Source organism: Vidua chalybeata, chromosome W, assembly GCF_026979565.1.
Source record: "Vidua chalybeata isolate OUT-0048 chromosome W, bVidCha1 merged haplotype, whole genome shotgun sequence".
Lineage (NCBI taxonomy): Eukaryota > Metazoa > Chordata > Aves > Passeriformes > Viduidae > Vidua > Vidua chalybeata.
Window position 1 is genome coordinate 1,654,611 of NC_071569.1, and position 243,793 is coordinate 1,898,403.

The 243,793-nt window shown below is 45.6% G+C and overlaps 1 protein-coding gene, 1 long non-coding RNA gene and 1 pseudogene across 2 annotated transcripts; 1 reads left to right on the forward strand and 2 right to left on the reverse strand.

The window, feature by feature from the left end:
• Window positions 1-106,737: 106,737 nt before the first annotated feature.
• Window positions 106,738-241,779, reverse strand: LOC128802362 (E3 ubiquitin-protein ligase KCMF1-like). Its single transcript, XM_053968685.1, has 3 exons — window positions 241,582-241,779; window positions 108,714-108,993; window positions 106,738-107,360 (listed from the first exon to the last, which is right to left on the reverse strand). The coding sequence occupies exons 1-3, from the start codon at window positions 241,595-241,597 to the stop codon at window positions 107,108-107,110; spliced, it is 549 nt and encodes a 182-aa protein (XP_053824660.1). The 5' UTR covers window positions 241,598-241,779; the 3' UTR covers window positions 106,738-107,107.
• LOC128802361 (ras-related protein Rab-7a-like) lies at window positions 112,918-113,532 on the reverse strand (annotated as a pseudogene).
• On the forward strand, window positions 159,128-176,054 carry LOC128802363 (uncharacterized). The gene is made up of 3 exons (XR_008435383.1): window positions 159,128-159,239; window positions 169,846-169,985; window positions 175,959-176,054. It is a non-coding gene; the product is annotated as an uncharacterized LOC128802363 (long non-coding RNA).
• Window positions 241,780-243,793: the final 2,014 nt, after the last annotated feature.

The following is a 243,793-nucleotide window of genomic DNA, read 5'->3' on the forward strand; positions in this document are numbered from 1 at the left end:
CTGCTGCCCTACAGTATCTAGCAGCATGTGATAAGCATAGGCCAGGGCCCAGCTTATTGCAATGATCTTTTTCTCCTTAGAGTCATCATGGCAGTTCTCTTCCAGATATTTCCCTACCTTGTCTGGGTTCTGAACTTGTTCATGTGAAAATTCCCAGGCTGGGGGATTGTCACGATCCACTAGTACAAGCGGGAGTGGTGATGGTTCGTTTTACTGATCTCAGAGTGCAAAAACAACACAGAGGGGCTTTTTAGTATCAATCAAAACAAATGCACCTTTTATTGCGTGCTCACAGCAAATGCAATAGAAGGATTAGAAAGGAGATAAAGGATAGAGAGATAGAGAAAAAGAAGGGGGGGAATAGCTACCAACAAAAAGACGAAATCCTCGTGGTCCGGCCAATAGATCCATCTTGACACGTCGGGGAGAATCTCAAAGTCTTTGGTTAACTCAGGGGTCTTTTATAGTGTGTCGAGGGAGCAGGTACACGACAGTGGAGAATAAGTCCGTTGAGAACAAGTACAGACAGTCCAGTTCCGAACAGGACAAACCAGTCCTAGCAGTGAGCTGGACCCATTGTTTCGGGACTGGTTCCCATGGGAAACCAGTCTTGGTCCAGTGAACACATCTGCAGGTAACACTTGGCAGACCCCTCTTCAGTCAGGCCAGCACCCCTATGTTAGAATTTTAAGGGTCTCAGTCTCAGTCCTTGAGGGGGGCTTCAATCTCTGTCCTTGATGGCAATTGTGAGGCAGATGAGGGATCTTCTGTGGGGGATCACCAAAGTTCTCTCCAAGAGGTGGGTAAATTCATGGGCTATTGTGATGAGTGGGGATTGTGAAGCAGGTGCACGTGTACAGAGCAAACCGCTACTTGCCAGTCCCTGCTTGAAGCAGTGTACCGTGGTGGCACAGCAAACACACCTACAATCACTTGGCAAGCATCCACCTCAACCAGGCCAGAACTCCAGTCAGGGTCTTCAGGGTCTTAGTCTCTGTCCTTGCAATAATCGTGAGGCAGATGAGGGAAACTTCGGACGGTCTCTTACAGGGATCAGAAAATTCCTTCAGGGTTCAACCCCTTCTCTCCTATTCTCCACACCACTCAGAATTTTTCCTCCCCTGTGCCTACTCTTGGGTCAGGGGTCTCATCAGCTCCTCTGGACATCTCAGCCCTGATTCTAGAGAAGTTGCAGACCATGTAGAAAGCTTACTAGATTAAACACCAGGAAAGTGGTCTCTAACATTCAGGGGAAACTGAACATTCTCAAAAAGTGACCTAACAGATTCAAAGGAGAAGAAGGGAAGGAAAGGCTGGAAAGCCTCATCCCCTGCTCCTCCTCTAACAATCTGGGTGCAATTACTAATAACCCCCCAAAACATGCTACTAAAACTGGGACGCAGGGTTGGACAAAGAAACCATTAACCATACATATCTTGAACAGGCTCCAGTACCTTTGTACACTCCCTATAAAATATTATCACTGAGCCCAGTACAATAGCTATTCTAATCTGTGCCACTCTACTGTAAAAACTACATGTTAGGGACAATACTGGGGCTGTTTTCAGATAAGACAATAGACCAAGGGACCAGAAAGGTATTAAAACTTCAAAAAAGGCTAGGGACCAGAAACACATGAAGGCCTCCACCCAGAGAGACATCATGAATTCAAGCAACATGGCTACCGACTGCTTTATCCCAATACAGGGTAAGTACAACTATTGGCAATGAAGACAGACAGAGACAACTGACTGGTGGTCAGAATCCGAATTTATTGTGGACTACATAGGCTTATAATTCTAGGAAGGCTAGTAATATTTTACTTCAGTGATTGGGTTAATCATCACATAAACATATACATTTTGGAACACCTCTTGCTTGCAGAAGTTGATTCAATTTTTTTTTCCTGTCAGCCAGTCTTGATTCAGTCGTCAAAGATCTGCTTGTTCTTGCCAAGGCATCCTGATTACCAAATCCCTTATGCTAATCAGGTCCAAAGTACATCATCTCCCCCTTCTCTTTTCAACCAAAAACACTCCTTTAATGGCTTTATTAATTAATCTCTGCACACATTGAAGCAAGCAAGGTATCATGATTAATACAATTATTATCAAAATTATCACATACATACCCATCCTAAAAAAATCTTTTAGCTACTAAAGCCTCAGGCCTGATCTCTACAAACAAAAAATCATTCCCGATTGCAGCCGCAGGGGACACATTATTGGATTTAGAAAGACTGCTAGAAGTGCAATTGTACCAAAAGATTTGATTATTATATACAGGGTGATAGGGAGAAACATCTTAAGTTTTAGACTGATTCTTTCCCGTGTATTTAAAATTAACACAAATATCCATTTTCACAGACCCCAGGAGCTCTAATTCTTGGGGCTCTTACCTTCAGGAAGGTAAGGGATCAAATTTGATTTGATTTGATTTGATTTGATTTCAAAATTTTTAGTGTAAATATTAATGTAAAGTTCTTGTGGAGTGTCCTAGGGTGACAGTATGGTGCTTGTATCCCAAATCGTGTGTTCTGTTTATGCCTGATATTATGTTCTGTGCCTTCAGGACTGACTCTGAAAAGTGAAGGTTTGTTCTGTCTTGTTGTCAACCAGCTCACCTCCCCCCATGGTCTGTGTCTAGGAGAGGCTAGGCTTGCTTGCTTGCTGGCTTGCTTGCTTGCTGGCTTGCTTGCTTTTGCTTTGCCCTTGCTTTTGCTTTTGCTTATTGGTTAGCTATACTCCCCTTTTTTTTTGTTTTTTAATAGCATGTGTGTTTCTCGTTATGAACATGAAGGCAACATAAAAGCAAAACAATAAGTGACAAAGCAATAAACTTATACTAAGTAAAAATAAATCAGATAATATGTATAATTAGTAGTACATGAAAAATAGAATGGTGATTTAAAGTAATGCATTATCAATTTCTTAAATATTGTACTATTACTTAGAGTCTGTAGTAATTGGCAAGCTTCATTTTAAAGTGAGGGCTTGGAGAACTATTCCCGGGTAAGTTTTCCAAGTTCACTTTAAAAGGAAGTTTGGCAATTTAAGCCTAAATTTGGCAAGTCAGAATGACTTGAGTATAGTTTTGGTGTAGAAAATACTTGGCTTTATTGGTATATTTCTCAACTAGTTAAGGCTAGGACTTGGCCAAGGTCCTAGCCTTAACTGTAAGAGTCTCTTTAATATATTCAAAAAACCTCTTAATAATAGTAGTTATGAAAGTTCTTTAAAATAATATATGTCTTATGAATAGCTATACAACAATATGTGAAGGTTTGTAAAGCAGCTGCCTGTCATTTATCTTAAGCTAAAAAGTAGTTAAAAAGGCATTAAACAGCTTACAAATGATAGCAGTCATAATATGAAATTGTTAGTCATTCTTTAGTACTACTTATAAAAAATAAAATAGCAAAATTGTTATTTCTATAACAAAATAGTTGTATCTCGTAATTCAAATGAGCAAATTTTCACAAAAATTAATTTAGGCTTTATGCCATCCATTTGTATAGTAAAAGAATTATATCTTATAATTTAAACAGGTATATTTCAACAAAAATTAAAATCACTAAAACTTAACTTCAGTAAAACATAACAAAAAATATACCTAAAAGAACTTAAAGTTAACATTACTGAGACTAAAGAAAAAATTATCTTAACAAGAATTAACTTATTTAAACTCTATTATTACAAAAAAGTTACTGAAAATTTGTCATATAACAGTTAAACATCAAGGTAATTAGGCAAGTAAGCAACTGTATTGAGAGAGCAACGTGAATTCACTGTAGGAATTAAACTGTTGTAGCTTTTAAAGATTGCTTGTAAGATGGATCTACGTTTGGCTTAATAAAAATAATGGGATATAATGCTGAAGGCTAAACCAATAAAAATTTAGTTATATAATACTGTTAAAAATGACTGGATAATATTAGCTTTCACATTTATGTATTAGCTTTTACGTGTTGTTGATTATAAGTATTTAAATATAGTACAAATTATAATTATTTTTATTTAATATAACATCAACAGCTTAAGTATGCCCTGTATTGCTCATAGAAATAATAGTGTAATGAATATATCTATGTATCGCTTATAGAAATAGTATTGTGATGAATGTATTGTACTATAGACCTTAGCAAAGCATAAGATGTGAAAAGGGCTTTTTGTAACTAAGAAGAGTGTAAAGCCATCCACTGACTGACTCGTCCAAGTGATAAGATAACCAAGACACAAATCAGAGCACCGGAACACAATTAGAGAATACCATGTTAAATTTAAGGTGAAACATAAACTTTAAGAGATTTAGAGATTTTAGAGGAGCTAAGATTTTAGTTAGCGATAAGCCTTACTAGAGTTAATTAAAATAAAAGGACTCTGTAAGTAGGCCTTGATGAAGTTAAGAGTTAGTAGTTAACTAATAATTGATTGCTTGTCAACACAATGTTTAGTTAGCTGGGTTTATAATGAAGAATATAGAAACTGACAAATAGCTTTTAGGAACATAAGACAATTGTGGGCCTCCTCTGTTCTGAAACCGATTGAAGAAAAGGAATGGAAGTTCTACCAAGGTTCATTTGTCATATTTGCATTGAAAAGGTAGAAAGGTCAAAATGAGGAAGACTTCATTTACTTCCTCATTTTGGGACCCCTCCTCATGAAAGGGACCACTGACCCATTTCAAGGAACAAGCGATGCATGCTTAATAGCTTTTGAAATTATTAGCATACGAAGCGAGGAATGGGATGTACCAAAATTATGAATATGTATTTGTATTTTGGGTATTCAATTCTTGTGTGGATAAAAGGACTCTGTAATCATTTGAAAGGGGCGGTGTGTATTTGGGAGCTATCCCACACGCTGCCAAGCGTCACAATAAACATACACTTTCTAACTTTAAACTGTTAGGGAGTTTTTGTCCGTCACAGTTGGATATTGGTGCTAGATCAATATCCATATTTCTTTAATAAATCAAAGGAGGACATACTAAATCCTTATCAGAGGATGTGAAACAGCAGGATGGAGGCACAAGAATGTGAAAAATGATGCTCACTTTCAAAAATTTAAAAAGGTTTATTAAAACCTTATCAAAAATGCAACAGAAGACTGAATAGAGAAAATATTATGACGCCGGGAACAAAGGATGTTTCTCACCATGTGCTCACCCACACAATGGAGGTTTCGCCTTTTAACCCTTTTGCCACTCTCCAAGTTCTGTCCGTCAACTCCTTTTTCACTGTCCAGTGGTGGAGTTTACTTCCTTAAATCTTGATTGCAGATCAGATGTTGCCATAGTAGCAACCCGACCCTCCCAAATGTCCCAAACTCAGGCCATCCCCTGATAACAATGTAAGGGGGGTAAAACATAACTATAAATCTATAAAACATCTCTTAACATATTGTGGTAGATAGGGACAGGCGAACGGAAAATCTCGGGATGTGACGGAAAGCAAGACCCTTCCCCCTCATCCTGCTATAGGTAATCAATCACCCCTGAAGCATGCAGCTCCTCCTAACTCCAGTAGTTTTCCACTCCTTACTAACCCTAGCCAGACCCACCATCCCCCTTTGACATAGTAAGACCCCCTTGACTATTTAACCTCACGAGATGAGATAATAAGCGCCATTTGACCATCCACCACATTGGTGTCTGTGCATGTCAGTGGCCCAAGTGACCTGGGCGAGGCCAGGTCGCCGTGCTGTGTCTTGAAACCAGGTCACCCGCCTTCTCATCAGAAGGCGACAGCATGTGCCTCAGCTAATGTTGTTAAGATAACACTGTTTGTATGTACTGATGTGTTCTTTGGCTGTTGGCCAGGAGTGAGACATTAATTTTGAAGAATTAAGAATTTTAGGAAAGTTAAGATGATAGTTAAATTAGATGTTGCTGAGTTAGGGGAAGTAGATAGATAGGCTTTGTTCATAGTTAACAGTCGCCGGATCTTAGATAAGATATCCAGGATCTAGTAACACATTACTTGTCAACTTTATGTTTGGGTAGCTGTGCTTATCATGAAAAACAGAATGTAATAAACAGATTTCAGGGACACGAAAAGAGTTGCAGACTTCCCATACTTGAGGAATCCATTGAACACAGGAAAACTACAAGGATTCATTTGCCACGTATTGTGAAAAATGCATATAATATGGCTCTACACAGATACTTGCTATATGTATTTTGCTATATTGATTAGTTGTACTGTATTAACATTTTAATAGGATGGTAAATGTAGTTTTGTAATTAAAATGAAGCTTTAGCAGTTAAAATAGAAACTATGTATGTGGGGTTTTTTTTAAAGGAATGAGATACTCGCTTCGAGATAACAGTCACAGAACACCTAAATCTTCCAGATAATATGAATTTATGGTTTTCTTATCAGAAGAAGCTAATTTCTTCAGGCCTTGCTCAGACTCGAAGATGCCATGGGCATTAAAAGAAGTAGTTGACATATACCAGACAGAGTTTCTTGTTTTAAATAGAATGTATGCATAACTATGAAGTATATTGAAGTATATATGAATATGCAACAGTGTATTGTTTTAAGGGTTATTCCTTTGTTCACAAAGCATGCTTGTCGTGGCTTAAGTGCCCGAGAGCATCCGGCTTTGGGGAACCAAAGCCTCCTCTCCTCTGTCCAGCTATCAGGGGTGCAGATAGGGGTGCTGCTGGGAAAAGTATGAGTTGGGCTATATGACATCTGGCCGGGACCGCACAGGGCGGCTGGGGAGTCCAAGCCATGATCTTTATTTCCACAACTGAGTCAGAATCAATGACTTCTGGCAGCACAAACAACCCTGTTATCAAGGTAGATGATCTACCTATAAGCAAAGCGTGGTAACCGGGTTTTAAGGGTCCATAGATTCCTGTAGGGACACAAAAAACTGAGCAATCAGACGTTATTGTGTTATTGGTTGATATGTCCAGTCCTGCACTGCCTGGGGTGGCTGCATGTAGGTCAGTGACGATCTGGCGAAGGCTGCTTGTGGTCCAGCAAAGGCTGCTTGGGGCAGCAGCTGGAGTGAGGCTTGCGGTGGTCTGCTCTGAGGCAATGTCTGGGGCATTTGTGTCTTCACGTGCTGCTGCTCCGCGCTTTGGCCCTGGTTTCCTGATATCAGACGCCTTTCAAAATCATACTTGGACTGACATTGATTAGAATAATGCCTTCCCTTACGACACTGAGGGCAAATGCTTTGGATCTGGCCTCCCTGTTTTCGAAGCAGTCCTTTTTCAAATGTCCAGATTTCCCGCACCCGAAGCATGTTTGGGGATGCCCCTCCTTAAGATCATTTTTCTTTAATTACATCCAGTCACCATGAGGGTGAAAAATGCTATTCACTTGTGAAAAATGCAGATTAAATGATTGGCTCTTCGCAAATATTAAATTGAATACTTGTCGTGGTTTGACATGGAAGTGAATTTTTTCAGGAAGTTGGGTCAAACCAATCAGTGGTCAGGTTTGGATATTGGCACCTGGAGTGACCACTGAAAGTATGGACACACCTCTGAGAACACAGGGGGTTAAAAGCAAGAACTCCCAGGGGAACTGTCTCTTTGGTTCCGGTCGTCAGAGAGTGCAGACTCTCCCCTGCCCAGCCATGGGCTGGGTGGGGGAGGGGAAGTCATGCGGCCTTGTCCAGGTAGGCTGAGGGGGCTGAAGGTCTGGAACTGAGCCAGCTCCTGTGGACGGAAGGGTGGAGAGAAGTGGAGATGCCTTTGTTCCCCCCCCCCAGAGGGAAAGTGACAGAGAGCCTGGTGGCACCTGGACATTTGCCAGCAGAGGAGAAGGAGAAAGGGGGGGGGATGATGCCCAGCGTGGGAGACGGGATGCTGGACCAAGATATCAGCCGTCCAGGGAGTCTGAACTTTTAACCCTTTCCAGGAAATGAGGGCTTTGTAAAATATTATTCCTCCTTGATTTGTAGTGGAAGAGAGACAGTCCGGGACCTGAGATGTTAGAAGAAGAAATATTTAGGTGGGAGGAGATGATGAAGTAGCTTTTGGCTGGACTTTTCTTGTTAGCCATGGACTGAACCAAAATCTCCTGCAATAGAGACTGCATTTTAGGGGATGCAGTGGTGACCCAAGGAGACCTGCTTCAGCTTCTAACAGCACAGGAATGGCAAGAACAGTGAAAAGCTGAGGAGGGAATGGTGATGCCCTCTGTCTTCAGGAAGAAGATGATCCTCTGTTCTTGGACCCTTGGCCCCAGGGGAAAATGGGGGGCACTGTAGTCCCAAGATGAGAAGGTAAACTGTTGTATCTTTGGGTCCGTGGCAAAGCATCCTTAAAGGAGCCCTATAAGCAGTCTGTCCATGCATGGTGGTGAGAGAACTGTGACATGGTTGCCATGTGTGACATGGAAACACAGGAGGTGGCAACTGTGTTTCCTGGGGGGTCTGTGGTGCAAGAGAGACTCCTCTCTCCCTTGATGGACTGAGTATTGATTATCTGAAGGGTGGCAACTTGATCAGGAATCCCGGGTGATGTCTCACTGTGGTTGTTTTGGAAATTGGGTGGGAGGAGGAGTGTTTTGGAGGGTCTTCATCCTGGATTTAGTGTGTGTGTCTTGTACAGTAGTAGTATTTTAATAAAGTTTTTTTTCATTTGTTATCAAGCTTGGGCCTGCTCTGCTCTGTTCCTGATAACATCTCACAGCATTTCTATTGGGAAGGTGCATTTTCATGGGGGTGCTGGCATTGCGCCGGTGTCAAACCATGACAATACTGTATGTATTAGGGTGGGTTATTTTGTAATACTGTATAAATCCTTTTAGAGTAGTGTGTTAAATATAGTTTTAAGTTACAACATAATGTTAAAATAGAAACTCTGCGATATAAGATATTTTTTACTAGCTCAAGAAAAGGGATAAGATAATCAAGAAACTCTTCGCACAGAGATAACAGCCACAGGAAATCAAAAGAGCAACGGCCTCCTTATCAGAAAAGACAAACATTCTTCCACCTTCTCTCCATCTTTATAGGACCACCAGGATTAAGGGGAAGAAGTTGACAAAAACCAGACAAATTCTTAATTTACAAGGAATTTATGCATCATGTATGAGATATATGAATATGCAACAGGCTACTGCTTTTAAGGGTTATTCCTTTGTTCGCAAGGCATGTTTTTGGCAGCTTAGTGCCCAAAAACATCTGGACGTCCGTAATTCTTTGCTTTTTATTGTCTTGTAGTGTCCTAATCCTCATTGTCCAAATTTTATTGCTCTAATTTTATTACTATTTTTATAACTATTTTATTACTAATAAACTTTTAAAATTTTAAAAAACAAGTGATTGGCATTTTTCACACACTTGTGTTAAAATTTTAGAAGTTTAATAGCAATGAAAATAGTAATAAAAATTGAGATAACAAGAGACAATAAAAAGTGAAAAATTTCAGACATCCGGGTGCTTTGCACTCTGCCACAATGCATGTTTTGGTAACAAACGATCAACCCTTAAAAGCAATAGCCTACTGCATATTTATGTCTTTCATACATGATTCAAATATTCCTTTTCAAACTAAGGGTGTTTCTGCTTAATTTCAACACCCCCCCCCCCCCCCCATTTTGCAAATCAATTGTTTTGGTCTCTCGAAGTCTGGGTCTTCACAATAAGGACGTAATAATTCTTTTCTTGGGATCTTAGTGTCTTGTTGCGGTTATCTCTATATTAAGAATTTCTCGATTATTTTATTTATTCCTTGAGCTAGTTACAAAAAGTATCTTACATCACATAGCTTTGGTTTTTTTTTTAATATTATGCTATAGCCTAAAAACTATATTTACGACACTACTTAGAAGAGATCAATACAGCACTATTTAAAAGAGATTAATGCAGCATAACTTTCCAACATAACACATATAGTATTCATTTTAGCATTTGCGAAGAGCCAATCATATAATACGCATTTTTCACAATGAGGGTCAGGAGGGAATGGATCAGTCTTATAATCCAAATCTATCAGTCCTGGATCAAAGGGCTCCCCCTCCTTCTCACTGCTAGAGCTGCGGTCAGTGAACAACCATGAGAAAGGATGCCTTCCCCTCCTTTGTCTGGGCAGGGGTGAGGTTGATGGCTGCTCTTCACTGTCAGAGGTGCCAGTTTCAAGTGGGCAGGGAAAGTAACAGTGAAGAGAAACAGAGCGGGGTAGGGGGCCGGAGGTATCTGCAGAGGATATAGCCTGAGACTGCTGTTGCTTTTTCAATGTCTCAAAAATTATTCTACAGGAGGGGATCATCCACATTACTGGCTCATGTCCCGTAGTAGCTAAATCATAGAGCATTGTTGCATCCCGGGTTTGGGTTCAGATTAGGGGTTCTGATCTATGTTAGTTAGCCGAGTCCTGTGTACCCCTGTGCACCCCCTGTGTTTCCCCCCCCACGGTGGTTAGCTCCAGGCTGCCTGCCATTGGAGCGTCCCCCCGCCACTCCTGTGACCACCCCCCTGTCCACTCCTGAGAATTCTGTGTCGGTCACCCTGTTCCCGCAACCCCATTCGCCCCGGAGCCCTGTGTCCACCCCTGCCGCGTTCCTGTTGGTCGCCATGGTCCACGTCATCGCCACGGCGCCTGCCCCCCATTGGGCAGGAGGGCCCTCACCCTCCTTGTCCCACCCCCTATATCATCCTGTGGCTCCCTAGTCCTGGGGCCATTTTCATCCAGACGGAGTTGGGAGCAGTCGGCTGCTTCTCTATCGTGGCTCCCGCGGCCATTAAAGCCTCCAGCCGCCATGCAGAAGGATTTGGACAATTTCCTCGCCTCTTTATTTCGCACCCTCGCACCGATGGCAAAGCGCGGCCAGCCTGCCCCGGTGCGCGCCAGCAGAAGCACCCAGGGGCGCCCAAGCCGGGCACTCGGGAGCTGACCGGGGCCGAGAAACATAGCACATTGTCACAGAGCATAACACACACATTATCCCAAGCAGCATTTGTAAAAATAGAGGAGTCCAGCTTTGGCAAAAATTTGCCATGTTTCGCAAGCAAAGCAAGCATTAGTTAAAAAAAGCCTTGCCCTTATTTAGATGTATGGCTAACCTCCTTTCTCCATGGAGGGATTGTTTTGGGCCTGCTCCTGGTTCTCACAGCAGCACGTCCAGTTCTGGGGGGCTTGTCAAATGCAGTCAGATTGGCTGTTTCTTGTTCCTCACATGGGGCTACCAATTATTGGCAATGAAGAGAGACAGGGACAACTGACGCCTGATCAGAATCTGAATTTATTGTGGACTATATATGCTTATATACTATTCTAGGAAGGCTAGTAATTTTTTACTACAATGATTGGGTTAATCATCACATAAACAAGCGTATACATTTTGCAACACCTCTTGCTTGCAGAAGTTGATTCAATCTTCTTTCCTGTCAGCCAGTCTTGATTCAGTCTTCAAAGATCTGCTTGTTCTTGCCAAGGCATCCTGATTATCAAATCTCTTATGCTAATTAGGTCCAAAGTATATCATACAACCAAAATGCAATCAGTACAGGTTTTTTCCACTTTCCCAAGCTGCGCGTTGGGTGCCAAAAATTGTATTCATCCTGGTTTAGGGCAAATTTTGGAGAAAACCTCCAAAGGGATTCCTCTAGAAAGCAAATTCAAGTGGCCCCTACCCCAAGTGGTTAAGGAAAAGATTTCCTTGGAGAAAAGTGGGAAAAACCTGTTTATTTAACAAGCAAAGCATTCACCAGCACAAAAAAAAAGAACAATATTAAACAATAAAACCTCTTGCCAATCTGAAGAGATGACAAACTTAGAAAGTCCTTTTTGTGGGTTGCAGCTCAGCTCACCCGGTCTGTTATCAGTCCCTCTGGTGCTGGAAATGCTGTGGCCCAGGCCTGGCACGGTGGGCCTCAGGTGTGAGCTCCTGCTGCTCTTCTGAGTTTTCAGGCCAGAGCAGGTTTAAACAGTTCCAAGAAAAAGAAAAAAAACCACAGTCCAGGGAACGTCTCTGCCTTAGCTATCTAAAAACTATCTAAAAGCAAAGGAAAGCTCTCTCCCACCATCTGTCCATGCTGCAGACAACACAGTCCAGGAGAAGGATGCAGGAGAGCAAGTGCAGTTTTCTGATAACAAACTCCGCGTTTCTTCTCTACCCCCTTTCACTCTCGGAACCAGTTTTAAAGGTGCAAAACTTAATATCCAGCACAAACAGAACAGATGATTGAGGATACAAGCATCATAAAGTCACCCCAGGACAACTCTGCAGTATCAGCTTATGTAAACATAACATCAGAGGCAACAAAGATCATTTGGGATGTGTATTCATTATTATTTGCTTGTCCTGGTCTTGGTTGCTACTTCTAGGGCTTTATTAATAATTGCACCCATCCTGTTGAGGGAACAGGAGGGGATGATTTTTTCCAGCCTTTCACCTTCTTCTCCCCCAGTAGCTCTTATACATGACTTTTTGAGTATGTTCATTTCCCTCTGGATGTCAAAGACACCATATTTTTGTTGCTAATTCTGCTATGTCTCCTCTGTATGGTCTACAAGATCTTCGGAGTCAGGGCAGAGATTTCCAGGGAGGTTGTCCAGACACCTGCCCCAGGGGTAGAAAATCCTGAGTAGCATGGAATGGGAGAGGAAATAGGCCAGATTTTGAAGAAGTATTCTGTGGAGTGCCTCCTGGCTCCAGGAGGCGGGGATTCCACCCAGGCAACCAACATTGGGTGAGGGGCGTGATTTGAAGAAGATTCCACCCCTCCACCCTGTGAGGCATGCCCCTGCAAGCCTGGGAAAAGACACTCCACCCCATCTGGTCAAATAAGGAATGGCTCCAGAATGTTCTTCTTTTCTGTACCCTCATTGGTTTAAATTCTACTGCAATGTCTCCGCCTTATTTTTTTTAATTGGTTGTCCTTCTCGATCCACTCCTTTGCAGTCCCCTGCTCCTCCTGCTGTTGAGCCCTAACCCTAAACTCCACCCCTACCCTGTCATATAAAACCCATAACCCTATCCCCTCCTTTCTTGCCTTGGTCCCTGGCACAATAAAGGATCCCGGATTTTGCAAAACCAAGACCCGTCCTGTTGCCTTCATTGCTGTTGGTCATCGGTAGCTGCCTGAGGTCTGAGACTTTGAGGCCCAGGGGAGTTGTTGCGCCCCTTGTTGCGGCAGAACGCAACAGTATTATTCTCCAGTGGTTTGGAATTTTGCCCATTAACAAATACGGAACCCTGCTAAGGTAGCCAAATATTTGAAGGAAAATAGTAGTGGCAGCATTTGTAGTAGAAAACTGTAGTACAGAAGCAACTACAGCCAGAGGGGCAGGAGAACAAATCAGCAGACACCATTGATGCCTTTTTCTCTGGTCCTAGAATTATGAGCCAGACACGGTTAAGGGGATAAAAGGGGTTTTACCTCATTTAATAAGGATCCTTAGATGCACAACCAGTCAAGGTAGAAAATGCCGGAAAATGCACACCATGTGGAATGTGTATACAATTTTTATAGACATTGTAAATTAGCATAGCTGACAAAGATTCCCCAAGGAGAAACTTAATAAATAAAGTTTAGGGCAAATTTGGGAGAAAACCTCCAGAAGGAGCCCCCAGAAAGCAAACCCGCATGGCCCCTCCCCCCACCTAGTTCAGGAAGAATTTCCTCAGTGAATAGTGGAAAAAAACCTGTTTATTTAACAGGCAAAGCACTCCCCAGCACAAAAAATGAACAACACCAGATGACAAAACTCCTTCACCGTTCTGAAGAGATGACAAATTCAGAAAGTCTCTCCTGGGAGTGGTTGCCCAGTTATCGGTCTCCGGCGCTGGGGATGGCTGCTGCAGGTCACAAAATGCAGGCTCTTGGTGTTTCTTGGTGTTTCCCGGGTCCCAGTCCAGAGCAGGTTCGAATGGTATTCAGGAAATGGAAAGAAAACAGTACAGGGAAAAAAATTGGACTGCCTAGCTAAACTAACTAATAAGCAAAAGCAAAAGCAAGGGCAAAAGCAAAAAGCAGGAGCGAGAGCAAAGCGAAGCAAGCAAGCCAGCAAGCAAGCAAGTCAGCAAGCTTAGCCTCTCTCCTAGACACCAACCGTGGGGGGAGGTGAGCCGGCTGATAACAAGACAAAACAAACCTTCACTTTTCGGAGCCAGTCCTGAAGGCACAGAACATAATATCAAGCATAAACAGAACATACGATTGGGGATACAAGCATCATAACATTGTCACAATCCGCTTGTTGCGGGGTGTCGTGATGGTTCTTTTCACCAATCCCAAAAGTGCAAAAAGGCAAACAACAAGGGACTATCAGTTAATCACAACAAATGCACCTTTATTAGGGGCCAAAACAGTAAATACGATAGTGGGGATCAGAAAGGAGATAAAAGGATAGAGAGAGGGAGAGAGAGAGAGAGCAGGGGGATGGGAATAGCCACCAACACAGGCGAGATCCTCAGTGGTCCGGATGATGGGGATTTGTCCGTCGTGTCGGGGAAGTCTTTGAAGTTCTGGTCAACTCAGGGGTCCAGTTATAGTACACAGAGGAAAGAGGAGGGAACAAGTGTAACAATGAAAGTCCATTGTAATCGCCACGAGGGAACAGGTGAGTCCACAGAAACCACCAAAGCAAGACAAATACAATGAGGAATAAGTCCATTGAAATTACTGAAGGGAAAAAGGTCATGTCATTAGTGGTCAGACCACCAATTTCCCCTCCTCCCTATAGTAGGGGTCTCAGTCTCAGTCCTTGGGAGGAGGGTTCTCAGTCTTTGTTTGTCACAGTGGTAACGAGGCAGATGAGGGGTCTTCAATGAAGGACCACGGGAATCACCCCAAACGTTCATTCGGCTTAAGAACGGAGATTAGAAGCAGGCTGCACGTCAGGCTGTCCTGTGCTGGGTCCATGTCAGGTCTTTGCAAGTCCTTGCCAACTCCTTGCCAAGTTCTTGTCAGGCCTTGTTCGGAACAGCTAGCATGACGGTTCAGTGGTTGCACCTGCACTGTGTCCTGTTCTAAGCCGGAACTGCAGTGGGGGAAGGGATTCTTTCTCGTTGCAATCGGAAGGCAGAATGGAGAACGAGGGGGCTTCAGACGGCCTCTTACAAACGTCACCCTAGGACATCTGGCAACTTCTAGAGTCTGCCCCTCCTCAGATGAGGCTTGTATCCTGTTTACAAAAATATGCCCTAGAGAGCTGGTTTCAACCTTGGTTCCTATGGGGAACCAAGATAGCATAGGGCTTCAGGCCTTCAACTGGGAGAATTTTAGAATATCTTGTCCTCCTGCCTAGGGAAATACCAGAACTAAGTTGCAGTATCAGACTACAAATATATAAACTAAGAATACAAAGCGTATATAAAAAGTATATAAGAGAAAAGGCAAAAAATCACCACAGCATTTCCATAGTCACGCAGGCTACAGTTAAACCAGAAGGGTAGCCTAAGCCAATAGCAGTCCCTCCTGTCCAAAGGAGGAAATGCAAGACCAAATCTGTTCACCTGGTGCATGGCAATGGGGATGCGGGACCCTCACAGCCAGTGGAGGAATCAGAACCAGAAATAATCAATGAATCCCTATCCTTGGAAAACTGACACAATCTGTGGAAGGACGTCACCAGACGAACCTGTGAGTCCATGTTGAGCTGATTGATCAGAGTCTGGGATACCACAGACAATGGTACGTTTTTAGACAGTATTGAAGAGAGGCACTTGGGATCTTTGTTGCAGGATGTGGGTATGTAAGAGACGGTCCGAAGTTTCCCTCATTGGCCTCACAACCGTTGCAAGGACAGAGACTAAGACCCTGAAGACCCCAACAGTTCTGGCTTGGTTGAGGTGGATGCTTGCCAAGTGGTTGTTTGCAGGCATGCTTGCTGTGCTGCCATGGTACACTGCTTCGAGCAGGGACTGGCAAGTAGCAGCTTGCTCTGTACGCTTACACCTGCTTCACGGAGCAACGGGTCTCATCACAATAGTCTATGAATTTCCCCACCTCTTGGCCAGATGCCACTCGCTTTAGAGAAAGACTATAAATAAAGTAACTTTCTGAGATAACTTCGGTGATGCCTCACGGAATGAAGACAAATCTATTGGTTGGACCAAGAGGATTTCATCTCTCCATTGGTAGCTATACCCCCTCTTCTCTCTCTCTCTCCTTTACTTTGTTTTCTTTATATATCTCTCTCTTCTCTGTCGCATAATTGTTGTTGGCACTCAAAAAAAGTGCACTGCTGGGATTAAACTGAAAGCCCCCTTGCTGTGTGTCTTTTGCACTTTGAGATCCATAAAACGAACCATCACGACCCCCGCTTGTACTAGTGGATTGTGACAGGGTATTGAACAGGGGGATCACGAGGAAGCCAGAACCTCTCAGCCTCTGGATGCGACTCCTAACAAGCGTGAAGGAGAGATACCTTTGCTAGGAAGACCTCCAACTGCAGCAAGGCCCTTGGAAAACCATGGAGGAAGGAATCCAATGCCTGAGAGAATTAGCTGTGCTAGAGATCATTTTTGCAAATAACTAGCAACCCACTAAAAGCGTGGACCTTGTTAAATGTATTTCAGATGTGGTAGAAACTTGCACGACTAGGGACACAAATGTATTCCCACTTTTTAGCGATGCTTCAATGAAATGAGGAACACAAGACAGTGGGTGCTATGAGAAGAAGACTCTGGACATATGAAGACACTGTCCACGCCTTGATACAAGCCCAAATCTTGGCTGTAGAAATACACATGACCAAGCATGTCTAGAAATTAGAAGAGAATTGATGAGGGCCATCAGAAGCTCAGAAAGGAGCTTAGGGAGTGAATGTTCCATGTTTTGTCAGTTCATACTAAAGCCCCTGTTATCAGATGCAGGCACCCCCAGTCAGGGAGAGAGGGTACAACCCATGAGGTGATCTGTGATTTTTCCTATGCAAGCATGGGGAAGACAAGAGACTGTCATGGTTTGACAGTGGCACAATGCCAGCGCCCCCATGAAAATGCACCTTCCCCAAATAAATGCTGTGATATGTTATCAGGAACAGAGCAGAGCAGGCCCAAGCTTAATAACAAAGGGAAAAAAAAACTTTATTAAACTACTACTACTACAGAAAACACACAAACTAAATCCAGGATGAAGACCTTTTAAAACACCCCTCCTCCTCCCAATTCCTAAAACACCCACCATGAAACATCACCCGGGATTTCTGATCAAATTACCACCCTTCAGATAATCAATACTCAAGCTATCAAGGGAGAGAGAAGTCTCTCTTGCACCACAGACCCCCCAGGAAACACAGTTGCCACCTCCTGTGTTTCCCTGTCACACATGGCAACCGCCCAGAGAAAATCTGCCAGTGTGACACTCTCCTTTCCATGTCACAGTGCTCTCACCACCGTGCATGGACAGACTGCTCATAGGGCTCCTTTAAGGATGCTTTGCCACGGACCCAAAGAGACAACAGTTCAGATTCTCATCCTGGGACTACAGTCCCCCCCATTTTCCCCTGGGGCCAAGGGTCCAAGAACAGAGATCATCTTCTTTCCCGAAGACAGAGGGCATCACCATTCCCTCCTCAGCTTTCTTCGTTTCTTGCCATTCCTGTGCTGTTAGAAGCTGAAGCAGGTCTCCTTGGGTCACCACTGCATCCCCCTAAAATGCAGTCTCTATTGCAGGAGATTTTGGTTCAGTCCATGGCTAACAAGAAAAGTCCAGCCAAAAGCTACTTCATCATCTCCTCCCACCTAAATATTTCTTCTTCTAACATGTCAGCTCCCGGACTGTCTCTCTTCCACTACAAATCAAGGAGGAGTAATATTTTACAAAGCCCTCATTTCCTGGAAAGGGTTAAAAGTTCAGACTCCCTGGACGGCTGATATCTCGGTCCAGCATCCCGTCTCCCATGCTGGGCATCATCCCCCCCCTTTCTCCTTCTCCTCTGCTGGCAAATGTCCAGGTGCCACCAGGCTCTCTGTCACTTTCCCTCTGGGGGGGGGGAACAAAGGCATCTCCACTTCTCTCCACCCTTCCGTCCACAGGAGCTGGCTCAGTTCCAGACCTTCAGCCCCCTCAGCCTACCTGGACAAGGCCGCATGACTTCCCCTCCCCCACCCAGCCCATGGCTGGGCAGGGGAGAGTCTGCACTCTCTGACGACCGGAACCAAAGAGACAGTTCCCCTGGGAGTTCTTGCTTTTAACCCCCTGTGTTCTCAGAGGTGTGTCCATACTTTCAGTGGTCACTCCAGGTGCCAATATCCAAACCTGACCACTGATTGGTTTGACCCGACTTCCTGGAAAAAAATTCACTTCCATGTCAAACCACGAGCTTGGGAGGGAATGTTCCATGTTTTGTCAGTTGATACTAAAGCCCCTGTTATCAGATGCAGGCACCCCCAGTCAGGGAGAGAGGGTACAACCCATGAGGTGATCTGTGATTTTTCCTATGCAAGCATGGGGAAGACAAGAGACCTACATTGGTAGGTCTACCGCAGAGTCTGAATCTGTGGCATGACCAAGCAGAAGGTGGAGGGAAGTAAAATAATGTTTTCACTGATTCTCTGTAAGCACTACAACTTCAGGTGTTGTAAGGAATTGGCTACATTCAGAGATGCAAGAAACTTCTAGTCACAAGTGGATTTACTAGTGATTTGTAGCAATCATAAGCATGCTATAAAAAGGGGCCATACAGAATTCAAGAACTTCTCTATGACATCCTGGCTGCAGCTATGCTGCGTATTAAAATGACTGAAAGCACCTGAATTGGTTACTTTAATTCAGCAGTTCCTTTCACTGAAAAACTGGAGAGAAACAAAGGTACAGGTTTACCTCTGTGTAGAATTCAAGTGAAATGCAAATGCTTCTACTGAAGACCTATTTTGTGGAAGCAATGCTGCTGTTCAAAATATCAATACATTGTTTCAAGTTTTAAAAATCTTTAAAATGCATTAAGCCATATCGACTTAGCCACCTCATGAAAAATAAGGTTCCCTGTAGACTTTTACTAACTTATATATTTTTTATATATTTGTAGCTTTGTAGATTTTTAATATACATAGCTGTATAATTGCTAGCACTTACACTTTAGAATAGTAGATTACCCTTTCTAACACACTGTCATATTCTTGAAATTCTATTTCATCTTATTTTCAAGAAAAGAATTTCTGACAAGGACATCTTGTTTTGCACCAGCTCTTGAGAGATGTAACAAAATATAGGGCGAAGAACTCCTTAGAGTCTCTCCAACAAGGCAAGTCCAAGGGTGGGTTACCAGGGCAACCGGTCTCCTATTGGATGTACTTGCTAGATATACTAATTAATTAAACTTATAAAAATTGTAATAATCTGATACCACATTTGTGCATAGTATATTTTGTGCACCTGAAAGCTTTTATTCAAGAACTGCTCTTTTGTCTTGGTTTGAAAGACAAATGTCTGCCAAGGAAGGTGGGATCCTCCCTTGGAATGGAAAATGTGAACCCCTTCCCTCCAAATTATTATAACTGAAATTACAGGCCTTTCAGGCAAAGATATGGGAAAAGGAATAGCAGTTCTTTACTAGAGCATATATATTTATCTCTATATATATGTATATGTATATGTATATGTATATGTATATGTATAACAAGACAAACAAACAACCACAATGACAGCAACAATAAACAAGAAGAGAAACCCAACAACAGCCCTCTCTCAGCTTTCAGGCACTTTCCCCTTTGGTATAGTAATGACCACAGCTGGCAGGGGTGCTGTTGGCTCCCGGCCAGGCAAGGTAGGCACCATGTTTCCCCTGCAGCTGCAGGGGTGTCATGGTTTTGCTTGGGAGACATTTAGGGAAGTGATGCAAATCTTCCAGCCACTGAAAAGCTGGACATGCCTCTGTGAAAAGCACATGTTAAAGATGAAAGAAATCCAGGAACTTCCTCTTTCCCTTCCAGCTGGCTGAGAGGTAATATGGCTAAGCAGCCCTTGCCATGGGGCCAGGCCCCCTTTCCCGGAGCGTCCTCTGGCCTTCCCCCCCACCCCCCATCAGTGGCCACGCAGGGGAGGGGAGGCCGCGGAGCCAGGCTGGGCCATGGCTGTGCAATTGCTAACGTCTAGCTACTTCCTACAGCCCTGCCTCCCCAGCTCAGAGCAGCCCCGGGCTGGGGCCGACTTCCAAATCCCACCAACCATGGAGATTCACCTGCAAACACTGGGCAGGGGGAAGAAGAAGCCACCCCCACCCCAACCCCCCCACTGTGATAAGTTAGAAAAGACTCTTTGTTCAACAAGACAGAAAGGAGAAGCCTTGTGTAGATAACAGAAAACCGCCAGACAGAAACTAGCTAGTATGTTGATTACTTAAGCTGATTGTGTAACTAGAACTTAGGCGCATATAACATATAACCTTATATGGAAAAGACCATTACAGGGCCGTGGACTTTCACCAAAGAAGAAGAGAAGAGCCTTCCTCAAACGACCACCAGAAAGTAGAAGAAGACCCCCTAGCAACAGAGGGCGCAAGTGCAGAGTACACCCAGAGATACCGCGAACATGGAAGAAAAAGAGTATAAAAAGACTGTGGGAAGGGGGAAACAGTGTGAGCCGTTGGCGGAGTGCTGACTCTCCAGCCGCACCCAGCGCTGTTTGCTTGCCATTGCTTGCTGTAATCAATAAATTTCTGATTGAATTTCGAAAGGCTGAACAAATTACTCACCTCAATTTATAACACCCACCTCCCCCCCCCCCAACATCCTACTGCTGAGTTCTGGCCTGGCTGATTCAATCCTAGCCACTCCCCCGCCACAGTTCCCACCACCTGTAGCACCCAGCCCGACTGGGGTCAGGTTGACCATTTGCAGGCCCCAGACGAGATATTAACCCTTTCAGTTCTTCAATCCTCCCTAGAGTGAGATAAAGGAACAAGATGCAAGCATGTAAAGGAGCAACATGAAGACATCGAGGTCAGTGAAGAAGTCAAGTCCCAGATGGGAGGGATGAGGAGATGCCTTGATTTTGGACCTGAAAGCCTCTTGTAAACTATGGAGAAAAATGCTCTTTTTCCCTATAATGCATGAAACTATGGGGAGATGAAAGGTTCAAAGTGATATTGAGTACAGGCCTCCATGTTAAAGTAAGCTGATGTTAAAGTAGCTGTGATCCCATGAGAAGTTTGAACAGAGAGAGAAGAGTGATGAGACCCTATGCCCTCAGGGAGAGAAGATCTCTGTTCCCAAGGATGAAGACGATTTCAGAAATAAATAATGGGAATTTTTGCCTTTGAACAACTCATCTTTAAAACAGTACCCCATAAGTTGACATGGCCCATAAACACAGATGTGGGAAAAGCTTGAAGAAAATGGGGGGGACTTCACAATTGCAAATTTCCCCGGGCGGCTGCTATTAGTGAGAAAGCCACAAAAGAACTGGTTTTTCTTGCGGAGAAGGCTCCATAACATTAATAAGAGGGACTTCTTTCCCTAAGTGAACTGAAGAAAGACTATTCTAGAGGTGGTAAACTGACTGAATTTTTAGGGTTTGTTTCTTTACATTGTCAATGGGAAGAAAAGGTTGTGGGGGGAGAAGTGTTCTGAAGGTTTTGTTCTTATTTTTATTACTCTTTCTTTTAATTACTGTAAATAAATTTTTCTTTATACCCTTTTAAAGTTTTAAGCCTGCTTTGCCTTTTTCCTAATCCTACCTCACAGCAGGAAGTGAGTGCACTGGTGATTGGCCAGCACTGAAACCCACCACACTAGTGGATGCATTGGCTGAGAAATCTAAAAATTGGTGAAATATATAATTGGCGAACCAAAACCACAAAAAGGGGGCACTGTGGTGTGAGCTCAGCCACCTCTTTCTATGTGTGTAATGGTAACTCAGCTGGCAGGAGAGAGGGAGAAGGGGCTTTCCTTTGCAAACTGACGGGCTGTTGCAGGCAGCTGCCGCAAGCAGCTGGGAGATTGTCCTAGGGTGAAAAAATGATGATTGTATCCCCAATCGTAGAGCTAATGATGAGCACCAAAACAATAAGCAGGTAGACCAGGCTGCAAAGATAAGATTGTCAAAGATAGACCTAGATTGGCAACACAAGGCGGAGTTATTCTGAGCTCGATGGGCCCATAATGCCTCAGGCCGTCAGGGTAGAGATGCCACCTATAAGTGGGCACGAGACCGAGGGGTGGATTTAACCATGGACAGTATTTCTCAGGTTATCCATGACTGTGAGACGTGTGCTGCCATCAAACAGGCCAAGTGAGCGAAGCCCCTATGGTATGGTGGGCAGTGGTCCAAGTACAGGTATAGGGAGGTCTGGCAGATTGACTACATCACACTGCCCCAGACATGCCAAGGCAAGCTCTATATGCTCACAATGGTGGAAGACACCACAGGATGGTTGGAAACCTACCCCGTGCCTCATGCCACAGCCCGCAACACCATCCTGGGCCTTGAAAAGCACGTCCTTTGGAGGCATGGTACCCCTGAGAGGATTGAGTCAGACAATGGGATTAATTTTAAGAACAGCCTTATCAACACCTGGGCTAGGGAACATGGCACTGAGTGGGTGTACCATATCCCCTACCATGCACCAGCTGCAGGCAAAGTGGAGAGGTACAATGGACTGTTAAAAACCACCTTGAAAGCATTGGGTGGGGGATCTTTCAAAAATTGGGAGCAGCATTTAGCAAAGGCCACCGGGTTAGTTAACACCTGAGGTTCCACCAACTGAGCAGGTCCTGCCCAGAGCAGGTCTGAGTCCCTGAATATAGTAGACAGAGATAAAGTCCCAGTGGCGCATGTCGGAGGTTTGTTAGGGAAGACAGTGTGGATCAATTTTGCCTTGAGTACAGACAAACCCATTCGTGGGGTTGTCTTTGCTCAGGGACCAGGTTGCACATGGTGGATAATGCAGAGAGATGGAACAACATGATGTGTACCTCCGGGAGATCTGATCTGCAAATATCACTGTTTGCTGGATGTTACTGCCATTGTCTGTACATTAAACCACACAGACATGAAATAGAAGGAAATGTGTAGAGTGTCAAAGGTCTGAGCAAGTGAAAGATGGAGTTTTGAGTGACTAAAATGAAAGTGGGGAATCCTGCAGCTCTGTAGTCGGGGGCCTGGATTCAGTGGTTTGGTGTGGAGACGCGATGGGGACATGATGGGTTTTCCTTGAAATTTTTTGGGTGGAACGGATATAAGTTTTTATATGAATAAAATGCATGGTTGTCCGAGATTAGGGTAAATTTGGGAGAAGACCTCCGGAAGGAGCCCCCAGAAAACAAACCCCCCATGGCCCCTCCTCCACCTGGTTCGGGAAGAATTTCCTCAGAGAGAATTGGAAAAAAAAAATGTTTATTTAACAAGCAAAACACTCCCCAATACAAGAAAACAACACCAGATGACAAAACCCTTTCACAGTTCTGAACAGATGACAAATTCAGAAAGCCTCTCCTGGGAGTGGTCGCCCAGCTATCAGTCTCCGGCGCTGGGGATGGCTGCTGCAGGTCACAAAAATGCAGACTCTCAGTGTTTCTTGATGTTTCTCAGGTCCAGGTCCAGAGCAGGTTCAGATGATATTCAGGAAAGGGAAAGGGAAGGAAAAAAGAAACAGTCCAGGGTAAAAATTGGACTTCCTAGCTAAACTAACTAATAAGCAAAAGCAAAAGCAAAAGCAAGCAAGCAAGCAAGCAAGCAAAGACAAGCCTCTCCTAGACACAGACCATGGTGGGAGGTGATCCGGCTGATAACAAGACAAAACAATCCTTCACTTTCAGAGTCAGTCCTGAAGGCACAGAACATAATATCAGGCATAAACAGAACACAAGATTTGGGATACAAGCACCATACTGTCACCCTAGGACATTCCACCCCTTATCTCCAAATCATCAACATAACTACCAAACATCATGTAAATCTTCATCAAGTAAAACTTCCATCTTCCGCTTACTCAGACCTTCGACACTTACACATTTCCTTCTGTCTCATGTTTGTGTCGTTTAATGTACAAACAATGGCAGTAACATCCAGCAAAGAGTGATATTTGTGTATGAGTCTCACCCCACAATCAGGTCTCCCTGAGGTACACATCATGTTCTTCCATCTTTCTGCATTATCTCCCATGTACAACCTGGTCTCTGAGCAAAGACAATCCCACGAATGGGTTTGTCTGTACTCAAGGCAAAATTGATCCACACTGTCTTCCCTAACAAACCTCTGATATGTGCCACTGGGACTTTATCTCCGTCTGCTATATTCAGGGACTCAGACTGGGCAGGACCTGCTCGATTGGTGGAACCTCGGGTGTTAACTAACCAGGTGGCCTTTGCTAAATGCTGCTCCCAGTTTTTGAAAGATCCCCCACCCAATGCTTTCAAGGCGGTTTTTAACAGTCCATTGTACCTCTCCACCTTGCCTGCAGCTGGTGCATGGTAGGGGATATGGTACACCCACTCAGTGCCATGTTCCCTAGCCCAGGTGTTGATAAGGCTGTTCTTAAAATTAATCCCATTGTCTGACTCAATCCTCTCAGGGGTACCGTGCCTCCAAAGGACGTGCTTTTCAAGGCCCAGGATGGTGTTGCGGGCTGTGGCATGAGGCACGGGGTAGGTTTCCAACCATCCCGTGGTGGCTTCCACCATTGTGAGCACATAGCGCTCGCCTTGGCATGTCTGGGGCAGTGTGATGTAGTCAATCTGCCAGGCCTCCCCATACCTGTACTTGGACCACCATCCACCATACCATAGGGGCTTCACTCGCTTGGCCTGTTTGATGGCAGCACACGTCTCACAGTCATGGAAAACCTGAGAAATTCTATCCATGGTTAAATCCACCCCTTGGTCTCGTGCCCACTTATAGGTGGCATCTCTACCCTGATGGCCTGAGGCATCATGGGCCCATCGTACTAGGAACAACTCCCCCTTGTGTTGCCAATGTAAATCTATCTTTGATACCCTTATCTTTGCAGCCTGATCTACCTGCTGATTGTTTTACTTTTCTTCATTAGCTCTGCTCTTGGGGACATGAGCATCTACATGGTGAACCTTCACAGGTAGTTTCTCTACCCGGGTAGCAATGTCTTTCCATTCTTCAGCAGCCCAAATTGGTTTTCCTCTACACTGCCAGTTAGCCCCTTTCCATCTCTCCAGCCATCCCCACAGACCATTGGCTACCATCCATGAATCAGTGCTGAGGTAGAGCTTTGGCCACTTCTCTCTTTCTGCAATGTCTAGGGCCAGTTGAACGGCTTTGAGTTCAGCAAATTGTCTTGATCCACCTTCTCCTTCAGTGGTCTCTGCGACCCGTCGTGTGGGGCTCCATACAGCTGCTTTCCACTTCCGATTCATCCCTACAATGCGACAGGAACCATCAATGAAAAGAGCATAGCGTGTTTCCTCTGCTGGCAATTGGTTGTAGGGTGGAGCCTCTTCAGCCCGTGTCACTGATTCTTGTTCTTCATCTGTGACACCAAAGTTTTCACCTTCAGGCCAATTTGTAATTACTTCCAAAATCCCAGGGCGATTCAGTTTACCAATACGGGCACGCTGCGTGATGAGAGCAATCCACTTGCTCCATGTAGCACTGGTGGCATGGTGGGTGAAGGGAACCTTTCCTCTGAACATCCACCCCAGCACCGGTAGTCGGGGTGCCAGGAGGAGTTGTGCTTCTGTACCAATCATCTCTGAGGCAGCTTGGACTCCTTCGTAGGCAGCCAAGATTTCCTTCTCTGTTGGGGTGTAGTTGGCTTCAGACCCTCTGTAGCTCTGACTCCAAAATCCTTGTGGTCGGCCTCGAGTCTCATCAGGCACTTTCTGCCAAAGGCTCCAGGACAGACCATGGTTCCCGGCTGCAGAGTACAGCACATTCTTCACATCTGGTCCCATCCTGACTGGGCCAATGGCTACTGCATGAGCAATTTCCTGCTTAATCTGGGCGAAAGCTTGTTGCTGCTCAGGGCCCCAGTGGAAATCGTTCTTCTTGCGGGTGACCAGGTAAAGAGGGCTCACGATCTGACTGTACTCAGGAATGTGCATTCTCCAAAAGCCTATGGTGCCTAAGAAAGCTTGTGTTTCCTTCTTATTGGTTGGTGGGAACACAGCTGTGATCTTGTGGATAACATCCGTAGGAATCTGACACCATCCATCTTGCCACTTCACTCCCAAGAACTGGATCTCTCGAGCAGGTCCCTTAACTTTACTCTTCTTGATGGCGAAACCAGCTTCCAGGAGGATTCAGATGATTTTCTCTCCTTTCTCAAACACCTTTGCTGCTGTCTTCCCCCACACAATGATATCATCAATATACTGTAAATGTTCTGGAGCCTCAATCATTTCTAGTGCAGTCTGGATCAGTCCATGGCAGGATGGTAGGACTGTGTTTCCACCCCTGGGGCAGTCGGTTCCACGTGTACTGCATTCCCCTCCATGTAAAGGCAAACTGAGGCCTGCATTCTGCTGCCAGAGGAATGGAGAAAAATGCGTTAGTAATGTCAATAGTGGCATACCACTTTGCTGCCTTGGACTCCAGCTCGTACTGGAGTTCCAGCATGTCTGGCGCAGCAGCGCTCAGTGGTAGAGTAACTTCATTCAATGCACAGTAGTCCACTGTCAATCTCCATTCTCCTTCAGATTTATGCAAAGGCCAAATAGGACTGTTGAAGGGTGAGTGGGTTTTGCTGACCACCCCTTGGCTCTCCAGCTCTCGAATCATCTTATGGATGGGAACCACAGCATCTCCAGTTGTGCTGTACTGTCAGCGATGCACTGTTGAAGTGGCAATTGGTACCTTTTGCTCTTCTCCCTTCAGAAGTCCTACTGTAGTTGGATTCTCGGACAGTCCAGGCAAGGCGTTCAATTGATGGATGCCCTCTGTCACTGCAGCTGCTATCCCAAATGCCCACCTGAGTCCTTTTGGGTCTTTAAAATACCCCCTTTGGAAGTAATCTATGCCCAGAATACATGGGGCCTCTGGGCCAGGCACAATAGGGTGTTTTTTCCACTCATCGAGCCACGAGTTGGGCGCCAAAATATTTGTCCTAGATTCGGGCAAATTTGGGAGAAGACCTCCGGAAGGAGCCCCCAGAAAACAAACCCCCCATGGCCCCTCCTCCACCTGGTTCGGGAAGAATTTCCTCAGAGAGAAGTGGAAAAAAAACTGTTTATTTAACAAGCAAAACACTCTCCAATACAAAAAACCAACACCAGGTGACAAAACTCTTTCACCATTCAGAAGAGATGACAAATTCAGAAAGTCTTTCCTGGGAGTGGTCACCCAGCTATCAGTCTCCGGCGCTGGGGATGGCTGCTGCAGGTCACAAAAATGCAGACTCTCAGTGTTTCTTGATGTTTCCCAGGTCCAGGTCCAGAGCAGGTTCAGATGATATTCGGGAAAGGGAAAGGGAAGGGAAAAAGAAACTGTCCAGGGTAAAAAATTGGACTGCCTAGCTGTAAGAGGCTGTCTGAAGCCCCTTGTTCTCCATTCTGCCTTCCGAATGCCACGAGAAAGAATGCCTTCCCCCACGGCAGTTCCGGCTTAGAACAGGACACATTGCAGGTGCAACCACTGAACCGTCATGCTAGCTGTTCCGAACAAGGCCTGACAAGAACTTGGCAAGGAGTTGGCAAGGACTTGCAAAGACCTGACATGGACCCAGCACAGGACAACCTGACATGCAGCCTGATTCTAATCTCGGTTCTTAAGCCGAATGAACGTTTGGGGTGACTCCCGTGGTCCTTCATTGAAGACCCCTCATCTGCCTCGTTACCACTGTGACAAACAAAGACTGAGAACCCTCCTCCCAAGGACTGAGACTGAGACCCCTACTATAGGGAGGAGGGGAAATTGGTGGTCTGACCACTAATGACATGACCTTTTTCCCTTCAGTAATTTCAATGGACTTATTCCTCATTGTATTTGTCTTGCTTTGGTGGTTTCTGTGGACTCACCTGTTCCCTCATGGCGATTACAATGGACTCTCATTGTTACACTTGTTCCCTCCTCTTTCCTCTGTGGACTATAACTGGACCCCTGAGTTGACCAGAACTTCAAAGACTTCCCCGACACAACAAATCCCCATCGTCCGAACCACTGAGGATCTCGCCTGTGTTGGTAGCTATTCCCATCCCCCTGCTCTCTCTCTCTCTATCCTTTTATCTCTTTTCTGTTCTCCACTATCGCATTTGCTGTTTTGGCCCCTAATAAAGGTGCATTTGTTTTGATTAACTGATAGTCCCTTGTTGTTTGCCTTTTTGCACTTTTGGGATCGGTGAAAAGAACCATCACGACACCCCGCAATAAGCGGATCGTGACACTAGCTAAACTAACTAATAAGCAAAAGCAAAAGCAAAAGCAAGCAAGCAAGCAAAGCCAAGCCAGCCAAGCCTCTCCTAGACACAGACCATGGGGGGGAGGTGAGCTGGCTGATAACAAGACAAAATAATCCTTCACTTTCAGAGTCAGTCCTGAAGGCACAGAACATAATATCAGGCATGAACAGAGCACACGATTTGGGATACAAGCACCATACTGTCAAGCTAGGACAATGGTGTTTGGTAGTAAGTTGATGATATGCGGGTAAGGAGTGGAATGTCCTAGGGTAACATTATGATGCTTGTATCCCTAATGATGTGTTCTGTTTATGCTGGATATTATATTCTGTGCCTTCAAGACTGGCTCTGAGAGCGAAGGTGGGGAGAAGAAAAGCACGGAGTTTGTTATCAGAGGCTGCACTCACTCCTCCACATTCAGCTGGACTGTGTTGTCTGGGCACGGACTGGGCAGAACAGGGCCCTCCTTTGCATTTTAGTTAGTTTAGCGAGTTGAGGCAGAGAAGTGTGAGACACAACTGCTCACTTAAAAATTTTAAAAAGTTTATTAAACCTTAAGAAAATACAACAAAAGGACTAAATAAGGAAAAATTGCAGCGCTGGGAACTGCCTTCGTGGCTGCCTACCACGTGGTCGGTTCGTCTTCAAGATGGATGCTCAGTCTTTTATACTCCTGGGGGATGCATCAGCCAACCCTGTCCCCTCCCAAAGTCTGTCAATCAGCTTTTCTTTGCTGTTTATTGGTGGAGACTGCTTTCTTGCAACTTGATTGGAGGGTCAGGTGTTGTCATTCCACATCCCCTTAGCAACAAGCTTTTCTGTTCCCAACTGCCCCATGTAAGGGGCACACGTGCATGCCTTCTTTCTACATGTCCTAGATAACACAGGCTGTCTGATGGCAACAAGATGGGGGGGGGGGGGGAGGGAACTGTGGGGAGAACAGAGGACATCTAAACTACAGTAACAAAACTATACATCAATAAAGCTTCTCTTAATATTCACACAATATTCATCCCTTAATTGCGAGAGCAAATAATCTCATTATCCATCTATAACAGAAGTTTTCCCTGGACTGATATTTTTCTTTCCCTTTTCTTGGAACTCTTCAAACCTGCTCTGGAGTGGGACCCAGGGAGCACCGAGAGCTTGTATTTTGTGGTCTACCAGGGCCTACTCTGGGCAGCAGCCTTTCCCAGTGCTGGAGGCACTGATAACAGAGTGACCACCCACAGGAGAGACTTTCTGAATTTGTCATCTCTTCAGAGCAACAAGTGAGTTTTGTCATCTGGTATTGTTCATTTTTTGTGCTGGGGAGTGCTTTGCCTGTTTAAATAAACAGGTTTTTTCCACTTCTCTCCTAGGAAATTCTTCCCAAACCGGTTGGGGGGAGGGGCTGTGTGGGTTTTCTTTCTGGGAGGGGCCCTGTGGGTTTTCTTTCCGGGAGGGGCCCCTTTTGGAGGTTTTCTCCCAAATTTGCCCTAAACCAGGACAGAGATGCTCCCTCCAGAAAAGGGGGTCGGGGTGCCAGGTTTTTCCCCTGAGGCACCTGAGTGGATGGCAAGGGTCCTTTCCAGGGAGATCGAGTGTTCAACAGCTGCTCTTGAAGCGATACGCGGAATAAATAAATAGACTCCACCACCTGGGGTAGTTATGAAGTGGGTATGTATGTCAACGCCCAGCACAAGCAAGATAGCTCTCCAAAAACTTGTGCCCCGAGCCTTGGTCTGACCCACATCTTTATTCACAAAGGTGTTCCATATGCAATATATTACAGAACCTTTCCATGCATATTCAACCCCTGGCCCCGCCTGTCCTCGCCTCTCATGCTAAATAGGTCCACGCCCTTCTGGGCATGCGTCGTTTGCTGTGGTGGTCGTACGGGGGTCTCTCGGTGGTCCTGAGGCTGAAGATTGTGGTCTTCCTCATGACTGAACTTTTGAACTTTTCTCCTTTGCGCGTGCGCTTTTGGTCCTTTGGTGCTTATCTGAGTACGTCTGTCAGTCTTGATAGGCTTGGAGACAGAGGACCCCCTTTATCTGGGTTCTTTGCATCTTTTAGTCTCCTCGGTATTGTTCTTTATGCAAGAAGCTTCAGAAATTTGCATTTTACTATGCCCTTTGTACCATGGCAGAGGTTTCTTAAGTAAAACGTTAAAATTCAACACATAATTCTACAAGCTAAAATTTAAATGCTTAATTCATTTTGTTAACTCAAGTGAACTCCAAAAGTCTCTATTTCACTCTTATGAGCAAAGGCTCACCCATGTGTGAAGAACAAGATTCACTCTCCTGGTAAAATTTAAAAGTTTAATAAAGGACAATAGGAGACAAAGACAATAAAGCAAAGTTTTTAAAAGCCCGGGTGCTTGGGATTCAGCCAAGAGCACACCTGCTATTTTGGAAACACCCTTTATATACCATTTCTATTGCATCAGCCTGTTGCATATTCATAAACATTTATGCATATTTAAACTTTTCCCCAAACTAGTTTACATGCTCCAAGAACTGTTTAGCATGGCTCCTCCTCGGTCCACCATTTTAGAGTATGTGTAATACTTCGCTGTGGTTTTAGTCCATTCTTATCATCACCTCCAGTTTTGGGCTTTGGTCCATACTTTCTACTGATGGTAGGTGTTGATAGTTGGCATATCAGTAGCAGGGGTCCTCATCATACATTCATTGGATGTTATTCCAACCTGTCGCCTTCTGCTGAGAAGGCGGGCGACCTGGTTTCAAGACACAGCACGGCGACCCGGCCTCGCCCGGGTCACTCGGGCCACAGACATGCACAGACACCAATGTGGTGGATGGTCAAATGGCCTTTATTATCTCATCTCGTGAGGTTAAATAGTCAAGGGGGTTTTACTACGTCAAAGGGGGACGGTGGGTCTGGCCAGGGTTAGTAAGGAGTGGAAAACTACTGGAGTTAGGAGGGGCTGCATGCTTCAGGGGTGATTGATTACCTATAGCAGGATGAGGGGGGGAAGGGTCTTGCTTTCCGTCACATCCCGAGATTTTCCGTTCACCTGTCCCTATCTACCACATCTCCCCCCCACTTTTTTTACTAATGAATGAGGTAGTTATAAAAATAGGCACTAAGGTGAGGTATAAAGTTATAATTTGATAAGGGAAAAGGGGTTTTGGTAAACCTGAGTAATCTTTGCAAGGCAAGTTTAGAGAACCTCTGCGACTGGCAGTGTCCTCGGTTTTTGGTTCACAGCATTTGTTGCCGGCCTATAAAAACGATGTTGGCCCGTTCTAGGCGAGCTTGAACAAATGAGACCAGCTTGTTTAGCAAGCATGGTCCAAATGTGAAGGTTAAAAGCAGTATCGCTAGCGGACCTATTATGGTCGAAATTAGAGTGGTGAGCCATGGAGATTGATTGAACCAGGACTCGAACAAGCTCTGTTGGGTTTCCCTGTCTTTCTTTCTTTGAGCTAGTCTATCTCGGAGTTCTGCCATGGAGTCTTTAACGACTCCTGTGTCGTCCGCATAGAAGCAGCATTCCTCCTTCAAGGCAGCACACAAACCTCCTTGTTGCATGAACAAGAGGTCCAGTCCTCGCCTGTTCTGTAAGACCACTTCCGAAAGCGAGGAGACTGATTTCTCTAGAAAGGAGATGGATTTCTCGATCCTCTGCAGGTCCTTATCGATGGTCATCTGCAGCTGAGTAAGCCCTTGGTGTCGGGTCGTGAGGGCTGAGACACCCGTGGCTGTGCCAGCTGCTCCCAGGCCGAGCAGCATTGCGATAGTCACTCCCGTTATTATTTCTCTTTTGTGGAGTCGGCCGGGCTCCTCAAAGAGGTGGTATACCTCTTCGTCTGAGTGTTACAGGACCCTAGGAACAATCAGAACTTGGACACAGAAGTCGATAGCGTCATTGAACTTGGCAAGGAACACGCAAGGACTCACCCCAGATCTCTGACAAACCCACATCCCAGATGCGGATGGGACCGCCCACTTGTTGATCTTTCTGTTGGGCTTGACGACTTCGGTGCAGAAGTTGCCTTCCTGCTTCGCCAAGGCTGCATTGCCAAAGCATTTGCCCTGGCCTATGACTTGACTCAGGGTGATTCCTCTACGGGGAGTGTCCCATCTGCACTGGTGGGGGGCTTCAGCTGTGGAGTAACTGAAGGGGGTGTTTAGAGCAACTCCTTCGTAGAAAGGAGGTTTAACATCGTAGCAAAGCCAGCAGGAATTGGTTAGGTTCGGGTTGGATTCGTTCAAGGATAGAAAGGTAGCCTCTAACATGCGGAAGATTGGGTCTGAGTCCGACTCGGCTAAGCGGCCTATTTGGAAGGCATCTGCATGGCCGGTCGGGATATCAGTGGCCTTTGTGGGTAAGGTTTTGGGATGGGTTATGTTTCTCCCTTTCAGCACATCCTTAATAACCTTATTGGGTCCTACCGGTCGGGGTGCCGGTGGTTGGAGCCTGATAATTCGCACATTCACCCACTCTTTTGGCCCTTTGAGGACTACAGTCCACGTTCTGCCTGTGGCCCAACTAGGGTGTTCTGGCTGCAGAACCGTCATGTTATAGTCTGTGCATTTCCGATATTTGGGCTGTGTATAATGGTTGCTATAGACCCCTTTCACGATGGCGGGCTTTTTACAGCCGGCAGGTGCCCAGGTGAACTGTAAAAATCTATCGGGCTCCTGCAGTTCCCACCCTTCTCCCGATGGTCTGGCATCTGTGACAATGGTTTCACAGCCCCAGTGTGCGCAATATCCCCACCCCGGGTAGTTACAGTACTTCTTCCCAGGGTTGGAGGCTGGACAGCAGTAGGATAGGTACATGTACATGACGTGTGGGTGATGGGGTCGTATTTTTGGTCGTCCTGGAAACAGGTCGGCGATGTGGAACACGAAGGATGGGGTGCCTGCCGTGGTGATTTCTTTGAATACCTTGTCACTTTAAAGATGTTGCATGACCCACCTGAATGGCTGATGGGGGTAATAGTCTGGGTTGGCTCGCCCTCCGGCGATGAGCCCTAATAGCAAGATCGCACAAAGCCACCGTTACTGTCTGGGTCTCACCGGTGCAGGACTCTTGGGTGCTGTCCGGCGTTTTGGTGGTTCGTCGTTTTCCTCTGGAACCGGGGTGTACGCGTTACGGGGACGACCCACGAGCATGTCCTGTAAACAGAAACTCGCAATTCTCGTTAGTCTCATTCTGAAGGTCTGGCTTGATTGACTTAAGTGGACACCACCTGATCTTGCCCTCTTTTTTAACCGCCGCATACCCTCGTCCCGTGAGCACCAGTCTCCTGCCCCGTTCCCATTCGCCCAGCTCCTTTTTGATTACGACCTGCGGGCCCTCTTCTAGTGCTCGGGTGACCCAGTGTTTTCGAACAGGACTGTCTGCCTCATCTCTCCTAGGGAATTGATTCAGTGCTAGCAAAGCTGTTGCCAGCATACGCGCTTGGTCTCCTGGGGGAATGGAATTGGCAAAGCCCTCTGCCTTTGCCAATACTTCTAGCTTAGCTTTCAGGGTCTGGTTTGCTCGCTCAACTATGGCCTGCCCAGTGCTGTTATACGGGATACCTTGTACTAAGGTGATGCCCCATTTCGAGGCGAATTCTTGCACTGGTTTGGAGATGAAATTGGAACCGTTGTCAGTTTTAATTTGCTTGGGGATACCAAGCCATGCATAGCTGTCAGCCAGTGCTGAATTGTGGCCTTAGAGTTAGCTTTGGGGTGCTGTGTGGCTACGATCGCTCCGCTGTAAGTGTCCACTGTCACTGCAAGCCATGCTCGGGGCTTTAGCAGTTGACATAAGGTGAAGTCCAACTGCCAGATTTCCGAGACCTTGAGACCTCTTAGGTTGACCCCACTGGTCCATAGGGGTGACTTCTGGCAGTGAGGGCAAGTGGCCACTACATGTTTTGCGTCCACTGTCGAGATCCCGCATCTCTTCGCCAGTGCTTTGGCTCCGATGTGGAGCGACTCGTGCAGTTGCCGAGCTTCCTGCAGTGTCCACACTCCCTTTGCTGCGGCGTCCGCTTTGTCATTGCCGGTCTGGAAGAAGCCTTTGACTGGGTTGTGGCTGTTGACGTGAATGACAGACACGGTGCCCCGTTGCGAGGAGAGCGCCTCCTCCAGCATTGAGGCCGCTGCTGACGTTGACATGCCTGGTCCTGACATGGCCAGGCAAAGCCTTGCCATGAATATAGAGTCCGTTATGATGTAGAGGTGTTCATCTTGGAAGAGTCCGCACGCCAAAACCACTGCTGCTGCTTCCAGTTGTTGCACTGACAGTGTGGGGTCACATGTTTTGACGCAATGCCATTGCTCTCCTGTCTGCCACACTGCTGCTGCAGTAGAAGTCGTGGAGGAAGCGTCTGTGAAGACCGTCGGTCCCGGCTGCGGTCGGTCCATGACCTTTGGCGGTATGTCTATATCGACAATGGTCAGCAGCTGAGTCCAAGGTGGTCTGGTGGCGTAGGAGATTTCTCCTCCGAAGCCGGTGAGAGCAAGGGCCAGGTGCTCCGATATCGCGGTTGACTCCGTGGTCGGCCGCTTGCGGAAGTGGAGGTGGATTCTTGTCGGCTCGGTTCCCAGGTGTCTCAGGGCGAGTCTCCTGCCCTTCATGATGAGGTTGGCAACGCATTCAACTCCTGGGGAAAACGCACGAGTTGGTCTTCCGAGGACCACCCATTGGATCGGCCGGGACTTTTCAGAAGGTCCTTGGGCCAGTGCTCCCACTCCTCCCTTCTGTGTGAAGTGGACGTATAGATCGAGCGGCGCATCTGGGTTCCACCTGGCAAGCGTGCCAGTAGACATCTGATGCTCGATGAAGTCGAAGGAGCTCGCTGCTTGCGGCATCAGCTCCTTGGGGTCCCAGGGGTGCTTTCCTTTCAGGAGGTCATATAAGGGGTCCATGTCCTCGGGGGGAATCAGGATGATGTTGCGGAGCCACTGCAGAGATCCCACAAGGCGCTGCATGGGTGTCACGTAGGAGTTTGTGATCCCCACTCCCAGGAAGGTCACGCAGGGTCCTCTCTTGATCTTCGTGTTCACAATCTCAAAGCCATTGGCCTGGAGAGTTTCCGTGATCGTGGTCACCAAGTGATCCACTCGGCTCGCTGATGGTGCGGCGATGAGGATGTCGACCATGTATTGAATGATGGTCGCAGCGGGGCAGGATTGTCGGACTGGCATCAGTGCTCTGTCCACGGTGATCTGGCATATGGTCGGGCTGTCCACGAGACCTTGCGGCAACACCTTCCATTGGAAGCGGAGGTTAGGTCGCTCGCCGTTTGGAAACACGACGGAAAAGGCGAACCGTTCCTTGTCCTCAGCGTGCAGGGGTATTGAAAAGAAGCAGTCCTTGATGTCCAGCACTGCACATGGCTGCCCTTTGGGGATGGCTGAGTTCGTGGGCAGCAGTGTCTGAACTGGACCCATGGGTTGGATTGCCCTGTTCACCTCCCTCAGGTCGTGGATGAGGCGATAACCCTCTCCGGACCTTTTGGGGATTACAAATACAGGGGTGTTCCACGGGCTGGTGGAGGGTTCTATGTGACCCTTCTGCAGCTCGCGGCTGACCAGTTCCAGCAAGGCTGCCATTCGAGGCTTTGACAGGGGCCACTGCTCGACCCATATGGGGTCTGACGATTTCCAAGTCAGTCTGATTGGCAGCGGTGGGTGTACGGCAGTGGCCCTCACGATAAATTTGTGATCCTGACTCCTAATATAGCAAGGATATCCCTTCCTATCAAGGGTGGAGAGCTTTGTAGAATGTAGGGGTGGATTGCCACCGTCTGTTCCGGTCCCTTTTTCGAGTGGAGTGTTATGGCCACCAACTGGGTGCTTTTCCACGCCCGGGATGGCCCTCCCACTCCGTTCACTGGGGGGACCTCTTTGCATTGCCAATGCTGAGGCCAAAGCGCTTGGGGAAAAACCGAGCAGTCTGACCCCGTGTCCGCCCAGAACTGAAGCCCTATGACGTGGGGATCCTGACTGCCATAAAGGCAGCATGTCCCCCACACCATCAGGGGCTCCTTCCCTATTTTCATGGCCAGGGCCACCCAGGAGTCCCGCTCTGGGGCGTCCCCTGCTGGCCCTGTGGCACAGGCGCGGCTTGTGGCGGTGGTGGATACGAAGGTGCCACCGGCGGTGCTGCAAAACTCTGCAATTGTGTCGCTGGTGGGGGTGCGAAGCTGACTGCCTCCTGTGGGAGCATGGGGTATGAGGGCCCCCCGCCCCACTGGGGGTTGACATAAATGGGCCGCTTCGCATTCATAGCGGGAGGAGGCTGAGTGCGGCCTGCGTGCCCCCTCCCTTTCCCGTTTCCCTGGGGCCGGGACCTGCAGTCCTTATCGAAATATCCCTTCTTCCCACAGCTCCAGCAGGGCCCTCTTGGGCGTGCTTGCGGTGGGGGCACCGCCGCGGACTGCTGTGCCGGCTGGGGACAGCTCACTGCGATGTGGCCTGCCTGACCACATTTGAAGCATGCCATTGCACTGGTTAGGGTGCGAACAGCTGCTTGAATGGGTGTCAGGTGCTCCTCTCTTACGACGTGTCTGATCATGTCGGCTAGGCTGGCTCCGGCTGGCAGGGAGCGCAGGATGTCCTTGGTGACGGAGTTGCATTGCTGGCGCAAGCAGTCCGCCACCACAGGGCCCTTTGTCCCCGCAGGCAGGGTAGAGGAGTCTACTGCTGCCAGCAGGCGGTCTACGAACTGCGTGAAGCTTTCGCTCTCTGCCTGTCTTATGGCGGACCACGGCAATGGCTTGGCCACAACCAGAGAGGCAGCCCGAATAGCCTCCCTAGCGGCTCGAGTGGTGACCCACATTTCCTCGGCCTGCATCTGTGCGGCTTGTTGCTGAGGTGTAACCATCTCATCATGTTTTCCCAGCAGCCTGGATAGGCTCGACCCGTGCAGTGGCTGCCCCACCCCAGAAGCCTGGGCTAGCGCTTTTGTACAATTATCTTCCCATTCCTGCTTAAACACGATCATTCCCGCACCGCCGAGTATCATGCGACCTATTTGTTTGATATCAAAGGGGAGCAAGTCGTCATTGCCAAAAAGGCCGTCCACGAGGGTGGAGACCATTGCTGAGTTGATCCCTTTCTCTGAGATTGCTTTGACAATTGCCTGTATGTCTTTGGGGTTGTACCGGACTATATATCCTTTGTTGGTTCCCCTCTGGTCCGGTGGTTCTCACCGGGAAGGCTTGAACTGCAGCTGAAGGGGCCCATTCAGCACAGGCTATTTTTATTTTCCCCCAGCCGTTAAACTGGGCTGGTACGCATTGCGATTGCCTTTCGATGTGGCTTAAGGCTTTATTCGTTTTTGTTTTAAACCGCGTTAGCTCCGCTCTTTCCGTTTCTGAGTCCCAGTCGGATTCCGTCAGCTCTCCCGAGCTGGTGGAGCTGCTGTCGCCGGACTCAGAGACAGAAGTCGAATGCCAGCGCACTTCCGGGCTTTGGTGCCTTTTTGTGTGGCTCCGGCCCCGCCCCTCCCTTCGGGGGTGGTGCTGCTCCCGCCCCCTGGGCTTGCCCTGTCGCCCGCAGGGGGAGGTCTCTCCCTTAAATGGTAGCAGCGTTGAGCGCGGCTCCCGATTGGGCATGCGCTCTCTGCCGCTCTCCTCCTCCTCTTTTTCCCGCGGATGCGCATTAGGAAGAACCCGCGACTCCAGGCTCTTCCTGCCAAGAGCCTCCGCGCCCCGCCCGTCCCCTCCGTTGCTGGCGCCATGTTCGGCTTGGTATGGCGGCGGCGCCGCCAGCGCTTCTTCTTGAGCCGCGTTCTCCGCGTCCCTGGCTTCCCTCGCCAGTTCCTCCCAAAAGGACTGCGCGCGCTGCCGCGCCCCCGGCGCCAAATCGCTGATCGGCGGTGAAGGGACGGATGGGGAACCTGCGGGGTTTTCGGGAGGTTCTGCGGGGGGGTTCGGGCTCTGGCTCGGGGAGGGGGGGAACGCGCCCGGCCCCCCCGGATCCCCGCTCCCGGGCAATCTGCTTTCAGGGGCGGTTTGTGTTGCCGCTCCTACCCCCAGCTTGGATGTAGCTAATAAACATGTGCGCGCGGCGCTCCATGTTTCCTGTTCCTCTAGCGCCCTGCGTAGGGCTTGTTCGACTTTTCCCCACACCTTGAGGCTGTTGCCGCTGCCTGAGGATTTAGTATCCTCGGCCAGCGCGGCCGTGCATTTCTCCCACACCTCCGGGTGTAATATTTCCACGGGACGTTCAATCGCCCCAAGCTCTAAGAATCTCGCAACAGCGAGATAAAAATCCTTGAGCCTGCACTTAATTCCCCACTGCTTATAAACTGAACTCACGACCTTCACGATGGCTTCCATGGCAACCGCTGGTCCGGGGACGTCTCCCCCGCCGAGAGTCGGTCCCGCCGCTCCGGCCGCTGCTCTTGTCCAGGCGATACCCGCTACCCGAGAGAGTTTCTCTTTTCCGGGTTTCGGCATCACTTTGTCGCCTTCTGCTGAGAAGGCAGGCAACCTGGTTTCAAGACACAGCACGGCGACCCGGCCTCGCCCAGGTCACTCGGGCCACAGACATGCACAGACACCAATGTGGTGGATGGTCAAATGGCGTTTATTATCTCATCTCGTGAGGTTAAATAGTCAAGGGGGTCGTACTACGTCAAAGGGGGACGGTGGGTCTGGCTAGGGTTAGTAAGGAGTGGAAAACTACTGAGTTAGGAGGGGCTGCATGCTTCAGGGGTGATTGATTACCTATAGCAGGATGAGGGGGGAAGGGTCTTGCTTTCCGTCACATCCCGAGATTTTCCGTTCACCTGTCCCTATCTACCACACCAGAGTGGGGTTGGTTTACTAAAATATGAATATCGGTCTAATATCGATATCCAATTGAGATGGCCAAAAACTCTCTAACAGTTTAAAATTAGAAAGTGTATGTTTATTGCAATGGTCAGGCAGCACATGGGATAACTCCCTAATGCGCACTGCAAAAATCACAGGTATTACAAAGCCCTTTTATTTACAGAAGTCTTGAATACACAAAATATGAATGCATATTCATATCCCTGTCACTTCCTCTGCTCTGCTTCGTATGCTAACTGGCAAAAAGGCTTCTTCATTTTGAAGACTGCTCCCCAAAATGGACCCCCGACTCATTTCAGGGAACAAAACTGTGCATGCTTAATGGCCTTTTTGCCAATTAGCATACGAAGCAGAGGCCACAGCTGCTTCACCATGGTCTTCACCATGGGTTGCAGAGGAATCTCAGCTCTGGTGCTTGGAGCACCTCCTTCACCTCCTTCTGCACTGACCTTGGTGTCTGCAGAGTTGTTTCCCTCACATATTTTCACCCTTCTTTTCTGTGGCCACAATTACATCTGCCCAAGAACTTTTTTTACCTTCTTAAATATGTTGTCACAGAGGCATTACCTCCATTTCTTATTGTCTTGGCCTTGGCCAGCAGTACGTCTGTCCTGGATTTGATTGGCATTGGTTCTGACAGATATGGGGGAAGCTTCTAGCAGCTTCGCACAGAAACCACCTCTGTAGCCCTCTCACTACCAAAATCTGCCCATGAAAACCCAATTCAATCACAATAATAATACTGTTTGGAAAGTTCTCATAAATAGAAGGCATGTTTAAAAAGCTAAAATGGAATTGAGGAGCTTGTATTAATTTAAACATAGTGTTTTGGACCTGGTCTGAGAGCAAAATCACTCTTTTGGAAAGGGGCATAATTGACTTAATATTGTTCCATGAAAATAAGAAAAAGATGTTTTGTAGTGTAAACTAGTGTGATTGTCTGAACTTCGCTCAGATAAACTGGTTGAGACCTGCGATCGATTGTTTCTCTGACAACCCAGGACTGATGTCTTAAACAAAATGTTTTCGAGACAGATAAGGGAAAAGGCCGATAAGAGGTGGGGTAATGCCTTTTATCATACCAATCTCTTCCCTTCCAATAAACCACAACTGCATCAGACAGTGCAACACTCCCCTCAGGGGAGGTATTTGAGTGTTCTCACGTAAACCTGAACATTCTATATATAAGCCGTTGACCTCTTTCTTTTGCAGGCCTCCACCCCCCACGGATCAATACTGTGACTATCACTAACCAAGGACCCAAGGACATTGAAATTGCAACAACCAAGTCTTATCACTATATCCACAAGTGGTGATGAATCGTTAAAACTGAAAATCACTGACAAAGACTCTCTAACAAGTCAAAGTTAGAAAGTGGTATGTTTACTACACCGGCAGGCGGCACTGTGGGAATCGTCCCCAAAATGTGTGACCGCACCACACAAGGATTTTTGCCTTCTATTTATTTCCCAAAATAATACATATACAGAACCCTAGCACCTCCCATCCCCACTTTATATTAAAATGAGGTTATTAGTCTTTCAGGTATGAGCAATTCTTCTCTTGAATTGAGTCAGTGGTCTCGAATTGGGTCAGTGGTCCCAGGGATGAAGTCAGGAAAGTCTTCATCAGGTCTCTGTGACCCTCTGGCATGATCCAAGGCCCTCTGCTTCATGATGGATTGACATAGAGTCCAGGTGCTGGGCATTGTTCCACTGGTTTCAATATGTTCCTATAATGGTTCACTTGCTCTACTTCCTTCTACAAATGAGCTCATAATATAACAATTAGCTTTAGCTTAATCATCTAATAATCATTAACCTATCATTGATATATCTAACTTCAAATATTAATTGGTTCTAACCCTCAGCTAAAATCTTAACCCTTTAAAATCATGATTCAGTGATATCTTTCCTCTCCACTATCTACCCTTGTCCATCCTTCCTCTCTCTCTCTCTCTCTTTCTTTCTTTCTTTCTTTCTTTCTTTCTTTTTCATTCTTTCTCTTTCTTTCATTCTTTTTCTCTTTCTTTCTTTCATTTTCTTTCTTTCTCTTTCATTCTTTTTCTTTCTTTTCTTTCTTCACTTTTCTTTTCCTTCCTTCCTTCCTTCCTTCCTTCCTTCCTTCCTTCCTTCCTTCCTTCCTTCCTTCCTTCCTTCCTTCCTTCCTTCCTTCCTTCCTTCCTTCCTTCCTTCCTTCCTTCCTTCCTTCCTTCCTTCCTTCCTTCCTTCCTTCCTTCCTTCCTTCCTTCCTTCCTTCCTTCCTTCCTTCCTTCCTTCCTTCCTTCCTTCCTTCCTTCCTTCCTTCCTTCCTTCCTTCCTTCCTTCCTTCCTCCCTCCCTCCCTCCCTCCCTCCCTCCCTCCCTCCCTCCCTCCCTTCCTTTCCTTCCTTTCCTTCCTTTCCTTCCTTTCCTTCCTTTCCTTCCTTTCCTTCCTTTCCTTCCTTTCCTTCCTTCTCCCTTTCCTTCCTTCTCCCTTCCCTTCCCTTCCCTTCCCTTCCTTCCCTTCCCTTCCCTTCCCTTCCCTTCCCTTCCCTTCCCTTCCCTTCCCTTCCCTTCCCTTCCCTCCTCAGGTTTAATCTTGGATGCTCTTGGGCATTTTTATCTCACAATTAAGGGGGTTATTGTGGCCAAAATGCAGGACTTGTCACTTGAACTTATTAAACATCATCCCATTGGACTCTGCCCACCCATCCAACCATTCCAGGTCTCTCTGCAGAGCCCTCTTACCTTCCAGCAGATCAACACATGCTCCCAGTTTAGCGTCGTCTGCAAATTTACTAATGTTAGACTCAATACCTTCATCCATGTTGTCAACAAATATATTGAACAGAACGGGCCCCAGCACAGACCAGCATAGACAATAGCAACAGCCTTTCCCGCATCCACCAGGAGGGTCACCTGGTCATAAAAGGAGATTAGGTTGGTCAAACACGACCTATGCCTCCTAAACCCATGCTGGCTGGGTCTGATACCCTTGCCATCCTGTAAGTGCTGCGTGATGACACTCAATATAAACTGTTCCATTACCTTACTGGGTATTGAGGTCAGGCTAACTGGCCTATAATTACCAGGATCCTCTTTCCCATCTGTTACGGTTTGATGCTGGCGCAATGTCAGTGTCTCTATGAAAATACACTTTCTCTAAATGAGTGCTGTGAGATGCGATTAGGAACAGAGTAAAACAGGCTTGAGCTTAAAGGGAAAAAAAAACTTTATTAACTTACTACTATAGTAAAAGACACACACAGAATTCAGGATGAAAACTTTCTAAAACATTCCTCCTCCCCCCACTCAATCTTTAACAAAGTACATTGAGACAAAACTTGGAGCTTTAATTAAGTTACTACCTTTCAGATAATCAATACTCAGTCCATCAAGTGAGAGAGGAGTCTCTCTTGTACCATAGACCCTCAGGAAACACAATTGTAATTTCCTGTGTTTCCATGTCACACATGGCACCGCCTGGAGAAAATCTGCTATTGTGACACCCTCCTTTCCATGTCACAGTGCTCTCACCACTGTGCATGGACTGAAACTGCTCATAGGGTTCTTTTAAGGATGCTTTGTTAAGGACTAAAAGAACAACAGTTCGGTTTCTCATTTTCGGGACAACAGTCCCCCCCATTTTCTCCTCCCCTGGGGCCGAGGATCTCAAGAACAGAGATCTTCTTCTTCCTGAAGATAGAGGGCACTACCACACTCTCCTCATCACTGCAGCAGGTCACTCTCTTGGCTCTAACCATTGTATCCCCCTAAAAATGCCGTTTCTGTTGCAGGAGAGATTGGTTCAGTCTATGGCTATATAAGAAAAGTCTAGCTAAAAGCCACTCCATCATCTCCTCCTACTTAAGATTCTTTCCCTATCTTCTTCTGACATCTCAGGCTCCAGGCTCTCTTTTCTTTCAGACTAAGGAAGATTAATATTTCACAAAGCTTTCATTATCTAAGAAAGGGTTAAAAGTCTCAGACTCTCAAGACAGATAAAATCTTAGCCCAGAACTCCAACTCCCATGGCTGGGCACCTTCCCCCCCCCCTTTCTCCTTCTCTTCTGCCAGCGTACTGCCGGCACATGATATCAATTTCCAGGTAGCTCTACCTCTCTCTCTCTCTCTCTCTCTCCCCCCCTCTAGAAGCGGGGAGCAAAATCATTTCAGTTTCTCTCCACCCTTCCATCTGCAAGGCTGATCCGGTTCTAGTCCCTTCACCCCCTAGCCTACCTCTCCCAGGCTACATGGCTTCCCCTCCCCCACCCAGCCTGTGGTTGGCAGGGGAGAATCTGCATCTTTCACTGACTGAAAATAAAAAAAGAGTTCCCCTAAGAGTTCTCTGCTTTTAACGCCTTGTACTCTCAGAAGCGTGTCTAATGTCTTCAGTAGTCACTCTAAGTGTCAGTATCTAAACTTAACCACTAATTAGTTTGACCCTAACTTCCTAAGCAAATTCACTTCCCTGTCAAACCATGACACCATCGTTTTCGTGAATAGGCTTCACATTGGCCAGCTTCCAGTCATCTGGAACCTCACCAGTGAGGGAGGACTGCTGGTAAATGATGGAGAGCAGCTTCGCAAGCTCATCTTCCAGCTCCCTCATCACCCTGGGATGGATCCTATCTGGTCCCAGAGATTTATGAAAACCCAAGCAGCTCAGCAGTTCTCTGACTGCCCCCTCATGGATAACAGGGGGACCATTCTGCTCCCTGACACCATCTACCATCCCAGGAGGACAGTTGTCCTGAGGACAAGCCATCTTGCCACTAAAGACTGAGGCAAAGAAGGTGTTAAGCACTTGACGCTGTTGAGCTGGACAGGAACAGAGAACTCCAGATCAGAAGGCTAAGGAAATGAATTCTCTCTTTATTTCAAATGTACCACTCTATATACAGAGAACATCGAGAAGGCTAATTTCATTGGTCTTAGAGTAAAAACATGTCACACCATTGGTGTGCAGTGAATGGCGCACAGTAGCAGAACATATCTATAAACAATGTGAATAACAAGATAGATTAGAGAATTATTTACATTCTTTCCCAACTGTTTCCCAGGCTCTTGCCTGGTTAGAAAACCTTTCTCTTTCTCTCTGACTGAGCTGAGAATACCCACAAGCACTTCCGCCTTTTCCTCATCTGCAGTTACTAAGTTTCTTCCCACATCCAGTAGAGAAGAAAGGTTGGTCATACCCTTCCTTTTGCCATTAATATAGTTGTAAAAACATTTTTTATTATCCTTCACAAAGGTTGCCAAATTAAGTTCGAACTGAGCTTTGGCCTCCCTAATTTTTTTCCTACATGCCCTAGAAACCCCCTTAAATACTTCCTGAGAGACCTGACCCTCCTTCCAAAGATGATACATCCTCTTTTTATTCCAAGTTCCTTCAAAACCTTTTTGCCCATCCAGGCTGGATGTTTGCCTCATCGACTCATCTTTTGGTACACAGGGACAGTCTGTTCCTGTGCCCTCAAGATCTCTGTTTTGAAGCACACCCACCTTTGCTGGACTCCTTTGTTTTTCAGGGCTGCTTCCCAAGGAACTCTCTGAATAAGTCTCCTAAATAGGCCGAAGTCTGCCCTCCAGAAGTCCAGTGTAAAAGTTTTATTGATGTTCCTCTTGATTTCACCAAATATCGAGAACTGTATAATTTTATGATCACTATGCCCCAATTGGCCTCAAACCACCATATCTCCCACCAGCCCATCTCTATTTGCAAACCACAGGTCTAACATAGTCCCTCCCCTGGTGGGCTCACTCATCAGCTGCAAAAATGTTGTCCTCCACAGACGCTAAAAACTTCCTGGTCTGCCTCTTTTCTGCTGTATTAAGTTCCCAGCAGATGTCTCGTAGGTTGAAGTCACCTACAAGAACAAGGGCTGGTGATCCTGAAACATTCTCCAGCTGCTTATAGAATAAGTTGTCCACCTCTTCATCCTGGTTGGGTGGACGATAGTAGACTCCCAGTAGGATGTCAGCCTTGTTGGCCTTCCCCTTAATTCTTACCTATCGGTTTCTCAAGGTTGGGATTGAAGGCACTTGAAATGGCATTCCATGTTCGTACTCAGGTGTTTACTATTTCTTATTAGTGAAACAGTCTCACAACCAGCAGCTTTTCATTAGCAAGGTGCAAAATGGCTAACTAACTCTTGTTACAAGGTCTTTTAAAACTAAACTATCCAGTTAAGAAAGGACACCTAGATTATTTTCCCTTTTAACCCAATAACTGATCCCCTGAAGCCCGCAATGCAGATTTTTCTGTCCAATCACAAAACATTACCCAAACCCATGAAGAAGAAGGAAGAAGAAAGTAAAGAAGAACAACCTGTCTCCACCCTAAAATCTCCATCTTGCTTCATATTTATTTCTATATTCTAAAACCCCAAACTCTAAGTTTTCTACCCTGTGATATTACACACTTCTAACCAACTACATACCAAGTAATCCCAGTATTATCAATCAATTTTTAAAGTCTTCTTTACAGCCTCAGGTCAAATGCAGTGCTCTCTTGTGGGTCTGTGCCTTTCAGCACAGCAAGTCTAAATTTCTCAGCATCCAGGATTCCAACTTACCCATAGGTATTCAAATTCATCGTCATTAGTTTAAATACCCATGGCATCAAAAGCCTCCCTAATATAAAGGGCCACCCCTCCACCTCTTCCCCCTTTCCTGTCTCTTCTGAAGAGCTTATAGCCATACAGTGCAGCGCTCCAGCTATGTGAATCATCCCACCACGTTTCTGTGATGGCGACTACATCATAGCTTTGCTGTTGCACCATGGCTTCCAGCTCTTCTTGTTTGTTACCCATGCTCCCTGTGTTAGTATACATGCACTTCAGCTGGGCTACTAATTTCCCACCTAACTCTCGCTTAACACCCTTGGGCCTGGTTCCAGACAGCCCAGCTGCATCCCCTTCCCCCTTCAAACCTAGTTTAAAGCCCTCTCAATGAGTTCTGCCAGTTCATGAGCTAAAATCCTTCTGCCCTTAACAGAGAGATGGAGCCCATCCAGTTCCAGCAGGCCAGGTGCCGTAAAAGTTGCCCCATGATCAAAGAACCCAAAATTCTGCTGATGACACCAATCCTTGAGCCACTTGTTAATAATGTGGGCTCTCCTATTCCTTTCATAGTTTTTCTCTGCCACCAAAGGGACTGAGCAGAACACTACCTGTGCTCCTGCCTTATCAACCACTTGACCCAGTGCCCTAAAGTCCCTTTTAATTGCCCTGACACTCCTCTTTTCAATCTCATCACTGCCAACCTGGAGTATCAGCAGTGGGTAATAATCAGAGGGCTGAATCAGCCCAGGGAGTCTCTTGGTAAGCCCAGGGAATCTCTCGGTAATTAAATCCTACAGAATGAGTTTGGCACTAGTTTATCACTGTCACTTTTTGCTGATTGAAGACAACTCCTTCTGAATCTCACTGAATTTTGGCCAGTTTTCAGGTTTGTAGGTCCAGCAGCTCTGCATTATTTTATATATTTCTTCTGGACATTTTTGCAGTGCTGACATTCAGTTTCCTGGTACAGAAAAAAGGCAAAAATATGCAGCATTGAAAAATTAGACATACTGACAAATTTAAAAATAAATTAGCAAAGTTCAATTTCATTGCATTAAAAAAAATATTGAGGGTAAATTTTATATAACTTGTAATATCTTTCTCAGTGGGTTTGATGCCTTAAGTTTTAGCTTTCATATTTTCCAGATTCTGTACTGCATTAGTATATAACTCTGAACTTCATATAAAATGTTAGCAAGTTCTCTTCACAGTTTAGTTAGACAAAACAATTCTTTTCCAGCCTGAGAACCAATGACACCATTGCAGCTTCAGGCCCAAAAGTATAAACAACAGCGAATTGAGGAGAGCAATCTGGGAAGATGGGACTTCATAACCTGAAGCTGCAATTGGACAATTAAGCCCGATATGTAAATGGACCAAAACTTATAAAAGTGTGAAAACTCGTGACCGGTTGTCCATCTTAGGTGGAGCCATGGCCATGCTCTTGTACTGCCCAAGGTGTATCCTTTGAAGGCCTTTTAATAAATACCTACTTTATTCCTTGAACACTGTCTAGCCTCTCTTCTAGGTAGCCTCTTTAGGCATCAGGTTCATACAGTATTGCAATACTTGGATAGTAAGAAAGAGTCTTGAAATGCCACTAAAGATGATGGAATCAAAGCCCTGAAACCCTGCTCACAGTTATTTGTTTCTTTTAAATAAAAGGCTTTTGATTCTTTTGTAAAAGAGAAAAAAAAAAGTGGCATTCACTGTTCAACCAGCTTGGGATATTTCCACTTGCATTACTTTAACTAATTCATCCTGGTCAAGCCTCTATTTGCACAGCAATCAATCCCTCCTCTCCATTTCATCTTTTCATTGTGTAGCCATGAAAGCTAACATGCTATAACTCTGTCCTCCTTTAAGTCACTAGCTTTTGTTTTTGCAAGAAGCCTACAAATCACACTTAAAAATGCGGGAGTTGGATGGTGGTTGCTGCTGCCTATTATCTGTTCCCAACAAACCTCTCCTGTAGAAAAGCAAGTTGGGTTAACATTCAGGCAACGCAGTCAGACTCACACACAACACTTACCACAGCTGGCTCAGCGAGAGAGGCAAGAAGGCTCTTTTTGTAAGAGTCAAATCCAGTGAGGTTTATTCTGTGCAGATGCCAGAGGAAAGCTCAGGTGAAAAGAGAAAGAGCACGTGCTCTGGACAGCTTAAGAAGGGGAAGGGATGGGGGGGGGGGGGTGGAGCTAAGGGCAGGGCAAAGGGGTTTGGTCTCCAGGGGAGAGGGGGCAGGCACCAGGGGTACCCAACCAATGAGGAAACAGGGAAAGGAGAAACCAGGGTAGGTTGTGAAATATAAGGATCAGTGAGACAGAGGTCTATGGGGGAGTCTTGTCTTTTCCCATAGGGGGAATGAACTCTATGGTAAGTCTTTCCAAGGCAACGCGCTTGGGAATTGGCTGAGGCGAGAGAGTTCATGGGATGCTGCACACTACTTCTCCCAGAAAGCTAAACAGCAATTAAATAATCTCATATTTTGGCTAAATTTGCTAGATAATCCACATGTTATTTCTTTGCTATTTTTTATACTGTACATGCTTACATCCCTATGGATCTACACAGCATCTCTACTCCCTACAAGTAACTATCTTTCTCCACTTGTTCCTGTGATTGTTGGTTTGCATGGGCATGCACCTAAACTGAAGGTCTCCCACAAAAGGATTCCAAAGCTTCATACATTACCCTCAGATGTGTATCTCCCTTAGGGAAGGAAAGAAAACCAGTGGTGTAACTTACGGAATAATTCATGTTTCACATAATTATGGACACATATTTTCTGGAGAGGTGAGTTTTATTTTGGCAAGCTTTAAGCATAATAAAACTGTAGCTCCTAATGAACATTTTTCAGATTATATATATTCTCCTATATTTCAGACTTTAGAAATAAATCATCTTGACGTTAATACCTAGGGATAATATCAACTAACCTAAAGTTCTATAATTTTATAGAAACTTCTTACATGAAGCTCATGGATGAGTATGACCATGTTGGTCATACTCCATGTAAGTTAAGAACTTCTTTCCATTTATTGCCCCAAAATATTTATTTTATTTTATTTTGATATAAAAATACAGACAAATATCAGGTTTTGGGTTTTTTTTTCCCTGTTTACAATCGCTTTCAACTGTGGAGATAGTTTTTAAAATGTACCTTTTCCAGTTGCTTAATATAGCATGGCAACGAGTCCTTCAAGAGGAACTCAAATCACTGTAGTTCTTAATTGTAAAGAGGACCTGGGTTTCTTACTCTGAGAAACTGCTATCTGGAAATGAATCTACAGTTGCTTCAACTATTGTTTAATTTGGACCTTGAAGAACTGATGCACCCAATCAGGTTTGAAAAAAAAATCTGGTCTACTACTGTCTTCAGTGATGCTTCAGACAGATGACAAAATTAAGATAATTTAAATTCAAAGCTCTTTGTGGAAAGCTTTATATTATATGAGAAGGATCACTCTTGGGTGAGATATTTCTATTGTCCCTGATGGATTCACACTGAGATGCACGCTATATCTGAAAGCATAGACTTCTAGCCCTTTGTAGCAGGGCCTGTGAAAATGTTACCTTAAAAATCCATTTATCCTATTTCTGTCATCATTTTTTATGGCTGTGTTTCTTTGTCGCATTCTATGAATGCCTTTCTTCTTAAAAACATACACTGGCTTGTGAATGTATGTTTGTTCATCTCTGAGCATTAAACAAACCATAGTAACTCACTTCTTTTATTTCCTTTTCCCTCTGCTGCATTTCCAGAAAGGCCCTATAATCCCATTGCTTGTGTAAAATTTTCAGCTAAGTGTTTTAAATTCACTTACATGAGACAAAAAAGAAAATACATGTAAATTACAGTGATAGTTGGTGATATAACTGTTCTAATGTCCAAAAGTTCAGTTTAGTCTTAAACTAAATATCACTTCCAGCTGACAACTCTATCTACATTAGCTTGTGGGCTTAATAGACAGTAATTATGGACATTCAGTTTGCTCTTCACAGTAAGATTAGTTTTCTTATCTATATATCAACTCTTCAGGGTTTGGCATCCAGTAATATAACACTTTTCATTGAAGTCATTTGGTAGATACAAGTAAATATTTTTTTAAAAGCAAGTGCAACTTCTACACAGTTAATTGTCCGAAATAAGTTTCCTCCCCTTAGTTTTAACCTCTCCCTTTTCCACTAATGAGGAGAGACAAATGTGAAGAGATATAAATGAAAAAATAACAGTTTACTAACAGAAGAACGGCAATAACCAAGAGATACACAGGCAAACAGTTCAATCCTTACCCACAAATGCAGAGGACATCCCCCTTATTGTCCCAGGGAACACAGACAAAATGGCAGAGAGTCCTGTCTCTGGGCCACACAGCCGAGAGAGAGAACAAAGGAAACAACACGGTGTCACATGAAAAGGGGAGGCTTCCTTGACCCTTAGTGTTTAATGTAACTGTCAGCATCCCAAGAAAGGTGAGACCATTGTGCCCAACCAGTCTGACAGTGTCCTATTAGGGGGACCCTTCACTGAGCAGTCCTGCTGCATTGGAGGGTGGTTCAACTGACTTAGGGAAATGCACCAACAGCATAAGGGAGACCCCTCAGCAGGTCTTTCCCTTCATTAGAGTATGTTACCTCCTGCCAGCAACTGCCAGGGCCTGGGAAGGACTCACACTAACAGTTTATGGTTAAGGTTCGAAGATTGTTGGTGATAGTATCTGATGGCAAAAATGTATTCAAAGGAATATACAGACAAGATGTAATCCCCAATAAATATTCAACATTATCATTCTTACCCAATAGGTGTTCCTATGGGGGAGAAAACAAGTTCAACCCATCAACTGATCCCAGCAGTTATGATAGAGTCTTCCCTAACTTTCCCCCCGTTCTCGACTTAGTTTTCTACTGTTTCTTTCTGTTTAGGTGAAGCTTGAGTGACTAGTCATACATACTTGCATTACTGATTGGTGTAAAATTGTCTTACTTCACTTTCTATACTGTTATAACTTCTGTTAGGATGCTAATATTAACTTCTGCTTAGTGACTAGCCATTCCATGTCTAAAATGTAATAATACTATGGTGGGTAAACCTTGGCTGGATGTCAAGTACCCACCAAGCTGCACTATGACTCCCCCTCCATCAACAGGATGGGGGGAAAATGCAATGAAAATTTCATGGGTTGAGATAAGGATAGGGAGATTACTTACCAATTGCCATGATGGACAAAATAGACTCAACTTGGGGAAATTATTTTAACTTATTGCCAATAAAACAAAGCAGTATAATGAGAAATAAGAATAAAGGTAAAAACGTCTACCCTCACCCCTCCTTTCTTTGCAGGCTGAACTTCACTTCTAATACTTTTACCTCCTTCCCTGAAGAGGTGCAGGGAGATGGAGAATGGGACTGTGATCAGGTCATAATGTTTCATTTCTTCCACTCCCTTCTCATGCTCTTTCCCTGCTCCAGCATGGGGTTCCTCCCACAGGATACAGTCCTGTGAGTTTGCGGGCCCCACGTCGAGCAACTCCCTGAGGGCTCCCCTGGCAGAGGGAAACCCCCTTGAAGCAGTTCTTTGTCAGGAAAAGCAGACACACAGGATTTTTTCGGTCTTCAGGTTCTTGTTTTATTGTTATCTTATCAAGACTTCAGCACACTGTCTGCACTCAGACCTTACATGCGTGAAAACAGCACAAAATGGCCAACAAACTCGTGCCGCAAGGTCTTTTTAAGTCTAATCTAAAACTAAACTACCCAATTAAGGAGTGACACCTAGATTATTTCCCTTTCTAACCCAATAACTGACCCCTAAAGGTCCGTAATGCGGAATTTTCTGCCCAATTAGAAGATACCACCCAAACCCAAGAAGAAGAAGGAAGGAGAAGAAAAAAGAAAGGAACTCGAGACAACACCCTGCATCCTCCATATTGCATCTATCTACAATATGCTAAAAATCCTAAAATCTAAATTTCTCAACCATGTGACATACTAAACTACTCTCTACAATCTCTAAAATCTATTTCACACTTTTGTGGTCTCTGGTTTACTTTCAGGCTTAGGAGGCCTTCTCCATGAATGAGAGTCAAAGTCAGTATTTTCCTGGGAGTCAGAGCACCCCAGGGCAGACAGGGGGATATCCCCCTTGCCCTGGGTTTCCACACAGTCCTCCATGAACTTCTCCAATATAGGTCCTTCCCACAGGCTATAGTTCTTCAAGAACTGCTCCAGCGTGGGCTTTTTCCACAGGGTACAGTTCTTCAGGGACAGACTGCTTCAGCATGGGTCCCCCATGGGGCCACAGGTCCTGCCAGGAACCTGTTCCAGCATGGGCTCTCCATGGGCTGCAGCCTCCTTTGGGCACATCCACTTGTTTCACTGTGGTGTCCTTGATGGGTTTCAGGGTGCATCTCTGCTCCACTGTTAACCTCCACAGGCTGCAGGAACAGAGCTGCTTCACCATCATCTTCACCACGGACTGCAGGGAAATCTCTGCTCTGGTGCCTGAGGCACCTTTTCCCGCTCCTTCTCCACTGACCTTGATGTTTGCATGGTTACTTCTTTCACATTTTCTCACTTCTCTTTCCCAGCTGCTGTGCAGTGGTTTTTATCCTTTCTTAAATATGTTATCACAACTACCAACAATACTGATTGACTGGCTCATCTTTGGACAGGGGTGGGTTTATCTTGGAGCTGGCTGGAGCTGGCTCGGTTGGAAATGGGGGCAACTTCTGGTGTCTTCTCACTGAATCCACCCTTGCAGCCCACCTTGCTAATGAAACCTTGCCATGTCAACCCAATACAGATTTACTCAGAAATATATGTGCATATTTTATATTTATATACACTTAATATTGAGTCTATCTATTAATCACCACTTGGGGAAAAAGGGGGGTCCTGGCTATCAGTCAGCTAAACATATACCAGTGTGACCAGGTGGCCAAGAAGGCCAAAGGCATCCTGGTCTGTATCAAGAAGTGTGGCCAACACTACCAGGGACGTGATTGTCCCTCTGTACTCAGCACTGGTGAGGCTGCACCTTGAGTTCTGTGTCCAGTTCTGGGCCCCTCACTACAGGAAAGACAGTGAGGCCCTGGAGAGAGTCCAAAAAAGGGCAATAAAGTTGGTGAAGGGTCTAGAGGGTAAGTCTTATGAGGAGTGGCTGAGGGAGCTGGGACTGTTTAGCCTGGAAGTGGCTCAGGGGACACCCTATCACTACGTGAAAGGAAGTTGTAGCCAAGTGTCGCTTTTTGTTCTTTTCTTCTCTCTCCGACTTCCTTGTTTTCACCCGGTCCGCTTTCCTGGAGCGCTGGCCAGGCGCTTCCGGGAGCTGCCGGAGAGAGAGAGAAGCGACAAACACCTTTGCAGGTTCGTTTGATACGGACACAGCTGTTTAGAGAGCGCGAGCAAGACCGGGATAAAGACTTAAGAGAGTGGACACTTGTTGTGCAGTCCAAAGTAGGTTGTATTTGCCCGATTGCCGCACGTACAAGTGACCCCGATCTCGGGTCCAGACAAAGGTTTTATAGGGAAAAATAAGAGATAAGGTGAGACCAATAGAACAATGCCCAGTGTGAATACATTATAGGTAAAATCCAATGGGAATAACTCCAGGGGGAAGGATGAATACACGTAAAAATACAGAATGGAAACTCCAGCTTTAGGTTTAGGAAATAGAAACTCCCATCTCAAATTCACAAAGCCCTTTTGCTCCGTTTGCATAGCTGCACACTGCAACATCTCCCTCTTTTTTATTTAATAAAATGAACGGAGCTTTGGGGGAAGGAGGAACTGCGGCTATCAAACTGCAGTGTTGTTCTGTTTTCCATCTTCCCACCATTCTCCTCCCGTGGTGGCAGCAGCAACCACAACAGGTGCGGAGGCTGCAAACTTGGAGGAAGCAATGCTAAAAATTATTTGCTTGAAAATCCCAAATGATAGCAAAACTAAAAAGATTGCAACTACAAAATAACAAATGTCCTTTAGAAGGGACAACACCCACCCAGAAAGATCCCAGCCCTTAAACATGCCCTTGAACCAGCCCTCATTCTCCTGCTTCACGCTGCCAATGAGGTTTCTCATCTCCTGGATGGACGATTGAACACTTTGGCCTTTTGATGACAAGTTGAAGCAGCACAATCCCTCAAATTCTTTGCATCCATGCCCATGTGCCAACAGCAGGAAATCGATAGCTGCCCTGTTTTGCAGGGTGGCTTTCCTGGTAATTTCCTCGTCTGCAAGCAGGTCACTCAAGGCTGCTGATGTTAAACTTGCCTGCTTCGTCACCCAGCATTCCAAATTGCCTAATTCACTCAATGCTTTGGCTGCTGCTACCCATGGTAGGAACACAGAGACGGCAACCCTTTTCGATTTTGCCCAATGGTTAATTTTGGCATCACAATGTTCATCAAATTGACTTGCACTCTGTTTAGTAATTTTTGTTTCACCTTTTGTTTGCCCAATTGGAATTTGAGTCATGTTGGGGGAAGCAAGGGAAAGATGCCCCAGAGTGCATGGGCCTCCAACCAGACGAGAAGGGATTCCTGGATATGCTCTATCCCCACAGATGAAAAACATTCCCTTTTCCAGCTTGCGGGGATAGAAATCCGTGGTGCTAGGGACCTCTAAAACAGCAACAGCTGTGCACCATTGGCTTGCTCTGAATTCCATCTTGTATTGTCTGACCTGTGCATATAGTTTTATTTCTTTATCTGGCGAAAAATTAAATTGAACGCAAAATTCAGCTTTTGTGGAGCCCAGAAGTTCTAATTCCTTGGGCTCTCCATCAGCAGCGGGCAAGTCTAGAACAAACTTTTGCCACAGAAGCAGGGGATTCTGAACAGGTATTTTAACATGTTCTACAACATCCTTGTGCTTGTAGAACTCTGCCCAGATATTTGGGGGATTGTTTTCATTCAACTCAGTTTGCAAATGGATCAAAGACTTTGGAAATTCTTGCCCCTTGCTTGGAATCCCTACCAGGCATGTGGACACTGGATTTTCTGCTGAGGCAGTGGCTAAACACAGGTGTTCTTGTTTCAAGGCTCGGGCAAGAGTGACCCACACATTTTTTCGTGGTTGAGGGACGATCCATGCGTCCCCTGTGGACAGGTAGAAGGTCATTTTCTGGAGCCAAACGAGGAGCAGGAACGTAGAAATTGACATCCTGCTAGTCTGAAAGAAAAATGAAACCATACAACAAGGTAAACTAACTATAAAAATTCTGCCAGTATAAAGGAAAAACAGGAATTAGGGTTCTCTTCCTCCCTTGCGGCGTTTCCTGTTTGACGCTACTGCGTCATTTGTGAGGTCTCCAACACCCCCCTGACCCACCCCATTTGTGTCATCACGCAGGGTAGGTCTGCGCTCCCCAATTAGTTTTTTTGCTGGTTGGAGAATTCTCCCCCCCCTCCCTTCCCCCCTGAGGAGGCGCTGTCCCCCAAAAGGGGCACTGGCTGATGAAATGGCCTTCCTCATTGCAGTAAAAACACCTGCGTTTGGGAGGAGGAGAACTCGATGTTGGAGTTTCTGAGGTTGCTGATGTTGGAGCAACCAGTTTTCCCTGAGGGCTTTCCACCAAGTCATCTGCCATCAGGGTGGCTTTTCTTGTGCACTCTTCGATGAGCCGATCCAGCGTAGGTGGAAGAGACGCTGGAAGACCCATGATGACTCGCTGACAGGCATCATTTGCATTTGTGGTGACAATTTCAAACGTGAGTTCGTCTCGTGCTTCTTGCCCTTCCACCTTTTTCTCGACTGTGTCTCTCACTCGATCAACAAAATCCATGAATGGCTCTGAAACAGACTGCTTGAGAGCAATATAAGGTATTATAGGTTCTTTTGAGGGCATACTAAGAAATGCCCGTTCTGCTGTGTCTTTTGTGAGATCTAACACTGGTTTTGGAATCCCTGCTGCCTGTTTTTGGGCTTGATTCCAGTCTTTTTCACCCACAAGATGTTCGAGGGTGATCTCATCATCCTCTATATCTGTTGCATAATCGGGACTCTGCAAAATTTCTGGAACAAGGTCTCCTGCAAACCTTTTCCAAGTTCTTTCCCACATTCTGTATTCTGATGGAGGGAGCAGGCAGCTGAACAAGCGCTTTAAATCAGTGGGAACTAAGGTGTTAGAATTGAAAGTTGCTTTTAACATGCTCTTAAAAAACTCGCTTTTTTTCCCAAATTCACGTTTCGTTTTGCAGAGTTCCTTTATGCTTTCGTATGAAAGTGGTTCCCATCTGGGGTTTTGCCCTCTCGCGTTGTACAACACTGGCGCGAGAAACAAGGAGTTTGAATCCCTGCCTGCTTTCTGTTTCCCAGCTTCGGCTTCCCCACCTTTCCCGTCGCCATGGGAACCAGAGGCCAGGGCTTGGGAAACAGGAGGAGCGGGGGCAGGGTCCGGAGGCTCGGGGGTGGAGGTTTGTGTAGGAGTGGCTGAGGTTGGTGATGCCGTGTGGAGCGGGGTGGGATCAGCTGTGCCTGAAAAAAGGTGGAGTTCTAGTCTTCAAATGACTTCTTTATTCTGCAGGGCCACATCTTTTATCTGTATTCATCTATGATTTTTAACACAATGTTTGAAAACTGCTTAAATCTGAACTACTAGTCTTCTAAGCTTTCTTCTTAAAACCCTATCCAAGAAGCTAAAAAACTTTACAAAGATGTCGCCTTTGCACCCCTGAGTAGTGGACCCCTACTTGATGCATCCTGTGCTGCCAGCCCAGTAGCTGGATGCAGACTAATCAGGGACGAGGCTGCTTTACTAGGAGTAGATGGAGGTTTTGATGCCAGCAGGGCCACTTCTAGCAGCATCAAACCCAGTTTCACTGTTTCTCTCTTGCCATTTATTTCTCCAGATTTGCAAAATTTTACTGCTCCATTTCTACATCTTAAAATAAGCCCTCCCTTCCTGCCTAGTCTCTTTTGTAATTTCCTGGTTACTGTTTAATCCAGCTGATGGTCATCATCCTCTTGTCATCAGTTTGGGGCAAATGCCCTCTCAGAGAGATGTGGGTGTCCCATTCACACCCACTGTTATACTCAAATCCCTATCTATCCTATCAGTGTTTGTTATCCTGGCCTTGTTGCCAGAAGGATGCCTTACAGACAGGCCCACAGTGGTATTATTCTTTGGATTATTTTGTTAACTAGATTTCCTCAAGAGCCTAATAGAAGACAAACGGGGGGGGGGGGGGTTAGAATGTTTATACAGTTATATTATTTGACTTATATTGTTTTTGTTGTCCCAAACATGGGCTCATTACTCAGTGCACAGTGCCTATTCATACACTGAGGTGAGGTATTTCTATTTTTTTATTCTAGTTTGTGCAAAGTAGGGAGCCAGGTGGTAACCCCCGAAAGGCTGGCTCACCGATCATCAGAATTTTACACAATTTATTCATTTTAACAAAAGCATCAGCATTCATTGGTTACAGATTGCATAGCTTTTGCATTAATTAGTACTTAAACCCCTATTTGCTAGTTACAGATCTGGCTTCTCATGCTAAATAGTGTACCAGCACAGTTATTCTCTTCAGTTGAGTCAAGGGTCTGTTTTGAGTTGGTGGTCAATGGGTTGGTGGTTGTGATCTCTAACTTCTGCAATTACTTTTCCCCCAGTTACTGCTCAGTCCTGCTGACTTCATTCCTGGTGGTTCTTGCCCAGACAGCCCATTCATCTTGGGATTCTGTTCCCTTTTCCTTAAAACCAAATATTAGCCAAGACTACAAGGTTCACAATGCAATTGCTTAATCATAACTGCCTGGATATAGCTACTGATTAATAACAAAAAAAAAATGCAACATTTGGTTCAAATCTTGAGTGGCTAGATATCATTTTGACACTGGGCAAGTAGAGATGTAGGTTTTTAGAATTTGATGCTCTGGAGGTATTGGAAGTTAGGGATTTTTCCTGTTGTTTTTCTTTCCCTTAGGAATTTTTCCCCATTTTGTTGCTAGGGGACAATAACAACCGGGTATTAAGAGAGACAAAAGACATGGCCACAGTTTAGGGGAGGGGTCCACCATCTGGATACTCTCTCTTTTTACCTGGGATTTCTCTGGGAAAGGCAGAGATACTGTGAGAATTGGGCTGGGGTAAAGGGGTTGGGTGCAGCTCCTACCCTCTTGTTCTTGTGGCATTCGGAGGAGAAGGAGGCTGTAGTTGCTGTGGGAAGAATTCACCACCAATGCGGGGTTCTGTCTTCTGCTGCCTTCTACCATGAGTGGAGCTCTGCTCATAAGAGAGGCCATTGCACTGGGACCTTATTAACACCCTACCTCACTAAAAAAGGTACTTTTCACCATCTGCTCATGTGACAGCTGCAGCTGGTCTGTAAACTGCACAGATAAAATTTGCCATAACAGACCCCCAACTCGACTAGCCTAGTTCATTAAAGAGTAGAAGTAAACAAATCCCTGGATAAGACAATGATAGCTTGGATTAGAACTCAAACAAGGGACCTCAGTCAATCCCATTCAATCCTGAATGCAGACATCTGGTTGGCCAGTGAGCTGGGCGGTGTTGATACCTCAACCAGTCAGGTGTTCAAGCACGGGAATTTTGATGCTCCTATAAAAGGTGGCGTCCCTCAATAAACGTGGGCTGTTGTCACATGAACTCGGTGTGTTCAGTCTTGTGCCAGTCTCCAAAACTGTAACAAGTGCAACAAGTGGTGACCTGCTGACATGATTGACAGCAGCTGCCATGGGTAGAGCAGTGAGACAGAGGGCACCATGAAGTGCTGCATGCAGCGTATAGGGCTGCCTAAAGAACAGTGGTGTGAAGAGCTGCCTAAGTCCAGACCCTTATAAATACCCCTGTAAATAGAAGAACACTGCCGGAAAACATGGGAGGATGGATATCGGTGGAAGAACACCCAGTTATGAAGGTATGGACCCTCCTTTTACAGGAATGGGGGGTAGAATATGAAGAGCAGGCTTTGTTAGCCTTGCTGACATGGTCCAAGAACCACGGGTTGGACACAACTAAAGAAGCCACCCTGGATTTAAAAACTTGGGAGCAGACTGGGAGATTCATAATCGAGGCAGACTCCATAGGTGATGAAGCTGCCATAAAAGTTATAAAGCCCTGGAGGCTCATTTTGGACTTGTTGAGGCAGTTAAAAACCAAGGTATGCAGTGAGGATGTGGTGCCGGATGAGGCAGTGGGATGCATGGACACCACACCAGGCACATGGGAGGAAAGGATGAAGGAGGCAGCCCTGCCTAGCCATAGAGCCATGCCAAGCTGCTGTGCTGTGCCAAGCAGAGGAGCCGTGCCAGGTGAGCACTCTGCAGCTGCACCGGACTGCGCTACGCACTTTGCCACCATGGACGTGCTCAGACCGCCTCTACCCGAGGCTCACTGGCTTGGCTCAGAGATCATGCCTGCAGTCCAGCCTCGGCTTGGCATGCCTGAGACAGAGTAAAAATTTAACAGGGTAGAAATGTAGAAATCTATTTAGATTTAGGTGAAATGTGCCACTTTGAGCTTACTAACATAAGTAAAATATGCTGTTTAGTCTAGTAACTGCAGCACTAGCAAAACTGCCCCAGCTAAGGAGAAAAAATGCAAATTTCCAAGCTAAAGAGATAAAAGATAGGAAAGACTCCTCAGACCTTGAAACAGACAGCGCACAGTAACCCAAGAGTTCTCTCTGTACTTTCTGACAAAAAACTAAGTACAAGTGTATGGATATTCTCAGTTCAGTCAGAGAAAAAGAGAGAGGTTTTTCTAACCAGGCAAGAGCCTGGGAACCAGTTGGAAAAGAATGTAAATAATTCTCTAATCTCTCTTGTTGTTTACATTGTTTATAGATATGTTTTGCCACCGTGGGTCATTCACTGCACACCAATGGTGTGAGATTTTTACTCTAAGACCAATGAAATTAATCCGCACAATGTTCTCTATATATAGAGCGGTGCATTTGAAATAAATCAGTTTTATTCCTTGCCTTCTAACTTGGAGTCCTTCTGTTCCCGTCCGGCTCAACATCGACATCTGGTGGACCCCGACTGTTAGTGCAGCCTAGGCTGAAGACCCGAGCCCTGGCGTCTTGCAGGGGTCACTCTGCGGCCGCGGCTCTGCGCCAGTAGCCTGGAGGCTCTGGCCGGACACCTTTGCCCTCTTGGAGAGGTAATGCTGAAACCGTGTGCCTTCTGGAGAAGGCTTGGTCCTGTTTGGACCGCGTGTTGGCTCTTCGAAGCCAATAACTGAGCGGGACAGTTTTTCCCTGAAGCAGTGGATTGTCTGTGTGATAAATTGAGGCGAATAATTTGATTCAGCCTTTTTAAGGTCAATTAGAATTTTATTAATTACAGCAAGCAGTAGCAAGCAAAACAGCGCTGGGTGGGTAGGGGTCTCCTAACCGCCCCTCCTGCAGTGTCCCACACTGCAGTGCCCCACGCCCCACTCCCTTATTCAGTCTCTTTTTATAGTTTTCTTGGAGGTTCCTTCATTCGCGTCTCTTGCGATAGCGGTGGGCGTAGCTTGAGCATCTCTCTGCATTGTGTCGAGGCAGGTGATCGTTGGTTTCACAATCGGTTCCGGACAGTGATGGGCATACCCGGAGCACTCCTGCATTGTCTAGTCCGGTGGCCGTTGCCTGGTGGTCGCTGATTTCATAATCAGCTCCGGCCATCCCCCAACATCCTTAGCCTGTGTCTGCAAGAAAAGCTAAGAAAAGCTCCCTAAATGATTATTAATCATACTTGTGGTCTTGCGTTTTGCAATATGTCTATAGCCTTGTAATATGCCTATAGCCTTGCGGTTTGTAGCAGTTGCTTCCTGTTTCCCAACTTCACAGATGCTTCCCCTATCTCCTAACAGGCAAGCTAGTCCCTCATACTTTAATTTTATATTTCCTCCTTTAATATTCCAATTTCTTTGATGAACAAACAAGTTACCACAGTTTATCACAATCCCCCATTTTCTCTTTTACCATTTTGTTCATCAAATCGCTTTGCTGCTTCGTAGGCTAGAAGTAAAATGTTCAGCATTGTCCTGACTAGAAACACCACTAGGACAGAGCAATAGAAAACTAATAATTTGCCAATAAGGGTGGAGTCCTAGCCTTGTTTTTGTTTTGTAATATCCTGTTTTCCCCTTTTTGGCTTGCTGCTCCCTTGGTCTTTCGGAGGCACTTAGACTGGTCCTTTGAGGGATCCTAGTACTCGGCTGGCAATAGTTGGAGCATTTCAGCATTGTTCCACTTAGAGGGGGCTTGGCCTTTCCTCTCTGCCTCGCTCGCCGACTCGGGTGCTTCGAGCCGCGAGGTAAACCATCTTCTCGGCAGCAGCAGTACTCGCCTGAGCGTCCCCTTTTCCGCTCCTGCCTAGCCTTGTACTGTTCCCAGTTCTTATCTTTGACCAGAGGTGGGTTGGAAGGAATCCCCTTCAGTTCCTTTCGACAACACCCTTTTATTATCTGAGCAGCAAATGGAGTGGGCTCGTTAGTATGAAAACAAGAATATTTCCCACCACTCTGATCCAAAACTGACCCACTGATTTTCCAATTCTCCTATCCTTAGCACAGTTTCAGTTAGTTTTCGCTGGGTTTTATAGCACTCAGTACAAACCCCAATTGGTGGTCTTCCCCTCTGGCAATGGACCCACCACCGTTCTTGGCAAATTTTACATATAAAGCACACAAAAGGATAACAATCTCCACAACCTTCCTTATTACAAATCACTATATAGTCTTCAGCTAGTTTGTAATTGTATCCCTTTGCTTCCCCTTATGGTTGATTTGGATAATGTCCACAGAGTTCATTAGTTTTTCTTAAGAGTCACTTTCAAGTTCCCAAGCTGGCTAGTCACTCTCCACTGGTTATTTGTGGCAACCGGGCCTTTCACTCGGCTGGCGTGAGTCCACCCCTTTTCGGCCGTCCTGACTGCCGTTTCTGTGGTAAGCAAAACAAGAAAAGGACCTTCCCCACATGGAGTTAAGGAATCTTCCTTCCAAGACTTAATAAGTACTTGATCCCTGGTTTTATCTTATGGATTGTGATATCCAGAGGTGGTCTCTGTGCCAACACTCCTTTCTTCCTCAATTCCTGCCTTCTGCTCATAATTTGGGTGATGTAGAATTTAATATGAGAATCTTTTAGGCAGGGGTGATCTGTGGGGGCTTCCATATAATAAGGCATTCCAAATAGCATTTCAAATGGGGAGATTCCCACATCAGTTCGGGGTTGAGTTCGAATGTTCAATAAGGCAAGAGGTAGGCACTTAACCCATGACATTTTTGTTTCCAGCATTAACTTTGTGAGTTGTTGATTTTTTTTATTTCTCCATTCATTCTTTCCACCCTCCCCGAGCTCTGTGGATGCCATGGGGTGTGATATTTCCATTGAGTCCCCAAAGCTGTCAGGACAACTTTTGCAATTTTAGAGGTGAAATGGGGTCCCCGGTCCGAGTCTAAACACTCAATTAATCCATACCGGGGGATAATTTGCTCTAATAATACTTTTACCACAGTATTCGAAGTAGCTCGGGCCATAGGATAAGCTTCCACGTAATGGGTTAAGTGGTCTACCAGTACCAATAAATATTTATACCTCCCCACTTTTGGTAATTCTGTAAAATCTATTTGTATATGTGAAAAGGGTCATTGTGCCAGTTCCCTTCTGCCCATTGGTCTTTTCTCTTAATTGTTGTTTATTTATTCTTTGACAGGTTAAACATTGTTGGGTTACCTGTTTTGCAAGATTATAGACCCCTATACACATATATTTAATTGCAAATTGGTCAACCAGGGCTTGAATTCCCCAGTGGGTTTTCCTATGGATTGCTTGCAGGACCCTCATTGCTATTCCTTTTGGGAGTACCTCCCGCCCATCCGGTAGTATCCACTTGCCTCCCTCTTTTTCCTTCACCCCCATTTGGTTTAATTTTTGTTTTTCCTGTACCATGAAGGCTAACACATGGTTAATGGGTTCATGGAACCGGCAATGTTTGTCTTGGGGGTTATCACAGGCACACTGTATCGAATCAATCCCGTATGCATCCCAACAAGCCCAACATGGTTCTTCCTCTAAGTCAGCTCCACAAGTGGAGCAATCTTCCCTTTGTGTGACCTCCCCCCTTATATGGTTTTAAACTCATTAGAGCTGCCTTTCTCGCCTCCTGGTTGGCTAGGTTATTTCCCCGTACTGAGTTTCCCATCCCCACTTGATGTCCTTTTACATGAGCAATAGCTATTCTTTCCGGACCTCTCAAGGCCTGGAGCACTTTCTGAATTAATTCCCCATGTATCAACCCCTTTCCCTGTGGATTGATAAGTCCCCTTTCTTCCCAGATTTTACCAAATGTATGAACCACCCCATAAGCATATTTTGAATCACTATAAATGGTCCCAACCTTTCCTCTTAGCAGTTCTAAAGCTCTGAGCACTGCATACAATTCACATGCTTGTGCTGACCAGCTGGGGTTAAGAGGACCAGATTCTATTTTCTTAAAAATTTTCCCATCCACAATAGCATACCCAGATTTCCTTTTCCCTTCAAGGACCCGAGAGGATCCATCTACATAATATCGATATCCTTCCTCTAATTCCTCCTCTTCGAGATCTGGTCTTATTTTTGTTTGTTCCTCTATTTGCAAAAGACAATCATGAGTTAGTCCCACAACTGGTTCCCCATATAGAAACTGGGCTGGATTTTGTAAGCTTGTGGTTTCAATACTTAACCTAGGAGAGGAAATTAGGATGCCTTCATACTTTAGGAGTCTGGCATCTGTTATCCATTTATCCGCTTTTTTGTTGTAGTACTCCACGGATGTTATGAAGAGATAAAACCTTCAGTTCACTCCCAAAAGTTATCTTTCCTGCTTCTTCTACCAAAAGGGCAGCAGCCACTATCGATTGCAGACAGGCAGGCCACCCTCGACTAACAGGGTCGAGAAGCTTTGAAAGATATGCCACTGGTTTCTTTCCTCCAGCCCATTCCTGGGCTAACACCCCGTATGCCACCCCTTCCTTGACATTAATGAATAAAAAGAATGGTCTTTTTAGATCCGGGAGGCTGAGAACCGGGGCATTGACCAGTTCAGTTTTTAATGATTTTAACCGGGTCTCATCCTCGGAGCTCCATTTTAATAGCCCGTCTGTTGTTAATTTTTCATACAGAAATTTAACTTTCCCACTAAAATTTTCAATCCATTGTCTGCAATACCCAAAAAGTCCCAGTAACTGTCGAACCTGCCTTTTAGTTTTTGGAGCTTCCAGGGAAAGTATTCCCTGGACTCTATCAGTATCCAATTTCTTAGTCCCCTGAGTCAGCCAGTGTCCGAGGTACTTAACTTCCTCTTCCACGAATTGTAATTTTGACTTTGAAACTTTGAGTCCCTTAAGGCTTAAATAATTTAGGAGTTTTATAGTTTCTTCCCTTACTTTTTCTTCTTCTTTCCCTGCAATTAATAAATCATCTACGTATTGTAGAAGCACAATCCCCTCCCCCTGTGAATATTCTGCCAATATTTGTTCCAGAGCTTGCCCAAACAAATTTGGGGATTCGGTAAACCCCTGGGGAAGGACTGTCCACCTCAATTGTTGTTTTCTATGTGTATCCGGGTCTTCACATTCAAAAGCAAAATAATCTCTAGAAGTTTCCTTAAGGGGACAGGCCCAAAAAAGCATCTTTAAGATCTATTACACTATACCACTGGTTTTCTGGGCCAAGTTGGCTTAAGATAGTATGTGGATTGGCTACGACCGGGAATCTTTCAACTGTTCTTTTATTGATTTCCTGCAAGTCATGCACCAATCTGTAGCTGCCATTCGGTTTCTTTACCGGCAGGATGGGGGTATTGAAAGGGGACATGCAGGGTTCTAAAAGTCCCTTTTCCAAAAGTCTCTTTATTTCTGTTTTTAGTCCTTCCCTCCCCTCTTTGGGTATGGGATATTGCCGAATCCTGACAGGGATTTCTGGGTTCCTGATAGTTACCTCAAAGGGTTCAATATTTAATTTCCCCACACTGTCGGGGGTATACCAAACTTCTGGGTTAATCTTTTTCTCGTCTTCAACCCAGAGAGGATATAGTTTTACTGTTAGTTCTCCCTTTTTTGCCTCTATCCCTATCCCCAACTTGACCATCAAATCTCTCCCTAATAGATTATAATCTGCTTCTGGAACTAGTAAAAATGACCCAATTCCTAATTTAGAATCACTTTCTAAGAGTAAATCCTTAATTACAGGTACTCCAAAGGGTTCCCCTTTGGCCCCAGTCACCTGTATTATTTCAGGTGAAACCTTATACCCTTGGGGAAGGGTCTGGACAGTTGATCTCTCCGCCCCTGAGTCCACAAGGAACTCATATTCTTGTTGCTGGGGACCTATCTTTAATTTTACCAGGGGCTCTGTTCTTTCCCTTGTCCCCAGCAGATAGAGCCCCTGAACCCCCTAATCTTCTTTGAACTGTTCCTCATCAGCAATCTTCTGCCGACACTCTCTCCTCATGTGTCCCTTCTTCCCACAATAGAAACAGACAATGCTCTCTCCACCTCTCGACTTCCCTTCAAACCAACTCTCGACTTCCCTTCAAACCAACTTCGCTGGACGTCAGTCCGACCTCTGGACTGACCTCCAGTTCCCCCCACCAGGGACTCCGCTGTCCCCCCCCACTGCTGCTAACAGGATTCCAGACTGCTTTTTAAAACTCTCATCCTCTCTCCCAACACACACCTTTTGAGCCTCTCACAACAACTCATCCAATCCTCTCGCCTGCCATCCCTCCAACCTCTCCAACTTCTTCCGAATGTCCACCCAAGAATCGACCACAAAATGCACCTTCAAAAGTGTCTCACCGTCTGGAGTATTGGGGTCCACCCCTGAATACAACTGGAAAGCTTTCTTCAATCTCTCCCACTATCCAAAGAGCTGCATATTCGCTCTCCTCTTGGTTAAAGGGCTCTTTGGAGTTAACATATATATTTAGAGCTTGACAGATCCAATCCTCAGACGACCCAAATACAGGCCAATATAGTTGGTCTCCCCTTATTTGTTTACCTCCCCAAATTTCCATACAATAATGGATCATTTTAACCTTATCTTTTCCTTTTCTAGAAGGAAAGGCATCCCAATACTCTACCATTAAGCCTAGTGGAAGTTTTACTGAGATTCTCCCACCCATGGGTTCAGCAGATTTACTTTTTCTCTGACCCATCTTCTAGAGTGCCTTCTCACACTCAACACAAACAATACGACAGTCGCTTCCCCCAATTCGTGGCCCACTCCGTCGGCAGATATGGGAAACGCACTACTATGGGGTCCACACTCACTTGGGGAATCTGAGCTGCCAGTTCCCCTCTCACACACACGTTCGCATTCGCTGCACTGCAGGACTCCCACCCCTGACCGAGCGACCGAGTGGACCAGACTACTCACGTCTTTCCAGCGCCTCCGTTTCTCGACCGGGGCTTCGCCCTGTGTGTCTTCTTATTCACCTCAATCACCCCGGGACTACACACCCCTAAACGACTCTTAAAGACCCCGTTTCCGGGGTCGAGGCTTTGTCCCTTTCACATGCACTCCGGAGCCCGCTTGTACGGGGCCCACCGTCTTTTTCACATGCACACGCATTCTGGAGCCCGCCTGTACGGGGCCCACCGTCTTTTTCACATGCACACGCATTCCGGAGCCCGCTTGTACGGGGCCCACCGTCTTTTTCACATGCACACGCATTCCGGAGCCCGCTTGTACGGGGCCCACCGAGCACATACACTTATACTAAATTAGTAAGCCGAAACTTGGGGAAGTTTCTCCGGGGATCCCCCGCCCCAGGAACTTTGACGCAGTCCACCTCCGCGTCTGGATTAGGCCCGCTTGCTCTCCTCCTAACCCAGGAGCCTCCCCACCGAGGGTAACTCGACGCCGAGGGGGTGCAGCTCTCCCCCTCCTACGTCCCCCAACCCTGGATGCTCTTGGAACATTAGTCCCTCAATCCAGCAGGTTTGAATCAACCCTGGATGCTCTTGGAATATTAATCCCTCAATCCAGCAGGTTTTAATCAACCCTGGAAAAGGGAGGCCCACCACCCACCGGGAAAAGAGGCCCACCACCCACCGGGGGCTACTTACGCTTCCTGCGTGTTCACTCTTCCGCGGTTCTTCGTGCACAAAGATTAACGGGGGTACCTTTGCTTGCTACTGAGTTTTAGGTTCGTCGGTAAAGGCCCAAGGAGGAAGCCCGCCCTTAGGTCCACCGCAAAAAGGCGGTGGGGCGCCTCACCCTAGTGGGGCCTCCCTCCCGGGTTTCCTTTATCCGAGTCACAGCACCAAATTCTGATAAATTGAGGCGAATAATTTGATTCAGCCTTTTAAGGTCAATTAGAATTTTATTAATTACAGCAAGCAGTAGCAAGCAAAACAGCGCTGGGTGGGTAGGGGTCTCCTAACCGCCCCTCCTGCAGTGTCCCACACTGCAGTGCCCCACGCCCCACTCCCTTATTCAGTCTCTTTTTATAGTTTTCTTGGAGGTTCCTTCATTCGCGTCTCTTGCGATAGCGGTGGGCGTAGCTTGAGCATCTCTCTGCATTGTGTCGAGGCAGGTGATCGTTGGTTTCACAATCGGTTCCAGACAGTGATGGGCGTACCCGGAGCACTCCTGCGTTGTCTAGTCCGGTGGCCGTTGCCTGGTGGTCGCTGATTTCATAATCAGCTCCGGCCATCCCCCAACATCCTTAGCCTGTGTCTGCAAGAAAAGCTAAGAAAAGCTCCCTAAATGATTATTAATCATACTTGTGGTCTTGCGTTTTGCAATATGTCTATAGCCTTGTAATATGCCTATAGCCTTGCGGTTTGTAGCAGTTGCTTCCTGTTTCCCAACTTCACAGATGCTTCCCCTATCTCCTAACAGGCAAGCTAGTCCCTCATACTTTAATTTTATATTTCCTCCTTTAATATTCCAATTTCTTTGATGAACAAACAAGTTACCACAGTTTATCACATCTGTCTCTTGAAGTGGACGTCTGCTAAGGGAGGGTTTCCTAACAATGGGGAACCAGCCATCTATGGGTGAATGGTTGGTCTTGACCGTTTGGCAAAGCTGGGCCCCTCAACTGGGGGCCCAGGTTTCCGATGATGAGCTCATCAGGCTGCTAGGTTGGGCTCGGGACCGTGGATTTTCTGCGGACCCTGGACACACCCCTGATCGTAGAGTGTGGCGCGATTTGGGTCGCTGCCTCGTGAAGCAGGCGGACAAGGGGGACGCTACAGCGTCCGCTCTGTTCACGGTCTGGGGGTGCATATGCACAGCCCTGCGTGCCAAGACCCCGAGGAGCAGTGACTCCGAATGGGAGCTCTCGGGAAACGAGGACACCGTTTCTGCATGCATCAGTGGGCGACAGGCGGGCGGGGTGGAGCCCAGCCCTGCCCCAGCGCAGAGTGTGGCTGCGAGAGACGCTGGGACACCCCGCGGACTTTACATGTCGCCGGGAACTCATGCTAAGCCCAAGTATTCCCATCCCTGTGACTATGTTCAGCCAAGATATTCTCTGCCGATGGATCGGCCGCTGGTTACGCAGCAGTCCGCGCTGCGACCGGCTGTGCAGGCGCACTCTATCTTGAGCGCGGTGCCAGTGACGTCGTCCGCCTTTCAGGCGGCGGCGGGGGTGCCTTTGTCGCAACTGTCGGTTTCGGCACACCCGACACTGCATGGCCTGCTGGGGGCTGTCCCGTCTTTGCCGCGACAGCCCGGAGCCTGTCCGTTGATGGAGCAGATGGCTCCACTGATTCAGCCATTGCTGGCCCCCCTTTCCGGACTGCAGGTGGGGGGAGGGGCGGCGCAGCCCGCGGCACGTGACGCAGTGGGGGCTACAGCCCCCCTGACTCCTTCGCTATCAACTATGGAGCCTGCGCAGATGTACGGGTCCCGCCCCCAAGTACTACCGGGATCAGTGATGGAGCCTTTGATCCACCCCCTGGCACGCTCCCCGCCGCCCGCGGGGGCTCCAGCTCTGCCGACGGGGCAGGCACAAATGCCTCCCGGTCCGCCCCGTGGCACGCCATGTGCACCAGCTGACTTGATTTCTTTTGTGGTGCCGGCGTCAGTTGTGCAGCAGCACATTCTGGGCGGGACCACCATGTCGTTCTCCGCCCTGCCCTCTGCGGGACTGGCTTCCGCGCCAGGGGCGGGGGCTGCCTTCCCTGCCCCATCTGCCATGGCGCCACACCTGCCGACAACGGGGTTCCTTGCTCCGCCCGCCGCCTCGCCCGCTGTGGCAGCGACAGCAGCAGCTCTGCCTCTTGCTTCGCCTGCTGTGGCTTCGGTGCCCGTACTGCCTGCTGTGTTCCAGCAGCCAGCGCTGTTTGTGTCTCCGATGACTGCAGCTTCGGCGCACGCCCTGCCCGCTGTGTCGCAGGCTCCGGCTCATCCCTTCATGCCGCCGCCTGCGATGGGATGATCTGCCGAGCCGCCGGTCACGGCTCCGGTCCCTGCCCAGTTACCGGCGGCTGCCCCCTCCTTCTTGGGGGCTGTGGGCTCAGAGGCTGTGCCCGGTTCTTCTGTTTTTCACAGTTAACAGCCGCTTCTCCGGCCTCGGTGCCTCCCATCAGCCCACCCTCCCCCACGGATCGTAGACTGTCCCGCTTGCCCCCGTCCCAGGGGGCAGGCAGCGACAGCGATGATCTGCCCTGCTCGACTCCACCACGGGGGCGTGACCGAATGTCGGAACGCCGGCACCGACGGGGGCGACAGGTGTCTCAGAGAGATCTGTGGATGCTGCCTCCTGTCGGGTGTCTGTGCAGCCGATAAATCCCTGCCGCTTTTGGGAAGCAGTCAGAGAATGGGCTTTGGAGGCTTGTGATTGGGATTTGATAGAGCATGTGGGAAAACCTGGTGGTGCGGTCTTGAACCCACCGATCCAGGAAATGGAGACCATAGTTACCGGTCAGTTGGCTCCTTTGGCCTCTCCGGAAGTGGCACAAGAGGATGGAGGTGACGATGGTGCATCGCAATGTAAGCTTCAGGTCTTTCCCGTGCACAAGGCTGCCCGAAATCGGGACAGCAAGACAGACACGAAGTTATGGCCTGGCGGGTTGTGCAGGATTTGCAAGATAAAGTGGCAAAATATGGGCTGGGCTCTGCTCCACTGATGCAGGTCCTCAGAGTGATAAACACTGACCTGCTTGCTCCCTATGATATCAAGCATCTGGCCTCTGTGTTGTTCCAACCTGTGCAGCTTGATGTTTTTATGAACAATTGGAGGAGGCTGGCCGAAAGGGTTGTGGCTGAAAACGTACATTACCCTCAGACGGATCCTAGATCCTTTGTGGGGGTGGATGCACTCATGGGACAGAATGCCTTTGCCAATCCTGATGTTCAGGCTACCTGGCACCCCATCATGCTTGAGCAGGCCCAGAAGGTGGGCTTTGCGGCACTGATGAAAACCATGGAGACAGCCGCTCCCAAGCAACGATATGTGAAGATAATACAGGGAACCAAAAAATTGTTCTTGCCGTTTGTTGAAAGGCTTGCAGCCACTTTAGAAAAGCAGATCGAGGATGAAAATTTGAGGCAGGTTTTATGCAAGACTTTGGCAAGGGAAAATGCAAATGAAGACTGCAGGAAAATCATAAATGCGTTGCCAGGTCACCCATCATTGACAGACATGGTTGAAGCTTGTTCCAGGGTTGGTATGGTGGACCATAAAATGTCTGTTCTGGCAGCAACCTTGCAGGCAGGCCTGCCATCCTCAGGGACTGGTTGACGCAAGAAGGGGAAAAAGAAAGGCAAGCAGGCACAGGGGACAAAAGTAAGGAAAGGGCCAGACTCTAATTTTTTGTGTCCCAGGTGTGGGAAGCCAGGTCATTTTGCAAACAAATGCAAGTCTATTTACCATGCCAATGGTAAGCGTTTGATGGGCTTGGGAAACGGGGGGGAAAGAGCGTACAGGGGAACTGCGCGCCGACACAAGTGGTCCCCCAGGGCACGGCACCAGCACAGGGTGTCTCAGCCAGCTCAGTGCAAGCACCTGCGGCTCTGCTGGGGTGGATGTACACACTGCAGCAGCAGTCATCTTAAATTCTAGTAAGGTGCATAAGGTTCCTCTGAACGCATTCGGGCCTTTAGGCCATGGATTGAGTGCATTCTTGGTGGGACGATCTAGTGCTACCCTTTTGGGAATCTTTGTGCACCCGGGTGTCATCGATTCTGACTTTACGGGCCAAATTTGTGCCATGGTTTCCACGGCCTCCCCCCTGTCGTTATTCCAGCAGGGACCCGCATTGCTCAACTTGTGCCTTTCCAGTCATGTGTTCCCAGGGCAGATCAACGGACGCGTGGGGATGGTGGTTTTGGATCCACTGGACCACTGCAGATCTTCTGGTCTGCGGTCATTTCTGCCGACTGTCCGCAAATGATGTGCTCCTTGATTCTACCAGGTGCCAGTCCGCCTCGGATTCAGCTGCAAGGATTGATCGACACCAGAGCTAACGTGACAGTCATCTCTTCTTCTGTGTGGCCTCCTAAGTGGCCTTTGGACTCTGTGGGAGAAGCCCTTGAAGGGTTGGGGGGTGCGGCGCAGACATTTCTGAGCCGGCAGGCCGTGTTGATCAAAAATCCAGAAGGGCAGACCGCTAAGGTTCGGCCCTATGTTACTGCACCTCCAATCACTCTTTGGGGGTGGGATGTGCTGGCCGCCTGGGGGGTATGGATCGGAACGGGTTTTTGCTAGGGGCCACTGTGCAGAAGGGCGCAGAATATCCTATGCTGCCTTTACGGTGGCTGGTGACCAGACCTGTCTGGGAGAACCAGTGGCCCCTACCACATGAAAAGTTAGTCGCTTTTCATGATTTAGTTCAAGATCAGCTTTGCCAGGGACACATTGATCCTTTTACCAGTCCCTGGAACACTCCTGTTTTTGTTATTAAGAAAAAGTCAGGGAAGTGGAGGCTGTTACAGGACCTCCGGAAGGTTAATGCAGTCATGGAGAGTATGGGGGCATTGCAGCCTAGTATGCCCTCACCTACCATGCTCCCTGCGGGATGGAAAATCTTAATTGTTGATCTGAAGGATTGTTTCTTTACCATCCCGTTGCATCCTGATGACAGGCCAAAGTTTGCCTTTACCGTGCCTCCATCAACAATGCTGAGTCTGTACGGAGATATCAATGGAAAGTTTTGCCACAGGGCTGCAAGAACAGTCCGACTATTTGTCAATGGTATGTGGCTCAGGCCTTGTCCGGAGTCCGCGAGCAGTTCCCTGACATGTATTGTTATCATTATATGGATGACATCCTGGTGGCAGCGCCCACTCAGGAGGAACTGCTGAAGGTACAGCCTCAGTTGTTCGCCACCTTGCATTCATATGGACTGCAAGTGGCTCCGGAAAAGGTTCAAAGCCATCCTCCTTGGAAATACCTAGGAGTCAAAATTCTTGAACGAACTATTCAGCATCAAGAGGTGCAATTCCCAAAGTCTATTGCAACCCTGAATGATGCTCAAAAATTGCTTGGGGTCATCAATTGGTTGCGTCCCTTTTTGGGACTGACCACAGAGTGGATGTCCCCTCTGTTCAACCTTTTAAAGGGGGACCCAGATTTGAATTCACCTCGGAAATTGACTCCTGAAGCGCGACAAGCATTGGAGGAGGTCCAACAGGCTTTGTCTGCTCGTCAAGTTTATAGAGTAGACCCTTCCATTGATATCACTGTTTTCATTACCTGTCCAGACAGTCATCCCACAGGTGTCATTGGCCAATGGAATGACACATGGCCTGATCCTTTGCACATCTTGGAATGGGTCTTTTTACCCCATCAATTGAAAAAGACGGCGTCTTTGCTGCTTGATTTATTTGCCCAGTTGATAATCAAATGCCGTTATCGGTGTTTGCAACTGATGGCAGCTGATCCCGCGAGGATCGTTCTTCCAGTGGAGCAGAACACTTTTGAATGGTGTTTCATTAACAGTGCTCCCTTGCAAAGTGCGCTGCAAAATTTTCCAGGGCAAATTGTTTACCATCTGCCCAGTCATAAATTACTGCAACTGGCGAAAACAACCAATCTGTCCTTAAGACCGAAAAACAGTCGAGTGCCAGTGCGGGGACCCACCGTCTTTACCGACGGTTCGGGGAAAACGGGAAAGGCCATTGTGACCTGGAAAGATGAGTCTGGATGGCAAGTGTTGGAAGGCCACATGTCTGGTTCAGCTCAATTGGTTGAACTGAAAGCTGTTACAATGGCGTTTCAGAGATTTTCTCAGATGCCTTTGAACTTGGTCACTGACTCTGCTTATGTTGCAGACATAACCCAGCGGTTGGACTGCTCACTGCTGAAAGAGGTCAACAATGCAGTTTTGTTTCAATTGTTGAGAGCCTTGTGGTGCGTAATTCAGGCCCGGGTTCATCCGTACTACATCCTGCACATTCGGAGTCACACCAATTTACCAGGTTTTATAACAGAAGGTAACGCCAGGGCTGACAGGTTAGCCAACCCGGCATGGGTGGCGCTTCAGCCTGACAGAACTGCGCAAGCCAAGGCATCACATGATTTCTTTCATCAAAGTGCACATACTTTGCAGAAGCAATTCGATCTGACGTCAACCGAAGCTCGTGACATTGTCAGGTCTTGTGCTGACTGTCATGGGTTTGCTGCGCCTTTACCGGCGGGGGTGAACCCCAGAGGCCTAAAGGCCTTGCAGCTTTGGCAAACGGATGTCACTCACATTGCCGAGTTTGGTCGACTCAAGTATGTGCACGTGTCTATTGACACCTTCTCCTCCGCCATGTGGGCATCTGCTTACACCGGGGAGAAGGGTCGTGATGTGATTGCCCATTGGAGAATGGCTTTTGCAGTTTTGGGAATACCTTCAAGTGTGAAGACTGACAATGGCCCTGCCTATGTCTCACAGAAGATGCGCCAGTTTTTACGCTTGTGGGGAATCTCTCACAAATTTGGCATTCCACATTCGCCAACTGGTCAAGCCATCGCTGAACGTGCTCATGGTACTCTAAAGCGCGTTCTGGAAAAACAAAAAGGGGGAATGCCCGGGGAGACCCCACACAGTAGGTTGGAGAAAGCTTTATATACAATCAACCATTTGACAGTGCCGAAAAATTCAGAGATTCCTATTATCCTGAATCATTTTCTTTCATTGCATCCAGCAGGTGAGGCGCATTTGCCCCGAGCAAAGGTCTGGGTGCGGGACCTTGCCACAAACAAGTGGGAAGGCCCGTGCGACCTCATCACTTGGGGCCGCGGGTATGCATGTGTCTCCACAGGTACCAGGGAACGATGGATACCCGCGAAGTGTGTTCGCCCTGACCTGTGACAGCAGAAACAGAAGGTGGTCAGCAGATGGCCTTCAGACAGTGACCATGGTGCTGACCATCCATCACGGTCTTCAGACGAGGACCAAGACATCGACCATCAGCCAGCTCCTCCCTCCACAAGTGGAGAGTGAACATTTGTTTAGTTTCCGGAAACAGACTGTTGATGAGTTAGGCTGCCTGTGTAACACGCAGACTAACAATGTTTTGGAGTTGGTGATGGGTTTCTTGAAATTAGTAGTTAAGTTGATAGCAAGTTATAATGTAAGAATAAGTGGAAATCTCTTTGACTGAACTGAGCTAATGTCCGATGGGGGTTTCGATTGTCAACTGATAAACTTCGGAGCTGTGTTTGTCCTCTTTCCTGCAAGGGGCCCCGCAGGAGGATGACAGGCACCGCCTCCTTCTTTAAACAAAAAGGGGGAAATGTGGATATTCTCAGCTCAGTCAGAGAGAAAGAGAAAGGTTTTCTAACCAGGCAAGAGCCTGGGAAACAGTTGGGAAAGAATGTAAATAATTCTCTAATCTATCTTGTTATTCACATTGTTTATAGATATGCTCTGCCACTGTGCGTCATTCACTGCACACCGATGGTGTGACATGTTTTCACTCTAAGACCAATGAAATTAATCTTCTCGATGTTCTCTATATATAGAGTGGTATATTTGAAATAAATCAGAGCTCATTTTCTTTGCCTTCTGATCTGGAGTTCTCTGTTCCCATCCTGCTCGACAGCGACAACAGTCCTTCTGCCATTCTGGGTGATTTCTTAAAGAGAAAAACATATCAGTGTACGAAACCTCATCTCATTTACCTTTCCATCTTAAGAACAGCATTAACTGCAGTAAGGTATTATAATCTAAAATTCCAGCAGGTGGCCACTTCGCTCCATCCTCCAACCTGTATAATGACCACCAAAGTGTGCAATATTGAATTAAATATTTTTTATTTTCCGAGCTGCTCCTACTGGTGACTTCCTTCCAGTGGGCCAAGCTACACCCCAAGGGGCTAGCCCGGGGAACTTCTTTGCTCTGGTTAGTTCCCATTACCTCCTTCTCCTTGTCCTATCTCATTTCCACCCAAACCTCTCTTCACAGAGTCTCACAGTTGTTTCCCAGTTTTCCTCCCACACACACCCCCAGGTGGCAGGTATCAGATGTGATCTTCCACACACGAGTTTTAGGATCTCAGGTTCTTAATCTGCTTGATCAGGAAACCTCAATTTACACTTGGGGCATATGCCCTAACTCCTACTGGATCAGCAATACCAGCGCCTCTCACAAACTCTGCACTGCAATAGTACCCACGCAAGGTGCCAGCCTCTCAATACACCAAAGGCTCTCGGAAATTGCCCACAGAGGCAGGCTATTCCATTTGTCACTTCGGGGATTTCTAAATCCTCTACGGCAGGTTGTTCCCAGTCCAGACGTACTATGTTACCAGCTGAAGTCCAATAAAGCCCCTCTATTTGAACTCATTGGTCTCCCCTATTGATCCAATAATTCACAGGATTCACAAACTCACAGGGATCAAGTCTAAACCACTGGGGCAGAGGAACCCCCTGAGGACCCTTTTTTATTCTTCCTTCTAGTACATACACATAGAATTTCACAATAGGTTCATGGATATTCATTTCACTGGTTTCGCATTACAGCTTGCAATTAGTCCTTGTACAGAGAACTCTCTGGTCACTTCGTTTATCTCCTGCAGACTCAGCTTTGGTTTTTTTTTCTCTTCGTTTCAAAGTTCAAGGGGCCTCTCTTATCTCTTCAGCTTGGAAATTTGCATTCCTTCTCCTCGACTGAGGCAGATTTTATAAGCACAGCAGAGCTATCAGAGTAAATAGCATATTTTACCTATGGTGGCAAGCTACTAATAATTCAAAGTAGCACATTTCACCTAAATCCAAATGGATTTTTACCCTGTTAAATTTACCCTGTAAAATACCCTGTTTCATCTGCACATGGCTATTTTTGTGCTACACTTTCCAGGACCCATGCCCAGAGGCTGTGAGAGTTCATCATTCCTCAGTCGATGACAGGACCATGTGACAGGGATCCCAAATGCCTCACTTTAGTGCCGTCCAGAATTGTAGCCTTGCCTGCAGCACCTCAAAGATGGACTAACCAACTAATTATAGACTCATCATGTCGTCAAGTGTAATCCTTTCTCAGGCCACGAAGGTCCTTCAGGGAAAAGGACTCAGTATTGGCTTATGATCTTGTGTCAGTTGCTTTGACTCCTGATTTTACATCAGGAAGCGTTGAGGGTCCTTCTCCTGCATCATCACATCATCATCATCCACTGGTCAATAGGTCTTGTCGCTACACTTTCCGCTTCTCGTGCTAGTAGCAACAGCCATTGGTTGAGGCTTACTGTCTGGTTTAGCTACTGGTTTTGAGCCTGGGGTGTTGACTGCAGCCTGAGTGACTGGGATAACTGTTGATTTATCTCCCTGCCCCCCTTCCTCTGTCTGCTGCCCTACAGTATCAAGCAGAGTGCGATAACCATATGCCAGGGCCCAGCTCACTGCAATGATCTTTTTCGCCTTAGGGTTATCATGGCACTTCTCTTTCAGGTACTTTGCCACCTCTGCTGGGTTCTGAATTTGTTCACATGGAAAGTCCCAAACTATAGGGTCAGAAAATTCCTTCAGGATTTGGCCCATATCCTCCCATTTCCCACACCACTCCGGATTTTCCATGCCTGGATCTACTCCTGGGTCAGGGGTCTCATCATCCCCTCTAGAAATCTCAGCCCTCATTCTAGAGAAACTGCAGACTGTATAGAGGAAGCTTACCAGGTTAAATACCAGAAAGATGGTCTCTTTAACATTCAGGGGAAACTGAACATTCTCCAATAGGGATGTAACAGATTCAAAGGAGAAAAAGGAAAGCAAAGGCTGAAAAGCCTCATCTCCTGCTCCTCCTCTAACAAACTGGATACATAACCATAACCATACATACCTGGAACTGACCTCAGCACCTTTATAAACTTCATACAAGTCATTACAACCAAGCCCAGCCCAATAGCTATTCTAGTCCATGCCCCTCTGCTGCAAAAACTGCGTATTAGGGACAATACCGGATCTATTTCTGTATAAGAAAACAAACCTAGGGACCACAGAGGTATTAAGACCTCAAAAAACCCTAGGGACCAGAAACACATGCAAGCCTCCATCCCAAGAGACGTTATGAATTGAAACAACATGGCTACTAACTGCTTTATCCTAATACAGAGCAATTGCAACCAAAATACAATCAGAACAGGGTTTTTCCACTCTCTCAAGCCACGTATTGGGGATACAAGCATCATAACGTCACCCTAGGATACATTGCCATTGTATACCATAAATACCATGGGCAATATGTATGGACTTCTCCAGATAAACCAGTCATAGACTAAATGAACTCAACAAACATCTTGGGGGAATGACCAGTGACTACTGAAATAATACCTGTGCTTGAGTATAGGTATGTGTGTATGTATATGTATGTGTATATGTATATAGTTGAAAGGTATAAAATCTGGGCATGGGTAGATGGTATAGAATAAGGGGTGGTAATGTCATGGTTATAGAGAAAAGGGGTGGAGTTTCTAGCACTGCTTAATTCCATACACCCACATCATGGTAGGGGTGTGGTTTCAGCAGGAGGAAGCTGGGGTGGAAACGGAAGGGTTGCCATCTTTTGCCGAGGCCTGGGGAAGGGGGTATTCAAGCATCAGGTCACCCAGGCAGAGATAGCGCCTTTCTGCCACCGGCGGTTCTTTTTCTTGTTCCCCTGAGCCACAGCTTTTCTGGTTTGATGCTGAAAGACAGTGCCACTGAGTCCGAGATGCCACTCCAAGAAAAAGAAAAGAGAGAGAGCCGCGGTGACACAGGGTAGAACACAGCTGAGCTAAATGGACCCCAAGCCACAGTTGCAGTGACTGCAGAAACCACTGTAGCCGAAGCCGGAACCACCGGGCATTTCAGTCCCACTCCTGCAAAGTCAGGCCCAGGAAAAGGGTCCACTGACCTGTTCCAAAACCTTCTCAAGTCCTACTAGGTTTTGTGTTGTCCCTGTTGTATGTAAAATCACGCTATGAAAAGCCATGTTGCATCCTGGGGTTCGGGTTTAGATTAGGGGTTTTTAATTTATGTTAGATAGCCAAGTTCTGTAAATCCCACGCACCTCCTGTGTTTTCCCCTCCCCGTGGTGGTTCGCTCTCGCTGCGTGCTATTGGAGCTTACCCCACTCACTCCTGCAGACACTCCCCATCCTGACCAGAGATTTCCTCGCCAGTCACCCCGATCCCACATCCCCACTAGCCCAGGGACCCGGGAACTGCCCCAGCACAGTCTCAGTTGGTCGCTGTGGTCGACATCACCGCCACGTCAGCCGCCTCTATTGGACGGGAGGCTGTGGTTCCCCTTGTCCCGCCCCCCATAAAATCCTACACCACCGGAACCCCACCACCATTTTCTCCCATGTGAGAGCCGGGAGCGGTCGCGCCTTTCTACCGAGCAGCGCCACGTGACCAATAAACCATTCCTGCCAAGCACGGAGTAAATGGACAAATTCCTTACTTCTTTGCCGGATCCCTAGCGCACAGTTACAGTGGCTGGCCAGCCCACGCACCCGGGACACGGAAGCCGTGTCCAGGAACCCGCGGCAGAAAACCCCGGCAGCATGTGGAAGCTACACCACAGCCGGGCTTCCAAGAGCTGCATGCAGCCGGGGAGAACAAAGCAAACGCTGCAAAGAAGCCAGTGTCCATGAAGGAGACAGAGGAGTCCTGCAACTTTATTCAAATAAAGGGAGAGAGTCCACTGGGGCACACATCTGTGGGGTTTTCTTTCTCAAGGTTTTGGAGGGCGCAGCCTCCTTTTATCCTAAACTCCTGGCTGCATGTTGCCTTCTTCCTTTCCCCATTGGCTGAGGTACTAGTGAAACCTAACTGGTATGTAACAAAAGGTTAACCACAAGTAACATTGTAACAAGATGTGCAGGTAAAGCAAGCAAGATAGCAAAGAAAGCAAGACAGCAGGGCAAGGGAGATAACAAATGTCATCAAGAGCAAGATAGCAAGTTTTAACAAAACTTACAAACTGCAAAATTAGCTAAAAACAAGTTAGACTGAAAAACAAGAAGCACCAGACATATGCTGGAGATAGAGGTAAAAAGTTCAAACGTGAGGAAGACTACAGAAGTCTTCATCAAAAGACCACCAGAAGACTGACAACCACCACAGAAGGAACTGACGCATGTGCAAAAGCAACAAACTGTTGTAAAACCATGACACAGCTTTATGAAAATATGAGTATGCTAATGATATGCTGTAATTGTGGCATTGTGTCGAGGGAGGACTTTTTAAAAGCAACTGAAGGCTAAAGAGGATTGAAGGAGTTTTTGGCAGAGAGATTCCCCTCACTCCCAGCTCTGAATAAACAAATACCTGCTCTGTAGCTGTCTGACTATAGAGTTTTATTTTCTTGCCCAGTTTTGGGCTTCACTAGGAAGGTACAGCCTTCCCAAACCACCTACCACATATCCTCCCTGAAACCTGTGATTTTACAAAGTTTGAAAAAACTTTGGGGTGAAAAACAAAAACCCCAAACTTTTTCAGTAGTTGCCAATCCTGTTTGTCACCTTTCTCACAAAGTTACCCTCTTCCATCCTATGTGCAGCCCACAGTGTAAATGTGGCAGTGTCCTCCATTGGTAACAGCAATAACCAGATCAGTGACAGCTGCTGCTTGTGCCTTTCACTTGCCAGCACAAAACCACGGCATTTTCTCTTGTCCTGAGAGAAGCCCATGCCACTGGCATATCTCCACAGCCTAGATGGGCAGACACCCAAGTCTTGCCAGCACAGACAAGCCTGGAGCATCCTGGAGACACTGAGAACCAAAAATTGGTGGGGCGTGTTTGTGTAAGCTGGTGAACATTGCTGCTGCAAGAAATTGGAGCCTGGATAATTCCACCTGTTTATTGAAGAAAAACTACTTGTGCTTTTGGAGTTTTTTATGCTGATGGCTTTCTTTTTCCATGTAAGCTCAACCAGGATAACTGCAGTGTCTCTGCCAGATGTGATGGCCAGGGGACACCTGCCTGCAATGGTCCATAAGCCAGAATTGCAATTCTGGCCAGGCCGGCAAGAAGACTGCCGGACCTCTGCTACTTCTCCTCTTCAGAATACTCTCTAAGACAGAATTAAGAGGCCCAGTGAAAAAAAAAACAAAGAATAAACCATAAAATCCAAATCAGGTGAGAAGTAACCAGAAAAGCCCCCAAGATGTCCAAAAAGTAGAGTCAAGACAGAATAACCAACTAATTATAGACTCATCAGGTCATCGAGTGTAATCCTTTCTTAGGCCACAGAGGTCCTCCAGGGAAAAGGACTCAATATTGGCCTCTGATCTTGTACCAGTTGCTTTGACTCCTGATTTTATGTCAGGAAGCGTTGAGGGTCCTTCTCCTGCATCATAATCATCATTGTCATCCACTGGTCTTCTCTGCATTTTCCACTTCTCGTGCTAGTAGCAACAGCCATTGGTTGAGGCTTACTGCCTGGTTTAGGTGCTGGCTTCGAGCCTGGGTTGTTGGCTGCAGCCTGGGTTACTGGGATAGCTGCTAATTTATCTCCCTGTCCCCCCTTCCTCTGTCTGCTGCCCTACAGTAACAAGCAGGGTGCGATAACCATATGCCAGGGCCCAGCTCACTGCAATGATCTTTTTCGCCTTAGGGTTATCATGGCACTTCTCTTTCAGGTACTTTGCCACCTCTGCTGGGTTCTGAATTTGTTCACATGGAAAGTCCCAAACTATAGGGTCAGAAAATTCCTTCAGGATTTGGCCCATATCCTCCCATTTCCCACACCACTCCGGATTTTCCATGCCTGGATCTACTCCTGGGTCAGGGGTCTCATCATCCCCTCTAGAAATCTCAGCCCTCATTCTAGAGAAACTGCAGACTGTATAGAGGAAGCTTACCAGGTTAAATACCAGAAAGATGGTCTCTTTAACATTCAGGGGAAACTGAACATTCTCCAATAGGGATGTAACAGATTCAAAGGAGAAAAAGGAAAGCAAAGGCTGAAAAGCCTCATCTCCTGCTCCTCCTCTAACAAACAGGGTGCACAACCATAACCATGAACCATACATTCCTGGAACAGGCTCCAGAACCTTTATAAACCTCCTACAAGCCATTACAACCAAGCCCAGCCCGATGGATATTCTGGTCAGTGCCCCTCTGCTGCAAAAACTATGTATTAGGGACAATACCGGAGCTATTTCTGGATAAGAAAATAAACCTAGGGACCATAGAGGTATTAAGACCTCAAAAAACCCTAGGGACCAGAAACACATGCAAGCCACCACCCCAAGAGACGTTATGAATTCAAACAACATAGCTACTGACTTCTCTATACCAGCCCAGAGTAATTGCAACCAAAATACAATTGAAGCAGGTTTTTTTCCACTCTCTCAAGCCTCACGATTTGGGCGCCAAAATATTTGCCCTGGTTTAGGGCAAATTTGGGAGAAAACCTCCAGGAGGACCCCCCCTCCAGACAGCAAACCCCCACGGCCCCTCCCTGCCCCCCACCTGGTTCGGGAAGAATTTCCTTGGAGAGAAGTGGAAAAAAACCTGTTTATTTAACAGACAGAAACACTCTAAGGCACAAAAACAACAACACCAGATGACAGAAACTTTTTCACCACTTTGAAGAGATGACAAATTCATAAAGTCTCTCCTAGGAGTGGTTGCCCAGTTATCGGTCTCCGGCGCTGGGGATGGCTGCTGCAGGTCACAAATGCAGGCTCTTTGTGTTTCTCGGTGTTTCCCAGGTCCCAGTCCGGACCAGATTCGAATGGTATTCAGGAAAGGGAAAGAAAAGCAGTCCAGGGAAAAAAATTGGACTGCCTAGCTAAACTAACTAATAAGCAAAAGCAAGGGCAAAAGCAAAAAGCAGGAGCGAAAGCAAAGCAAAAGCAAGCAAGCCAGCAAGCAAGCAAGTAAGCCCTATCCTGTCTCCTAGACACAGACCATGGGGGGAGATGAGCTGACTGATAACAAGACAAAACAAACCTTCACTTTTCAGAGCCAGTCTTGAAGGCACAGAACATAACATCAAGCATAAAGAGAACACACGATTGGGGATACAAGCACCATAACATCACCTTAGGACAACTCGCAATCAAATTCTGCCTCTGATAGGCACCACATAAAAATGTACTTAGTTGCTCCCTTCATCTTACTTAGTGGCAGAAAATTGATTACACATGCACTGCCATGGATTCTTCTTGGTTGTAGCAAGACTTTCTAAAATTTGCTTTACTAGTACTCCAGATCCCTGAATCACAGCCTCTTTCCAGATAGAAGTAATCTTTAAGTTCAGTGAAGAGTGAGTTGAAGTGTAACAGATAGGTAATCCTTAGCTATAAAGAGAAAAAGGCTTCAAGGGAAGGTTTCACATGATCTCGCCCTATGGCAGTACATAATGGGGGTAGGAACTACTTCCTTCTGTCCAAAATATTGAACTTCTGAGGTCTTGCTTCCTCCTATTAACACTTTTGTTTGACAGTCCCATTAGAGAACATTTCAGATGAAGTGTGACACTTCATGACTGTTGTTTAAAGATAGTCTCCATCATTCTGGTTGATAATTTAGAACCTCTGTCTTACTACGTGTGAAAAATGCGTATTTGATTATTGGCTCTTTGCAAATATTAAATTGAATACTATATGTATTATGGAGGGTTATTTTGTAATACTGTATAAATCCTTTTTAAGTAATGTATTAAATATGGTTTTAGGTTATAACATAATGTTAAAATAGAAACTGCGATGTAAGGTATTTTTTTACTACCTCAAGAAAAGGGATAAGATAAACAAGAAACTCTTCGCACAGAGATAACAGCGACACAAAACCTGAAGAATTACAGCCTCCTTATCAGAAAAGACAAACATTCTTCCACCTTCTCTCCGTCTTTAGGGAACCACCAGGATTAAGGGGAAGGAGTTGACAAAAACCAGAAAAAAATCTTAATTTGCAAGGAATTTATGCATCATGTATGAGATACATGAATATGCAACAGGCTATTGCTTTTAAGGGTTATTCCTTTGTTCGCAAGGCATGTTTTTGGCAGCTTAGTGCCCAAAAACATCCAGAAGTGTGTAATTCTTTGCTTTTTATTGTCTCATAGTGTCCTAATCCTCATTGTCCAAATTTTTATTACTCTAATTTTATTACTATTTTTATAACTATTTTATTACTAATAAACTTTTAAGATTTTAAAAAACAAGTGTTTGGTGTTTTTCACACTACGGGAGAAATGTGGTTGTATTATATGGCAACCTTTTAAAATTAAGCATTCTTTTGCTTGACACTTTGAAATACCATTTTACTTTATTATGACATGTTACAAGTCGCTTTTATGCCTCTTATGTGCTTATAAAACAAACTGTGGTTTTCTTCTCACAGGTTATCCACACCTTCGATCCTAAACAAAACCAGGGTGCAGCTCCTGAGATTCAGGCACTAAAAAATCAGTTGCAGGAATGTGAAAGAATGTTCCATTCATTGGAGGTAATAATTTCCATGTTTCCCAGTAGATCCTTTGTGTTTTCTCATTTTTGGGTATAGGCTGTGCTTCTCTAATATTTACTGTTATCTGCAGCTAAATAATTTTAAATATATGGAGGTTATTTTGTTTCAGAAAGAATATGAAAAAACAAAGAGTCAAAGATAAACGGAAGAGAAGTTTCTTTTTAGTGCCTGGTATAATATCCTAAGAATCTCCAAACTTAAAAAATATAAAAACATTGATCTTAGTTGTTTATGTGGTGTTTATCAAGGTTTTAATTAATTTATAGTTTTGTGCAGACCTGATACTCCGCTTGTGGCATTTACCAAGCTATACATATTTAGTTCTTTCATTCTGTTTACTACATATGAAAATGTTGTGAGTACAGTCAAGCATCACTTACACTATTCAAAGCATAAAGGAACTGTATATCAACCTGTCCCAGACTGAAAGGCAAGATGTATTCCATTTGCCATCTGTATGGCCATTGTCGTCTGTTAAGTGGGCAGTTTTCCTTATCTCTTCCACAACCAATCCTCTCTCAGGGGAGACATCTGTTGATAATGGGCTATTGAATGTCACTGCATGACTGATAAGAACTATAACATCCCATTGTGAGATGCTCCACCCAGAGGGAGGAGCCAAGCATTTCTATATGGATATAATCTTGAGTTTCTGGAATGCCAGCACAGCTTTTTCTGCACTGGATTTCCCAGAGGAACAGCTGCCTCTTCCACTGCCTCTTCAGAGGAAGACTACACTCTTTTCTACAGGATCACTGCTCCAACAGAACCACACCTGACACTCCAGGAGGACTGCAGCCATAATTCCCAATTGGACTGCTGCCAACACCCTGACCAACAGGGTGTCAGGTTGTATTCTGACTCTGTCAGTTGTTGCAGTGTGCAGCTACGCAAATGGAGAAAAAAGGCTTTGTGAATTTGAGATGGGAGTTTCTGTTTCCTAAACCTAAAGCTGGAGTTTCTATTCTGTATTTTTACGTGTATTCATCCTTCCCCCTGGAGTTATTCCCATTGGATTTTACCTATAATGTATTCACACTGGGCACTGTTCTATTGGTTTCACCTTATCTCTTATTTTCCCCTATAAAACCTGTGTCTGGACCCCTGATCAATGTCACTTGTACGTGCGGCGTTCGAGCAAATGCAACCTACTTTGGACTGCACAACAAGTGTCCAATCTCTTGAGTCTCTTTATCCCGGTCTTGATCGTGCTCTGTAAACAGCTCTGTCCGTATCAAACGAACCCACAAAGGTGTTTGTTTCTTCTCTCCGGCAGCTCCCGGAAGTGCCTGGCCAGCGCCCCGGGAAAGTGTAACCGGGCGAAAACAAGGAAGTTGGAGAGAGAAAAGAACAAAGCAACAGTCAGTGTTGTTTTGGTTTACTGCATTGTTTATTTTATCTTTTTATTTTCTTCCCTAATAAAGAACTGTTATTCCTGCTCCTATGTTTTTGCCTGAGAGTCCCCCTTAATTTCAAATTTATAACAATTCAGAGCGAGGGGGGTCTAAATTTTTTTCCATTTCAGGGGAGGCTCCTGCCTTCCTTTGCAGACACCTGTCTTTCCAAACCTAGACACAACCACACACCTTTTTGTAGGGAACTTTTCACCTTTAGCAAACGTGTTCAAGACTTAGCTTTGATAGGGTGTGGCTGCTTTGAAACTGTTCTCCTTATAGGAGTCCCTGAACCCCTGTAATATGCATCTGTTTCATCATAGAGGTTAAATCATTTCACTGTCTTCCCTTGGAAGAGTTTCCTTCTTGATGTTTTATGTTCCTGCTGTGTTTGTGTGTAGGAGAGTAAAATGGTGTTTAAAAAGAGCATTTGGATCTTTTTTGTATTAAAGGCACTTTCAGGTCACTTGGTGCCCTTGTCCAACTACATAATGTTGGTCCCACTGGTAAGCAGAAGACATGGCTGAATTGTGTGATATATATTGTTCAGTAGCTTGACTCTCATTTGGAAGAAAATTATTAGTGATAGCTTCAGCTGCTTCTTCCTTTTAATTAGTCTCTGATTTTATCCACAGTCCACCATGGTTTCTATCATCTCATACTGGTCAGGTTCTTCCAGTCAGTATGTGATTATTTTCTTTTCCCTGATATTCAATAGTGGGAATATTTCATAGCTGCTGGCTTCTGCTAAAGACACAGATTCTTTCAAAAAGAGAGAATCATGGAATAGCTAAGGTTGGAAAGGCCTTTGGTGATCATCTAAACCAATTCCCCTGCTTAAGCAGACCCACATAGACACAGTTGTCCAAGGCCATGTCCAGACAGTTTTTAAATCTCTCAGAGAATGGAGGCTCCACAACCTCTCCAAGCAACCTGTTCCAGTCTTCAAACACTTTCATAGTCAAGAAGAGTTTGCTTATGTTCAGAGGGAACCTCCTGTGTTTCCATTTGCTCCCATTTCCTCTTGTCCTCTCACTGGGCACCACTGAAAAGAGCCTGGCTCCCTCTCCTCAGGTATTTGTAGATATTGATGAGATCCTCCTGAGCCTTCTCTTTTCAAGACTAAACAGTCCCAGGTCTCTCAGCCTCTCCTTGTATGAAAGATGTTTCAGTCCTTGAATCATGTCTGTGGCGCCTTTCTGGACTCTTTCCATCATATTCATGTCTGTCTTGTACTGGGGAGCCCAGAACTGGGCACAGGACTCTAGATGTGGACTCACCAGTGCTGAGTAGAGGGGAAGGATCTCATCCCTCAACCTGCTGGCAACGTTCTTCCTTATACAACCCAGAATGCTGTTGGCATTCTTTAGCACAAGGATGTTCAACTTGGTACCCATCAACACCAAAATAAGGTCTCACCACTTCTATTAAGTTAGTATTTTCACAGAGTGTGAATATAATTGAGAAGTACTCTTCTAGCTCAACTTCTGGGAGGAGTGGGGGTGTCTCTATTGAGTAAGAAAGCAGCACAGACTCCAAGAAGGCTGGTTTGCACAGCAGCAGCTTTAATACGAAAAACTCTCTCTTTTATAGACTGTTCCGATACATTTCACCTGATTGGCTAATTAACAAAAACATCTTTCTTATAAACAATCCTCGAGAAGAACAGGAAAACATAAAGTAGGAAAACACCCATCTGCAGGTTGTTTATAATAACAAGCTATCATCACTTCTCTACAACTCCCTAAAAGTCTCACAAGTCCACTGTGAGAAAACGTATCTGGTTTTCTCGCTCTCTGACCAGGCTGTCACATCCACATGGGGGAGAGGCAGGGGGTTTGCTTTCCAAAATGTTTGTCCTAGCACCATGTGTTCATGTGTTGAAATACACATTCAAGACCGGGCACATTGGTAGTCCAGTTTCTCAAGAATTACTGCAAACTTTCATGATGATAAGATGAGAACTAATTGAAAAGGAAGACTGTTATAACCCCATTCTTGAAAATATAATGCTTGAAATTCAAACCAGGTTAGTTCTCATTTGTGAAGAAGAAATAATAATAATGAACTGTAAATTAGTTGTTCATCATTATTTATTGCTATTCACTAATAAGTTTCTCTTTACGGGGAATGACTGCATAAAAAAGCAGCAGAAGACAGACTTGCTGGTACAGGCTCAGTAAAGTCCTTCCTAGCTAGACAAAGGTGAGCTGTAAGCACAAGGAGATCTTACCCTGGTGTGCTAGTTTGAAAGCAAACCACTGGGAGGAATTCACTCCACGCAAATATCTTGCGAGAGATTCCAAGTCAGAACTACAATTTAATAGGAAAAATTACAATAAAGGCAATGGTATAGAAACACTGGCTTAAACTGACAAAGTCAGAATATAACTTGATACCCTGTTAGTCTGGGTGGTGGCAGCTGTCTGACTGGAGTGATGGATATGGTCTTATCAAAACGGTTATCCTGTAGAAAGGTCTGGTCCTTCTCTAGAGGTCCAGTGGTGGTTATTGAGAGCTCCCTGCCCTCTGGGAATCCAGTGGTGGTATCATGGTGTCCCAACCCCAGACTATATACAGGTAGGAATGTTTGGTACATCCCCCACGGCAGGGCATTTCACAATGGGATGATGTCATTCTATGTCCATCTTGCCACTTCACTCTCAGGAACCAGATCTCTTGAGCAGGTCCATTGACTTTGCTCTTCTTGATGATGAAACCAGCTTCCAGGAGAATCTGCATGATTTTCTCTCTGTGAGAAATGACTGCTCACTTTAAAAAAAATTTAAAGGTTTATTAAACCTTAACAATATTGCAACAAAAGGACTAAATAAGGAAAAACAGGCCTGGGAATCTCCCTCATGGCTGCCTACCACATGGCTGGTTCATCTTCAAGATGGGTGCTTTGCCTTTTATATCTCTAGCCCCTCCTACAGCCTTGTTGTGATAAGTTAGAAAAGACTTTTTGTTCATCAAGACAAAAAGGGGAAGCCTTGTGTAGATAACAGAAAACCAAAGGGGAAGCCTTGTGTAAACAACAGGAATTCAAAGGGGAAACCTTGTGTAGATAACAGGACTTGAGCTTAGGTGCATATAACATATAACCTTATATGGAAAAGACCATTACAGGGCCATGGACTTTCACAGAGGAAGAAGAGAGGAGCCTTCCTCAAACGACCACCAGAGAGTAAAAGAAGACCCCCTAGCAACAGAAGGCGCAAGCGCAGAGTACACCCAGAGATACAGCGGACACGGAGGAAAGAGAGTATAAAAAGACTGCGGGAAGGGGGAAACGGTGTGAGCCGTTTGCGGAGTGGGGACTCCCCGGCTGCACCCAGTGCTGTTTGTTTGCCATCGCTTGCTGTAATCAATAAATTTCTGATTGACTCTCGAAAGGCTGAACAAATTATTCGCCTCAATTTATAACATTGTCAGTCAACTCCTTCCTTGCTGTCTAGTGGTAGAAGTCACTTTCTTACATTCTGATTGGAGGTCAGGTGCTGCCATAGTAACAAGCCAACCTTCCCAAATCTCTGGATTATCAAGACCATCCCATGATAACACATACTGGGGGGAGCACATTGCAGTAACATAACTATACATTTATAAAACTTCTTTTAACATGCATATAATGTTTACCCCTTAATTGTGAGAGCTAACCTTTTAGTCATCTATAACATCTCCTTTCTCCAATACTTCTGCTGCCGTCTTCCCCCACACAATGATGCTGTTGATGTACTGCAGGTGTTATGGAGCCTCACCCTTTTCCAGTGCAATCTGGATCAGTCCATGGCAGATGGCAGGACTGTGCTTCCACCCCTAGGGTAGTCAGTTCCAGGTGTATTGCATTCCCATGCCCCTCCAGGTGAAGGCAAACTGAGTATTGGCGCTCGGGTTTTGGTTTTTTTTTTCTGTTCTTTCCTTATCACCTGTGGAATTTCTTCCCATTGAGTTGCTAATGGAAACCGATGGCTTGAGATTTGGTTTTCGGGAGTTTCTCGGTGGGGGGGGGGGGTGGAGATACTGGAAGATTTGGGATGGGGGAAGGGGCTGGGGGCAGTTCCTCACTGGCTCTTGCTCTCTCGGCACCGGAGGGGAGACAGGCTGTGGGCACTATGGAGAGGATTCGCCACCACTGTGAGGCTCCATCCCTGCTGCCTTCTCCTACCACCACCATGACCCAGCAGGGAACTTTTCTTCTGCTCCTGGGCCCCTGCATTCTCCTGCCCTGCCAGGACATCCCGCTTGTTCCAGCATTTTGCCATGGAGTTTTGGGACATTGTCGTTCACTGCCCTGGGATTTCTGCTCATTCCTGCCGTTTCCAGCCTACTGCTTCCAAGAGTCCTACTAGGGGCACTGGTATCTGTAATGAACAGTTTCCACGTGTTCCCCAGAGATGCGGGCAGGGCCTTCTTAGTTCCCATGGCAGCACTAAAAAAACTACTAACTCTAGCTAAGTACCAATATTGAAATGGTAATTAGCTAATTGCTCTGTTTGTTTTCTCTAAACTACCTGGAGATAACTGGCCTCCCACCCCTCCACGCTGCCATTCTGGGACTAATATGCAAATAAAAACCCCTTACGATCATGGGAGTATTTTTAGGAGATAAAAAGGACTATAAATCAAAAACTGAACACAGTAGAGGAGTCTAGACAAATGCCCTAGCTGAGGAAGAGGGAAACACATCCCCTGATTGACTTTTACCCGTCGCCATCACCTAAGAAAGAATAGACTAGGTTAGGCTATGAGAAGCAGGGAGACAGAAAGGCATAGAGAGAGCCCTGGTGCTGCCACCACGGAAGGAGTGGGGACAGCTGTTGTTCTGGACTTCAGCAACAGACTATGCATGCCACGCCTCCTCACCCTCTGTCCAGCAGTGTGCCACAAGGAAAGAAGAAGGGTGTGGTAGATAGGGACAGGCGAACGGAAGATTTCAGGATGTAGCGGAAAGCAAGACCCCCTCATCCTGCGATATGTAATCAATCATCCCTGAGGCATGTAGCCCCTCCTAACTCCAGTAGTTTTCCACTCCTTACTAACCCTAGCCAGACCCACTGTCCCCCTTTGACGTAGTAAAGCCCCTTGACTATTTAACCTCACGAGGTAAGGTAATAAACGCCATTTGACCATCCACCACATTGGTGTCTGTGCATGTCAGTGGCCCGAGTGACCCGGGGGAGGCTGGGTCGCCGTGCTGTCTCTTGAAACCAGGTTGCCTGCCTTCTCAGCAGAAGGCAACAGAAGGGACAGCTGCTGCTCTGGACTTCAGTGACAGACTCTGCACGCCTCCTTCCTTTCGGCCACCTGGGTAAGCTACAACCGTGGGGACGAGCTCCATGTCAAGCCCCCTGCCCAGCTGATCTTTTTAATAAAGAGCTGAACATTAATAAAGGCATTATCCCTGTTCATTTCAGTAAAGTGAGGCCTCTCCTCCATCCCTTCTCGTCTCGGCCGAGCTGCCATTGCCACGAGCTCTTCAAGCCCGCGCCAGAGTGCCCCCTGCAGCCGCATAGAGATCATCGCACCTGTTCTGTCCACCGGGAGCCTGCCAGCGTGTTGCCTTCCGCAGAGAAGGCAGGCGACCTGGTTTCAAGACACAGCACGGCAACCCGGCCTCGCCCGGGTCACTCGGGCCACAGACATGCACAGACACCAATGTGGTGGATGGTCAAATGGCCTTTATTATCTCATCTCGTGAGGTTAAATAGTCAAGGGGGTCTTACTACGTCAAAGGGGGAAGGTGGGTCCGGCTAGGGTTAGTAAGGAGTGGAAAAGTACTGGAGTTAGGAGGGGCTGCATGCTTCAGGGGTGATTGATTACCTATAGCAGGATGAGGGGAGAAGGGTCTTGCTTTCCGTCACATCCTGAGATTTTCCGTTTGCCTGTCCCTATCTACCACATCTCCCCTCCCCTTTTTTACTAATGAATGAGGTAGTTATAAACATAGGCACTAAGGTGAGGTACAAAGTTTTAATTTGATAAGGGAAAAGGGGTTTTTGGCAAACCTGAGTAATCTTCGCAAGGCAAGTTTAGAAAACCTTTGCAACTGGCAGTGTTCTCGGTTTTTGGTTCACAGCATTTGTCGCTGGCCTATAAACAGGATGTTGGCCCGTTCTAGGCGAGCTTGAACAAATGAGACCAGCTTGTTTAGCAGGCATAGTCCGAATGTAAGGGCTAAAAGCAGTATCGCTAGTGGACCTATCAGGGTGGAAATTAGAGCGGTGAGCCATGGTGATTGATTGAACCAGGATTCGAACCAGCTCTGTTGGGTTTCCCTGTCTTTCTTTCTTTGAGCCAGTCTATCTCGGAGTTCTGCCATGGAGTCTTTAACGACTCCTGTGTGGTCCGCATAGAAGCAGCATTCCTCCTTCAAGGCGGCACACAGTCCTCCTTGTTTCATGAACAAGAGGTCCAGTCCTCGCCTGTTCTGTAAGACCACTTCCGAAAGCGAGGAGACTGATTTCTCTAGAAAGGAGATGGATTTCTTGATCCTCTGCAGGTCCTCATCGATGGTCATTTGCAGCTGAGCAAGCCCTTGGTGTCGGGTCGCAAGGGCTGAGACACCCGTGGCTGTGCCAGCTGCTCCCAGGCCGAGCAGCATTGCGATAGTCACTCCCGCTATTATTTCTCTTTTGTGGAGTCGGCCTGGTTCCTCAAAAAGGTGGTATACCTCTTCGTCTGAGTGGTACAGGACCCTAGGAACAATCAGAACTTGGACACAGAAGTCGATAGCATCACTGAACTTGGCAAGGAACACGCAAGGACTCACCCCAGATCGCTGACAAACCCACATCCCAGATGCGGATGGGACCGCCAACTTGTTGATCTTTCTGTTGGGCTTGACGACTTCGGTGCGGAAGTTGCCTTTCTGCTTTGCCAAGGCTGCATTGCCAAAGCATTTGCCCTGGCCTATGACTTGACTCAGGGTGATTCCTCTACGGGGAGTGTCCCATCTGCACTGGTGGGGGGCATCAGCTGTGGAATAACTGAAGGGGGTGTTTAGAGCAACTCCTTCGTAGAAAGGAGGTTTAACATCGTAGCAAAGCCAGCAGGAATTGGTTAGGTTTGGGTTGGATTCGTTCAAGGATAGAAAGGTAGCCTCTAGCATGCGGAAGATTGGGTCTGAGTCTGACTTGGCTAAGCGGCCTATTTGGAAGGCATCCGCATGGCCGGTCAGGATGTCAGTGGCCTTTGTGGGTAAGGTTTTGGGATGGGTTATGTTTCTCCCTTTCCGCACGTCCTTAATAACCTTATTGGGTCCTACCGGTTGGGGTGCCGGTGGTTGGAGCCTGATAATTCGCACATTCACCCACTCTTTTGGCCCTTCGAGGACTACAGTTCACGTTCTGCCTGTGGCCCAACTAGGGTGTTCTGGCTGCAAAACCGTCATGTTATAGTCTGTGCGCTTCCAATATTTGGGCTGTGTATAATGGTTGCTATAGACCCCTTTCGCGATGGCGGGCTTTTTACAGCCGGTAGGTGTCCAGGTGAACTGTAAAAATCTCTCAGGCTCCTGCGGTTCCCACCCTTCTCCCGATGGTCTGGCATCTGTGACAATGGTTTCACAGCCCCAGTGTCCGCAATATCCCCACCCCAGGTAGTTACAGTACTTCTTCCCTGGGTTGGAGGCTGGACACCAGTAGGATAGGTACATGTACATGATGTGTGGGTGATGGGGTCGTATTTTTGGTTGTCCTGGAAACAGGTCGGCGATGTGGAACACGAAGGATGGGGTGCCTGCTGTGGTGATTTCTTTGAATACCTTGTCACTTGAAAGACGTTGCATGACCCACCTGAATGGCTGATGGGGGTAATAGTCTGGGTTGGCTCGCCCTCCGGCGATGAGCCTTAATAGCTAGATCGCACAAAGCCACCGTTGCTGTCTGGGTCTCACCGGTGCAGGACTCTTGGGTGCTGTCCGGCGTTTTGGTGGTTCGTCGTTTTCCTCTGGAACCGGGGTGTACACGCTACGGGAACACCCCACAAGCATGTCCTGTAAACAGAAACTCGCAATTCCTGTTAGTCTCATTCTGAAGGTCTGGCTTGATTGACTTAAGTGGGCACCACCTGATCTTGCCCTCTTTTTTAACCGCTGCATACCCTCGTCCCGTGAGCACCAGTCTCCAGCCCCGTTGATCGGGCTGTCCACGAGACCTTGCGGCAACACCTTCCATTGGAAGCAGAGGTTAGGTCGCTCGCCGTTTGGAAACACGACAGAAAAGGCGAACCGTTCCTTGTCCTCAGCGTGCAGGGGTATTGAAAAGAAGCAGTCCTTGATGTCCAGCACTGCGCATGGCTGCCCTTCGGGGATGGCTGAGTTCGTGGGCAGCAGTGTCTGAACTGGACCCATGGGTTGGATTGTCCTGTTCACTTCCCTCAGGTCGTGGATGAGGCGATAACCCTCTCCCGACCTTTTGGGGATTACAAATACAGGGGTGTTCCACGGGCTGGTGGAGGGTTCTATGTGACCCTTCTGCAGCTCGCGGCTGACCAGTTCCAGCAAAGCTGCCATTCGAGGCTTTGACAGGGGCCACTGCTCGACCCATATGGGGTCTGATGATTTCCAAGTCAGTCTGATTGGCAGCGGTGGGTGTACGGCAGTGGCCCTCAGGATAAATTTGTGATCCTGACTCCTAATATAGCAAGGTCATCCCTTCCTATCAAGGGTGGAGAGCTTTGTAGAATGTAGGGGTGGATTGCCACCATCTGTTCGGGTCGTTTTTTCTGAGATCGCTTTGACAATTGCCTGTATGTCTTTGGGGTTTACCGGATTATATATCCTTTGCTGGTTCCCCTCTGGTCCGGTGATTCTCACCGGGAAGGCTTGAACTGCAGCCGAGGGGGCCCATTCAGCACAAGCTATTTTTATTTTTCCCCAGTCGGTGAACTGGGCTGTTTCGCATTGTGATTGCCTTTCGACATGGCTTAAGGCTTTATTCATTTTTGTTTTAAACCGCGTTAGCTCCGCTCTTTCCGTTTCTGAGTCCCAGTCGGCTTCTGTCAGCTCTCCCGAGCTGGTGGAGCTGCTGTCGCCGGACTCAGAGCCGGACTTCCGGGCTTCGGTGCCTTTTTGCGCGGCTCCGGCCCCGTCCCTCCCTTCGGGGTTGGTGCCGCTCCCGCCCCCTGGGCTTGCCCTGTTGCCTGCAGGGGGAGGTCTCTCCCTTAAATGGTAGCAGCATTGAGCACGGCTCCCGATTGGGCGAGTGCTCTCTGCCGCTCTCCTCCTTCTCCTTTTCTTGCGGATGAGCATTAGCAAGAACCCGCGACTCCGGACTCTTCCTGCCGAGAGCCTCCGAGCCCCGCCCATCCCCTTGGTCGCCGGTGCCCTGTTCGGCTGGGTAGGGCGGCGGCGCTGCCCGCGCCTCCTCCCGAGCCGCGTTTTCCGCGTCCCTGGCTTCCCTCGCCAGCTCCTCCCAAAAGGACTGCGCGTGCTGCTGCGCTCCCGGTGCCGGATGGGGAACCCGCGTTTTTTTCGGGAGGTTCCGCGGGGGGGTTTGGGCTCTGGCTCGGGGAGGGGGGGAACACACCCGGCCCCCCCGGATCCCCGCTCCCGGGCACACCGATTTCAGGGGCAGTTTGCGTTGCCGCTCCTACCCCCAGCTTGGGTGTAGCTAATAAACATGTGCGCGCGGCGCTCCATGTTTCCTGTTCCTCTAGCGCCCTGCGCAGGGCTTGTTCGACTTTTCCCCACGCCTTGAGGCTTTTGCCGCTGCCTGAGGATTTAGTATCCTCGGCCAGCGCGGCCGTGCATTTCTCCCACAACTCCGGGTGTAATATTTCCACGGGACGTTCAATCACCCCAAGCTCTAAGAGCCTCGCAATAGCGAGATAAAAATCCTTGAGCCTGCACTTAATTCCCCACTGCTTATAAACTGAACTCACGACCTTCACGATGGCTTCCATGGCAACCGCTGGTCCGGGGACGTCTCCCCTGCCGAGAGTCGGTCCCGCCGCTCCGGCCGCTGCTCTTGTTCAGGCGATACCCGCTACCCGAGAGAATTTTTCATTCCCCGGCTTCGGCACCACTTTGTTGCCTTCCGCGGAGAAGGCAGGCGACCTGGTTTCAGAACACAGCACGGCAACCCGGCCTCCCCCGGGTCACTCGGGCCACAGACATGCACAGACACCAATGTGGTGGATGGTCAAATGGCCGTTATTATCTCATCTCGTGAGGTTAAATAGTCAAGGGGGTCTTACTACGTCAAAGGGGGACGGTGGGTCCGGCTAGGGTTAGTAAGGAGTGGAAAAGTACTGGAGTTAGGAGGGGCTGCATGCTTCAGGGGTGATTGATTACCTATAGCAGGATGAGGGGGGAAGGGTCTTGCTTTCCGTCACATCCCGAGATTTTCCGTTCGCCTGTCCCTATCTACCACACCAGCGCCCCTACCAGCTGTGACCATAACTACATGTCGTGGTTTGACATGGAAGTGAATTTTTTCCAGGAAGTTGGGTCAAACCAATCAGTGGTCAGGTTTGGATATTGGCACCTGGAGTGACCACTGAAAGTATGGACACGCCTCTGAGAACACAGGGGGTTAAAAGCAAGGACTCCCAGGAGAACTCTCTCTTTTGGTTCCGGTCGTCAGAGAGTGCAGACTCCCCCCCTGCCCAGCCTTAGGCTGGGTGGGGGAGGGGAAGCCACGCGGCCTTGTCTAGGTAGGCCGAGGGGGCTGAGGGTCTGGAACCCAGCCAGCTCCTGTGGACGGAAGGGTGGAGAGAAGCGGAGATGCCTTTGCCTCCCCCCATGTGGGAAAGAGACGGAGAGCCTGGCGGCACCTGGAAATCTGCCGGCAGAGGAGAAGGAGAAGGCGGGGGGAAATGCCCAGCGTGGGAGGCGGAACGCCGGACTGAGATATCGGCCGTCCAGGGAGTCTGAACTTTTAACCCTTTCGAGGGAATGAGGGCTTTTTAAAAGTATTACTCCTCCTTGATTTGTAGTGGAAGAGAGATAGTCCGGGACCTGAGATGTTAGAAGAAGAAATATTTAGGTGGGAGGAGATGATGGAGTAGCTTTTAGCTGGACTTTTCTTGTTAGCCATGGACTGAACCAAAATCTCCTGCAATAGAGACTGCATTTTAGGGGGATGCAGTGGTGACCCAGGGAGACCTGTTTCAGCTTCGAACAGCACAAGAATGGCGAGAAACGAAGAGAGCTGAAGAGGGAATGGTGATACCCTCTGTCTTCGGGAAGAAGATGAGTCCTGCTTTTGGACCCCTCGGCCCCAGGGGAAAATGGGGGGGACTGTAGTCCCAGGATGAGAAACTGAACTGTTATATCTTTGGGTCCGTGGCAAAGCATCCTTAAAGGAGCCCTATGAGCAGTCTGTCCATGCACGGTGGTGAGAGCACTGTGACATGGAAAGGAGAGTGTCACACTGGCAGATTTTTTTCTTCCGGGCGGTTGCCATGTGTGACAGGGAAACACAGGGGGGCAGCTGTGTTTCCTGGGGGGCCTGTGGTGCAAGAGAGACTTCTCTCTCCCTTGATAGTTTAAGCATAGATTACCTGAAGGGTGGTAATTTGATCAAGAATCCCGGGTGATGTTTCATGGCTGGGTGTGTTTGGAATTGGGAGGAGGAGGGGTGGTTTTAAAAGGTCTTCATCCTGGATTTAGTTTATGTGTTTTCTGTATTAGTAGTAGTTTAATAAAGTTTTTTCCTTTGTTATTAAGCTTGGGCCTGCTCTGCTCTGTCCCTGATAACATCTCACAGCATTTATTTAGGGAAGGTGCATTTTCATGGGGGTGCTGGCATTGCGCCAGTGTCAAACCATGACACTACACCAAAGGGGAGAGTGTCACAGTAGAAAGGCTGTTACTGGGTTCTGGGTTCTGTTTGTTGTTAATGCCTTAGTTGTTGTTGGTTTTTTTTTGCTTTATTATACATACTACTAAAGACCTGTTTATCCTATTCCCATATCTTTGCCTGAGAGCCCCATATTTTCAAAATTCTGCTAATTCAGAGGGAGGAGGTTTACACTCTCCGTTCCAAGGGAGGCTTTTTCTGCCTTCCCTAGCAGACACCTCTCTTGTAAATCAAGACACTGAGGCATGAACTCTGCTGACAGAGGAATGGAGAAAAATGCATTGGCAATGTCAATAGTGGCATACCACTTCGCTGACTTGGACTCCAGGTCGTAGTGCAGCTCCAACATGTCCAGCATGGCAGCGCTCAGCAGTGGAGTCACTTCATTCAAGGCACAATAGTCCACAGTCAATTTCCATTCTCCTTCAGATTTACTCACAGGCCAAATGGAGCTGTTGAAGGGTGAGTGGGTTTTGCTAACCACCCCTTGGCTCTCCAGCTCACGTATCATCTTGTGGATGGGAATCACAGCATCTTGATTTGTCTGATACTTCCAGTGGTGTGCTGTCGAGGTAGCAATTGGTACTTGTTGCTCTTCCCCCTTCAGAAGTCTGACTGCAGATGGGTTTCCTGATGGTCTAGGCAAGGTGTTCAACTGCTTGATGCCCTCTGTGTCCAAAGCAGCTATCCCAAATGCCCACCTGAGTCCCTTTGGGTCTTTGAAATACCCACTTCAGAGGAAGTCTATGCTTAAAATGCATGGGGCCTTTGGGCCAGTCACAATGGGATGTTTCTTCCACTCTTTCCCAGTCAGGCTTACATCAGCTTCCACCAGGGTCAAATCCTGCGATCCCCCTGTCACACCAGCAACAGAAACAGGTTCTGCACCCATGTGTTGCGATGGAATTAGCATGCACTGCACACCAGTGTCAACCAAGGCCTCATATTTTTGTAGTTTCGATGTGCCAGGTCATCATATCCACACAGTTCAAAAGACGTGGTTTTCCCTGGATTCTACCTGGCTAGGGGCAGGGCCCCGCTAGTCCTTCTCTCCCTAGGAATACGTTCTAGAGATTCCTTCAAGGGGATTGGACATGTCATCTTTTCTTCCATCACATCTGGCAGCTCAGCTACAGGCAACTGGAGATACTTCCTTTCTGGTGGAACTTCCTCTCTGAGTCTTGCTTTCCTTCAATTCATGCACCCTTTGTGCCAGAGCAGTGGTGGGCTTTCCATCCCATCTCCTCATGTTTTCCCCACAGACACACAGGAAGAACCACATCTCAGCTCATGGGGGGTACCCTCTCTCCCTAGCTGAGGGACTTCTGCGTCTAGTAACAGAACCTCTGGTCTCTACCAGTGAGATTTGGAGAAGGTCCTCTTTAAGCTCCTTCTTGACTTTCTGGTGATTCTTGTTGCTATTGGACACGAAATGAGTACACAGAAGCTTGGTGTCTTTAAGAGAGAAAAAGAGGTAATTTTATTTCTGACCTTGCAATGTATAGAATTCTAAAAGTGACAGTGGATTGGAGGATGAAATTGCTACCCCTCCAACCACACTGGTCAAACTAACAGTCCATCAATTCTCTCCTCCCACAAAGAAGAATGCAAAACAATCATTGTTTACATGAACAGTGCGTGAGAACTCCAGTAGAAATATGTAAACATTATCAGAAGGCTAAAGAAGTTTTATGAGAACTTTAAAACTTTCAAAAGAACTATAAAAGAAAACTTAACACTTTTAAAAATCAGAGCAACAGCTTCTCCTCCATCTTATCTTCCATTTTTTGTATGTGCTCTGACAGACGTTTCCACAGTTGAGATTCTTGCATGTGTTGGGCCATGCACGGCATCTACATATGCTTGGAGCTTCTTTGCCATAGCAAGCATGGTCTCATCTCCCTCATTCCATTTCATCATTGCTAAAGCAGAAGCGTATTCATGTAGCCCAAATCGTACAAGTTTTAGTCACTTCACTGGTGTATATTTTACTATGTCTGGACTCTTAATTGTTTGGTCAGCTGAGAAAGCAATCTCTGCCACTGCCAGTTTTCTCAAGCATTGAATCCCTTGTTCTATGGTCTTCCATGGGGTTTTCTGTAGCTGGAGATCTTCTTGGCACAGGTATCTGTTGGGATATTGGGACACAAGACAGATGATGGACTTTGGACCTGGTTACCATAAGAGATTTGATAACAGGATGCCTTGGCAAGACAAAACAGAACTTTGAGAATTAAACCAAGATTGTAAGAAGATTAAATCAGACAGGTTTACTGGAAAAAGAAAATGTCACTAAACTCTGCAAGCAAGAGATGTTGTAATATGCATAAGTTTGTGTATGTGATTTTAACCTAATCATTGTAGTAAACATTACTAGTCTTCCTAAAACTGTATATAAGCATTGGTAATCCACAATAAATTCAGATTCTGATCACCGATTGAGTCTTCCCCGTCTCTCCTCATCACTGGCAGGTATCTTTCCTTTACACTTCTCAAGAGCTGTGTCCAGAGACTGAGGGAGTCAGGCCCCCTTGCCATGCCTTGGTCAATACCTGAATCATGTGACAGGAATCCCAAATGCCTCGCTTCAGTACTGTCCAAAATTGTATTATCACCTGCAGCATCCCAAATACGGACTAACCAATTTAATATAGATTCGTCAGACCGTCAGGTATAATCCTTTCTTAGGCCCAAAGGTCCTTCATGGACAAGGACTCAATAAAATTTCTGGTTCTGAGTCCTCTGCTGGCTTTGAGGGTCCTTCCCCTGCATCATCATCATCATCCACTGGGCGATTGGTTTTGGTTTTTTGTTTTCTTCCCTGGATAGGAGGATCTGCCATTGGCTTAGGCTCCCTATCTGGTTTAGCTGCAGCCTGAGTGACTGGGGTGTCGGCTGATTTACCTTCCTGCCCCTCTGCCTTTATCTACTGCCCTATAGTATCTAGCAGCATATGATAAGCATATGCCAGGGCCCAGCATATTGCAATGAGTTTCTTCTCATTAGAGTTGTCATTGCACTTCTCTTTCAGATTTTTCCCCACTTCATCTGGCTTCTGAATTTGTTCGGGGGGAATTTCCAAGCTATCAGGGCAGAGAATTCCTTCAGGGTTTGGACCACGTCCTCCCATTCCCTACACCACTCAGAATTTTCCACACCTGGGTCAGGTGTCTGGTTGGTCCCTCTGGGCATCTCAGCCCTCATTCTAGACAAGCTGCAGACCATATAGAGGAAGCCTGTAGTATCCCATGAACTCCCTCTCCCCCAGCCAATTCCCAAGGGCATTGCACCATAGAGTTCATTCCTCCTGTGGGAAAAGACAAGACTCCCCCATGGACCTCTGTCTCACTGATCCCTATATTTCGCAATCTACCCTGGTTTCTCCTTTCCCTGTTCCCTCATTGGTTGGATACCCCTGGTGGCTGCCCCCTCTCTCCTGGAGACCAATCCCCTTTGCCCCGCCCTTAGCTCTGCCCCCCCATCCCTTCCCCTTCTTAGAGCTGTCCAGAGCATGTGCTACTGCTCTTTTGCCTGGGTTTCCTTCAGCCACCACATGTAATATACCTCACTGGAATAAAATCCTGCAAAGAACCTTCTGCCTCTCTCGCTGAGCCAGCTGTGGTGAGTCTTGTGTGTGGATCTGACTGTGTTGCCTGAATGTTAACCCAACCTGCTTTTCTACAGGAGAGGTTTGTTGGGAACAGATAATAGGCAGCAGCAACCACCATCCAACTCCCGCATTTTTAGAAGCCTACCAGATAAAATACCAGGAAGGTGATGTCTTTAACATCCAGGGGAAATTTAACATTCTCAAAGGTGATGTACCAGATTTAAAGGGGAAGAAGGAGATGAAAGGTTGGGAAACTTCATCCCCTGCTTCTCCTCTAACAAACTGGGTGCAATTACTAATAAACCCCCAGAGCAGGCCACCGAAACTAGGATGGAGAAACAACAGACCATATACAATTTTAACAACTCCCAGTAGCTCTGTTAACCTTCTATAAATCATTATCACCAAGCACATCGGTATAGCAAGCCTGATTTGTACACCTGCTCTGTAAACATTACATGCCAGGGACAAAATTGGCACTATCTGTGGATAGGCAAACAGGCCTAGGGACCAGAGAGACATTATTTCCTCAAACCACATGGTGACTACTAACTGCTTTACCCCAATACAAAATGATTAAAACCAAAATGTAATTATTAAAGTTTTTTTTCCACTTTCCCCAGCCATGCATTGGGTGCCAAATTCTTTGTCTTGATTCGAGGCAAATTAGGAGGAAATGTCCTGAAAAGGGTGTCTCCTCTAAAAAACAGTAGGTTTTAGCAGCTCCTCCCCCACACATTTGAAAATAATTTCTTGGAGGACAGTGAAAAAAACCTGTTTATTTAACAAGCAAGATGCACGCAGGCACAAGAAAAAGAATTAATCATGTTAGATAATAAACCTTCTCATTGTGAAGAAAACTGGTGGATTTTTTTTTGAGTCCTGCTCTTGCTCTCCTGAGATCCAGAGCTGGGGTGCAGCATCCCAGGGCCTCCCCTCTGGGCCGCGATGTGGGGCTCCCGGTGATGTTCCGGTGTTTTGGACCGGAGCAGAGCTGAACAGTTCCAGAAGAAGAAGTCACAGTCCCAGGAAAAAAACTTCTTGCCTCAGCTTAAAAAAAAAATAAACTAGCTAAAAGCACATATGTCCTCTCTCTCCATGCTAGACAACATAGCCGAGAGAGAACCCAGGGTAGGATGAGCGAAAATCATGCCTAAAGAATTCCACTGGCCTCCCCCCTCTCCCGGACCTAGTTTATAGGACTCATGTCTGAGCATAAAGCAGACAATAGGGGATACAGTATCATACAGACACCCCAAGACAGGGAATTTTTAGAGGTCTACCAGCAGAAGAGTGGGGAAGACATACTGGCATGGATTTTGCGAGCTTTGGATAGTGGCACTGTGTCTTTTCCACTTATTAATGTGTGAAAAAGATCTATTAAGCCCTACAGCCAGTGAGGATCAGATACAATGGGGATATGCTCAATTACAAAATATCAGGGGTACTGATGGCCAGGATGCTGCTGCACCTACGCTATACAAAAGGTTGGGTGCAGCAGTTTTAACAGCATATGCAGATGCTGCCAACTTAGTGCTGTTCCTCGGAAATTGGTGTACAATGGAAGAAGATATTAGTTTCTTGTGGCAGATGGGGATGGATCATGTTTTAATTACAGGATCTAGTCTGGATGGGGCAGCATTAACAAAAAGTATAAAAATGCAGCTTTTGAGTGGGACGCCTGTTTCACTCAAACCCTTGATTCTAAGCAGCAGTCATGAGTGATACTGGTAATATAGATACCCTAGCAAATACCTTGAGGGAAATTTGGTCTCTAATTTTGGAACCAGCTGTGTGGGTGGTGAATGAAAATAGGTTGACAGAATCAAAGAGTTACTTCACTGGTGACAAGTAAACAAATATGGAATGATCTTGTGCAAGCCAGTGTCCCATCATCAGAAATAAATGGGATCACAGCATCAGAAGTGTTTCATCATTGGCAAAAGTTAGTGCCTATGCAAAAAAAAATCTTCCCATTCCACCCCACCTGCCACATCACAGCGAGGCACTGCCTGGCAAATGCCAAACTACCAGAAATGGACTAGGAAGAAAGTTGTTTGGCAATGGACCAAGCAACAAGAGACCTCCAATGCCTGCCAAAATGCTTTTATTGAGCTTGCTCAATTACACACTCCTAGGCAAGGATATTCTTTTGAATTAGAAGTAACAATTCTGGATGATAGAGCCTTGTGGGGATTGTGGCAGATGACTGGGATGAAAAGTTGAAAAAAATCTGTGGTATTTTGGTCCAAGGGATTACAAGGCTGTGCTATACATTATACCCTGATGGAAAAATGAATTTAAGCTGTAGTTTGGGCACTGCAAGAAAATGGAAGAATCACGGGCCAAAATAGCATGACTATACACCACCAGTACAAAACACAGTGAGGACTGAAGTTCCTTCAGATGGTGTCTCTCCCAAAATATTAGCCACAGGGGAAATGGACTTGTTTATACCAATGGATTCTGTGGTGGGACCACAACCTATTAATCTAGATGTGAACATTTGTGTAATAACCACTGACAATGCAGTGTGGTTCTGTACTCTGTCTTTTCCCCTTATTCTATATACTATGTCAATATCATATTGTTGAGCTATCGAATTTCAGGTATCTTTGACATAAATCCAACATCAAATTGAAGTTTGATCTGAAAAAACATAAGCCAAAACTCTTCAATCTGTGTGGGCTATCACCCCATCTCAAGCTACCAGGCCTGGAATAATTTTAGCAGAAGGAGCTGGAGCAACAGCATATGTATTACTGGAAGGAGATGACATTCCTATTTTCCTCCCTTATCACAGGTTGACTCATGGGCTTGTACTATGAGCACATACCTTGGATACCTTTCTGCAAGATCATTTTGTAAATACCTGTGTGTAGCTGTGTGTGGTTGTTTTTTACTGTAACTAACTGTCCTGTTTCAGGGCAAATTTGGGAGAGAACCCCCAAAGGGGTTCCTCTAGAAGGCAGATTCAATTGGCCCCTCCCCCCAACTGGTTCAGGAAAAAATACTTACTTGGAAAAAAGTGGAAAAAACTGTTTATTAAACAAGAAAACCTAAACAATATTAAACAATGAAACTTTTTGCCGCTCTAAAAGAGGGACAAACTCAGAAAAATCCCCCCCCCCCGGGCTGCAGCTCAGCTCACTTAGTCTCTTATCAGTCCCTCCGGCGCTGGAAATGCCGCGGCCCAGGCCCGGCCCGCTGGGCCACAGGTGTGAGCTGCCGGTGCTCTTCTTGGTGTTCAGTCCAGAGCAGGTTTGAGCAGGTGCAAAGAAAAGGAAAATCCACAGTCCAGGGAACTTCTTTGCCTCAGCTAGCTAAAGCTAACTAAAAAGCAAAGGAGAGCTCTGTCTTGCTGTCTGTCCATCCACAGACAACACAGTCCAGGAGAAGGAATGTGGAGGAGTGAGTGCAGTTTCTGAAAACAAACTCCGTGCTTCTTCTCCCCCGCTTCACTCCTGGAACAAGTCTTAAAGGTACAGAACTTATTATTCAGCATAAACAGAACAGACAACTGGGGATAAAAGCATCATACAGTCAACCTAGGACACTAACTTATCATTCTTTCTGAGTAGTGACTATAGAGCACCTGATGTGCCTTTGTGCAAGGTTTAATTTGGACATCTGTTGTATTGTGTTTTTATATCTCTGTAACAGTTCTGTAATGGTTTGCCCCTTTACCCCACATTTTCTCCTGGTGGTTCCACCCTGAGCTTTCCCACCTTTCCCTCAATGCCAATCTCCCTGAAAATGCTCAGTCATTCCCCTGTCCCCTCCCTGGTACCCTGTCCATCACTCGGCTCCTCATCCCACTCTCCCAGAATCTTCCACCTTGGGCATCGAGTGAGTGGACGAGGGTCAGGGGTCCCTCCCTTGAACTTCTCCCATTGGTTTGTGTGTCTGTCTGTCCCTCCGCCTTCCACGCCCCCGAATCCCCCCATTGGGTGGTGGGCGTCCCTTCCCCCTAGTTACCGCCCCGGTATTTAAGATGATTGCGAAAGCCTCGAGGGACTTTCGGCTGTCGGATACAATGGCATTCGGAGCTCCTCGGAGCTCGGATTAAACCTGAGACTTTTCCCCCGGCCTTGAGTTGACTCCCTTATTACCTTCTCGGACGCTGTCTCTCCTCCATACAAGGCAGACAGCGAAGTGCTCTGTCTTAGCTGCTCCCCGAATCTTCTTGAGAAACAGGGGAGTGTCCGCCGAGCAGGTGAAGCTAGGGAGTTTCAGAGTAGGCATGGTGGCAGACATCCAAGGCAATTGTTGCCTTAACTTTGTGAATAACTGCTGTACACCAAGGAACACAGATTATGGATAAACTACTGCCCTCTTCAACAACATAAATGCTGTTGAGTTTGAAGGCTGCTTCTACCTGACTGCTGAATCAGCTGTCATGGAGGATGATACTCAGCATCTTCAGGACTTAATACATCAAATCACACAACCTACTGGTGGTGCCTGGCTAGCTGAGTGGTTTAAGTCCCTGCCAAGAAGGGTGGGACACTTAGAGCATTAGATGCTTATTCCTTTTTCTGTATGCTTTTTTAGGTGCCTCTGTAAATTCCCTATCCCACCTTTCCAGCCCCAGCAGCAGTGGTCTCTTGAGTGAGGGTGTGTAATGTTGGGAGGAATAGGTTAAAAAGTGGAAGACTGGCAAGGAGGACTGTAAATTGCTCAAGTGACCTTGCAGCTGGGAATAACCCTTGATAAACCACTATGAACAGCAGCCAGTGATCCTCTGTCATGGACCGAGTTTAATGGTGCCTGTCTCTCCACTTGTGTGCTTCTTCCTGGGTGTTGCTTCAGGAATCCCCTGGATCAGCAGGGTAATGGGAAAAATTTTACTCTTTGTGTTTTAGTCATATGTTTGTGGTTGTCCCAGCTGCTTTCCTGTGCTGACTTACACATAGGTGCTTCATTACAAGAGACACGTGGACATGCTGGAGACAGTTCAACCAAGGGCCATAAAGATGATCAAGGGACTAGAGCTCCTCTCCTATGAGGAAAGGCTGAGAGAGCTGGGACTGTTCATTCTAGAGAAAGTCTCAGGGGGCATCTCACCCATGTATATAAATACCTGAAGGGAGGATGAAAACAAGATGGAGCCAGGCTCTTTTCAGTGGTGCTCAGTGACTGGACAAGAGACAATGGGCACAAGTGTAACATAGGAGGTACTGTCTGAGAATCAGGAAACTTTTTCACTGTGAAGGTGACTGGGTTCTGAAACAGGCTGTCCAGTGGGGTTGTGGAATCTCCCTCCTTAGAGATGTTCTAAAGCCTCCTGGACATGATCCTGGGTAACCAGCTCTAGGAGATACTGCTTGATCAGAGATGTTGGACCAGGGGACCATCAGATGTTCCTTCCAACCTCAACCATTCCACAATTCTGTGAACAGACAGGTGCCCCAAAACAGAAATGCATACACATGTAGACACTTGGCTTTTGAGGCAAGCTACGGTGTCCATAAGTAATCTGTAACAGTCTGTACCCTTAAATAATATGCCCAAGATAGGTTAAAAAAAAGCTCTAACTTCTTTAAAAGACAGAGAGAGATAGACAAGTTAGAGGTACTGTCAAAGCTCATAGGTCTTTCAGTCTCATTGCATGTCAAATGAGCAGTCATGCTGGTATTTTGTGTAGAATCACTATAAAAATATTGCCTTTGTGTGCTAAGGCCAGACTGTTGAGCACATCCCATGCTTAGTTTGCAACCTATCATGTTTCTATTCAAGACCCAAATCTCATCCAGACCAGGTGTCATGTTTCTTTCACCAAGATTGACAGCAAGTTAGCATTAAGAATCCAAATTGTAACATATGGAGATATCTGGGAAGTCAAATACTCAGTCTCTCCTAAGGAATCTCTGTAAACTATGAAGAAAATACATAAATAACTCAAAATTATAAGGACTATGAAGTCTTAAAACTAAAACAACACAATCCAGGTTAACACACACTCCTCACCAGTGAATATATGAATAATTTATACTTAAATAAGGTATATTTAACACAAAAAGGAAAACTTTAAGGGAAGTTGAACAGAATTTGATGTTAGGGCACACAGAAGCCCTTTGTAGTAGATGCCGGTAGTGGCCCTTGTTTTTTGTCTCCTACAGATGACTACAAGGTTCAATTCCACTTGGATATGATGTCTAACAGGGCAACACAGTGGTCACAATCCAGCAAAACATCACACTATGTAAGAAAAAATATAGCCCATTGCAGAGTTTTCATTAATACACACGGACAGCACATAAAAAGGTCATTGGTCATGTGTTACTCAAAGTCTACTTCATGGCTGCAAACTGCTAGTGAGCCTTAATTTTTTTTTTTTTTTTTTTTGGTCACATTACCTTTGAATAATGGGAAAGCTTTGGTGTTTTGGGAATGGGAAACCACTACAGTGTTTTATAGTTTTACTCCTTGTACTCAGATTTTTTTTAAATTACAAGGTCACTAAAACTCATGCACACTGAAATAAAAATCATGCAGTAGTTAAGGTAAACCATCCAAGCAAGTTTTATTCATTAATATTCATAAATACACACAGCAGCTTCATTAGAGATTTTTTTTCATTTTTTCCTCTTCAGTTTGAATGTGGAGTATTAGGAGAGCTTTTTTGCACGTCAAGCTACAGGACACAGAGCTTTTTTTTCTCTGCACTGCAACCTATATTTATCTGCTATAAGTAAAAATTGGTTAAGTGGAAATGATTATCATATATATATTTTCTCTTTTCCTTTGAATGTACACAATGTAACAAGAATGACAGACCTGAAATTACAATCACCAAAACAAACCCAAGATAGTTGTTGTCCACTTTCATTGGCAAATACAGCACAGAGGACATTGTCTGCAAAGTGGGATGCCATCAAAGAGGAGGCTCATTTCCTTTATTATTCTCTTTTAAATTTAGGTTTTCTAAAGCAACATCTAGAGGCATAATATCTACGCAGCCCATAGCACCAAAATCAGCAATCTCTCCCCGTTCATCCTCATCTGAGGAGGAACTTTCTTCCTGCATCAAAGTGGACAGTAGAAGCTCTTGAACAAACAAGCTGTGATCTGCCAGTTCGCTTTCTTTTGATTGACGCTCTGCTTCTGACATCTTAGGATCATTCAACCTGCAGAGCAACACAGAAAGATAAGACAGGCTTAGTAGTACCATCAACAAAATTGGCTTTCACTAATTGCTTAAACAGTTGAACTGATGCATGCTGAATAACATCTGAAAGCCATTCCTTTGAGAAACAACCTAGGTACTGCTGCACTTCTCGACATGTATAGATCTGACATTATCTGGCACTCCTGATGCAAGAATACAAACATTTAATAAACTTGTTCCAAGATGCTTCAAAAAATCCTTCATAGAAGTAGATTCTGAGGCTGAAGGGAAAATAAAATCGATTTCTGAAGTTTGTTTCCCCTCAGAGGGATTTTGTTTTAAGGGGCATTAAAATTCTCTAGTCATCTCTTAAGTGTTCATTTTGTCCCCAGGACAACTTCTAAATGCAAGCATGACACAAAATACATTACTACACACATAATGCCCAGAGATTCCCAAAGCACAGTACATCATTCCCTTTACTTATCAGTCCATGCACCATCACCTAATAGAAGCAAGAAAATTTCTTGCTTCAGTTCTATCCTAGCTCACAAGATCAGTGATTGACATTTGCAGATACTTTCATTAAACTTATGATTTTCAAAAAGCTTTGGATTGAGATATTATCACAAGTTTTGATAGAAATCAGCATGACACCACTAACTTATCACAACCCCAGTTTCTAAACACAAAAACTGTTTAAATGCTTTTGTTCTTTCTCAACATGCAACAAAAAAACATCTTCCCCCTTGAATCCAGAAAATCAATATTCTAAACCTCCAAAAAGAGCTGGAATGAGAGTGGGCAACTCTTCTATAGTAGAATGGACTAGATGATGGTTGTAGGTCTCTTCCAAGTGAACTATTCTATTCTATAGAACTGTAGGATCTAACTATACTTTCTGAAACAGATATGCATGCTGGTTATTAATAGCACAATCCTTCTTTGTTTTTTTAATACAAAATATTTTATATATAAACCTCTATTCAACCTTCAGCCTTCATTAAAGATTCATTTCCTGTTAAATAAAACTAACTTTAAAGTTATCTCCCCTCACATTATCAGCATAAAAGTTTGAAACATATTATTGTAAAGGCTCTTGTCTTATCAGAAGTAGTAGGGTAAACAAACACAGGTTAACAAGGCAATATCCCATATTTTTCTCTTCAAATTGAAAAACAAGTAATATTTATTCATTGCCTAGGAACAAACAGCAGGGTTGAAAAGGTGATGTTACAAATGCAAACAAAAGCATAGTATCTCAACTACAAACTTCATTAGTGATCTGGCAGTAGTTTCACTGAACTCGATGTCCACAACAAGACAAGGAAAACAGAAATGGAAGAAAAGTTAAAACCACAAACCAAATTACCTCATAAGAAGAAACTGGGAATTCTGTATAGTCTGATGATTGTTTTCTGTGTTAGATGTATTGGTTGCTGCTATAGATTGTGTATGAGTGGTGGGTATGCTGCTTGTGTTAGTGCGTCTAGTGGCATTGCGTGCAGTTTCCAGTTGTTGTCTTGCTGCCTGTGCATGCTGTCTTTCCAACTGCAGTTGCATCTGCAGCTGCTGTAACTGAGAAGCAGAAGGGCCAGAAGAATTGAGCTGCCCTGCAGAACGTCTCACGCCTGATAACTGAGATAAAAGCTCTGCCAGAAAAGAGAGAAGTTTCTACAGTGAAATCTGCTTAAACACATATCACACAACAGCATAATTATGTCCTGAATACCAGTATATCAATTCCTTTGCTTTCTAAAAACTTTCATCTATGAAATTCATGAACAAATTGTATTGATTTGAAAAGCTTCATGGGCTATCCATTACAAGCACTCCATGTCTCAAAACCCATGGGAAGATTAAGAATTATTTAAAGAACTATGTATAAAAAAGAACCAAAGCTTAAAGCTTTTTAAACTGATACGGGTCAACCTATGGAGAATACCATATAAGCAGTATCTTGTGCAAGAATTCTCTAAAATTTTATTTTCAAGTTAGTCAAAATAGTTATTAACCCCTTAGATTCTGACTTCAGTTGGTGGCTTCATGCACCTTCAATGCATATTCCAGAGGGAAGCTGTGCTGCAGAAAAGACAAATAATTATAGCATAATTTCAGACATTTTTAGAAAATATTCAGTTTAGAAAGGCTATTTAAATGCTGCATTATATGAAAAATATTTGACCACAAGAGGGGATTTTTGGTGCAGTTTTTGACCTCTGCTCAAAAGAGAAATTCTAATGATAAAAAAGTTAAATCTAGCCTGGATTCCTTTCCTCCAGAGTTCAAGACTGTGACAAATTATGTCCATGCTAAGCATTTCCCGAAATAAACATTAATAATAAGCAATTGCCCAGCAATTTGCTACATATTATATTCCACACAAAGTTGTGAGTACTACTTTGTTGTGTATGATACAAGGAGGGCAGAAGTAGTAGATTACCTTTTTTCCCTATCCATCCAATCCTCATTAAAGCCGTAAGTCATTATTACAGGTAATGAAAATTTTCCTTCCATCTCACTTTCATGATATAATCCTTTGAAACTAGGCTTTACTTAGGGGAACAAAGCACAGTGCAGTAATTCTTTGCATCTGGAGCACTTGATATCACTATCAGCTACCAATATTTTATTTCACTAATTACTGATAACAACCACAAGGAGAAAAATAAATAAATAATGCACACATGTCTGTTACAAGCACAAGTTCTAACTTCTGGTAGTATGTACTAATTATTACCCCAATACAAAGGAAGACTTATAACACTGCCAGGTAAGACATATTTTTCCTTGCTGTTTGTAAGATCACTTTGAGTACAGCTTAACAGAACCCTAGTAACAGATGTGAATTTGAGACACAGGCTTGGCATGACACAGACACCAAACCAGGCTGCACTACATTGTCTGAATGCAAAAAAACATTGACACCAAAAAAAAAAAAAAAAAAAAAAAAAAAGACAAGACTCAAAGGAATACCATTTTATTACACATGCTCCTAAATGGGAAGGTCTTGTGAGGCTGAAATAAGCCAAGGCAGCCACTTCATGTTTAACTCAGCTAAACTAACACACACTGCATCAGTAAGAGGAAGTGTTCCACTCCAGGACTCCAGGAGACACAAACATGCTCCCTTCTTGCACCAACTCTAGTGCTTTAAAGGACCCATGACCTAATTTAAGTCATTAAGATGACATAAAATTTTCATCCTCTTTTGCTGGGATATTTTTAGTAGCAGGAATGCAGCCTGCAGGTCTCAGGAAGTGATTTTTCCCCTCCATTTGGCACTGGGGCAAAGCCACATCCAGAGTTCTGTGTTCAGTTTTTGGCTCCCCAGGACAAGAGACATGGACATAACAGAGCAAATCCAGTGGAGGGCCACCCAGATGATCAGAAGGCTGGAACATATTACAGGATGAAAGAGTGGGAGAACTGTTTCTGTTCAGACTGGAAAAGAATGCTTTGTAAGATATTTTACCGCTGGCTGAATCTACCCAAGTGGAAGATACAGAGAGAACTAAGATAGACATCATTTTTTACTATATGAGTGTAAGATTGATATCTCTAAGATTTTACATTAGATCATCAAGTCCAACCCCCCTGCCATGGGCAGGGACATCTTTCACTAGATCAGGTTGTTCAAAGCCACATCCAACCTGACCTTGAACACTTCCAATGATGGGGCATCCACAACTTCCCTAGGCAACCTGTCCCAATTACAATGACTTACCCTCCTTGTAAAAAAAAGTCTTCATTATGTCCAATTTAAACTTATACTCTTTCAGTTCAAAACTGTTTCCCCTTGTCCTGTCACTACAGGACTTCATAAAAAAACCCCAACAACTCTGTCTTTCTTATAAGTCCCCTTTATATCTTGAAAGGTTGCAATAAGGTCTCCCTGGAGCCTTTTCTTCTCCAGGATAAACAACTCAACTCTCTCAGCCTTTCTCCATAGGAGAGGTGTTCCAGCCCTCTGATCATTTTTGTGACCCTCATCTGGACCCACTCTAACAGGTCCATAAGGTCCATGTCTTTTTTGTACTGCTGACCCCAGAGCTGGATGCACACTGGATGCAGGACCTTGCACTTGGCCTTGTTGAACTTCATGATGTTCCCATGGCCCCACTACTCAAGCCTCTCAAGGTCCCTCTGGATAGCATTCCTTCCCTCTAGGAAATCAACTGTTCTACTCAGCTTGGTGTCGTCTGCAAACTTGCTGAGGATGTACTCAATCCCTCTGCATCATGGATATTAAATAGTACTAGTTCGAATAAAGACCCTTGAGGGACACCACTTGTTACTGATTTCCACTTGGATGTTGAGCCATTGACTGAAATTCTTTGGATGCAGTCATCCAGCCAGTTCCTTATCTGTCTAACAATCCACCCGTCAAATCTATCTCTCTCCAATTTAGTGGCAAGAATGTTGTGAGGGACGGTGTCAAAGGCCTTACAGAAGTCCAGATTGATGACATCCATAGCTCTTTCCCTGTCCACTAATGCAGTCCCTCCATGATAGAAGATCAGTAGATTAGTTAGGCATGATTTGCCCTTGCCTAGGGCATGTTGGCTGTGTCTAATACCTGCTTTCCATATGCCTTGACATAGCTTCCAGTAGGATCTGTTCCATGACCTTACCAGGCACAGAGATGAGGCTGAATGGTCAGGAGTACCCAGGGTTCTCTCTTTTTAAAAAAAATTTAATTGGTTGTATATATTAACATGTGTTATAAGATTTTTCCTAAGGAAGCATTATGTAATACATGGATACTGTAAAAAGATTGGATTAGTTAAAAGTAACAAGCATTAACAGAGATACAAAACTCAACCTCGTCAGACTGAGTGCTGAGCTTGCAATGAACTATGGGTAATCAGCCTTTCCAGTTGCAGCCTTCACAGTGGAAAACATGAGACAGTTAAAAACGTATGTAACTTGTTACACAGATTACCTGTAAACAGTTTCTCTCCATTGGACACCTGGAATTAGATTCAGTTCCAAATATATATGAGAGTTTCCATTCTAAACTAAGAGAAAGGTCTGTTACCATGAAGTGCTGTTACCCTGTTCTTTTGAAAGTTTTAAAGTTCTTCTAAAAGTTTTCTATGCCTTCTGATGTTTACATATTTCTACTGATTTTTCTCACACTGTTCTTGTAAATAATGATTGTTTTACATGCTTATTTGTGGGTAGAGAGAATTGATAGACTGTTAGTTTAACCAGTGTAGTTAAAGAGGTGGCAATTTCATCCTCCAATCCACTGTCACTTTTGATATTCTATATATAGTAAAGTCAGAAAACAAAGCTTACTCTTTGAGTTCTTTTCTTTCCCCTTTTACATCTAACATCTGTGTGTGAGTTATTTCGTGTCGTAGTGTAACAAAGTGTGATGTGGATAATGTGGGGACATGAGCTCTGAAGTGTGGGATTCAGATGCTTATGGGAGATGGGTAGATTTTGGCAGCTGGAGATGGAAAGTTTTTTTTAAATTTCATTTTAAACACAGAAGAGGGACTGTGTGTTTGAGGGCCTAAGTGTGATATTCATTTGTGAAGGACTGTGCTCAACTCCTCCCTTTCCCCTCAGCAGATACAACTCTCCACAGAAGCCTTCATTCAGTCATTCTTGTCTAGTTTGATGGGTTCGGAGAATTCATCGTAAAGCTCCACTTTGATTTCCTGTTTAAGTGCATTTCATGCAATCATATGGAAAGTTTGTTCCACATTAATGGCCTCCTTGGCACTGATTTCAAAGTAGGGGATGTTGTTTTTACTGTAGCACTAGGCTTGCACCTGTTTTGTGGTGACTTATCTGTTTTCTAGGTCAATCTTTTTTCCCAGCACAGAAAAAGGAGTCCTCAGGATCTCTTGGACTGGCCTGAGTGGGGAATTAATCCCTTGGGCTGTCTAGGGTTTTAAATGTGTTGGGAGCCATGACATCAAACACCAGGATGCAGCAGTCTGTTCCCTTGTAGAAGGCAGCTCCCAGAGACTGAAATTGTTCTTGGAGTGCTATATCCTACATCTGCATTGTCACTAGCCTGTCATCCACCATGACCTCTTTTGTCAGGAAGCCTGCACCTATCATAGCTTTGTACTGAATTTCTTGTTTACATACTGGTTCATGTGTGATGTCTTTCCCATCCCAGAGTCTCCAATGATGATGACTTTTAGGAACACTTTCTTCCTATAAGTCATCTTTTACACCGGTGCATGTGCTGTGGTACCTGGCCTGAGACTTGCAGCCCTTTTACTCTTCTAAAAAATGGGTGTGATGTCTCCCTTTTTCCAATGACTGGGGACTTCACCTGACTGCCATGACTTTTCAAATATCATGGAGAGTGGCGTGGCAACTACATCAGCCAATTCGCTCAGGACTCTAGGATGCATCTCATAAGGTTCCATACACTTATGTACATTCAGGTTCCTCAGGTGGTCATGAACCTGATGTTTACTTACAGTGGGAGGGACTTTGCTCCCCTAGTCCCCATCCTGCTGTCCATCCACTCAAAAATTCAAAAATACATGCATACATGTCATATGAGGAGAGGCTAAGAGACCTAGGACTCTTCAGCCTGGAAAAGAAAAGGCTGAAGGGGGAGGAATCTTAACAGTGTATATAAATACCTGATGGGAGGAAATGAAGAAAAGGAAGCCAGACACTCTATTACCCATTGACAGTACAAGAGGCAAAGCACAAGCTAAAGGGGCAGTGTTTTTCATTTCAGAAGTTCCAGGTTCAATCCCTGTAGACAATCCAATTAAGGGTACTTTTCATCAGTAAAGACCCATCAGTTGTGACATTGGGAAGCATTTAAAAAAAAACCAAACAAACCACCAGAAAAATAAGACAACCATTTTCATCATGGACTTTGTTTCAAACTCTGTTTAAGGACTCTGATCTAAAATCAGTGGTTACAGCTCTTACCAGCTATAGGATCCATGGTTTCTCTATTGCTTGGAGAATATGAACTCTGAGAAGATGAAAGCCCACCACTGGAACTGCTAGTAAAGTGCATGTTTGATCTACGTGCACGGGGGCCTCCCAAACCTCGGCCTGGATGAAACATTCTACGTACGTGCCGAACACCACTCGATTCATCATAACCAAGCAGTTAAGAAAAGTCTATTGCTATCAACTATTAAACAGCAAAAACATTTACTAGATTGAATAATCAGGCAACACATTCCTCATTCATAAAACATTGATTCAACTTTATAAGTGCAATGTAACCATAGCTATGGTGCTAGTCAGATCTATAGATGTGAACTCAAGGCACCCAGGGCTCCTTGCACCAAATTCATCTTTCCCAGGCTTCTTATCATGTTTAAAAAATGTCAGGATGGATTTTCTGCCTTATGGATTAAAGCTTTTACTAGGTAATGCTGCAACTGATGATGCATATTCAGCAGAACATATTACTCAATAGTCAAGGATTTTAACATCAAAATTGGGAAAGAAAGGTATTTAAATACTGAAAATTATCTACAAAATTTTATTGCTATTCTTACCACATAAATGTGTTCTCCCAAGACAGTCTAGGTGAAGCTTCCTTTTACCTTAAGAAGCAGTAGTGCAATTAACTACTAAGCTAGGAAATAATGTACTTATACATATAATATTTTTCCAATTTCTAAACTAGTAGCTTTAGTGCACCTTATCTCCAATTTTCTTATTTTCAAAAATAGCATGTTTATCACTTGTATAAAATCTAATATCTGCAGCAGACTGGTGCCCAATGTCTTATCCCACAATGCACAATTATGGTGCAGAATTCATTTCCTCACAATATCACTGAATTGAAAAATTTAAGACTGAAAAATTAAGATTTCTTTTGGCAAGTAAGAATATCCAATTACTATAATAAATACTTTCAGGAAGAATTGACTCTTTTAAATCTATTATACTACAGAGCATACAACATTTCACTTGCAGGATTTAGGAGGGGGAGAAAATCTCCCTTGGGACAAAATATAGTTGTCTAGCACAGATTGGTTTGTTCCTCCTTTGAATCTGTTGATACTGGATACTAGTAGTGACAGAACATTGTCACTAATATTTTACTGATTGACTGCTTCTCTCAGGTAGTTTGGAAAGCTTTCCATAGCTACATCTGACAGAAAAATGCTCCAATTCTGGTCTTTTTTAAAAATAAACTTGGAAAATAAGATAACTAGAACATCCTTAATATAAATACTTTGAAAAATACCAGCCTTGGTCTCATTTTGAAAAGCATCGTAGTAGCTTGCTAACTGTACCTTTCAAAGTGTTTTCAAGAAAAAGAACATTATTTAAATATACTAGTCAAGAGTATATTGATGTCTCACCCAACTATGCTGGGGTTAAAAAAAAGCATTTGGAACTCTTAACTCATTGCAAACATATACTGAAAACAAGCAAGCTAGAACCATTTACAAGGTCAAGACTAAAGCCATGTTTTAAATAGTAAAACAGTTGAAAATTGTTTAAGAAAGAAACTGGAATTTAAAGAGCTGTCCAGAGTCTCCAGGGATAAAGGTGGTATCTTGCAGCATCTGCACAGGAACCTTCACAAGAAATATGTGCAGCCATTTAAAACAGCTTTAAATACCCTCCTAACTGCTACACAGAAGACTATATCCTTTCCTAAGCTGATAGCAACTGGGCAGGGGGAAATCTCTCCCCCATTTCTTCTTTTTAGTCTTAGCTGTCAGAAGATGTGAAATAGCACCCAATATGGAACAACTAGTCCAGAAACTCTCAATTTTTGTGAATTTGGCAACACTGATTGCTAAAGTAATGTTGTACGGAAACTTTTACATGCATTTCCTATAATTATTTATATAGACTCTCCCCATCAGTTTTGTGATGACTGACACCGTGGCCTTACTCAGTAACTGAAAAGATTATTCTGATTTCTTAAGCTCTTATGTAGCTAGTAATAAACATACATTTCCCAATTAAAAGTTATCGGACATCACTGATGTGGGAGGGGAAGTAAAAGCTCCAGAAGCATGAATTCTAATCCAACACCTCATCCACTTCAATAGAAAGTCAACTTCACTGTGTAATTGGGACTGACAAATTATAAAAAATTTAAATACAGACAACAACCAAAGTGAAACGATTTCCTCTAATGTTGCAAGCAGTAGATATAATGAACTTGAGTTCTTAGGTCTTCTTTTTTTTTATAAGAAGCTCAGATAAAAAAGGGCACTATCAAATTACACTAGGACTGCATTTTTAAAAATGAGATACAGAAAGATCACTTAATGAACCTTTAATGATGGCCTGTACTTCCATGAAGTAAGAGTATCTTCTGAAATTATGTTATAAGTATTTGTATAGCAAAAAAAACCAAGCCACATTACTATTCCTAAAACCAAGTAACAGAAAGAAAATTGTACTAAGAAGTGCAAAGAAACTGACAGTTTGAGCCCTTCAGTCATTGACAGTAGCTATAGCACTGCAATTTGCAGTTAACAAAGATAGACCTAATCCCTAGGAAGACTCCGGACAGGTCTTCTAGTTATAGCTTTTAAAAAGTCAATAAATAAGAGGCTGCAACTACCCTATTGAAATATAGTAATAAAACTAATCAAACATTTAGGATCCCTCAATTTCAAAGTTCAATGCATTCTCTAACACATATGCTTTTGGTGAAATTATATATAAAGCACTACTGCATCTGTATTGCTGCTTTCCAAGATACAAAATAGCATCAGAACTAATGGCCGAGAAGGGTAAAAATAGCAGAAAGAAGCAGCTGGGCGCCAGAAAGATCTTTAAAAGCTTTCACTATCAGAAATAAAACAAAAACACACACCCACATTGTCAAGCAACACCTAAAGCCAATTCACAATCTGATGGAGATATATATATATATATATATATACACACATATAAAAAATTCAGACGTACAGTTCCCCTATAACTAAACACCAATTTTAAAAAATAAGCTACACTGATGGAGCCACTTGCCTACGGAAGTCAGAACAAGTAGTTACAGCTATCCTAAAGAACAGTCTATCCCTTTTCCCTCAACTTAAGAAAGGATATTAAATCTCTAGAAGCTCTGTGTTCCAGTGTAAGATGAGCTGCAAAGTCATCTGTGACATGATTAGGATCCCCTCCAGGTAATGCTGCACATATTGGACAGATCTGAAACAACAAAGTGAGAAAAAAAACACCAAACACAACCAAATTTACACAAATCACAAAACACAATTCAGAGTTGCTCACTTGACATGGATTCTTATACTTTAAATATCACATTCTAATCCTACACCTAAACAGCCACAATTTAAAACAGTAAATGTGTTCAAACACAGATGTTAATTGTAGCATCTTTTTAAGTCTCACTTTTCCTTGTAATTATGCACTTAATAATACCATGGAAAACAAAAAGTAAAATTTTCAAATCCCATCTGCAATGTTTCAGCTTTTAGTGTTGTCTTTAAATGTCAATTCCAGAACAGATAGTAGGTCTAATTACACAGGATTACTGCTTGAATGTACCTACATATGACATTATCAAGTTCATTTACTGCTCTTTGAATCCTCAAGCGACTTCTCATTCATCTCACCAGTGAAGTGCAGGAAGGAGAATGAAACCAGATGTGAATATTCATTAAAGTATCCCAACTGAGACCACCCACCGCAATAACACAAGTAGAAATTTGGCAGAGAAACTCCTTATTCCTACCAAGTATTTTGAGAGATAGCATTATGGTTTTGTTTTTCTCTTAAGCCTAAACCCACATTTAAGAAACGTCTAGGGACACTTACTGCCATAGCAACCTTCATTTATTATTTTGACTTTTCTCCCCAGTGACTGCAATCACCTGAGAGAAGTGTGCCTTAAAAGTCCTTTGTAACAGTTTTGCAGGCCAGCCTTCAAGCTTGACAGATCACATGTTAATAAGCCAGAAAGGAGAAACTTTGACACAGTATATGCTAGGTCTTAACTACTCTTGCAAGGATATCAGCCTGGACTTTGCAACTGATAAGGCTGTAAATTAGGGGGGAGACTCCAGACTGAGAGGGGTGAGGGAATCAATAGAACCATACAAACCTATGAAAAGAAATGCAGGGGGAAGGGAGACCCAGGAGGAACAAAGGGGAGGGTAGACAGAAACGTGTATAAAGTGGACTGGTCACATGTAAAACAGAGGTGGTCAGTATGTTTATCTGACTGAGCCTGATCACCACAGTCTGCCCTGTCTTCCTATATCTTCTTATTAAATTTTAACAATCTCTGCATAATGTCACTGTCTATCCCATGTGTATGTATGCTGCAAGGACTAAGTGCCAGCTACTGGTGAGACCTGTGTATGTATGAACAAAAATTGGTGCCAGATACTGGAGTCAGACTAGGGCTGTAGGTGTCTCTGTGGCCTGTGGTGTCAGCTACTGGAACAAGTATCAGTAGCTGGAGGGGCCATAGCTCTTTAGACCTAGGGTGGGTACTACAAACTTTGTGCCTGGAGTGCCTGCTACTGGGGGAGCTGTCATAAGTGTATTTGGTGCCAACTATTCCAGTCAGACCAGAGGTGCAGGTACCCCTGGCCTGTGGTGTTGGCTACTAGACTGAGTGGGGTCTTAAGATCAGCTACCAGAGTGAGTCATGGTCTCTGCCTCCAGCCACTGGGGCAGGAACAGTATGTGCCCCAAAACACAGCTAACAGGGGAGAAATCAGCATGAGTGAGGAGTCCAGCACTGGTAGTTGAAGCAGGGCAACCAGTCACAGCCCATGTGGTGCCTGGTGCCAGATGCTGGGGAAAAGGGAGTGGTTGCCTGCATCTTCCCCAAACCTGGTGTGCATGTGTATTGGCTAGCAAACTTCAATCTGGACCTAGCAAATGAGTAGAGAAGAGCCTCAAGTCTAGGCAGGAGTATTAAGCAGGCAAGAGTCTGTGCTAGTATGTCCAGGGGGACTTGTGGAGTGTTTGTGAGATGAGTGCATGAGTGTTTGCTAGTGAGCATCAAGCTGGGCTTGCTGGCAAATAGGAGACCTGTGAAGCAGGTAAGAGCGCCTGGGATCCAGGCAGGGGTACTGGACAAAGAGGGCCATGCCAGTACTCAAGGGATCACAGTGAACATATGTGTGCTTGTGAATCTAGAGAGCATCATGTACCTTCACTAGCAGCAACTTGGCTGCCTATACTTATACTTTATGCAAGTCCTACGTGTAGGTGCTGTTGAAGGCAGCATTCTCTGTGGTCATCTGTGTGATGGGCCATGTGTCAGTGTCCTCCGTGAGTGTACAGGTCTCCAAAATATGTACTCGGCTTCAGTAGTGGCTGAACCTGCAAACAGGAAAGTGGCAGCTGCATCCCTCAGTCTGGACATGGGCCCTACATCCCCAGGCTGGGCTTCGGCAGTTGAGCAGAAGGGAGTCCTGAGCTGGATAAGGCAGCCATGCTCTTAACATTCCTTAAAATTAACAGATCACCATATTACTTGGAATGAAATCCAAGATATTATTAAAAAGCCTTTAGCTAGTTAGCCTCCAAACATCACACTTGACAGTTTCTGGATCTGTTCCCTTATTACCATCACCTCCCCATTGTATACAGGTATACTGGTTTTGGCTGGGATAGAGTTACATTTCTTCATAGTAGCCCGTATATTGCTATGCTTTGGCTTTGTGATCAAAGGAGTGTTGATAATACACCAATGTTTCAGCTATTGCTGAATAGTTCTCAAACATCATCAAGACCCTTTGTGTCTCTCACACTGCTCCAACAGCAGGTAGACTGGGGATGTACAAGTAGTTGGGAGGGGACACAGCTGACACAGCTGATCCAAACTTACCAAAGGGATATTCCATACCATATGCCATCATGCTCAGCAATAAAAAACACAGGGAAGAAAGGAGGATGGTTCAGAGTTAGTGTTTGTCTTCCCAAGAAATCATTACATGTGATGGAACCCTGCATTCTTGGAGATGGCTAAACATCTGCCTGCCAATGGGAAGGAATTAATTAATTCCTTATTTTGCTTTGCTTGCATAGGCAGATTTTGCTTTCCCTATTATTTCAACCTACAGGTTTTTGCACTTTTACCCTCCTTATTCTCTCCCTCCCTGCCATCCCATCCCATCCCCCTAGGGGCAGAGGAGAAGTGAGAAAGCAGCTGTGTATGCCAGTTGCCAGCTGGGATTAAACCATGACCGGTATTTTTGGCATGCAACCTAGGACTCAAAGGGTTTGAGATGATGACAGATTTGACCAGAGCATATTAGAGGGAACAGAGAATTATTATAGCTGTTTAACCACTGCTGACCATAATATTAACTTATCTGTTCTTAGTATTAGTTTATCTGATCTGTGCCATGCTCCCTTTTTTACTGTACACATTAAAGACTTTTTGGCTTGAGAAGACAACAGGAGCTGTCCCCATGGGAAACAGAGCCAGTTCCAATCAGCTTGAAGACAGACTTGCCCCTGGCTAAAGCTGAGTCAATCAGTGATGGTGGTAGCATCTCTGTAATAATATATTTAAGAAAGTAAAAGAACTGCACAGCAGCAGCTATGAGAGAGGAGTGAGGAAATATGAGAAAAATAACCCTGCAGACAAAAAGGTCAGTGGAGAAAGAGGAGGAAGAGGTGCTATAGGCAGTAGAGAAGAGATTCCCCTGCAGCCAGTGGAGAAGACCATGGTGACACAGGTTGTCCCCCTTCAGCCCTTGAAGGACCCCACATCAGATCAGGTGGATGTGCTCTGAAGAAAGCTGCAGGCAATGTTGAGGAGCTGAGTAATGCCCCTCTTTATCCTGACCACTGATCATTTTGCCATATTTTCTACCCATCCTGTTGCTGGGGAGGGAGGTGACAGAGAGGAGCTTGATGGGCATCTGGCAGCCAGCCAAGGTTGACCCACCCCACCCTGGACCTTTCACTTCAGTCTAGTTGCTGCCTTACTAAATACAAAATGAATCCGCTAAGTGTGACTGAGTAGCAGAAAAGTGATGTCTTCATTCTGAAACTTGATTCAAAGATGATATCTGATTGCATTTCTTACAATTTTCAGAGCTGCAACCCCAAAAAAGACCCCTCTACCTGAATGCTGCTTTTGAAACCCAGTATCAACAGTAACAATCATCATAATTCCAGCCACATCCATCTGAATGTGTCCCGCATTTCTGACCATTATCCTTAATCACTTGATGGAGAAATAATTACTCCAGTTTTAAATCTAAAAATGAAAAAAAATATGCACCAATAATTCATATGTTTTTAGGGAAGACCAAGACACTTGAGTCTCAGAACAGGCTGACCAGTTGTGAGAGACTGGAGGACATTGCTGGCTCAAAACATTTTGGGTGTGTGTGTGAGGGGAAGGAGCAGGTCGGGCCTTGCCTTTGGTGAGGTGAGGTGATGCACTGCCCCGTACACCCCACTCTCTCTGGGCCTATATCCCAGCCCCACAATGGCTGCCAATCACTGGCACACTGGAGGCAATGCTCCACATCTCATCCCTGGAGCCTAAATCTAGCCCCAGAGTGGCCAGATGACCAGAAGTCCCACCTGAGGGAAGGGCCCAGGAAAGCCAAAGGGTACTTAAACCAAAGCATGAGGCGAGCACACATATTGACCCTACCTCCTCTTGGAATTTCTATCAGCTGAACACTGCTGGAAACAGGATTGGCAGCTATGTTTGTTCTTTTCTATATTTATTATCTTTCTCTTTCTTCTAATTCCCTCTTCTTGGAGTTTTGACTAACTTAAAATCAAATGGGCTTGGAGTTTGCTAAGTTGAATGGGCTGAAGTTAATGCTTTGTGAAATGCTTTATGTTGATTGAATGTTGCGCTAAACTTTTACCAAAGTTCTCTGATTTTGTGAAGTTGCCAGTAACGGGTTTTTTTTTTTGTTCTTTAGACCTCTTGAGAATATCTTGATGGCATTTCTCCTGTGCATCTAACTCAGAGTACATGAAAAACCATAAGCCCTTTTAAGAGGTTCGTCAAGAGAGTTTTTGGGGGTCTTACACCAGTTTTAATTCTTCTTCTACTCCTTGATATAAGGCCCTTAGCAGGCGCTAAGGGGAGAGATTGTCCTTCTCCCACATAAGTGCCCAAAAAAATTTTCTTCAAGCATGCACATTTCTATAGGGATCTACAACAAAAATAACTAGACAACAGTTCCCTGAATGTCCTTCTGTAATCATACATTCCTCAGGCATAAACAGTATTCACACACAAATATGAATATACTCCCTACTGCTGGAAAGATACCCAAATTTCTTGGTCAAGAATTTAACTTAGGATTGATAACACACATAACTGTTGAATTAGTGAAGTGGGTGTTAGAAATAAATACAAAACATACACCTGCACCATAAAGGGAAATCTAAAAACAGGGCTACGAACTTTCCTAAAAAGAAAATTGTCTGAACACAAAGTAGTGCAAGCATGTAGTTTCTCAACACTGTAATGAGGGTTGAGAACAAACTATTTCTAAGAGTATCAAAATCCAAGCTATTTATTATTTTATTGTTTCCATAGCAAAGAAGTCGCCTTGCATTTCAGAAAAATTTCAGACCTTCTGGCACAAGCAATAATAACATCTAGATGTAAAGACTTGAGAAGACTTGAGGAGAACGCTTACTGACAAAAACAGAAGCAAAACAACTGTTGCAGTAGGCTATTATATGGTATGTAATTGCTCTGCATCAATGGCCACTGTTGAAATCATCAGAAAAAAATCAAGTGGAAGGGTTGAGGCAAACAGCAGGGGCCACTTTATTAAAAAAACCCCAATATACTGAAAATCAATAGATCAATATTTTAAAAAGTTTTTATTTTTACAAAGGTTTAACCTTTTCTGTAACACCAGGATTTAGTGGCCTGCACACCAAGGACCCAGGGACTTGGCTGCATAACTGACTCAGACTGATGAGAGAGTGCTGTCAGAAATTCTAGAGAGAGGTAAAGGTGATGATGTAGGCACTGTTAATAGTTCAAGGAGTCAATAGGGAAAACACCAGCATAGTGTGTATGTATGCATGCTACATACCTTCCTGGTCAGCATTTAAATTACCACATACTTCAAGAAAAAAAACAAAAAACACCTCATTTCCAGGATATTTTCATATACTTAATTTAAAAACAACGCTGGAGCAGCTTACCACCTCTGTTGATGTTTCGGCATGTTCAGAAGCAACATGTTCCTGAAGAGATATTTCTGTATAACCCATCTTTCCACAATAAGGACAAGTAAAGGACTGTGGCTGCTCTACAGAGAAAGCTTCTCCACCATAATACAAATCTGGAAAAAGATGATATTTTAGGAATGGTTCTTTTCAAGCAGGATAGCTCATTACTTATATAACTTCTGTATATATACACTTATGTACATGTAATCACTGTCAATTTCATTAACTAATTAATCAAAACAAACATTTTCCTTCTGCACAAAGTGTAAATGTCAATACTATAAAGCTGTTCAATGACTCAACTTCCAAAAAAATAAACAGTCTACATGATTTTTACACTAGCAAACAACATGGCTCTTCCTGAATGTTAGAAAACTAAGTCTGATGGTGCTGGTGAACCATCATTTTTCTCCCCATCCTTGTTTTTACCATAGGTGAGCTTGTATTACAGGTAAAATCACTGTAGATGCATTGTGCTCTCACAGCAAATCTATGTTAAATACTGTAATTCAAAATGACTCGGTGACACCAGCACTTCATATGTTGATATTGGTGCCATAGCTGAACCAGTGTTTAACAATATGGGGAGCTAATCCCAGGCTAAATGAATCATCTTCTAATAGTAAAGACTCAAGCTAAAATGTAGTCAATCTATCCAGACCTCAGACTTGGCATTTTAAAGCTTAACTTCATGTAAGCAGCTCACATTTTTGCAAAAGGTAGCTGGAGGGCTTTGATCTTGTACCCTTATAAGCACCCAAGATGAACTTACACCATGGGAACTTAAACAGAAGTAACATAAGTTCTTAATATGATTTTCCTGGGAAATTGTATTACCTTATTTGTCTAGTTAACTTCTTGAAAATGGCAGGAACAGTGAGAAAACCATATGCTTCCACATAATACAAATCATAAAGCATCCTCAGCTTAGTATGTAGAGTCTGTGGCTCCCTGCCAGCAATTCTTTTTCAGAAACACCAAAACTGGGAAATCTGCTCTGAATTTCTTTGTTGTTCTGTCAAAAAGTATAATTTCTATAGAGTACTAGATATGCATATCCCTGTTCTTTAATAGACTTATTGCAATGCTTTCTGCCCTTTGCTGGGACAGCATACCAATGTTTGTGCCCATTCAGCATTTTAAAGTTTATGTCTAGCAAACATCTTTTCCCAGAATCACTCTAGGAACTGAAAAACAATACAACTGTCACCATTCAGAATTTCACCTTCCTCATTCAGAAATACTAGACTGTGCATTGACTTACAGAAGAAGTGAGACAACTAGGCTCATAAACACAAACACAGACGAAGCTGAAAGTCACTAGTGCTTCTTATTAATTTCCAGCAGTCTCACATGAGTCCCTATACTGGTCCAAGTCTCAAAATTCAAGGCCATGACTAAAGCTCCTCCAGTAACCTCTCATTAGTATGTATTTCACAGCATTTCAAGGCTGCTAAGCACTAAAATAATTGATCAGATGTGGCAGGTTGACCTTGGCTGGCCACCAAGTGCCCACCCAAGTGCTCTCACTCTCCCCCTCCTCAACAGGACATGGGGAGGAAATAAGATGGAAAAGCTTATGGGTCAAGATAAAGATACGGAGATTGCTTACTGGTTATTGTCAGGGGCAAAATAGACTCCTACATGGGCAAAATTAATTTATTGCAAATAAAAATAGTGTAAGATAGCAAAGAACAAAGACAAAACTAAAAACACATTCCCCCTCCACCCTTCCCAGGCTCAATTTCACTCATGATTCTTGCACCTCCTTCCTCCACAAGAAGTGCAGGCAGATGGGGAATAAGGGACTGCAGTCAGTTCAAAACACTTAATCTCTGCCACTAATTCTTCCTCACACTCTTCCCCTGCTCCAGAGTGGGGGGGGTCCCTCACACAGGATTCAGCCCTTCACAAAACTGCTCCAACATGGGTCCTTTTCCACAGAGTACAGTCCTTCAGGAACAGACAGCTCTAGCATGGGTCACCCATTGGCCAGAAAAACCCATCCTGCCAGAAAAACCTGCTCCTGCACAGGCTATTTCTCCACAGGCTTCAATTCCTGCCAGGAGCCTGTTCCGGTGCCTGGCCCTCCACAGGTTGCAGGGCTACTCTGATGTGGTCCACTACAGGCTGCAGGGGAACATCTGCTCCAGAGCCCGGAGTAACTCATCCCCCTGCTTCTTCACTGACCTTGGTGTTTGCAGGGTTGTTCCTCTTGCATTTTTCTCACTCTTCCCTCACAGCTGCTGCACAGTGCTTTTTACCCTTTCTTAAATATTTTATCACAGAGGCACCGCCAGCACTGCTGATTGGCTCAGCTTTGGCCAGTGGCAGGTCTGTCTTGGAGCCAGCTGGAATTGGCTCTGTCTGACATGGGGGCAGCTTCTGGTGTCTTGTCACAGAAGCCACCTCTGGCAGCCCCCCTGCCCACCCCCCCGAAGATCCTGGCAAGTATTCTAACAGAATTATACAATTGCACACTAATTTCACTAGATCTCCAAGCTATCCCTGATATCAATCTATTTGGTTCATTGCCCCATCACAACCCAGAATCTGAACAAGGTTTCAAGCACAGATTACCACAGAATCACAGAATGGTTTGGGTAGCAGCGTGGGGTTTAGATGGTGGATACTGCTACCTATACTTATTCCCCATAAGCATCTCCTGTGGAAAAGCCGCTTGGGTAGGCATTCAGGCAAAGCAGTCAAATCCACACACCACACTCACCACGGTGTGGCAGTTTCAGTTTGAAACTGGGCAGAAACACTAATTTCGTGTAGTGGTTTTGGTTTGTTAATTTGAGATTTCACTAATTTTGAGATTTCTTAACCAGTTGCCTGATGAGTGTGGTGGGTTTCAGTGTTGGTCAATCACCTATCTACTCACTTCTTGTTGTGAGATTGGAAGATAGGATTAGGAGAAAGGTAAAGCAGACTCAAAACTTTAAAAGGGTATAAAGAAAATTTTATTAACAGTAACTAAAAGAAAAAAAAGTAGTAAGAATTAAAACAAATCCTTCAGAACACTTCTCCTCTCCCCACAACCTTTTCTTTCTCACTGACAATGTAAAGAAACAAATCCTAAAATTTCTAGTCAGTTTACTACCTCTAAAATAGTCTTTCTTCAGTTCACTTAGGGATAGAAGTCCTTTTTATTAATGTTATGGAGACTTCTCCACAAGAGGAAAAAACCAGTTCTCTCATGGTTCTCAAATTCCTCACCGATACCAGCTGCCCTGGGAACCCTGTTATCGTGAAGTCCCTCCCATTTTCTACAAGCCTTCCCACAGCTTGTTGATGGGGCATGTCGACTTACGGGGTATTGTTTTAAAGATGAGATGTTCAAAGGCAAAAGTTTTTATTATCTATCTCTAAAAGCCTCTTCATCCTTGGGAACAGAGATCTTCTTTTCCTGGGGGCACAGGACTACTCTTTTCTCTTTCTCTGTTCAAACTTCTCATGGGATCACAGCTTCTTTAATATCTGCTTACTTTAGCATGGAGGCCTTTGCTCGATATCAATTTGAACCTTTCATCTCCCCATAGTTTCATGCATTATAGGGAAAAGGAGTCTTTTCTCCATAGCTTACAAGAGGATTTCAGCTCTAAAATCAAGGTATCTCCTCATCCCTCCCATCTGGGACTTAATTTCTTTCTCACGGACTATGATGTCCTTATGTTGTTCTTTCACATGTTTGCATATTGTTCCTTTCTCTCACTCGAGGGAGGACTGAAGCACCGAAAGAGTTAACATGTTGCTTGGGCCCTTCAAATGGTCACCTGACCCGCTGGTAACTTGTGGCGGGAGCTGCGGCTGGGGCTGTGTCAGGATCGGCTTCATGGTTGGTTTTTGGTCTTCTCTGCATTCACTTCTAGCCGCAGGGCCACTCTGCGTGGCTGCAGGGCTGCCTCTGGTCTCAGCCGCACTGGGGGGAGGGGACCTGACGACCAGATCTTAACAGCCGCGGCCAGCCCTGCTCCGGCCAGGGCTCCGCAGCCTCCCCCACCTTCCTGCCTGGTAGCTACTGGGGCCCCGGCCCGGCCAGGACGGGGCTCGGAGTCCCCCAGACCCCCCGGAGAGGGGCCCGGCCCCCCGCGGCAGAACCTGCCTGGCCCGGGATGGGGCCCGGCGGGCCCGGGGCATGTTACCTTCTTGCCAGCTGGGAAAGAAAAAGGAAGTTCCTGGGTTTCTTTCATCTTTAACATGTGTTTTTCACAGAGGAATGTTCCGCTTCTCAGTGGTTCAACAGACTGTCAGTTACACACAAAGCTTTTGCATCACTTCCCTAAATTCCTCCCATATCAAACTATGACACACGGCTAGCTCAGCGAAGGAGAGGCAGAAGGGCCTTTTGTATGGTCAGTTCCAGCAGAGGTTTAGTGCAGCACGCTGAGCCAAAGGGAAACCAGAGACAAAAGACGAGACCATGTGGTCTCCACAAGGTTAAGTATGGGAGGGCACAGGGGGGTGGTACAAAGGGCAGGGCAAAGGCCATTGGCCTACAGGGAAGAGGGGGCCGGCCACCAGGGATACCACAACCAATGAGGGAACAGGGAAAGGAGAAACGGCTAGAATTTGGAACATATGGGAAAAGGAACGGGAGTGATTCATGGTGTTGTGCAAAACTCCATGGGGAAGTCTTTTCTGTCTGCCTAGGTGGGGAAAATTCTATAGAAAATTCGTCCAAGGCAAGGCTCTGGGGATTTCCCTGAGGGGGAAGGATTCAGAGGATTCCACAGGAAGGGACTTAAAGATCATCTAGTTCCAACCCCCCTGCCATGGACAGGGATGTCAGTCACTAGATCAGATTATTTAAGGCCCCTTCCAACCTGGCCGTGAACACTTCCAGGGATGGGGCATCCACAGCCACTCTGGGCAACCTATTCCAGTGCCTCACCACCCTCTGAGTAAAGAATTTCTTCCTAACATCTAATTTAAACCTGCCTTCTGTCAGTTTAAAACTGTTCCCCCTTGTCCTATCACTATCTATCCATGTAAAAAGTTGCACTCTCTCTCTTTTTTAGAAGCACCCTTCAAGTACTAGAAGGCCTCAGTGAGGTCTCCCCTGAGCCTTCTCTTCTCCATACTGAACAATCCCAGCACTTTCAGCCTGTCTTCATAGGAGAAGTGCTCCAGCCTTCAGATCATCTTCATGACCTCCTCTGGACCCACTCTAACAGGTCCACGTCTTTCTTGTGCTGAGGACCCCAGAACTGGGCACAGTACTCCAGGTGGGGTCTCATGAGGGCAGAGTAGAGAGGGAGAATCCCCTCCCTCGACCTGCTGGCCACACCTCTCTTGATGCAGCGCAGGATGTTGTTGGTCTTCTGGGCTATGAGTGCACACTGTTGGCTCATGTCCAGGTCTCCCTGGATGGCATCCTATCCTTCTGTTGTGTCAACTGCACTGCTCAGCTTCGTGTCATCTGCAAACTTGCTGAGGGTATGCTCGATCTCACTCTGTGTCATTGATGAAGATATCGAAGAGCCCTGGTCTCGAGACAGAGCCCTGGTCTCGAGACAGAGCCCTGAGGGATACTACTTGTCACCAGCCTCCACCTGGTCATAGAGCCATTGACCACAACTCTCTGGCTGCATCCAGCCAGCCAATTCCTTATCCACCAAGTAGTTCACCCTTCAAATTCCTGTCTCTACAATTGGGAGATAAGGATGTTGTGTAGGACCGTGTCAAAGGCCTTACAAAATTCTAGGTAGATGACATTGCTTGGTCTTTCCTTGTCAACCATTGCAGTCACTCCATCATAGAAGGTCACCAGATTGGTCAGGTACGATTTGCCCTTAGTGAAGCCATGCCGGCTGTCTTGGATCCCCTCCTTGCCTTGCACGTGTCTTAACATTGCTTCCATGAGGACCTGCTCCATGATCTTCCCAGGCACACCCAGAGGTGAGACTCACAGGTCTGCAGTTCCCCGGATCTTCCTTTCTCCCCTCTTTAAAAATAGGAGTGATGGTTCCCTTTTTCCAGTCACCGGGGACTTTGCCTGACTGCCATGACTTTTCAAAAATGATGGAGAGTGGCTTGGCAAGAACATCAGCCGGTTCCCTCATGACCCTGCAATGCATCTCATCAGGCCCCATGAACTTGTGGCTATTCAGCTTCATCAAGTGGTCTCAAACCTGCTCTTTGCTTACAGTGGGAGGGCCTTTGCTACTCCAACCCCCACCTAGACATTCGGGGACTTGAGAGACAGGAGAAACCTGACTGCCAGTGAAGACTGAGGTGAAGAACTATCAATTGCAAACAGTTCTCCCTTCTCATTTATTGGGGGTGGGGGGTAGGGGAGTGGTGTGTACACTCTCCTTGGCCTTTGTTTTCTGACCTATGTACTTTTAGAATCCCTTCTTGTTATTATTCACCGCTGTCCTGGTTTGAAGCACAAGTGTCTGCCAAGGAAGGCGAGAACCTCCCTTGGAATGGAAAATGTGACCCCCTTCTCTCCAAATTTATTATAACTTTGAAGTTATGGGGCTTTCAGGCAAAGATATGGGAAAAGGAATAACAGTTCTTTACCAGAATATACATATATATTACAAGGCAAACAAACAACAACAGCAGAAACAGCAAAAAAAAAAGCCAGAAACCCAACAACAGCCTTCTCTCTGCTGTCAAGCACTTTCCCTTTCAATGTAGTTATGGTCATAGCTGGCAGGGGCACTGTTGGCTCCCAGCCAGGCAGGACAGGTGTGATTATTCTCCTGCGGCTGCTGGGGGCACTGTGGCATGAGTTCAGCTGCCTCTCTGCATGTGGATAATGGCAGGCAAGGCAGTGGAAGAGATAGAAAAGAGGCTTTCTTTACAAACCCGCAGGGGCAGCCATTCCCGGTGCCCCCCCGAATGGCAGAATGGACTGTTGTAGGAACTCCGGAGTGGCGACTGGAATGGCAGAGGTGAGCAGACCCCAGGGTGGCAAACAAAATGTAGTAGAGATTCTGCAGCTGTAGCAGGAACTGGGGGGGGGGGTTGGGCAGACATGGGGTATTGGGTTAAAGTAGCGAAAATCCCGAAGCAGCAGCAGAAGGCAGTAGGGCTGGCAGCAGCAGCCGGGCTCCTGCAAGCAGCCGGGTGAGGCTCCCTCAGACAGGGGAGGGTCTTGGGGTCCCAGGTTTTCCCCGGGACACCCGAGTAGATGGTGAGTGTCCTTTTCTAGTGAGATCGGGTGTTCAATGAGGTCCCAGTTCAACAGCTGCTCTTACGAGGAAAGCCTCACTCACGGTAGAAACAATAAAAGGCAGAACTCCATGGTGGCAGCGAATTCTTCTCGCAGCAACCACAGACTGGCCGTCTCCCCCTCCTATCCGAGAGCAAGAGAGAGAGAAGCCGAGTCTAGCCCCTCACCCCCCAGCCAGAATCTCATGATATCTCTGCCCTTCTCAAGAGAAAGCCCCTCAGCTATGAGAGTGCAGCCAGCTGCACCCCTCCCCCTCCTCCTTGGCTACATTTTTTGTCTCTTTTAAGTACTGAGGCAGCTTGGACTCCTTCATAGGCTGCCAGGATTCACTTCTCTGTTGGGGTGTAGTTGGCTTCGGACACTAACTCGGGCTCCAGAATCTGAGTGATCGACCCCGAGTCTCACCAGGCACCTTCTGCCAAAGGCTCCAGGACAGACCATGGCTCCTGGCTGCAGAGTAGAGCACATTCTGCACCTCTGGTCCTGTCCTGACTGGGCCAAGGGCTATCACATGTGCAATCTCCTGCTTGATCTTGGCAAAGGCTTGCTGCTGTTTAGGACCCCAGTGGAAATCGTTCTTGTGGGTAACCAGGTAGAGAGGGCTCACAATCTGGCTGTAATCGGGAATGTGCATTCTCCAAAAACCTATGGCGCCTAGGAAAGCTTGCGTTTCCTTCTTGCCTGGTCAGTGGAAATATTGCTGTGATCTTATTGATGACCTCTGTGGGTATCTGACGCCATCTGTCTTGCCACTTCATTCCCAGGAACTGGATCTCTTGGGCAGATCCCTTGACTTTGCTCTTCTTGATGGAAAAACCGGCTTCCAGGAGAATCTAGATGATTTCCTCTCCTTACTCAAATACTTCTGTTGCCGTGTATCCCCACGCAATGATGTAATTGATGTACCGCAGATGTTCTGGAGCCTTACCCTTTTCCAATGCAGCCTGGATCAGGCCATAGCAGATGGTGGAACTGCTTCCACCCCTGGGGTAGTCGGTTCCAGGTGTACTGCACGCCCCTCCAGGTGAAGGCAAACTGAGGCCTGCATTCTGCTGCCAGAGGAATGGAGAAAAAAGCATTTGCAATGTCAGTAGTGGCTTAATACTTCACTGCCTTGGACTCCAGGTCATTGTGGAGCTCCAGCATGTCGGGCACAGCAGTGCTCAGTGGTGGAGTCACTTCATTCAAGGCACGGTAGTCCACAGTCAATCTCCATTCCCCTTCAGATTTGCGCACAGGCCAAATGGGGCTGTTGAAGGGTGAGTGGGCCATACTGACCACCCCTGGGCTCTCCAGCTCACGGATCATCTTGTGGATGGGAACCACAGCATCTCGATTTTTCTGATACTGCTGGCGGTGCACTTTTGAGGTGGCAATTGGCACTCATTCCTCCACCCTCAGGAGTCCTACTGCAAAAGGATATTCTGACAGTCCAGGCGAGGTGTTCAATTGCCTAATGCCCTCTGTCTCCACAGCAGCTATTCCAAAAGCCCACCTGAGTCCCTTTGGGTCTTTGAAATACCCACTCCGAAGGAAATCTATGCCCAGAATGCATGGGACCTCTGGACCAGTCACAATAGGGTGTTTCTTCCACTTTTTTCCAGTCAGGCTCACCTCAGCTTCCAGCAGGGTCAACTGCTGCAATTCCCCCTGCCACGCCAGCAATAGAAACAGGTTCTGCTGCCACATCCTTATGGGATTAATGTACACTATGCACCAGTGTCGTCCAAGGCCTTGTATTTTTGTGGTTCTGACGTCCCAGGCCATCGGATCCACACTGTTCAAAAGACATGATTCTCCTGTGCCTCTGCCTTGCTAGAGGCTGGGCCCCTCTAGCCCTGGTTATCATTCCCTCCCTGGGCATACATTCTAGAGGTTTAAGGGGATTGGACATGTCATCCTCCGTTCCCTTATGTTTGGCAGCTTGGCTATGGGAAAGTGGAGCTACTTTCCTTCTGGTGGAACTCCCTCACTTAGTATTGTCCTCCTTCAGTTCACACACCCGTGTTGCCAGGGCAGAAGTGGGTTTTCCATCCTACCTTTTCATATTTTCCCCAGAGTCACACAGGAAGAACCACAGCTCAGCTCATGGGGTGTACCCTCTCTCCCTAGCTGGGGGACATCTGCTTCTGATAACAGGGCCTCTGGTCTGTACTGACGAGATTTGGAGAAGGTAGTCTTTAATCTCCTTCCTGAGTTTCTGATGAGTCTCCTCAATCCTGTCTTCCAGTTTTTGTATGCGGTCTGACAGACATGTTTCCACAGTTGAAATTCTTGCTTGAGTTGGGTTGTGCACAGTGTCTGCATATGCCCGGAGCCTCCTCACCATTGTATTCACTGTCTCATCCCCCTCATTCTGCTTCATCATTGCTAAAGCAGGGGCATATTCTTGTTGCCCAAGTTGTGCAAGTTTTAGCTACATCACTGGCGTACATTTTACCATGTCTGGGCTCCTAATTGTTTGATCGTCTAAGAAAATTATCTCTATCACCACCAGTTCTCTCAAGCATTGAATCCTTTGTTCCATGGTCTTCCAAAAGCTTTGCTGTAGCTGGAGATCTTCTTGGCACAGGTATCTTTCCTCCATGCTTCTCAAGAGCCATGTTCAAAGACTGAGAGCTTTGGGCCGCCTTGTCATCCCTTGGTCAATACCCACATTATGTGACAGAGATCCCAAATGCCTCGCTTCAGTGCCGTCCTGAATTATACCATCACCTGCGGTGTCCCAGATTCAGACCAACCAACTTAATATAGATTCATCAGACCGTTGAGTGTAATCTTTTCTTAGGCTGCGAAGGCTTTCTATGGACAGAGACTCAGTAATGATTTCTGGTTCAGATTCCTCTGCTGGCTGTGAGGATCCTGGCTCCCCATCATCATCCACTGGGTGAATGGATTTGATTTTTTTGTTTCCTTCTCTGGACAGGGGCAATTGCTATTGGCTTAGGTTCCCCGCCTGGTTTAGCTGCAGCCTGAGTGCCTGGGATGTCTGCTGATTCATTTTCCTGCCCCTCTTGCTGTATCTGCTGCCCTACAGTATCTAACAGTGTGTGGTAAGCATTAGTCAGGGCCCAGCACATTGCAATGAGCTTCTTCTCATTAGAGTTGTCATTGCAATTTTCTTTCAGATATTTCCCCACCCCAGCTGGATTCTGAATTTGTTCAGGGGGGAAGTTCCAAGCTATCAGGGCAGAGAATTCCTTCAGGGTTTGGCCTATTTCCTCCCACACCCCACACCTCTCAGAATTTTCCATGACTGGGGCAGATGTCTGGACAGCCTCTCTGAAAATCTCAGCCCTGATTCTAGACAAGCTGCAGAACATATTGTCACTATCCGCTAGGACAAGCGGGGTCGTGATGGTTCGTTTACTGATCCCAAAAGTGCAAAAGACAAACAGCAGGGGACTATCAGTTTAATCACAACAAATGCACCTTTTATTGAGTGCCCACAGCAAATGCGATAGAAGGATTGGAAAGGAGATGAAGGATAGAGAGAGAGAGAGAAAGAGGGGAAGGGGGATATAGCTACCAATGGAGAGACGAAATCCTCGTGGTCTGGCCAATAGCTTCGTCGTGTCCGTTGGGGAGAGTCTCAAAGTCTTGGTTAACTTGGGGGTCTTTTATAGTCCTCCGCCGAGGGGGGGAACAGGTAAAAGACAATGGAGAAATGAGTCTATTGAAAAACAGGTACAGACAGTCCATGTTCCAAAGCAGGGCAAGTAAATTTCAGCAGTGAGCAGGGCCCATTGTTTTGGGACTGGTTACCATGGGAAACCAGTATTGGTCCAGGGAGCACATCTGCAGGTAACACTTGGTAGACATCCCGCTTCAGTCAGGCCAGCGCCCCTGTGTTACGATTATAGGGGTCTCAGTCTCAGTCCTTGGGAGGGAGCTTCAATCTCCGTCCGTCTGTAAGAGGCTGTCTGAAGCCCCCTCGTTCTCCATTCTGCCTTCTGATTGCCGCGAGAAAGAATCCCTTCCCCCACTGCAGTTCCGGCTTAGAACAGGACACAGTGCAGGTGGATCCACTGAACCGTCATGCTAGCTGTTCCGAACAAGGCCTGACAAGAACTTGGCAAGGACTTGGCAAAGACCTGACATGGACCCAGCACGGGACAGCCTGACGCGCGGCCTGCTTCGAATTCCCGTTCTTAAGACGAATGAACTTTTGGGATGACTCCCATGGTCCTTCGTTGAAGACCCCTCATCTGCCTCATTACCACTGTGACAAACAAAGAATGAGAACCCTCCTCCCAAGGACTGAGACTGAGACCCCTACTATAGGGAGGAGGGGAAATTGGTGGTCTGACCACTAATGACATGACCTGTTTTCCTTCAGTAATTTCAATGGACTTATTCTTCATTGTATTCGTCTTGCTTTGGTGGTTTCTGTGGACTCACCTGTTCCCTCGTGGCGATTACAATGGACTTTCATTGTTACACTTGTTCACCCCTCTTTCCTCTGTGGACTATAACTGGGCCCCTGAGTTGACCAGAACTTCAAAGACTTCCCCGACACGACAGACGGATCCCCATCGTCCGGACCACTGAGGATCTCGCCTGTGTTGGTAGCTATTCCCACCCCCCTGTTCTCTCTCTCTCTATCCTTTTATCTCCTTTCTGATCCCCCACTATCGCATTTACTGTTTTGGCCCCTAATAAAGGTGCATTTGCTGTGATTAACTGATAGTCCCTTGTTGTTTGCCTTTTTGCACTTTTGGGACCGGTGAAAAGAACCATCACGACACCCCGCAATAAGCGGATGGTGGTCGTGGGGCAGATGAGGGATCTTCCGTGGGAGATCACCAAAGTTACCCCAGAAAGTTCATTTGGCCAAGAGGTGGGAAAATTCATGAGTTAGTATGATGAGCGGGTATTGTGAAGCAGGTGTAAGCATATAGAGCAAGCCGCTCCTTGTCAGGCCCTGCTCGAAGCAGTGTAGCATGGCGACACAGCAAACACACCTGCAAACAATCACTTGGAGAGCATCCACCTCAACCAGGCCAGAACTCCAATTGGGGTCTTAAGGATCTTAGTCTCTGCCATTGCGACGATTGTGAGGCAAAAATGAGGGGAACTTCGTACTGTCTCCTACACATATAGTGAAAACCTACCAGATAAAACACCAGAAAGGTGGTATCTTTACCATCCAGGGGAAACTGAACATTCTCAAAGGTGATGTGCCAGATCTGAAGGGGAAGAAGGAGATGAAGGTCTGGGAAACATCATCCCCTACTTTTCCCCTAACAGACTGGGTGTAATTACTAATAAATCCCCAAAGAAGGCTACCGAGACCAGGACGGAAAAACAACAGAGTATACACATCCTCAATAGTTCCCAGTACCTCTGCTAAACTTCCATAAATTATTAGCACTGAGTGCATCAATATGGCAATCATGATTCGTGTCCCTGATTCGTAAAAGACATAGGCCAGGGACAAAATTGCCTCTATATATGGATAGGTAAAGATGCCTAGGTGCCAGAGTGTGGATATTCTCAGTTCAGTCAGAGAGAAAAAGAGAAAGATTTCTGCCAGGCTAAGCCTGGGAAAAAGTCCAGGAGGAATGTAAACTATCTGTTATCTTGTTTTCTGTTCATATTGTTTATAGATATGTTCTGCCACGCTGACCTAAGTCCAGTGTACCAATCAGGTGAAATGTTTTTACTTTAAGACCAATGAAATTAGTCTTCACGATGTTCTCTATAAAAGAGAGATGTACTTTTGAATAAACATTCATTCTTTGCCTTCTGAAGATGGAGTCTTTTCATTCCTGTCCCTGCCTCAACAGCGACACCAGAGAGCCATTATTAAAGCAAGCAGCATGGTGACCACTGATTGCTTTACCCCAATACAATGTGTTTCAAACCAGAATGTAGGGGTTTTTTTCACTTTCTCTTGCCCTTCAAGTTGGACACCAAATTTTGTCTCTATTTAGAGACAAGTTTAAAAGAAAACGCTCTGGAATGAGTGTTTCCTCTAAAGAAAAGGGTTTCAGCAATCCCTTTCTGACAATGAGAAAATGAATACTAGTGGATGAAAGTGGAAAAAGCCACAACTGTTTATTGACAAAATGCCTGCACAGCACTGGAAAAAAATGTATAAATGCTAGATATTGAATTGTCGGAACCTTACACCCCCCCCCCCCCACTCACAGCAGAACAAAAAAAACAAAATGCCGGGAGGAGAAACAAAACAGCTGGTCACATGGCAGGGAGGAAAAAAATGGCGCTCGACTTCTGTCCCAGGGAAGAAAAAAACAAAGGTCCATGCAACAGCTCGAAACAAACAGATGGGAGCTTGGTGAATCTCTGATGTTGGTCTCCTCTTCACAGCAGATGAAGCTGGTGGATTTAGGGTCTTTCATTTTGTTGGCTTTTTCAAGGTCTGGCTGAGATGGGGTGTCCCTGTGGCTCCCCCACCAGTCCGGCCGATCGGCTCCCATCAATTGTCTGATCTAGGACCAAAACCAAGCTGAACAGTTCAAGGAAAAAAAACCTAAAAGCCGCCAAAGGATTGCTGTCACAACCTTCAAGGCCAGGGAAAAGGGAAAAAAAACTTCTTGCCTGAGGCAACAAAAAACCAAGCTAGCTAAGCAACAAAATAACTCTGGTCCTCATGGCACCAAGCATGTCCAGGAGTGAGGTTTTGAGAAAGCCCGCACCAGAGCCCCAAGGTTCCCCCGCCTCCCCTGGACCCACCTTAAAGCTACAGCAACCATTTCTAGGTATAGAGCAGACAATTAGGGAATAGAGTATCATCATAAAATCACCCCAAGGCACTCATCTTTCCCTGAAACTGGAAAAATAGAGAACATGACTTGTGTCGCCCTGATTATCAAGAGTTTTCTAAAGCCTTCTGAGTTTACATTCTTATAGAGAACTTTCCCACACAACTTTCTGTAAACAACCTATTGTTTTGCATTCTTTAATAGAGGTGGAGAAATTTGATGTACAGGTAGTTTGTCCAGTGTCGTTGGAGAGGTGGCACGTTCACCCTCCAATCCACTGGCACCTTTTGAGTACTATAAAATATTGGAGTCAGAGAAAATAAATTAGTCTCTTCATCGTGACCAAAACTGTGGTGCGTCGTTTTTCCTTGTGTCATCTGGTGACATCTGGTGGCCGCCGGCATGTACTACAGCGTAGGTCGGGTGAGAGTGTCCTTAACCCCCCCCTCCTCTTTGGCGTTTTGCCTGCTGTGTTAGTGATGGAAACCTCTATTGGTTTCGGGATGGAATCTCTGATGTTGGATCTCTGGAGGGATGTCTTGGAGAGGAACAATGTTTCCATCTCCTGGAGTGATTTTGAAAGGCTGTTTTTGTGGGCAAGGCAGCAGGGGTTCTTTTCTGACCTTAGGGAGGTGATGTCCCGAGAGGTGTGGTCTCAAGTGGGGGGGCAGTCTCATGGAAGCCCTATTTGATGACTGCTCTTTGGACGTTGGGCCATTGCTGATGCAATGGAAATTGTTAGACGCGGCTTGGCCGGGATCTGAGTTTGGTAGCTCTTGGGGCTCTTTAGGGGAACTGTCCGTCTCGGACGTGGACGACGGGGAATCTGAGTTTCTGCAGGATGCAGGCGCTTCCCCTTCTCCCCGAGACGGTGAGCCGGAAGACGGTTCCCCCTCTGAGGTGGATTGGGCTCCCAGCCTGCTGGCCTTGAGCGAGCGGTCGGTGGAGTCGGCTCGGACGCCTCGTCCTGCCCCGCACCGCAGACGCAGTAAGCTGGTGGAGCCGGCTCGGCCACCTCGCCCTGCTCCGCGCCGTAGGCGCAGTGAACCGGGGGCAGAACGGCCCTCTCTTTGCGCTTTCCCAGCGCTCGGGGGCGAGGTAGGGTCCGGGGATCAGCCCCTGCCTCTGATTGCGTCTGATTCGGTGACGACGCTTTGTCCGAACTGCGACGTTTCTACGACATACCCCCTGGGGCGGCGAGAGAAGGCTCACCCGCTTCAGTCTCGAGTTCGTCTTCTGGGGGGAGGTCGTCTCCCATTTCTGAGCCCGCGCAGCCTGATGGGCATGCGCCGGCAGTCAAAGCCGCCGAAGGTCAGTGTTCCATCAGGCCCCGCCCCAGCAGGCGGGCAGCCCGCCCCGCTCCGCCCGGCGGGGGTGGTGTCCGCTGCGCGGCTGCGCGGCACGGGCCCGACGCTCCTTGGGGGCGTGCCGGACTCCCTTGTGTCGTCCTGCGGTGATGTGACTCCGCACGCCGCGTCTCTCTCTGCGCACCATCCCTCCCCCGCGCCGGGGTAGGGGGGTGCCGAGCCGGGTTTGTGGTCTGGGCCGGCACCTGTGTTCGTCACGGTGCCCTCTGCCAGTTCTGCAGTGGACGGCACTGCTGAGCTGCCGGCTGGTTCGGCTCCGCCTTCCCCACCTGCCGCGGGGGCTGACGCTGCGGAGCAGCGGGGCGCTGAGGTGTTTACCTTTAGCGCGACTGCTGACGCGGCCGGCGGGAGACCGGTGGGTTCCCGTGGCTGCGGATCCTCCCCATCAGCTTTGTGGACCCTCCCCGCCTGCCAAGTGACTGTGCGTCCGAGGGACCAGGGGCGGTTTTGGCAGGAGGTCCTAGATAAGGCTGAGGAGATGTGCGACTCTGCTTCCTCGCAGCGTTTGCGGGATCGCAGAGGAGGTTCCTCTGGCTCTGCTGATGCTGCGGGGGGCGGGGTGTCAAGTAAGGTTGCACTGTCCCGCAGTCAGGCGGCTGCTGCTGTCTCTGTGGAACATACGGGACGGGACACGGCAGATGATGCAACCTTACTAAGGGGTCCCCAGGCTTTCCCTGTGCTTAGGGGTGTTACTCATAACACCCATCAGCCTTTATCATTTAAGGTACTGAAAGAAATCCGTGATACCGTTGCCCAGCATGGTGTTGGGTTTGCTGAGGTCATGCAGATGCTCCGAATGCTTGTGGCTGATATGCTGACACCGTATGACATCCATTCTCTGGCACATGCTGTTTTTGACCCTGTGCAGTTTGACGTTTTTGAGGACAAGTGGGCTCGTTTGGTGGCCAGCGCAGTGGAAAAGAATGCTACGCGGGGGCCACAGGATCCCAGGAGTGCAGTTGGCGCTGACATGTTGCTGGGCACAGGCAATTACGCTGATCCTCAGGGGCGAGCCGGATATGGTCTCCTTGTGCTTGACCAGTGCCAGACGTTGGGTTTGGCAGCACTGATTCAGACTCTGGAAATGGCTGCTCTGTTGCAGCCGTTTGCGACCATTGTTCAGGGGGTCGATGAGCCCTTCATGAAATTTGTAGGGAGGCTGACTGCCTCTGTGGAGAGGCAGTTGGCAGATCCTGAGACAAGGAGAGTTGTGCTTGCGAACCTGGCCAGGAGCAACTGTAACGCAGAATGTAAGAGGGTCATACGGGCTCTTCCTGGTACGGCTACTGTCTCACAGATGGCAGAGGCCTGTGCAGACCTCAGCCCCTCGGTTCAAAAGATGGCTGCTTGGGCTACTGCTGCGCAGCCGGTCTGGGCAGTGCCGCAGGGCTGGCAGCAGCAGCGGGGGAATGCTCAGACCAGCACCAAGCAGGAGAAGAAAGCACAGAAGGGAAGGTTTCCCCTGTTCTTGTGTGGCCGGTGTGGAAGGCCTGACCATATGTCATACGCCTGCAAGGCAACTGTTCATGCTAATGGCCAAGCACTGCCAGGCCCGGGAAACGGGAAGCGGAGCGCGAAGGGGAAGCGCGCCCAGACACAAGTTCATCTGCAGACCCCGGAGCCCATGGAGGTTTGCTCAGCCAGCTTGCAGCCAGCAACCCGGGGATCAGCAGGCATGGATGTCTGCACAGCAGCAACAGTTGTTTTAGAATCGTCTAAGATACACAAGGTTCCCCTGGATGCCTTTGGTCCCTTGGGTGAAGGCATGAGTGCTTTCCTTATGGGGAGGTCTAGTGCCACCCTTCAGGGCATCATTGTGCACCTGGGTCTCATTGATGCAGACTTCACAGGGCAGATCTGTGCAATGGTTTCCACACCCACCCCCCTGTCACGATCCTGAAGGGGACACGGCTTGCTCAACTTGTACCTTTTAAGTCTTCTGTTTGCAGGATGGCTGATCGGCTGCGTGGGGCCGGCGGTTTTGGGTCCACTGGACCACCTCAAGTTCACTGGACCGCTGTCCTGACCAAAGACCGTCCCGAGATGTCATGTACTCTGTCCATCCCTGGTGCGACGCTGTCAGAGATTCGCCTCCGCGGGCTTCTTGACAGCGGCGCTGATGTCACGGTTCTCTCCCTTGCCACCTGGCCTCCGGACTGGCCCCTGAATCCAGTGGAGACATCTGTCGCAGGACTGGGGAGAACGGCGCGATGTTACGTGAGCCAGCGGTCCGTGCTGGTCACGAACCCAGAGGGACAGACGGCCTGGGTTAGGCCGCATGTTACTTCTACTCCTGCTAACCTCTGGGGGAGGGATGTTCTGTCTGCATGGGGGGTGCGCGTCGGGACGGGTTTTTGATGGGGCCCACTGCGACGAAGGGCGCATAGTGTCCTACGCCTCCTATACGGTGGCTGGTGGACACACCTGTTTGGGAGAACCAGTGGCCCCTACCTCAAGATAAATGGAGCACCCTTCGAGATTTAGTGCAGGAGCAGTTGGACCAGGGTCATCTGGAGCCTTCTACCAGTCCCTGGAACACTCCTGTCTTCTGCATTAAGAAGAAGTCTGGGAAATGGAGGTTGTTACAAGACCTCCGAAAGGTCAGTGCCGTGATGGAAAGCACGGGAACTTTGCAGGCGGGCATGCCATCGCCTACCATGCTTCCTGCAGATTGGCCAATCTTCATCGTGGATTTGAAGGATTCTTTCTTTACAATTCCTTTGCATCCCGATGACAGACCAAAATTTGCCTTCTCGGTGCCAGCAATTGACAATGCTGAACCTGCACAGCGATATCAATGGAGAGTTTTGCCCCAGGGGATGCGCAATTCCCCGGCCATATGCCAATGGTATGTGGCTCGTGCCTGGTCTGGAGCTCGCAAGCAGTTTCCTGGTGCATGTCTGTATCATTATATGGACGACATTTTGGTGGCTGCTTCCACCCAGGATGAGCTGCTGAGGATTCAGCCTCGGTTGCTCAATGCTTTGCATGCGCATGGACTGCAGGTGGCTCCAGAAAAGGTCTAACAACAGCCTCCTTGGAAGTATTTGGGGGTCAAAATCCTGGAACGGACAATCCGACACCAGGAGGTGCAATTTGTGCATTCGGTGAAGACACTGAATGATGCCCAGAAATTGATGGGTGTCATCACTTGGTTACATCCATACCTGGGACTAACCGACACACAGCTGTCTCCTCTGTATGATTTGTTGAAAGGAGACTCTGATCTAAAGTCACCTCACGCATTGACCCCTGAGGCGCGTCAGGTGCTGAAGGAGGTTCAGCGGGCTGTTTCTGCCCGCCAAGTTTATCTCATTGATCTCTCCGTTGATGTCACTGTGTTCGTTACCACTCCAGATTCGCATCCCACAGGTATCATTGGCCAATAGAGTGACAAATGGTCCGATCCCTTGCACATCTTGGAATGGGTTTTCCTGCCCCATCAGCCGCAAAAGGCGGCGACTGAATTGGCTGATTTGCTTGCTCGTTTGATAATCAAATGCCGGCAACGGTGTTTGCAATTGATGGGTGTGGATCCCGTAAAGATCATACTCCCGGTATGCCGTGAGGATTTTGACTGGAGCTTTGCACACAGCGTGTCCCTGCAATGTGCTCTGGAAAATTTTACAGGGCAGATCACTTATCATCTGCCCAGCCACAAGCTACTGCAGGTAGCGAAATCCACACAAATTTCTTTGCGGCCCAAAAATAGTCAGGAACCCATGCAAGGGCCCACCGTCTTTACTGATGGTTCGGGGAAGATAGGAAAGGCCATTGCTACTTGGAAGGATGGATCTGAGTGGCAGGTTCTGGAAGGTCATCAGGATGGGTCAGCCCAATTGGTTGAATTGAGGGCTGCTGGCATGGCATTTGAGAGATTTTCCCAGGAACCTTTCAATTTGGTCACGGATTCCGCCTATGTGGCTGACATTGCACAGCGATTGGGTCATTCGGTCTTGAAGGAGGTCAGTAATCCTGCCTTGTTTCATTTACTGAAGACCTTGTGGTGTGCCATTCAGGCCCAGGTTCATTCATTTTATGTTTTGCATGTGAGGAGCCATACCAATTTGCCAGGGTTTTTGGCAGAAGGTAACACGAGGGCTGACAGGTTGGCTAACCCGGCGTGGGTAGCACCTCAGCCTGATACACTCGCACAGGCCAAGGCATCGCATGGGTTTTTCCATCAGAACGCACATACTTTGCAGAAGCAGTTTCAGCTGACGCCAGCTGAGGCTCGTGACATTGTCGAGTCTTGTGACGACTGCCATGCGCTTGCTCCACCTTTACCAGCAGGGGTAAACCCCAGAGGCCTTAGGGCCTTGGAGCTTTGGCAGACCGATGTCACTCAGATTGCCTAGTTTGGCCGGCTCAAGTATGTGCATGCCACGGTGGACACATTCTCCTCTGCGATGTGGGCTTCTGCTCACACTAGAGAGAAGGCCCGCGATGTCATTGCCCGCTGGAGGCAGGCCTTTGGCGTTCTGGGTGTACCTTCTGCTGTGAAAACCGACAATGGTCCTTCTTACGCATCACAAAAGGTGCGGCAGTTCCTGCAGCTGTGGGGTGTGTCAAACAAGTTTGGTATCCCTCATTCCCCGACAGGTCAAGCTATTGTAGAACGTGCTCATGGTACTCTGAAGAGGGTTCTTCAAAAACAAAAACGGGGAATGCAGGGTGAAACCCCACACAGTCAGTTCGAAAAGGCTTTGTACGCCATCAATCATCTTACAGTGCAGCAGAACTCAAATAACCCTGTCATTTTGAATCATCATTTCTCGTTGCAGGCTGCGGACGAGGCACATCAGCCTCGAGCGAAGGTTCGAGTGCGGAATTTAGTCACCAAACAGTGGGAAGGTCCCTATGACCTTATCGCTTCGGGGCGTGGGTATGCTTGTGTGTCCACAGATACTGGGACACGCTGGGTACCTTCGAAGTTTGTTCGCCCTGACCTGCAACCGCAGAGACAGAATCCGGACGAAGGGCAACATGGAGGCCGTGACCAACCTGAAAGGCATCAAGTGGGTGAATCGTTGAGTGATGACTCGGATGCAGACAACGCGAGTGATCACTCTGATGAGTCCTCCATGAATGGACACTGAACATTGTTCATTTTTCTTTTCCTTTTTCCTTTTTTAAACTGAAAAGGGTGAGATGTCGCCCTGATTATCAAGAGTTTTCTAAAGCCTTCTGAGTTTACATTCTTATAGAGAACTTTCCCACACAACTTTCTGTAGACAACCTATTGTTTTGCATTCTTTCATAGAGGTGAAGAAATTTGATGTACAGGTAGTTTGTCCAGTGTCGTTGGAGAGGTGGCACGTTCACCCTCCAATCCACTGGCACCTTTTGAGAACTATAAAAGATTGAAGTCAGAGAAAATAAATTAGTCTCTTCATTGTGACCAAAGCTGTGGTGCGTCGTTTTTCCTTGTGTCATCTGGTGACAACTTGTGCTCCTGATCCTTCAACCAGTCCCATCCCGGACAGGTGGATCCCATCAGGCCCCAGCATACATTGCCTTCAATGGTTTAAAACCCCAAAGTTTTGGTACAGACACCAGTCCTAAAGCCAGGTATTGATATCCTGGGCTTGCCTGATTCTTCCAAAGTCTCCTTCCATTACTGGAAGGATTGAGGAAAACACTACCTGTGCTCCTGAACTTTTTAGAATTCTTCCCTGGGCTCTAAACTCTCTCTTGATTGACCTTACTTTTTTTTTTTTTTTGTGTGTGTGACAATTTGTATATTGTTGAAAGAGCAGGAATGGATAATAGTCTAAAGGTTGAATTAGGCTCTTCAATCTTGTGGCAACATTCATAATTCAGGCCTGGGGAGGCAGCAAGCTTCCCTGGAAAGAGGGTCTGGTCTGAGAACAGGTGCTTCTGCTCCACACAGGAGGGAATCAATGACCCTAACTCGATGTTGTTTCTTCTTGGTGCTGGTCTTAATGCAGGTTTTGTTGCCAGGGCTTGGCCTCTTTGACCTTGACAAAACTGCTTGCACAGGTTCCTCCTCTTTCTCATTATGAGCTTCATTTACTGTACCCATGGGTTTGTACCTGTTCTATAAGGGTATGTGAGAGAGTAACTTAGAGGGTAAGGAGGTTACTTTCTCTTACTGCTCCATGCTGCAACTTTCTTCTACGTTTTCTTATCCCTTGTGATACTGCCTTCCCGCTGGCAGAAAGCAGATCCTGGACCTGCCTCCATAGTGGTCATGTTGAGTTGGCTTCTATACATCATAGATGACAGAGTACAGCTCCATTGATGGAGCATCAATCTCCCTCTTAGACTCTCAAATACTCCTCAGTCTGCTGCTCACCTCCTCCTGAAGCTCAGCCACCAAGCAGAGCAGTTCATAAATCTGGTCACAGCTCCCACAGTCTTACTTGCAATCACTTTCCATCTCTAGGAATATCCCTTCAGATATCCCACAGCCAGAAATCTGGGTAGTTGCATCCTTGAATAGGAGCTCTGTCTGTATGGCTCCATTGGTTTTCCTAGATGCTAGAAGCTCAGGAAAAGCAGAGGACACTGCTTTTTGCCAGGTGGACATCATGCTGCTGCTGTGTGCCTGCCTACTAGAAATATATATGCTTGTTTGTTGCAGTCAGCTGGACTAATTATTTTTGCCTGTTTAAATCTCCTGTGCTGCCTGGTGCAGGCTCTGCCCCTTGCTCTTTCAGTGGGTCTGGGGTCAGTTGCTTGGGGAACACCCTCTGTTCAAGACGAGCCTATACTTGTCCACATGTATCTCTCATGGATTTTTAAAAATTATATGAGTAACACACTCATCCAAAGGTGTGTTTACTTAGAGACTTTCAAAGAAAAATATTGAGGTTTCCTAGCTGTTTTCTAGATGCACAGAACATTCACAAGATGGTTGGAAGAACTTTTTAAAAGTCAACATTGAATGTTAATTTATAGCTCCATAAGCAAGCATATATCAGTCCTCTTTTCCCTATGAATCATGCACCCTTAATGCTTATGATGATGCTGTAATTTAACCCTATATGTAATATGCAAGAATAACTGTCATCAGGGAACAAATAAGTTTAAACCATATATCTAAAATAGTGACCAGAACATTGAATTAATATATACTGTTACACAAATATTTTTACCTCATGAAAAAGCAGAAAAGTAAAGTTTAAGAAGGAATATCTAGAAACTTCAATGATTAGTTTTGATTTGTATATTTAAATTTGTCTTTCCAAACTCTGGATTCTCAGAGCACAGATTTCAAAGTCATTACAAGGCAGGCTTAGGGCAAGCAGCTACTGGAGAATTAAACATGAATGAGATACTTCTCTGCTCAGAGAGCTCTGAGAAAGAAGCTATATATTGGTATATTCAGCTGTTTTGAGCTTTAAATGCATATAGGAAATAGCATAATGTGTATATTCAATACTTTTTTAAAATAAAAAAGCTTAAAAAATTACTAAAAAAATAAAAACTTCAACAACAATATCTACACTACAATCACAGATTTGTTAGGTTTGGAAGGGACCTCTGGAGGTCATCTAGTCCAAACCTGCCACGGCAGGGTCACGTAGAGCAGGTTACACAGGAACACATCTGGGTGGGTTTTGAATGTCTCCAGAAAGGGAGACTCCATGCCCTCCCTGGGCAGCCTGTTCCAGTGCTCTGCCACCCTCAATGGAAAGAGGTTCTTCCTCATGTTGAAGTGGAATTCCTTGTGCTTTAGTTTATGGCCATCGCTTCTTGTCCTGTAGCTGGGCACCACTGAACAATCTGGCACCATCCTCTTGGCATCTGCCTTTGAGATATTTATATGCATTAATGAGATCCCCTCTCAGTTTTCTCCAGACTAATCAGGCCCACCTCCTGCAGTATTTCCTCATAAGAGAGTTGCTCCAGACCTCTAATCATCTTTGTAGTCTCTGCTGGACCCTCTTCAGTAGCTCCTCCTTGTGTTTTTTGTACTGAGGAACCCAGAACTGGACACAGCACTCCAGATGTGGCCTCACTAGGGCTGAGTAGAGGAGCAGGATCACCTCCTTTGACCTGCTGGCCACACTCTTCCTAATGAACCCCAGAATCCCATTGTCTCTCCTGGCTTCAGGGCATACTGCTGGCTCATGGCCAACTTGTCATCCACCATGACTCCCAGGTCGTTTCTCTGCAGAGCTGCTCTCTATTAGGTTAGCCCCCAAATTGTACTGGTACTTGGGGTTATTCCTCCCCAGGTGCAGGACCCTATACTTGCCCTTCCTGAACCTAATTAGGTTTCTCTCCACCCAACTTTCCAGCCTATCAAGAATCAAGAATCACTACGAACAGTTTTATTTAAAACATTAGCCTTGTAGGCTTAAAACAGGTATATGAAGAAATAAGCATCCAATGTTTTAAATGCAAAGATTTGCTATGAAAGTATCTCCTGAATTATAACACTCATGTTATAAATATGATGTGATAGAAACGACTTGGAAGAAAACCAGTAATTTAGAGGACTACTTCCTAGCCCTTGCCACTAGTCTTCCACATTCAGTACAGCCTACCACGCTTGCTGCATTAACAACCCCTGATGTAATTACAAAACAACATTTTCCCTAAACTCTCACTATTATTTTTCTTCTTCACCATGGTACTTTCTGGTAGAACATATTGAGGGAAGGAGGAGTGGGTGCATGTAGTTTTGTTGCACCTTTTGAATTGAAAGTTAATTTAGAAGCAATCCTTTTTATCAGATACCTATCTAACAGTCTGATAATTTGCTGTGTGCCAAAACACTTAACCCAAAAGAATAAAACATATTTCATATGCTAGAACCAAAGACAGAACAAGCATTTTATCAGGAGACAACAATTTGCTATGATTTTCATCATGCTATTTGAAGGGGAAAAGTTCCCAAGTAGTGAAATAAAATGCAAGTTTTTAACTACTGTAAACAGCTTTAATATAAATTAAATTGTTACTTACCAAAATCTACTCTTGTTAGTATGCACTGCATTGGATGGTCAGTTGTATGCCTCGTTGTTGTTGCACCACTCTCATAACAAGTTGCACACAAATCGTAATCGTAGCAAATTAAACACTTGTATCTGCGACCTCGAAAATTTCCTTTTAAACATGCATCACAGCTGACACCTGTGAACAAAGAAAATTGCTTGAAAACAACAATAATTTCACATTGGTTTAATCATACAGATTTGTTGCTATAGCCCCCAACAACGAAAGGAATTCAACCAAGAAGCTTTTATGGGGCTGATGTACAATAAGATTCCATTTTAAGCACATTTATATCTTTAAAAAGGCAGTAATCATCCAAAGTGAAAGTTAAAGTAAAATAAAATCCAGTCAAGCACTCAAAATGATAATTTGTTAGGATATAAATTCTTTTTAATCACTTTTTTCCACTGTTCAAAAGCTTGATTCAAAACATTCTCAAGGTTAAATAGTATAGTTTGTGAAAACAACAAAGCAAAGTCCACAGCAGACCATCCCACAAGTCACACAAAACCACACACCACCACCAAAACATCACACCACCCCTCCCTGGCTTTTGTGTTTATTTTTATAGTTTCTAATAATTAAATTCTGAAGAATACCAGAACCATTTTTCACAACATAAACATATCCAAGAGCAGAAATTTAGGTCTTCTATTTTGAAGTACAGAATAACTTTGAATACATCTTAATTTTATGTTGCATCATCTCTTCAGCTTCTTTCTTTTGAAAGTTCAAACTCTGCACTGTAAATCAATCAGTCACACTGCCTGGATCAGGAAAAACCTTCATTATCTTCTAAAGGTTTTTGCAATTTTCTCTGTGTCATTTTGCTTCTCTGCTGTTAATTTAGATAAGGGCATCATCATCTTTTCATCTGTCAAGGCCCACAAAAACTTCCATCACTGCAGTAGTAAATGAAAGGTCTTCATGATAATATCTAGTGTGTACAACACATGCAATATTTTGATTGAAGTCCTCCTTTAGGATCAATTTAAACAAGCTTTTCATAATTCAGTGCAAATGCAGAAAATTTTATAGAAACAATGTTATTGAAAGAAAGCACTGACATTGACTCCAAGAGGTTTAGTAGAGGAAGATCGTCATGATCTCAAAACTACAAATATCCCAATGGTCATTTCCTAATTATAAACTCTATTATCAGATAAATATCTAGTATTAACAAAACTCACCACTACAGCTTGTGATGTCAGGTCCAGGGAGCAAAGTTAAATTACATAGAGAGAAGTCTCACAACATCTCTCCAAGCTAGTATTTCTTAATATCATTCTAAAATACCATGTTTTCATTTTGATAACCTGACAGCAAGTGGCATAATGGCATAACATACTACTTTCATATCCTTGTATGTAACAGGAGAGAAAAGCATCAAGAAAAAAAAAAGCCTCAGCTCTGTTTTTTTTTTTTTAAATCCATATACTGTATTCATTAAAATTATATAAAATTAATTAAAATTTTAGAACTTTGCCCCTCTACACCTTAAAAACAAACAAACAAAAAAAAACCCAGAACACTGAAAGATAACAAAATGCCAAAGTGAATTGAATGCATCCTAATTAATCTCAGATTTTTGAGGAAAAACACACACTCAGGAGGGGTTCAATTATAAGCAGGGAACAAAAAGAACAAACCAATAAACAAGTTGGGAAAAGAATTCAGCTTCTTCATGTAGTTCTTATTTACATTGTGAAAAATGCATATTTTATGATTGGCTTTTCACAAATATTAAATTGAATACTATATGTATTATGTTATATTGATTAGAAGTGCTGTATTAACATTTTAATAGTATGATAAATGTAGTTTTGTAGTTAAAATGAAGCTTTAGTAGTTAAAATAGAAACTATGTATGTGGGGTTTTTTTTAAAAGAATGAGATACTCACTTTGAGATAACAGTCGCAGAACACCTAAATCTTCCAGAGAAGATGAATTTATGGGTTTTTTTATCAGAAGAAGCTAATTTCTTCAGGCCTTGCTCAGACTTGAAGATGCCATGAGGATTAAAAGAAGCAGTTGACATATACCAGACTGAGTTTCTTGTCTTAAATAAAATGTATGCATAACCATGAAGTATATATGAATATGCAAGTGTATGGTTTTTAAGGGTTATTGATTTGTTCACAAAGCATGTTTTTGGCAGCTTAGTGCCCAAAACCATCCGGACGTCTGTAATTCTTTGCTTTTTATTGTCTTGTAATTGTCCTAACTCTAAACTTTTATAACTATTTTATTATTATTAAACTTTAAAAAATTCTAAAAACAAATTATTGGCATTTTTCACAACATGATGTGACAATGACTTTTTAAAAGCTTTTAGAATTATTTCCTATTCAGCGGAAACAGTTTTCCTGCACCTTCTTCAGAATGGCCTCATGGAAATTATCAGAAAAGAAAAACAACCTGGCTTATTTTTAAATAAAGTTTTTCATGCATTTTACATTAGAAAATAGCAAGGAGACTTTTTCAGTTTTTCTACTGTTAATTGCCGATACACAAGTACATATGTGGACTGATAAACAGACCCAAATAATGACATTTATACCAATGTACCCTCTCTTCACTATCAGAATAAATATGGCTAACAGTTTTCGTTATAAAACTTGCTGCTTCTTGTCCTGGGTAACCCAAAATGTTATTATATTCCATATCTATCTGTGTCCAAAAATTGTTACTGTCTCTTTAAGACCCTGTGGCCAGAAAGAGAATCGCAGGGCAGGCAGGGGGTCCCTTTTTTAAAGCCGGGTTGCCCAAGCAGAGCTTCATTTTTTTACCCTGTGGCATTTGCTCAACGCGGAGGCATTCCTTTGGGTTTGGTGTTTTTATGGGTTTTTTTTTTTTTTTTTTTGTTTGAGGATCTGTTTCTTGGTCTTGGACTGCCTAGGGGAAAATTCTGGGACTGCCTGTCTGCACTCGAGGCTCTGGGCCGAGTGGAACGGAGCGGCTCTGCTCCAGTCTGAGTCACCCCAGCCTACCAGCCAACTGCCCTACTGAGAGCAGGGCAAAGTCCCTCCACGAGTTCTAGCCCTTAACTGAGTGCCAGCCATCTGAGTGTGCCAACGGCATTCGCTGACAGAGTTGCCTCCACCAGAGAGATGGCAAGGGGTGAAGGGGAGCTGGCGGGCTGGTGCCATTTTCCCCTTTGTCTCTTGAGCCATGCGCTCGGCTGCAAAACACCATATCTTGGGGGGGCGGAGGTGGTCACTCCTGCAATTTAAGTTTCTCTTTTGGTGCCTATATAACTTAGGTCAAAGTTACAAGGTGCTTATATAGCTTGAGTTATATGATATCAATATAACCTGATATATAGATATATAACCTGATATTAATATAACCTGAATCATAATTTTCTATACTTATATAATCAGAATCACAACTTTTTATACCTATTGTTATAAATAACAAATAAAGTTATTGGCTTTCACATTTATGTATTAACTTTTGTTTTGCAAGTTATTATTGATCACAAAAATCCTGATATAGTACAATTTGTAATTACTGCTTTTGGTATAGTATAATCTGTCAGTTTATGTATGCACCATATGTAATGACTAAAGTTCCTGATACTCCCGGGCAAGGCCTTCCTAGTTCCCATGGCAACACTGAAACAACTACTAACTCTAGCTGAGTACCGATATTGAAATGTTAATTAGCTAATTGCTCTGTTTGTTTTCTCTAAGCTACCTGGAGATAACCAGCCTCCCACCCCCGACACTGCCATTCTGGGACTAAAATGCAAATAAAAAGAACCCTTGGGATCATGGGAGTATTTTTAGGGGATAAAGACACCCATAAATAAAGAACTAAACACAGTAGAGGGGTCTAGACAAATGCCCTAGCTGAGGAAGAGGGAAACACATCCCCTGATTGACTTTTACCCGTCACCATCGCCTAAAAAAGAATAGACTAGATTAGGCTGTGGGAAGAGGAGACAGAAAGACAGAGAGCTCCTGGTGCTGCCACCACGGAAGGAGCGGGGACAGCTGTTATTCTGGACTTCAGCAACAGACTCTGCACGCCATGCCTCTTCACCCTTTGGCCACCAGCGTGCCACAAGGAAAGAAGAAGGGACAGCTGCTGCTCTGGACTTCAGTGACAGACTCTGCACGCCTCCTTCCTTTTGGCCACCTGGGGAAAACTACAACGGGGGGGCGAGCTCTGTTCGGGCCCCCTGCCCAGCTGATCTTTTTAATAAAGAGCTGAACATTAATAAAGGCATTAATCCTGTTCATTTCACCATTTTATAAATAGTAGTGTAATATATACTATTTTAAACCGTAGCATAATAGAGACTGTAAAATGTTGAAATGCTTTTTTGTGTAACTAACTCAGAAAATAGTGTAAAATAATTAGGTGACATCCCACATTCGAGGACTATCTTATCTGAAAGACAAGATAACAGAAACAGAAACCAGAGCACCGAAAAAAAAAAGAATTTATAAGCCTTCATTATCAGGGACTGAAAATACAACAGGATGGAACCACAGGAAGAAATAAAATATACTAGTTTTATCTACAAGATAGCATGAAAACAAGTCAAAAGTTAAAACCAAGCAAAAGAAAATCTAAACTCAAAAGAATGTTTGAATATGTATAAACTCTTATGAATATACATGTACCCCTGTATTAACAATATATTGAAAACATGATTTAAGTTAACAGTGTGCTTTTGGCAAATAGCCAAGCACCCCAGCACTAGATTTTATCCCTTTAATTGTTTAATAAACTTTTATAAAAATTTTAAATAGTAAACTGTGTTTCTCACACCTATATAACCTGATATAAATAACTTTCTATACAATGTAATGGCTAATATATGGTTAACTAGTTGCTTAATGCTGAATAGACAAAAAAAAAAGAAGAAAAAAAACCTCACCAGGTGGATAGCTTTAGAGATAGATAAGCATAGTACTAATGAGAAATTGGCAAATGTCAAGCCAATTAGTCACAAAAGAAAGAATTTATGCCGGTTAGGACCAGACACACCAAGGAACACTGTAACTGCACATGCTCCGAAGACAAAGTTTAAAAGTTCAGATGCGAAGACGACTTTGGAAACCTTCATCAAAGACCGCCAAATTGGGAAGGTGCAAGCGCAGTGCAAAAGAACTATCTAATAACCATGAGATCATACTATGTAAATTAGTTCTGGCATGTATATGATGATGTTATAGTGACATAGTAACACTGAGCAATGCTTACTGTATAACTATACCACAGCACTTGACAAAGGTGGGTGAGTTAGGAGGAGAAATCCCCCTCACCTCCAGCGCTGCAATAAACAAATACCTGCTCTATAGACACCAGTCTATGGGGTTCTATTTCCAGCCTATCTTTTGGGCATCGCTTTGTTCCTGGGGAGTCTGTGAGATTTAACAATTTTGTATCTAGTGATTAATTGCTGTTATTTTTTTTTTTTTTTGCCTGTTGCTGTTTCGCTTGTTAGCAAATTGTTGTTTTTTCACTTATATCTACTCATATGCGTTTCTCCTTATTGATGGAAAGGGATTGGTTAAAACTAAGGGGAGATAACTCATTTTAGAGTGTCCCCATTAAATTGTCTTTTAACCAAGACAGTTGTGGATAGAACATGCTTGCTTTTTAATGCAACAGTATTCTGCTAAAGGGTAGCATTAAGCTAAAAGCCTAAAGATTTTTGACTCATCACAATTTTAAATGATCAAACCTCCCTCCTAAAGGCATTTTCAACAGTATTCTCTTCTCAGTAATGTTACTCAATTTCTACAGGTAAGCCTTTTCAATTTATGGATCAATCAAGAGATGCTTAGAAGTCTCATGACTTAAAGAGAAAAGGTTGTTTTGCTTCAACACACTGAACTCACTATTCTCATATATCACACACTTTTCACCTCTGCCATGGCTGAAAATTTCAGAGAAGTTATCATACAAGCATTTTATATGCAACATGCCTAATATTAACATATTAAATATATATATATAGTCCAATATTTATTCTCATCTTCCCAGTCGAATAGAATTTATTCTTATGCTATAACATTTGGTTGATCTCTAATAAAAATAAACAGAAATGAGGAGCTAAGTATTTATCAGACTAAGATAAATATGTGATCTGATGTCCAAAAAAGGAAACTAATGCTAAATAATATTAGGGTTCAAATATCACCTCACACTGGGATTAATTTTTAAAATTACAAACAAAACTAAGGTGTGAAATCCAATAAGATAACCTGAATACCCAAAATTAAAAAATGAGCAGCCTTACATAAGTAGAAATAACAACTTGCTTTCTCTTTTAACAGTGAAAACTTTTCCATTTGACTCCCCAATAATATTAGGAGCAGGTAAAAATAACATTGAAAATTTCACATTAGGCTTACACAGGATACACAAGACTTCAGGGTTATGAAAAGACCTCAGGAACTGCATTTCAAGGACATCAGTCTGAGATAAAATTTTCAGTAACTTGTGTCACACTTTGACACAAAATAATTCACACATGGATGCTAGATGCAAAAGGTGAAAAGAAAAGAACCTAAAGAGAGATTTTATTTTCTGACTCCGTAATATATACAATAGGAAAAGTGACAGTGGATTGGAAGGTGAAACTACCACCTCTCCAACCACACTGGTCAAACTAACAGTCCATCAGTTCTCTCCACCCACAAAGAAGAATGCAAAACAATCATTGTTTATATGAACAGTGTGAGAAAATTCAGTAGAAATATGTAAACATTAGAAGGCATAAGAAACTTTTAGAAGAACTTTAAAACTCTCAAAAGAACAAGGCGACAAGCTTGCTTCCTTTGTCAGTCTTATCCAAGACTGGCTCTATCCTGTTTCAGTATTTCACAAGCATGGAAATATTGACTTCTATTTAATTACTACACAAAGCAGGAACAACATTTTAATGTAAATATAAAACAGTTAAAGAGAACATATCCATTGTAAATAAAGAAGCACTCTTGAAGACATTAAGCCACAATTACTTTCTACTCAACATATACACAAGAAAGATAATAGATTTTAATTAGAATAAGTAACAGCTGCAAAGTAGAGAGTAATAACTAATCTCTTCACAATCAAATTAAAATACATGGTCTATGGTCACCAAGATGAGCAGCTGCAGTGACAGCACAATCTGCAGATGAGTGCTCTTGCCCGTGGCGGGGGGGAGGGGGGGTCCAGAAACGGGGAAGGGAAACCTCAAGGGAGAGGAAAAAAGAAGCGCTAGGAGCTCACACCTTGTCCGAGAGCAGCTGACAAGACCCAAGCAGGACTAGGGGAAACAGCAGCCAAGCCCACACACTTATAAAAAGCTTTTAGGGAGCCCTAGTAATTAGGGCAGGCAAACAGGACATGGCATGGCAGTTTGCATGGAATGGCACTGTAACACCACAGGCCTGACTAGGGAGCAATGGTATCTTACCTGTCCAAAGGCCACAGCTTCTCTAAACACTGCACCTGCCTTGAGTGACACAGCTCTGATGGGAACACACTGTTACCCAAGTGTCAGGCTGCAGGATGTGCCCTATTCTCATGCCAGACAACAGTGGTGAGAACACCTGTGGGAGATGCATCAAGATAAAGGAACTCCTCAGTTTAGTAGCAGAGCTCCAACAGGAGGTGAGTAGGTTGAAGAGTAGGAGTCTGAGAGATAGACTATAGGAATTGCACCCTACCTTCCCTGGGACAGGCCTATCAGAAAGACAGGACATATGATACAGAGGATTCCCTATCCTTTCTCCACCTTGCAGAATGCAGTGTTTTAAGGGATATGGGGAATTGCAACAAGTTCCTGCCTGGCACAGCAGGCATGTCTCCTCCATAACTACCTCACCAAACAATCGAAGGACTGAAAGGTGGAACCAAACAATGTTGAGGACAGTAGTTTATCTAGCTTAGAGATGTCACCAAGGTTGTCACCCTATGAACTGTGTCAAAACAATTTCCATAAAGAAAAAAAAAAAGATGAGTTCTTGTCAGAAGATACTCTCTTCTGAGGGGAACAGAAATTCCAATTTCTCAAGGAAATCATGCTGCTTTCCCAGGGTCCAGCATAAAGACATGGTAAGGAAACTTCCTACCCTGGTACAGCCCTCAGATTATTATCCATTATTGCTTTTTCATGTAGGCAGAAATTAAGTCACAATAAGAAGTCCAAGGACATTCAAAAGAGACTTCAAGGCCTTGGAACAACTGGTTGAAGGATCAGGAGCACAAGTCATGTTCTCTATTTTTCCAGTTTCAGGGAAAGATGAGTGCCTTGGGGTGATTTTATGATGATACTCTATTCCCTAATTGTCTGCTCTATACCTAGAAATGGTTGCTGTAGCTTTAAGGTGGGTCCAGGGGAGGCGGGGGAACCTTGGGGCTCTGGTGCGGGCTTTCTCAAAACCTCACTCCTGGACATGCTTGGTGCCATGAGGACCAGCGTTATTTTGTTGCTTAGCTAGCTTGGTTTTTTGTTGCCTCAGGCAAGAAGTTTTTTTTCCCTTTTCCCTGGCCTTGAAGGTTGTGACAGCAATCCTTTGGCGGCTTTTAGGTTTTTTTTCCTTGAACTGTTCAGCTTGGTTTTGGTCCTAGATCAGACAATTGATGGGAGCCGATCGGCCGGGACTGGTGGGGGAGCCACAGGGACACCCCATCTCAGCCAGACCTTGAAAAAAGCCAACAAAATGAAAGACCCTAAATCCACCAGCTTCATCTGCTGTGAAGAGGAGACCAACATCAGAGATTCACCAAGCTCCCATCTGTTTGTTTCGAGCTGTTGCATGGACCTTTGTTTTTTTCTTCCCTGGGACAGAAGTCGAGCGCCATTTTTTTCCTCCCTGCCATGTGACCAGCTGTTTTGTTTCTCCTCCCGGCATTTTGTTTTTTTGTTCTGCTGTGAGTGGGGGGGGGGGGGGGTGTAAGGTTCCGACAATTCAATATCTAGCATTTATACATTTTTTTCCAGTGCTGTGCAGGCATTTTGTCAATAAACAGTTGTGGCTTTTTCCACTTTCATCCACTAGTATTCATTTTCTCATTGTCAGAAAGGGATTGCTGAAACCCTTTTCTTTAGAGGAAACACTCATTCCAGAGCGTTTTCTTTTAAACTTGTCTCTAAATAGAGACAAAATTTGGTGTCCAACTTGAAGGGCAAGAGAAAGTGAAAAAAACCCCTACATTCTGGTTTGAAACACATTGTATTGGGGTAAAGCAATCAGTGGTCACCATGCTGCTTGCTTTAATAATGGCTCTCTGGTGTCGCTGTTGAGGCAGGGACAGGAATGAAAAGACTCCATCTTCAGAAGGCAAAGAATGAATGTTTATTCAAAAGTACATCTCTCTTTTATAGAGAACATCGTGAAGACTAATTTCATTGGTCTTAAAGTAAAAACATTTCACCTGATTGGTACACTGGACTTAGGTCAGCGTGGCAGAACATATCTATAAACAATATGAACAGAAAACAAGATAACAGATAGTTTACATTCCTCCTGGACTTTTTCCCAGGCTTAGCCTGGCAGAAATCTTTCTCTTTTTCTCTCTGACTGAACTGAGAATATCCACACTCTGGCACCTAGGCATCTTTACCTATCCATATATAGAGGCAATTTTGTCCCTGGCCTATGTCTTTTACGAATCAGGGACACGAATCATGATTGCCATATTGATGCACTCAGTGCTAATAATTTATGGAAGTTTAGCAGAGGTACTGGGAACTATTGAGGATGTGTATACTCTGTTGTTTTTCCGTCCTGGTCTCGGTAGCCTTCTTTGGGGATTTATTAGTAATTACACCCAGTCTGTTAGGGGAAAAGTAGGGGATGATGTTTCCCAGACCTTCATCTCCTTCTTCCCCTTCAGATCTGGCACATCACCTTTGAGAATGTTCAGTTTCCCCTGGATGGTAAAGATACCACCTTTCTGGTGTTTTATCTGGTAGGTTTTCACTATATGTGTAGGAGACAGTATGAAGTTCCCCTCATTTTTGCCTCACAATCGTCGCAATGGCAGAGACTAAGATCCTTAAGACCCCAATTGGAGTTCTGGCCTGGTTGAGGTGGATGCTCTCCAAGTGATTGTTTGCAGGTGTGTTTGCTGTGTCGCCATGCTACACTGCTTCGAGCAGGGCCTGACAAGGAGCGGCTTGCTCTATATGCTTACACCTGCTTCACAATACCCGCTCATCATACTAACTCATGAATTTTCCCACCTCTTGGCCAAATGAACTTTCTGGGGTAACTTTGGTGATCTCCCACGGAAGATCCCTCATCTGCCCCACGACCACCATCCGCTTATTGCGGGGTGTCGTGATGGTTCTTTTCACCGGTCCCAAAAGTGCAAAAAGGCAAACAACAAGGGACTATCAGTTAATCACAGCAAATGCACCTTTATTAGGGGCCAAAACAGTAAATGCGATAGTGGGGGATCAGAAAGGAGATAAAAGGATAGAGAGAGAGAGAACAGGGGGGTGGGAATAGCTACCAACACAGGCGAGATCCTCAGTGGTCCGGACGATGGGGATCCGTCTGTCGTGTCGGGGAAGTCTTTGAAGTTCTGGTCAACTCAGGGGCCCAGTTATAGTCCACAGAGGAAAGAGGGGTGAACAAGTGTAACAATGAAAGTCCATTGTAATCGCCACGAGGGAACAGGTGAGTCCACAGAAACCACCAAAGCAAGACGAATACAATGAAGAATAAGTCCATTGAAATTACTGAAGGAAAACAGGTCATGTCATTAGTGGTCAGACCACCAATTTCCCCTCCTCCCTATAGTAGGGGTCTCAGTCTCAGTCCTTGGGAGGAGGGTTCTCATTCTTTGTTTGTCACAGTGGTAATGAGGCAGATGAGGGGTCTTCAACGAAGGACCATGGGAGTCATCCCAAAAGTTCATTCGTCTTAAGAACGGGAATTCGAAGCAGGCCGCGCGTCAGGCTGTCCCGTGCTGGGTCCATGTCAGGTCTTTGCCAAGTCCTTGCCAAGTTCTTGTCAGGCCTTGTTCGGAACAGCTAGCATGACGGTTCAGTGGATCCACCTGCACTGTGTCCTGTTCTAAGCCGGAACTGCAGTGGGGGAAGGGATTCTTTCTCGCGGCAATCAGAAGGCAGAATGGAGAACGAGGGGGCTTCAGACAGCCTCTTACAGACGGACGGAGATTGAAGCTCCCTCCCAAGGACTGAGACTGAGACCCCTATAATCGTAACACAGGGGCGCTGGCCTGACTGAAGCGGGATGTCTACCAAGTGTTACCTGCAGATGTGCTCCCTGGACCAATACTGGTTTCCCATGGTAACCAGTCCCAAAACAATGGGCCCTGCTCACTGCTGAAATTTACTTGCCCTGCTTTGGAACATGGACTGTCTGTACCTGTTTTTCAATAGACTCATTTCTCCATTGTCTTTTACCTGTTCCCCCCCTCGGCGGAGGACTATAAAAGACCCCCAAGTTAACCAAGACTTTGAGACTCTCCCCAACGGACACGACGAAGCTATTGGCCAGACCACGAGGATTTCGTCTCTCCATTGGTAGCTATATCCCCCTTCCCCTCTTTCTCTCTCTCTCTCTATCCTTCATCTCCTTTCCAATCCTTCTATCGCATTTGCTGTGGGCACTCAATAAAAGGTGCATTTGTTGTGATTAAACTGATAGTCCCCTGCTGTTTGTCTTTTGCACTTTTGGGATCAGTAAACGAACCATCACGACCCCGCTTGTCCTAGCGGATAGTGACAATATGTTCTGCAGCTTGTCTAGAATCAGGGCTGAGATTTTCAGAGAGGCTGTCCAGACATCTGCCCCAGTCATGGAAAATTCTGAGAGGTGTGGGGTGTGGGAGGAAATAGGCCAAACCCTGAAGGAATTCTCTGCCCTGATAGCTTGGAACTTCCCCCCTGAACAAATTCAGAATCCAGCTGGGGTGGGGAAATATCTGAAAGAAAATTGCAATGACAACTCTAATGAGAAGAAGCTCATTGCAATGTGCTGGGCCCTGACTAATGCTTACCACACACTGTTAGATACTGTAGGGCAGCAGATACAGCAAGAGGGGCAGGAAAATGAATCAGCAGACATCCCAGGCACTCAGGCTGCAGCTAAACCAGGCGGGGAACCTAAGCCAATAGCAATTGCCCCTGTCCAGAGAAGGAAACAAAAAAATCAAATCCATTCACCCAGTGGATGATGATGGGGAGCCAGGATCCTCACAGCCAGCAGAGGAATCTGAACCAGAAATCATTACTGAGTCTCTGTCCATAGAAAGCCTTCGCAGCCTAAGAAAAGATTACACTCAACGGTCTGATGAATCTATATTAAGTTGGTTGGTCTGAATCTGGGACACCGCAGGTGATGGTATAATTCAGGACGGCACTGAAGCGAGGCATTTGGGATCTCTGTCACATAATGTGGGTATTGACCAAGGGATGACAAGGCGGCCCAAAGCTCTCAGTCTTTGAACATGGCTCTTGAGAAGCATGGAGGAAAGATACCTGTGCCAAGAAGATCTCCAGCTACAGCAAAGCTTTTGGAAGACCATGGAACAAAGGATTCAATGCTTGAGAGAACTGGTGGTGATAGAGATAATTTTCTTAGACGATCAAACAATTAGGAGCCCAGACATGGTAAAATGTACGCCAGTGATGTAGCTAAAACTTGCACAACTTGGGCAACAAGAATATGCCCCTGCTTTAGCAATGATGAAGCAGAATGAGGGGGATGAGACAGTGAATACAATGGTGAGGAGGCTCCGGGCATATGCAGACACTGTGCACAACCCAACTCAAGCAAGAATTTCAACTGTGGAAACATGTCTGTCAGACCGCATACAAAAACTGGAAGACAGGATTGAGGAGACTCATCAGAAACTCAGGAAGGAGATTAAAGACTACCTTCTCCAAATCTCGTCAGTACAGACCAGAGGCCCTGTTATCAGAAGCAGATGTCCCCCAGCTAGGGAGAGAGGGTACACCCCATGAGCTGAGCTGTGGTTCTTCCTGTGTGACTCTGGGGAAAATATGAAAAGGTAGGATGGAAAACCCACTTCTGCCCTGGCAACACGGGTGTGTGAACTGAAGGAGGACAATACTAAGTGAGGGAGTTCCACCAGAAGGAAAGTAGCTCCACTTTCCCATAGCCGAGCTGCCAAACATAAGGGAACGGAGGATGACATGTCCAATCCCCTTAAACCTCTAGAATGTATGCCCAGGGAGGGAATGATAACCAGGGCTAGAGGGGCCCAGCCTCTAGCAAGGCAGAGGCACAGGAGAATCATGTCTTTTGAACAGTGTGGATCCGATGGCCTGGGACGTCAGAACCACAAAAATACAAGGCCTTGGACGACACTGGTGCATAGTGTACATTAATCCCATAAGGATGTGGCAGCAGAACCTGTTTCTATTGCTGGCGTGGCAGGGGGAATTGCAGCAGTTGACCCTGCTGGAAGCTGAGGTGAGCCTGACTGGAAAAAAGTGGAAGAAACACCCTATTGTGACTGGTCCAGAGGTCCCATGCATTCTGGGCATAGATTTCCTTCGGAGTGGGTATTTCAAAGACCCAAAGGGACTCAGGTGGGCTTTTGGAATAGCTGCTGTGGAGACAGAGGGCATTAGGCAATTGAACACCTCGCCTGGACTGTCAGAATATCCTTTTGCAGTAGGACTCCTGAGGGTGGAGGAATGAGTGCCAATTGCCACCTCAAAAGTGCACCGCCAGCAGTATCAGAAAAATCGAGATGCTGTGGTTCCCATCCACAAGATGATCCGTGAGCTGGAGAGCCCAGGGGTGGTCAGTATGGCCCACTCACCCTTCAACAGCCCCATTTGGCCTGTGCGCAAATCTGAAGGGGAATGGAGATTGACTGTGGACTACCGTGCCTTGAATGAAGTGACTCCACCACTGAGCACTGCTGTGCCCGACATGCTGGAGCTCCACAATGACCTGGAGTCCAAGGCAGTGAAGTATTAAGCCACTACTGACATTGCAAATGCTTTTTTCTCCATTCCTCTGGCAGCAGAATGCAGGCCTCAGTTTGCCTTCACCTGGAGGGGCGTGCAGTACACCTGGAACCGACTACCCCAGGGGTGGAAGCAGTTCCACCATCTGCTATGGCCTGATCCAGGCTGCATTGGAAAAGGGTAAGGCTCCAGAACATCTGCGGTACATCAATTACATCATTGCGTGGGGATACACGGCAACAGAAGTATTTGAGTAAGGAGAGGAAATCATCTAGATTCTCCTGGAAGCCGGTTTTTCCATCAAGAAGAGCAAAGTCAAGGGATCTGCCCAAGAGATCCAGTTCCTGGGAATGAAGTGGCAAGACAGATGGCGTCAGATACCCACAGAGGTCATCAATAAGATCACAGCAATATTTCCACTGACCAGGCAAGAAGGAAACGCAAGCTTTCCTAGGCGCCATAGGTTTTTGGAGAATGCACATTCCCGATTACAGCCAGATTGTGAGCCCTCTCTACCTGGTTACCCACAAGAACGATTTCCACTGGGGTCCTAAACAGCAGCAAGCCTTTGCCAAGATCAAGCAGGAGATTGCACATGTGATAGCCCTTGGCCCAGTCAGGACAGGACCAGAGGTGCAGAATGTGCTCTACTCTGCAGCCAGGAGCCATGGTCTGTCCTGGAGCCTTTGGCAGAAGGTGCCTGGTGAGACTCGGGGTCGATCACTCAGATTCTGGAGCCCGAGTTAGTGTCCGAAGCCAACTACACCCCAACAGAGAAGTGAATCCTGGCAGCCTATGAAGGAGTCCAAGCTGCCTCAGTACTTAAAAGAGACAAAAAATGTAGCCAAGGAGGAGGGGGAGGGGTGCAGCTGGCTGCACTCTCATAGCTGAGGGGCTTTCTCTTGAGAAGGGCAGAGATATCATGAGATTCTGGCTGGGGGGTGAGGGGCTAGACTCGGCTTCTCTCTCTCTTGCTCTCGGATAGGAGGGGGAGACGGCCAGTCTGTGGTTGCTGCGAGAAGAATTCGCTGCCACCATGGAGTTCTGCCTTTTATTGTTTCTACCGTGAGTGAGGCTTTCCTCGTAAGAGCAGCTGTTGAACTGGGACCTCATTGAACACCCGATCTCACTAGAAAAGGACACTCACCATCTACTCGGGTGTCCCGGGGAAAACCTGGGACCCCAAGACCCTCCCCTGTCTGAGGGAGCCTCACCCGGCTGCTTGCAGGAGCCCGGCTGCTGCTGCCAGCCCTACTGCCTTCTGCTGCTGCTTCGGGATTTTCGCTACTTTAACCCAATACCCCATGTCTGCCCAACCCCCCCCCCCAGTTCCTGCTACAGCTGCAGAATCTCTACTACATTTTGTTTGCCACCCTGGGGTCTGCTCACCTCTGCCATTCCAGTCGCCACTCCGGAGTTCCTACAACAGTCCATTCTGCCATTCGGGGGGGCACCGGGAATGGCTGCCCCTGCGGGTTTGTAAAGAAAGCCTCTTTTCTATCTCTTCCACTGCCTTGCCTGCCATTATCCACATGCAGAGAGGCAGCTGAACTCATGCCACAGTGCCCCCAGCAGCCGCAGGAGAATAATCACACCTGTCCTGCCTGGCTGGGAGCCAACAGTGCCCCTGCCAGCTATGACCATAACTACATTGAAAGGGAAAGTGCTTGACAGCAGAGAGAAGGCTGTTGTTGGGTTTCTGGCTTTTTTTTTTGCTGTTTCTGCTGTTGTTGTTTGTTTGCCTTGTAATATATATGTATATTCTGGTAAAGAACTGTTATTCCTTTTCCCATATCTTTGCCTGAAAGCCCCATAACTTCAAAGTTATAATAAATTTGGAGAGAAGGGGGTCACATTTTCCATTCCAAGGGAGGTTCTCGCCTTCCTTGGCAGACACTTGTGCTTCAAACCAGGACAGCGGTGAATAATAACAAGAAGGGATTCTAAAAGTACATAGGTCAGAAAACAAAGGCCAAGGAGAGTGTACACACCACCCCCCTACCCCCCACCCCCAATAAATGAGAAGGGAGAACTGTTTGCAATTGATAGTTCTTCACCTCAGTCTTCACTGGCAGTCAGGTTTCTCCTGTCTCTCAAGTCCCCGAATGTCTAGGTGGGGGTTGGAGTAGCAAAGGCCCTCCCACTGTAAGCAAAGAGCAGGTTTGAGACCACTTGATGAAGCTGAATAGCCACAAGTTCATGGGGCCTGATGAGATGCATTGCAGGGTCATGAGGGAACCGGCTGATGTTCTTGCCAAGCCACTCTCCATCATTTTTGAAAAGTCATGGCAGTCAGGCAAAGTCCCCGGTGACTGGAAAAAGGGAACCATCACTCCTATTTTTAAAGAGGGGAGAAAGGAAGATCCGGGGAACTGCAGACCTGTGAGTCTCACCTCTGGGTGTGCCTGGGAAGATCATGGAGCAGGTCCTCATGGAAGCAATGTTAAGACACGTGCAAGGCAAGGAGGGGATCCAAGACAGCCGGCATGGCTTCACTAAGGGCAAATCGTACCTGACCAATCTGGTGACCTTCTATGATGGAGTGACTGCAATGGTTGACAAGGAAAGACCAAGCAATGTCATCTACCTAGAATTTTGTAAGGCCTTTGACACGGTCCTACACAACATCCTTATCTCCCAATTGTAGAGACAGGAATTTGAAGGGTGAACTACTTGGTGGATAAGGAATTGGCTGGCTGGATGCAGCCAGAGAGTTGTGGTCAATGGCTCTATGACCAGGTGGAGGCTGGTGACAAGTAGTATCCCTCAGGGCTCTGTCTCGAGACCAGGGCTCTGTCTCGAGACCAGGGCTCTTCGATATCTTCATCAATGACACAGAGTGAGATCGAGCATACCCTCAGCAAGTTTGCAGATGACACGAAGCTGAGCAGTGCAGTTGACACAACAGAAGGATAGGATGCCATCCAGGGAGACCTGGACATGAGCCAACAGTGTGCACTCATAGCCCAGAAGACCAACAACATCCTGCGCTGCATCAAGAGAGGTGTGGCCAGCAGGTCGAGGGAGGGGATTCTCCCTCTCTACTCTGCCCTCATGAGACCCCACCTGGAGTACTGTGCCCAGTTCTGGGGTCCTCAGCACAAGAAAGACGTGGACCTGTTAGAGTGGGTCCAGAGGAGGTCATGAAGATGATCTGAAGGCTGGAGCACTTCTCCTATGAAGACAGGCTGAAAGTGCTGGGATTGTTCAGTATGGAGAAGAGAAGGCTCAGGGGAGACCTCACTGAGGCCTTCTAGTACTTGAAGGGTGCTTCTAAAAAAGAGAGAGAGTGCAACTTTTTACATGGATAGATAGTGATAGGACAAGGGGGAACAGTTTTAAACTGACAGAAGGCAGGTTTAAATTAGATGTTAGGAAGAAATTCTTTACTCAGAGGGTGGTGAGGCACTGGAATAGGTTGCCCAGAGTGGCTGTGGATGCCCCATCCCTGGAAGTGTTCACGGCCAGGTTGGAAGGGGCCTTAAATAATCTGATCTAGTGACTGACATCCCTGTCCATGGCAGGGGGGTTGGAACTAGATGATCTTTAAGTCCCTTCCTGTGGAATCCTCTGAATCCTTCCCCCTCAGGGAAATCCCCAGAGCCTTGCCTTGGACGAATTTTCTATAGAATTTTCCCCACCTAGGCAGACAGAAAAGACTTCCCCATGGAGTTTTGCACAACACCATGAATCACTCCCGTTCCTTTTCCCATATGTTCCAAATTCTAGCCGTTTCTCCTTTCCCTGTTCCCTCATTGGTTGTGGTATCCCTGGTGGCCGGCCCCCTCTTCCCTGTAGGCCAATGGCCTTTGCCCTGCCCTTTGTACCACCCCCCTGTGCCCTCCCATACTTAACCTTGTGGAGACCACATGGTCTCGTCTTTTGTCTCTGGTTTCCCTTTGGCTCAGCGTGCTGCACTAAACCTCTGCTGGAACTGACCATACAAAAGGCCCTTCTGCCTCTCCTTCGCTGAGCTAGCCGTGTGTCATAGTTTGATATGGGAGGAATTTAGGGAAGTGATGCAAAAGCTTTGTGTGTAACTGACAGTCTGTTGAACCACTGAGAAGCGGAACATTCCTCTGTGAAAAACACATGTTAAAGATGAAAGAAACCCAGGAACTTCCTTTTTCTTTCCCAGCTGGCAAGAAGGTAACATGCCCCGGGCCCGCCGGGCCCCATCCCGGGCCAGGCAGGTTCTGCCGCGGGGGGCCGGGCCCCTCTCCGGGGGGTCTGGGGGACTCCGAGCCCCGTCCTGGCCGGGCCGGGGCCCAGTAGCTACCAGGCAGGAAGGTGGGGGAGGCTGCGGAGCCCTGGCCGGAGCAGGGCTGGCCGCGGCTGTTAAGATCTGGTCGTCAGGTCCCCTCCCCCCAGTGCGGCTGAGACCAGAGGCAGCCCTGCAGCCACGCAGAGTGGCCCTGCGGCTAGAAGTGAATGCAGAGAAGACCAAAAACCAACCATGAAGCCGATCCTGACACAGCCCCAGCCGCAGCTCCCGCCACAAGTTACCAGCGGGTCAGGTGACCATTTGAAGGGCCCAAGCAACATGTTAACTCTTTCGGTGCTTCAGTCCTCCCTCGAGTGAGAGAAAGGAACAATATGCAAACATGTGAAAGAACAACATAAGGACATCATAGTCCGTGAGAAAGAAATTAAGTCCCAGATGGGAGGGATGAGGAGATACCTTGATTTTAGAGCTGAAATCCTCTTGTAAGCTATGGAGAAAAGACTCCTTTTCCCTATAATGCATGAAACTATGGGGAGATGAAAGGTTCAAATTGATATCGAGCAAAGGCCTCCATGCTAAAGTAAGCAGATATTAAAGAAGCTGTGATCCCATGAGAAGTTTGAACAGAGAAAGAGAAAAGAGTAGTCCTGTGCCCCCAGGAAAAGAAGATCTCTGTTCCCAAGGATGAAGAGGCTTTTAGAGATAGATAATAAAAACTTTTGCCTTTGAACATCTCATCTTTAAAACAATACCCCGTAAGTCGACATGCCCCATCAACAAGCTGTGGGAAGGCTTGTAGAAAATGGGAGGGACTTCACGATAACAGGGTTCCCAGGGCAGCTGGTATCGGTGAGGAATTTGAGAACCATGAGAGAACTGGTTTTTTCCTCTTGTGGAGAAGTCTCCATAACATTAATAAAAAGGACTTCTATCCCTAAGTGAACTGAAGAAAGACTATTTTAGAGGTAGTAAACTGACTAGAAATTTTAGGATTTGTTTCTTTACATTGTCAGTGAGAAAGAAAAGGTTGTGGGGAGAGGAGAAGTGTTCTGAAGGATTTGTTTTAATTCTTACTACTTTTTTTTTCTTTTAGTTACTGTTAATAAAATTTTCTTTATACCCTTTTAAAGTTTTGAGTCTGCTTTACCTTTCTCCTAATCCTATCTTCCAATCTCACAACAAGAAGTGAGTAGATAGGTGATTGACCAACACTGAAACCCACCACACTCATCAGGCAACTGGTTAAGAAATCTCAAAATTAGTGAAATCTCAAATTAACAAACCAAAACCACTACACGAAATTAGTGTTTCTGCCCAGTTTCAAACTGAAACTGCCACACCGTGGTGAGTGTGGTGTGTGGATTTGACTGCTTTGCCTGAATGCCTACCCAAGCGGCTTTTCCACAGGAGATGCTTATGGGGAATAAGTATAGGTAGCAGTATCCACCATCTAAACCCCACGCTGCTACCCAAACCATTCTGTGATTCTGTGGTAATCTGTGCTTGAAACCTTGTTCAGATTCTGGGTTGTGATGGGGCAATGAACCAAATAGATTGATATCAGGGATAGCTTGGAGATCTAGTGAAATTAGTGTGCAATTGTATAATTCTGTTAGAATACTTGCCAGGATCTTCGGGGGGGTGGGCAGGGGGGCTGCCAGAGGTGGCTTCTGTGACAAGACACCAGAAGCTGCCCCCATGTCAGACAGAGCCAATTCCAGCTGGCTCCAAGACAGACCTGCCACTGGCCAAAGCTGAGCCAATCAGCAGTGCTGGCGGTGCCTCTGTGATAAAATATTTAAGAAAGGGTAAAAAGCACTGTGCAGCAGCTGTGAGGGAAGAGTGAGAAAAATGCAAGAGGAACAACCCTGCAAACACCAAGGTCAGTGAAGAAGCAGGGGGATGAGTTACTCCGGGCTCTGGAGCAGATGTTCCCCTGCAGCCTGTAGTGGACCACATCAGAGTAGCCCTGCAACCTGTGGAGGGCCAGGCACCGGAACAGGCTCCTGGCAGGAATTGAAGCCTGTGGAGAAATAGCCTGTGCAGGAGCAGGTTTTTCTGGCAGGATGGGTTTTTCTGGCCAATGGGTGACCCATGCTAGAGCTGTCTGTTCCTGAAGGACTGTACTCTGTGGAAAAGGACCCATGTTGGAGCAGTTTTGTGAAGGACTGAATCCTGTGTGAGGGACCCCCCCCCACTCTGGAGCAGGGGAAGAGTGTGAGGAAGAATTAGTGGCAGAGATTAAGTGTTTTGAACTGACTGCAGTCCCTTATTCCCCATCTGCCTGCACTTCTTGTGGAGGAAGGAGGTGCAAGAATCATGAGTGAAATTGAGCCTGGGAAGGGTGGAGGGGGAATGTGTTTTTAGTTTTGTCTTTGTTCTTTGCTATCTTACACTATTTTTATTTGCAATAAATTAATTTTGCCCATGTAGGAGTCTATTTTGCCCCTGACAATAACCAGTAAGCAATCTCCGTATCTTTATCTTGACCCATAAGCTTTTCCATCTTATTTCCTCCCCATGTCCTGTTGAGGAGGGGGAGAGTGAGAGCACTTGGGTGGGCACTTGGTGGCCAGCCAAGGTCAACCTGCCACATCTGATCAATTATTTTAGTGCTTAGCAGCCTTGAAATGCTGTGAAATACATACTAATGAGAGGTTACTGGAGGAGCTTTAGTCATGGCCTTGAATTTTGAGACTTGGACCAGTATAGGGACTCATGTGAGACTGCTGGAAATTAATAAGAAGCACTAGTGACTTTCAGCTTCGTCTGTGTTTGTGTTTATGAGCCTAGTTGTCTCACTTCTTCTGTAAGTCAATGCACAGTCTAGTATTTCTGAATGAGGAAGGTGAAATTCTGAATGGTGACAGTTGTATTGTTTTTCAGTTCCTAGAGTGATTCTGGGAAAAGATGTTTGCTAGACATAAACTTTAAAATGCTGAATGGGCACAAACATTGGTATGCTGTCCCAGCAAAGGGCAGAAAGCATTGCAATAAGTCTATTAAAGAACAGGGATATGCATATCTAGTACTCTATAGAAATTATACTTTTTGACAGAACAACAAAGAAATTCAGAGCAGATTTCCCAGTTTTGGTGTTTCTGAAAAAGAATTGCTGGCAGGGAGCCACAGACTCTACATACTAAGCTGAGGATGCTTTATGATTTGTATTATGTGGAAGCATATGGTTTTCTCACTGTTCCTGCCATTTTCAAGAAGTTAACTAGACAAATAAGGTAATACCATTTCCCAGGAAAATCATATTAAGAACTTATGTTACTTCTGTTTAAGTTCCCATGGTGTAAGTTCATCTTGGGTGCTTATAAGGGTACAAGATCAAAGCCCTCCAGCTACCTTTTGCAAAAATGTGAGCTGCTTACATGAAGTTAAGCTTTAAAATGCCAAGTCTGAGGTCTGGATAGATTGACTACATTTTAGCTTGAGTCTTTACTATTAGAAGATGATTCATTTAGCCTGGGATTAGCTCCCCATATTGTTAAACACTGGTTCAGCTATGGCACCAATATCAACATATGAAGTGCTGGTGTCACCGAGTCATTTTGAATTACAGTATTTAACATAGATTTGCTGTGAGAGCACAATGCATCTACAGTGATTTTACCTGTAATACAAGCTCACCTATGGTAAAAACAAGGATGGGGAGAAAAATGATGGTTCACCAGCACCATCAGACTTAGTTTTCTAACATTCAGGAAGAGCCATGTTGTTTGCTAGTGTAAAAATCATGTAGACTGTTTATTTTTTTGGAAGTTGAGTCATTGAACAGCTTTATAGTATTGACATTTACACTTTGTGCAGAAGGAAAATGTTTGTTTTGATTAATTAGTTAATGAAATTGACAGTGATTACATGTACATAAGTGTATATATACAGAAGTTATATAAGTAATGAGCTATCCTGCTTGAAAAGAACCATTCCTAAAATATCATCTTTTTCCAGATTTGTATTATGGTGGAGAAGCTTTCTCTGTAGAGCAGCCACAGTCCTTTACTTGTCCTTATTGTGGAAAGATGGGTTATACAGAAATATCTCTTCAGGAACATGTTGCTTCTGAACATGCCGAAACATCAACAGAGGTGGTAAGCTGCTCCAGCGTTGTTTTTAAATTAAGTATATGAAAATATCCTGGAAATGAGGTGTTTTTTGTTTTTTTTCTTGAAGTATGTGGTAATTTAAATGCTGACCAGGAAGGTATGTAGCATGCATACATACACACTATGCTGGTGTTTTCCCTATTGACTCCTTGAACTATTAACAGTGCCTACATCATCACCTTTACCTCTCTCTAGAATTTCTGACAGCACTCTCTCATCAGTCTGAGTCAGTTATGCAGCCAAGTCCCTGGGTCCTTGGTGTGCAGGCCACTAAATCCTGGTGTTACAGAAAAGGTTAAACCTTTGTAAAAATAAAAACTTTTTAAAATATTGATCTATTGATTTTCAGTATATTGGGGTTTTTTTAATAAAGTGGCCCCTGCTGTTTGCCTCAACCCTTCCACTTGATTTTTTTCTGATGATTTCAACAGTGGCCATTGATGCAGAGCAATTACATACCATATAATAGCCTACTGCAACAGTTGTTTTGCTTCTGTTTTTGTCAGTAAGCGTTCTCCTCAAGTCTTCTCAAGTCTTTACATCTAGATGTTATTATTGCTTGTGCCAGAAGGTCTGAAATTTTTCTGAAATGCAAGGCGACTTCTTTGCTATGGAAACAATAAAATAATAAATAGCTTGGATTTTGATACTCTTAGAAATAGTTTGTTCTCAACCCTCATTACAGTGTTGAGAAACTACATGCTTGCACTACTTTGTGTTCAGACAATTTTCTTTTTAGGAAAGTTCGTAGCCCTGTTTTTAGATTTCCCTTTATGGTGCAGGTGTATGTTTTGTATTTATTTCTAACACCCACTTCACTAATTCAACAGTTATGTGTGTTATCAATCCTAAGTTAAATTCTTGACCAAGAAATTTGGGTATCTTTCCAGCAGTAGGGAGTATATTCATATTTGTGTGTGAATACTGTTTATGCCTGAGGAATGTATGATTACAGAAGGACATTCAGGGAACTGTTGTCTAGTTATTTTTGTTGTAGATCCCTATAGAAATGTGCATGCTTGAAGAAAATTTTTTTGGGCACTTATGTGGGAGAAGGACAATCTCTCCCCTTAGCGCCTGCTAAGGGCCTTATATCAAGGAGTAGAAGAAGAATTAAAACTGGTGTAAGACCCCCAAAAACTCTCTTGACGAACCTCTTAAAAGGGCTTATGGTTTTTCATGTACTCTGAGTTAGATGCACAGGAGAAATGCCATCAAGATATTCTCAAGAGGTCTAAAGAACAAAAAAAAAACCCCGTTACTGGCAACTTCACAAAATCAGAGAACTTTGGTAAAAGTTTAGCGCAACATTCAATCAACATAAAGCATTTCACAAAGCATTAACTTCAGCCCATTCAACTTAGCAAACTCCAAGCCCATTTGATTTTAAGTTAGTCAAAACTCCAAGAAGAGGGAATTAGAAGAAAGAGAAAGATAATAAATATAGAAAAGAACAAACATAGCTGCCAATCCTGTTTCCAGCAGTGTTCAGCTGATAGAAATTCCAAGAGGAGGTAGGGTCAATATGTGTGCTCGCCTCATGCTTTGGTTTAAGTACCCTTTGGCTTTCCTGGGCCCTTCCCTCAGGTGGGACTTCTGGTCATCTGGCCACTCTGGGGCTAGATTTAGGCTCCAGGGATGAGATGTGGAGCATTGCCTCCAGTGTGCCAGTGATTGGCAGCCATTGTGGGGCTGGGATATAGGCCCAGAGAGAGTGGGGTGTACGGGGCAGTGCATCACCTCACCTCACCAAAGGCAAGGCCCGACCTGCTCCTTCCCCTCACACACACACCCAAAATGTTTTGAGCCAGCAATGTCCTCCAGTCTCTCACAACTGGTCAGCCTGTTCTGAGACTCAAGTGTCTTGGTCTTCCCTAAAAACATATGAATTATTGGTGCATATTTTTTTTCATTTTTAGATTTAAAACTGGAGTAATTATTTCTCCATCAAGTGATTAAGGATAATGGTCAGAAATGCGGGACACATTCAGATGGATGTGGCTGGAATTATGATGATTGTTACTGTTGATACTGGGTTTCAAAAGCAGCATTCAGGTAGAGGGGTCTTTTTTGGGGTTGCAGCTCTGAAAATTGTAAGAAATGCAATCAGATATCATCTTTGAATCAAGTTTCAGAATGAAGACATCACTTTTCTGCTACTCAGTCACACTTAGCGGATTCATTTTGTATTTAGTAAGGCAGCAACTAGACTGAAGTGAAAGGTCCAGGGTGGGGTGGGTCAACCTTGGCTGGCTGCCAGATGCCCATCAAGCTCCTCTCTGTCACCTCCCTCCCCAGCAACAGGATGGGTAGAAAATATGGCAAAATGATCAGTGGTCAGGATAAAGAGGGGCATTACTCAGCTCCTCAACATTGCCTGCAGCTTTCTTCAGAGCACATCCACCTGATCTGATGTGGGGTCCTTCAAGGGCTGAAGGGGGACAACCTGTGTCACCATGGTCTTCTCCACTGGCTGCAGGGGAATCTCTTCTCTACTGCCTATAGCACCTCTTCCTCCTCTTTCTCCACTGACCTTTTTGTCTGCAGGGTTATTTTTCTCATATTTCCTCACTCCTCTCTCATAGCTGCTGCTGTGCAGTTCTTTTACTTTCTTAAATATATTATTACAGAGATGCTACCACCATCACTGATTGACTCAGCTTTAGCCAGGGGCAAGTCTGTCTTCAAGCTGATTGGAACTGGCTCTGTTTCCCATGGGGACAGCTCCTGTTGTCTTCTCAAGCCAAAAAGTCTTTAATGTGTACAGTAAAAAAGGGAGCATGGCACAGATCAGATAAACTAATACTAAGAACAGATAAGTTAATATTATGGTCAGCAGTGGTTAAACAGCTATAATAATTCTCTGTTCCCTCTAATATGCTCTGGTCAAATCTGTCATCATCTCAAACCCTTTGAGTCCTAGGTTGCATGCCAAAAATACCGGTCATGGTTTAATCCCAGCTGGCAACTGGCATACACAGCTGCTTTCTCACTTCTCCTCTGCCCCTAGGGGGATGGGATGGGATGGCAGGGAGGGAGAGAATAAGGAGGGTAAAAGTGCAAAAACCTGTAGGTTGAGATAATAGGGAAAGCAAAATCTGCCTATGCAAGCAAAGCAAAATAAGGAATTAATTAATTCCTTCCCATTGGCAGGCAGATGTTTAGCCATCTCCAAGAATGCAGGGTTCCATCACATGTAATGATTTCTTGGGAAGACAAACACTAACTCTGAACCATCCTCCTTTCTTCCCTGTGTTTTTTATTGCTGAGCATGATGGCATATGGTATGGAATATCCCTTTGGTAAGTTTGGATCAGCTGTGTCAGCTGTGTCCCCTCCCAACTACTTGTACATCCCCAGTCTACCTGCTGTTGGAGCAGTGTGAGAGACACAAAGGGTCTTGATGATGTTTGAGAACTATTCAGCAATAGCTGAAACATTGGTGTATTATCAACACTCCTTTGATCACAAAGCCAAAGCATAGCAATATACGGGCTACTATGAAGAAATGTAACTCTATCCCAGCCAAAACCAGTATACCTGTATACAATGGGGAGGTGATGGTAATAAGGGAACAGATCCAGAAACTGTCAAGTGTGATGTTTGGAGGCTAACTAGCTAAAGGCTTTTTAATAATATCCTGGATTTCATTCCAAGTAATATGGTGATCTGTTAATTTTAAGGAATGTTAAGAGCATGGCTGCCTTATCCAGCTCAGGACTCCCTTCTGCTCAACTGCCGAAGCCCAGCCTGGGGATGTAGGGCCCATGTCCAGACTGAGGGATGCAGCTGCCACTTTCCTGTTTGCAGGTTCAGCCACTACTGAAGCCGAGTACATATTTTGGAGACCTGTACACTCACGGAGGACACTGACACATGGCCCATCACACAGATGACCACAGAGAATGCTGCCTTCAACAGCACCTACACGTAGGACTTGCATAAAGTATAAGTATAGGCAGCCAAGTTGCTGCTAGTGAAGGTACATGATGCTCTCTAGATTCACAAGCACACATATGTTCACTGTGATCCCTTGAGTACTGGCATGGCCCTCTTTGTCCAGTACCCCTGCCTGGATCCCAGGCGCTCTTACCTGCTTCACAGGTCTCCTATTTGCCAGCAAGCCCAGCTTGATGCTCACTAGCAAACACTCATGCACTCATCTCACAAACACTCCACAAGTCCCCCTGGACATACTAGCACAGACTCTTGCCTGCTTAATACTCCTGCCTAGACTTGAGGCTCTTCTCTACTCATTTGCTAGGTCCAGATTGAAGTTTGCTAGCCAATACACATGCACACCAGGTTTGGGGAAGATGCAGGCAACCACTCCCTTTTCCCCAGCATCTGGCACCAGGCACCACATGGGCTGTGACTGGTTGCCCTGCTTCAACTACCAGTGCTGGACTCCTCACTCATGCTGATTTCTCCCCTGTTAGCTGTGTTTTGGGGCACATACTGTTCCTGCCCCAGTGGCTGGAGGCAGAGACCATGACTCACTCTGGTAGCTGATCTTAAGACCCCACTCAGTCTAGTAGCCAACACCACAGGCCAGGGGTACCTGCACCTCTGGTCTGACTGGAATAGTTGGCACCAAATACACTTATGACAGCTCCCCCAGTAGCAGGCACTCCAGGCACAAAGTTTGTAGTACCCACCCTAGGTCTAAAGAGCTATGGCCCCTCCAGCTACTGATACTTGTTCCAGTAGCTGACACCACAGGCCACAGAGACACCTACAGCCCTAGTCTGACTCCAGTATCTGGCACCAATTTTTGTTCATACATACACAGGTCTCACCAGTAGCTGGCACTTAGTCCTTGCAGCATACATACACATGGGATAGACAGTGACATTATGCAGAGATTGTTAAAATTTAATAAGAAGATATAGGAAGACAGGGCAGACTGTGGTGATCAGGCTCAGTCAGATAAACATACTGACCACCTCTGTTTTACATGTGACCAGTCCACTTTATACACGTTTCTGTCTACCCTCCCCTTTGTTCCTCCTGGGTCTCCCTTCCCCCTGCATTTCTTTTCATAGGTTTGTATGGTTCTATTGATTCCCTCACCCCTCTCAGTCTGGAGTCTCCCCCCTAATTTACAGCCTTATCAGTTGCAAAGTCCAGGCTGATATCCTTGCAAGAGTAGTTAAGACCTAGCATATACTGTGTCAAAGTTTCTCCTTTCTGGCTTATTAACATGTGATCTGTCAAGCTTGAAGGCTGGCCTGCAAAACTGTTACAAAGGACTTTTAAGGCACACTTCTCTCAGGTGATTGCAGTCACTGGGGAGAAAAGTCAAAATAATAAATGAAGGTTGCTATGGCAGTAAGTGTCCCTAGACGTTTCTTAAATGTGGGTTTAGGCTTAAGAGAAAAACAAAACCATAATGCTATCTCTCAAAATACTTGGTAGGAATAAGGAGTTTCTCTGCCAAATTTCTACTTGTGTTATTGCGGTGGGTGGTCTCAGTTGGGATACTTTAATGAATATTCACATCTGGTTTCATTCTCCTTCCTGCACTTCACTGGTGAGATGAATGAGAAGTCGCTTGAGGATTCAAAGAGCAGTAAATGAACTTGATAATGTCATATGTAGGTACATTCAAGCAGTAATCCTGTGTAATTAGACCTACTATCTGTTCTGGAATTGACATTTAAAGACAACACTAAAAGCTGAAACATTGCAGATGGGATTTGAAAATTTTACTTTTTGTTTTCCATGGTATTATTAAGTGCATAATTACAAGGAAAAGTGAGACTTAAAAAGATGCTACAATTAACATCTGTGTTTGAACACATTTACTGTTTTAAATTGTGGCTGTTTAGGTGTAGGATTAGAATGTGATATTTAAAGTATAAGAATCCATGTCAAGTGAGCAACTCTGAATTGTGTTTTGTGATTTGTGTAAATTTGGTTGTGTTTGGTGTTTTTTTTCTCACTTTGTTGTTTCAGATCTGTCCAATATGTGCAGCATTACCTGGAGGGGATCCTAATCATGTCACAGATGACTTTGCAGCTCATCTTACACTGGAACACAGAGCTTCTAGAGATTTAATATCCTTTCTTAAGTTGAGGGAAAAGGGATAGACTGTTCTTTAGGATAGCTGTAACTACTTGTTCTGACTTCCGTAGGCAAGTGGCTCCATCAGTGTAGCTTATTTTTTAAAATTGGTGTTTAGTTATAGGGGAACTGTACGTCTGAATTTTTTATATGTGTGTATATATATATATATATATATATATCTCCATCAGATTGTGAATTGGCTTTAGGTGTTGCTTGACAATGTGGGTGTGTGTTTTTGTTTTATTTCTGATAGTGAAAGCTTTTAAAGATCTTTCTGGCACCCAGGGGGAGGAGCCAAGCATTCCTTCCTGGATATAATCTGAGATTTTGGGACACCAGGGCAGTCTTCTCCACTGGATGCCCAGAGGAAGACCAGGCCCATCTACACCACCACTGGATCTTCAGAGAAAGACTACACCCTTCTATAGGATCACTGCTTCAACAGAACCACATCTGTCACTCCAGGAGGACTGCAGCCACCATTTCAATTGCACTGCTACCAACACCCTGACCAACAGGGTGTCAGGTCGTATTCTGACTCTGTCAGTGTTGTTTTGTATTACTGCATTGTTTTGGTTTTGGTTTTTTTTTTAATTTTATTTTCTTCCCTGATAAAGAACTGTTATTCCTGCTCCCATATCTTTTCCCGAGAGCCCCTTAATTTCAAAATTATAACAATTTGGAGGGAGGGGGTTTACCTTTTCCATTTCAGAGTAGGCTCCTGCCTTCCTTAGCAGACACCTGTCTTTTCAAACCAAGACAGATATTGAAGCCCAATGTGGGGCTCGAGGGCATCAAGAGAAAAAGGGAATAACTGTTACTGAGTAATCTAATTTTTGTGTGCTGATATAGAAACCTTGTTAAGTGACACCATGTGGTCTAGCTTACGCTGGTTCGGGTGGCACGTGATCGTAGCTATATTTCTCCCATTTGCAGGCCCTTATCTAAACATGGATCCCATGTAACTAAGACTACTGTGGCTGTTTTACAGCTTTTTTTATTGGTTAATAAGTCAAGGAATTAAAGGATCTTTAACTTCCTTTGGAAAGCAGGCATATGGATTCAGAGCTATCACATACTAACTGTATGTTTTTGGGGTTACTTTAATAATGGTACCTACTGTGAGGAAATGACACCGGGGGAAATTTTCTCCAAACCCTTTAACCATCTCTTTGGGTCTGCCCCACCAGTTTTTGAAGGGTTGAAATCCACTCTAAATGCTAATTATATCATACAATGGTTGGTGTTGCTGATAGGCCTGTTCTATTTAGCATTCAGACATAAGGGAAGATTAACCTGGATAACCTCCCTGACACCTACCCCAGAGACAACGAATGCTGCCCCAGAGCCCATCCCTGCCCCACAGCCCGCCTCAGAAATGAACCATCCAGATTGGGTGGGGGTTCTGGTGAAGGAGATAGGCCAGATGCTGAAGGAGTATATTTCCCCAGCTGGTAAAAAGCCCTCCCCCTGCCTCAAAGAGAGAGAGTCTAATAGTGCAGCAGTGGAACCCACAGATGTTACTACCGTCCAAGTTCCAGCTGAACCGCAAAGGCAGTCACAGCCAGCAGCAGTCGCCCCTGTAGAAACAAGGAGGTCTAAGATGAAATCAGAGCACCCAGACAAGAATAAGAATGGAGGGCCCTCACAACCCACAGGGGAGCCAGAAGTTGCAGTCATCACCGAGTTCCTGATGTACGAAAGTCTCCATAATCTGCAGAAAGACATTGTACGATGAGGACGTGAGGCTATACAACCGGGTTACTTTGGGTCTGGGACCTTGTCGCCTTCTGCTGAGAAGGCAGGCGACCTGGTTTCAAGACACAGCACGGCGACCCGGCCTCGCCCAGGTCACTTGGTCCACTGACATGCACAGACACCAATGTGGTGGATGGTCAAATGGCCTTTATTATCTCATCTCATGAGGTTAAATAGTCAAGGGGGCTTTACTACGTCAAAAGGGGACGGTGGGTCTGGCTAGGGTTAGTAAGGAGTGGAAAACTACTGGAGTTAGGAGGGGCTGCATGCTTCAGGGGTGATTGATCACTTATAGCAGGATGAGGGGGGAAGGGTCTTGCTTTCTGTCACATCCCGAGATTTTCCATTCGCCTGTCCCTATCTACCACAGGACCTTATGGGTACAGACGTCCAACTGGATGGTGGTGAGGCAAAGAATCTGAGACCTTTGACCCAGGACTCAGGTATGAATCAGATTTTTGTAAGGGAGAGAGGGTCCCTTTCCCTCTGGGACCAGCTTTTAATGAGTGTCAGAGAGAGGTTTGTCCCCAGGGAAAGAATGCAGGAGCACCACCATAGAATGCGCTGGAAGACCCTTGAAGAAGGGATCCAACAGCTGAGAGAAGTGGCAGTATTGGAGGTACTCTTTGGGAGGGATGGACAGCATGATAATGAACCCAACAAGGTCAGGTGCACAGGGCAAATGTTGTGGAGTCTGGCAAATCTAGGGCCATCTCAATACACTACCTTCATTACAACGATTGATGCTGATACCAACCGAAGGACAGTGGGCTCTGTTGCCAACAAGCTTAGAAATTACGAGAGTATGATCAATGGCTGGATGCATGCTCATGCCTCTGCTGTGATTAAGGACCTCAAACAGGAGATGAGGGAGGTGAGGGAGGAGGTGAGGAGGAGCAGTTCCCATATGGCATCAGTGCAAGTCACGGGCCCCAGAGTCAGAGCCCAACATTCCCCAGCTAGAGAGAGAGGGTACACCCCAAGGGCTGACCTATGGTTCTTTCTGCATGACCATGGGGAAGACATGGGAAGGCGGGATGGGAAACCTACTTCTGTCTTGGCAGCGTGGGTGCATCAACTCAAGGCGGAAAACACTAACCGAGGGAGTTCCGCTAAAACTGAAGGTAGCTTCAACCTCCCATGACCGAGCTGCTGGGTATGATCTGTCAGATCCCCTTGAAGGAACCTCAAGTATGTATGCCCAAGAAAGAAATAATAACCAGGGTGAGAGGGGCCCTGTCTCGAGCCAGGAAGAGGCATGGGAAAACCGAATCTTCTGGACGGTGTGGATCCGATGGCCTGGGACATCAGAGCCACAAAAATACGACGCCGTAGTTGATACTGGTGCACAGTGTACCCTAATGCCATCAGGACATGTGGGGGCAGAACCTGTTTCCATTGCTGGGGTGTCCTGGGTTGACTGTATGATGCTTTTAACCCTAATCGTCTGTTCTGTTTGTGCTGAATAATAAGTTTTACACCTTTAAGACTTGTTCCAAGAGTGAAGGAGGGAGAGAAGCGCAGAGTTTGTTTTCAGAAACTGCACTCACTCCTCCACATTCCTGCTCCTGGACTGTGTTGTCTGCAGATGGACAGACAGAGGGACAGAGCTCTCCTTTGCTTTTAGTTAGTTTTAGCTAGCCAAGGCAAAGAAGTTCCCTGGACTGTGGTTTTTTTTTCCTTTTCTTTGGGCCTGTTTTAAACTGCTCTGGACTGAACACCCAGAAGAGCACTGGCAGCTCGCACCTGTGGCCCAGCAGGCCGAGCCTAGACCGCGGCACATCCAGTGCCAGAGGGACTGATAAGAGACTGAGTGAGCCGAGCTGCAATCCATGGAGGGGACTTTCTGAGTTTGTCTCTCTTTTGGAACAGCAAGAGGTTTTATTGTTTAGTATTGTTTAGGTTTTCTTGTTTTATAAACAGTTTTTTCCACTTTTCTCCAAGGAGGTATTTTTTCCTGAACCAGTTGGGGGAGGGGCTGATTGAATCTGCTTCCTAAAGAACCCCTTTGGGGGTTTTCTCCCAAATTTGCCCTGAACCAGGACAAATACATTTATTGGCGCCCAACATGGGGCCCGAGAAAGTGGAAAAAACCTTTATTGATTGCATGTTGTTTGTGCTTGCTCTGTAGTGAGTTAAAGCAGTCAGTAGCCACGTTACTTGAATTCATAATGTCTCTCGGGGTAGAGGCCTTCATGTGGTTCTGCTCTCTAGGCTTTTTTGAGGTTTTAATACCTTTCTGGTCACTAGGATTATTTTCTTATCCAGATATAGCTCCAGTATTGTCCCTAATATGTAGTTTTTACAGTAGAAGGGCACAGATTAGAATAGCTATTGTGCTGGGCTCAGTGATAATAATTCATAGGGCATTTACAAAGGTACTGGAGTCTGTTCTAAATAAGTATGGTTTATGGTTTCTTCGTCCTACCCTGTGTCCCAGTTCCAGTAGTATGTTTTGGGGGTTTATTAGTAATTGCACCCATTTTGTTAGAGGAGGAGCAGGGGATGAGGCTTTCCAGCCTTTCCTTTCCTTCTTCTCCTTTGAATCTGTTATGTCGCTTTTTGAGAATGTTCAGTTTCCCCTGAATGTCAAAGAGACCACCTTCCTGGTATTTAATCTGGTACGCTTTGTCTATACAGTCTGCAGCTTCTCTAGAATGAGGGCTGAGATGTCCAGAGGAGCTGATGAGACCCCTGACCCAGGAGTAGACCCATGCGTGGAAAATCCTGAGTGGTGTGGAGGATGGGAAAATATGGGCCAAACCCTGAAGGAATTTTCTGACCCTGTAGACTGGGATTTTCCATGTTAACAAATTCAGAACCCAGCGGAGGTGGGGAAATACCTTAAAGAGAAGTACCATGATGACTCTAAGGAGAAAAAGCTCATTGCAATAAGCTGGGCTGTGGCCTATGCTTATCACACACTGCTAAATACTGTAGGGCAGAAGATAGAGGCAGGGGGGCAGGGAGATAAATCAGCAGCTACCCCAGGCACTCAGGCTGCAGCAAACACCCCAGCTACTCAGGTTGTAGCTAAACCAGACAGTAACCCTAAGCCACTGTCAGTCGCCGCAGGAAAGAAGCACACAAGCAAAACCAATTGGCCAGTGACCAACAATGATGATCCGGGGGAAGGACCCTCAGTGCCAATTACTGATGCAAAATCCAAATTTAAAGCAACTGACACAAGATCAGAAGCGACTATTGAGTCCTATTCCCTGAAGAACCTTCATGGCCTAAGAAAGGATTACACTCGAAGACCTGATGAATCTATAGTTAGTTGGTTAGTCTGTCTTTGGGATGCTGCAGGCGAGGCTACAATTTTGGACGGTAGTGAAGCGAGGCATTTAGGATCCCTGTCACATGATCCTGTCATTGACCAAGGAATGATGAGGGGGGCTGACTCTCAGAGTCTCTGGGCATGGGTCCTGGGAAGTGTGGCACAAAGATACCTGTGTGCAGATGATCTCTATGTGCAGCAAACTCAGTGGAAGACCATAGAACGAGGAATTCAACGCTTGAGGGAAATGGCAGTGGCAGAGATTGTCTTCGCAGATGATGTAACCACTGTAAATCCAGACTTGGTACTATGTACATCCGTGATGTGGTGAAAACTTGTACGACTTGGGCTACATGAATACGCTTCTGCTTTAGCAATAATGAAGGGGGATGATGGTGAGGAGACGGTGCTTGATATGGCAAAGAAGCTCCAAGCATATGCAGATGCTGTACATGGCCCAACACATGCCAGAATCGCAGCGGTGGAAACACATCTGCAGAAATTAGAAGATAAGACGGAGGAGAATCACATGAAATCCAGGTAGGAGATTAAAGAGGGCTTTCTCCAAATCTTGGCAGTACAGATCAGAAGTTCTGGTATCCAACGCAGACATTCCCCAGATGGGGAGAGAAGGTACACCTCACATGCTGAGCTGCAGTTTTTCCTGCGTGATTGCAGAGAAAATGAGAGGAGATGGGATGGAAAATCTACTGCTGCTCTGGCACAACGGGTGCGTGAATTGAAGGAAGGCAAGACTCAGAGAAGAAGTTCCACCAAAAGGGAAGCAGCTCCAGTGGCCTGTAACCGAACTGCCATATATGGTGATCATGATGATGATGGTATTTTCGATCCACTTGAAGGAATCTCCAAGACACATGCCCAGGGAAAGAAGGATAACCAGGCTTAGAGGGGCCTGCCTCTGGCCGGGCAGAGGCGAGGGAAAACCGTGTTTTTTGAACTGTGTGGATTTGTTGGTGTGGCACATTTGAACCACAAGAATATAAAGCTTTGGTTGACACTGGTGTGCAGTGCACATTAGTCCCATCAAGACATGTGGAGGCAGAATCTGTTTCTATTGCTGGTGTGACAGGGGGATCACAGACTTTTACTTAGGTGGAAGCTGAGGTGAGCCTGACTGGAAATGAGTGGAGGAAACACCCTATTGTGACTGGCCCAGAGGCCCCATGTATTTTACTCACAGACTTCCTCTGAAGTGGGTATTTCAAAGACCCAAAGGGACTCAGGTGGGCATTTGGAATATCTGCTGTAGAGACAGAGGGCATCAAGCAATTGAAGACCTTGCCTGGACTATCAGAAAACCCATCTGTAGTAGGACTCCTGAAGGTGGAAGAGCAACGAGTGCCAATTGCCACCTCAACAGTGCACCACTGACAGTACTGAATGAATCGAGATGCTGTGATCCCCATCCACAAAATGATCTGTGAGCTGGAGAGACAAGGGGTGGTCAGCAAAACCTACTCACCCTTCAACAGCCCCATCTGGCCTGTGCATAAATCTGAAGGAGAATGGAGGTTGACTGTGGACTATCATGCATTGAATGAAGTAACTCCACCACTGAGCGCTGCTGTGCCGGACATGCTGGAACTCCAGTACAACCCGGAGTTCAAGGCAGCAAAGTGGTATGCCACTATTGACATTGCAAATGCTTTTTTCTCCATTCCTCTGGCAGCAGCATGCAGGCCTCAGTTTGTCTTCACCTGGAGGGGCGTGCAGTACACCTGGAACCGACTACCCCAGGGGTGGAAGCACAGTCCTACCATGTACCGATCCAGACTGCACTGGAAAAGGGTGAGGCTCCAGAACATCTGCAGTACATCAATTACATCATTGCGTGGGGATACACGGCAACAGAAGTATTTGAGTAAGGAGAGGATATCATCCAGATTCTCCTGGAAGCTGGTTTTTCCATCAAGAAGAGCAAAGTCAAGGGATCTGCCCAAGAGATCCAGTTCCTAGGAATGAAGTGGCAAGATGGACGGCGCCAGATTCGCATCGATGTCATCAACAAGATCACAGCAACATCTCCACCATCCAGCAAGAAGGAAACACAAGATTTCCTAGGCGCCATAGGTTTTTGGAGAATGCACATTCTTGAGTACAGACAGATTGTGAGCCCTCTCTACCTGGTCACCTGCAAGAAGAACAGTGTCTACTGGGGCCCTGAACAGCAACAAACCTTTGCCCAGATCAAGCAGGAGATTGCTCATGCAGGAGTCCTTGGCCCAATCAGGACAGGACCAGATGTAAAGAACATGCTCTACTCTGCAACCGAGAACAATGGTTTGTCCTGGAGCCTTTGGCAGAAGGTGCCTGGTGAGACTAGAGGCTGACCACTGGGATTCTGGAGCCAGAGCTACAGAGGGTCTGAAGCCAACTATACTCCAACAGAGAAGGAAATTCTAGCAGTCTATGAAGGTGTCCAAGCTGTCTCAGAGGTAATAGGCACTGAAGTACAACTCCTCCTAGCACCACGACTACCAGTGCTGGGGTGGAGGTTCAAAGCAAAGGTTCCCTCTACCCACCATGCCACCAGTGCTACATGGAACAGCAAGTGGATTGCTCTTATCACACAGTGCGCCCATATTGGAAAACTGAATCGCCCTGGGATTTTGGAGATAATTACAAACTGTCTTGAAGGTGAAAATTTTGGTCTCACTGATGAAGAGGAACAAGAAGTGACACGTGCTGAAGAAGCGCCACCATATAACCAACTGCCAGCGGAAGAAACACATTATGCTCTTTTTACTGATGGTTCTTGCCACATTGTGGGGAATGAAACGAAAGTGGAAAGCAGCCGTATGGAGCCCCACACGGCAGGTTGCAGAAGCTACTGAAGGACAAGGTGGATCAAGCCAACTCGCTGAACTCAAAGCTGTTCAACTGGCCCTGGACATTGCAGAAAGAGAGAAGTGGCCAAAGCTCTACCTCTATACTGATTCGTGGATGGTAGCCAATGCTCTGTGGGGATGGCTGGAGAGGTGAAAAGAAGCTAATTGGCAGCGTAGAGGAAAGCCAATTTGGGCTGCTGATGAATGGAAAGACATTGCCACTTGGGTGGAGAAGGTACCTGTGAAAGTCCGTCATGTAGATGCCCATGTCCCCAAGAGTCAGGCTAATGAGGAACACCGAAACAACGAGCAGGTAGATCAGGCAGCAAAAATAGAGGTGTCAAAGGTAGACTTAGATTGGCAACATAAGGGGGAGTTGTTCCTAGCTCGATGGGCCCATGATGCCTCAGGTCATCAGGGCAGAGATGCCACCTATAAGTGAGTACGAGACCGAGCGGTGGATTTAACCATGACTGTGAGACATGTACTGCGATCAAGCAGGCCAAATGTGTGAAGGCCCTATGGTATGGTGGGCGGTGGTCCAAATATAAATATGGGGAGGCCTGGTAGATTGACTATATCACACTGGCCCAGACACACCAAGGCAAGCGCTATGTGCTGACCATGGTGGAAGCCACCACTGGATGGCTGGAGACCGACCCTGTGCCTCACGCTACTGCCCGGAACACCATCTTGGGCCTGGAAAAGCAGGTCCTGTGGAGGCATGGCACCCCTGAGAGGATTGAGTCCGACAATGGGACCCATTTCAAGGACGGCCATATAAACACGTGGGCCAGAGAACATGGTATTGAACAGATATATCATATCCCTTATCATGCTCCAGCTGCCAGGAAAGTTGAACTCTGCAACGGACTACTTAAGACTCCCCTGAAGGCACGTGGCAGAGTAACTTCTAGAAATTGGGAAATTAACATAGCAAAAGCCACATGGATGTTCAACACCCCAGGGTCCAGCAATCCAGCTGGTCCTGCCCAGTCTGAACCCTTGCACACATTGGATGGAGATAAAGTCCCTGTGGTACATATGAAAGGTATTTTATGAAAGACTGTTTGGATTAATCCCACCTCAGGCAAAGACAAACCCATCAGTGGGATTGTTTTTGCTCAAGGACCTGGTTATACTTGGTGGGTAATGCAGAAAGATGGAGAAAACTGTTGTGGACCACAGGGAAACCTAGTCCTAAGTGAGAACTGTGTGTAAGGTCTCATTGTGATGCAGATGGAAATAGAATAAGGGGGGGGATAATGTCCTGGATTGCAAGATAAGTGTGTATTCTATTTGCCATCTGTTAGAGATGTGACGGTTATCTTCTGTTAATTGGGCAGTTTTCTTTATCTCTTCCACAAACCAATCCTCCCTCCAGCAAATATCTTCTGTTAATGGGCCATTGAGTCTCACTGCATGACTGATAGAAATTACATCATCCCATTGGGAAATGCTCCGCCCAGGGGGAAGGGCCAAGCATTCCTTCCTGGATACAATCTGAGATTTTGGGACACCAGGGCAGCCTTTTCCACTGGATTCCCAGAGGAGCATCTTTCTTCTCCACTGGATTCCCAGAGGAAGACCAGGCCCATCTACACCACCACTGGATCTTCAGAGAAAGACTACACCCTTCTATAGGATCACTGCTTCAACAGAACCACATCTGTCACTCCAGAAGGACTGCAGCCACCATTTCAATTGCACTGCTACCAACACCCTGACCAACAGGGTGTCAGGTCGTATTCTGACTCTGTCAGTGTTGTTTTGTATTACTGCATTGTTTTGGTTTTGGGTTTTTTTTTAATTTTATTTTCTTCCCTGATAAAGAACTGTTATTCCTGCTCCCATATCTTTTCCTGAGAGCCCCTTAATTTCAAAATTATAACAATTTGGAGGGAGGGGGTTTACATTTTCCATTTCAGGGGAGGCTCCTGCCTTCCTTAGCAGACACCTGTCTTTTCAAACCAATATATATAGAGAGGCTCATATGCTTTATTCTCAGTTTTTGTGATCTACACGTAAAAAGAACCTAGCTGAAATCTAATACAGTAAAAGAATAAATGCTAAAAAATACTGACTATGTCCACATTTGTATATGATGGAAGGGAAAAAAGGGAAAAGGTGAAAGAATGGAAGGTGAAAAGAAAGAAGGAACAGAAAGTGAGTTTATTGGCAACAGTGTCGGCAAAAATGTTTCAGGATAGGAGCAGAGATTTGGAAGTAAGAGCACACAGGGAAGATTTCTAATAGCTGAGGACTCAGCCGTGTGTCTCCTGGGAAGGGATCTGTTTCAGGCTTTGGATGTAGAAATAAGGTTGGCATCAGATGGATAGATTTAGACGTTATGGGAATTAATATGATAAAAGAAAAACTGAAAGAAGGTATAACCAGAAATGCTTTTGGAATACCCTCAGAACTGAGGAAAGACCCAAAGTTATTGTAGAGCCAGACAAGCACAGATATGGGACTACTGCAGTCAGCATAACTAGTGCAGATAAAAACCAAGGGGGGTGTTCCACCTGCAGTAAAGCAGTATCCTATCCCCAGGGAAGCACGTCCAAGTATTCAAAACCTAATTGATGTGGTTTTAAGAAACAGTATTCTAAGGGAATATGAATCCCCTTATAATATCCCATTATCAGTTACTACATCCAGAATCGATAAAGAGGGTAGTCCGGGATATAGATTTATACAGGACCTAAGAAAAATTCATGAGCATGTGGTAGTGCCACATCCAGTGGTACCAGATCAATCAACCATTTTATTACAAATTCCACACTGGGAAAGGGTATTTGTGGTCATAGATTTAACTGCTGCATTTTTTAGTATTCCAATGGAAGAAGAAAGCTAGCTACTGGTTGCTTTCACTTGGGAAGGGAAACAGGTAACTTGGACAAGGTTGCCTCAAGGCTTTGCAGGAGCACCAACTATGTTTTCACAAATATCAAAAACAGATTTGGAAGATGTACAACTACCCAGAGATTCAGTGTTAGTACAGTATGTGGATGATTTATTGATAGTAATTCAAAACATAAGTGTACAGTATATGCCAGTTATGTACAGAATTGTCTGAGAAAGGACACTGCATTTCTATCTAAATTACAGCTGTGTCAAACAGAAGTATTTGGGATTCATCCTAAGAGAAGGGCAGAAGTTAATAGATCCAGAAAGAATTAAAGTGATCATAAATTTACCCCAGCCAGTGACAAAAAAGCAGTTAAGGGTTTTACTTAGGACAAGTAGGATTCTGTAGACCATGGATTCTGGGGTGGGGAGAGTTAATTAAACCCTTAACTGAAGCCACAAAGTAGGAAGAATTGGAACCTTTGACATGGGGCCCAGAAAGAAAGCAAGCATTTGAAGCTGTCAAGAAAGCTTTAAACTGCACTGGCATAAAATTTGCCAGACTATATGAAGCTTTTTTATTTGCATAGACATGAGAGAAAGGGAGTAGCTAGTGGAGTAAATACACAGCAACTCGGACCAGATCAGAGGACTGTAGCATATTATTCAGCTAAGTTAGATCCTGTTGTATCTGGTATTCCTCAATGTACTAGGGCTATAGTCACAGCAGCTGAGATGGTAGAAAAGAGCCGTTCTTGGATTTTAGGACATCAGTTGTACATACTCGTGCCACATGAGGTGGAAATATTGTTGAATTAATATGCAACTCAGGCCCTATCACCACAAAGAACTCACATGTGTAAGCTTATTTTGCTGATGGCAGACAATATAATTTTAAGGTGTTGTAATCCCTTGAATCCTGCTACGCTCTTGCCATTGCCAGAAGATGGTACTCCACACTAGGATTGTAGAAGAGTCATTATGGCACCTAGCAAACCATGGAAGGATTTAAAAGATGAACCTATGTTAAACCTTGATTTAACCCTGTATGTGGATGGATCCTCATATTACCAGGATGGAAAGCATGTGATGGGATACGTAGTTGTGGATGGCGAAGGTGTAAGAGTCTCCGAAGCCATGCTAGCAGAAATAAGTGCACAAGGTGCAGAACTGATAGCACTTATACAAGCAGCGAAACAAGGTAAAAACAGGTGAGTGAATATTTATACTGACACACTATATGCTTTTGGAGTGTGTTATACCGTAGGGATGCTATGGAAGGAGAGAGAATTTCTAACTACAGCAGGAAAAGAAGTGGCAAATGGAAAAGAGATAAGGAAACTGCTAGCAGCTATACATTTGCCAGAGCAAATATTAGTGATACACTGTGCAGCCCATACCCAAACAAAATGTCCTGGCCAATGCCACAGCAAAAGCAGCAGCCAGACAGCAGGTACTGCTTTTTATGCTTGTGACTCCAAATCTGGAAGGACTGAACTTACCAGGTATAACTGAATTATCTAAAGAGGTATGACTGGAGGAGAAAAGAAACTGGGAAAAGTGAAAAGCTGTCCAAGACAGATGGATTGTGGACAATAGGAGGAAAGTCTGTTTTACTGAAAAAAGTATTTATTGGTCATTGTTAGATGGTTCCACAATGAATCTCACAGCAGCGCTGAAAACATCACAAACCAAGTGCCATTAATGTGGGCAGCATTGGGAATTTATGCTGCTGCAAAAAGGATTGTGGGGGGATGCAAATCTTGTCCGCATTCAATTGTTACCAAGACCCCTGAGCATACATAAGGGTGTACAAGCCCCAGCATACTTTCCTTTTCAGTACATGATTATGCAGACATGCCATCATCATTAGCATATAAGCATTTGTTGGTGATAGTGGAACAATTACTGAGGTGGGTGGAAGCTTTTCCTACCCAAAAGTAAGATTCAGGAACCATGGTAAAAATTTTACTGAAGGAAATCATTCCTAGGTATGGAGTACCAGAAATAACAGATTCAGATAGAGTCTAACATTTTGGAGCAACTATACACATTGTCACGGTTTGACGCTGGCGCAATGCCAGCACCCCCAGGAAAATACACCTTCCTAAATAAGTGCTGTGAGATGCGATCAGGAACAGAGCAGAGCAGGCCCAAGCTTGATAACAAAGGAAAAAAAAAATTATTAAACTACTACTACTATAAAAGACACACACACTAAATCGAGGATGAAGACCCTCCAAAACACTCTTCCTCCCCCCACCCAGTTTCCTGAAAACCACAGTGAGACACCACCCAGGATTCCTGATCAAATTACCACCCTTCAGATAATCAATACTCAGTCCCTCAAAGGAGAGAGGAGTCTCTCTTGTACCATAGACCCCCCCAGGAAACACAACTGCCACCCTTCTGTGTTTCCATGTCACACATGGCACTGCCCGGAGAAAACCTGCCAGTGTGACATTCTCCTTTCTATGTCACAGTGCTCTCACGACCGTGCATGGACAGACTGCTCATAGGGCTCCTTTAAGGATGCTTTGCCACGGACCCAAAGAGACAACAGTTCAGCTTCTCATCTTGGGACTACAGTCCCCCCCCATTTTCTTCCTCCCCTGGGGCCGAGGGTCTGAAGAACAGAGATCATCTTCTTCCTGAAGACAGAGGGCATCACCACACCCTCCTCAGCTTTTCTCTGTTCTCTCCATTCCTGTTTTGGTAGTTGCTGAAGCAGGTCTCTTGGTTCACCATCACAACCCCCTAAAAATGCAGTCTCTATTGCAGGAGAATTTGGTTCATTCTATGGCTAACAAGAAAAGTCCAGCCAAACGCTACTCCATCATCTCCTCCCCACCTAAAAATTCCTTCTTCTAACATCTCAGGTCCTGGACTGTCTCTCTTCTACTTCAAATCGAGGAGGAGTGTGGTAAGTTAGAGAAGACTCTTTGTTCATCAAGAAAGAAAGGAGAAGCCTTGTGTAGATAACAGAAAATCAAAGGAGAAGCCTTGTGTAAGATAACAGAGAGCCAAAGGAGAAGCCTTGTGTAGATAACAGAAAACTGCCAGACAGAAACTAGCTAGTATGTTAATTACTTAAGCTAGTTGTGTAATTAGAACTTAGGTGCATATAACATATAACCTTATATGGAAAAGACCATTACAGGGCCGTGGACTTTCACCAAGGAAGAAGAAAGGAGCCTTCCTCAAACGACCACCAGAGAGTAGAAGACGACCCCCTAGCAACAGAGGGCGCAAGTGCAGAGTACACCCAGAGATACTGCGGCCCCGGAGAAAAAGAGTATAAAAAGACTGCGGGAAGGGGGAAACGGGGTGAGCCGTAGGCGGAGCGGGGACTCCCCGGCTGCACCCAGCACTGTTTGCTTGCCATCGCTTGCTGTAATCAATAAATTTCTGATTGACTCTTGAAAGGCTGAACAAATTATTCGCCTCTATTTATAACAAGGAGTAATATTTTACAAAGCCTTCATTTCCCAGGACAGGGTTAAAAAGTCTCAGACTCCCCGGAGGGCTGAAATCTCTGCCCAGAACTCCAACTCCCCCATTATCTCCTCCTCCTCTGCCGGCAAATTTCCAGGTGCCGTCCGCTCTCTGTCTCTTTCCCTCTGGGGCGGGGTGGTGGGGCAGAGGCATCTCCGTTTCTCTCCACCCTTCCGTCCGAAGGAGCTGTCCCGGTCCCAGTCCTTCAGCCCCCTGGGCTTACCTCCCTCAGGCCACATGGTTTCCCCTCCCCCACCCAGCCTGTGGCTGGGCAGGGGAGATTCTGCACTCTCCGATGACCAGAACCAAAAAGACAGTTCCCCTGGGAGTTCTTGCTTTTGAACTGAAATGGGAAGGTCCTTACACTGTATTCCTGTGTACTTATTATACAACAAAGTTGCATTAAAAGATTCCTGGATTAAAAGATTCCTCAGTACAGGAAAATCTGCCACAGAGCCAGGTCAAAAAAGTAGCAAGACTAAGTGAGAGTGTATTTCAAATAAGCACACTTGTACACAATGCGTGCATACAAAGCCAGCCACACAGAGCAATACAGAAAAATACAGCAGCACTCTCACAAACAGCACTAATGGACTGTTCCTCTCTCTGGCTGATCAGGATGAAAGCTCATTAATGGAAAATACATAGATATGCACAATAAGAATCCCTCCAGTAGGTAGCCCATGTCCTGGGGTGACTTTATGATGCTGAATCATACCCTCATTCGTCTGTTTAGCCCAGAAATAAGTTTTGTGCCTTTAAAATTAGATCCGAGAGCAAAGGGGGGAGAGGGTAAAGTGGTGGAATTACTTCCCGGCTGTATTCAAAAACAAAGAGATAAGAGCTTCAGCTCTCCCTCTCTCTCTCTCTGTGCATGTTGTCTGCAGCACGGACAGCAGGAGAGAGCTATCCATTGCTTTTAGCTAGTTATTTTAGCTAGTTGAGGCAGAGAAGTTCCCCCAGACTGTAGCTCCACAAAATTTGCAGCACATCGATAACATCACTGTGTGAGGGAACACGGCAGCAAAAAATATTGGGAAAAAAAGAGAAAAATCAACCAAATTCTCCTAAAAAGCTGGTTTTGCCATCAAAAAGATTAAAGGACCTGCTCAAAAGATTCAGTTCCTAAGAGTGAAGTGGCAAGATAGACGACGTCAAATTCCCACTAATGTCATCAACAAAATCACAACAATGTCTCCACCAACCAACAAAAAAGAAACACAAGCTTTCCTAAGTGCCATAGGCTTTTAGAAAATGCATATTCCTGAATACAGCCAAATTGTGAGCCCTCTTTACCTAGTTACCCGCAAAAAACTGCTTTCCATTGGGGCCCTGAACAACAGCAAGCCTTTGCCCAAATTAAGCAAAAGATTGCTCTTGGCCCAATCAGGACAGGACCAAATGTAAAGAATGTGCTCTACTCTGCAACTGAAAGCCATACCCTGTCCTAGAACCTTTGGCAGAAGGTGCCTAAGTGAGACTCAAAGCTGACCATTAGGATTCTGGAGTCGAAGCTACAGAGAGTCTGAAGCCAACTATACCCGAACAGAAAAGAAAATTTTAGCAGCCTATGAAGGTGTCCAAGCTGCCTCAGAGGTAATAAACACTAAAATACAACTCCTTCTAGCATCCAAATTACCAGTGCTGGAGTGAATGTTCAAAGCAAAAGTTCCCTCTACCCACCACACCACCAATGCCACATGGAGCAAGTGGATTGCTCTCATCACACAGCGCGCTCATATTGAAAAATTTAATTGCCCTAGAATTTTGGAAATAATTATAAACTGGCCCGAAAGTAAAAACTTTAGTCTCACTGACGAAAAGAAACAAGAGCAAGTGACACGGGCTGAAGAAGCTCTACCATACAACCAACTGCCAACAAAAGAAACACGTTGCGCTTTTTCTACTGATGGTTCTTGTCACATCGTAAAATGAACTGGAAGTGGAAAGCAGCCGTATGGAGCCCCACACGACAAGTTGCAGAAGCTACTGAAAGAAAAGGTGGATCAAGCCAACTTACTGAACTCAAAGATGTTCAACTAATCCTAGACATTGCTGAAAGAAAAAAGTGGCCAAAACTCTACCTCTACACTGATTCATAGATGGTAGCCAATGCTCTGTGAAAATGGCTAGAGAAGTGGAAAAAACTAATTGACAGTGTTAGAGAAAACCAATCTGGGCTGCTAAAGAGTGGAATGACATCGCTGCCCGAATAGAAAAACTCTCTATGAAAGTCCACCATGTAAATGCTCATGTCCCCAAGAGTAGGGCTAAAGAAGAGCACCGAAATAACGAGCAGGTAAATCAAGATAAAAAGAAGTGTCAAAGATAGACTTAAATTGGCAACACAAAAATTATTCCTAGCTCAATAAATTCATGATGCCTCAGGTCATCAAAGTAAAAATGCCACCTATAAGTGGGCACAAGACCAAGGAGTGAATTTAACCATAGACAATATTTCTCAAGTTATCCATGACTGTGAGACATGTGCTGCAATCAAGCAGGCCAAGCAAGTAAAACCCCTGTGTTATGGTGGGCTGTAGTTCAAATATAAATATAGAGAGGCCTGACAAATTGACTGCATCTCATTGCCCCAAACATGCCAAGGTAAGCACTATGTGCTCACAATGGTAGAAGCCACCACAAAATGGTTAGAGACCTACCCCGTGCCTCACGCTACAGCCCATAACACCATCCTAAGTCTTAAAAAGCAAGTCCTTTGGAGACATAGTACCCCTGAGAAGACTGAATCAAACAACGAGACTCATTTCAAGAACAGCCTTATCAACACCTGGACTAGGGAATATGGCATTAAATGGGTATACCATATCCCCTACCATGCACCAGCTGCAAGAAAAGTAGAGAAATACAATGAACTGTTAAAAAACACCTAAAAAGCATTGGGTGTGGGATCTTCCAAATATTAGGAGCAGTGTCTAGCAAAAGCCACCTGGTTAATTAACACCTGAAGTTCCACCAACCGAGCGGGCCCTGCCCAATCTAAGCCCCTGCATACAGTAGAAAAAAGTCCCAATGATAGATGTCAGAGGACTGTTAGGGAAGATTGTTTAGATCAATTCTGCCTTGAATACAAACAAACCCATTCATGGAGTTGTCTTTGCTCAAAGACCAAGCTGCACATGGTGAATAATGCAGAAAAATGGAACAACATGATGTGTACCTCAAGGAGATCTGATTGTTGGACGAAAACCATGAGTAAATATGATTGTTTGCTAAATGTCATTGCCATTGTCTGTATATAACTGTATATATGTGTGTATATATATGTATAAATGTATGTGTGTGTAGAGTTAGAACATATATTAGTTTTGTTAATAAGCTGATGATATGGGGATAAGGGGTGGAATGTCCTAGGGTGACTTTATGATGCTGAATTGTATCCCCATTTGTCTGTTTAGCCCAGAAATAAGTTTTGTGCCTTTAAAATTAGATCCGAGAGCAAAGGGGGGGAGAAAGAAAAGCAGTGAAATTTTTTCGCGGCTGTATTCAAAACCATAGAGATAAGAGCTTCAGCTCTCTCAGTGCATGTTGTCTGCAGCACGGACAGCAGGAGAGAGCTCTCCTTTGCTTTTAGTTATTTTTTTAGCTAGCTGAAGCAAAGTAGTTCCGTGGACTGTGGCTTTTCTTTTTCTTGGAACTGATCAGCCTTGCTCTAGACCAAGATCCCAGAAAAACACTGAGAGCTCACACCTGTGACTCACCAGGGCTCAGGACGTGGCATTTTCCAGTATAAGAACTGATAAGAGACTGAGCGAGCTGAGCTACACCCCACAAAAAGGACTCTCTCTAAATCTATCATCTCTTCAGAACAACAAAAAGTTCCATTGCTTAATATTATTCATTTTCTCATATTTGTGAATACTTTGCTTGTTAAATACAGTTTTTTCCACTTTACTAAAAAAAAATTTATGTTTCCCAAACAGGTGAGGGAAAGGGCCACTTGAATTTACTTTCTAGAAGGGCCCCTTCAAAGGTTTCCTCCCAAATTTTGTCTTAAACCAAGACAGCCTCATTCCTGGCAACTGGGCATGAGAACTCTCAAAGCCTGCAGCCCCACTCCAGCTGTTAGTACTCAGACCTCATGCATGCACACATGCAAACACACACACACACTGGGTTCCTCCACTAACTGGCCTTAGACACTCAGTCTATCCAGTAGCTGGCACCTGAATCCCCTGGTCTTCCAGTTGCCTCACACAGACACATGCACACACAAATAGGTCACTCTAGTGGCTCATCTGGACTTATGACTTTTCCAATAGCTCTCTCTGAGATCCTCTGGTCTCTCCAGTAACTGCCCCACTTACCACCTCTCCAATATCTGGCTCCCAAGCCTCTCATCCTACTTTCTAGCTAGTCCAGCTTGAATTTTACTAGCTATTACACACACTCACACAACTGGAAGACACTCCAGTTGCTGAGACTTCAGGCTCAGGATTCCCTATAATTCCATGATCCCTTCTGCTGGCATTTAGACCACCATGCACACATGCAAAATAAAAAACCTCCTTGTCTAAGAAAACTAGTTGAGGAATTTGATAAGAGAAGACACTGCATTGATCAGGCACAGGGCATGGCCAGACAAGTGTACTGACCAGCAAATGACTGGGCATTTTATCCCCTTATCCCTCTATTTTTCCATGCTTATTCCTCTCCAATCCATCTTGATACCAGCCTTCCATTGCCTTAGGACCTTCCCTTAAGTACCATATACTAAGTCTTGTACAATCCCAAAATGCTCTTCCCTTGCAACCTATGAGTCCTATATCCCTGAAGGCAGAACATACACACACCCCCCCATTCCCTAGTCTGCACAGTAATATAAGGGGAGCCTCTTCTGTTGATTCCTCTCAGCAGGTCTCATGCCCAGACAACGGTCTGACTTGCAAAATTAAGGGTTTGTCTGAACCCAAAATAATACAAGTATATTGAAAAAAAGTAAAAAATCATAGTAGAACATGTAAACCCTTATGCCAGATCATTAAAATATTACCCATGTTCTACCTTGAGGAATTCTCAAACATTTTCTTATAATGGAAACATAACAAAGAGAATGGCTTCACAACCACTCCCACTCATCATCACAGAGAATCTCTTTTCAGTCAGTTATCAAACCCACAGAAACTACAATTGTTTACAAGGAAAAGCAATACTAAGAACATACTATCTTTAATATGGGAATTGTACAGTCTTTATAATAAAAAGCTTCAAAAACATTAATGCCTACTTCAGTCAAACTTTAAACTTGTTCTGCTCCTCTCCCCAATTTCTTTCTTTAACTCACTAGGGCACGTGCTTCCTAGCTATCGGCTTGTACTTTCTCCAAATACACCACACAAACATCTGCCTGTCATACCAGACATCCATCTTGCTTTCTCTCGGTCTCATAGGCAAGGGTCATCTCAATGGTTTCATGATTTAAAGTTTCTAATTTCTTTCCTGTTGGCATACACAGAAAGTATCCAAAATATATGATCCTGATCCTGTTCCAGTCTTGCATAATTTTTACATGCCACAGTTGGTGAGGTGACAACAGCAGTAGCAGCAACTGAGGTAAGTCCAAGGGTGAGGGTTAGATCAGGCTGTACAGGAGGGTCACCAGCTCAGGAACAAATGAGCAGTAGCCTTGAGCCTCATGCAGACCTGGAAGCCCCGGCAGCTAGTCAGATGAAGAGGGGGCATTGCCAGAAGCACCTGTCTTGGTTTGCAACTGGCCAAATGCCAGGCACCCACAAAAGCTGCTCACTCACCCTCCCCTGCCACAGCTGGGCAGAGAAGAGAAAAATTCAATGAAGGCTTCATGAGCTGAGATAAGGACCAGGAGAATGTGGATGTAATAGCCTGGTCAGAAGGAAAGAAAGCTAGATAAGTTTTCCCAGAATCAGACTGAGAGACTTTAGGGAGCTGGAGATAAACAATGATAGCCAATTACTGAAAACAACCTGCAGGTGGTGTTTTTCTAATATCTGTTTTTCTGTTATTCTCATAAGATTGTTTACAAATGGGTGTCTTGTTAACTAGCCAATCAGGTGAAATGTATTGACTAAATGACCAATCAGGTCCACCTGTATCAGACCAGTGTATAAAAAGAAGTGGTTTCAGTAAAGATGGGGTGCTTATGCCACTTAGCCTTCTGACTGACTGTGTCATTTCTTATTAAACAGTGACAGGAGAAAACGCTCCAAGGGCAAAACAGACTCAACTTAGAGGTACAAAGCGAATTTATTACTAACAAAGCCAGAGAATAATGAGAAGTAAAATTTGCCCTTAAAAACACCTTTTCTTCCCCCAACTCCTCCCTATACTGACAGTGCAGGGAGACAGGGAGTGAGGATTTGGTCCATTTGTCACCTGAGGTTTTCTTCTGCCGTTCAGGGAGAGAAGTCCTTCCCCTGCTGCACCGTGGGGTCCCTTCCCATGGGAGACAGTTCTCTGCGAACCTCTACGATGTGGATTCACTCTCACAAGCAGCAGTCCTCCTAAAACTGCTGTGGCATGGGTCACTCTTCCACGGGGTGCAGTCCTCCAAGGACAGGCTACTCCACCCTGGAAGCAGGGGCCCCCTCTCTCCACCAGGTTTCCCACTGGATCACAGCCTCCTCTAGGCATGCACCTGCTCAGGCGTGGGCACTTCCCCCACAGGCTGCAGATGGATCTCTGCATCCCCTGTGGACCCCCATGGGCAGCAGGGGGACAGCCTGCTTCACCATGGTCATCACTATGGCCTGCAGAGGAATCTCATCTCCGGCGCCTGGAGCACCTCCTGCCCCTCCTTCTTCACTGACTTCTGTTGTAAATGTCGGCGAACCCAATGAGAAGAATGATGATGTCTAACTCCATTTCAGAAGGCTGAATGATTTCTTTATTATAATTATGTTATAATACATTAATATGCTATATAAAAGAGGATACTAAATACTACATGCTACTTTCTCTAACTATCATATCTCACTAACTCACAACTCATGACCCTGTTCGCCAGAGTCCAGACACAGGTGGATCCAATTGGCCATCAGGCCCAAACAATCCACCATGGTCCAACCAAGCGCTCACTCTGGGTAAACAATTCTCCAAACACATTCCACAAGAGAAAAACAAGGAGCAGAAATACAAATTGTTTTCTCTTTCATTTCTCTCTGTGCACCTCAATAGAAAATCCTGAGAGAGAGAGAAATGTGCTTGCCACAGACTTCGGTGTCTACATAGTTGTTTCCCTCACATATTCTCACCTCCTCTTCTTCCTTGGCTGGAAAATTACAACTGCGTGCTCAATTTTGTTTTGATTTTCTTCTTAAATATGTTATCACGTAGGCATTAGCACCATCTCTAATTGGCCCAGGCTTGGCCAGTGGCGCGTCTATCTTCAGAACCATCAGGGATTGGCTCTGCTGAACATGGTGGAAGCTTCTAGCAGCTTCTCACAGAAGACACCTGTCATGGTTTGACACTCACGCAATGCCAGCGTCCCCATGAAAATGCACCTTTCCTAAATAAATGCTGTGAGATGTTATCAGGAACAGAGCAGAGCAGGCCTAAGCTTAATAATAAAGGAAAAAAAACTTTATTAAACTACTACTAATACAGAAAACACATAAACTAAATCCAGGATGAAGACCTTTTAAAACACCCCTCTTCCTCCTAATTTCCAAAAACACCTAGCCATGAAACATCACCCGGGATTCTTGATCAAATTACCACCCTTCAGGTAATCTATACTCAAACTATCAAGGGAGAGAGAAGTCTCTCTTGCACCACAGACCCCCTAGGAAACACAGCTTCCCCCCTGTGTTTCTCTGTCACACATGGCAACCGCCTGGAAAAAAAATCTGCCAGTGTGACACTCTCCATTCTATGTCACAGTGCTCTCACCACCGTGCATGGACAGACTGCTCATAGGGCTCCTTTAAGGATGCTTTGCCACAGACCCAAAGATACAACAGTTCAGTTTCTCATCCTGGGACTACAGTCCCCCCCATTTTCCCCTGGGGCCGAGGGGTCCAAACAGGACTCATCTTCTTCCCAAAGACAGAGGGTATCACCATTCCCTCTTCAGCTTTCTTCGTTTCTCGCCATTCTTGTGCTGTTCGAAGCTGAAACAGGTCTCCCTGGGTCACCACTGCATCCCCCTGAAATGCAGTCTCCATTGCAGGAGATTTTGGTTCAGTCCATGGCTAACAAGAAAAGTCCAGCCAAAAGCTACTTCATCATCTCTTCCCACCTAAATATTTCTTCTTCTAACATCTCAGGTCCCGGACTATCTCTCTTCCACTACAAATCAAGGAGGAGTAATACTTTTTAAAAAGCCCTCATTTCCTGGAAAGGGTTAAACGTTCAGACTCCCTGGACGGCTGATATCTCGGTCCGGTGTTCCGCCGCCTCCCACGCTGGGCATCCCCCCCCCTTCTCCTTCTCCTCTGCCGGCAAATTTCCAGGTGCCGCCAGGCTCTCTGTCTCTTTCCCTCTTGGCGGGGGGGGAACAAAGGCATCTCCGCTCCTCTCCACCCTTCCGTCCAGGAGCTGGCTGGGTTCCAGACCCTCAGCCCCCTCGGCCTACCTGGACAAGGCCGCGTGGCTTCCCTCCCCCACCCAGCCCGTAGCTGGGCAGGGGAGCGTCTGCACTCTCTGACGACCGGAACTAAAAGAAAGAGTTCTCCTAGGAGTTCTTGCTTTTAACCCCCTGTGTTCTCAGAGGCGTGTCCATACTTTCAGTGGTCACTCCAGGTGCCAGTATCCAAACCTGACCACTGATTGGTTTGACCCGACTTCCTGAAAAAAATTCACTTCCATGTCAAACCACGACAACACCTCTGTGGCCCCCCCACTACCAAAAACCAGGCCGTGCAGAACCAACACGGCATCCAAGGGAGATTTAAATGGCTCTAGGGAGCACGAGTGATCCAGAGAACAGCGAACAGGAGTGGGCAAACAGGGGCATGGCATGCAGTGAAGGCATGGCAGTTTGCATGGCACTTCGCACAGGAAGGACGAGCAGGAAGGGCTCCTCTCTGATCATCCAGGAGCAGCTAATAGAGGCAGCAAACAGTCTCAGTCTTTGGTGGGGAAGAGAACAAAGAGATCCTTTAATTCCCAGCCTTATTAGCTGTCTTGGTTTGAAAGACAGGTGTCTGCTAAGGAAGGCAGGAGCCTCCCTTGGAATGGAAAATATGACCCCCTTCCCTCTGAATTATTATAATTTTGAAATGAAGGGGCTTTCAGGCAAAGATATGAGAAAAGGAATAACAGTTCTTTACTAGTGTGTGTATGTATAACAAGGCAAACAAACAACAACAATGGTAACAACAACAAACAAGAGAAGAAAGCTCAATAAACAGTCTCTTCCCGCTGTTTAAGCACTTTCCCCTTTGGTGTAGTTATGGTCGCAGCAGGCAGGGGTGCTGGCAGGCTCCCAGCCAGGCAGGGCAGGTGCGATGACTCCCCCTCGGCTGCAGGGGGCGCTGTGGCACGAGTCCGGCCGTCTCTTTCTACATGGACAACGGCAGACGGGCTTGGCAGAAGGGATGGAAATGGGGCTTCCTTTACAAATCCCCAAGGGCAGCCGATCCCGGTGCCCTCTCTGGATAGCAAAAGGAGCTGTAGCAGGAACCTCGGAGTAGCAAGGTGGGAAGGCAGGGATGAGCAAAGTCTTGGAGTAGTAGATGAGATGTATCAGAAACCTGGCACCTGTAGCTGTAACTGCCGGGCATCCTGGCAGGGCAGGGGGAGCAGAGCTACAACATAGCGAAAATTTGGAGCAGTGGCAAAAAAAAACAAAACAAAACAAAACAAAAAAAAAAAAAAAAAAAAAAAAAAAAAAACACAAAAAAAAAAACGGCAGGGGCGGGGCAGCGGCAGCCTGGGTCCCGAGCAGGGCAGGGAAAAAAGGCTCCCTGGGAGGGGAAAGGAGGGCTTGGGTTGGGAGGGGATCCTGGGGTTTTCCCCCGAGGCACGCGAGCAGATGGTGAAAGTCCGTTTTTAGTGAGGTAGGATGTTAATAAGGTCCCAGTTCAGTGGCTGCTCTCACGAGCAGAGGCTCACCCCACGGCAGAAGAAGCAGGACCGGGCTGGTCTCCAACGGCGGCAGTGAATTCCCTCCCCCAAGCAGCAGCTCCAACCGTCCTCCTCCGAAGCCGAGCACTAGAGAGCTAGCAGCTGCCCCAGCCCCTTCTTTTTCCAGCCCAATTCTCACTGTATCTCTGCCCTTCCCAGAGAAACCCCCAGGTAAAAAGAGAGTAAGCCAGCTGGATCCCTCCCCTGAGCTGAGGCCACTTCTTTTGTCTCTCTTAAGTACCCGGTCGCTATTGTCTCCTAGCAACACATATGGGGGAAAATTCTTTGAAAGAAACAAAAGAAAGAATCTTAAACCCCAACATTAGTGTACTAGTGTAAGCTTCCTCAGTTATGGTGTTGACATGCCATAGAGCTCAGTCCCCTGTAGCTGTGGGAGTCACTGACCCAGCCGTGCCAAGAGGCCTCCAGACAGACAGACCTACTGATGGTAGATGCAGCTCTCCAGGTCACAGGTTGTTGGGACTGCTTGATGCCTCTGTGGGAGGCTGGGGCAGACAAGCAGCTCTTTTGCAGAAGATGTGCTGTGGTTGAGGAGCTGTGTTGCCAGGTGAAGGAGGTACAGGAGGAAGTGAACAGGCTACACAGTATTCAAGTGAACAAGCAAGAGGATGAACGGTTATTTTCAGAGATGCTACAGTCTCAAGACTCTCAGGAGTCTCAAGCCTCCATTGTAGTGGAGAAGCAGGTGGACTCAGAACCCTGCAGGGTAATTAGTAAAGGGTCTGTTAAAGATGAAGGCTGGAAGCAGGTCGCATGTACCAGGAGGAAGGTTCCTCCTTCTCAGAATTTGACAAGTAGGACTGGCAGTTTCTACAACAGGTATGAGGCCCTGGAACTAGAAGGCCAGACAACTGATGAGATGGGCAGCAAAGGTCCTTCTGGAATACTGGGGCCTCCTAAAGCAACCGCACCTGTATGCACATCACAACCTCCTCTGTTAAGAGGAGTAGTTGTAATAAGAGACTCCCTTCTAAGGGCAATGGAGGGTCCGATATGCAGACTGGACCCAACTCACAGGGAAGTCTGCAGTCTCCCAGGGGTTTGGATAAGTGGTATTATTGGAAAACTTTCCAGGCTAGTAAGGCCCTCTGATTACTATCCCCTATTGGTTGTTCAAGCCAGCAGTGACAAAATAACAAAGGGAAGTCTGAGGGCAGTCAAGAGACTTCAGGGCCCTGTGGCTATTGGTAGAAGGATCAGGAGCACAGACAGTGATTTCCTCAAATCTTCTGGTAATAAGGAATAATACTGATAGGAATATGCAGATCCATCAGGTCACTGTGTAGCTCCAAGGCTGGTGTCAGAAGAAAAATTTTGGGGTTTTTGACCATGGGATGATCTACTCAACACCTGGTCTACTGACACCTGGTGGGATACACCTTTCTCAGAGAGGAAAAAGAGCTCTAGCACAGGAGCTAGTGAGGCTCGTTGATAGAGCTTTAAACTAGATTGGAAGGGGGAAAGGGACAAAACCAGGCTTGCCAGTGCTGAGTGATGGGATGGTGTGCCAAAACTTGAGGAAACAAGCACTAACGGGATCCCTCAATCTACTTCACAAGGTGTTGGCTACAATATACCACACCTGAAATGTTTCTATACCAATGCACACAGCATGAGGAACAAACAAGAGGAGCTCAAAGTTTTGGCCCAGTCCCAGAGATTTGACATCACTGGCATAAGTGAAACCTGGTGGGATGAGTCCTATGACTGGAGTGCCCTGTTGGACAGTTCCAGGTTCTTCAGGAGGAATAGGTAGGGAAGGTGAGGCAGGGGGTGGCACTCTATGTAATAGGAGGATTAGAATGTATGGAGCTCACAGTTGGCAATGGCACAGTTGAGAGCCTTTGGGTAAGAATCAAGGGATGAAAAAGTTAAAGCAGATGTCATTGTGGGAGTCAACTTTAGACCTCCTCGCCAGGACAATGATGCAGATGAATTATTCTTTGAGCAACTAAGGGACACCTCCAAGTCAACTGCCCTTGTCCTTATGGGGACTTCAACTTGACAGAAATTAACTGGGAGCATCACACAACCCAGGCCAGAAGATTTCTTAAAAACCTGGATGACAACTTCATGGAACAGGTCCTAAAGAAGCTACCTTGGAAATATACCCTCCTTGACCTACTGCTTGTCAACAGAGTGGATCTTGTGAGTGAAGTGGTGATTGGCAGCCGCCTTGGCCACAGCAATCACAAAACAATTGAGTTTAAAATCTCTAGTGACAGGAGGAAAAGTGCCAGCAAAACCTCAACCCTGGACACAAGGAGAGCAGACTTTAGGCTGCTCAGGAAACTAGTGAGTAAGGTCCCCTGGGAAAATGTTTTTGAAAGTGCTGGGGTCCATCAGTGCTGGTCACTTTTTAAACATCACATCCTAAGGGCAAAGGAGCAGGCAATTCCCAAATGTTGGAAGTCAAGCAGGCAATGGAGAAAGCCAGCTTGGCTGAACTGGAATCTTCTCTGGGAAATAAGGCAAAAGAGGAACGTGTATGGCCAGTGGAAGCAAAGTCAGGTGACATGGGAATAATACAGAGATGCTGCTCATTTGGATTGGAAGGGACCTTTAAAGATCATCTAGTCCAACCCCCCCCCTGAAATGAACAGGGACATCAGGTTGCTCAGAGCCTCATCCAATCTAACCTTGAATGTTTCCAGGGATGGGGAAACATTTGAATCTACCCTCTTTTAGTTTAAAACCATTACCCCTTGTCCTGTTGAAAAAGGCCCTGTTAAAAAGTCTTTCTCAGTCTTTCTTATAAGCCCCCCCTTGAAAGACCACAATAAGGTCTCCCCAGAGCCCAGCCAAAACAACCCCAACTGTTTCAGCCTTTCCTAATAGGAGAGGTGCTCCAGCCCTCTGATCACTTTTGTGGCCCTCCTCCGGACTGTCCCACATTAAGAAGCAAGATGTATTCATTTGCCATCTGTATAGCAATTGTCTTCTGTTAAGTGAGCAGTTTTCCTTATCTCTTCCACAACCAGTCCTCTCTCAGGGGAGACATCTACTGATAATGAGCTATTAAATGTCACTGCATGACCCATAAGAACTATAACATCCCATTGTAAGATGCTCCACCCAGAAGAAAGAGCCAAGCATTTCTACCTAGATATAATCTTGAGTTTCTAGAATACCAGCACAGCTTTTCCTGCACTAAATTTCCCAGAGGAACAGCTGCCACTTCCACTACAGAAAGACTACACCTCTTTTTTACAAGATCACTGCTCCAAGAGAACCACACCTGCCATTCCAGGAGAACTGCATCCATAATTCCCAATTAAACTGCAGCCAACACCCTGACTAACAGGGTGCCAAGTTGTATTCTGATTCTGTCAGTGTTGTTTTAGTTCACTACATTGTTTATCTATTTTTTTTAATTTTCTTCCCTATTAAAGAACTGTTATTCCTGCTCCCATATTTTTGCCTGAGAGCCCCCCTTAATTTCAAATTTATAACAATTTGGAAGGAAGGAGTCTACATTTTTCCATTTCAGGAGAAGCTCCTACCTTCCTTAGCAAACACCTGTCTTTCCAAACCAAGAGAGATTTTGGCACCCAACGTGAAGCTCGAGGGCATAGAAACAAAAAAGGGAATAACAGTTCTTGAGTAATCTAATTTTTGTGTGCTGCTATAGAAACCTCATTAAGCGACACCATGTGGTCCAGCCTACCCTGGTTTGGGTGGCACATAATCATGGCTATATTTCTCCCATTTACAGGCCCTTATCTAAACATGGGTCCTATAACCAAGGCTACTGTGGCTGTTATTCGGTTTGTTTTATGAGTGAATAATGTGAGGAATTAATGGATTTTTAACTTCCTCTGGAAAGCAGGCACATAGATTCACATCTATGACACACTAACTGTATGTTTTTAGGGTTACTTTAATAATAGCACCTACTGTAAAGAAATTATACCGGGGGAAATTTTCTCCCAAACCTTTAACCATCTCTTTGGGTCTGCCCCACCAGTTTTTGAAGGGTTCAGATCCGCTCTAAATACTAATGATATCATACAGTGGCTGGTATTGCTGTTAAGCCTGTTCTATTTAGCATTTAGAGATAAGGGAAGATTAACCTAGATAACCACCCTGACACCTACCTGTCATGGTTTGACACTGGCGCAATGCCAGCACTCTTATGAAAATACACTTTCTCAACATAAATGTTGTGAGATGTTATCAGGAACAGAGTAGAGCAGGCTTAAGCTTAATAACAAAAGGAAAAAAAAAAACTTTATTAAACTACTACTACTGTAAAAGACACGCACTAAATCTAGGATGAAGACTTTCAAAAACACTTTTCTTCTCACTTAATTTTTAAAACAACTACAGTGAGACATTACCCGGGATTCCTGATCAAGTTGCTATTTTCAGATAATTAATACTCAGTCTATTAAGGGAGAGAGGAGTCTCTCTTGTACCATAGACCCCCCAGGAAACACAGTTGCCACTTCTTGTGTTTCTATGTCACACATGGCAACTGCCCGGAGAAAATCTGCCAGTGTGACACTCTCTTTTCTATGTTACAGTGCTTTCACTACTATGCATGGACAGACTGCTTATAGGGCTCCTTTAAGGATGCTTTGCCATGGACTAAAAGAGACAACAGTTTAGCTTCTCATCTTGGGACTACAGTCCCTCTCTATTTTTCTTCCTGGGGCTGAGGGTCTAAGAACAGAGATCATCTTCTTCCTGAAGACAGAGGGCATTACTATTCTTTTTTCAGCTTTTCTCTGTTCTTGCCATTCCTGTGCTGGTGGTTGCTGAAGCAGGTCTCCACTGCATCTTCTTAAAATGTAGTGTTTATTGCAGGAGAATTTGGTTCAGTTTATAGCTAACAAGAAAAGTCTAGTTAAAAGCTACTCTATCATCTCTTCCTACTTAAAAATTTCTTTTTCTAACATCTCAGGTCCCAGACTGTCTCTTTTCTACTATAAATTGAGGAGGAGTAATAGTTTACAAAGCCTTCATTTTTTAGGATAGGGTTAAAAGTTCAGACTCCCTGGACGGCTGAAATTTCTGCCCAGAACTCCAACTCTCTTACTGGGCGTCTTCCCCCCCCCCTTCTCTTTCTCTTCTGCTGGCAAATCTTTAGGTGCCGCCAGGCTTTCTGTCTCTTTCCCTCTGGGGGGGGCAAAGGCAGCTCCGCTTCTTTCTACTCTTCTGTCTGCAGAAGCTAGCTTGATTCTAGTCTTTTAGCCCCCTCAGCCTACCTCCCTCAGGCCGCATGGCTTCCCCTCCCCCGCCCAGCCCCTGGCTGAGCAGGGGAGTTTGCACTCTCTGATGACCAGAACTAAAGAGACAGTTCCCCTGGGAGTTCTTGCTTTTAACCCCCTGTGTTCTCAGAGGCGTGTCTATACCTTCAGTGGTCACTCTAGGTGCTAATATCTAAACCTGACCACTGATTGGTTTGACCTAACTTTCTGAAAAAATTTACTTCCATGTCAAACCACGACACTACTCCAGAACCTGACACAGCACCAGAGACTAGGGATGCTGCTGCCCCAGAACCTGACCCTGCCCCACAGCCCACCCCAGATATGAACTACCCAGATTGGGTAGGGGGTCTGGTGAAGGAGATGAGCGAGATGCTGAAGGAGTACATTTCCCCAGCTAGTAAGAAGCCCTCCCCTTGCCTCAAAGAGGGAGAGTGCAGCAGTAGAACCCACAGATGTTACAACTGTCTAAGTTCCAGCTGAACTACAAAAGCAGTCACAGCCAGCAGCAGTCGCCCCTGTAGAAACAAGGAGATCTAAGATGAAATCAGAGCACCCAGACAAGGATAAGAATGGAGGGCCCTCACAACCCACAGGAGAGCCAGAAGTTGCAATCATCACCGAGTCCCTGACATACGAAAGTCTCCATAATCTGCACAAAGACATTGTACAACGGGGACATAAGGCTTATACCACCGGGCTACTTTGTGTCTGGGACCTTATAGGTACAAGCATCCAGCTGGATAGTAGTGAGGCAAAGAATCTGAGACCCTTGACCCAGGACTCAAGTATGAATCAGATTTTTGTAAGGAAGACAGGGTCCCTTTCCCTCTGGGACCAGCTTTTAATAAGTGTCAGAGAGAAGTTTGTCCACAGGGAAAGAATGCAGGAGCACCACCACAGAATGTGCTGGAAGACCCTTGAGGAAGGGATCCAACAGCTGAGAGAAGTGGCAGTATTGGAGGTATTCTTTGGGAGGAATGGACAGCATGATAATGACCCCAAAAAGGTCAGGTGCACAGGGCAAATGTTGTGGAGTCTGGCAAATCTAGGGCCATCTCAATACACCACCTTCATTGCAACAATTAATGCCAATACCAACCAAGAGACAGTGGGTTCTGTTGCCAACAAGCTTAGAAATTATGAAAATATGATCAATAGCCCAATGCAAGCTCATGTCTCTGCTGTAGTCAAGGAACTCAAAGGGGAAATGAGGGAGGAGGCGAGGAGAAACAGTTCCCACATCGCCCCAGTGTGAGTCACAAGCCCCAAAGTCAGAACCCAACATTCCCCAGCTAGAGAGAGAGGGTACACCCCACGGGCTGACCTATGGTTCTTTCTGCGTGACCATAGGGAAGACATGGGAAGATAAGATGGGAAACCCACTTCTGTCTTGGCAACGCGGGTGTGTCAACTCAAGGAGGGAAACACTAACCAAAAGAATTCCAGTAAAGTAACGGTAGCCTCAACCTCCCATGACTGAGCTGCCGAGTATGATCTGTCAGATCCCCTTGAAAATAGCTCTGCCATGTATTTCCAAGAAAGAAATAATAACTGTTATGAACAGTTTCCAGGTGTTCCCCAGAGACGCGGGCAGGGCTTTCCTAGTCCCCATGGCAACACTAAAAGAAAACTACTAACTCTAGCTAAGTACCGATATTGAAATGCTAATTAGCTAATTGCTCTGTTTGTTTTCTCTAAACTACCTGGCCTCCCACCCCTCCACGCTGCCATTCTGGGACTAACATGCAAATAAAACCCCTTAGGATCATGGGAGTATTTTTAGGAGATAAAAATGAATATAAATCAAAAACTGAACACATAGAGGAGTCTAGATAAATGCCCTAGCTGAGGAAGAGGGAAACACATCCCCTGACTGGCTTTTAACCGTCGCCATCACCTAAGAGAGAACAGACTATATTAGGCTCTGAGAAGCAGGGAGATAGAGACAGAGAGCCCTGGTGCTGCCACCACGGAAGGAGTGGGGACAGCTGTTGTTCTGGACTTCAGCAACAGACTCTGCACACCACGCCTCCTCATCCTCGGGCCACCGGTGTGCCACAAGGAAGGAGAAAGGACAGCTGCTGCTCGGGACTCCAGTGACCGGCTCTGCACGCCGCCTTCCTTCCGGCTGCCTGGGAAAGCTACAACCGCGGGGGCGAGCTCTGCGTCGAGCCCCCTGCCCAGCTGATCTTTTTAATAAAGAGCTGAACATTAATAAAGGCATTAGCCCTGTTCATTTCAATAACCATGATTAGAAGTGCCCTGCCTCTAGCCAGAGAGAAGCACAGGAAAACCGGATCTTCTAAACAGTGTAGATCCGATGGCCTGGGACATCAGAGCCACAAAATTATGATGCCTTAGCTGATACTAGTGCACAGTGTACCCTAATACCATCAGGACATGTGGGTGTGGAACCTGTTTCCATTGCCGGGGTGACGGGGAGATCACATCAATTAACCCTGTTAGAAGCCGAGGTAAGCCTAACTGAAAAAGATTTGAAGAAACATCCTATTGTTACCGGCCCAGAGGCCCCGTGTATTCTGAGCGTAGACTTCCTCCAGTACAGCTATTACAAAGACCCAAAAGTACTCAGATGAGCTTTTAGCATAGCTGCTGTAGAAGCAGAGAACATTAAGCAGTTGAACACTTTGCCTAGAATATAAAAAACCCATCTGCGGTAGAACTCCTGAAGGTGGAAGAGCAACGAGTGCCAATTGCCACCTCGACGGTGCATCACTGGCAGTATCAGACAAATTGAGATGCTGTAATCCCCATCCACAAAATGATCTGTGAACTAGAGAACCAAGGAGTAGTCAACAAAACCCACTCACCCTTCAACAGTCCCATCTACCCTGTGTGCAAGTCTGACAGAGAATAGAGATTGACTGTAGACTATCGTCGCTTGAATAAAGTGACTCCACCACTGAGTGCTGCTGTGCCAGACCTGCTGGAACGCCAGTACAAGCTGGAGTCCAAGGCAGCAAAGTGGTATGCCACTGTTAACAATTTGGAAGGAAGGAGTCTACATTTTTCCATTTCAGGAGAAGCTCCTACCTTCCTTAGCAAACACCTGTCCAAACCAAGATATGGACCCACTCTAAGAGGTGCATGTCTTGTACTGAGGACTCCAGAACTGGATGCAGTACTGCAAGTGGGGCCTCACCAGAGCAGAGCAGAGAGGCAGAATCATGTCCCTTGACCTGCTGGCCATGCTGCTTTGGATGCAGCCCAGGACATGGCTAGTTTCTGGGCTGCAAGTTCACATTGCCAGCTCATGTCCAACCTCTCATCCACCAGCACCCCCAAGTCCTTCTCGGCAGGGCTGCTCTTGATCTGTTCCTCCTCCAGCCTGGATTGATACCAGGGGTTGCCCCAACCCAGGTGCAGAACCATGCACTTGGCCTTGTTGAACCTCATGAGGTTCATATATGACCACTTCTCGAGCTTGTCCAGGTCCCTCTGAATGGAATCCAATCCCTCAGGCATGTCAACCACACCACATGTCCATGTCTGTCTTGTACTAGGGAGCCCAGAATTGGACATGAGATCACACCTGGAGTCCCAAATGCTGGTGCATTGGGTTTACATGGCCAGGTTTTGGTAGCAGGGGGCTACAGGGGTGGCTTGTGTGAAGATGCCAGAAGCTTCCATTATTTTCAACAGAGCGAATGCCAGCCAGCTCCAAGATGGACCTGGCCAAGGCCAAGCCAATCGGAGATGGCAGTAACGCCTCTGTGATAACATATTTAAGAAGAAAAAAAAAAAAAGTTATTGCACAGGATTGCAGCCAGAGAAGAGTGGATTGAGAATATGTGAGAGGAACAACCAAGGTCAATGGAAAAGGAAGGGGAGGAGGTGCTCCAGGCACCAAAGCTGATTCCCCTGCAGCCCATGATGAAAACCATGATGAAGCAGCTGTGTCCCTGAAGGCCATGGAGATCCATGGGGATGCAGAGTTACATCTGCAGCCCCTGGAAGAGACCCATGCTGGAGCAGGTAAATGCCTGAGAAGAGGCTATGAACCTGTGGTAGGCCCGTGCTGGAGCAGGGTACTGGCAGGGACCTGCAGACCCATGGAGAGAGGAGCCCACACTAGAGCAGGTTTCCTGGTAGGACTTGGGACCACATGGGACATTGGAGCAGGCTGTGCCTGAAGGACTGCCTCCCATGAAAAGGGACCCACGCTGGAGCAGTTCATGAAGAACTGTAGCCCATGGGAAAAATTCACATTGGAGAAGTTTGTGGAGGACTGTCTCCCATGGAAAAGACCCTAAGCTGGAGAAGGGGAAGGGCTCCTTTCCCTGAAGAGGAAGCAGTAGCAGAAACCACCTGTGATAAACTGACTGTAACCCCCAGTCCTTGCCTCCCTGTGCCACTGGGGTAGGGGAGGAAGGAGGTAGAGCCTGGGAAGGAGAGACAGGTGGAGAGAAGGTGATTTTAAGATTTGTTTTACTTCTCATTATCCTGCTCTGATTTTGACTGGTAATAAATTCAGTAATTTCCCCAAGTCAAGTTTGTTTTGCCCTGTCCTTATCTCAACTCATGAACAGTTTGTTATATTTTCTTTCTCCTGCCCAACTGAGGGAAGTGATAGAGTGGTTTTGGTGGATGCCTGACATTCAGCCAGGGTCAAACCACCACAGCTTAATAGAAGTAAACCATCTCTTCCCTCAAGCAGGTACTACACTCTTGCTGAAAAAGCCCAGTATTTGCTAGACCTTTACTAGAAGGGCATACTGTTGTCTCATATTCAGTTTATCCTCCAGGACCCTCATGTCCTTTTCTGCAAAGCTGCTTTCTAGCTAGTTGGTGCTCAGCCTGAACTGGTGTGGGGTGTTTAGCTCCTGTCCTAGGGTGACTTTATGATGCTTGTATCCCCAATCGTCTGTTCTGTTTATGCTGGATATTAAGTTCTGCACCTTTAAGACTGGTTCCGAGAGCGAAAGGGAGGGAAAAGAAGCGTGGAGTTTGTTTTCAGAAACTGCACTCACTCCTCCACATTCCTTCTCCTGGACTGTGTTATCTGCAGCGCAGACAAACAGCAGGAGAGAGCTCGTTTGCTTTTAGTTAGTTTTTAGCTAGCTGAGGCAGAGAAGTTCCCCAGACTGTGGCCTTTCTTTTTCTTGGAACTGTTCAACCCTGCTCTGGACTGAAAACCCAGAAAAACACCGGGAGCTCACACCTGTGGCCCACCTGGGTCTGGGACGCTGCATTCCAGAGCCAGAGGGATTGATAAGAGACTGAGCGAGCCAAGCAACCCCTCATGAAAAGGACTTTCTGAATTTGCCATCTCTTCAGAACAGCGAGAGGTTTTATTGTTTAATATTATTAATTTTTTATGCTTGTGAATACTTTGCTTGATAAATAAACAGTTTTTTCCAATTTTCTCCAAGGAAATCTTTTCCCAAACCAGTTGGGGGAGGGGCCACTTGAATTTGCTTTCTAGAGGGGCCCCATTTGGAGGTTTCCTTCCAAATTTGCCCTAAACCAGGACAAATCCATTTATTGGTGCCCAACACGTGGCTCGAGAAAGTGGAAAAAAGCTGTACTGATTGCATTTTGGTTGTACTTACTCTTTATTGGGATAAAGCAGTCAGTAGCCATGTTGCTTGAATTCCTCATGTCTCTCTGGCTGGAGGCTTTCATGCGTCTCTGGTCGCTAGGCTTTTTTGAGGTTTTAACACCTTTCTGGTCCCTAGATTTTTCTGAGGTTTTAATACCTTTCTGGTCACTAGGATTATTTTCTTATCCAGAGATAGCTCCAGTATTGTCCCTAACACGTTGCTTTTACAGTAGAGGGGCATGGATTAGAATAGCTATTTTGCTGGGCTCGGTGATAATGATTTATAGGGAGCTTACAAAGGTACTGGGGTTTGTTCCAGATACGTATGGTTTATGGTTTCTTTGTCCTACCCTGCGTCCCAGTTCTAGTAGCATGTTTTGGGGGTTTATTAGTAATTGCACCCAGTTTGTTAGAGTAGGAGCAGGGGATGAGGCTTTTCAGTCTTTCCTTTCCTTCTTCTTTGAATGTTGTCACTTTTTGAGAATGTTCCATTTCCCTTGAATGTCAGAGACCACCTTCCTGGTATTTAATCTGGTAGGCTTCCTCTATATAGTTTGCAGTGAGGGCTGAGATTTCCAGAGGGGCTGATGAGACTCCTGACCCAGGAATAGACCCAGGTGTGGAAAATCCTGAATGGTATGGAGAATGGGAGAGAATGGGCTGAACCCTGAAGGAATTTTCTGATCCCCCAGCTTGGGAATTTTCACGTGAACAAATTCAGAACCCAGCTGAGGTGGCAAAATATCTGAAAGAGAACTGCCATGATGACTCCAAGGAGAAAAAGATCATTTAAATAAGCTGGGCCCTAGCATATGCTTATTGCACGCTGCTAGATACTGTAGGGCAGCAGACAGAGGCAGGGAGATAAATCAGCAGCTACCCCAGTCACTCAGGCTGCAGCCAACACTGCAGTTACTCAGGTTGTAGCTAAACCAGACTGTAGCAGCGTGGGGGTTAGATAGTGGTTGCTGCTACCTATTTCCCAATAAGCATCTCCTGTGGAAAAGCTGCTTGGGTAAAAATTCAGGCAAGGCAGTCAAGTCCACACACACCACACTCACCACAGCAAGCTCAGCAAAGAGAGGCAGAAGGGCCTTTTGCATTATCAGTTCCAGCGAAGGTTTATTGCATCCACCATGCCAAAGGGAAACCAGGGACAAAAGACAAATCGTGCTCTCCAGGAGGTTTAAGTAGGGGCAGGTACGGGGGCAGTACCAAGGGGCAGGGCAAAGGGCATTGGCTTACAGGGAAGAAGGGGCCAGCCACCAGGGATACCACAACCAATGAGGAAACAGGGAAAGGAGAAACCAGGAGAAGTTGAGACATATGGGGAAAAGAACTGGAATGGATCAGTATTGTGCAAGACTCCATGGGGAAGTCTTTTCTGTCCACCCAGGTGGGGAAAGACTCTATCATAAGTCTCTCCAGGGGAGGGCTCTGGGGAATTCCATGAGGGGGAAAGATCCAGAGGATTCCACACCAGACAGTGAACCTAAGCCAGCAGCTAAGCCAGACAGTGAGCCTAAGCCACTGGCAGCCGCTACCGCGGGAAAGAAGTACACAACCAAAACCGATCGACCAGTGGACAATAATGATCCAGAGGGAGGACCCTCAAAGCCAGCTCCTGACACAAAATCAGAAGTCACTATTGAATCCTTTTCCCTGAAGGACCTTCATGGCCTAAGAAAAGATTACACTTGATGACCTGATGAATCTATAATTAGTTGGTTGGTCCGTCTTTGGGATGCTGCAGGTGAGGCTACAATTCTGGATGGTACTGAAGCAAGGCATTTGGGATCCCTGTTGCATGATCCGATTATCCACCAAGGAATGATGAGGGGGGCTAACCCTCACAGTCTCTGGGCACGGATATTGGGAAGTGTAGCACAAAGATATCTGTGTGCAGATCATCTCTATATGCAGCAAACCCAGTGAAAGACAATAGAACAAGGGATTCAACACTTCAGAGAAATGGCAGTAGCAGAGATTGTCTTCTTGGATGACCTAACAACTAGGAATCCAGACTTGGTACTAAGAAAATCTTTTCCTGAACCAGTTAGGGGAGAGGCCACTTGAATTTGCTTTCTAGAGGGACCCCATTTGGAGGTTTCCTTCCAAATCTGCCCTAAACCAGGACACCTCCCCAGGTGCAGGATTTGGCATTTGTCCTTGTTGAACTGCATGAGGTGCCTACCAGACCATTTCTCCAGCCTATTGAGGTCCTCCTGAATAACAGCCCAGCCTTACAACATATTGACTACTTCCCACTATTTGGTCTTTTCTGCAAACTTGTGGAGAGTGGGGACAAAGTTGTGTTATCCAGTTGTTCATAAACATTAAACAGAATTGGCCCCAGTATCCATCTCTAAGAAATACCACTAGTAATTGGCCACCCGTTGGGCTTTGCATTGCTGATCACAAACCTCCAGGTCTAGCAGTCTGTCCTAGTTACAGGGCTAGGAGGCAGAGTCCAAATTGTGTATTCTATGCCCCCTCTACATCATCTTTAGTAGACTGTCTCTTTAAGACCTGCAGCTGAACCAGAAGGACAGCCCAAGCCACTAACAGTCGCCCCCATTCAAAGAGGAAATCCAAGACCAAATCAGTTCACATAGTGAGTGACAAAGGGGAGGAAGAACCTTCACAACCAGTGTGTCCTGGTTCAGGGCAAGTCTGGGGAAAGAATTCCCCTCCCCCCCCACAAAAGGGTTCCTTTAGGAAAGCAGAGTCAATTGGCCCCTCCCCCCAGCCGGTTCGGGAGAAAATACCTCTGGAGGAAAAAAGTGGAAAAAACCTGTTTATTACACAAGAGAACTTAGACAATATTAAACAATAAGACTTCTTGCCACTCCAAGAGAGACAAATTCAGAGCAAATCCCCCCGGGCTGCAGCTCAGCTCACTCAGTCTCTGACCAGTCCTTCCGGCGCTGGCAATGCCGCGGCCCAGGCCCGGCCCGCTGGGCCACAGATGTGAGCTGCTGATGCTCTTCTGGTGTTCAGTCCAGAGCAGGTCCAGAGAAAGGGAAAAAAACCACAGTCCAGGGAACTTCTCTGCCTCAGCTAGCTAAAACTAACTAGAAAAAGCAAAGGAGAGCTCTGTCTCGCTGTCCGTCCGTCTGCAGACAACACCGTCCCGGAGCCGGAATGTGGAGGAGGGAGTGAGTTTTTTGAAAACAAACCCTGAGCTTCTTCCCTCCTCCTTTCACTCTTGGAACAAGACCTCAACATAAACAGGGCAGACGATTGGGGATAAAGGCATCATACAGCCACCCTAGGACATTCCACCCCTTATCCCCATATCGTCAGCTTACTACTAAAACTAATATATATATTCAAACCCTATAAATAGATACATTATACATCTAATATACAACTATACACAGACAATGGCAGCAGTATTCAGCAAACAGTGATATTTATACATAGTTCTCACCCAACAATCAGGTCTCCCTGAGGTACACATCGTGTTCTTCCATCTCTCTGCATTATCCACCATGTACAACCTGGTCCCTGAGCAAAGACAATCCCACGAATGGGTTTGTCCGTACTTGAGGCAGAATTGATCCACACTGTCTTTCCTAACAAGCCTCTAACATGCACTACTGGGACTTTGTCTCCATCTACTATATGCAAAAGCTGAGACTGGGCAGGGCCCCATCGACTGGTAGAGCCTCGGGTGTTAACTAACCAGGTGGCTTTTGCCAGATTCTGTTCCCAATTCTTGAGAGATCCCCACCCAATGCTTTCAGTGTGGTTTTCAACAATCCATTGTACCTCTCTACTTTTCCTACAGCTGGTGCATGGTAGGGAATATGGTACACCCACTCAATACCATGTTCCCTAGCCCAAGTGTTGATAAGGCTGTTCTTGAAATGAGTTCCATTGTCGGACTCAATCCTCTCAGGGGTACCATGCCTCCAAAGAATTTGCTTTTCAAGGCCTAGGATAGTGTTACGGGCCGTAGCATGAGGCACAGGATAGGTTTCCAACCATCCTGTGGTGGCTTCTACCATTGTGAGCACATAACGCTTGCCGTGGCGTGTCTGGGGCAGTGTGATGTAGTCAATCTGCCAGGCCTCCCCATATCTATACTTGGACCACCGCCCACCGTACCACAGGGGCTTTACCCGCTTGGCCTGTTTGATGGTAGCACATGTCTCACAGTCGTGGATTACCTGAGATATACTGTCCATGGTTAGATCCACCCCTCGATCTCGTGCCCACTTAAAAGTGGCATCTCTACCCTGATGGCCTGAGGCATCATGGGCCCATCGTGCCAAGAACAATTCCCCTTTGTGTTGCCAATCCAAGTCTATCTTTGATACCCCTATCTTTGCAGCCCGATCTACTTGCTGGTTGTTTTGGTGTTCCTCATTGGCTCTGCTCTTGGGGACATGGGCATCTACATGACGAACTTTCACCGGTAGCTTCTCTACCCTGGTGGCAATGTTTTTCCACTCATCAGCAGCCCAAATTGGTTTTCCTCTACGCTGCCAATTAGCTTTCTTCCACCTCTCCAGCCACCCCCACAGAGCATTGGCTACCATCCATGAATCAGTGTAGAGGTAGAGTTTTGGCCACTTCTCCCTTTCAGCAATGTCCAGGGCCAGTTGAACCGCTTTGAGTTCAGCAAATTGACTCGATCCACCTTCCCCTTCAGTAGCTTCCGCAACTCGTTGTGTGGGACTCCATACGGCTGCTTTCCACTTCCGTTTCATTCCTACAATGCGGCAAGAGCCATCAGTGAAAAGAGCATAGTGTGTTTCTTCTTCTGGCAGTTGGTTATATGGTGGCGCTTCTTCAGCATGTGCCACTTCCTCCTCTTCATCTGCAAGACTAAAGTTTTCACCTTCAGGCCAGTTTGTAATTATCTCCAAAATCCCAGGGCGATTCAATTTTCCAATCCGGGCGCGCTGCGTAATAAGGGCAATCCACTTGCTCCATGTGGCACTGGTGGCATGGTGGGTGGAGGGAATCTTTGCTTTGAACATCCACCCCAGCACTGGCAGTCGGTGCCAGGAGGAGTTGCGCTTCTGTACCGATCACCTCCGAGGCGGCCTGAACTCCTTCATAGGCTGCTAAAATTTCCTTCTCTGTTGGAGTATAGTTGGCTTCAGACCCCCTATAGCTTTGACTCCAAAATCCCAGTGGTCGGCCTCGAGTCTCACCAGGCACTTTCTGCCAAAGGCTCCAGGACAAACCATGGTTCCCGGCTGCAGAGTAAAGCACATTCTTCACATCTGGTCCTGTCCTGACTGGGCCAAGGGCTACTGCATGGGCAATCTCCTGCTTGATCTGGGTGAAGGCTTGTTGCTGCTCAGGGCCCCAGTGGAAATCATTCTTCTTGCGAGTGACCAGGTAGAGAGGGCTCACGATCTGGCTATACTCAGGAATGCGCATTCTCCAAAAACCTATGGCGCCTAAGAAAGCTTGTGTTTCCTTCTTGCTGGTTGGTGGAGACATCGCTGTGATCTTGTTAATGATATCTGTAGGAATCTGACGCCGTCCATCTTGCCACTTCACTCCCAGGAACTGGATCTCTCGAGCAGGTCCCTTGACCTTGCTCTTCTTGATGGCAAAACCAGCTTTCAGGAGAATCTGGATGATTTTCTCCCCTTTCTCAAATACCTCTGCTGCTGTTTTCCCCCACACAATGATGTCATCAATGTACTGCAGGTGTTCTGGAGCCTCACCCTTTTCCAGTGCAGCCTGGATCAGTCCATGGCAGATGGTGGGGCTGTGTTTCCACCCCTGGGGCAGTCGGTTCCAGGTGTACTGCACGCCCCTCCAGGTGAAAGCAAACTGAGGCCTGCATTCTGCTGCCAGAGGAATGGAGAAAAACGCATTGGCAATATCAATAGTGGCATACCACTTTGCTGCCTTGGACTCCAGCTCGTACTGGAGTTCCAGCATGTCCGGCACAGCAGCGCTCAGCGGTGGAGTCACCTCATTTAGGGCACGGTAGTCCACTGTCAATCTCCATTCTCCTTCAGATTTACGCACAGGCCAGATGGGGCTGTTGAAGGGTGAATGGGTTTTGCTAACCACCCCTTGGCTCTCCAGCTCACGGATCATTTTGTGGATGGGGATCACGGCATCTCAATTCGTCCGGTACTGCCGGCAATGCACTGTCGAGGTCGCAATTGGCACTCGTTGCTCTTCTACCTTCAAAAGTCCTACTGCAGATGGGTTTTCCGATAGTCCAGGTAAGCTGTTCAATTGCTTGATGCCCCCTGTCTCTACAGCTGCTATTCCAAATGCCCACCTGAGTCCCTTTGGGTCTTTGAAATACCCACTTCGGAGGAAGTCTATGCCTAAAATACATGGGGCCTCTGGGCCAGTTACAATAGACTGTTTCTTCCACTCATTTCCAGTCAGGCTGATCTCAGCTTCCACTGAAGTAAAGTCCTGTGATCCCCCTGTCACACCAGCAATAGAAACAGGTTCTGTCCCCACATAGTTTGATGGGATTAATGTGCACTGCGCACCAGTGTCGACCAAAGCTTTATATTCTTGTGGTTCTGATGTGCCAGGCCAACGAATCCACACCGTCCAGAAAATACGGTTTTCCCTAGCCTCTACCTGGCTAGAGGCAGGGCCCCTCTAAGCCTGGTTATCCTTCTTTCCTGGGGCATATGTCTTGGAGGTTCCTTCAAGGGGATCAAAAATATCGTCATCATCATCATATATGGCAGTTTGGTTATGGGTCACTGGAGCTGCTTCCCTTTTGGTGAAAATTCCTCTCGGAGTCTTGCTTCCCTTCAATTCACGCACCCGCTGTGCCAGATCAGCAGTAGGTTTCGCATCCCATTTCCTCATATTTTCTCCACAATCGCGCAGGAAGAACCACAGCTCAGCTCGTGAGGTGTACCTTCTCTCCCTATCTGAGGGACGTCTGCGTTGGGTACCAGGACCTCTGATCTGTACTGCAGAAATTTTAAGAAGGTCCTCTTTAATCTCCTCCCTGAATCTCTTAAGATTCTCCTCTATCTTGTTCTCTATCTTTTTTCTAGTTTCTGCACTTGTGTTTCTACTGCTGCAATTCTCATGTGTGTTGGGCCATGTACAGCATCTGCATATGCTCAGAGCTTCTTTGTCATATCAAGCACAGTCTCCTCACCGTCATCTTGCTTCATTATTGCTACAGCAGAAGCATATTCATCTGGCCCAAGTCTTACAAGTTTTTGCCACATCACAGATGTACATGGTACCAAGTCTGGATTTACAGTATCTAGATCATCCGAGAAGACAATCTCTACCACTGCCATTTCCCTCAAGCGTTGAATTCCTTGCTCTATAGTCTTCCACTGGGTTTGCTGCATATAAAGATCATCTGCACACAAGTATCTTTGTGCTACACTGTCCAGAACCCGTGCCCAGAGGCTGCGAGGATTAGCCCCCCTCATCATTCCTTGATCAATGGCAGGATCATGTGACAGGGATCCCAAATGTCTCGCTTCGCTACCATCCAGAATTGTAGCCTCCCCTGCAGCATCCCAAAGACGGACCAACCAACTAATTATAGACTCATCAGGTCGTCGAGTGTAATCCTTCCTTAGGCCACGAAGGTCCTTCAGGGAATAGGACTCAGTAGTGGCTTCTGATCCTGCATCAGTTGCCTTAACTTCGGCTTTTGTGTCAGTAATTAGCTTTGAGGGTCCTTCTCCTGGATCATCATCATCAGTCCCTGGCCGGTCAGTTTTGCTTCTCTTCTTTCCCGCAGCAACTGCCAGTGGTTTAGGTTCACTGTCTGGTTTAGCTACAGCCTGAGTAACTGGGGGGTTGGCTGCGGACTGAGTGACTGGGATTGCTGCTGGTTTATCTCCCTGCCCCCCTGCCTCTGTCTGCTGGCCTACAGTATCTAGCAGTGTGCGATAAGCATAAGCCAGAGCCCAGCTTATTGCAATGATCCTTTTCTCCTTAGAGTCATCATGGCACTTCTCTTTCAGATATTTCCCTACCTCATCTGGGTTCTGAATTTGTTCACTTGGAAAATCCCACTCTACAGGGTCAGAAAATTCCTTCAGGGTCTGGCCTATTTTCTCCCATTCTCCACACCACTTAGGATTTTCCACATCTGGATGAGGGGTTTCATCAGTCCCTCTGGATTTTTCAGCCTTCACTCTAGAGAAACTGCAGGCTGTATAAAGGAAGTTTCCCAGGGAGTTTCCCAGAATAAATACCAGAAAGAGGGTCTCTTTAACATTCAGGGGAGACTGAACAGTCTCAAAAAATTACATAACAGATTCAAAAGAGAAGAAGGAAAGGAGGGGTTGGAAAACCTCATCCTCTGCTCCTCCTCTAACAAACCAGGTGCAATTACTAATAAACTCCCAGAACATCCTACTGGAACTAGGATGCAGGGTAGGGTGAAAAAACCATAAAGCATACATATTTCGAACAGAATCCAGTATCTTTACAAGCGCCTTATAAATCACTATTGCCAAGGCCAGCACAATAGCTATTTTAATCTGTGCTCTTCTACTGTAAAAACCGCGTGTAAGGGACAATCCTAGTGACCAGAAAAGTACTAAAACCTCAAAAAGGCCTAGTGACCAGAACCACATGAAGGCCTCCACCCCAAGAGACATTATGGATGTAAGCAACATGGCTACTGGGTGCTTTAACCCACTACAAAACAAACACAACCAGCATGCAATCAGTAGAGGAATAAAGGTTTTTTCCACTTTCTCGAGCCCCGGTAGTTGGGCGCCAAAATAATGTATTTGTCCTGGTTCAGGGCAAGTCTGGGGAAAGAATTCCCCTCCCCCCCACAAAAGGGTTCCTTTAGGAAAGCAGAGTCAATTGGCCCCTCCCCCCAGCCGGTTCGGGAGAAAATACCTCTGGAGGAAAAAAGTGGAAAAAACCTGTTTATTACACAAGAGAACTTAGACAATATTAAACAATAAGACTTCTTGCCACTCCAAGAGAGACAAATTCAGAGCAAATCCCCCCGGGCTGCAGCTCAGCTCACTCAGTCTCTGACCAGTCCTTCCGGTGCTGGCAATGCCGCGGCCCAGGCCCAGCCCGCTGGGCCACAGATGTGAGCTGCTGATGCTCTTCTGGTGTTCAGTCCAGAGCAGGTCCAGAGAAAGGGAAAAAAACCACAGTCCAGGGAACTTCTCTGCCTCAGCTAGCTAAAACTAACTAGAAAAAGCAAAGGAGAGCTCTGTCTCGCTGTCCGTCCGTCTGCAGACAACACCATCCCGGAGCCGGAATGTGGAGGAGGGAGTGAGTTTTTTGAAAACAAATCCTGAGCTTCTTCCCTCCTCCTTTCACTCTTGGAACAAGACCTCAACATAAACAGGGCAGACGATTGGGGATAAAGGCATCATACAGCCACCCTAGGACACAGTGGAAGATACAATCATTCAATCCATGTCCCTGCGTGAGCTACGTAAAGAGTTTACCCATCAGACAGATGAATCCATATTGACCTGGCTGCTCCAAATCTGGGATTCCACAGAAAACGATACAAACTTAGATGGTGGTGAAGCCAGGCAACTGGGATCCCTGTCCTGGGATGTGGTTATTGACCAGAGGATTGGAAAAAAGCAAGAAAATCTCAGCCTCTGGAGGCAACTCCTGTCAAATGAGGGAAATATACCTCTGCAGAGAAGACCTTTATGTGCAGCAAGGCCAGTGAAGCACTGTGGGGCAAGGTATCCAACGTCCAAGAGAAATAGCTGTGATGGAGATGATTTTTTCAGATGATGCACAATTCCCTAAAAGTCTGGACTGCATCCAGTGTACATCACAGATGTGGCAGAAATTTGTACGGCCCAGGCCAAAGATATAATCCCACTACTTAGCATCGCTGAAATGGAAGGAGGGAGAAGACAGACAGACTAAGTGTTTTGGCTATCAAACTCTGGACATATGAAGACACTACTGCCACCCCATTACAGGCCCATGTCTCAGCCGTGGAAACAGAACTGGCCGAGCATGTCCAGAACTGGGAAGAGAAAATTTAAGAGGGCCACCATAAACTCAGAGTGGAGTTCAAGGAATAAACTTTCCATGTCTCGCCAATACAGACCAGAGTCTCTGCTATTAGGAGCAGGCATCCTCAGGTCAGGGAGAGGTAATCTGTGGTTTTATCTGCATGAACATGGGGAAGACACACGGAGATGGGATAGAAAACCCACCTCTGCCCTAGCAGCAAGGGTATATGAGTTGAAAGGAGGAGCAACTACCACAGGAAACTCATCAAGGATAAATGCTGCTCTAGTCTCCCATGGACATGCTCCTAGGCAGAAGAGAAGGGATGATGTCATGTCCGATCCTCTGGAAGGGACCTCTAGGTCATATTTACAGGGAAGGAGCAATGAGTACCATAACTAGAACTAGAGGGGCCTTGCCTCTTGCCAGGTAGAAGAAAGTGACAATTGGATATATTGGACTGTGTGGATCCGATGGCCTGGCACATCAGACCCACAAGTGTATAAGGCTCTAGTTAACATCAGCACACAATGTACCCTAATGCCATCAAGATATGTAGGGACAGAATTTATCTCTATCTCTAGGGTGACAGGGGATTCCAACAGCTGACTGTATTGGAAGCTGAAGTGAGCTTGACTGGAAAGGAGTGGCAAAAACACCCCGTTGTGAGTGGTCCAGAGACCCCATGCATCCTTGGCATAGATTACCTCACAATCAGGTATTTCAAAGACCCAAAAAGTTACTGTTGGACTTTTGGGACAGCTGCTGTGCAGACAGAAGAAACTAGACCTTGCCTGGTCTCTAAGAAGACCTTTCTGCTGTGAGACTGCTGAGGATTGAAGAATGATAGGTTCCAATTGTTACTGCAACAGTGCATCGTCAGAAATACTGCACCAACTGAGATTCCGTGATTCCTATCCATAAGATGATTTGTGAACTGGAGAGCCAGGAAGTGGTCAGCAAGACTCACTTGACCTTTAATAGTCCTATATGTCCAGTGCCTAAGTCCAATGGAGACTGACAGTAGACTACTGCGGCCTGAATAAAGTCACACCGCCACTAAGTGCTGCTGTGCTGGACATGCTCAAACTTCAGTATGAACTCGAGTCCAAGGCAGCATAGTGGTGCCACCATCTATCAGCACTCATCCTCACACGGGACACCAATTGTTGGCATCAGCGCTTGGCACCAATCAACGGTGGATGGAAACTGTCACTGCCAATTTATTATCCTACTGTAAAACTTACATACCTTCTCTCTGCGAGTTCCCACGGGCAGCTGCTCGCAACACTGACTCCTCTCTTCCTTCTGCGCAACCACCTAACCCTTTTTGTCCCTCACATGACCGCCTGACCCTTCCTCCTCACAGTACAACCAGCAAACTCCAACCGGACTCTCAACCAGCTAACCCACTCTTTTACAACACCCATCCTTATTGGACATAGATGTGACCTATTAAGGGCAAGGCTGTTCCCACTCTTTGGTAATTAGTACAGCTGCAAGTCATCAGGGGTGAGATTGCCTTCAGTACTATCTCTATTCTTTTACAATCCATTCTCCCACAAACATCAATATTGCTAATGCATTTTTCTGCATTCCTTTAGCAGCAGAGTACAGGCCACAGTTTGCTTTCATCTGGAGGGGCATGCAGTACACCTGGAATCGACTGCCCCAGGTATAGAAACACAGTCCCACTATTTGCCATGGACTAATCCAGGCTGCACTGGAAAAGGGTGAAGCTCCACAACACTTGCAGTACATTGATGATGACATCATATGGGGGAACATAGCAGAGGAAGTTTTGGAGAAAAGTATGACTGTAAGCCCTCTCTATCTTGTGACACAGAAGAAAAATTATTTCAAATGGGGCCCTGAACAACAACAGCCTTTTGAACAAATTAAACAGGAGATTGCTCATGCAATAGCCCTTGGACCAGTCAGGACAGGACAGGATGTGAAGAACATGCTTACACTGCAGCTGGGGAGAATGGTCCTTCCTGGAGCCTCTGGCAGAAAGTATCAGAGGAGAATCAAGGACAACCCCTGCGGTTCTGGAGTCAGGGATACAAAGGATACAAGGCCTGTTACACCCCAACTGCATTTAGTGGAGGCCACCAGGTTAGTTAACACTAGAGGCTCTACCAGTTGAGCTGGCTCTACCCAATCAGAACCCCTGCATACAGCAGATGCAGATAAAGTCCCCATGGTATAAGAAATATGTTAGGAAAGAGTTTGGATTAGTCCTGCCTCAAGCAAAGGCAAACCCATCTGCAGGATTCTTTTTGCTTAAGGACCAGGCTGCACTTGGTGGGTAATGAAGAAGGAGGGGGAAACATGATGTGTACCTCAAAGGGATTTGATTTTGTGTGAGAACCCTCTGTAATGTTGAATTGCCTATATAATACTGGTTGTTGAATGATACTGTGTCTTGAGGTGACTTTATGATACTGTATCCCCTATCATCTGCTTTATGCCCAGACATGGGTCCTGCAACTTTAAGCTAGGTTTGGGAGAGGGGGAGAAGCTGGGGGAATTCTTTCTGTGGTTTGTGTTCAAACATACTTCCTCCCCCATTCTTTCTCAGCAGAGAGAGGGAGAGTTAATTGCTTTGCTTTTAGCTAGCTTCTTTTTTTGTTAGCTAAGGCAAGAAGTTTTCCCAGGACTGCATACAGCTTCTCCATTGACTTCTGTGGCTTCTTTTGGAACTGTTCAGCTTTGCTCTGGTCTGAGAACAGACCATTGCTGGGAGCCGGCGGGGAGGCCCGGGACGCCACATCCTGTCTCCGGACCTCGGGAGGAGCCGAGACACACCTACAGAAAGACCTCTGAAATCACCAGTTTTCTTCGCACCAAGAAGGTTTTAATATTTAACATCATTCTTTTTTTCCCGTGCCTGCATGCACTGTGTGTGTGTGTGTTTTAAATAAACAGTTTTTTTCACTGTCCTTCAAGAAATTCCTTTTGTATCAGTGGTGGGGGAGGGAGTGCCAAAACCTGCCTTCTTTAGAGGAGACATTCATTTCAGGACAATTCCTCCTAATACCATAAACACCAGTCAAGGACAAAATGAATTCTACCCAAATATTGAGGGATGGTCAGTGACTACTGAAATAATACCTGTTCTTGTTTATATTATATATATATATGCATATAGTTTAAAAGGTATTAATTTGAGCATGACATAGATGGTATAGACTAAGGAGTGGAATATGTTCTAGTTCTAGTTACAGGGATAGGAGGCAGAATCCAAATTGTGTATTCTATACCCCCTTACATCATCTTAATTGACTAAGACCCACTGACAGAAATAGAAGGTCGGCCATTTTTGCTGCTGCACAGGCAGGAGAGGGCATGTGGGACTGGGGAATTAGGACCACATGGCTGATAGGCACCAGGAGAGGAATAGACCGTTGTACACCACCACTGCCAGGGCTGCCACAGCTGCCACTGGGGGCTGCTTGCAGCTTTTGCCAGCCACTGCCATGTGGGAACCCACATCAGCATCTTTGCAGAGTAAATCCTTTGATACCTTCCAGGTTTTTTTTTTTTTCCCATTCCCCAATGTTTTGTCTGTCTGCAGAAGGTGTTTAACTGTGGAAATTTGTTTGGCACAGTACTTTGTTCTCCAGAGCCACATGGCACTTTTGTTTTTGCCCGGGAAGGGGGGGGGGGGGGCGGGGGCGGCAGGTGTAATTTTGCCTTTGCTGGTTCTGTAGGTAAACCATTTTCTTCTGTATCGATGTGTTGTTTGCAAGTTTCACCTAAGTAAAATTGTGACTTCTGTTTTAAATTTCTCACAGTCTTATTTTCTTTGTTTTTCCCTCCACTGTCATGGGGGAGGGAAGGAGGGTGTCAAGCAGTTTGTTGGGTTTTGGGGGTTTTGTTTAAACCATTACACAGTCCAGCTAGTTTTCCACCCACATCACCAAATTTGTGAGGTATGCAGACCATGTCAAGTGTTTCTAAAGTCAACCTATACCATTTTTCCCCTTGTCCACACAGCCAGTCATGCAGGGAGGGCAATCAGGCACAACTTATCCTTGATAAACCTGTGCTGGCTGCTCACAATCACCTTCTTGCACTTTATATTCTTAGACATGACTTCCAGGAGGATTTGTTCCTTAACTTTTCCAAGGACTGAAGCAAGGCTAACCAGCCTGTAGTTTCCCAGATCCTACTTCTTGAAAATTGAAATAATGTTTGTTTTTTTCCTCCCCAAGTCATCCACCAATCACCATGGCCTTTCAGAGAAGACTGAGTGGGCTCACAATAACATGAGCCAATTTCCTCAGCACCCTCAGGGGCATCTCATCTGGTCCCACAGACTTGTAACTCTGCAATTGGCTTAAGTGGTCCTTAACTTAATCCTTGTCTACTGTGGGCAATATTTCACTCCTGCAGACTGTCACTAGGCTCTGGTACCTGAGAGGCCAGAAGGCAGATCTTACCAGTGAAAACTAAGAGTCCTGGTTTCAGCTGGAAAATAGTCCATTTTCCTCTTAGTAGCTAGTACAGTGCTGGGTTTGGATTCAGTATGAGAATAATGTTGATAACACACAGATGTTTTGGCTGTTGCCCAGCAGTGCTCACCCAGAGTCAAAGACTTTGCAGTGTCTCATGCTCTGCCAGTGAGCAAGTGCACAAAAAGCTGGAAGGGAGCATAGCCAAGACAGATGACCTGAACTGGCCAAAGGGATATTCCATAACATAGAGATGGGAGTGGCTAATCACTGCTCGAGGACTGGCTGGGCATCGGTCAGCAGGTGGTGAACAAAGGTATTGTGCATCACTTGTGTTTCTTGGGTTTTATTCCCCCCCCTCTCCTTTTCATTACAGTTAATTATTATATTTCATTTCAATTATTAACCTGTTCTAATCTCAACCCACAAGTTTTACCTTTTTTTACCCCCAGTTCTCCTCCCCATCCCACTGCAGGGGGAGAGTGAGCAAGCTGCTGTGTGGTACTTAGTTGCCAGCTGGAGTTTCCCCTTTCTCTTAATTTAAGGCTAATCTTATAGAACATTGATGATTCTTCACAGAATCACACAATATTCTAAGTTGGAAGTGACTCACAAGGATTATCAAGTCCAACTCTCAAGTGAATGGCCTATCATTAAACCATGACACTAAGGCAAAGTGGCATCTAGTACCCAATTACCTCAGCCTTTTACATGTTCATTGTGAAGAAAACCGGGCCTTTTGCTGCCCATGTAACCCTTCCTGCTGCCCTCCACATCCCTCTCTAGTTGCAACTCCAGCTGATCTCAGGCTTTCCTAACTCCATCCCTGCATGCTCAGACAGTGTTCTGAGCTCCCCACATCTCTATAAAGACTTTTGATACACTCAAGATCACCCTAGCATTACCATTGGCATCCACATGTATGAGCAAAAAGGGATAGATGAGTCTTTGCTCTTTCTGCCACTGTCCAAATCCAGGTCCCTGATAGGCAACAAGCCTCCCAAGACTGCAAGTCAGGCTAGCAGACAAGTGCCTCACTCCCCCACAAGAGGTTTCCAACCACCATCACCATCCAGTTACTCTGGTGAGGAATCTTTCATAATTCATTTTTTTCACAAAAAATTAACATTTAAGTGAAACTATTATGCTTTTTTTAAAATTAGAGTATGTGTGAAAACCCATCCTCTGAAAATAAAAACCTGATCCACAACAAAAATATTATGCAGCTTCATTTTTAGTCTAATGCAGCTAGAAGATACATCACTGCCTACAGCTGGGAAAAAGCAAATTCCTAATCCTGTCAACACCAGATAGCAGCAGATCAACATACTGTAAAGAACAAATAGAATTAACCTCCAAATCATATTAGGAAGTTTCATTACAAGAAGAGAGGATTCACTTTCATTTCTAAAAAACAGAAGAATCACATAAAAAACCAAAAAACCATCTATTTCTGCATGTCTAGAAACTGAAAACACATTAAGACCATGAATTAGAGCATTTTTATTTGGGGGATAATGACTCCAAAGTAGTTCCCTTAAAATAGTCACTGTGGTTTTATTCTCAACATAAATCCCTTTCAAAAGGCTTAGTATGGGATCTCAAATTTAGTAACTGACTAACTGAACAAAACATACACACCAAGTTTTAAAAATTAAAACATTAAACTCGAAATAAAAAAAAAGGCCTTTTTCTTAAATTTAAGTGATTCTATACTACAGAGATATTCCTTTATTTGCTGAACTAGCTTTCCGGAAATACAAACTTTATTATACCATTACATTGAAATATACAATGCAACACTGTAGTTAAAAAGTAATTGCATCAAAACACATGTATCCCTCTCCATAGACTGAGACACAAGCAAAGAGAGCATCAAAATCCAGGTCTCATTATTCCTAATTGTATACTCAGACCCCAAGGTACAACTACATAAAGAAAAGGCACAAAATAGTATACTATTATTTTTTTTAACAGATTGAGGAGTCAACATAGTAACAGAAGTTTGACAAATCTACACCAAGACAATTATGATTTCACTGACCTGTCTATTAGAAAAGCTTACAAAATTATTGATAATTAGGAAATTTTAAATATAGCTAGAAATCAAGAAACAGCTACTCTGTCAATTATGCCTTTTATATGACGAAGTCACATTTTAAAAAAAATCACAGTTATCTAAGATTCCCCTTGATCTTTAAGTCAGTATATTTTAGTCTTGTTCACTTATTCATAGAAGCAAGATTTTTTAAATCTAATATTTAGCTAAAGAAATTGGATAACAACTGAGATACAAGTTAGCAGCTTGGACTTAAAAATCTGCTAGGTAGCAAAATAAGACCAAGTAGTTCTGATAAATAACAGGAGAGAATATAGATATTATTGAGGTTCACAACTGAGCAATATGGTAAAAACTGCCTATAGAAGCTAGGATATGAAAATAACAGTCCAGAGATCACAATAACGTCACAAAACAGGAAAAACATGTGTCTCTGATCTGCATATAAAAGCTAAGAGGAAAACAAATGCTCTAAGTTAATTCAAAAGAAAGGTCCAGTGTTCTCTTGCTGCAAGCATAGTATGTTTGTACATGTACTGACCACTAGGAAGTAGAAAGGAAATCAGAAGCTTGGGAAGAAAACCTAGATAATAAACAGAGGGGAACATGCTAAAAATATAGAAAAAACCCATGAGGTAACATTATAGAAGTATCTCAGGAAAAGAGATATGACAGCTGAAACACTGAAGAGCAAACAGTTCCAACTTTAAATTTAGAAAAGTTAATCTATAAGGTCTTATATTGTTTTCTATTGAGGTTAATTCAAATGCCATTGTCCTGGTTTCAGCCAGGACAGGGTTAATTTCTTTTTCAATGGCCGGGAGGGGGTGTGGCCAGGACTCTGAGGCTTCCAAGGAGAAAGGGTTCCTTCCTTCCAGTCAAAAAAACAGGGGGGGGGGGGAAGAAAGCTGTCACTGATTGTTTATTGTTTTGAGCTCCTAGTAAGCTTTTTTTTTTTTTTTTTTGCATGTGAATCACTCTCTCTTTGGTATACTTTTGTTATTAGGATTGTTACTGCCCCTTTCTTATCTCATTGCTGTTTCCAGTAAATTGTTCTTATCTCAACCCATGAGCTTCACCTTTTGTACTTCCAATTCTCCCCTCCAGCCACCTCCAGGGGGCAGGGGGAAAATGGAGGGGGTATGGAGCAGTGGTTTTAGTGGGAGTACTAAATTGGGGAGTACCATTCTTAAACCATGACAGCCATTCAAAAGACTAATTTTTGCTCAGTAGATTTATGAGCAATCTGAAATCATCAACTGCCTGTGAGGAAATGCTCACCCTCACAAGAAATGGACCTCCAGTAGTTAGCACCTTCTTTAAAAATGTGAGATGCAAATAAAATGTGATTCACAGTCCAAATGGAAACCAGTAACAAGTAGTGTCCCTCAGGGATCTTTATTGGGACCAATACTGTTTAATATCTTCATTGATAACATTGATACTGGGACTGAGTGCACCCTCAGTAAGTTTACAGATGACACCAAGCTGAGTGGTGCAGTTGATTCCCTAAGCAGGAAAGGATGCCATCCAGAGGGACCTTGAGAGGCTTGAGGAGTTAGCCTATGGAATCCTGATGAAGTCCAACAAGGCCAAATGCAAGGTCCTGCACCTGGGTCAGGGCAACTCCCAGGATCAATACAGGCTGGGAAATAAATGGATTGAGAGCAGTATTGCAGAGGAGTTGAGGGTACTAGTGGATAAAAAATTGGATATGAGCTAGTAGCATGTGCTTGCAGCTCAAAAAGCCAACTGTATCCTGGGCTGCATCAAAAGAAGCCTGGCCAGTGGACTAAAGGAAATGATTCTCCCCCTCTGCTCTGCTCCTGTGAGAGCCCACCTGGAGTACTTTGTCCAGCTCTGGGGTCCCCAGTAAAAGACAGACATGCACCAGTTAGATGAGGTCCAAGAGGGCCACAAAAGTGTTCAGAGGGCTGAAACACCTCTCCTATGAAGAAAGGCTGAGAGAGTTGGGATAGACTTTATCTTAGTCTTTCAATAGTTAAAGGGGACTTATAAGAAAGACAGAGACAATTTCACCAAGGCCTGTACTAACAGAAAAAGGAGCAACAGTTTTGAACTGGAAGCAGGTGGTGAGACACTGGAACAGGTTGCCCAGAGAAGCTGGAAGGTTGCTCCATCCTTGGAAGTGTTCAGGGTCAGACTGGATGAAGATTCGAGCAGCCTGATCTAGTGAAAGATGTCCCTGCCCATGGCAGGGGGGTTGGACTACGTGATCTTTAAGTTTAAAGACCCTTTCCAACCCAAAGTATTCTGTGATTTGATGCTGCACATAAGATGGTGTACAAGACTGAGCACCAAGATGTTTCCTATTACCATCTGAGTAGCAGTTGCATCTGGACAGTTTTCCTTATCTCCTGCTAATGGGCCCATCAATGTCTTGCCACATGACTCAGAGAGAACACTCTCCAAGAGCCAGTTCTGTTTAACAGGTGATTAAGAACACATCTTGTGACTCAAAATAACATCAGCCCATTGTGAGATGCTCCGCCCAGGGAGAGAAGCTAAGCATTCCCACCTGGATAAATCCAGGGATTTCTAGACAGAAAAGCAGCCTTTCCACAGATTTCCGAGAAGACACAGCAACCACATCTGCCACTCCAATTTGGACTGCTACCAGCACGCTGGCCAAAGGGGTGTCAGGTTGTATTCTGACTTTGTCAGTGGTCTTCCTTTTGTATCATTGCATGTATTTTTGTCTTCTTTTTTTTCTTTTCCCAATAAATTGTATTTCTGACTTGGAGTCTCTCACTAGTTTTGCTTTCAAACCGGAACATATTTTTGGTGCTCAACGTGGGGCGAGAAGGTACTGAGAGAAGTCAGAATTACAATTTTATATTGTAGAGGGTACCTATTCATTATGATGCTTAACATGCTTTTATGGGTCTTATACCTAGCTCTCTATATTTTCCCGAATGTGGGGAATTATCTGGCAGTTGTAATGCTCATGTGTAAACCAGGGTATGGTATGAGAATTGCTTTATTGATCTATTATGTCTATTGCATTATAACCTCCGAGGCAATGAACATGATTTGGAATATGTACTCAATTCTGTTTGCTTGTCCTAATCTAGGCTGCTACATCTGGGGCCTCGGTAACCACACCCAGCCGCTGGGGGGAGGGGTAAAGATTGATTTTTCCAACCTTTCAGGCTTGACACAGCAGTTTTTGAAAATGTTAAGTTCCCTCTAGATGCCAAGGACAGCATAATGTTGTTGTTAGTTCTGCTTTGTCTTCTCTACACAGTCTGCAACATGCTTAGAAACAAAACACTACATAGTGTGATGCAGCAAAACATACATAGTGTGATGCAGCATCTTCTTGAGGAAGAAGAAACAAGGAGCAAAGCAGCAGTGTCCGTGGCCGTACAAAATGCCACAACAGCATCCATGTCAACGCAGACTGTCACAGAGGAGGAAAGCAAAAGCAAAGCAAGGGTGTCTATGCCTACACAGACCGACACAAGAGGAGGAAGGGACTGAAAGCGCCATCAGCATCTCAACACAAACCATCAACAAGCCAGAGCAGCCTGAACCAATAGGAGTTGCCCCCGTTCAGAAGAAGAAATCAAGGAGCAAATCAGTCCGCATAGTGACTGATGAGGACAGTGCAGGACCTTTGCACCCAGCAGAAGAAACAGAACCAGAGATCATCACTTGCTCTCTATCCCTGGGTGAGCTGCGTGACCTGCGGAGGGAATTCACCTGCCAGACAAACGAGTCCATCCTGACCTGGCTGCTCCGCATCTGGGATGCTGCAGCCAATGACACCATTCTGGATGGAAGTGAGGCCAGACAACTGGGATCACTGTCCCGGGATGTGGTCATTGACCAGGGGATCGGGAGAACCCAAGAAACTCTCAGCCTCTGGCGGCGACTGCTTGCAAGTGTGAGGGACAGACACCTTTGTAAAGAAGACCTCCAGGTGCACCAAGGAAAATAGAACACCATGGAACAAGGTATCCGATGCCTGAGGGAATTAGCTGTGTTGGAGATAATTTTCTCAGAAGACGAGAGATTTCCTAAGAGTCCAGACTGTGTCCAGTGCACATCGCAAATGTGGTTGAGATTTGCACGGCTTGGACCAGAGATGTACTCCTGTTACCTGGCAACACTGCAGTAGAGGGAAGGCGAAGACAGGGTGGGCGTCTTAGCTAATAAATTAAGAATTTATGAGGATACTGTCACCGCCCCATTTCGTACCCATGTCTCGTCTGTGGAAACAAGGTTGGCTGAGCAAGTCCGGGACTTGATTGAAGAGAGTCATCAGAAACTAAAAAAGGAACTTAAGGAAGAAGTCTACCATATTTCACCAGAACCAACAAGAGTCTCTGCCATTAGGAGCTGGCATTCCCAAGCCAAGGAGAAAGGCTACACTCCACGAGGAAACCTCTGGTTTTTCTTCAGGAGCATAGAGAAGACATGAAGAAGTGGAATGGAAAACCCACCTCTTCTTTAGCAGCCCAAGTACGTGAACTAAAAAGAACACCTAACACAAAAAGCTCATCTAGAGTCAATGCTGCTCCAGTCTCTCACACACAGAATTCCAGACAATACAGGAATGATGATATAACTGATCCTCTTGAAGGAACCTCAAGAACCTATTTACAGGAAGAGAGCAATGTGTACCATGACCAGGAATAGAGGGGCCCTGCCTCTAGCCAGGTAGAGGACAGGGAGAATCGGATCTATTGGACTGTGTGGATTCGATGGCCTGGCACGTCTGAACCACAAAAATATACAGCTTTGGTTGACACCGGTGCCCAATGTACCCTGATGCCATCAAGATATGTAGGAGCAGAATCCATTTCTATTTCTGGGGTAACAGGAGGATCCCAGCAGCTTACTGTATTGGAGGCTGAAGTGAGTTTAACTGGGAATGGGTGGCAGAAACACCCCATCGTGACTGGCCCAGAGGCCCCATGCATCCTTGGCATAGACTATCTCAGAAATGGATATTTCAAAGACCCAAAAGGACATCGCTGGGCTTTTGGAATAGCTGCTGTAGAGGCGGAAGATATCAGAAAGCTGAATACTTTTCCTGGTCTCTCAGACGACCCCTCTGCTGTGGGACTGCTGAAAGTTGAAGAACAACATGTACCAATTGCCACAGCAACAGTACACCGTCGGCAATATCGTACCAGCAGAGACTCTGTGATCCCCATCCATGAGATGATTCGTAAACTCGAGAGCCAAGGGGTGGTCAGCAAGGCCCATTCACCTTTCAACAGCCCTATATGGCCAGTGCGCAAGTCCAGTGGGGAATGGAGACTGACGGTGGATTACCGTGGCCTGAATGAGGTCACACCACCACTGAGCGCTGCCGTGCCAGACATGTTGGAGCTTCAGTATAAGCTGGAGTCCAAGGCAGCAAAGTGGTATGCGACCATCGATATTGCGAACGCCTTCTTCTCCATTCCTTTGGCAGCAGAATGCAGACCTCAGTTTGCCTTCACCTGGGAGTGCAGTACATCTGGAACCGACTGCCCCAGGGGTAGAAGCACAGTCCCACCATCTGCCATGGACTGATCCAGGCTGCACTGGAAAAGAATGAGGCTCCCGAACATCTACAGTATATTGATGACATCATTGTGTGGGGGAGCACAGCAGGGGAAGTCTTCGAAAAAGGAGAAAAAATTATCCAGATTCTGCTGAAAGCTGGTTTTGCCATTAAGTGAAACAAGGTTAAGGGACCAGCTCGAGAAATTCAGTTTCTAGGAGTCAAGTGGCAAGATGGACGTCGTCAGATCCTGACAGAAGTAATCGACAAGATCACCGCTATATCTCCACCTACCAATAAGAAGGAGACACAAGCTTTCCTAGGTGCCATAGGCTTTTGGAGGATGCACATTCCCGAGTATAGCCAGATTGTGAGCCCTCTCTACCTGGTCACCCGCAAGAAGAATGATTTCCACTGGGGCCCTGAGCAGCAACAAGCTTTCACCCAGATCAAGGAGGAAATCGCTCATGCGGTAGCCCTTAGCCCAGTCAGGACAGGACCAGAGGTAAAGAATGTGCTCTACTCTGCATCCGGGAACCATGGTCTGTCCTGGAGCCTTTGGCAGAAGGTGCCTGGGGAGACTCAGAGTCTACCACTGAGATTCTAGAGCCGGAGCTACAAAGGCTCTGAAGCAAACTACACTCCCACAGAGAAGGAAATCTTGGCTGCCTATGAAGGAGTTCAAGCTGACTCAGAAGTAATTGGCACCGAAACGCAGCTGCTTCTGGCACCCCGGCTACCAGTGCTGGAGTGGATGTTTAAAGGAAAGGTTTCTTCCACACATCATGCCACAGACACCACATGGAGTAAATGGATTGCCCTCATCACTCAGCGTGCCTGTATTGGAAATCCGAATCGCCCTGGGATTCTGGAAACTATAACAAACTGGCCTGAGGAGGAGACTTTTGGATTGTCTTCTGAAGAAGACGAGCAAGTGGCATGTGCCAAGGAGGCCCCACCATATAATGAGCTACCAGAGACTGAAAGACAATATGCCCTTTTTACGGATGGTTCCTACCGAATCATAGGCACTAGCCGGAAATGGAAAGCTGCAGTGTGAAGCCCCACACGACAAGTAGCACAAGCTACTGAGGGACAAGGTGGATCGAGTCAGCTTGCAGAGCTTAAAGCTGTCCAGCTGGCTTTAGATATTGCTGAGCGAGAGAAGTGGCCGAGGCTCTATCTCTACACCGACTCATGGATGGTAGCTAATGCTCTGTGGGGATGGCTGAGTCGCTGGAAAAAGGCCAACTGGCAGCGCAGAGGGAAACCCATCTGGGCCGCCGAGATCTGGCAGGACATTGCCACCCAAGTAGAGAAGCTGACCGTGAAGATCCGACACGTGGATGCACACATACCCAAGAGTCGGGCTACTGAAGAGCATCACAACAACGAACAGGTAGACCGAGTTGCCAAGGTGAAAATATCACAAGTAGACCTAAATTGGCAGCGTAAGGGAGAATTATTCCTAGCTCATTGGGCCCATGATGCTTCTGGTCATCAGGGGAGAGACGCAACATACCGATGGGCCCGTGACCAAGGGGTGCACCTTACTATGGACAACATCTCACAGGTCATACACAACTGCGAGACCTGCGCTGCAATCAAACAGGCCAAGCGGATGAAGCCTCTGTGGTACGGTAGGCGATGGCTGAAATACAGGTATGGGGAAGCCTGGCAAATTGACTATATCATGCTTCCCCAAACCCGCCAAGGCAAGTGTTATGTACTGACCATAGTGGAAGCAACCACAGGATGGTTGGAAACCTACCCCGTGCCTCATGTCACTGCCTGGAACACCATCTTAGGCCTAGAAAAGCAGGTCTTGTGGAGACACAGCACCCCTGAGAGAATTGAGTCGGACAATGGGACCTATTTCAAGAACAGCCTTATCAACACCAGGGCCAGAGAACATGGCATTGAGTGGATATATCATATCCCCTATCATGCACCACTTGCCGGGAAAGTTGAACGATGCAATGGACTGCTTAAGACCACCCTGAAGGCACTCAGTAGGGGAAACTTCAAGAATTGGGAATTGAACTTAGCAAAAGCTACCTGGATGGTCAACACCTGAGGGTCCATCAATCGAGCTGGTCCTGCCCAATCTGAGCCCTTGCACACAGTGGATGGAGATAAAGTCCCTGTGGTACATATGAAAGGTATTTTAGGAAAGACTGTTTAGATTAATCCCACCCCAGGCAAAGACAAACCCATCCGTGGGATTGTTTTTGCTCAAGGACCTGGTTATACTTGGTGGGTAATGCAGAAGGATGGGGAAACCCGTTGTGTACTACGAGGAAACTTAGTCTTAAGTGAGGACGATGTGTAAGGTTTCATCATGATGCAGATGGAAATAGGAAAAGGGGTGGATAATGTACAAGACTGAGCACCAAGATGTTTCCTATTACCATCTGAGTAGCAGTTGCATCTAGACAGTTTTCCTTATCTCCTGTTAATGGGCCCATCAATGTCTTGCCACATGACTCAGAGAGAACACTCTCCAGGAGCCAGTTCTGTTTAACAGGTGATTAAGAACACATCTTGTGACTCAAAATAACATCAGCCCATTGTGAGATGCTCCGCCCAGGGAGAGAAGCTAAGCATTCCCACCTGGATAAATCCAGGGATTTCTAGACAGAAAAGCAGCCTTTCCACAGATTTCTGAGAAGACACAGCAACCACATCTGCCACTCCAATTTGGACTGCTACCAGCACACTGGCCAAAGGGGTGTCAGGTTGTATTCTGACTTTGACAGTGGTCTTCCTTTTGTATCATTGCATGTATTTTTGTCTTCTTTTTTTTTCTTTTCCCAATAAATTGTATTTCTTACTTGGAGTCTCTCACTAGTTTTGCTTTCAAACCAGAACAGATGGTCTCTCTCATGTGCTGTATTCTCACATTTCAAGAATATATGACAGAAACATACAACTCTATCACCCTACTGTTCTACCACATCAAGACAGCACAGTTCTCTAGCCTAAGAAATTATGCATACACAGACACAAGCTTGATATTCCATCAATTCATTTCAGAGCAATTTTTAAGAAGATAGCATTTGGGGAGGCACTCTAGCCTATAGAGTAAGTCTACTTGTACCACAGAACTTGCATATACCTAGTACTACTCTAAAGAAACTTTTCAGCATCTTAGCCCATGCTGGCTCCTGCAGGAGACCCTAAGTGTGAGTTGTTTTCCTCTTATGTACTGCCACACATGCCATAGCAGTAACCACCTCACAGCATCGGTAATGTTACTTTGCAGAACACTCATTCAGAAATAGCTCGGCACCTCATACCAGCCTCCTGACAATACCAACAGATATCTAAAACTTTTTAAATCCTGAATTAGCCTAATAAAGAGGGGTATGATGTCCGGGTTTTGCATGGGAGGCATTCACAGAAGTGATGCAAAGTATGGTATAGCAAAAGTCCTAGTGTAGCAGTTGTAATATTGACCACAGAAGGTATTTTACGAAAATAGCTCAAACCTTTTAAAGTTAGAGCTAACAAAAAAGTCTGCTTTTCTTCTGCACCATTTGCAGAGGCCTTAGAACAACCACAGGTAGAAAACAACAGGATTCCCAACCCTACTGTTTATATACAACTTCACTAACCTCCTGAACTTTTATTTTTTATTGAACTATATAAATCTAATGATTCAAAGGTATTGAGCCTCATTTGAGCCAAAAGAAACTAAAGCAGCATAGACTGCTATAACTGCATGATACAGCTAAGACTCAGGTCCTTACTGTCACAAAAAACGAATGCAGGCAGCTTCTTGCAGTTTATAGAGGTTTAACACATTATTCTACACAGTTTTAAAAATCCATTTTTTTCAAAAGCATTAATTAACAAAGAGCATTTGAGGAAAGGGAACAATGTGTTTGGAGCAAGTTTAACATGAAATTCAATACAAGCATCACAAGCAGAAGCCATTAGCTGCTGATCTGATACAGTTATTCAGAAAACATCTGTCATAACACCCCCCAACGAAGTATTGGGTTCTGTACCCCCAATCAATTATTATTTCAAACTGCTGTGTTGGGGTTTTTTAATTCCTGAATAGACTGTCATATTTTTACATATGATTCTCAACAATCCTCTCAGAGATGAGCTCCTTATTCAGCTTTCTTGTCGCACTGCTTAAATCATTCCTGCTTCCAGGATACAAGAAACAAAAAGAGTAACTCTCACACCATTACATAGTAAAAAACCCCATCCATATATGTGAAAACACCATTTAAATACAATTTCTTCAATATGATGCCATGCACTAAGTCTAATAATTTGTGCTCTGCAGATACCATTCCTTCAGGCAGCTATCTGAAATGTCTATAGCAACACCTACCAATACTAGTTTGACCCATGAGGGTCACAGAACTACTTTAAGAATAGCCTTTACTTATAAGGCACCTATGAACAAGTCAAGTCAGTTTGCAGAAGTGAAAGCTATCCAACTAGCCCTAGAGATTACTGAGAGAGAAAAGTGGCCTGCACTCTATACTGACTCCTGGATGGTGGCTAATGCCCTATGGGGGTGGCTACAGAAATGGAAGAGCAGCAACTGGCAATACAGAGGCAAATCCATCTGGGCTGCTGCATTGTGGCAGGACACCACTGCACAGATAGAAAATATGACTCTGAAGGTATGTCATGTAGATGTTTACATGCTCAAAAGTCATGCCACTGAAGAACATCAAAACAATGAACAGGTAGATTAGGCTGACAAGATTGAAATAGCTCAGGTAGACTTGGACTGGGAAACGGAAGGGTGAGCTATTTATAGCCCAATGGACCCATGAAAGATCAGGGCATCTAGGAAGGGATGCAACATACAGATGGGCTCATGATCAAGGGGTAGACCTGACCACGGAGGCCATCACAAAGGTTATTCATGAATATGAAATGTGCTGCAATCAAGCAAGCCACAAAGAAAGAACAAACCTAATCACTTGAATAAAACCTTCAAAGTACTTTAACATCTTCAAAAAGGGCTCCAACCTTGAACCAAAGACTGTAAAAGGTATGAGTCAAGCAACTGCTTGTACTGACTTCTGAACTCTCAGAAATACTTTCTTTCTGTAATGTCTCATCTGGTCCTCCCCTACATACAAGAGTCTCCTTCCCTTTACACACTTGACAAGGCAGAGCACAACAAAGATAATATGTGGCTATTTCATTTCACAGTGTGTGTGCTCAAAAAGGGCTGAATTAGGTTTCTCTGTACAATCTAGTTCTGGCACATCCCAACTCCTGAGTACTCAACTTGACAACCTTGCTGTTCTGAACAGCTTCTTGAATGCAGTAACATTTTTCATATCTCACCAATAAACACAGTAGCAGTAAAAACAAGCATGATTATCTACACTGATACCCCACAACCTTTCCCAAGTTGATACCAGTGAAGTAAACATTAAGGTACACAAAAAGTTAGTTTTTCCATATTGCTTTTCCTCTCAACACAAGTTAATTTCACTTACCTTTTGTCACTCATTATTGAGAATTAGCTCTTTCTAAAGTTTCTTGGAAGACCTTCTAATCACTCCAGCTCAAATAACTGTCCTATTTGCAAACATTTCTATCCCACTATTCCCCTTCCTCACATCCTCCACTCTCTGGATAATTTCTCCAGTTCTATACCCATTCCACTTTTGAAGGTATGCAGCAGTCAATGGCAAAAGGTCACCAGTTAAATTTATTCTCTCTTTTCCTGTCTCCCAACCAACTTCTTATCACAACAGGACAATTTCTCTCCACAAAGTAAAGAAAGCACCAAGAGACCCCAATTAAAAGTAAGCTTATACCTCCATCAGATACTTATTTAAGAGGCCTGAGACATTTGGATTCCAAGTTCTCCAGCATTTATCTTATCAAACACACCCTTCCCCATCACAAAACTGATTCTGGCAAAACAAAGCCATTTTGACAAAAAAACACAGAGCAGTGATACAATTTATTAACATGTCTGAAGATCACTTTTGTCCTATACCTTATCCTTGCAAGAACAACTTCCATCATCTTACAGATTGAGAACTTTGAGCCAACCACAGACCCTATATCAAGGCAACTTATCCTAATTTTATAATTAATATAAAATTGACAACATGTTAAATGAGGAATAAAACATTAAGAAAACTCAAGACAAACCAGGTTCTATAAAATCTATCAGAAAAGTACAGCTGTTGCTGCAGCTTTATCTTTTCAGCTTTGATGAGGTTTTTCCTTCCTAATATAGGATATTTATGTCAACAATGTAACATTGCCATCAATGGTTTATTAGAAGATAACTATTTTCATTTTTAAAAATCTGCAATTTCAAAGGACACCAATTTACCCATTTCCGATTTTTTACAAAACCACGCTTAACATTATTTCCACATTTAAATTTCTGCTGATAAGACTAAGAAAAACATTATTCTCTGCACTGCAAACAAAACATACACCAGAAAAACAAAATCAAAACATAACCTCTATCAGTCATGAATGCATTTTTAAAAATTCTCTTTTAATAAAACATTGCAACACATCATACTATCTTTGTGGCTTTAACTAGTGTAATCTAACAAGCCCGCATTCTACTACCCTGCTTTAAATCACATACCATGGATATCTATCACAGCAGCATTTAACAAATTACTTTTTCCAACAAAGCCACAAAACCTTTTTATTAAACCTTATTTTGCTTCTTGTTGTTCACATTTGCCACATTATCTGAATTATCACACACTCTTTGGAAAAAAAACCAAAAAAACCCCAAACAAAACCACCAACCCCACATTCACACCACCAAAAACAAACACCACACACAATACACCACATCTTAATCAGAAAAGAAACAAGAGGATTTAGTATCTTTACCAGAAAAAAGGGTTAGTAGATTTGGGCAAGTCTGGTCTTAGGCAAGCACGCACACTAACAAAATACTCTAGCTATACACCAAATAGCCATCATACCAATCCTCCATCTAGAAGTCAGTATTACTCCCAAAAATTGAAGTCTTCCAGCACATTACTTTCAAAACATCAAGATTAAATAAAGATATCTCAATTCCTTTTAAAAAGATTATTCTCACAGCTCTAGGAGAATCAAAATTATGTATGGAGACAGGTGCTAAATTTAGTTCCTAACAGAGCCAAAAATTATCCTTTCAAAATATAAGGCAGAACTTCTACATAATATTTTTATTAGTGCAATTATCAGCAAAAAGGGGTAGAAAACCTAGCAAATTTATTTACACATAACTCCTCTCTACATAAATTCCCTTCTTTCATTTTTCCCCATTCTCCTCATTTTTTATTAATCCTTAAATATCCCCTTCATATACCCATAGCAAAAAAAAAAAAAAAAAACAACCCAAAAAGACTAAAACAAAACAATGAAAAATCCACCAAAAAAAGAACAAGGACAAACATACAAAACACTTAGATGATGACCTCTACAAAAGCTGCTACTAGACTGGCATGCTTCCTCTTTTTAAATACAAAACTTGAAAAGAATACATTACTTCTCAACCTGACAAAGCTACTAAACTACAAACTACACTTGAACAAGGCAAACTCTTTCTCCCAATACCACAGCCAGTTACCTGCATAAATTCCTTCTACACCTACCGTGCAATCCCCTCCCCCATCTTCATCATACCCAAGTAGACCACACCCCAATCCACTTCTCCGGGATGCCAGGCCACCCTTCTTGCATTGCCTCCCTCCAAGCACTGCTCTCCCCGAGCCTTATGCCCCACAATCCCTTTTCCTCCTCCTCCATACCCTAAGAAACCCGAGAGTACTTCCCCTCATAGGGAGCATATCATGCCAAGCCCACCTCCTCTTCTTCTGCACTCCTTCTCCCTTCACATAATGCTATTCAGAACTCCCAGGGTACATCAGCAAGCCATTCCGCTGCCCACCCCCCACACACCTTTCTCCTTTCCCCCAAAACAGATTCCTTCAGGCCCACCTCTCAGGCTCATCTTTCAAACACTGAAGTAAGAGAAGTGAAAATAAACAGCTCTTCTGTCTCCTACCCTCTATTATCTGCCTCAGACACACTTCTTGTCCGGGGCGAGGCAAGGCCCGAGTCGCGGGCTAGTGAGGAGTGGCAGAGACCAGGCCCACTTCAAGCTGCAGTAGGCCCTTCAACCTCAACAAGCACAGGCCTGGCGTGCGTGCTTAGTGGCGACAGAAAAAGGACTCAGAGGCTACCCATAAAGTGCACGACCACGGCCTCCCCTCCCGCAACACTACAAAGCAAGGCTTGGCCGCCGCCTTCCTCCTCCCACCATGGCGACTTTTCGCGACCAACTCCAGAGGCCCCGCTCTCAGCGACGGTGCCGCCATGTTGACCCGCCTCACACAGCGGCAAGCGAAGCCGTACAGGGCTCAAGGACATCCCCCCCCCACCCCCCACCGCGGTCGTGGGTCTCTCACCTTCATGTCGGGACATCCTAATGTTGAGGCTGCTGCCCAGGCCTGTCCCTAGGCTCCCGCTGGGCTGCTCAGGCGTCGCTTTAGGCCAGGTCCCTCCTGCCTTACGCACCGACCCCCAAACGCGAAGCGAACAAGCAACAAAAAAAGGGAAAGAAATGGGGGGCGGGGGGGGCCGGGGTGAAGCAAAGAGGTATTTGTTTCAACGGCCTCAGCCAGCCAGCCAGCCAGCCGGCCGGCCGGCCTGTGTCTCTCCACCTCCCTAGCTCTCTTCCTCCCTCCTTCCGGGGGGGGGGAAGGGGCGGATCCACCAGCAGTGACTTCCCAGGCGCCACGATACAGTGAATCGTAGGCCTCTCTTCCTCTTCCGCCGCTTTAATTTACACCCCGCTTCCTGTGTTCCCACCTCTATTCCCTCTTCTGTTGTTACTGTAAAAACAGATTACTCGCACACCTCAGCTCTTTCCCGCCCTAAGATCAAGGTCTCACAGTTTCTTTCCTTCTCTACCTGTTTCTTTGGGTTTTTTAGTTCTTTCTCTCTTTTTTCTTCATTCCTTCTCTGTCCGATAGCCACTGCTACTGCAAACGGGAAGGAAGAGTAAGTACGCAGCCAATAGAAAGGAGGATCGGCACCACCCAGCACAGAGAAAGTTACGTGTAACTGGATGGGTTTCTCCCCTTCTTCCTCTAAATTAGGAGAGACTGCTTTCTCCTGGCATTCACCAGAGACACGGCCTCCTTCACCATTTTGGCCTCTGACAATTGCCCATGTGCCGTGGGAGGCAGAGAGAAGAGCCCCCCTGCTTGTCCCTGTTGTAGAACACACCGCTGTAGTGGTGAGGCTGCGCCTCTGCGGGTGCACGGAGGTCTACCTCGTCCCCTAGTAAAGACGCCAGAGAGCAAGGAATGACAGCAACCCGACAGCAGTCTTGAGGAAGGGGATAAGCTCAGCGAGGTGGTTCATGGTACTTCCCATTCCCTCTCCTTTCCAGTGTGGCTTGCAAAGCCCTCTCTGTCATTTAGGGAGGTGTAGCGAGCAGTAACACATGCTCTGATGCTTCCTGCCCCGTCCTGGCTGCCTGACTCCTGAAACACTGAGAGTGCTTGGGTAACTTCTTAATCAGCTGACGAAGGTAAATGCCGGCCTGCCTGCAACAGCTACCGTATTGCACATGTGTGGGTTTTACCTAGTCTTGATAATTTTCAGTGTTTCTGCTTAGGGTGCAAAGTGCTGAGAGGTGAAGAGTGGAAGACCTTGTGGCCACAGTAACATACTGATTTGTCATAGGCGAACTAAGCCATTTTAGTGGGATATTCCCATACTTCTCTGTGCATTTTCCCCCATTCTGCCTCTTAGTAGTGTTAGGCTACAAAGGAGAGGGATGTGTGTTTCAGAATGGAGAGGGGGAGCTCCAAACCTTGCTGACTACTGCAGGAGCTTTCTCATAAGAGGTTTAAGGTAACAGCAGCATGTCTGATTACTGTGACAGTGAAGTGACAGCCTGATAGCTGTAAAGGGAAGAGGCAGAACCTTATAAAGAATGATGAAAAAGAAAAAGGTTGTGATTTGCAGAATTCTATTTGCTTTCTCCACAACTTTTTATCTTTTGCAAAAAGACATTAGTCTAGAAAAGAAATTGTAACGGTAAAATGGGATGAGTGTCTGGAAAACTGTCTGGCTGCAAAGGATCTAGGGGTGCTGGTTGACAGCCAGCTGAACGTGAGCCAGGATGTGCCCAGGTGGCCAAGAAGGCCAATGGCATGCTGGCTTATATCAGAAATAGTGTGGCCAGCAGGACCAGGGAAGTGATTGTCCATTTCTACTCCACACTGGTAAGGCCACACCTCAAGTATTGTGTTCAGTATTGGGCCTCTCACTACAAGAAAGACATTGAGGTTTTGGTGACACGCAGAAATTGAGACTCCACAACCAGTGGGTTTGTGAAGTAGGTGATGTGGGAACCCAGGACATCCCTCTGGCTGCCCTGGCTGTCTCGAGATCCTGGCAGGGGGCTCGAAGACCTTGGCATGAAGTCAAAACCACCTATGGCTTCCATTTTAGCCCGTGGAAAAAAAATGCCAGCTTTGTATGAGGAATTACAAGCCACAAGGGTTTGAGTAGTGTGGTAGTTGAATTAACACAGGGTGAAAAAGTAGAATTTTGGGGTTTTTAGAATGGGGTTTGAGGGGACAAGATGGAGGGATTTGGGCGTAT

Coding starts and splice junctions, on each gene's coding strand:
- LOC128802362 (XM_053968685.1), bottom strand. Junction 107,361..108,713: donor TCCCAGTTTCTTCTTATGAG/GTAATTTGGTTT, acceptor GTTGCTCTGCAG/GTTGAATGATCCTAAGATGT.